At 42.6% G+C, this 288,358-nt stretch overlaps 2 protein-coding genes across 5 annotated transcripts; both read left to right on the plus strand.

Moving 5' to 3' along the window:
- The first annotated feature begins 3,034 nt into the window (after nucleotides 1-3,034).
- LOC126343240 (insulin-like growth factor-binding protein-related protein 1) lies at nucleotides 3,035-147,238 on the plus strand. Its single transcript, XM_050001922.1, has 5 exons — nucleotides 3,035-3,642; nucleotides 99,758-99,914; nucleotides 106,777-106,920; nucleotides 126,711-126,883; nucleotides 146,929-147,238. The coding sequence occupies exons 1-4, from the start codon at nucleotides 3,334-3,336 to the stop codon at nucleotides 126,881-126,883; spliced, it is 783 nt and encodes a 260-aa protein (XP_049857879.1). The 5' UTR covers nucleotides 3,035-3,333; the 3' UTR covers nucleotides 146,929-147,238.
- A 25,818-nt stretch (nucleotides 147,239-173,056) lies between these two features.
- LOC126343256 (uncharacterized) lies at nucleotides 173,057-251,957 on the plus strand. Of its 4 annotated transcripts, XM_050001927.1 has the most exons (8): nucleotides 178,397-178,484; nucleotides 180,598-180,766; nucleotides 194,931-195,016; nucleotides 212,345-212,381; nucleotides 213,705-213,749; nucleotides 225,812-225,897; nucleotides 236,715-236,868; nucleotides 251,248-251,957. In XM_050001927.1, exons 3-8 carry the CDS (start codon nucleotides 194,936-194,938, stop codon nucleotides 251,331-251,333), a joined length of 489 nt encoding a protein of 162 aa, XP_049857884.1. In that variant the 5' UTR covers nucleotides 178,397-178,484; nucleotides 180,598-180,766; nucleotides 194,931-194,935; the 3' UTR covers nucleotides 251,334-251,957. The 4 variants fall into 4 exon arrangements, with proteins under 4 accessions (XP_049857880.1, XP_049857883.1, XP_049857884.1 ...); XM_050001923.1 differs by lacking the exons at nucleotides 178,397-178,484; nucleotides 180,598-180,766 and adding an exon at nucleotides 173,057-173,352 and having other exon boundaries at nucleotides 236,715-236,864; XM_050001926.1 differs by lacking the exons at nucleotides 178,397-178,484; nucleotides 180,598-180,766 and adding an exon at nucleotides 173,059-173,352.
- The last annotated feature ends 36,401 nt before the right edge of the window (nucleotides 251,958-288,358 follow it).

Genomic DNA, 288,358 nt, shown 5'->3' on the forward strand with positions numbered 1-288,358 from the left:
CGTAGCAAATAACGTAGCTGAAGTATATGCTAACTATCGTCTCGGCAAATGAGAGCGTATTTTGTCAGTGAACCATCGCTAGCAAAGTCGCTTGTACAACTGGGGCGAGTGCTAGGAAGTCTCTCTAGACCTGCCGTGTGGCGGCGCTCGGTCTGCAATCACTGATAGTGGCGACACGCGGGTCCGACGGCCGATTTAAAGGCTACCACCTAGCAAGTGTGGTGTCTGGCGGTGACACCACAGATATTATATTTTAAACATGGGAATTAGATTCTTTAAAGAATCGGGATCGGAGGGTTTAATAGTACTAAACTAATAAATCCACTGCAATTTGCTTGTAAACGTGCCTTTTTGTTTTATTTATACCATGTTACGTGTTCTACATTTTATCTGATGATTAAGCTTCACATCATACTGAGGTACTCTTGTTTCAATGATTCATGCAAGATTTATGAAGCGAGTATCTTCTTCGAGTCTGTAAGCAGATTAGGTGCGACGGAACTTGGTAAGAGGATCTGTAACGTTCTTTATGCCAGCCGTGATATATGCACCGTATATACATTGTCCCCAAGTGACTTCTATTTTTGTTTTTCTATGTAAAAATACTTCTTGTAATTAAAATCACAATAAAATCGTTTGGTCAGGGACTTTCGACAAAGAGGCAAAACTGAAACGAAGTTTCTATATCTCATGCTGCAAAACAAATTCTATGGCATTTTATTTCTTCTCAGCATTCTGTGGCGTCTTTTTTGCCTGGCTGCTGCAGAGCAAACATCGTTTCCGTGTGCTTTGTCATTGGATAAAACAAATATTTTATTGAAATGTGTAACTAGAAATATAGTATCAAATTTAATTATAGTATAGTTATACAGTATCCAATCATAATAACCATAAATTTGTGTGAATATTTACATCTTTCTTTTCAGAGGCCGTAAAGTAAGGATTGACGACGAATTGTTCGAGGGTTGAACGATCGAGCACTTTGTGTTGTCTTTCGTTACCGATTCAATCTTCCCTCTCTTAGTGCGCATATTTTTTTTTTTTTATTTTTTGTATATAACGATTAAGAATGGATGATCGTATTGATCTTACTTGGTCGGCTGTTACGCAATGGGAATTGCCTTTATGATTTACATACACGAGCGCCGCAGCCGTTGGTAATTACGTGATCAAAATTTTCTGAGATGGTGTGAAAATTGATCTTTCGAGCCAATATGTCTGATAAAGCTTCATTTATATGACGCCAATAATATGAAACTGTTTAGGTTTACCCGACATGCAAGGTACACTATCGACAGGGATTTCCAATACATCAAGTAACGAAAAATTATTATAATGAAGTAATCTTTATTATTTGATCATCCAGAATGAAAAAAAAAAACTCAACTTCGACTATCTGTTCAGTATTTGTCTTGGAGTTATTTCCTTAATAAAACATATACTCTTATCTTATTTCGTGAAGGAAATCGATGAAGTCAGAGGATTGTATCACGTAAGCAAAAAAGAAAAAAAAGAATTATTCCTGAGCTCTCACATTTTTTGGTATAAGTGCCTCACTATATTAATAGACGGTATACTCATAATATAAGAGTCTAGGGGCGTGAAAGGGAAGCGGTGGTTGGGAAGGGAGTGAGACAGGGTTGTAGCCTCTCCCCGATGTTATTCAATCTGTATATTGAGCAAGCAAAAAAGAAAACAAAAGAAAAATTCGGAGTAGGTATTAAAATCCATGGAGAAGAAATAAAAACTTTGAGGTTCGCCAATGACATTGTAATTCTGTCAGAGACAGCAAAGGACTTGGAAGAGCAGCTGAACGGAATGAAAGGAGGATATAAGATGAACATCAACAAAAGCAAAACGAGGATAATGGAATGTAGTCGAATTAAACCGGCTGATGCTGAGGGAAATAGATTAGGAAATGAGACACTTAAAGTAGTAAAGAAGTTTTCCTATTTGGGGAGCAAAGTAACTGATGATGGTCGAAGTAGAGAGGATATAAAATGTAGACTGGCAATGGCAAGAAAAGCGTTTCTGAAGAAGAGAAATTTGTTAACATCGAGTATAGATTTAAGGGCCAGGAAGTCGTTTCTGAAAGTATTTGTATGGAGTGTAGCCACGTATGGAAGTGAAACATGGACGATAAATAGTTTGGACAAGAAGAGAATAGAAGCTTTCGAAATGTGGTGCTACAGAAGAATCCTGAAGATTAGATGAGTAGATCAGATAACTAATGAGGAGGTATTGAATAGAATTGGGGAGAAGAGGGGTTTGTGGTACAACTTGACACGAAGAAGGGACCGATTGGTAGGACATGTTCTGAGGCATCAAGGGATCACAAATTTAGCATTAGAGGGCAGCGTGGATGGCAAAAATCGTAGAGGGAGACCAGGAGATGAAAGCACAAGGCAGATTCAGAAGGATATAGGTTGCAGTAAGTACTGGGAGATGAAGGAGCTTGCACAGGATAGAGTAGCATGGAGAGCTGCATCAAATCAGTCTCAGGAGTGAAGACCACAACAACAACTACAACAACAACAAACTCATAATTACGGAAATAAGTGGTTTATTTTATATATCTTTTCGGTTGAAGTTTGCCGTTTTGAACGTTTCTCTCACCCGTCACGCAAGTTCATAATAATCAATATTTTTATTTACCTTTATGTATTGGAAAACGTTTTCACAGTACTAATATCCCACATTTTGCTCTTCTACTGTAAATTCCAGAAGGAAACGGTTTAGATCAGGAGAGGACATCTGTGGAAAACACATTGACTTTTGTGCACTACTTGGCGGAAAGGTGGTAGCTATCTGGATTTGAACCGGAGGAGACGCTACTCTGCAACAAGAGAAGCTTTAGGGGTTGCCTGTATGTGGTAATCCACTGTGGCTGTATCGTTGGAGAACTCGACTACAGCGCCGGCATAGGAAATCGTTCTCTCTCTCTCTCTCTCTCTCTCTCTCTCTCTCTCTCTCTGCCTCTTGGAAACTGTCCGAACAGATCCCGCGTTCGTCGCTATAAACAAGCGGCGCAGTTGCCGCGTCGCAACAGAAAAGACGGATCTCCCCGGAGTGAAGCCTCAGCGACGTAAATACGGAATCCGTGGCGGAGCGGCGAGGGAAAAACGCTACCGCTCGGCTGTCAGCGCGCCGGCGAGACGCGGCCCCCACGCGCCCTCCCTCGCACACACACACACGCGCACACACACAGAGCCCGAGCCGCGCCGCTATATATACGAGGCGGGCGCGCCCACGCGACAGACCGGCGCCGGCAGCAGCAGCGGCAACAGCAGCAGCAGCAGCAGCAGCAGCAGCAGCACGCGCGACGCACCGACGATGCAGCTCCTGGTGAAGGCGACGGCGCTGGTGGTCCTCGTGGTGGCCACCGCGGGTGCGGGGGCGGCGCCGGTGCACGACGGCGACCGCTGCCCCGACAAATGCGACACGGCGCTGTGCCCCCGGTCGGAGGCGGCCTGCCCCCGGGGGCTGGTGCCCGATCCGTGCGCCTGCTGCCCCTCCGGTCTCTGCGGCCTCGAGGAGGGCGAGCGCTGCTTCGACCCCCGGCTCACGCCAAAGAAGTTCGACAGGTTCGGACAGTGCGGCGACGGGCTCGTCTGCAAGTCCCGTCACGACCTCACCTTCCGGGTGAGTACCTCGGCGTGTGCTGCAGCTGTCGGACGCGTGCTAAACTTTGCTGGGGGCATTGGTTAACATGTAGTCTGGCTCGTGGCTAACAGCTTCGGCAGGGTTGGGAGTTGTTGGTAGTATAGTGACAAGATCTCTCAGTGCGAATCTCATAGAGTAGATTTGCCATGTTCTCGGACTAGAACTTCCGCCCCGATAGTGCATGTATGGATTTGTTTTGCTTTATTTGAATTTTTGCTTATCTGTTTATTTCTTTTTTGGTAACATAGCAAGAAACTGTTGACTTTGAATTTCTACATTTGTCAAATTGTTGGTTGTACTACAAAACCTGTCACTACGATCATTTCCAGACTTGCTAGCTGTAACTTACAAATTACACGAGATAGGTTCTTCTCTTTATCTTGATCCTTCCTCGCAGATTCAATTCGATCATTGCTTGCTCAGTTGCCCTTTGACACACCTGTAGACGACCTGCGCTGTTTGTTGTGTCATTTTTTCGAGCCATTATGTTGTTATTGGCAGGATGCATGTGTCACAAGTCTTCCTCTTTGAATTTATGGCGGAGAATGAACCAAGTTTGCCAAATTCCACCGAGGTGAGGGCGATTCTCTGGGGGTTATCTCTGCTGTCAGGTCATATTTCAGATAAATATATTCATTTCCTAATTCCAAAGCACGATTTTTGCAGGAGAAACTAATGCTCTTGAAGTAGCAAATGTATACACTGGTATAGTGGACGAATATATTCACCAAATTTTTCTCGGTGAGAATCTCTCAGAGTATGTTAGCGATTTTCTGGGAAGGTACATCGCTTCTGCAGAAGTCGAGGCGCGCGTTAAGAGTTTCTTCAAGACATAGTCTCAATCATGGGGAATAGTGCCAGAAACATTGGGAGTGGACGAATATATTCGCAAGTAAGCAACTTACCGAATGGAGCTCCAAGTACGACCTCTCGAACTGAATCAAATGGAACATGTTTACAGCGTTCCTGAAATGTTTATTCATAAGTAAAGATTTATTTTCAAATGTGTTTATGAAGATACGCCAGTAATTACAAAACTGTCAGCGTTTAAATTACAATAAAGACATCAGCAAAATGTAGGAGTTCATGCATTGGAAACATAACATTTGAAATTATCCTCGTACCAGGAAAAACGTACTTTAGAACGAGAATCATTTCCCGAAACGTATTGTGATTAGTAGCAGTAAATGTTATTTTGTAACAAACAAAACTTTTTTTTACAGCGGCAAGCATTTCTAATGGATATGAGTAAAATGCGTTGCTTCAGCACAAGACAGTATAGGTATTTCTCACTTGCGCTAATCACGAAAGAGAAATGTATTGGTGAACGTTCGCCCTTGCAAAACACAATGATTTATTATTTTTAAGCCTAAAACATATTTCTGTGTAATTATTCTTTAAAATTTATTTACTGGCCTTTAGATTTCTACCTATCTACATAGAATCTCCAGTCCTTAGTATTTCATTCCAAAATATTCTTTGCGGATTTATCAACTGGGTTAAGTAAATCGTATATACATTTTGGTTAGCTACATGGTTAGATACAACGAGCAAGAACTAAGGTTCTGAACCGGACATTTATAGCCCGCAGTTAGTTATAAAGAACGAGGGACATACGAGACCAAAAACCAAATGTAAGTTACGCTTTACATGTAGTAAACAATAATTAATATATTTACTAGTGATAAAACTACTAACAGGACAATTCTTCAAGGAGCCCAAATGAGTCAGTTGTAGTTACCAAATAAAGACGAATAAATTAACAGGCAAATTATGATTCTCAAGTTAATTCTATCGTACTTTAACAATCAATCATCCGTAAGTTCTGTCCTACCTTTTATCCACATTCAATGCTATTCGTCACCCGCATAGTGTGGTCTTTATTTAATGATCAAAAAATTTGTTCGAAAATGGTTTGTAAGATAAAGATAAATATTTCCAGCTTATAATAATAACAAGTCGGTTACGAGATTCGACTTTCACTAGTCTTTGTAACTATCTTTGTAATGAGCCCCAAAAGAATTTTCCGCGTTAATAAAATGTTCGTTGCATATAGAACACCCAATGAAGATGCTACAGCTGCACTGAAAGATGTTTGAGGCATACAATAAAAGTGGCAGAAATTGTATTAGGCACTAGCTTCTGGATCGTAGCAAATAGGTAATCGCATCCATAATGATTTAGAACCTACTTAATATAAAATAGCATTTCAAAATTTCATTAAAAATGTCTTTGTTTCTGACCGTTTCATACCGCATGAAGTTAAATAATAGTGACCAGAAACACAGTTTATGTTTTCCGCACACTGTTTCAAACAATGTGATACCTGAGCTTCTCCTGGCGTAAACTATGTTCAAAGTACTTACGGGCATTCAGCCAGGTTGAATTTTCGACAACTGCCGATATTTCGGCGGATGCACACTCCGCCATTTTCAAGGCTTAACTGCAACGACCAGACGAAGTGCAGAAAACACGAGAGCTCGGTTCTGCGAGTCTAACAGAAAAGTTAACACACACCTAAACAAAAGCCACCAAAGATGAACGAAGTCAGAGCTATCGATAGTAAGAAACTATGGACTGGTAGTTGAGGAAACGTTAACTCTGTCCCTATGTTTTTTAACAAGTGAAAGAGCAGGATTCCAGGCCGAGTTTAAACAAAAGCCTCCATCCCTATTCACAAGGTTGCTAGCCAATTTAATTTCAACAGACTCCTTAATCACACTATCCCAATAGCCGGACGTGCATGCTAATATCTCGGTATTATTATACCACATGGGGTGACCAGTGTCCAAACAATGTTCGGCAATAGCAGATTTGCTAGGCTGCTGTAGTCGCGTGTGCCGTTTATGTTCAATACACCGGTCCTCCACGGTCCTGATGGTCTGACCAATGTATGCCATGCCACAGCTACAAGGAATGCGATAAACACTTGCCTTACGTAAACCAAGATCATCCTTAACAGACCCCAAAAGCGCTTTAATCTTAGATGGAGGTCGGAAAACACATTTCACATTGTATTTCCGTAAAATACGACCTATCTTCTTTGAAGTGCTTCCTATGTAGGGCAAAAAGGCAATAGATTTAGGAGTCAACTGAGAATTATCATCAGTCACCTGGCGCCCAGTTGGTTGATATCGCAACGCCCGTTCAATCTGTCTTTCACTATACCCATTGTGGCGGAAGGTAGCCTCAAGATGGGCCAGCTCAGCAGGCAAAGTCTCAACGTCGGAGATGACATGTGCCCTGTGTACCAAGGTACGAAGTACCCCTTCACGTTGGGCCGGATGATGACAACTGTCCGCCTGCAGATACAAGTCAGTGTGAGTACGCTTCCTATAAACTGCGTGTCCCAACGATCCATCCACCTTCCTCCTAACCAAAACGTCAAGAAAGGGAAGGCAACCATCCTCTTCCACCTCCATGGTAAAAGGAATGTTGGGGTGGATCGAGTTTAGATGTTCTAAAAAGGCATTCAATTGTCTGAAAATGTTCTTCTTCTGCTATTGACAATAATATGAAGAGTACTGCAGCATTCGTGTTTCACGCCGTTCTACTGCTGGACAGCGTTATTACGTCTGTTTGCAGACATCTAGCAAATGGACCTGTTTACAGAAACTTATGGTCAATGAGCGTAAAAACACCTCTAAATAACTCATTTTGATGATACTTCAGGTGATGATAATAATTTATGATGTTCAGTTAAAAACTTATAAAATGCGTAATTATCTCAAAATAATTTTATGGCAGTTGTCATTTCCCGCAGCATTTATGCAAATACTCGTTTGCAACAAAAACCCTTTGGCATGCTCCAATGTTGATACTTATTACCCCAGATGCGTTTTGTCTACTACGTGAGAGACATCTTCAATGGATATTCTGAACTGTGATGAAGTTTTGGCGTTAAAAATATTCGTTACAGTTCTAAGAAAGAGCATTTCCTTCGTTTTTTTTACGTAACGTGGTGATGTACTTGCAGTAATTTTTGGGTGTTTTGACGCAGGTCGCAATTTGGTAAGATTTTCGGCATATTTCCGTTTATATTATTATCTGTCGTTATGAAGCTTTGTTATCTGCACATTGTTTGGTATGAACACTTTAGTGATGACTTGACAACCCATTCATACGTTTACCACCAGAGATGCTACATATTTGTTTGTTTGGAGACAGGTGCCTTATTTGTATGCCAACAACATTTGTGTACTTTGGGCAAATATGTGTAAGTTCGAGTTTTGGTCCGGCACTTAACATTCACGCAACCATCGATCCCATCGGATTAGGGGAGGATGGAGGAGGAAGTCAAAGGAACCATCCCGACATTAACCTGAAACGATTTAGCGAAATCACGGAAAACCGAAGTTAGGATGGCCGGTCGTAGGTTTGAACCGTCACCCTCCCGTATGCGAGTCCAGTGTGCTAACCACTGCACCACCTCACTCGGCCGTAATGCTAACAGTTACGCACATTGTCTGTAGCGTATCCTGGAGGACACGTCAGGCAGACCATGTTCACTTAGTGTAGAGGCAGCCACAGAAACTTTCTTTTTAAAGGGCGTTCCCTTCGTGAAGACAGAAACTGTCAGCGATGGTAGAGAACGGCAAATGTATCACTTTGAAATAAGGGACACTGATCCACAAACGAGAAAGTCAGAGGTTACAAATCCAAACGTGTTGTTCGTTAATTACGTATATCCCTGGAATGCCAAAGCCTGCGAGTCGTTGATTATGCGTTGTAATAAAATGATTTATCATGTCGTTACAAACATTTCGGAATGAATCGTGATTCGACCCCAGAAAAGGAATGCTCAGCAATGCTAATAGTGGTGTGTGGGGTGCTGAGGATTGCCATTGTATAGGTTGGTGGAGTTGTTAACACAGAGTTAGAATGAATATATGAGTGGATTTAGACAACGAATGATTAACAAAATAACGACTACTTGCTCTCATGTATATGCAGTGGTGCACTCTGTGTTCCTGAGAGTCATACACTGTTATTGGACGATATTACACTTTTTCTTCGTGGTTTCATTGTGATGGGGCTCCAGCTTAATTTGTACATCTCGCTCGCGATCACCTACGTCACAATTTCCTTGAAATTTGTGTAGGAAGTAGAGGGTTTGTTTCGAGACCAGCTCATTGTTCGAACGGATACTGAGGAAGCCTGTGCGAGAATGTCAAGCTTGCATAGAAGCTAGGGAGCATTACTCTGAACTGTTGCGAATACAGCACTTACGTAAGTGTAGGGATAAATAAAGTTATTACAAAAAAGGATTTTTGGATTTTTATCTCCGTCAGCAGACCAACAATAAATATAACTTTTTTATTTCACGTATTAAATCCTACTCAGTCACTTACTGGTCAGGAATCTCTTTCTCAAGTTGACACATTTGATGATCTCGATGATCCTTGAAAGTCTGTATAAATTTTAGTAGAAACACCCTGTAGTTTTTCATCATTTCAATGAAGTAGACGTATTCAATCAATGTAGCTCTTTTAATTCAAGATTCTGGTTCGCTCACACTTTATCTACAGCCTTTTATATGCTGTTCAGGCGAAATCAACATTAGAAATCACGAAGAAGAAATGTACTTAGTAAGAGGTCAGTTTGGCAGTAGTATGTGCACCCTATACAAGAGCTTGCTTTATATGATATAGGTGGGTACTGTGACCTCTCTCTCATAGATGTACTGGAGACATCTATGTAGCACGATCGTGCGACCTCAAAGCATCACCCATAGAACGCCCCAGACATAGAAAACAACTGTTAACTACAAACCGCGAGACTATTCACAGTTATTGCCACATAGCCTCTTACAGCGATTGAAATGGGGCAGCGGTTAAGGTAAAGGACTTCTATCGGAAGGAACGGGCATCGAATCCTCATTATATCATCCAGAATTAGCTTTACTGCGATTCTGCCGTATTGATCTTATCGTGGTACGGTCAATGGCCCCCGAGTTTTCCCTCACAGCCCCTGCCTTCTAGTGGTCAAATGATCTGTAATCATGTAATGCCATCGATATCAACGACACGCTCAACTGTACCATTCCTTAATTTCCTTCCTCCAAGCCTCTTAACGGCTACTCCGAGATAAAGAATTTTTCTTCCATTTAATTCTTATACATTCCTCCCCACCACGAAGGGAGAGGTGTGGGCTGGCAGTAACCACGCTGTCGTTCATCAGTCTTTGATTGAAATGGCTGACGAAAACATAAAAATACAATGGCATGGATAGAAAGTGATAATGTCGATTTGATGAGACGGTGCTGCGCATGACATAAGACTGAAACGGTGATGATATTGTGGACTGCTGCTAAAAGTTACGATATGGGTAAAGTGGGATGGGAACAGTATAATATGGAGAAGGATGTGGGATAAGTACTTTGCGGGGGTTGGGAGTCGGGGGAGGGGGGAATGAGGATCTAGAGACTGGATGTTGTTGATGGGAGATGCCTAGGACTGCGGTTGCCCCGGTTTTGGCTGGGATGGAATTTTCATCGGAAAAGGAAAAGTTGAGATAGGCTATGTTTAATAGAATGATCTCAGAAATGGTGTAACGCTCCGGAAGGGAAGACGGCTGAAAGGACAAGGTTCTTAAGGAGATATAAGAAACGTTGGATGGGGTGATTGTGGCGCGGTGGTCTCAAGGTTGAGGTATCGAGTGTAGTATAAGAATTCGATTTTGAAGGAACTTTTGAATCTGTTACAGGATACAGGCAGGGAATGGTAAACGGATGCGGAATGCGAGATGGAACTCAAGGCGCTCGAGGATTTAGAGGGAGAAGTAAAACTAGAGAGAGATGTTGAGCCATACAAAATTTGTGTATGTGAGGATGGGATGGATGAGGATCTCGTGAGCACGCATGATAGTCAAGGGTTTTAGTCCCCACTTTCGGACAGTAAGTTTGGATGGTTGGTATGTGAGGACCCAGTTTCACTTATGATGGAGCGTCACCCCAGTGTATTTTAGTGTTTTACTTAGTTGCCTAGTATTGTTAGGGACTGTGAGGGAGATACCTCGAGAACGGAAAGCGCAAGTGGTTCGTCCTATAATTATTGTCTGGCTTTCTTCAGGAGTGCTCAAAATGTATCATTGGTTATTCCAGTAGATGGACTAATCTAGGTGGATTTGGATACGCTGCTGCGAGGTATGGAGGATGAGATGAACGACGAGGAAAGCGTTGTCGTCGTCATATTGAAGTAGTAACGTATGAGAACGTGGTTTAGAAACACGGGCTGTGTTTAGGGCATAGATTAGATTAGATTAGATGTACTTTCATTCCAATTGATCCGTTGTGAGGTGATCCTCCAGGATGTAGAACATGTCAAAAAACAATAATATATGAAAAATATTTGCAGCTGAAACAAATAAGCTAATGTACCTTCCATAGGTCTCAAGTGGAATGATGGTCACTTTTTTTAATGAACTCTATATGAAAGAATCATTTTACAAACACTAATGCAATGAATTTAAAATAAAAAAGTATTTTTTTTATTTATAAGGTAATAAACAAGTAATGAAACTACTATAATACTTATTTACAATGAACACATTAATGCACTGAAATGGTGCAGAAGTTAGATTGTACTTACACACCCACCCACACCCACACACACACACACACACACACACACACACACACACACACACAGACACAAACACATTTATTTGCAATGAACACATTACTGCACAGAAATTGTGCAGAAGTTATATTGCATTTATACAATTCAGTTGGGTCTGCTGAGAAATTCATCAATGGAGTAGAAGCAGCTGGCCACCAATAAATCCTTTAGGCTTCTCTAAGAGCTGTGACGGAGCGGATCCTGGGGGCGTGCATACAGTTGTATAGAAAATGAGGGAAGAGACGATGAACATTAACGGAAAGCTACCTCACGTGTCCAGCACGCTTCTTAGCACTGCGTTATTCATCGCCTGTACGTGATGCACATAGAGTTACCTGAATGAACGATGCTAATGCATGATCAGATTGGTAAAGCAAGGTTGTTATGAGTGCAGACTGACGCCTCTTACGACTGCATCAGACTGTTGTGTACCACGCGATACGGCGCCCACCCCACGAGGAAGCTTGCCAGCGTGACCTCGGGAGCGCCAGGCGTGAGAAGCGAAGTGCGCGTTGTGTCATCGCGGACACTCGATCTGTTGACGGCTGGCTGCTGCGAGGTACGGGAGCGGGCACCGCTGCGTGTCAGCAGCGCAGACATGCACTCCTTGTCTCAGCGATGTACATAGTTACTGAGCAAGTCGGTTTACTGGCTTTTCAACAGCATTGTTACTTCGACAGTGCACATTCTCAAGTGCTGTTTCGTCATTACGACTTCTGTTGCTTATCGAAGATGGCTTGGTTCAAATGGCTCTGAGCAGTATGAGACTTAACATCTGAGGTCATCAGTCCCCTAGAACTGAGAACTGCTTAAGCCTAACTAACCTGAGGACATCACACACATCCATGTTCGAGGCAGGATTCGAACCTGCGACCGTAGCGGTTGCGCTGTTCCAGACTGAAGCGCCTAGAACCGCTCGGCCACAACGGCCGGCGCTTATCGAAGAACTTACAGTTCGAACTTAACTGAAATTTTCCAAGTTCTCATGGAACGTATACAGAATTGTATTGAAATACATGTAGATTATTTAACACTTATCGTAAAATAGGGCAAAGTAAATCAAAATTTCAAGTTTTCTTAATAAATAAGGACTTCAACGATTAATGAGAATCAGTAAAAATATTTGCTGGTACTTTACATTTAAGACCTTGCAGATGCCACTAACATTTTTTTCTATTTTTTTCTTTTCTTTTCTTTTTTTTTTTTGTTTTGTTTTGCAGTACATGGTTACCAGCATAAAGAAAATTCTGATCCACTGTAACCTACTACTTTGGGTAAAGGGGAACATCTATATATTTCTGTATTTAAACCAAGTCATCCCATTCGATCGAATTAAACTGGGCGATGCTGTGGGAATTAGATTAGAAAATGAGACGCCTAAAGCAGTAAATGAGTTTTGCTATTTGGGGAGCAAAATAACTGATGATGGTCGAAGTAGAGAGGATATAAAATAAAGACTGGCAATAGCAAGGAAAGCGTTTCTGAAGAAGAGAAATTTGTTAACATCGAGTATAGATTTAAGTGTCAGGAAGCCGTTTCTGAAAGTATTTGTATGGAGTATAGCCTTGTATGTAAGTGAAACCTGGACGATAAACAATTTAGACAAGAAGAGAATAGAAGCTTTCGAAATATGGTGCTACAGAAGAATGCTGAAGATTAAATGGGTAGATCATATAACTAATGATGAGGTATTGAATAGAATTGGGGAGAAGAGGAGTTTGTGGCACAACTTGACTGGAAGAAGGGATCGGTTGGTAGGGTATATTCTGAGGCATCAAGGGACCACCAATTTAGTATTGGAGGGCGGCGTCGAGGGTAAAAATCGTAGAGGGAGACCAAGAGATGAATACACCAAGCAGATTGAGAAGGATGTAGGTTGCAGTAGGTACTGGGAGATGAAGAAGCTTTCACTGGATAGAGTAGCATGGAGAGCTGCATCAAACCAGTCTCTGGACTAAAGACCACAACAACAACAACAACAACAACCCCATTCGAGGAGGAAAGTGAATCACTGAGTCGCGCTGCTGCTGCTGCACAAGCAACTGCATTGAACGCTGCCAAGATGCCTTACAGAAGATATCGCCGCCGCTCTAAACAAACAGTCTACAAGACCATCGAGAACATCGAATTTGCTACAACAGCTGGAGACAAGAAGAATCGTATTCCAGTTAAGTCTGTCGCTGCACAAGCTCTGCTGGATGGGCTTGCTGTTTTCGTCGGTTGTAGACTTAATTTTAGTTTAGATATAAACGATACGTTTGGTCATGGTAACGGATGGTTTACCGTTGCCATTGTTCGAGGAGGTACTGGAGTACCAAGTGTTCCTGGACTTGAAAGTTTTGTTGATAGAGACATTATTGCTTTTCGCACTTACCATATTTCTGAATTGGCTAATAAGGATTTTGGTAAATCCGCGTATGTTTTACAGTGATTTTTTAGAAGAAATACTCGTGTATCTTTAAGCAAAATACAATCGGAAATACAGTTAAATGACCAATATTTTTGAGACTTTAAACACAAAACCATATAGTAGTGTAATACAATCAGATATCGCAATCCTATCTACTCCACTTTGTTCACATTAATGTCTGAGACATTATATCGGTCCCTCCTGAAATGTTTCACCTTTACCTTACAAATAATGTTTGATATCGAAAATGTTCGAATGTCAACAACATCATGATGCACAAAATATCTGTTTCTTGCCATATTTTTTTCTTTAAAACTGATCAGCTCAGTGTCTTTATACGCCTCCATAACTTTTCCTACATGACACTTATCTTTTTTTGTCAGTATTTAAGCAAACAGGGACATGACATCATTTGTCATAATGAAATTCATAAGCAATTGGTAAAGTCATTTCATTGTTCTTTCCTTCTCTCATGCTTCGCGAAAATAAAGTTCACTATAATATTTTTTCCTGTGCGCCAAAAGTCCGTATTTGTTTCTGGGGCTTGATCCGCTTTATACCTGAAATTATAAATGAAGTCATTTTTGGCACAATACCGAAAAGAAAAAGTACGTTAAAAAGTGAATGAGTTTCACATATATTGCAGATACGGTAGTGCTTTGATACAATTCAGCTAAAAAATAGATGTAGCTTCTCACCTATGGGCGCTGTGTCAGTCTGTTTTCGTCGATGTTACAAAGCTTTACAGGCATTCTTGATAATAACAGCTGATGGTTGCCACAATTTTCGTTTCCAGCGTTACTTATGATGCAGATAACGAACGTACAGGACACAGCTTTCTAAATAAGTCTCAGTTTTCGTGTTCCTCTCTTCAGTCAACCTGGTGGCATCCACTTTACCTCCTGTGATCCGCTTTGCCCCATTTTACTCTGTACAGTGTATCCGTGAATTCTGCTGATTCATTTTGTATATAACATCACCCACTGAAGTAACTTTCACATTTTGTTTACACTATTCGTGAAATTTTCAAAGACACCTTCAGCTTAAAGTTTTGAACATAGCTACGTGGTCAGCGACCGTGTACAAAGTAAAATTAACAGTGACAGCAGCCCTCGGTCGCAAAAAATGAGTTTTTGACTTAGGTTTCGACACTGCTATGAGTGCCTTCCTCGGAAATAAAACTCTCAGATTGGCATGTCACGTATTAAACTAAAAATCAAGCGATAAAGCTTTAGTCACAAAATTTGTAAAACAGAATACACAAAAGGCTGCTCACTTGCGTCGAGCCACGGTAGCATCAGACTATCTGGAAATTTCAAAATGGTTCAAATGGCTCTGAGCACTATGGGACTTAACTTCTGAGTCATCAGTCCCCTAGAACTTAGAACTACTTAAACCTAACCAACCTAAGGACATCACACACATCCATGCTCGAAGCAGGATTCGAACCTGTGACCGTAGCGGTCGCGCGGTTCCAGACTGAAGGGCCTAGAACCTCTCGGCCACCCTGACCGGCATCTGGAAATTTCAGCGACGCAAAGATCATAAATAAGTCGCGTCTTATACAACAAACATTAATGTTTTAAACAATTTTTTTTAAAAAAATGTTTTACAGAAAAGTCATAATATCATCTATTAAATGTTTGAAATTAGTTCTGGAAATTAGTGTTACAGATTGCATAACATACGTAAATTATTTAAAGGCCGTATGGTTTCGTACAGGGATACTTACTAGCATGTTGTGCAGGAACATAAAATGCAAAAAAACTGTTTATTTGTACAACAAAGCTACAATTTATTAATAATAAACCAACAAGTGCAACCAGATTCGATAGTACGAGTACAAAAGAGTGACTCGTAGGGAAGAGCAAAACGTTAAAAGAAAAGGAGAGATGGAATTGTAAAACTACCTTTGGCATCGTGTGTGTGAGAGGAGTTGTTGGATATCCTCCTGAGGGTTACCGTCCCATATTCTGTCCAAATGGCGCGTTACATCGACAAAATACCGTGCTGATTTCAGGGCTCTGCCCATGAAGTTCTAAACGTTCTCAGTTAGGGTGAGATCCGGCGACCTTGCTGTCCAAAGTACGGTTGGGCAAGCACGTTGACAAGCTATAGAAACTCTCGGCGTGTGAGGGCGGACATTATGTGCTGAAATTTAAGTCCTGGAGCAGGCCGCTGTGGCAGAGCGGTTCTAGGCGCTTCAGTCCGGAACCACGCGACTGCTACGGTTGCAAGTTCGAATCCTGCCTCGGGCATGGAAGTGTGTGATGTCCTTAGGCTACTTAGGTTTAAGTAGTTCTGAGTTCTGGGGGACTGATGACCTCATATGTTAAGTCCTATAAGTGCTCAGAGCCATTTGAAGAAGCCCTGGATGTCTTGCCATGAAGACAACAAAGCGAGACGTAGAATATCTTCAGCTACCGTTGTGCTGTAAGGGTACCGCGGACGACAACCAAAGACGTCCTTGTTTGAAAGAGAATGGCACCCACAGACACCATCACAACTGGTTGTCGGTGGCTATAGCGGGCGGCAGTCAGGTCGGTATCCGACCTCTGTGCAGGTTGTCTCCTGACACGTCTTCGGACTGGAATCTCATTGACTGGAGTAGAATTGTCTTCGGTTATGAGTCCCTCTTCGAAGTGGGCACCGTTGACCAACGGAAACATCTCAGGAGATGCACCAGACAGCAGTGGAATACCATCCTAACTGTCACCCGCCATATGATCCGACAACCATGAGTGATGGTTTGGAGTGTCACCTCACATCATAGCAGCACCCTTTTGGTTGCCATCAATGACACCCTCACAGCGCAGCGGTACGTCCACGACATTCTACACCCCGATATGTTGCCCTTCATGGCAAGCCATCCTGGGGATACATTTCAGCAAGATATTATCCGGTCGCACATGGATAGAGTTTCTGCTGCTTGTCTTCGTTTTTGGGAGACCCTACCTTGGCCAGCGAGATCGCCGGATCTCCCTCTGATTGGGAACGTTTGGAACTTTATGGACAGAGCCCCGAAACTAGCCCGGTATTTGGTCGATCTAACGCGTCAATTGGACAGAATTTTGCACGGTATCTCTCAGGAGAATATCCAGAAACTCTATTAGTCAATACCAAGGAGAATAACTGCTTGCATAAGAGCAGGAGGTGAACGAACACGTTATTCACTTGCTCAATTTATGAAGTTCTTTCTCTTGAGTAAATTATCCCATTTTTCTGAAATTGTGATCATTTGTTTTTGTCTGTACATGTGCATCACATTATCAAATTTATCAATTTCATTTCATTTCAGATAATTACTTCGTGGTGCCTCGTTTGTTTTATTTATTTATTTATTTATTTTTGTCTTAGAGTGCACTGCTTTATGCAATGCAATAATCAAATTTGGCAGCGTCTCTCTCATACATCCCTAACTCTGCTGAAGCACATCACATTTATTGCTGAACATTCAAAATCTTAGAAAACAATATGGCAGCGAATGGGTTAACTAGAGAAGAGTGGCTTGCGCTGGGGAGATTTAAGTCCGTAGGTGACACACAGTTTTCATGTAGGAAGTTTCACAACAGCACACAGAGAGAAACATTCATTCTGGAAAGTTTGGCACAATGCGTGAACTCTGTTGTTACTGAAATGAAAAGCGGAAATCAGTTTTGGTGCCTAAATACTAGTCCAACCACAAAAATATTACCTCTGATGAGCATCTAAACAAACACTATGTGATCAAAAGTATGCGGACATTCCCAAAAACATCCGTTTTGCATATTAGGTGCATTGTGCTACTGCCAGGTATTCCATATCAGCGACCTCAGTAATCGTTAGACACTGTGATAGAGCGGAATGGAGCGCTCCGAGGAACTCACTGACTTAGAACATGGTCAGGTGATTGTGTGTCACTTGTGTCATACGTCTGTACGCGAGATTTCCACACTCCTAAACATCTCTAGGTCCACTGTTTCCGATGTGATAGTGAAGTGGAGACGTGAAGGGGGACGTACAGCACAAAAGCGTACAGGCTGACCTCGTCTGTTGACTGACAGAGACCGCCGACAGTTGAAGACGGTCGTAATGTATAATAGGCAGACATCTATCCAGACATGTACACAGGAATTCCAAACTGCGTCAGAATCCACAACAAGTACTATCACAGTTAGGTGGGAGGTAAGAAAACTTGGATTTCATGGTCGTGCGCCTGCTCATATGCCACGCATCTCGCCGATAAATGCCAAACGGCGCCTCGCTTGGTGTAAGGAGCGTAAACACGGTACGATTGAACGGTGGAAAAACGTTGTGTGGAGTGACGAATCACGCTACACAATGTGGCGATCCGATGGCAGGGTATGGGTATAGCGAATTTCTTGTGAACGTCATCTGCCAGAATGTTTAGTGCCAACTGTAATATGCAGAGGCGGTGGTGCTACGGTGTTGTCGCGTTTTTCATGGACGGGGCTTGCACCCTTGTTGTTTTCCGTGGCACTGTCAGAACACGGTCTACTTTAATGTTTTAAGCACCTTCTTGCTTCCCAATGTTGAAAAGCAATTCGGGTATGGCGATTGCATCTTTCAATATGATCGAGCACCTGTTCATAATGCACGGCCTGTGGCGGAGTGGTTACACGACAGGTACATCACTGTAATGGACTGTCCTGCACAGATTCCTGACCTGAATCCTATAGAACACCATTGGGGTGTTTCGTGCGAGGCCTCACCGATCGACGTCGATGCCTCTACTAAGAGCAGCACTCAGTGAGGAATGGGCTGCCATTCCCCAAGACAACTTCCAACATCTAATTGAACGTATGCTGAGAGAGTGAAAGTTGTCATCAAGGCTAAGGGTGGGCCATCACCATATTGAATTCCAGCATTACCGATGGAAGGCGCCACGAACTTGTAAGTCATTTTCAGCCAAGTGTTAGGACACTTTTTATCACATACTGCACTTCACCTACGATCCGTCTGTAACACCGACATCGGATCAGACAATAACACAACAATTTCCACTAGATTGACATAAGCAATCATAGAAGACCTCAGCGAAATGCAGAAGGAAGAGCTACAGACGAGCGACTATTGGGGCAGTGATGACACACGGGGCATAAATAGGGCAAGAGATCCAGTACTAAAAGTACCCTCCGCCACACACCGTAAGGAGGCTTGCAGAGCATATATGTAGACGTAGAAATACCAACTTCGAAACTTCAAACATCCCACTTTCAGATGATGCTAAATATCATGTCTATCTGTCCAGTGCTGGAGAAATCACTGAACACACGGTCGTCCACAGTTCTTCAGACCAATATTACTGAACAGGCAGTCACCTGGCGATATGGAGGAAACCAAGGATACAGCGTTGCAGCTGTGCTGGTGGGCGAACTGGTCCCCGTTCTGTCGGCGGTGGCTGCTGCTCCCACGACTCCCGCCCACCTCCCTCGCGTTACCCAACTCATCGGCGCACCTCAGCAGCCGGCCCACTATTTTCACAGACTGCCTGTCTCAAGCACTGGTCCTAGAAGACCAGCCTCTGTTGGTGGCTATTACGTCCTCATCATCATTTCATCCTCATCACCAGCTCTCGAATTGCCCAATGTCGGGTCGAATGAAATAAGACTCGCACTCGGCTGCCGAACTTCTCCAGATGGGGCGTCCCGGCCATCAGTGCCACACGCTCATTTCATTTCGTCTACCCGAGGGACAGAGGAACAGTTACTTGTATTTTGGTGCAGTTTGCTGGTTTTAATAGCTGTCTGTCCAATAGAAGCTTACCCTAAGGAAAACCACTCATCCTTTACAGCAGGGGTCTCCAAATCACGGTCCAAAGCAAGTATCAATGCAACCCAAGAAGTGAGCACCTATCACACCATCAGTAACGGTCCACAGTGCTGTCCTCCCATTTGTCCATCCCCAGCACTTCTTCTTGGCCCGCATCTCGTGGTCGTGCGGTAGCGTTCTCGCTTCTCGCGCCCGGGTTCCCTCGTTCGATTCCCGGCGGGATCAGGGATTATCTCTGCCTCGTGATGGCTGGGTGTCGTGTGTTGTCCTTAGGTTAGTTAGGTTTAAGTAGTTCTAAGTTCTAGGGGACTGATGACCATAGATGTTAAGTCCCATAGTGCTCAGAGCCATTTGAAGCTGGAGTCACGGACAATGGCGGTCGAGCTTAGGCTAATTCTGCGCACCTACTTTACGCATTCTCCGACAGCCAATGAGCATTCAGTAGTGTTCTGGGCGCCCTGCTGCGAACGTTATAGCAAATGCGAGCATTAAACGTGACCGTATCGAGATATTCTGTGAACTTTTATTCCATTTGTCGCGAATTGTTAGATTATATTAGATTAGTACTTGTTCCATAGATCATGAATACGACACTTTGTAATGATGTGGAAGGTGTCAGGTTAATAAAAGGTGTCTATACAAGATATTACATTAGACAAAATATTACATGACACATTTCTTTGTGGAGATTGGGGAATTGCCCACTTACTATATCCAAAAATTCATCTAATGAGTAGAAGGAGTTGCCATTAACAAATTCTTTTAATTTCCTTTTAAATGCTATATGGCTGTCTGTCAGATTTTTGATGCTATTAGGTAAGTGACTAAAGACTTTTGTGGCAGCATAATTTACCTCCTTCTGAACCCAAGTTAGATTTAACCTTGAGTATTGAAGATCATCCTTTCTCCTAGTGTTGTAGCCATGTACATTGCTATTACTTTTGAATTCGTTTGGATTGTTAATAACAAATTTCATAAGTGAATATATATATTGTGAGGCTACAGTGAAGATTTCTAGCTCTTTAAATAAGTGTCTGCAGGATGATCTTGGATGAGCTCCAGCAATTATTCTGATTACACGCTTTTGTGCAATGAACATTCTTTTACTCAATGATGAGTTACCCCAGAATATGATGCCATACGAAAGCAGAGAATGAAAATAGGCGTGGTAAGCTAATTTACTCAGATGCATATCGCCAAAATTTGCAATGACCCTAATAGCATAAGTATCTGAACTCAAACGTTTCAGCAGATCCTCAGTGTGTTTTTTCCAGTTCAACCCCTCATCAATGCATACACCCAGAAATTTTGAATATTCTACCTTAGCTACAGATTTCTGATCGAAGTCTTTATTTATTAATGGGGTCATTCCATTTACTGTGTGGAACTGTATATACTGTGTTTTGTCAAAGTTTAATGAGAGCCCATTTGCAGAGAACCACTTAACGATTTCCTGAAAATCATCGTTTAAAATTTCACCAGTTACTTCTTTTCTGTCGGGTTTGATAGCTATACTTGTATCATCGGCAAAAAGTACCAGCTTTGCATCTTAGTGAATATAGAATGGCAAGTCATTAATATATATTAAGAACAGCAGAGGACCCAAGACCGAACTTTGCGGCACCCCATTCTTGATTGTTCCCCAGTATGAGAAATCACCAGTTTTTTTTGCATATTATGTGAACTGCTTATTTCAACTTTCTGCACTCTTCCCATTAGGTATGATTTAAACCATATCTGGCTGACGGCGGTTGTAAGCGTCAAATTCTATAGAAGGACGTGGGAGGCATAATTTTCAGGATACATGCTTTCTTTAAAAGCAATGTACATGCACGCGCCTACCGCAACTGTCGGTTGGAGCCGACAACAGTGGCCTAGCGGTTCTAAGCGCTACAGTCGAGAACCGCGCGACCGTTACGGTCGCAGGTTCGAATCCTGCCTCTGGCATGGATGTGTCTGATGTCCTTAGGTTAGTTAGGTTTAAGTAGTTCTAAGTTCTAGGGGACTGATGACCTCAGAAGTTAAGTCCCATAGTGCTCAGAGCCATTTGAACCATTTCGACCGACAACAATGTAATCCCCGCCCGTTTCTCCAGCTGCACAAACCGCCATAGTTCGTGAATCGGACTACAGTGTTAAGTATATCCTGCGCGGTCCAGAAATACTCGTCTTCTTCCAGTGTAGGTCAGATAAGCCAAAAGGTTGGACACCCTTTTTTACAGAGAACAGAATCAAATGGCTCTAAGCACTATGGGACTTAACTTCTGGGGTCGTCAGTCCCCGAGACTTAGAGCTAATTAAACCTAACTAACCTAAGGACATCACACACATCCATACCCGAGGCAGGATTCAAACCTGCGACCGTAGCAGCCGCGTGGTTCCAGACTGAAGCGCCTAGGACTGTTCGGCCACCGTGGCCGGCTACAGAGAACAGGTAGACCCAGATTGTGTTGACTTATACGCACTACAGTTTATCTGGGTGGACGAAATCAAATGAAAATCCCTTCATGAAATTATCGTAGCATGCCGATATAGAAGTCGAAACAAAACGCCTGTTGCTGAAGTTTGAGATGGGCTGCCGCCAGTTTGTTTGACAATCCGACCTTTATCAAAGTCTGAAACGTGATGGTACGCATTTCTACTCCTCAAATGAGGCATCACAACAACGTTTCACCAGGCAACGCCGGTCAACTGCTGTTTGTGTATGAGAAATTGGTTGGAAACTTCACTCATGTCAGCACGTTGTAGGTGTCGCCACCGGCGCCAGCCTTGTGTGAATGCTCTGAAAAGCTAATCATTTGCAGATCACAGCATCTTCTTCCTGTCGGTTAAATTTCGCATCTGCAGCACATCTTCGTGGTGTAGCAATTTTAGTGGCCAGTAGTGTAGTTTTAGAAGGAGATAATTAAGACTTTGAGAATGCCCTCCGCAGATGTGTGTCGGCAACTGGCACTTCATTGGCCGTAGCGCGTACAGCGTGAAATAGCTAACACGATAGTAGCATACAGCTGGGCCGTACGGTGGCCAATTCAACATTCGAGGTTGGGCAGTCAACACAAATAGCAAGGCTGTCCGAAGAGTGAACCAGAAGAAAAGTCCGAGTGGTAGGCAGGCGTCGTTGATTGCATTGCGTAACAGGAAGCTTAGAGATTGCAGCGTAACGAAAGCAGGAACTGAACTCTCTGTTGATGGCTGCTGTGGGGCAGAGAAGTGCTGCCAACGGTTTGCTGATGCTCCGCGATTTGCTAGCGGTCCGGGACCGTGACGTCGTTTCTGTCTTTTCCCCCTGGACTGACAGTGGACGCGAACCTTCACCACCCCATGGCTTTGATCATCGATATGTTGGTCGGCGTCTCTTCACTGGGTCCGGAAGGTACAGTGTCTTTTTATGTGCCATTCAGACATCGACTCTCGAGAAAACCGTGATCACTCAGGAACTAAGAAGTGCTCACTTTCGGTTTTTCGGAATGCCCGTCACTCTTCCGAGGCGTTAAGAAAACACAGTGTAAATGTATTGCGAAATGGTGGGACGAGGATTTGGGTTCCATTGTTTCTAAGACTATGAAAAGGCAAGCTGATGACATTCTCAATAGGTATGGAACACAAAATCGTATTTCGATAATGATGGGCAGGAAAACTTGTGGCCTCGTTTTTGTTGCCCTTCGGTGCTCGCCTCATGATCTAGGCAAACCGTGAGATACATAAAACTACGGAATTGAATGAGGATTGGCCCCACTCCTTTCGAATATGTGTCCAGAGTCCAGTGTCTCATTTACTTCACCAATCAGTTCGGTACCTTAGAACATATCTGCCGCTGTACAATTTGCCAGATTAGTGCAGCAAGAAGTTTTCATTTTTAATTCAAGCAAATACACACCCCAAATGAGCATGCTATCACTACGCATTTTTGCGAATAAAGCCGTTCAGATTGTGTAATATATTGTCACTTTTTATGACGATGAGCCAACATTTAGGTAAAGGTTTTATTGCAACTGACACTCAACTTTCCTTTAAGAGTCCTAAGTTTTGACCTGATATGCCTATAGGCGAAACGAGTCAGCCGGCCGGAGTGGTCGAGCGGCTCTAGGCGCTACAGTCTGGAACCCGCGCGACCGCTCCGGTCGCAGGTTCGAATCCTGCCTCGGGCATGGATGTGTGTGATGTCCTTAGGTTAGTTAGGTTTAAGTAGTTCTAAGTTCTAGTGGACTGATGATCTCAAAAGTTAAGTCCCATAGTGCTCAGAGCCATTTGAACCATTTTTTTTCAAACGTGTCAAAAAAAATTGAAAATATATTACCCAATCTAGACGGCAGTATTCGCGAGAAAGAAAAGATTTCAGTTTCGTCGTTGATAATTTTCTTTGAGGCCAACGTTTCGGTGACAGAAAACTGAAAGTAAATTTCTTTCTGAAATGAGATGTACATACCTTTGGACCAGTGAGCGATGGAGTGCATTGTGGAACGTGGCAGATAGGAACTGGTGTTATTGCTGTTTTTAATCTGTTTCAGTTAGTTATAGTGCATACTAGTCATGGATAGGAGCGACACGAGTTGTAAGTCAATAATAGTGATAGACATAGATTTGGAAGCAGGCATAGCTCTTATTAATAATAGGAATATTTATGGTGATGAGACGAAATACTGTGTTGTATGTAATGTTGAATCTTTAGCTGTCGATGTGTAGGAAAAAGTATTGTTGACAGTAATGAAATGAAATGATTGTATGGCATTGTTGGCCGGGAAGTCCCATTCGGGTTCGGCTGCCTAATGCAAGTCTTATTTCAGTCGGCGCCACATTATGCGACTTGCGGCCGATGATGAAATAATGGCGACAACACAACACCCAGTCAATAAGCGGAGAAAATCTCCTAAGCGGCCGGGAAGCGAACCCGGGCCCATTGCATGGGAGTCAAGCTGCTATGCAGTTACATGTTACAATGTGATAAATAAATAAATGAGGTATATAACTAGCAAAATTAATTGCCATGATGCTTGTGGTAGAAGGAACCAAACAATTCTAAGGGCGATGTGCAATATTCCAGCCACATAAATCTGTTGAAGAGTTAAGTCAAACTGGCTGAATATAGTTTCAATTTATTGATCATTTCCAATTCTCCAACATTATACGCTATAAATAATGAAAGCTGGGCTTTTAGCTATTGATCAGACTTCTGTGTCTGCCGGGAAATTATGCAGGACCGAAAGTGGCTTCAGCGGACATTACGCGCGTGCTCTTAAGTCGTTTGCGGAGAGAGAGGGCAAGCTCATTTTGTGACATCGTTTTCGGTAAGAATGGACTTCAACTACAGATCTGATCATACTGAGAAGATTTTTGCTGTTCCCTTTGAAAGAATGCAGGCCAGTGTTCGCTGCTGATGGGTCTTTACTTTCAAATTTTTCCTCTTTCCTGAAAATTTGACCCATTCAGGTATCTTCTACAACATCATAAACGTTAAATTAATCATATCTGACTGTGCTATTCCAGATGCATAACAGTGTAGCTAGTGACCAAATTAGCACTGAAATGATTGTCATTTGGTTACACTGTGGATGTTCGTTGTTTGTGTAAGTCATTCGCAGGTTTCAGTGTTGTTTTGGCATTAAACTAGAACCTCTTTGATTTCATCACACACTTCTGTCTAAAAGTAATTTCGTTAGAGACTATTTGTATCTCAAAACGTAGGTCGTACGGAATTAGTATTCCGCATCTTCATGGTATTATGTACATTTGCAGCAGGAAGGGGTTTAGTTTTTACAATAGTTTCGCTTCAGGTGCAGTATACATGTACTGCACGTTCTTCTTAAAATTAAGACAAACTGCACACTGCTGAGTCATTTGTGCACTACAAACTGTGAATTTCTACGCCTCATCTCTCAAACACTACTTTTTAGGATGAAATCATTTTCTTTGCCGTACCAGTTCGTTGCCTACAACTGTGCCTCCAATCTTTACCATTTTACACACAGTACAGGTATCTTTAGGTATACTTCCAAAGTTTATGCATCAAATTTTAGAAACAATATTTTTAGATCGACCGGTTCCTTTTTTTGGATTGGTACATTTTACTTTGTCTTCGTTCAAATATTCGTGGACATAAAACACTCGACCGGATCTACTCAGAACTCTTACCGTTTACATAACCCCGCCTCCTAACTATCTGCCTCCATCCCCTCTCCCCCCCCCCCCCCCATTCACTCTATCTGTATCTTTCTGTCTCTGTCTCTCTCTCTCTTTCTCTCTCGCACACGAATAGTACACACTCACACACACTCGCATACACACACTGCGCATGCATGGCGTCTTCAGTAACAATTTTCTTTATTTTAACGTATTTTTGTTGCTTTACGGCCTATCCTCGTTAACATACGAAATAACACCTCTCTTTAATTTATAACTTCACTACATTAACGAAGCGGGAAAATTTGATGCTTCGTTGATGCTTGAGGTGATACATGTTAAGGTTATTAAGTTAAATCTCATAGCCTGATACGCGAAAGACAGACTTTATGCCTGAGAGACGCTTCACTCCCTCATAATACCATTAAACGCTAAAATACTTGACACTCCCGCTTTCCGCGCTGCTCGGAGTAATGCAATACAGTTTTTTACGGCACATATGCGGGAGAGCAGTATCGCTTGTGTATCTGACAATGGTCAACGAAAAACAGTCTCGCATCAGGACAAAGCCGGTGCCATCCCACTAATGGACGTTTTGTGAGCACCAAATGTGAAAGGAACTCGTCAAGAACGCAAGATAATGACACGGGACGGCCACGCGAGAACTTAGCGAAAAGTTCTTGTTATGTCATTCTCCATTAGCACGAATATTTTTTTTTCACTTTCACTCCTTCATTTCAAGTCTGTTTTGCAGCCACGTGGTTGCAACTCGGACGTTTTTATATCGATTAGTCAGAGGAGCTTTAAAACTCGCCGACACATCTGTAAACATGGCGGAGAGGTCATCTTTTTATGGCACCAGATATCCGGGCCAGGACATTTTATCTCACCCGGAAAGCTGAATATAAATGTTCTGCTGTTCAGTTGTCCGTCAACGCTGCCATCTGTCTTCCAGTGCCTCGCGACACAAAAACTCACAGGGGCAAATTCCTTATTTGAAAGAAACGCAAGACTGGATTACCGATCAACAGCCGTCAGACATCGGTGAGGGTTACTCGCATAATGAGCTCTCTAGTAAAATGACAAATATCAACTGTGTATTTTGTTTCATTTAAAACGGATGATATCCTGTGAACTTCTAGAATGTTATATACGCAGATATTGTAAGCTACAAACTTGTTAAAGCATGCAGGATGAATTGTCTTATTCTATGAATCGCATTTGCTGCTTTCATTATATGTGACAAGCTGAAATTGTGTGCTGGTCCAAGATTCGAACATCTATATGCGTAAGGGGTAGTTAAATGATAACGAGACAGACGTGAAAATAAGTAAACTGTTTATTATTAAAAGTAATCACTATAACTGTTAAAACCTTTATCTCACTGTGAGACAAGATGGTGAATGAATTCATGCAAAAATGTTTGCGTATTCCTAAGGAACCATGATTGTATCCAGGCGTTGCATTTTCGTCCGACGCAAATCTACGGCCATGAATGACTTTCTTCAGGGCTCCGAAAATATGGAAAATGTGTAAGGGATTCCCACAGAAACCTCTGCATCGCAGTCGAAACAACAGGCAGTCCATCTCCGAAAAATTCTTGAGGACCTTTTTCTTTGACTACAAGGGCCTATTGTTCACTGAATTTCTGGTGCACGGTGTACATTTTGCAAAAATTGAAGAGCGCCATCAAGTCCAAACGCCCAGGAATGTTGATGGAAGGTATCGTTCTGTTGCAGGATAATGCCCGCTCACATGTTGCCAAGATTGTTTCGCTTATGCTGCAGACATTTCGTTGGGAAGCCCTTATACATCGTTCATACAGTCTCTATCTCTCCTCATGTGATTTCCATATTTTTAGAGCCGTAAAGAAAGAAATGACGCCAATTTACATCGGGTCAAGCGATTTACATCTCGCTACAATTATACAATTTATATTAGGCAACCATAAACGTTTTTCATGAACGTATTGATCATGTTTTCTCACAGTACAATAAAGGTATGAGTAGGTATGGCGATTATTTTTGAAATAATAAACGTTTTACTCACTTTTTCCCGTCAGTTTCGTTCTTACATGACTGTGATTTGCCTCCAGACTTACCGACCAAAATCTCGAAGGCTTTTTTCGGTATTTTTCTCAGTTATTTAGAACAGCGCATGGCGGAATGACAAATTCTCACATACGTTTGTTTAGAGATTACGCATTTTGATGCAAACTGCATTACGACAAATTTTTCGCTTTTGTAGATTACAGCACTATCCGGCGTTCAGAGAGGAACGTTTATTTTAGGCTTTGGTGGCACAATGTACTTGGACGGTAAGACTGGACATGAGAAACACAAGCCGTGCATTATGAATAGGTGCTAGATAGCGTTGAAAGATGCAGTCGCCATCCCCGAATTGCTCTTCAACAGTGGGAAGCAAGAACTGTTGACATTCCTTACACCAAGCGAGGCGTCGTTTGGTACTTACCGGCGTGATGTGTGGCTTATGAGTAGCCGAGTAGCCGCTCGACCATGAAATCCAAGTTTTGTTGCCTCCCGCCTAACTGCCATAGTGCTTGCAATGGATCCTGATGCGGCTTGGAATTCCTGTGTGGTGGTGCGGATAGATGACTGCCTATTACACATTACGGCCGTCTTCAACTGTCAGCGGTCTCGGTCTCTGTCAGTCAACAGATGAGGTCGGCCTGCACGCTTTTGTGCTCTAAGTGTCCCTTCACGTTTCCACTTCACTATCAGATCGGAAACAGTGGACCTAGGGATGTTTAGGGGTGTGGAAATCTCGCGTACAGACGTATGGCACAAGTGACACCCAATCACCTGACCACGTTCGAAGTCCGTGAGTTCCGCGGAGAGCCCCATTCTGCTCTCTCACGATGTCTAATGACTACTGAGGTCGCTGATATGGAGTACCTGGCAGTAGGTCACAGCACAATACACATAGTGTAAAAAAACGTATGTGTTTTGGGGGTGTGCGGATACTTTTGATCACATAGTATACCTAGAACGTACAGAGGACCGATCACATAAACCAGACTGCAGGAATTGCAGATGCAAGTCTGGAATTCATTAGAATAACCTTAAGAAAATGTACTTTACTCACGAAAGAAGTGGTTTACAATGCAGATTTTTGAGTACTGACGCTTGGAAGACAACCTTGAGTACTGGCTTTCATTTTGTTACAATGTACTGCGCGGATTAATAGAATAGATACGGAACATCCGAAGACGAGCGGCACGCATTGTCACGGGATCGTTCAGTCGGCGCGAGAGCTTTACGGATGTCCTCAATGAACGCCTAAGGTAGACGCTACAAGAGGCGTGTTTGGATCACGGAGAGGCTCACTGTTGGAATTCCGAGAGTGTAGCTTTCGAGATTAATGGAGCCACGTCATATCACTTCCTCCCGCATACGTCTCGCGAAATGGCCACAATGAAAAATATTTGAGAAACTAGAGCTGATACGGAGGTTCGGCGACAGTCGACATTCCGCCCTACGATTCGCTAATGGAATGAGGAAGCGAAAGAAATTTTAATGGCACCAAAAACCGTTCCGCCGCACACCGTGAGCTGGCTTTCAGAGTATGGCTGTATATGTCAGGGCAATGTCCCACATTATTCGACTCACAATTTCTTTTGGTTTAGTGACTCTTGAGATCTTTCCTTGACTTGTTGCGCGAACGTAATTCAGCCTATGATAAGGCATGGGACTGTGTACTCCGTTGTGTCCAGTTGTGAAGCGGGAAGTCTGCGTCTGCTCGGCGCCCGGCCTTTGCACTCTGCTTGCGCTCTGCAGTTCCGCGACGCCCGGGTCAGTGACTCTGTGGGCCGGCGCGCTAGTGGACGCAGCACGCGTGGAATGTCCTGCTGCACACGTGGGCGCCACGCTGACGCCGAGGACAATACCGAGCCGCGTGTTCCGGCTGCGCTGCCCGTGCTCTTCACACGACGCTTTCTGTGCAATTCTTTCCCATTTAGAGCCCCATAATCAGCGTCATCGCAAAAGCAGTTGCTTCAGGCATTGCAATTATTCTTACGGAAATGTAGCCGTGTGAGCATTTCCGTTGTAACTACCCTTTGCGCCGAATGAAGCAGCAAGGCGAGCCAGACTCATCGACGTGATGCATTCGTTAAAACAGTAGCCTCGAATTTTCCCCTCCGGCAGCCCAGATTTAGGTTTTCCCTGGTTTCTCTAAATGTGGTATGAAAAGTACACACGCGGCAAGACGCAGTCAATACCTTCGCTGCGCAATGCCGATGGTACTGTTACCGACGACTGTGCCGCTAAAGCGGAGTTATTAAACGCAGTTTTCCGAAATTCTTTCACCATGGAAGACGAATGGAATATTCCAGAATTTGAAACACGAACAGCTGCTAGCATGAGTTTCTTAGAAGTAGATACCTTAGGGGTTGCGAAGCAACTTAAATCACTTGATACGGGCAAGTCTTCAGGTCCAGATTGCATACCGATAAGGTTACTTTCAGATTACGCTGATACAATAGCTCCCTACTTAGCAGTCATATACAACCGCTCGCTCACCGATAGATCTGTTCCTACAGATTGGAAAATTGCGCAGGTCGCACCAGTGCTTAAGAAGTGCATTCAAACATTATGAATCACCTCGAAGGGAACGATCTATTGACACGTAATCAGCATGGTTTCAGAAAACATCGTTCTTGTGTAACGCAGCTAGCTCTTTATTCTCACGAAGTAATGGCCGCTATCGACAGGGGATCTCAAGTTGATTCCGTATTTCTGGATTTCCGGAAAGCTTTTGACACCGTTCCTCACAAGCGACTTCTAATCAAGCTGCGGAGCTATGGGGTATCGTCTCAGTTGTGCGACTGGATTCGTGATTTCCTGTCAGGAAGGTCGCAGTTCGTAGTAATAGACGGCAAATCATCGAGTAAAACTGAAGTGATATCAGGTGTTCCCCAGGGAAGCGTCCTGGGACCTCTACTGTTCCTGATCTATATAAATGACCTGGGTGACAATCTCAGCAGTTCTCTTAGACTGTTCGCAGATGATGCTGTAATTTACCGTCTAGTAAGGTCATCCGAAGACCAGTATCAGCTGCAAAGCGATTTAGAAAAGATTGCTGTATGGTGTGTCAGGTGGCAGTTGACGCTAAATAACGAAAAGTGTGAGATGATCCACATGAGTTCCAAAAGAAATCCGTTGGAATTCGATTACTCGATTAATAGTACAATTCTCATAGCTGTCAATTCAACTAAGTACCTGGGTGTTAAAATCACGAACAATTTCAGTCGGAAAGACCACATAGATAATATTGTGGGGAAGGCGAGCCAAAGGTTGCGTTTCATTGGCAGGACACTTAGAAGATGCAACGAGTCCACTAAATAGACAGCTTACACTACACTTGTTCGTCCTCTGTTAGAATATTGCTGCGCGGTGTGGGATCCTTACCAGGTGGGATTGACGGAGGACATCGAAAGGGTGCAAAAAAGGGCAGCTCGTTTTATATTATCACGTAATAGGGGAGAGACTGTGGCAGATATGATACGCGAGTTGGGATGGAAGTCATTAAAGCAAAGACGTTTTCGTCGCAGCGAGATCTATTTACGAAATTTCAGTTACCAACTTTCTCTTCCGAATGCGAAAATATTTTGTTGAGCCCAACCTACATAGGTCGGAATTATCATCAAAATAAAATAAGAGAAATCAGAGCTCGAACAGAAAGGTTTAGGTGTTCGTTTTTCCCGCGCGCTGTTCGGGAGTGGAATGGTAGAGAGATAGTATGATTTTGGTTCGATGAACCCTCTGCCAAGCACTTAAATGTGAATTGCAGAGTAGTCATGTAGATGTAAATGAAGATGAATTACTTACGGCGTATGTCGGAATAGTTCTTCCGAAAAAGGGAACGGTCCATTTGCTTCCACAGTCAGAGCTTGTGTTACCCCTTTAATTATATCGTTGTGGGGTAGATGTTGAACCTAGCTTTCCCTTTCTTCTTCCTGCCTAAACGAGCTCCCATAAGTTTCTCAATCTGAGAAGGTTATCTGGCGCAATGCTACAGATGTTGTGGGGAGCCAGACAGATTCACACTGTCCACTAGGCGATCGTAACAGTCCCATAAATTTCTAAATTGTAGAATTTTCGACATTTCACTGTGATTATGTTGTTTACGAGGGCCGCCTCCATAGCTGAGTGGTCTGGGCGGCCGACTGTCATGCGCAGGACCCGGGTTGGATTCCCAGTACTGCCAGGGATCTGGCGAGAGGACTGGAAAGGAGTATAATTAGCCTCGTGATGTAAGTTGAGGAGCTACTTGACCGGGTAGTAGCGGTTCAGGTCACGAAACCTGACAACGACCGAGAGCGGCGTGTTGACCCAGCGTCCTTCCATACCGTATCCAGTGAAGCCATTGGCGAAGGATGACACGGCGTTCGGTCGGTACCGATGGGCCCGCCAGGGCTTGAGGTCGAGGTTTACATTAAGTCTATTACGAAAGCAATGTAGTTTTGGCTTTGGAGCCATTTTCAAGTGGAGTTCACAAACCCTCAATATGTTTCAAATATGTCACACAGAAATCTGCATATACTGTCGTCGTCAAACACACCCCATTTCACATTTACCGTCATGTTCTGTTCTGATGCCAATAACTATCATACACGAATAAAAGTTGCCTCATCGCAGAGCAACTTAAATACTGTCGAGTAAATACGAGGAGACTTCAAAAAGTAAGTTGCTGCGTGAGCTGTTAATCTGATTGTGCGATAATTCTCGCACTAGTCGGCTCTTACAGTCTTCGGAATTATGTGGATGATATTTTTCCGAAAGCCAGATGATATGTCGCTGGACTCATACATACTGCACACCAACCTGAATGGTCGTCTTGCTGCCACTTCCCGCAACGATTTTAGAAATTCTGACAGAATGTTATCTATCCCTTCTGCCTTATTTGATCGTAAGTCCTCCAAAGCTGTCATAAATTCTCATTCTAACACTGGATCCCTTATCTCTTCTAAATCGACCCCTGTTTCTTCTTCTATCACATCAGACAAATCTTTCCTGTCATATAGAGGCCTTCAATGTACTCTTTACACCTATCCTCTCTCTCTTCTGCACTTAATAGTGGAGTGCCCATTGCATTCTTAATGTTACCAATAAGTAGACGTAAAAATGGCGACTACCGTTAGAGTGCTGAGTTGTCATAAAAAAAAAGGTTCAAATAGCTCTGAGCACTATGGGACTTAACATCTGTGGTCATCAGTCCCCTAGAACTTAGAACTACTTAAACCTAACTAACCTAAGGACACCACACACATCCAAGCCCGAGGCAGGATTCGAACCTGCGACCGTAGCGGTCACGCGGTTTCAAACTGAAGTGCCTAGAACCGCTCGGCCACACCGCCAACAGTTGTCAACATTCGGATACATAACTTGTACCTACATGCATTGTTCCCGACGAGGGCAGCTCAGCTTCCAATCAAAAATTTATATGTTAGTGAAGTGGGTCCCTCATTATTGCCGTTGTAAACGAGTGTCTTCACAAGAAACTGCATTACGTTTTTCGTTAAAACTCTTGGGATGCTAACTAGAACTGTGATCTGAACTGTCGCCAGAACACTATTGGGATTTCGTACATTTTCTGTAGTGGAAATGGGTCCCTAATTATTGCATTTATGTCATACAGTATTTATTATCTGCACAAAAAATATCATTAGTGTTTTCTGCAGAACTCTTGGAGCGTCGTTCAGAATTTGGATTATTATTTTGGTTTTGTAAATGCGGCAATCGTTTTTTTTTCTTCAAGATTAAAATTTTTCTAGCTATTACTGTTTCCTTCACTAAATTCTGCAGATCTATTGAAATTTTATACAGATAACTCTACATCTATGGTATGCCTATGAAGAACTCTGAAAAAGTTTTTATTTCTCGAAAGTCAGGTGCCAACTTCACCAGACTGCATTTGAGTACGGCTGAACGCGAAATTACTTATGTCTTATAAGCCACCTGAATTGCCTGTATGCAATTTAAACGCCTTGCCTACAAGAATCACACTGTCCTGCCTCTTTCAACTTTGAAGTACGTTTCCAGTTGCCGGATCGTTTCATTCGCCCTCTCTGATGCAACTTCCGTCCGTATCTCATCAGAAATGTGTTTGCAGGAATCCTGGGACGTGTGCTCTCTTATGACAATGGGACACTATTGCCGCGGAATGGTTCAAATGGTTCTGAGCACTATGGGACTTAACATCTCTGGTCATCAGTCCCCTAGAACTTAGAACTACTTAAACCTAACTAACCTAAGGACACCACACACATACATGCCCGAGGCAGGATTCGAACCTGCGACCGTAGCGGTCACGTGGTTCCAGACTGAAGCGCCTAGAGCCGCACGGCCACACCGGCCGGCAATGGTCTTAGAGTGGAACGACGTCTGTAGCTTAGTTTTTCAAGTCTCCTCGCACAAAGCTTCTCTGTCCACACACCTTCGGTCTATTTTTTTTTTTCAAAAAGAGATCCACCATAAATTTTGTTTCCACTAACTCCATGTTTCCTTCATTTCTACTGTTTCTTTCGAGCAAGTACGTGAATTAATATCGCGTCGTCATTTGTTTTAAATACTTCAAAACCTATGTTGGTTAAAGGACTTTCAATTCAAGTTTGCTAACAGTACTAAAATGCAGCTTATGAAACTAAATGTTAGAAGGTATCTAATTCTGTTCAAATTACAGGTGAGATAATTTCGTTCCATGTATTGAGCCTGCTCTGGCTAGCGAGAACGTGTAGAACGAGTAACAGTTTGAAGCGATGGCCTTTGGAGGAATAATCTGAACGAAGTGTTTATAATCCCACAAAACAACACGGCCAGTGGCACAGTGACCTGTGACACGCAGTCAGACGGGCAGATACTTCTCGGCTGCTCACACAACATGGAGATTAGCTGATCCACTGTAGTAACACAAGGAATATGTACCTCGAATTTTGTCTGGAAAATCGTGGTGTTTCATGTTATTAAATGATATCATTGCTATTGTTCTGAACGAGATAACACGCTGCAGATTTCTAAATCACGAAAAATGTAGAAAGTATATCTCTCTACTGTCCTTTTGCTAGACAAAAGTATTTAAAAAGCGTAGAAAGTTAGTTTCGAAATCTACCAATTTCCTTTGGTGTCATAACTGCCGTATTAACTTAGCTCTTATTGTGATCTGCCACAATACGAGCTAAATGATTCTTATAATGCACGTTCTATGAACTACGTAGAATCGCAGAAAGCAGACCTAAATTTCCACTGATGCTCCTAAACTTGCCAGTCTATCTCTCAATGAAATTCCATTACCAAAACTGTTTCATCTTATCTTTTAAATCACCGTGTTTCTACCAGCTGTCTAACGTTTATTGTTGAATTGTATAGTATTTTTTATCATCGATCCGTTGGAGGTACGCCAGCATTTGGAATAAGGAAGCGATTTATCGCTCGGTCGACTACAGACGACCCTAATGACCAAGTTAATGACAAGCCCAGAAACCTGAATCACAGAAGCCAGGGAAACGTGCCAACTATCGTGATGGCCTACGCTACGAAAACTCAAGGGTCCTTCAGAGCGGAGGTGCGCATTTGGTCTCCCGCCAAGAGTCGCATTCCTGTGAGAAACTTCTATTCTGTATCAAAGAAATTAACATATACTAGAGCAATGTAAAAATTTTGGTTTTCTAAAGACTTAACGGAATAAACGTATTAATGTCGCAGTAGAGGAATATTAGAAGCAGTCACTGTTTGTTAGTTAGGCAATAGAAACAAATACACAATGATTTTAATCAGAGTCTACTCAAAGTGAAGAGCGTTGAGTATTGTAACACACATCTACTGCTACTTTAGTGTTGACATAAAGACGAAATGCTTCTTACAGGAAATGTTTCCGGTAGTATGACAGCCAGTAGGGCTGCAACATTAAGTTCACAAGTCAGTTGCGTGGGGGTGTTGCTGCTTACTGAAAACAAATACAGTCACAAGCACCTAATACTCTAAATCAGGGTCATGTCCGTCGCATAGCTATAACACTTTGCCCGTCGCATCCTGCAGTCATACGTTCTACACAGCTTCCTTCTTAAAAGAGTGGAATGTGGAAGCTGCTAAGCATTGAATTCGAAACGGAATGAAACTGGGTTGGAACCCTTCCCGCCCACATTAATTTTGATATTCACCAACACTACTTCCATCTGCTCTTAAGATGGTGCTGTCATTGTCGAATTCTACTACCATCGTTGCCAGCCACGGCTTCAGTGTAGACTGGACAGTCCCATGATGCAAATGTGTGCTTCACCTCATAAAAACAGTAACAGATATTTGGGAGCCATTATTAACAAAGATGTATCGAGTAAAAGTGAAATTAAACTGCATTGGTCAAATATTTAAATTGAGTTTTGTGCAGCAAACAGAACAGAAGCGAAGATTAGGTCATTTACAAATACTGTTGAACGTGTAGCAAAGTTTGGAGCAGTACCATGGGAAATAACTGAAATAGTGAAGAGGAACTTTTTCTCAGTGGAGATGGGATTTTGGAAGTGTTGCTGTAGACTAAAATTAAAAAAGAAGACACACATAAGAGAGTGAATCTGGGTATTACGTAGTGGATACAGTCGAAGCATAAGAATTGTGACGGTATGGGCATGTATGCCATTTGGTTGAGGATAGATAACGTAGGGATATAATGGAATGGATTCCAACTAACAGAAGAAAAAGAAGATGAAGAAGAAGTAGAGAAGAGAGGACGCCCAAAAACAACATGGGAAGAGGGAGTCGGAAGAACTACGTCAGAGAAGAATTTGCAGACAGAAGATCGGAAAGAAAGGAGATTTCGGAGGCTAGGACGCTAGAAACAACTGTAATGTTATGTTAAATACCAGTTAAAGAACGGAAGGGACACAGTCCGACCTCTAATTCTCCTGGCATTCATCAAAGAAACGATGCTAACAACAGTGCATCAGGCATACCGATTTGGTAGCTATCTAGGTATAAAGACATTTGTGAAAAGCGCAGTACCAATAACATGCATAACTCTAAACAAATGATTAAGATTACAGAACTTACCATAATAAATTAGAAGTACCTGCGATGAGAAGCTCCCCTTTGCAGAACGTGGCGTGGACTCTATAGAGTGTGCGGATATACTTATGAGAAATCATCTTCCACGTGATATGTTTACGACGCCAGAAAGGGTCAACGCTGTCAGCTGCTGGAGCACAGTGATGAACAGATTGCAGATTAACCATATCCCAGCAATGTTTCATGGATCACACGGAAATGATGGAGTTTCAAGGAAAAAGTGGTACATATCGTTGTGTTCATGTGGCTGATCACTAGCCAACCACAATATTAGACACAGGTTTGTCTAAAAACGAACAGTACTGTGTGCTCCAAAACATCACCGATGGAAGAGTTGCAATTTAGGTGCCGCCAGTACGTAGAAATCGGAATCTGATTCTCTATCCAGTAACCCTCAAACATTTACATTTGACGTCGCTAGCTTCGCCACTCAATAGTGCAGGCTACCGTGTATATGTCACTACGGCAGTATCTAACACGTTGCCGGCCGGAGTGGCCGAGCGGTTCTAGGCGCTACAGTCTGGAATCGCGCGACTGCTGCGGTCGCAGGTTCGAGTCCTACCTCGGGCATGGGTGTTTGTGATGCCCTTGAGTTAGTTAGGTTTCAGTAGTTCTAAGTGATAGGGGAGTGATGGCCACAGCAGTTAAGTCCCATAGTGCTCAGAGCAATTTGAACCATTCTTTTTCTAAAACGTTCGTAACCGCCACTTTGAGGGTCCGTTCAGACCGCAGCCTCGCTCCTGGTCCATCGCTGCTCGCTTGTCTCTCAGTCATCTCGTTTCTCTACGATAACCTTTACCCTAGAACTGTTTACATCGCAAGTTGACTGGATTACTTGCAGTGTGAGGAGCAAAAACTATGTTCTATGGATTATCTGATGACAATAATGGTGGATGATTCACGCAACGAGAGAAAAAGAGAGGTATGGTTCAAATGGCTCTGAGAACTGTGGGACTTAACATCTAATGCCACAAGTCCCCAAGAACTTAGGACTACTTAAACCTAACTAAAGTAAGGACATCACACACATCCATGCCCGAGGCAGGATTCGAACCTGTGACCGTAGCGGTTGCGCGGTTCCAGACTAAAGCGCCTAGAACCACTCGGCCAGACCGGCAGAGAGACGTATGGACGCACCCATAAAATGTAGGTTGTCCTCACTGCAGATACTAATTCCGTTTGTAACAACCGTGGAAAATTATCCAAGCATTCCTTCAGACCATCACAAATGCCATAACAAATATTTAGGTTTATTTTAAATATTATTGATCCCTAGTAATTTAAGGTATGAAGATACCACCAAAAGTTATTTACTTAATTTTTCTTGAAGAGCAATTCTTATACTTACTTAGTCTGAGATAATATTTCGTCAAAAATGGTACAAATGGCTCTGAGCATTATGGGACTTAACATCTATGGTCATCAGCCCCGTAGAACTTAGAACTACTTAAACGTAACTAACCAAAGGACATCACACAACACCCAATCGTCACGAAGCAGAGAAAATCCCTGACCCCGCCAGGAATCAAACCCGGGAACCCGAGCGCGAGAACCGAAACGCTATCGCACGACCACGAGCTGCGGACAAATTTTTTCAGTTTTTATCCACATTTACTTCATATACTACATCTTCCACTTGTAGATTTTCGTGTTGATATTCTAACTAATTAATTTCGGAAAATTATTACACCTAATGCTATCCATCACGAAGGGGTATGATGATCTTCATGCCTCCTGTCTCAAGTAGCTTTGCGTCCTAAAACTGCTGAAATACGTGCTGTTTAAAATCATCGGTTTTAATTCTCACAACATTATTGCCTCGGTATAGTGGACTCATTCGGAGGATACAGTAAAACCTAAATTGGAAAATGCTTTATGTTGGACGAAAACTATCTCACGAAAGGGTGCTCACAATGTATCGGTCACCAGTATTAAGTTAGGAATGTAGGAGTACACTACAGCTCCCTTCGTGCTGATATTGTAGTGATCGCGAACGGGGCGTAACATAGATCTTCCTTATTACACAATAAAGGACGCAGCTGACATGTTGTGTACGCCAGGTCTTTGTAACCTTGATGCTTTGATGATATAAGAAAGTCCAATGTCATACTTAAAGAGCTACATCCAATATTATGGAATGATAGTTGTACCAAGCTTACAAAAAAGAGACTGCATAAGGGTATTTTGGAAAGCACTGTGTCATTTAGTTCAGAAGTGCGGACACTCAGGAAGAAACTGAAAGAAATACTGCAAGCAATGAAAATATTTTGGATAAGATATTGCAGACCACAATAATGGATAGGACAAGGAATGGATCAAAGTCTGTGCATTAAGCGAATGGTGGATATGACTGCAACTTTGATACAGTGGACAGGTGGAAAACAACTAGAACTGCGTAACAGAATGCCTGGGTAAGAGTGGAGACGGAGACCTAGAAAGCACCGCAACGCAGGAGCTGCAGATGCTACGCAGGAAAGACAGTTGACGGATTCTTCAACAAGTAAAGAGGCATAGATATGGGTTGGGGTGGATGGCTCACGATGCTGCAAAATAAACAATGCATTAGCACCTATAGGGTGAAAGCAGACATGGGTGAAAACATACGATAAGGGAAGCAGAAAAGTGTACTTAATATGAGCCCACAAACGACTGCGAGTACTAGCGAGCGGCCACTGACTTCAGCATGCAATTACATCAGAGTGGATGTGCTTTACATTCCATAGATCCTTAGTGAGGAGATCCTCCAAGTTGTAGAACGTGTCATAAATCAAGATTACACGGTATATCTGCTAATAAACCTTCCACAGATCCCAAGTGAAATGGTCCTTGTAAATGTGAAATAAGTGAAAAGTATTTAAACATATTTTTATTTAAAAGGCAATAACAAATCTGTCGCAAAACAGTTTCATGTAGAATACATTGAGGTGAATATGATATTTCTTAGGCTTCTGCATCCACGAGTCGCCAAAGAGAAAAATCACTTCACAAGACTCATTTACAATGATCACACTACTCTACTGAAGCTATATAGAAGTCATGCTTTATGTAATACGCACACTGCTTGATATTATTAGTAACATGTACACATCAGTCGGCTCTACTAACTAATAAATCCTTTAGGCTCCTCTTACACTGAATTTTATTAGCATTTAAAAATATTATGGCTGCTGGAAACTTAATGAAAATGTGTGTTCCTGAATAACGGACATCTTTTTGGTGTACAATAAATGACTTTCAGTCTTTATGAGAATTATTCTCGTTTCAAGCATTGATTGAAATATCGTTCTACTTAAAACAAAACTTAAGCTTGTCTATTGACTAATCACCTAATAGGGCTCAAATTTCACAAGTGCTCTACCTTAACATGAAATGAAAGAGTGCTTCAGCACGTTACATCTTAAAATTTACTCTACACTCATACCTGTTACGAGAACAGTTCAGTGTGTCGTTGTGGCATTTTGACGTACTACTGCGCTTGTTTCTGCGGTGAGTTCGAATTGTTTCAAAGACGCATGGATCATCTATTAATCTTGACAGTACTATGCAAGGCTCCAGTTCTTCAACCATAGCAAACGAAATTCTGTACACTTCACTTGTAAGATCATTCTGGGCAGAAAAATCAACAGGTCATGTCATTTTGAAGGACTATGTATGTTGCACCATACTGGCGCGTTAGATGTCGCCCAAATCAGTAGCAAAATGTGCCGGTGTCCTGTGACGAATGTACCACATTTCCCAACCAAGGGCCATAGATGATACTGGAGCCCAATTAGTTTGGCGTTTAATCGAAAAATTTACATTTAAATTACATTGTACTTGATAGGACAATATGTTATGCTGAAGTCAGTGGCGGCTCGTTGCCATTCATCCATCACCGTCTCGCAAACTACTCGTTTGCGGCTACATGTTTACCAGAGCATTCATTCTTCTGTTATCATATACAGAATAATATGCATTATCTGAATACCGATCAGCCTGAAACGTGAGTTGACCAAAAGCGTTCCTGTTTTCAAATTCAAATTTGCGCGTGCACCATGCCAAAGTTCCATTGGCCTGGACTGACCGTTACGGCGGTTTTCCCTTACCTATCAAACGCCATTATTTGTGTTGTGTGTTGACATCTGAGCCTTTGCTTACGACGACGAGGAAGACCGTCATGAAAACGATTGTGCTGAAAAAGAACTATACGGAATGAAATTTTCACTCTGCAGCCGAGTGTGTGCTGATATGAAACTTCCTGGAAGATTAAAACTGTGTACAGGAGCGAGACTGAATCTCCGGACCTTTACTTTCCGCGAGCAACTTCACAAAATTTTGGAAAGTAGGCGATTAGATACTGGCGGAAATAACGATGTGAGGGCTATTCATGAGTCGTGCAAGGATAGCTCAGTGGTGGAGCACTTGCCTGAGGAAAGCAAAGGTTCAGAGTTACAGTCTCAATCCGACACACAGTTTCAATCTGCCAGGACGTTTCTTTAGAACTATCCAGGTTTTAAGAGCCTTGGGGTGGGCTATGAAGTGCTTAGAACAAGAAGAAGAACGTGGTGCTGTCCAATCGCTGCCTCGAAAACGATTGCGAAATTTAGTGGCAAAAAGAACATAGTCTCAACGCTGAGGCTAATACAAAGTTTGGGATACTTCTCCTAAATTGTAGGCCTACATTAATGACCGTTTTTAACATTTCAAACAAGAGTATGTACTCTATGTGACCAAAAGTATCTGGAAACCTCCAAAAACATTCGTTTTTTACATTATGTGCATTGTGCTGCCACCTGCTGCCCGGTACTCCATATCAGCGACCTCAATAGTCAATAGACACCGTGAGAGAGCAGGATGGGGTGCTCCGCGGAACTCACGTACTTCGAACGTGGTCAGGTAATTGGGTTTCACTTGTGTCATACATCTGTACGTGAGTTTTCCACACTCCTAAACATCCCTAGGTCCATAGTGATGTGGAAACGTGAAGGGGGACGTACAGCACAAAGGCGTACAGGCCGACCTCTGTTGACTCACAGACGTCGCCGGCAGTTGAAGAGGGTCTTAATGTTTAATAGGCAGACATCTATCCAGACCATCACACAGGAATTAAAAACAGCATCAGGATCCACTGCAAGTACACTCCTGGAAATGGAAAAAAGAACACATTGACACCGGTGTGTCAGACCCACCATACTTGCTCCGGACATTGCGAGAGGGCTGTACAAGCAATGATCACACGCACGGCACAGCGGACACACCAGGAACCGCGGTGTTGCGCAGCATTTGAGCACCGCCGCCGTCAGTGTCAGCCAGTTTGCCGTGGCATACGGAGCTCCATCGCAGTCTTTAACACTGGTAGCATGCCGCGACAGCGTGGACGTGAACCGTATGTGCAGTTGACGGACTTTGAGCGTGGGCGTATAGTGGGCATGCGGGAGGCCGGGTGGACGTACCGCCGAATTGCTCAACACGTGGGGCGTGAGGTCTCCACAGTACATCGATGTTGTCGCCAGTGGTCGGCGGAAGGTGCACGTGCCCGTCGACCTGGGACCGGACCGCAGCGACGCACGGATGCACGCCAAGACCGTAGGATCCTACCAGTGCCGTAGGGGACCGCACCGCCACTTCCCAGTAAATTAGGGACACTGTTGCTGCTGGGGTATCGGTGAGGACCATTCCCAACCGTCTCCATGAAGCTGGGCTACGGTCCCGCACACCGTTAGGCCGTCTTCCGCTCACGCCCCAACATCGTGCAGCCCGCCTCCAGTGGTGTCGCGACAGGCGTGAATGGAGGGACGAATGGAGACTTGTCGTCTTCAGCGATGAGAGTCGCTTCTGCCTTGGTGCCAATGATGGTCGTATGCGTGTTTGGCGCCGTGCAGGTGAGCGCCACACAGGGCCAACACCCGGCATCATGGTGTGGGGAGCGATCTACTACACTGGCCGTATACCTCTGGTGATCGTCGAGGGGACACTGAATAGTGCACGGTACATCCAAACCGTCATCGAACCCATCGTTCTACCATTCCTAGACCGGCAAGGGAACTTGCTGTTCCAACAGGACAATGCACGTCCGCATGTATCCCGTGCCACCCAACGTGCTCTAGAAGGTGTAAGTCAACTACCCTGGCCAGCAAGATCTCCGGATCTGTCCCCCATTGAGCATGTTTGGGACTGGATGAAGCGTCGTCTCACGCGGTCTGCACGACCAGTACAAACGCTGGTCCAACTGACGCGCCAGGTGGAAATGGGATGGCAAGCCGTTCCACAGGACTACATCCAACAGCTCTACGATCGTCTCCATGGGAGAATAGCAGCCTGCATTGCTGCGAAAGGTGGATATACACTGTACTAGTGCCGACATTGTGCATGCTCTGTTGCCTGTGTCTATGTGCCTGTGGTTCTGTCAGTGTGATTATGTGATGTATCTGACCCCAGGAATGTGTCAATTAAGTTTCCCCTTCCTGGGACAATGAATTCACGGTGTTCTTATCTCAATTTCCAGGAGTGTAGTATGACTGTATGGCGAGAGGTGAGAAAACAGGCGGTGGTGTTATAGTGTAGTGCTGAGGGGGCATGCACCACTTGTTGTTTTGCGTGAGACTATCACAGCACAGGCCTACATTGATATTTTAAGCATTTCTACTTCCTACTGTTGAAGCATAAGTCGCGGATCGCTATTGCATTTTTAAACATGATCGTGCACTTGTTCATAACGAACGGCGTGTGGCGGAATGGTTACACGACAATATCATCCCTGTAATGGACTGGCCTGCACAGACTCCCGACATGAGTGCTATAGAACACCTTTGGGACGTTTTAGCACGTCGACTTTGTGCCAGACTTCACCGACCGACATCGATACCTCTGCTCATTGCAGCACTGCGTGAAGAATGGGCTGCCATTCCCCAAGAAACCTTCCAGCACCTCATTGAACGTATACCTGCGAGAGTGGAAGCTGTAATCAAGGCTTAGGTAGGGCCAATACCTTATTGAATTCCAGCATTACCGATGGAGGGCGCCACGAAGTTGTAAGTAATTTTCAGTCAGGTGTCCGGATACTTTTTAGTAAGGCGAGTGGTACAAAATGTGCAGGGTGTTCCAAAGTCTAGTGGTTATAGATCACACCGTTTTTGTTAGACAGAGAATGTTCCCGGTTGCTTCCTGGTGATGTTAGGCGTCTTTTAAGACTTATGGCCCTGAGTGACGGCTGGGCGATGTCACTCTACGGAATTCGTACGTAATGTGTGTTGCCTATCATCCAGTTATCTGTTCCACGTGAAAGGCGGAAGCTTGGCAGTAATTAAAGTACCTGATTCGCTTCTAAAATATCTTTCTCTGCTTAGAGACACGGGTTATTAACTTTTTCTGGTTGAAAACGAGTATATCAATTTACTTGGGTATGCAGTATTTACATACAGCGTACCCTGCTAGTTCCCTGATATCTTGTCGACCCAGCACCGGCGAAATTACTAAAAGGCGCCCAGTGTGGCCAAGAAGCGTCAGCAAACATTTTGCCTCTAACAATAGTTGTTCCCCGTGACGTGATCTATGATCTCTCGTCGATTGATGCAAGGATTCTGAAACACCTTGTGTATGTTCAGTTTCCTGTTTAATTCATATCTTTCTTTCATGTTCCTACGTACACTAGTAAATTCACAGAGGTGATAAAATCATGGGGTACCTCCTAACATCGTGCCCGGCCTCCTTTTGACCGTACATAGTGCAGCAACTCGTCGTGCCATGGTCTCAACAAGTCGTTGGAAGTCTCCTTTAGAAATATTAAGCCATGCTGCCTCTATAGTCGTCCACAGTTGCGAAAATTTTGCCTGTGCAAGGTTGTGTGCGCGAACTGATCTCTCGATTATGTCCCATAAATGTGCGATGGGCTTTATGTCGGGCGATCTCGGTGTCCCAAATGATTAGCTCGAACTGTCCAGAATATTCAAAAAACCACTCCGTCTACAGGCCACAAGTAACCCATCGGGACCATCCGACCGCCGTGTCATCCTCCAAGGAGGATGCGGATAGGAGGGGCATGGGGTCAGCACACAGCTCTCCCGGTCGTTATGATGGTATTCTTAACCGAAGCCGCTACTATTCGGTCGAGTAGCTCCTCAATTGGCATCACGAGGCTGAGTGCACCCCGGAAAATGGCAACAGCACATGGAGGTCTGGATGGTCACCCATCCAAATGCCGACCACACCCGACAGCTCTGAACTTCGGTGATCTCACGGGAACCGGTGTATCCACTGCGGCAAGAATATTCAAACCAGTCGCGAATTACTGTGGCCCGGTGACACGACGCACTGTCACCAATAAAAATGCCATAGCTTTTTGGGGAACGTGGACTACATAAATGGGTGCAAATGGTCTCCAAGTAGTCGAACATAAGCGGGGACCCAGTTATTTCGACGAAAGGACATCCCACATTATTATGGACCCACCACCAACCAGCCTGCAGAGTGCCTTGTTGACAACCCAGGTCCATGGCTTCGTGGGGCCTGCGTCACATTCGAACCCTATCATCAGCTCTTACCAACTGGAATCGGGAATCATCTGGGCCGGCCACAGTTTTCCAGTCGCCTAGGGTCCAACCGATATGGTCAGGAGCTCAGGAGAGGAGCTGCAGGCGTTGTCGTGCTGTTAGCAAAGGCACTCTCATCGGTCGTTTGCTGCCAGAGCCCATTAACGCCAATTTTCCGCACTGTTCTAACGGATGCGTTCGTCTTACGTTCCACATTGTATCTGCGGTTATCTGAAGCAGTGTCTCTTGGCACTGACAGCTCTACGCAAACGCCGCTGCTCTCGGTCGTTAAGAGAAGGTCGTCGGCCGCTGCGTTGTCCTTTGTGAGAGGTAATGCCTGAAATTTGGTATTCTCGGCACTCTCTTGACACTGGATCTTGAGTATTGAATTCTCTAACGATTTCCGAAGTGCAATTTCCTATGCGGCTACCATTCCGCATCCGAAGTCTGCTAATTCCCGTCTTCCGTCATGCGGCCATAATCACGTCGGAAACCTTTTAACATGAGTCAACTGAGTACAAATGGCAGCTCCGCCAATGCACTGCCCTTCTATACATTGTGTGCGAGACAATACCGACGTACCTATATGTGCTTATCGCTATCCTAAGACTTCTGTCATCTCGGTGTGTGTTGTTGTGGTCTTCAGTCCAGAGACTGGTTCGATGCAGCTCTCCATGCTTCTCTATCCTGTGCAAGTTTCTTCATCTACCAGTACCTACTGCAACCTACATCTTTCTGAATGTGTTTAGTGTATTCATCGCCTGGTCTCCCTCTACGATTTTTACCCTCCGTGCTGCCCTCCAATACTAAATTGATGATCCCAGGATGCCTCAGAATATGCCCTACCAACCGATCCCTCCTTCTAGTCAAGTTGTGCCACAAACTCCTCTTCTCCCCAATTCTGTTCAATACCTTCTCATTAGTTTTGTGATCCATCCATCTATCCTTCAGCATTCTTCTGTGGCACCACATTTCGAAAGCTTCTATTCTCTTTTTGTCTAAACTAATTATCGTCCACTTTTCACTTCCATACATGGCTACACTCCATACAAATACTTTCAGAAACGACTTCCTGGCCCTTAAATCTATACTAGATGTTAACAAATTTATCTTCTTCAGAAACGCTTTCCTTGCCATTGCCAGTCTTTATATACTCTCTACTTCGACCATCATCAGTTATTTTGCTCCCGAAATAGCTAAACTCATTTACTACTTTAAGCCTCTCATTTCCTAATCTAATAGCCTCAGCATCACCCGATTTAATTCTACATTCCATTATCCTCGTTTTGCTTTTGTTGATGTTCATCTTATATCCTCCTTTCAAGACACTGTCCATTCCGTTCAACTGCTCTTCCAAGTCCTTTGCTGTCTCTGACAGAATTACAATGTCATCGGCGAACCTCAAAGTTTTTATTTCTTATCCATGGATTTTAATTCCTTCTCCGAATTTTTCTTTTGTTTCCTTTACTGCTTGCTCAGTATACAGCTTGAATAACATCGGGGAGAGGCTACAACCCTGTCTCACTCCCTTCACAACCACTGCTTCCCTTTCATGTCCCTCGACTCTTATAACTGCCATCTGGTCTCTGTACAAATTCTAAATAGCCTTTCGCTCCCTGTATTTTACCCATGCCACCTTCAGAATTTGAAAGAGAGTATTCCAGTCAACATTGTCAAAAGCTTTCTCTAAGTCTACAAATGCTAGAAACGTAGGTTTGCCTTTCCTTCATCTATTTTCTAAGATAAGTCGTAGGATCAGTAATTGCCTCACGTGTTTGAACATTTCTATGGAATCCGAGCAGATCTTCCCCAAGCTCAGCAATATAGCAGGTCAGAAACTGGAAGCAGTTAATTCCATAAATTATCTGGGAGTACGCATTAGGAGTGATTTAAAATGGAATTATCATATAAAGTTGATCGTCGGTAAAGTAAATGCCAGACTGAGATTCATTGGAAGAATCCTAAGGAAATGCAATCCGAAAACAAAGGAAGTAGGTTACAGTACGCTTGTTCGCCCGCTGTTTGAATACTGCTCAGCAGTGTGGGATCCGTACCAGGTAGGGTTGATAGAAGAGATAGAGAAGATCCAACGGAGAGCAGCGCGCATCGTTACAGGATCATTTAGTAATCACGAAAGCATTACGGAGATGATAGATAAACTCCAGTGGAAGACTCCGCAGGAAGGACGCTCAGTAGCTCGGTACGGGCTTTTGTTGAAGTTTCGAGAACATACCTTCACCGAGGAGTCAAGCAGTATATTGCTCCCTCCTACGTACATCTCGCGAAGAGACCATGTGGATAAAATCAGAGACATAGAGCCCACACAGAGGCTTACCGACAATGCGTCTTTCCACGAACAATACGAGACTGGAATAGAAGGGAGAACCGATAGAGGTACTCAGGGTACCCTCCGCCACACACCGTCAGGTGGCTTGCGGAGTATGGATGTAGATGTAGATATAGAAGGTCGGCTTCTAGCAGTTTTTCCATTTGTCTGTAAGGAATTAGTGTTAGTATTCTGCCACCGTGGCTTATTAAACTGACAGTTCGGTAATTTTCACATCTGTCAACGCCTGCTTTCTTTGGGATTGGAATCATTATATTCTTCTTGAAGTCTGAGAGTATATTTATGCTTAATCATGAAGCGTAGCCATGATGCTGTTCCTGACTAATACGGGTAACTGTTGCTCTATTTCACATTCAGCTATGTCAGTTTCCGCCATTAATTACGCTTCATCCAGTACGCATCTCTCTCGCTTTGATTCTTGTGAGTCGTTCTTCCTCTGAGCTGCTATTCTGGCAGACATTGCTGAAAAGTCTGTAGCTAATGGAGGTCGGGAGGCGCAGCAAATACGGCGCGCACCCGCAGTGGCGCCACGGCTGCAGCCGGCCGCGTGCCGCGCGCGGCTGTCTGCGAGCGCCGGCTATCTGGAGTGGCGGCCATTAGCGCCCCCCTGACTTACGGCTGGCTGGCGCGTCGGCCGCAGGCACCGCTTCTTTGTCTGTTCTAGCATCTCGTCCGCCGTCACCTTCTTTTTTGCAACAGCCGTCGGACAGATTTAAATTTGTCTTGGCGTCCAGAGCGACGCGCTGTTGCCGATAGGAGTCGCTGACATTTCGTGACACCCACACACAGGAAGAACTAACGACATCGCAGCTCGTCAGCAACAACTTGTCGATACCATTGCTCTTCTCGTTACTTGTGACGCCTCCGCAAGTTAATAATTCTCTACGCGGCAGCGATACACAGTTTTTATTTGTCAGAATTGAACTCCAGCGTTCCTTCTTTTAGGTCAGTGCAATTCATCCAAATATTTTCTAGCCGGTTGATTCCATCCTTGTACTTTAATTCTGAAAAGCCTTAAAATGCAAACCTGCAGCTGCCAAAATCACACGATTGGACCCAAAACTTTTTCGACTCATCAATTTTTTTAGATGCCCGAGTAGGTTGAAATTAAAAGCACTTTGTCTTCAGGCCACGAGTGACATACCGGGACCATCCGACCGCCGTGTCATCCTCAGTGGAGGATGCGGATAGGAGGGGCGTGGGGTCAGCACACCGCTCTCCCGGTCGTTATGATGGTATTCTTGACCGAAGCCGCTACTATTCGGTCCTGTAGCTCCTCAAGTGGCATCATGAGGCTGCGTGCACCGCGGAAAATGGCAACAGTGCATAGCGGCCTGGATGGTCACCCATCCAAGTGAGGTTGAAATTTGTGGGTCTCTTTGCTATTGAACAGAATTCAAATCATTCACTTATTCCAATAGTTTCCACCTTTAATTATCCTGTTGAAGGATGTTTTTAGAAAGAGCAAAAGTTTGCGTTATCAAAGGGGCTAGGGGAGAGTGTTGTCTTCTTCCCAATACTTGGTGTCAAACATGAACTGATGACAGGAAAAGAATCATGTAACATATGTATATATTAAGATGGTATCTGTTCTTTCGGACATGTCCGAAAGAACAGATACCATCGGTGACCACGCAGCTCGCTAGAATGAAATTACAATGAAATGAACAACCTTACCTGCTTACAGGCATTGACATACGTCAACGGGGACAGATGAAAATGTGTGCCCCGACCGGAACTCGAACCCAGGATCTCCTGCTTACATGTCCGGAAGAACAGATACCATGTTAGTATATATATATATATATATATATATATATATATATATATATATATATATATATATATATATTAAGGCTCACCGGCCACTTGACCATCTTCCTCTTCTGTGTGAATGCACAAACAGTGCCCCAACTCTTACGGGAATTGGCAACGCGCCAGGAGTAATGTGTATAATGGGCGGGGCCACTACGAATGTAGTGCGGGACAATACGTTGAGAATGTGGCTTTCGCGGGAGGCGTGCCGGAGATAAATCCCTGCAGTCGCGCTATCCTCTGTGTCCTCGGTGGCTCAAATGGATAGAGCATCTGCCATGTAAGCAGGAGATCCCGGGTTCGAGTACTGGTCGGAGCACATTTTCATCTGTCCCTGTTGATATATGTCAACGCCTGTGAGCAGCTAAGGTTGTTCATTTCATTGTAAAATCATTTAACAACCGCAATTATGTGCTTTTATGAATTGGTTTGCTTGCACGCAGCAACTCTACACCATCGTTACAGGGTGCAATATGATCAGACAACAGCTAAATCAAAATATAAGGTTTATAATTTAAGCAGCAACGACTCACAAGTTCAAAACGGTTCAACTGGTTCTGATCACTATGGGACTTAACTTCTGAGGTCATCAGTCCCCTAGAACTTAGAACTACTTAAACCTAACTAACCTAAGGACATCACACACATCCATGCCCGAGGCAGGATTCGAACAGGCGACCGTAGCGGTCGCGCGGTTCCAGACTGTAGTTCCTAGAACCGCTCGGCCACTCCGTCCAGCTAACTCACAAGTATGGTTTTAAAAAATTATTTAAATCTAACCATTACCGGCTTCGGTTTTATTACAAATCCATTTTCAGATGGCTCTTGGTGATTTCCCTGCTGTTCTTATGGAACCTAGCTTTGTACTAACTACTGATTTTGTGCTCTAAGATTAACTGCAAGTTTCTCCTTCAAGATTCAGTAAACATACTTTTTTCTACTTTCAGAGAAACATTCTTGAAACGATTTTAAATGTAGTAAAATATGAGATGTGACGTTTAAAATCATTTCAAGAATGTTCTTGTGAAGATAAAATAACTCGTGTGAGTTTATCTAACCTTGAACGAAGAACTTTTTCGAAATTTATTCACTGAGTGCGTATTCGTAGACATAAGCTGTATTAGGTATGGGTCCACTACCCAGCAGCGTGCCGCAGGGGAAGCTGAACGCGGATTTCCCTCTTATCGCCAGCAATTGTCTTAACTATTTCGGTTATCCGTGCAGGCTCCTGGAACTCAGCCAGACTTCTATAAATCACACTTTCTACGTCCTTCCAGTGTCTGTCCTTTCACACATGCATGTAAGTATTGCAACCTTGGGCGGTCATACGATAACAACACTGGTCTCTATTATTCTAGTTGCTGGAGTCCAAGTAATGTTCCAAGCATTACGTGGTGAATTTAGGGGATTACGATATAAGGATGTGGTCAGTACGACATGTGGAAGAGTTGGTTGGTCCGAAGAGCGTTCATGGGCAGCCGAAGTGGTTAAGCAGGAAACCTGGATTCGAATCCCGATCATCACAAATTTTCGTATGTCACTGTTGGGGAGTAGATCTAGACCTAACAGAGCTAATGTCAGGGAATTCTCACTCAGCGGATTAATTTAGCAGTGTTTCATACAGCTGTGTTTCGCTAACGATGTCTGTTTTTTCAGACATGCATGTAGGAAAAACGTTTAGTTTATCTTGTTGTTAGAGCGCCAAACCAGTAAAGAGTGCAAAACGAGATCCCAGCAGGACAGCACGGAAATCTGCAGAAGCCGCCTGAAGATGGATTTGTAATAAATCCGACACCGGCAATTGTTTTCTGTAAATAATCCTTTTCAAATCATACTTGTGGCTGTTTGCTGCTTAAATTATAAATCATATAACTTTGGTTCTCATTATGACTATATTCGCCAGGACAAACAAAATTATTTGACAACAAATATTAGCAGCAATTTACAGTAACTCATCAAAATAAATTACACATCACTTAAACTGAGCGTGAAGATAATGTGTGGCAATGATTAAATGTTCATTTGAACTATGGTATAGTCCTGAATCCAGTGAACGACGCCTAACATAACTAGCACCATCTTCAGGCCTTAGTTGATGCTGAAGAAGTTATCACGATTCATGAATACGCTAGATCTGTGGCCAAAATAAATGGTGTACGCAGACTGTGTTTAACTGTGACGTCAGCACTCCAACCATCAACTGATTTCAGCATCGAAGAGCCAAAAGTGGTAGCTACATAATAAATAAGGACGTCTGTAGGTGCTTCATTTTCTTACAATATTCGATGGCATTGGTCCCCAAGACCTCCAATCAAAAGGATAGACATACAGAAACATAATATAACGTATTGTGTGTGCCCCCTATGACGTCTCGCCATAACTAAGCTGCCCCTCTTGAGGTTGACCCCCTCATGTGGCGCCCTCTCTGTGTATGGCTGCGAACAGCACAGAGTTAGCTATTTGGGAGGATCAGGGTTGCAATCGCCGTCTAGCTGCTTAGATTTAAGTTCTCAATGATTTCCCTAAACTGGTTAAAGCAAATGCTGGGATGTTTCCGTTGGAAGGGATACGTGCGATTTGCTTGCCGATCCTACCGCAATCCAGAATTGTGCTTCGTCTGCAGGGTACACTAATTCTGGCAAGCCCCAAATGATTTGAAAGCCCAGTTTTAAAAGGACAGACGTAACACTTTAAAAATGCTGTAAACTTTCACGGGCTGAAGTTCTCTTTTGGTTTACTGTATCCCGCAACATGCATTAATACAACAAAAAATAAAATTTAATGCTGACCGATGGCATAGCTATGCCAAGCCGGAAACCTTTCGCCTTTTGTAAGTACACTCCTGGAAATTGAAATAAGAACACCGTGAATTCATTGTCCCAGGAAGGGGAAACTTTATTGACACATTCCTGGGGTCAGATACATCACATGATCACACTGACAGAACCACAGGCACATAGACACAGGCAACAGAGCATGCACAATGTCGGCACTAGTACAGTGTATATCCACCTTTCGCAGCAATGCAGGCTGCTATTCTCCCATGGAGACGATCGTAGAGATGCTGGATGTAGTCCTGTGGAACGGCTTGCCATGCCATTTCCACCTGGCGCCTCAGTTGGACCAGCGTTCGTGATGGACGTGCAGACCGCGTGAGACGACGCTTCATCCAGTCCCAAACATACTCAATGGGGGACACATCCGGAGATCTTGCTGGCCAGAGTAGTTGACTTACACCTTGTAGAGCACGTTGGGTGGCACGGGATACATGCAGACGTGCATTGTCCTGTTGGAACAGCAAGTTCCCTTGCCGGTCTAGGAATGGTAGAACGATGGGTTCGATGACGGTTTGGATGTACCGTGCACTATTCAGTGTCCCCTCGACGATCACCAGAGGTGTACGGCCAGTGTAGGAGATCGCTCCCCACACCATGATGCCGGGTGTTGGCTCTGTGTGCCTCGGTCGTATGCAGTCCTGATTGTGGCGCTCACCTGCACGGCGCCAAACACGCATACGACCATCATTGGCACCAAGGCAGAAGCGACTCTCATCGTTGAAGACGACACGTCTCCATTCGTCCCTCCATTCACGCCTGTCGCGACACCACTGGAGGCGGGCTGCACGATGTTGGGGCGTGAGCGGAAGACGGGCTAACGGTGTACGGGACCGTAGCCCAGCTTCATGGCGACGGTTGCGAATGGTCCTCGCCGATACCCCAGGAGCAACAGTGTCCCTAATTTGCTGGGAAGTGGCGGTGCGGTCCCCTACGGCACTGCGTAGGATCCTACGGTCTTGGCGTGCATCCGTGCGTCGCTGCGGTCCGGTCCCAGGTCGACGGGCACGTGCACCTTCCGCCGACCACTGGCGACAACATCGATGTACTGTGGAGACCTCACGCCCCACGTGTTGAGCAATTCGGCGGTACGTCCACCCGGCCTCCCGCATGCCCACAATACGCCCTCGCTCAAAGTCCGTCAACTGCACATACGGTTCACGTCCACGCTGTCGCGGCATGCTACCAGTGTTAAAGACTGCGATGGAGCTCCGTATGCCACGGCAAACTGGCTGACACTGACGGCGGCGGTGCACAAATGCTGCGCAGCTAGCGCCATTCGACGGCCAACACCGCGGTTCCTGGTGTGTCCGCTGTGCCGTGCGTGTGATCATTGCTTGTACAGCCCTCTCGCAGTGTCCGGAGCAAGTATGGTGGGTCTGACACACCGGTGTCAATGTTTTCTTTTTTCCAGTTCCATGAGTGTATATTACCTGAATATGCACCATCTCAAATTACAGAAATTCGAAGAACGGCATCATGGAAGCTGTTGAATACCGCTGCCATCTTCAAGCCGCGCTTTAACGCTATATTACGCCTAACTTTTTGTTGTGGCATGAAATACTTAAGAAGGGGGAGGGGCGGTGTTCCAAATGTAAGTTACACATGTCGTCCCACATAAAAACCAAAACGCAAAGAGAGTGGCGCATTGTCGGAAGAGAGTACACGTTCTGGATTTCCTACAGACGCAGTTCTTCTGCGGTACGGATGACACATCACATTGTGGGAGTGAAATGTCGCAGCGACTGGTAACTTAGTCCAAACTTGAAATCGCAGGAAAGTACGATTCTTGTTGGCAAAACGTCGAAGTTGCACACAGATTCCCCGTGAAATTCTGGCAGTGTGTGATCCCTATACAGTGTCACGTCCAGCCGTAGTGAAATGGTGCCAACAGTTTCACTAAGGCCGCACAAACATGGGTGATGCTATTCGAGAAGGAAGGCTGTCGATATCGACCACAGACGACGATATCCAGGCCTCGAGGAATTGAATCGCAACAATCGCAGATTGACACGCGGTTCTCGAATGGCCCTCTGAGCAAGGAGCGGTCACTGAGGGACTCAGAGTTTTGTAGAACCCCCGATCGTTGTATTCAGAAACTTGGCGACTATGTTGAAAAATAGTGCCATTTATCTGCGTCGGTTTGAAGTTAGTGCAGTATTCAATAAAAGTTACTTCGCCTACTATAATAATGTGTAACTTACTTTTGAAGTCCCCACCTAATTGTTTTTCGTTATCTTATACATTTTATCAGTCATCATGAGCAAGAATCGACATTCCATTACAGCGTTATGCGTAATGTCTGGCCAACGTAAAATGTCTGGCCAACGTAATGCCATTCTTTGCAGAAATGATTGACTGCATTCTTCAACTCATTAATCGACGTGACAGTAATACTGAGCTTCAATATTGTGTTCTTTACGAGGTCCTAGTGGTGGATATACGACAAATGCCACTTGTTAATTTTTAAGTATTTTCGTATTTTATGAACTAGTGTAGGTGAATGCTTGGCTGTGATGAAAACATTGATCTCGCGGCCGTTAAAGTCGACTTTTGAAGCGGGGTATGTTACTTGTTCTACAACTGCCTCTTTATTTATTTTTACGGAACAGAGTGAGCTCGTTTCCAGTCTTCCAGCCGATGAAAAATACCCGAAAGTACTGACGAAAGAGCATAAGTCCATCGTTTAGCAGCCATCATAGCGCTACCTGCAGCAAACTACTGGTGAAGTTTCACATATAAGAAAAAAAGTGACAGGTTCACTGGCTCAAATTTATGTTGCCTAAGAAATGATCAAATGTTCGGCATCAGTTATCGAGTTGCTTCACGCTGTTTTGTGACCATGCAGCTAGCCTGGCAAAAAGCAAATCATAGTTAAAATAAATACTTTATTTCTATCATGATAACGCTTCTGGACTGCTCCCAGAGGAAAGACCACGAGCAGCATGTGTATACTTTTCATCCAAACCCACGCTACTTGCGCAGTTGAAGTTACAGAAATTGTTTTCCTACGAAATACAATAAACGTACAATTTTCACACATTCTGGCTTTCTAAGATTTATCATAAACACTAAATCTAAAACTTTGAAACTTCCCATTTGAATGTAATGAATGACTGTGCTGGTAAACTACGTTATTTGATACAGAAATAGCTTAGTAAAACTGAACATACTCAGACAGTTTTCTCATTACTTATTCTGATCATTTCTAAACTGACACACATAATTTTAGCGCAACGCAATCTGACTATTAATAGTCCCTAGAAAAAGAATAGCCCTGACTAACAATAACCTATACCCTTCATGAATCACTTACCTCACAGAAATCTTCGTTACTCGAACTACTGCAATACAGCGAGCGTCAATACTGCCAGCTAAATAAAAGATTCTCATTCTTGAAGGCACTAACTACTGACAGGCATTTAGTTAGCAAATGAAAGATTTTGATAGAGAACAAACAATATATTTACCTTAATAGTGTTCAAAAGTCATAATATATATATAAATTCTTGTTATATATCTTGACAAATTTCCTTTTTCTTACGGTCACACGTCCGGATGGTCCGCTCATATTAACATCTCAGAACTGTGGCATCTCTCTCCCCACATCCACCACTGCTGCCGGCTCACCTCGAACAGCTCAACGCTACGCGCTTTTCACATCCAACTGCCCAACACTACACTAACGAATAACCGAACAATGAGTCCCACAAGCCACAGACTACACACAGCACAGTCAGCGATTTTAATACAGAGCGGTACGTGGCGTCACCAACATAAAAATCTAAACAAACTACTTACAACAAATTTTAGAAATACAGTTATTTTGGTCTATCCAGTTTCTATAATGGTTTGCGTGTGGGAATCATGGCGTTCACAATGCCTAAGAAATCAGAACTTCCGATGGAGACAACTGGCGTGCACTGCCAACATCCTTGATACCGCCAGAATCTCTAGGGGTACTGTAAGACAGAAGTTAATTACCAAGTTAAAGATATTATTGTGATGTTGTAACACGATGGTTACTCAGAGACGAAGGCGGTCAATGACCCGAACGCTCAGCCAATGTTATTGTGGTGTCACGGCCTGACACCACAATTGCTAGGTGGTAGCCTTTAAATCGGCCGCGGTCCGGTAGTATACGTCGGACCCGCGAGTCGCCACCATCACTGATTGCAGACCGAGCGCCGCCACACGGCAGGTCTAGTCTACAGAGACTCTCTAGCAGTCGCCCCAGTTGTACAGCCGACTTTGCTAGCGATGGTTCACTGACGGCATAAGCTCTCATTTGCAGAGACGACAGTTTAGCATAGCCTTCAGCTACGCCATTTGCTACGACCTAGCAAGGCGCCATATTCAGTTACTATAATCTGAACTGATAATATTGTGAATCATGTACCGTCAAGAGTGACGTTCATCATTAATGGATTAAAGTTAAGTATGAAACTAATTACGTCCGCTTTCTGAATTCTCATCCCTTGTCATGTTCCAGACCTCACGTCAGTATAGTTCTTCCCTCCTCACGCTAGCCTGCGTGAGCTAAAACGCGAGCATTTCGGCCTCCTCTCGTAACACCGTGTTGGCTCTTCTGCCAACACAACAGTTATCATTCGAGAGAGGTATTATGGTTATTGCAGCTTACTAGAATGGTACTGACAGGTGGCTGAATTGTTGTGACTAAAATACGACAACGAAGCCAGTAAGAATGACAGTACCGCTACGTTCTCCAGCGCAATAACATCCATTTTTGCAATGTGATGCTCACACACCGTACAAACAGAGCTATTCAGACGTCAGAAGACAATAAGAGAGAACGTCAGATATCATTTTTTCGGGAGGAAAGAGACACGGGCAGGACTGCGAGTAATTTCGTAGTAGATCGAGAGCGATCGGCATTACATCAGGCCTATTATCTAGCGGGCGGGATGTGCAATTGTGATGCAAATGCGGCCGCTCGGCGTGGCGGGGCTCGCCTCCGCCACGGTCCCCTTCGCGGGAGATTAATCCGGCCTTTGTGGCTGGCGGGCGCTCAGTGCACGCCGCGCCTGCGCTGCACTGCACGCACACCGCGGTACACGGGCCGGCCGGGTTCTGCGTCAGGCGCGTAAATCACGGATCGCCAGACACACGCAGTCGCTGGCCGCTGCAGTGTCTGTCTCTGGCCCGCACAACTCGCAGGCGCTTGTAAGTCAACCCGGGATGTGTGTACTCCGATACCCTGTTATCACTTCCGAGCTGCATTTCCTGTTCGTCATGACAACGTCATTTTCAACTAGTGTCGCCAAATGGTCCGATTTTTGCGGGTATCCCGATTTTTAGGATTGTCATGACTCTTCCCGCGTGTACCTTACGTGTGACGCCATATACAGGGTGGTCTACTGATCGTGACCGGGCCAAATATCTCACGAAATAAGCATCCAACGAAAAAACTACAAAGAACGAAACTTGTCGAACTTGAAGGGGGAAAGCAGATGGCGCTATGGTTGGCCTGCTACATGGCGCTGCCATAGGTAAAACGGATATCAACTACGTTTTTCTTAAATAGGAGTCCCCATTGTTTAATACACATTCTTGTAGTAGGTAAAGCAATATGAATGTTTTAGTTGGACCACTTTTTTCGCTTTGTGATAGTCACAAACGTGTGGCTCACAATTTTAGACGAACAGTTGGTAACAGGTAGGTTTTTTAAATTAAAATACAGAACGTAGGTACGTCTGAGCATTTTATTTCGGTTGTTACAATGTGGTACATGTACCTTTGTGAACTTATCAATTCTGAGAACGCATGTTGTTGCAGCGTAATTACCTGTAAATACCACATTAATGCAATAAATGCTCAAAATGATGTCCGTCAACCTCAATGCATTTGGCAATACGTGTAACGACATTCAACAGCGAGTAGTTCGCCTTGCGTAATGTTCACACATGCACTAGGGAGCTGAACATGTAGACGTACCACCCACTCTGTACTGTCACATCGTCGTGTCTGCAGATAAGAAATCCAATCAAGAGATTTCCAAAGTGAGCTGCTGTCGCATCTTCCCAGGCAATTCGTGTTTGCGGCATTGCCGTTTCCCACTCCACAAATGGTGCTCACGCTGAGCACCCGTAATTTGAGTTGGAAATGTGGAGAGATGCTCTATCCACTGACGTCTGTTTGTTTTCTGTGTGTCTTGTAGTTTTTACGTAGTAGTCTTGTGAAACCCAGGAGGTACTTATGTAATGATGAAAATGGTACCAAATATCCCATTTAATACCATTAAACGATTCTGCATATGAGGACACTGCCACCGAGTGAAATGATACGTATCGCGTGTGTATCCAAACGTTCGTACACTGTTATGAACGAGTAATGACATGCACTCATTATTCCAGGTAACAATTTTCTATATCTTGAACGATCAGTGGTAATATTCGTGCGACAACGATCTATTTCTCTTCTCCATGAAGTACGATTACAGTACGAAACAGTGATCACAGAGACGAAAGGATTCTGGATAACACTACTCGCATGTTGATATTGAACGTTGGAATAACGAGTGATTTGCTGAATGGGCGTCAGCGGAAATTTATCCATTTTCGTTATCTAAATCCACGTTTACGTGATTACAATTCACAGTTAAGTGCCTGGCAGAGGGTTAACTGAACCACTTTCAAGGTGTTTCTTTACCGTTTCTCCGTTTAACAGCGCTCGAAAAAAACGAACGCTTAAATCTTTTGGTATGAGGTCTGAGTTAGTTTATTATTACGATCATTTCTCCGTATGTAGTGGGCGTCAACAAAATATTTTCGCTCTATGAAGCGAATCTTGGTGATTGAAATTTCAACAGAAGATCCTGTGGCAACAAAAGTTTTTGCTTTGGTGATTGCAACCCAAATTCTCGTATTATATCTGTGGCACTCTTTTCCCTATTTCGTGTTAATAATAAAATGAGTTCTTCACTTGCGAGAGATGTCAATCTACAAGAACGATATTTTATTGGGGACTCAGAACGTATTATATCCTTGAAAGGCGATGCTTGTCCACTCTCTTCTGGAAGGGTATGGGAATTTTGTAATGAATAAAAACTCTGTAGTGCAGATTTCAGGAGGAGGTAGGTGCCTGTCTTGCCCCCCCCCCCCTTCCTCACCCCCGCCTGTGATCTGCTGCGGTGTATTCCATTCTTGCTATCCGAGCTAGCCGACGTCGAACCTTGGATCTATTTGTTCTTGAACATTGTGGCAGCAATTTCATCTATGAAAAGATGATTTCACATGGTGACTGGTGAAGGTTTCAGAGTTGTAACGACGAGTACCTTACCTATCCGTCCGTCTAGCACGGCTGATATGCTCGCGATAAAATGCCACGACTCGTATTGCCCATTGGTGTACGATTAAAATTTTACATTGTCTTGAGTAACCTTTGATGTTATATAAAGTCGATATTGTGGGTTCGAATCCGGCCTCGGAATGGATTTCATTCTTGAAAATTACCCGTGACATCTTTTTGGCGTTGAGGCTTTGTGCACAAATTTGTGAGTTCGTCGATGAAGCAACGGGTCGATCGTCGCAAATTTGTCGATGGTTTGAATCTGAAAAATGGAAAGTGTTTGATTACGTAAGAAATCTCGAGTCACACAGTGTTTTTCAGAGGATGCAACAGCAACGTTACCAATGTCATTACCATTAATGGGGAAAGACGGCGCAACTAGGCTGCAGAACGCTACGTGCAGCGTTTGAGGTCGATTGGCGTTGCGTCACCCCAACGCAGCCGCGCCTCTGCTGACGCGACCTCCTAAATAAACCAGATGAGTGGCTGCGGTTGCTCTCTGCAGTGTTCAACTAGAAGCACTTATCACATCTTGCACACTTTTGGCTGAAAGGGGTCAAACGGCTGCAAATCTCAGATGTAAAGCAAGCAAATACGTTGTGGTCTGGACTTGCGAAACTGTCTTTCCCTCTCAAGATTGGGTATTCTTTGAGAAGATCAAAGGAGAAATGATACCGTAGGCAAGCAATTCGTCGTACAAAGTCACACCCAGTAGTACTAAATTCGTGAGTTTACTAAATGTATACAAATGAAGACGCCTTGCAAGACGCCTTAAAGCGTTTTATTGAGTAGAATGATACCTGAAGTGTAACATTAGACCGTTGTTAAACTTCTACTGTCGGTGTTTCCACAGTGCTGGGAACTGTGAGGGCAGGTGTTCAATGTTTTATTATGGACAATAAAGACCATTCTCTTCTAAGTTGATCTCCGCTCAGTCATTTTTCTTGTGTATGTGGTATAGATTTCTAAGCGTCACAAATTCATGTTCAGGTACTTTAGCTGGACGTCATATGCCACCGCTAGTACATCTGATTAATGGAATCCAGCATCCTTTGGGTGTAGTTAGGATAACACACCTGATGGCGCTGGATTACACTCATCAGAGCCGGCCAGTGTGGTCGATCGGTTCTAGGCGCTTCATTCTGGAACCGCGCGACCGCTACGGTCGTAGCTTCGAATCCTGCCTCGGGCATGGATGTGTGTGATGTCCTTAGGTTAGTTAGGTTTAAGTAGTTCTAAGTTCTAGGGGACTTATGACCTCAGATGTTAAGTCCCATAGTGCTCAGAGCCATTTTTTGAACACTCATCAGATATACATGTCACGTAATATAACATCGATCAAAGAGATAAATTACTTGAAGCCGTAAAGCTTAGAAACCTATAATAAATAAACAAAAACCAATGCAGATAGCTAAGTGGAGACAAAGTAATAAGAGAATAATCTTTATGGTCTATAACAGGTCTTGTAGTTCACTGCAGATGGGTTCTACAGGATGCTTCACGTACGACGCAAGCGCTGTAGGCAGGATGCCATCACCGCACGACGCTTTGGCCCTCCCCTCTGACTGTAGCACGAGGTGTGTAAGTTATAAGCGAGAATACACAAGACCAGTTGGATGTGGACTTGAGAATTCGGAGAAAATGGCTGCGGCTTTCTGCACTTCGGATTGGTATTTCGGTGGCATCTGCTGACAGAGTTGTGCACAAACTCAAACTGAAATCACAACTCCACTCTAAAAGGTCAAACAATTTGTCAAACTTAACTAGTTTCTCAAATTATTTGGGAGTGTGCCGCATTATTTCACGTGTTTGTCAAAATAGTCTTTGTTTAAAAGTTTGAGAGAAGTTTTGATTGATTGGCGTTGTGACAAGACGGGGTTGGCGGAGGGGGTAGGGGGTGGGGGTTGATTTAGTGAAAGAGATCAAACAGCAAGGTCATCAGTCTCAATGGATTAGGGAAGGAAATCGGCAGTGCCCTTTCAAAGGAACCGTCCTGGCAATTGCTTGAAGCGATTTAGGGAAATCACGGAAAATCTGAATCAGGATGGCCGGATAAGGTATTGAACCGTCAACCACCCGTATGCGAGTCCAGTGTGTTAACACATGCCCCAGCTCGCTAGGTGTGATAAGACGGCGGACATTGTTTTTATTGATATTCGCCACGCATGTTCAGCAAAAGAGAGTTTGCTTACAATATATCTGTATCGTGAATTGATTGAGGATAAAAGCGAAATAGCACTGGCAGTTACCAAAGTAATAGAAGTGTCTTTACCAGTCATAAATTACACAGAAAGAAGATAAGAAAATAATCCGTATTCTGTCTAAACATATGTCCTATCATCCTCTCTCTTCTTCTTGTCAGCGTTTTCCCTGTGTTCCTTTCTTCGCCGATTATGTGAAGAACCTCCTCATTCCTTATGTAACAGGTCACCTGTTTTCAACATCCTCTATAGCACCTCATCTCAAACGCTTCGACCTTATTCTCTTCCGGTTTTCCGACTGTCCTTGATTAACTACAATAAAATGCTATGCTCTTTACGTACATTCTCAGAAATTTCTTACTGAAATCGATGTCCTATGTTTGACACTAGTGTTTTGCTTCCAAGATAGCAACGTACAGAATTCCTTAACTTAGTGATCAACAATTTTGATGTTAAGTTTCACTTTATTATTATGACTTCCATCTTTGTTCCGTTTGCTGTCAATCCAATTCTGTACTTACTAGACTCTTCATTCCATTCAACAGATCTTGTAATTCTTCTTTACCTTCACTGAGGATTGCAATGTCGCCAGGGAATCTTATCACTGATATACTTTCACACTGAATTTTAATCCCACTCTTGAACCTTTCTTTTATTTCTATAATTGCTTCTGCGAAATACACACTGAACAGTAGGACGAAAGACCGCATCCCTGTCTTACCCCCTTTTTAATTCGATTACTTCGATGTTGGTTTTCCAATCTTATTGTTCCCTCAAGTTTCCTCTAGATATCGTATAATAATGCTCTTTTGCTATACCTGACTCCTTAGTTCCACAGAATTTCCAACATCTCGCACTATTTTAGACTACGCACGCTTCTTCCAGGTTGACAAACCCCACTGATGTGTCTTGAGTTTTCTTCTATCTTGCTTCCATTATCATGCTGTAACTCCAGGACTGCCTCTTTGGTGCCTTTACTTTTCCTAAAGTCAAACTAATCGCCATCTAACAGTGCCCCAATTGTCTTTTCCATTCTTCTCTACATCCTTATTGTCAGCAACTTAGATACATGAGCTCTTAAGCTGATTGTTCGTAATTCTCGCACTTTTTGGCTCTCGTTATCTTCGAAACTGAACAGATAATATTTTTCCGAGAAAATAGGTACGTCGCCAGTCTCATAGCTTCTGTTCACCAACGTGAATAATCGTTTGTTTGCCACTTCCCCCAATGATTTCATGAATTTCGATGGAATGTTGTGTATCCCTTTTCCCTTATTTTATCTCATCTGGTCCAGAGCTCTCTTAAATTATGACTCTAATACTGGATCTCGTGTGTCTTCCATATCGACTCCAGTTTCTCCTTCTATCACATTGTCAGGAAAATTATCCTCGTCATAGGAATCTTCAACGTACTCTATCCACCTATCCGCTCTCGCCTCTGCGTTTAAAAGTGTTATTCCCATTGCACACTTCAAGTGTTGCCGCCCTTGCTTTTGATTTCGATTAAGTTTGTTTCGACTTATCTGGACGAGTCCTTTCGAGGGTCATTTCTTTTTCGATTTCTTCACATTTTTGTCTAGCCATTTCGCCTTGGCTTCCCTGCACTTTCCATTTATTTCATTCTTGGGTAATGTATATTGCTGTATCCCTGTCTCTCCCTTAACATCTCGGCCGAAACAGACACACCACCTCGCACAGTGCTTGAGCAACAAGGTGGCGTGTTATGTGGTGATCGCAGCCTAAGAGAGTACTGGTTCCCACGCAATGCCAACACCCCACTTGCATTATAGGGACCACCTCGCGTTTCATATTTACAGTGAACTGCGAGATTGTATACTAATTTTGTAACTTGCTGCCTTAGGCTTCGTTTTTGATTGGGAGATTGTAAAACCGGAAATTTTGTGACATTCACGTTCGTATCCTGGCCTACTCGCCAACGTGGTTCATGTACGTCGAGACATACGGTACTTGGTTTGCGATCAGGGAATGCGTTCTTGCCACTCACCTGTATTGATTGCTTCAAGCATCTCTCTTGTGATTCTGCTTTCTTCATGATGTCCAAGTTTTACTTGTTGTACAGGCCGCAATTGAAATGCGTCTCTTCAATTGGGTAGTCACAAAAAAGCCCAGGACGCCACTTAACAATTACAGTAATTACCGAGACGATGTCCAATAAGGACTTCGGTAGCAAATAGTTCCGATGACTCGGACACTCGTGCGCCTACAGCCAGTCTTAGCTCCAACTGTTCGCCAGTTGCAAAAGAAAGGAAATCGCCCACACTGACACGCATTCTCACACACAACAAACACGTACCATCAATTTTAATTTTTGTTTGGAAAATTGATAACATTTTCCCAGAAATAAATTAAAATAACCACAATCCCCCCATTTCCGACAAAGGCTTTAGGAACTGGAATTCCCCTTTTCTCAGACAGCCCGCTCTGCTCCGTGGAGCAGAAGAAGGAAGAGAAGGTAGGAAGGAAGGATGGAAGGAAGGAACGGAGTTTCAGAATTTAAATGTCTCGTTGATATCGAAGCCATAAGAGTTCGACTATTTGGTGGGCTGAACAATGAAGGCTGAAGGAATCGGCCATGACTTTGTTCCATAATTCTTTCTGGCGATCGACAGAAGTAATTTGAAATACAAACACAATTGACTTAGTTGCACGCTCCTTCTGTCGTGGAAGATAACAGTAAATATTTTTTTTGCTAAGTGTATTCCTAGGACGCTAACAACCTTACTCCTGAGCGCGCTAAATACACAAACTCACCCAACGATAACCTTACGCAGTGACTGGGTTCAAATGGCTCTGAGCACTATGGGACTTAACATCTGAGCTCATCAGTCCCCTAGAACTTAGAACCACTTAAGCCTAACTAACCTAAGGACAACAAACACATCCATGCCAGAGGCAGGATTCGAACCTGCGACCGTAGCAGTCGTGCGGTTCCGGACTGAAGCGCCTAGAACCGCTCGGCCACAGCGGTCGGCAATGACTGGGTCGGTAGCGTATTTCTTCGGATAGACACTATGACGTTAGGGAAAATTCAAGTTAACTGATATATTTTACTTGCCAGAGCCGCACCACAATACTCGATTGAAGCTGGTATTGTGAAATCTAATGGGAAAATATGGTTACTGTGATGCCTGACCGACTTCGTAGGTTCATGACCAGTATACTATCCTAAAATTTAAACCTCTATCCAGAAAGTGTTAGCTACGGGGAGTAATCCAAGAGATAACTGCATGTCTCCTTGCATTTTCGGTAGTGAAATTCGCCATAAATAACCCATCAGAGCTTGAAAAGAACAGTGATGTACATACGAACAATACTAGAGGGAAAATGACCTTTACTTCCTAGTATTAAAGCTGTCAGTGATTCAGAGAGCAGTTCAAAATGGAGCAATAAATATCGTCTATCATGTGCCCAACAATATAATATATGTGATAGCTAGCGTGACAGGAAAGAAAGCTTTTTAAAAGTGTAGTTGGATGAATAGGAATGAAATGATAATGTGTTCATTGATGTTAACACCAATCACGTATACACATCCTGTAAATCGACTCGTTCCACATCATTTCGACAAACGAATCGTTCAAAGGATAATGGAGCATGTAACTAACTAGCTAGCTCTGTCGCTAGCTGTTTGATAGATACGTCATATTATTCATAAAACTGATTCAGAGTAACCACTTAATCCGAAGATTTAAATTTGAAACACAAATCGCAAAGATCAGAGAGACACAAAACATTCACTACAGGACCCAGCTCAGAGCAGTAGTAAGAGGTTCCTTAGATGTCTATAAGTCTATGATGTCCAGAATTTTATTTTTTTCATATCTACATCATTCCACCCTTTTTTTCTTGGAAATCTTTCTTTTGAAAAGTATTTTATTACTTTTAGTCTTCCGGAAACGTTTTCGAGCCTTCTGTAGTGATGAACTGCTGCAAAAATACAGAGCGTTTAATCTCATTTCGCTCATTAATATCTACTGTATACGAATTATTAGATTACGACCCTATTTCTCTGTTGTTTACACTAATTCGCCGCATTTACGTTTTGACGTACAGGATGATATTCTGTGGTGGAATGTAAGTACCCACATCTTGTCACTGGTAAAATAGGTATGGAATAATGTTTTTTTCCTCAGAAAAGAAGATTACTGAAAGTTTTATGGCTGAATTATTAATACTTTTTACCATTTTATTACTGTTGCGTCTGACTCAATAGCCGGGTGCAAGTCTTACAATTGGACGTCACTTCGGCGAATCGTGTGTCACTAATCTACCGGTTATGCAACCAGGGAACAGGGATCTGCCGTTTGACTTGGAATCGGAACCACATGTTGATCGTGGCGACTCCTCAAGTCGTTCAGACTTCAAGTCTTTAATAAAGGCAGACTGAAAATTTTCGTTACGTGGCCAGGATTCGATCCTGCTACCTCTCAGTTTGCAGGCACGCTCACTGGCGCTATACAACGAGGCCCGACTGTCGTTTTTGCCACAAGACAATCACTTGCTTTGTCGTCTGCGCGTTTCTTTATTTTCTTGTTATGAAAAATATTTTCCTGTTCCGCGTTTCACTTACCTGTGGCACAGACGACAACAACAGACACCAAGAAATGATGAAAATACTACGGTCCTAGGCAAACACAACTGTTTCCATGTTACTGCTATTCAGTCGTTCCACCAAGACAGTCCTATACTACGCAGTTTTTTGAATTTTGAACTTGTTTGTCTCTGCCGAAGAAAATAATTTTGGACGCGAAAACAGAGTATTTCACGGTGTCATTCGGCACAAACTGTTTAGAAAATTACAGCATACATATTTATTTGCTGTTGAAATGAATGAACGACAACAACAGTAACGTATTTTGGAAGATACTATGTATTTCAGGACTAAAAACATTAATATTCAACGTCGCACTCGACGTGCACAGTCCATGAACGGGGTGGGACACGTCGACTTTACTGCGTCAGCCACGTAAACTACTACTAAAATGGGCAGCAGGTCTCATTTTTTACTGGACGTATTGTCCTAAAATAAATTAAAGACAGCAAGCGTCGTAAATGGAAATCTACTATCAAATATTCCAAATTAGGACTCCTGTGCCTCTCTAAGAGATGGTCTAGTATTCGCTAAAAAGGGCAGGACTCTACGACAGGTCGGATATCGAACATACCATTGCTTCCTTCATGGTAGGGACGGACAAAACCAAAAAAGAAATGGAAACAAGCATCAAGTAAACGGCAGAACACGTGGAGCAAATCATGGATTTCAGAGCTTAACGTACACAATCAGCTACTTGCACAGTTTTGATAAGGATGATAGTGTTCCACCAAAATACACTCCTGGAAATGGAAAAAAGAACACATTGACACCGGTGTGTCAGACCCACCATACTTGCTCCGGACACTGCGAGAGGGCTGTACAAGCAATGATCACACGCACGGCACAGCGGACACACCAGGAACCGCGGTGTTGGCCGTCGAATGGCGCTAGCTGCGCAGCATTTGTGCACCGCCGCTGTCAGTGTCAGCCAGTTTGCCGTGGCATACGGAGCTCCATCGCAGTCTTTAACACTGGTAGCATGCCGCGACAGCGTGGATGTGAACCGTATGTGCAGTTGACGGACTTTGAGCGAGGGCGTATAGTGGGCATGCGGGAGGCCGGGTGGATGTACCGACGAATTTCTCAACACGTGGGGCGTGAGGTCTCCACAGTACATCAATGTTGTCGCCAGTGGTCGACGGAAGGTGCACGTGCCCGCAGCGACGCACGGATGCACGCCAAGACCGTAGGATCCTACGCAGTGCTGTAGGGGACCGCACCGCCACTTCCCAGCAAATTAGGGACACTATTGCTCCTGGGGTATCGGCGAGGACCATTCGCAACCGTCTCCATGAAGCTGGGCTACGGTCCCGCACACCGTTAGCCCGTCTTCCGCTCACGCCCCAACATCGTGCAGCCCGCCTCCATTGGTGTCGCGACAGGCGTGAATGGAGGGACGAATGGAGACTTGTCGTCTTCAGCGATGAGACTCGCTTCTGCCTTGGTGCCAATGATGGTCGTATGCGTGTTTGGCGCCGTGCAGGTGAGCGCCACAATCAGGACTGCATACGACCGAGGCACACAGGGCCAACACCCGGCATCATGGTGTAGGGAGCGATCTCCTACACTGGCCGTACACCTCTGGTGATCGTCGAGGGGACTCTGAATAGTGCACGGTACATCCAAACCGTCATCGAACCCATCGTTCTACGATTCCTAGACCGGCAAGGGAACTTGCTGTTCGAACAGGACAATGCACGCCCGCATGTATCCCGTGCCACCCAACGCGCTCTAGAAGGTGTAAGTCAACTACCCTGACCAGCAAGATCTCCGGATCTGTCCCCCATTGAGCATGTTTGGGACTGAATGAAGCGTCGTCTCACGCGGTCTGCACGTCCAGCACGACGCTGGTCCAACTGAGGCGCCAGGTGGAAATGGCATGGCAAGCCGTTCCACAGGACTACATCCAGCATCTCTACGATCGTCTCCATGGGAGAATAGCAGCCTGCATTGGTGCGAAAGGTCGATATACACTGTACTAGTGCCAACGTTGTGCATACTCTGTTGCCTGTGTCTATGTGCCTGTGGTTCTGTCAGTGTGATCATGTGATGTATCTGACCCCAGGAATGTGTCAATAAAGTTTCCCCTTCCTGGGACAATGAATTCACGGTGTTCTTATTTCAATTTCCAGGAGTGTATTTTCAGTCTGTCGTTTCCTTCTGAGGTTTGGAAGGTTTTCTTTGGTTGTGACACAAATGTCAGAACTGGAAATATAAATATTTGCAATTGGAAATCCCCTACGGCTAGTTTCGGGGCCTAAAGCGCTGCTCCGCGAGCAGGAAGGCGTGCCGGTCCCCGGCACGAATCCGCCCGGCGGATTAGTGTCGAGGTCCGGGTTCCCAGCCAGTCTGTTGATAGTTTTTAAGGCGGTTTTCCATCTCCCTCGGCGAATGCTAGCGGGTTCCTCTTATTCCGCCTCAGTTACACTATGTCGGTGATTGCTGTGCAGACACTGTCTCCACGTATGCGTACACCATAACTACTCTGCCGGCCGGTGTGGCCGAGTGGTTCTAGGCGCTTCAGTCTGGAACCGCACGACCACTACGGTCGCAGGTTCGATTCTCGCCTCAGGAATGGATGTGTGTGATGGCCTTAGGTTAGTTATGTTTGAGTAGTTCTAAGTTCTAGGGGACTGATAACCTCAGCAGTTAAGTCCCATAGTGCTCAGGGCCATTTGAACCAATTTTTTGAACCATAATTACTCTACCATTCAAACATTTGTGGATACACTCGTCTGGTGTGAGACGTTCCCGGGAGGGGGGTCCAGGGCCGAACCGCACAATAACCCTGGGTTCTGTGTGGGGCGGCGACGGGGTGGGTGGACTGCTGTGGCCTGTTTCGGGGTTGTAAATCACTGAGGGCGCCGGTGGGACGAAGCTTCTCCGTCGTTCCTAGGTCCCCGGTTTAATACTCAATACAACAAACAAACAGTGGGCCGAATCCTGAAACACCCCTTACTGACCATCAGGGCACGGAATGAACAGTGTTAAAAATACTGAAGTACTATTATATTCGGAATAATACGAGTACACAAACAGAAAATGTCTAAAAAAATGAAAAACAGTCCAAAAGACAAAATATGTATAACTTAACTTACTTCGCACAACAGGTGCAAATAAAACAGGACATAGTTATAATAATTACTGTATCTCAGCTTGTTTTAAGAAAGTGAGCTGAATAGCGTAGGATGTAACAATGGCTCGTGTAGATTGTCTCAACCGTAAATTTTGTCATATATATTTCCGCACAAATACTCTCAGTTCCGCACCGCCCCAAGCTGGCTTGGAATCTTCCACTCGATGGATTACGTACGAGTTGTGGATCTAGCAACTGAACGTGTTACTGATTTGGACTTGCCACGCAGGATAAACACGCTGCCGCTGCTTCTCTGTCGCACCTTGGCTGGTCTCTGACAGCGGCGGTCACTTAAACAAATTGACAGCCAGCGGCGCAATCGAGACTTGGAAGAAACAGCGTAGGGGCCAAGGGACGCCGATTCGTTCCCAGTAGACTGTCGCCAGTACCGTGAAAGCGCACCGCTTCGCCCGACAATAAATTACTCTCCGTGATGTCTCACGAGGCGCTTCAGAATCTTTCTACGTAGAAGGAACATGTCACTGAAACTCCATCTTTATGTAAAACGAAGGTCAACAAAATTCAGTTCCATGCAACCTTCTGTGCCTTATGCAATCCTTGCCATTTCATTAAGGCGATGAAACGATTGCATGACATTAACTACCCAAATGAATAAGTCAGTTGTGACAGTTCTCCTACTCTGGAATAGTCTACAGAGCGTTCTAAAACCATTTCAGGGTTATACTCGTTTTGGTGACATAAACATCGGATGTAGTTGAACTGTGTAGTAGATATGAAGCATAATATCTGCCTGTTTGTTTTAGAACTGTCTCTCAGTTTTTTTCGTGCCACATCTCAACAGGGATTGTTTTGAAACCGAAGCACTGCTATCTGCCGTCACCGCGTCCTTGTCCTCCCTGACCACTGGCTCATCGTGTCAGAGGCCACTCCGCAATCTGTTTCTGGTCAACGAATCTGTCCAAAACAACAGAAGTATCGATGTTACGATATTTCCCCAAAGTTTGCGGGCATTGTAATGTCGTCATCTATTTTTAATAAAATGTATTTAAAATATCAACACATCACGAGGGTAATCACTGCCTATGCCTTCCAAGTGCAATATCAATGTACAGTTTTGCATGGGTCATTGCCCGCATCTCGTGGTCGTGCGGTACTGTTCTCGCTTCCCGTGCCCGGGTTCCCGCGTTCGATTCCCGGAGGGGTCAGGGATTTTCTCTGCCTCGTGATGGCTGGGTGTTGTGTGCTGTCCTTAGGTTAGTTAGGTTTAAGTAGTTCTAAGTTCTAGCGGACTGGTGACCTCAAATGCTAAGTCCCATAGTGCTCAGAGCCATTTGAGCCATTTTCTTTTTTTTTGCATGGGTCATTCGTAAAATGGCAGTCATGCCTCAGTTTGTCAGGATCCATCTGAACTGGCTTTCCAGACCTCGTGTGGTACATCAGCAAGGACCACACAATTTTGCATAATTTTCGCCGAGAAAGCGTCTAGGAAATACGAGAAACAGATACGCTGTCTGTCAGCCAAATTCTATTGACTGCTTGGTAGTTGCCATCACTATGCTGACAGGAATTATTTCATAGCATTGTGGACTCCGACACAGAGAAATGCTCTATTTGCAAAACACGTGCCACAGCGTGACATACGAACCATTAACAAGTAAAGTGTATTACATATGTACACTAAACGATATATCTCTTGAAGTAAGGAAATATAAACAATTTAGAGATAAAATGATGTTGGCGAAGTAAGTAAAGAGTAAACATTCAACAACAGTAAAAACAGAAAGAAGAAAAGGCTTCTTAAGTATAACCGCTCGCGACGAGTTTATTACAGACGGCTTACAAACTGGGTTTCTCGGTTATTTGTTCGTATATATTTAAGAGGAAATGTATGTTGCATCTCGTCGACCGGATTTGCACATAGGATTTCATAACGCTTAAGTTTTTATGAAGCGAAACACGCCAGGAAGTATCACGCTTATAGTGAACACATGAGTTGTTAGCAGCTGCATATTGTGTACACAGCTATGAAATAATTGACGGCCGGGGCTAATTTCCTGCGAAAATAATTAATATCTGTCTCGATGTATTTGACTGTTTGATGGACTCGGAGAGCTTAAATCGGTTTTGGAAACGTTATAATGTATTTGCGTTCAATTTGTTACAAATATCTTGATGATCAAACGGACCGCTACTATCTACATTTGCAGTCATTCGTCGAATCAATGTGTTGAAAAACCTAGAAATGTAAAGGTACGCGTCTGCAGCTATTTAAAGCGAAAACGACAATGTAAAAGTACTTCCTAGAAACGCATATGCCACACAGATTCATTGAAAAAGTCGTGACAAAATGTAATCTCCTTACGAAAGGAGTGGCTCCGAAAATCCTTTTTACACCAATTTTTCACTATTTATCGTTGGTATGTGATGTTTACAAGCTTGTATTAACAGGCGATACAGAGAAAATTAAGCGAAGAGCGCCGCATTTCTTCATAGGTTCGCATGATGAACTCAGAGTGTTACGGAGGTGATCAACAGACCCCACTGGCAGACGCTACAGAGAAGCGTCGTGCATCACGGAGAGGTTTAGAGCATGACAACGTATTGCCTGGCGACATATTACTTCCTCCCTTATACAACTCGCGAAACGACCACGACGGGAAAATCAGGGATATTTGAGATCATTCGGAATCTCACCGACAGTTGCTCTTGTAGCGTATCGTTGACGAACGGAACAGGGAAGTGTCCTCGGAATCTTTCGCGACGGCATATATGAATAAAACGTTCTCGGTTTTCCAGCCGCGTAAATTCGAATAAAATGCTCGAGCTTTCGATGGCCATCTCCGCCATCGCAGTCAGGAGTTCATTGACTGCCGGGGCTGTTAAGGTCTCTCGCTTATATAGGCATGATGACATCATCAGCAGCCAATCAATTTTCCTTACGTTTCGCCAGCACGAATGGCTGAAATTGTCAAAGATTCTGCCTCCACAGCTGAATGCTAACTCGAGTTGTGGCGGTGGATAGATAATAAGTACGTGCAACATGCCCGCCCGGCTAGCCTCATGGTCTAACGCGCAGCTTCCCGAGAGGGAAGGCGTGTAGGTCTCCACCACGAATCCATCCGGCGGATTTGTGTCTAGGTCCAGTGTGCCGGTCAGCCTGTGGATGGTTTTTAAGGCGGTTTTACATCTCCCTCTGCGAATGAGGGCTCGGTACCCTTATTACGCCTCAGTTACACTAAGTTTGCGATTGCTGCGAGGACACTGTCTCTATGTACGTGTACACCATCATTACTCTACCACTCAAACAGGTGTTACACTCATCTGGTACGAGATGTTCATCGGGAGGGGGGGGGGGGGGGGGGGGGTCCACCGGGGGCCGAACCACACAATACACAATAACCACGGGTTCTGTGTGTGTGGGACGGCGGCATGGTGGGTGGACTGCTCTGGCCTATTGTGGGATTGTGGATCACTAAGGGCGATGGCAGGACGAAGCCTCCACGTCGTTTCTAGGTCTCCGGTGCAATACACAATACACACGGGCAACATTGTTTATGTTAGATGATTCTGAGAGTGATGGACTTTAGAGTCAGTCCAGAAAAAGACTTTTCGACGTGTACACGGTATACGGTGTACTCTCAACGATTGTTCTTTACCAGTCTGAGACTCTATTTGATCTTCTTGAAGGAAGTTGACTGGTCATGTTGTTTTCAAAGTCCGCTATCCTCAATTGGCCTTAAGCCATTTATAATGTCAACAAAAAGCGCAAACCTTGGAGCCAACCCTAGGGACACTGGTTATCCGCCTACTGCAGCGCCATTCATGTCAGTTCACTGTCTGATCGAAAGAACGATTGAGTAAAGAAAGTGAAGTGGACGGCAAGGACGGGAACTCATGGATGAAATCAAGGTTGGCAGCAAATTTCAGATGTCAACAGACTGAATTCAGTAATGCTGTTCTGAAAAAGGAAACATCTACGGTGTGTAATATCTGTCTGTCAACCCTCATTTAGGTTTCTTTAAATCGGTCGAGACAAATTATCAGACAGTTACTTCGAAAAATTCACAGCTATTTTCCTTCCCAGTTTTTGTCCAATCCTAGATTACTCCTCGTCTCGAATGATCTTGATCCTAATGGTATGCCAGGGTTTAACAAATTTTCTTACTTTTCGTCATAGTCTAAACCCAAAATCGTGTGGGCTGCAAATGTGTAAATGCGGGTTGATTTTTGGATTGTGATGTTGGCATTTTTATGGGGGGGGGAGGAGGAGGGGGGTTGTCATCAGACTTCTGACTAGTCTGATGCGGCCCGCCACGAATTCCTCTCCTGTGCCAATCTCTTCATCTCAGAGTGGCACGTGCAACCTACGTCCTCAATTATTTGCTATATGTATTCCTATCACTCTCTTCCTCTACAGCTTTTGCCCTGTACAGCTCCCTCCAGTACTATGGAAAGCATTCCCTCATGTCTTAACAGATAACTATAATCCTGTCCCTTTCCACGTATTCCTTTCCTCTCCGATTCTGCGTAGAACCTTTTCATTCCTTACCTTATCAGTCCACCTAACCCTCAACATTCGTCTGTAGCAACACATCTCAAATGCTTCGATTCTTTTCTGTTCCGGTTTTCCCACAGTCAATGTTTCACTACCATAAAATGCTGTACGCCAGACGTACGTTCTCAGGAATTTCTTCCTCAAATTAAGGCCTATGTTTGATACTAGTAGACTCCTCTTGGTCAGGAATGCCCTTTTTTCCATTGATAGTCTGGTTTTGATGTCCTCCTTGCTCTGTCCGTCATTGGTTATTTTGCTACCTAGGTAGCAGAATTCCTTAACTTCGCCTACTTCGTGACTATCAATCCCGATGTTAAGTTCCTCCCTGTTCTCATTTCTGCTACTTCTCATACTTTCGTCTTTCTTCGATCTACTCTCAATCCATATTCTGTAATCATTACACTGTTCATTCCATTCAGCATGTCATGCAATTCTTCTTCACTTTCAATCAGGATACCAGTGTCATCAGCGAATCGTGTCATTGACATCCTTTCACCTTGTATTTGAATTCCATTCCTAAACCTTCCTTTTATTTCCATCATAGCTTCTTCGATGTATAGATTGGGCAGTAGGGGCGAAAGATTACATCTACGTGATTACTATGCTATTCGCAATTAAGTGCCTGGCAGGGGCACCTTCATGCTGTCTCTCTACACCATTTTTAATCTCTCTACACCCTTTTTAATCCTAGCACTTCGTTCTTGGTTGTTCACTCTTATTATTCCCTCTTGGGTCTTGTATATATTGTATATTATCCGTCTGTCCCTATGGCTTACACCTATTTTTTCAGAATTTCGAACATCTTGCACCATTTTACATTGTCGAACGCTTTTTCCAGGTCGACAAATCCTATGAACGTGTCTTGATTTTTCTTTAATCTTGGTTCCATTATCAATTGCAACGTCGCAACTGCCTCTCTCCTGCCATTACTTTTTCTAAAGCCAAACAGATCGTCATCTAGCACATCCTCAATTTTCTTTTCCATTCTTCTGTATATTATACTTGTCAGCAACTTGGATGCTTCACCTGTTACGGTGATGGTGTGGTGTGATAATCCTCGCACTTGTCTACTCTTGCAATCTTCGGAATTGTGTGGATGATATTTTTCTGAAAGTCAGATGCTACCTTGCCAGGCTCATTCATTCTACACACCAACGTGAATAGTCGGTTTGTTGCCATTTCCCCTAATGATTCTAGAAATTCTGTGATTCTAATACTGGACCCCCTATGGACCCCCTATCTCTTCTCTTCTGTTTCTTCTTGTATCACAACAGGCAAATCTTCCGCCTCATAGAGACTTTCAATGTATTCTTTCCACCTATCCCTTCTCTCCTCTGCATTCAACAGTGGAATTCCGTTCGCACTGTGAATGTTACCACCCTTGCTTTTAATGTCAGCGAAGGTTTTTGTGACTTTCCTGTATGCTGAGTCTGTCTTTCCGTCAATCATTTCTTTTTTTGATTTCTTCACGTTTTTCATGCAGTCATTTCGTTTTAGTTTCCCTGCATATCCTATTTGATTCCTGAGCGACTTGTATTTCTGTGTTCCTGAGTTTCCAGAACATCTTTGTACTGCCTCCTTTCATCGATCAACTGAAGTATTTCTTCTGTTAACCATGGTTTCTTCGCAGTTACCTTCTTTGTATCTATGTTTTTCTTTCTAACTCCTGTGATGGCCCTTTTTAGAGACGTCCATTCCTCTTCAACTGTACTGCCTACTGAGCTGTTCCTTATTGCTGTATCTATAGCCTTAGAAAACTTCAAGCGTATGTCGTCATTCCTTAGTACTTCCGTATCCAACTTCTTTTCGTACTGATTCTTCCTGAAAATGGCTTAAACTTCAGCGTACTCTTCACATCAATACTATATTGTGATCTGCGTCTATATCTGCTCCTGGGTACGCCTTACAATCCAGTATCTGATTTCGGAATCTCTGTTTGACCATGATGTAATCTAACTGTAATCTTCCCGTATCACCCTCCCTTTTCCGAGTATATCTTCTCCTCTTGTGATTCTTGAACAGAGAGTTCACTATTACTAGCTCAAATTTCTTACAGAACTCAATTAGTCTTTCTCCTCTCTCATTCCTTGTTCCAAGCTCACATTCTTCTGCAATCTTTTCTTCTACTCCTTCCCCTACAACTGCATTCCAGTCCCCCACGACTATTAGATTTTCATCTCCCTTTACGTACTGTGTTACCCTTTCAGTATTCTGATATACTTTCTCTATCTCTTCAGCTTGAAACGTCGACATGTATACCTGAACTATCATTGTCAGTGTTGGTTTGCTGTCGATTCTGGTAAGAACAAACGTATCAGTGAACTGTTCGCAGTAACACACTCTCTGCCCTACTTTCCTGTCCATTACGAATCCTACTCCCGTTACACTATTTTCTGTTGCTGTTGATATTACTCTATACTCATCTGACCAGAAGTACTTGTCTTCCTTCCATTTCACTTCACTGACCCTTACTATATCCAGATTAAGCCTCTGCATTTCCCTGTTTGCATAGTGGACCTTAAACGCTAAGAAACCATCTGTGCTGGGAACTACGCATCTGCGTGTGAGACAGAAACAGCTGCCAGCGAATTTCAGTGAGTCGCCGAGAACTGCGCAGAAGCCAGCGGTGTGGTGTACACACAGAGACGCGCATCTGTCAGGAAGGGGCAGGCGTCTGTCAGCAGACGAAGGCTGAGTCAGCGCCCCTAGGGCATTCGCATCCTGCCTTATGCTGCAGCAACAAAACATTCGCACGCGTATGACATAACGCTTGCAGAATGAAGGAAGAGGTACACAACAGAGATAATTATGCACAAGATTAACCGCTACCGTCACAGCGGAATGGTTACTTTCAATGTTTATTTTATTTGCTACCAGTCAGAAATGACCGGCCACCTAGTGACTAACAATATTAAATTTTAGATATGCATAACGTGAAGCTTATTTGAGTTCTCATTATTTGAACAAAGTTCTAACAGTGTTGCAGCTATAAGTATTTCTGCACTAAAACCTAATGAGGAAACAGAATTACTTAAAATTAACGATTTCCTTATTAAGTAAACATGAAAGAGTGCCACAAACGATGCCGTCCACGTAAAAAGTACGTTTGAAGGACGATGAGTCTCTCCCTCCAGGCACTGCCCGTTCCAACACTGCTCGTCATCTGAGGGCGAGGATCTCAGCAATACTTTCCGCCTCTCACCCTTAGATGGCGAGATCCTGCGTCTAGATTAGGTTACTCTACACTGCAGCGTGTGCAGTCCTCTGTTTCTACAGTTCTCTTACAATCTCATATTACTGTCTAACGGACACTTGTTTTCGTGACACTCCGCTGATTGTCTCGGTAGTATTTTAGGAAAGTCATTGTCCGTCTGTGCTTATTGCCTTCCCGCCCTTACCCTCATCGCTGAAAGTACTCGTTACGCAGCGCTCTTTATATGTATTTTGTCCGCGCAGTCGTTGACATTAGTCCACAAGATCTGATCGCTAAATGGTTGTATTATATCGTCGTGTGAGGGTGTTAGTCGCCTTACCTGCGACAAACGATAGTAGTAAAAAAGTATGTGTTCCAAGGAGGAGAGGGGGGGGGGGGGGGCTCCTCTCTCTCCGTAGGCACAATCAGTCCACTGACCGAGATTTACACGGAGAAAACAAGTAGCCCATAGCCGATTAATAAATGGATCAAGTGCCGGCTGTCGTTGATATGTTTCATTCTTCATCACTCCCCGATGCTGAGGAAGAATGCATATCTCACGAAACTTTTCGCAGCTGCACCACTCCCTTTGTCATAAATTCACTGTCCAGGTTTCGAGTTTTCTCAAGGCATGTATTTCCTCTCTTAAGAGGTTTCTCACCGTTATTTGAATGCATGGTGCCCGTCCCTTCGAAAGAACAGACACCACGTAGATCCCGCTGCTGTGAAACACTGTATGTTAACAGAAGGGGGATCAAGCTACAGCGGGACATTAAGCAGAATCAGCGGCGACGAGCAAAAATGTGTACCGGGCTGGGATTCGAACCCGGGATCTCCCGCTTACTAGGCAGGTGCGGTAACCACTGCGTCATCCGGGACCCTGTTATTGCAACTGCGTGGACTATCTCGGTACGCCTCATGGGCAATCCACATTCCCACCGAACGCCAGGTACTAGCAGGCAAGAGATCGCGGGTTCGAATCCCGGTCCGATACACATTTTCGCCGCTGATTCCGCTTTATGTCCCGCTGCAGCTGACAGCAGTGATCCTCTTCTGTTTACATATAGTTTTTCATTGTGACTGCTTTGCCAGTTTTCGGCCAAAACGTTGCCGTGCGGTACTTAATAGATATGCGTATTGGGTAAAGCGCCAAGCACAAGGATAAGGAATAACATCAAAAATGAATCTTTCGTTCTCTAGTCGAGTGTGCTGTCACGAAACTTCCCGACAGATTAAAACTGTGTGGCGGACCGAAATTCGTAACTGAAACCTTGCCTATCGCAGCCGATATTCTTACCAACTGATCTATCCAAGGACGATCTCCCTCCTCCCAGAACTTCACCTCTGCCACTACCTCTCTCCCACTTTCCAATTTCACTGAAGGACTTATGCGTATCTCGCAGGAATAGAACTCCTGGAAGATACGATGCTGTAGGAAAAATGCACAAAAAACATTTGCTGTCACGTTCGATGTCAATGACAGCGTGCGGTTTTACCCAACACTGTATCGGAGCATTGTGGCTACTGACATTTACAGATAAATGAAATGTTACAACTCATAGTGGTTCACTCTGGACGCCCTAATCTTCTTCGAAACTAAGAATAAATTTTTCAATGTACACATGTCTCTGTAGGGAAACATTAAGCAGCAGTTTGTGTATCTGCTGCACGTTATCCGGGATGCACTGCAATCCTTCCCGTAGAATGTTCCTTCCAGTTTATGTTGGTATTTACATCTGTCCGACGGTTCGTTGCAATGCTCTGTGCGGGTCCCGCAGAAAATTTTAAAGCTGGCTAACTTTCTGAGAAATTGTGGACCGAACAGGGACTCGAGCTCATGCCTTTGCCCTTTTCCGCCACTGTTTTTACTTACTGAGTAATAGAACTGCGACTCATAAGCCACAGCTTCAACACTCCCTACCGCTATTGGTTTCCTGAAGGAAAGGGTACCACGGAGAATGGCGCAACAACAGCTCAAAGTTTGAGGATTGTTTCCGGAACGAATCTTTCACTCTGCAGCGGCGTGAGGGTTGTTATGGAATTTTCATGTTCACGGCCGATGCGTTATTGTTGTGGTCTTGAGTCCTGAGACTGGTTTGATGCAGCTCTCCATGCTACTCTATCCTGTGCAAGCTACTTCATCTCCCAGTAACTACTGCAACCTACATCCTTCTGAATCTGTTTAGTGTATTCGTCTCTTGGTCTCCCTCTACGATTTTTACCCTCCACGCTGCCCTCCAATACTAAATTGGTGATCCCTTGATGCCTCAGAACATGTCCTACCAAACGATCCCTTCTTCTAGTTAAGTTGTGCCACAAACTTCTCCTTCGAGAAAATTTCGTAACAGAGCGCTCTCCCCTGCAGATTGAAACGTTCATTCTGGATACAATCCTCTACGCTGTAATTATGACTTTTCTCCGCAATATCCTTTTTCCAGGAGTGGTGATAAGGTATGAAACAGAACTGTGAAGTTTGGAAATGAGCGTAGAGGTCCTAGCAGATCGTGGGTCGCATCTGGGCAGCTCAGTACGTTCGAGCATTGCTCGTCAACGGCAAGTTGCCGGGTCCGAGTCACATTACGCAGTTTTAACCTGTCTGTAACTTTCAATAACAATCACATTTAAACCACCACACCATCAATCAGACGGCTCTTGTGGAGATACAGAAGTTCCCTCCTGTCCTCCCTAATCAGCTTTCGATCGCTGCACTATAATTATGTCAATCGAAATAAAAAGCAACCTCTTTACTTCTCCAGTTCACTGGCATAAAAGCGAAAACCACAGAACCACAAACATTCTCTGGAGGTTCATTGCACGTTGTGATGCGTTATTGACTCCATTGTGCAAATTTCTGTGAAACATTGACGCAATAAAAGCTTCATAGAGCCATAATCGCGTCATTCCATGACGTTCCAGGAAACACATTAGACGGGCAGAGTAGTTTAAAGCTTCATAGAGCCATAATCGCGTCATTCCATGACGTTCCAGGAAACACATTAGACGGGCAGAGTAGTTTGCTGGAATGTTATTCTACTAATTAATGCCCTTAAAATCCCGAGCAGTTGTTATTATATTGACACCACATGGCGGTTCTGGGCTCTGAGCACTATGCGACTTAACATCTACGGTCATCAGTCCCCTAGAACTTAGAACTAACCTAAGGACAACACACAACACCCAGCCATCACGAGGCAGAGAAAATCCCTGACCCCGCCGGGAATCGAACCCGGGAACCCGGGCGCGGGAAGCGAGAACGCTACCGCGCGACCACGAGATGCGGGCGCAGTTCTGGGGTAAATACAGAAGTAGACCGTAGTTTTCACTTTTAAAATAGTATGTCAGAAGTGGGTTGTTGACGGCTATATACACCGTTGGTCCACAAAGTTTAGCCTGGATTACTAAAAAGTAGAGAAGAGTTACGATGGTGGCTTTACTGCTTTAGGTTTTGTACGAAGCGTGCCCTTTCTTGAGTACAACCCACTGAAGGTTCATACAACAATGTGGAAACTGTCAGAAAAGTCCTTCTTTAGGATGCTGTCGAACTTGCGCGTTACGTTGGCTTCAATCATGGTTATGTCGCCAAAGACTTTTTGCACTTTGTCGTTTCGTGGTTGGTTCGTATTGATAACTCGTGATGATTTTTTCGAGAAAAGAATTGTCTACACTCTGTATTTCAATTAAGGAACAGCAGGCGTCCAAGTGTCGTCATTTTTGTTCGGAAGTCAAGTGGTTCACGAAAAACTTTGCACGCACTTATCTCTTCTTCAGAACATTCTGGAGAATGTCTTGAACACTTCGTTTAGAGAAGTTGCTCCGTTGTGATTTGTGAGACAAGAACGCCGTTGCACATTGGCAGCACGTTCCCTACTAACACTGCCTGCCCACAACTGACTAGTCGACTTTACATCTGCTGTTTACGCTTGTTAAATGGTTCAAATGGCTCTGAGCACTATGCGACTTAACTTCTGAGGTCATCAGTCCCCTAGAACTTAGAACTACGTAAACCTAACTAACCTAAGGACATCATACACATCCATGCCCGAGTCAGGATTCGAACCTGCGACCGCAACGGTTGCGCAGTTCCAGACTGTAGCGCCTAGAACCGCTCGGTCACCCCGGCCGGCTACACTTGTTAGTTCAAGCTGCCACCAAAGTTACTGCGCTATCGTCACTTATACCTCAGGAGTAAAATCAGGCCCAGAAATTTTTGGATGGACGGTGCGGAACTCATCGGCTCGATTCATGAGTGTTACTTATCAAGCTGCCACCCTGACAAAGTTGGACTGAAGGATGATATAGAGAAGACTTAATGAAGAGTTGCGAATATTCGTCAGATATTTAAGTCACGGCAAGAGCATCATAGAACTACCAAGAAGCTCAAGTGGGAGACGCTACAAGATGGATGAAATGCGTTACGGAAACGTTTACTGTTAGAAATGCAGATAGCGTCTGTCCCAGGATGAATCAAGAAACGTATTACTTCCACCAACTAATATATGGCATGGTGAACAGGTGGTAAACCAGAGAAACTCGGGCTCATATCGACACATACGGACAGTCGATTTACCGTAAATAAAACAGGCTACCGGGTAATCTCGTTGGAACCCCAACAGCCTCTCGTCAGACCTTCTCGCGTAGCAAATTAGCTTGTGGAACCAGAGATGTCAGTCTTGTCGAGGTTGAATAAACGTCTGCATTAGCCATCGTTGGTCTGGTATGGATGAAAGATTTTTGGGCGACTTTTCTGTGCAAATCTTGAGATACTTACCTGCCTTCGCTTCATAAACACGACGAAGTATACCACATTCACAGAGAGAAGGCACTCATGACACCCTATATTAGGTAAGTGACTTAGGCGACCACAAAAAAGACATCATATCACTCCCAAAATTAATGTAAAATAATTTTTAAATTAAGGATGGACGTTTGCTACGCATTAATAGGGGACAAATGTTGAAGGAAAAGAAGATGAACCCTCTGCTCCTCCATACCCCTCCCCTAAACGCTGACATTCAGTGCAGTGGCTTAAGAAGTAAATAAATTTTATTTTTGTGTGTCCACAAGGTATACATAGATGGAATTTAGCTCATTCCTTGATACTACATAAATTAACTATTTAAAATTCAGAAACTATATATAAACTTAGAGAAGTTGTTGCGAGAAATTCTAAAACCAAATTTCACGCATGACTTGACAATATTTTCTGTTTCGTGGTGGGACGGGCGTAGTTTTTGACTGATTACTACAAGTGGTCTCCAGACGACAGATCGAAGAGAAGTTTCCAAATACATTGTCTTTGCAGTTACAAAGTATTTAGCTGTAGGATGGTCAGATAATCGAGGTGTTTTAATCAGTAAATCTAAAAATTGGAAATTTAATTGTGGTGTTCCCAAATGTCCCTAATAGCGAAACAAATTTGTGCTGGGAAAATGTTCTGAGACCACTGAAAAAGTAATGGCATCTCTATATTTTGAAGACATGTCACGATCATAGGCAGATATGGAATTTACTACTGGTGAAAAAAGCGTTGGTCATACCGCAACGACTCAGCGGTAGAATATGCTAAAAATAGGTACGTTCTTGAATTAAAATCCCGTCTTTCACTTCCACAAAAGAACGCTTCACCTTACCCTTGCATGTCATGGAATGTCATAATCGTCAGCATCATCATCAATATCACCAAACAGTAAACAATTCGTTGTTAGTTTCGACCTCAAAAGTCTGGGTTAGTCATCTTTCCTCGGTCGTCTTATGTTCCTTATTCAGTGTTTCGGTATTTAGTTTACCAACATCTTTGTAGCATCAAAACGTATAAGGATTAGTGACATCGTGTTGTCGTAGCGAGACTTAATGTTGTAACTCCCAAATCCTCCAAGAATAAAAGAAAAATATACGTATTCAAAAAATAAGACAAAAATTCACTTTACGTTTTCTTGAGTGACAATGTCGATTCGTTCCAAATTAACAATGTACCGGTAAGTATAGACCAGATGTAGTTTGGAATCAAAGAAATAATATCGATAGCAATTCAGACTTTTATACCAAATAAATTAACAAACGACCGAGCTAATCCCCCTTGGTACACAAAATGGGTCAGAACACTATTGCAGAAATAACGAAAATGCATGCCAAATTTAAACGAACGCAAAATCCTCAAGAATGGCGATCTTTTATGGAAACTCGAAATTTAGCGCTGACTTCAATGTGCGATGATTATAGGCTAATAGTTTCCTCAGAGAAACTTTGTCTCGAAACCTGGCAGAAAAACCATGGAGAGTCTGGTCGTATGTGAAGTATGGTAGCGGCAACAAACTATCAGTGCCTTCTCTGCGCGGTATTAATGGCGCTGCCGTCGATGACAGTGCTACTAAAGCAAAGTTACTAAACAAAGTATTCCGAAATTACTTCAACAAAGAAGACGAAGTAAATATTCCGGAATTCGAACCCAGAACTGCTGTTACCATGAGTAACTTAGAAGTGGATACACTCAGATTAGTGAAGTGACTTAAATCACTTAATAAAAGCAAGTCTTCCAGTCCAACTGAATATGAATTAATATTTGTGGTGTGCGTACTGTAAGACCTTCGGTACACATACCACCAGATTATTTGACTTTTCGCTCTAACGAAGTAGGCGAGTGTCAGCAATATGTCTCGTGGTCTTATCGTGGCGTGTTTATCTTCTGCCGTTAGGTCAGACGATAGAAATGCCACCTGCACGCTTAGAGTAGCAGATTGACGGTGACCAACTTTAAACAGAACTTGATTAATTTTCACACAAATTTATTAAAATAATAAAAAGCATAAACCTTACTTAACTTGATTCTGGGTGCTATTTACAATTGACAATCTGAAGTTCCTTTGGTCTTGGTACGTTAATCTTATTCTCACATATCTCTGATACTTGACAAAGTGTCTATACATTTCTCTTCATGGCTATGTACAGAAATATGATAATCTTATTAGGCGCAGACTGAAACTTGACTATAGACTAGTACAGACTAATGCAGGCTGGTACAGACAGGTACAGATAAATGCAGACAAACGCAGACAAATGTAGACAAACGCAGACTAATGAAGACTTACTAATCGGAGCTCTGTACACTTGTTATAATACCTCGAGCGTTCAGGTATCACTGTGCGAGTGTGATCCAAGAGGAGAATAGGTTCTACGTTAGCAGCAATCTCATTGGCTGCGTTACATTAATACGCGGATCGGCGGAAGCAGAATTTGGTCCGTCTCTAAGACAGCGCCATCTCGTAGTGCGGAGACGGACGAGCGCTGCGCCTGCGCTGTTGTGCTTAGCGTGGCGCGGTCTATTGGAAAAGTTGTGTACGCGCTGACTGCGTGGAACTATGTACACAACAATATTATAAAGGATGTAGCAACCAGTCGCGGAAACATAATTTATTTATATTGTTGCAAATCGATTTCGACTGATATCAGTCATCATCGGTGCATTTTTCTAACAGATACATAACATAAGTAGAAGTACTGTTCTTGCCAGATTTCTACCATGATTTAGCAAAAACGAACAGTAATATTGGACACTGACGGTTTGTCGTGGAGAAACGTAATACGTTACGATAATACCATCACAGTCGTACACGAGAATCACCTAAACTTTAGACCGCTCAATTCGCATCATCAACAGAACAGGCTCTGCTAACGGTATGCTACGCCTTCCACGTCGCTGGCAACGGGTCATACACAATGCTGGTGACTACTTTTAAGGACAGTAACAGGTGCAAACATGTAACTCTTTTGTATCGGTTGTGAATAAATAGTTGGCACTATTTAAGTTCCAACCCTCGTACTTGCCTCTAGTCAGGATAAATTACGTGTCCTTGTTTTCTTCTGATACAGTAATTGATTGGTGTGTGTGTGTGTGTGTGCGTGCATGTGTGTAGTGGGGGTCAGGATGCGAACTCAGTATGCGAAGATCATTCATATACACTGAAGTGCCAAAGAAACTGGTACACCTGCCTAAAATCGTGTAGGGCCCCCGCAGAAGCGCCGCAACACGACATGGCATGGACTCGGCTAGTGTCTTAAGTAGTGCTGGAGGGAACTGACACCATGAATCCTGCAGGGCTGCCCATAAATCAGTAAGAGTACGAGGGAGTGCAGATCTCTTCTGAACAGCACGTTGCAAGGTATCCCAGATATGCTCAATGATGTTCATGTCTGAGGAGTTTGGTGGCCAGCGGGAGTATTTAAACTCAGAAGCCACTCTGTAGCAATTCTGGGCGTGTTGGGTGTCGCATTGTCCTGCTGGAATTGCTCAGGTCCGCTGGAACGAACAATGGACATGAATGGATGCAGTTGATCAGACAGGATGCTTACGTACGAATCACCTCTCAAAGTCGTATCTAGACATATCAGGGATCTCATATCACTCCAACTGCACACGCCGCACACCATTACACCAGCTTGAACAGCCCCCTGCTGACATGGAGGTGGTAAGTTCCTATGAGTCCAAAAGCTGAGGTTTTCGATCTCTAGGCTTACAGACTGCTTAATCTAATTTAAACTAACTTACTCTAAGAACAACACACACACCCATGCAGGAGAGAGGACTCGAACCTCTGACGGGGAGAGCCGCGAGAACCGTGGCAAGGCGCCTAAGACCAGGCGGCAACCCCACGCGGTCCTGCTGACATGCAGGGTCTATGAATTTATGAGGTTGTCTCCATACCCGTACACGTCCGTCCGCTCTATACAATTTGAAACAAGACTCATTCGACTAGGCAATATGTTTCCAGTCATCAGCAGTCCAACGTTGATGTTTACGGACCCAGGCGAGGCGCAAAGCTTTGTGTAGTGCAGTCATTAAGGGTAGGCGAGTGGGTCTTCCGATCCGAAAGCTCATATCGATAATGTTTCGTTGAATGGTTCATACTCTGATACTTGTTGATGGCCCAGCACTGAAATCTGTAGCAATTTTCGGAAGGATTGCATTTCTGTCACGTTGAACGGTTCTCTTCGGTCGTCGTTGGTTCCGTTCTTGCAGGATCTTTTTTCTGGCCGCAGCGATGTCGGAGATTTGATGTTTTACCGGATTCCTGATATTCACGGTACACTCGTGTAATGGTCGTGCGGGAAAATCCCAACTTCATCGCTACCTTGGAGATGCTGTGTTCCCCCGCTCGTGCGCGGGCTATAATATCACGTTCAAGCTCACTTAAATCTTGATACCCTGCAATTGGTTGGTTGGTTGTTTTGGGGGAAGAGACCGAACTGCGAGGTCATCGGTCTCGTCGGTTTAGGGATGGATGGAGAAGGAGGTCGGCCGTGCCCTTTCAAAGGAACCATCCCGGCATTTACCTGGAGCGATTTAGGGAAATCACGGGAAACCTAAATCAGGATGGCCGGACGCGGGATTGAACCGTCGTCCTCCTGAATGCGAGTCCAGTGTATACCCTGCAATTGTAGCAGCAGTAAACAGTGTAACAACTGCGCAAGACACTCGTTGTCTTACAAAGTCGTCGCCGACCATAGCGCCGTATGCTGCCTGTTTACATAGATCTGTATCTGAATACGCATGCCTATACAAGTTTCTTTGGCGCTTCATTGTATATAAACCGGGGGTTTGCTCCTTACTCCTTACTGGACACGCTCTTGGGCCATGTTTCTAAAGAACTCTGTTTTCTGCACTTTCTATTCTGGTCTGTTATTTCCTTTATTCACTTCCATAAAGAAATAATCGCGCTGCCATTGCTTTACAGAATTTTAGAAATGTCCCCCGTCTGCTACTCTGAAAATTCCTTTTGAACGCTCTACACATAAGTTTTCGAAATGAAATCGTAATTTGATGGACTATAGGTGACAAACGGAATCGAGAGCAATTAGAAAGTTAAAATGACCTTTAGTGGTTTCTTCTTCTGCCAGGAATGATTAAAAAATTGGTTTCAAATAAAGTAAAGTTTAAATAGAGTCTTGAAGGCTTTTTGATAGGCACCTCTATAGGTGAATATATTAACTAGGACTGCTAGACCAACTTAAGTAAAAATGTCTGCTAGATTTCAGTTTTGAAAGCACTAGGTCACAACAGTCAAGATACGGAATTTTGTGTATGATAAATTTATTAAAACAGCAAAGCGATGTTTCATTCTGACAGTGTATTAATTCTGTAAATATTACGAGTTCCAGTTTACTGTAATGACCATCTCCTGACAAATGATCGGTAAGTGAGTGTTATAGTCAAATGTTCAAATGTGTGTGAATTCCTAAGGGACCAAACTGCTGAGGTCATCGGTCACTAGACTTAGACAGTACTTACACTAACTTACGCTAAGAACAACACAGACACCCATACCCCAGTGAGGTATATTCAAATGTTTTATGTTTTTATGTTGTACTTTCTGGCTCGTTCCACACTCACGAGAATCATCTCATTTTTGGATCCATAGAAAACTGAATCTAATCTAACCTCTGCATTACTCTTACAGTCTACGTGTATGTCATTTCAAGTCTCCACGTTAACGGAGCTGCATGTGTTTCCTCGTAAACGCCTCATACAGCAACCTCGGTTGGAGCCTAGAGCGCGTAATGAAGTATGATTCAATGATTGAGGAAAGGCAGTAAACCTGCTGGATGTGGCCTTTTTTTGCTTCAAAATAACATATAACCGAGTATAGTCATTTGCTCTGCTTTTTCTGATGCGCGAGCTGATAAAAAATGAACACGAAGAACGCGATAGCTCCAGGCAGTCTGCTTTTACAAACAATGTAATTCAGTATATCAGTATTTTTTCATAAAAGGAGAAATGCCAAAAGGAAAGGAAACTTAACAATGAGAAAGACTGCGATAAAAAGAATATCTTTATATATACTGCGCAAACCACTGTGAAATGCTTGGCAGAAGAGATTTCTGTGACTCAGGCTTTCTTCCTTATGGAAAGCGGGAAGAATGATTCCTTAAACGCCTCTATGCGAGCTGTAATTAGTTAAGTTTCGCCCTCTCTCCCTACGGGAGCGATGCGTAGGGAACTGTAATATATTCGTAGATTCCTCATTTAATACTGTTTCTTTAAACTTCATAACTAGACATTCGTGGGATAGCTGACATCCCTCTTCAAGCGTATAATAGTTTAGATTTTCTGGCAAATGTGACAGTTATTGAATTTTTGACCATGGCTTGATTACACACAAACATAAGACTTCATGTCTGCTGCTTCAGCAGACAATGGCTGTAAATTTATGAGACACTCCTCAATAAACGGTAGTTACATTCGAAGAAAATACCTGGCGTGAAAGTACACATATTATAGTCGAGGAAGAAAATGATCCGTAAAGAAATGTGTTGGAGGATCAGGAGCAATGAGCTAACCAAGGCTGAAGTGCAACTGGTAAACAATTGTGACAGAGGACGCACTTATTTTTAAAGTGTGTAAAATGCAACACTGGTGCAGGGCTGCTTCCAGTCCACGCCTGGTGACTTGGCTCGCACGCTCCGCCCACTTCCGACAAACCCATTCGCTCGACTCCAGTTAAAGGCGGAGAGTGCGTCTCAAAACGGCGCGCCACTGTCATGAGCGGAAATAGCAGGTGGGAGCTTACGTCAGCGACAATTTAGCTGCCGGCAATCGGTTCACGCATTCTGTGGTGCCGACGTCCTTCGTGGAAGACTTAAGTTTGTGGGAAGGGTTGGGAAAGCGTAACCCACCTGTAAACGAAATCGCATACAAAGCCCATCTACAACTGCAACCATACGGTGCTTGGCGGAAGGTACCCTTTGTCACTACTAGTCCTTACCTTTCCTGTTCCACTGGCAAAGAGAACGAGGAAAAAACCACTATCTACAGAGGGGTCAAAAAAATGTTTAAAAGTCCATAACTTGTAACCTAATTGACGGAGTTGTCTCATTTTTGGTGAAAGTTTAGCTTAAAGGTGAACTTAAAGATATCACTGTAGGTGTTCGAAATGGTCACCATTAACACCCACACACAAACGATGCCGCCGAACTGCAGCACGAACTACTGACTGCAACATGTTCAGTTGGATATTTGCACATGAACGTACGATGGATTCTCGAAGTTCATCCAATGTGCGTGTCTTATGTCGATAAACGACGTCGTTTAGTGTTCCCCACAGGTAAAAGTCCAGAGGAGTTAGGTCTGGAGAACGTGATGGATACTCTACAGCACCCCTACGGCCTATCCATCTTCCTGGTACATTTTCGTCTAGATACGCCGTAACACGATTTTGGTAGTGGGCTGGGGCACCATCTTGTTCAAAGTAAACTCTTCCGTCTCCATGCAAGTCTCGGATGGCAGATAAAACGGATGTCTGAAACTGCTGAAGGTACACCTCACCGGTAGCTGTGCCGTCAAAGAAGAATGGCCCCATCGAGCCCTGGTAAGACAACCCACACCACACATTTACTCCTGGCAAATTCACGGCTTTGTCTACATGGACGTTCGGATTTTCGGCGGCCCAGTAGATGCAATTGTGGCGATTTACTGTACCATTGAGTTTGAACTGTGCCTCATCAGACCACACAATCATCTCTGCAAATCTCTTCTCCGCTGTACACCATGTTAGTAAACCATTCGCAGTACTCCATTCTACGATCTCGGTCGTCCTCGTTCATTGCGTGTAGCACTCGTGGGATGTAGCACTTGCACTTTTCTGTCTTCAAAATTCGCCGAACACTTGAGCGACTCACTCCAGTTTCACGGGCACACTGTCTCACAGACTTCTGTGGTGAGCGAGTGAATTGTTATAACACACGACGGGAGTTAGCTGGACTTGTTACTGTTACAGGTCGTCCAGATCGTTGTTTGTGTACATCTTAGCCTCAAATTTGTCTCGAATGCGACGAATCGTTAAACGTATCGGTGGCTCTGTTTGATACTCATTTCTCCATTGCCGTTGAATCTCATTAATGTTTTCGTACTTAAAATACCACTTCAAAACAGACTTCCTTTCATCCAATGTAAGCCTTGTGCCAGCCATGTTTACTCGAGTTACTAGGTGTGACTAAGAACAAAACACTGACTATCTGACGACTGTCAATACAGCGCTTACGTGGCGATTGCCGGAACTACGAACTATTACACTAACAAAGATGATACAACTCCGTCAATTAGTTTGCCAGTTATGGACTTTTAAATAGTGGACACACTTTTTTCGACCCCTCTGTATATGCCCCCGTATGACCCATAATTCCTCGTATCTTATCTTCGTGATCCTCACAAGAAATGTATGTTGCTGGCAGTAGAATCGTTCTCCAGTCACCTTCATATGCTGGTACTCTAAATTTTCTCAATAGTATTCCTCGAAAAGAACGTCGCGTTCCCTCGAGGGATTCCCGAAGCATCTATGTATAGTTGCGTGTTGTTCGAACCTACCGAACAAATTTCGCAGCTAGCCTCTGAATATCCTCGATGTCTTTCTCTAATCCGACCTGGAGCAGATCCCAAACACTCGAATAGTTCTACAGAATAGTTCGCGATGGGGTCCAGTGTGCGTTTAGCTTTACAAATGAACCACGTTTTCCTAAAATTCTTCCAATAAACGAAAGTCGACCATTCACCCTCCCTACCACAGTCCTCACATGCTCATTCCATCTCATGCCGCTTTGCAGCTCTACGCCCAGATATTTAACCGACGTGACTGTGTCGAGCAGGATACTACTATTGTTGTATCCTAATATTACGGGTTGTTTTTCCTACTCATCCGCATTAATTTACATTTTTTTTTTGTTTTAGAGCTAGCTGCAATTTATCACAACAAACAGAAATTTTGTCTAAGTCACCTTGTATCCTCCTACAGTCACTCAACGAAGACATCTTCCCGTATACCACAGAATCATTAGCAAACAACAGCAGATTGCTCCCCACCCTTCCCGGCGTATCGTTTATGGATATAGAAAATGAGAGCGGTCCTGTCACACTTCTCTGGGGTACTCCTGACGATATCCTTGTCACTGACAACATACTCAGTACTATGACTGAAGAAGCATTCGAGCCACTCACATATCTACGAACCTATTCCATATGCTCGTAACTTCGTTAATCGTAGATTACTGCTCCAGTGCTTGAAAACCTTATTAAGTAGGCTTGACAATAAAAATCGAACACATTCAGAGAAGCGCTCTTACGGTCCTAACACGTAGGTATAGAGCATATGAAAATGTAGAAATGCTCGAGGAGCTTGGACAGAAATCCCAGAGCCGTATTTGCAGATGGCAGAGATTTTTCGGCCTCTCTCCTTCCTCCAATCTCATTTTTCTACCTGCATGTAACTCTTCCTAACTTTTCTTGTCAGGAGCTGTGTCCTCCTCTATTACTTCGTTTCCTGTTGCTGGAAACCCTATACTGTCATCACAAGTCCCTATTTTTAACCCTTTTAGAAATGATTTTTTCCGGAGGAAGAAAATTTTTTATTTACGTTGCAATGGTCCTAGATGATTTTTAAAAATTTTAGATGCAAGATTTATACAAAACTGTGTGCCTGTTTTCAATACATGCTTCGTACACTAGGCTTCATTCTTCATTTTATGCACTAAAATGACTAATTACGAAATATTCTTTATTGTAATAAATAGTAAAATGATAATTTAACAATTACCATGTAAAATAAAATGGTTCAAATGGCTCTGAGCTCTATGGGACTTAAAATCTCAGGTCGTCAATCCCCTAGAACTTAGAACTACTTAAACCTAACTAACCTAAGGACAGCACACACATCCATGCCAGAGGCAGGATTCGGACTTGGGACCATAGCGCTCGCGCCGTTCCAGACTATAGCGGTCGCGCGGTTCCAGACTGAAGCGCCTAGAACAGCTCGGCCACACCGGCCGGCTATGCAAAATAACAATATTCAGTTACAGAGTGGAATACAGGATACCAACCACATTCCTATACTATGGTGGTCATGAGCTGCTGCGCACTGCTGCATTGACTTGCTGATTTTTTCATAGTGCGTCCCAACCATAGTAGCACTTGCGCATGATGAAAAGGTTGATCATTCACAAATGTGTACCTCAGGAAGCAGCTAAGACACAGGAAAAGTAATTTACGTAATTGTAGCCTGAGGGTCTGAAAGCGTTAGTGCGACTACAGCATCAACACCATCGACAATGCCACTTTCACTTCTAATACTAGCACCACTGTCGCCACACGATCCACCCTTGTTAACGCTTTCAATAAATTGTGTTAAAATTTCATCCTGACTGTTAATTTTACTGCTGGCGATTGATTGGTTCAGATCTGCATTTCCAGACTTAAAAAAATGTTCCTTACCTGATGTAGCTTGAACGACATCTTCCTATTCTCGTTCAGTAGCTTGTTTCTTATTTTGTGTACCACTCAGCTTCCTCAGCTAATATATATTTTTGTTTATGACAACTGGCTTTTTGGGATTTCGTCCAGATTCGACTGACCTAACACATATTTGATCTTCAGTTAGTAAATCGTTAAAAATATTGACTGCAATTTGGATGCTGCAGCTGCCTTTTTATTCTGCTCCTTATTCCAATTTTCTCATTTATAATCATGGCACAAACACTTCTTCATTTGTATGTTACACGACACACAGAATTGCTGCTAATGGCTGATAGATACAATACCTTCACTTGTATGTTGAAAAATATTCTTATTTTTATTGCTATTCAGCAAAAACAGTTAACTTCGTTTTGATCTTAAGAGTTCATGGATAGGAATCCAATTTTTTTAAGATGTACTGTATTGCACAAACTCTTCAAGACACAAATTTGAATCCGGAAGAGTCCAGAAGATACTACTTCAAGAAGTTTAATGGTAGTATGCAATAATATTATTTAAGTCCCTAATTTTGTAACATTTTATGAACAAATAAAATAAGAAGAAACTTGTGATCAATGCAAAATTAAGACATGAGCAGACAATGAACCACCTTGAGGCCTTATACACAGAGGGAAGTCTGAAGCTTATAATAACAGCATTACTTAAAGTCACTACAACATGTGGAATGAAAGATTTTCACAAGGATATTGGGACCTCAAAGAACAGAAGACCTTCAGTATAGAAAAAGGGTGAACCAGGAACTACGCAGCCAGACAGGGAGGATCTCACACACAGTCAGGAAAAGAAAGACCGCATTCTTCCACTACCTCATTAGAATGGACCATTGGAAGTTGTCTATCAGATACTGGTACTTAAATTTCTAGTGAACAAGAGAACCTAAGTACACTGGACCCAGGAGCTGTAATGGGATATACACTAGATGAGAATAAAGAACAGAGATTTACGACAGGACAACGTTTAAATAAAAAATTGAGCCTGCCACAAAAAAAAAAAAAAAAAAAATTAAAAAAAATAAAATAAAATAATAATGGTGAAGAAGGCTGCAATGAATGAAAATGAAATAATATTGGAAAAGGTTAAATATCAGAAAAAAAAGAGATCCATATTAACGCTCCATTACATGCAGATCCAAATTAACGCTCCATTACATGCTATGGATCTCACTACACGGCTGAGCGTGTCTGATTACAGGTTTAGCCGCGCGAGGGCGACGTTGTGTTCCTCTTTCCTATTCCTCAAGCATGTGTTCCTCGACGAATTGGTCAACTGCTGTCTTGCGTTTCACCCACGAAAGGCGATTAATTTACTTCTATATGTGACAGATACGTCGTGTGTTTTTAAGTAAGTGCTTTTAAATATTACCCTTCTATTTTCTTCAAGCTACTCGCACATAATTCGTTTTTCTGAAACCCAGTATTTTTCATTCTTAGGTTCAAAATGGCGATAGATCAGTACAGTATGCTTTCAGTAACCCCGCAGACATCTGGCAGATTCACCAACATCTATTTGATGACGTTGACCAGAGTGATGACGAAGTAAGTCTACCTTCTTTAGCTTCATTTCCAGAAGGAAAATGAAACCTCATTCCAGATGTCCCACAACAGTAAGCCGACACTGGTGCCGAAGAAGTTCAACAACGCGAAGAGAACTCTGACACTGAACAAAAACATTCAGACACGTCACCTGATCTTATGCTTACCTCAAAAACCAAGAAAGATAAATACTGGATTCAGTTTCATGGAGAAATACATCTTACCTACATAAGAGGAGAGGTAAACACAATCTGATAAGACAGCTCCCAGGCCCAGTAGCAAAGGCAAAAAGAGTCACAGACCATACTGGAAAACAGACTCTGTTGATTCGATGGCGGCATGTTAGAAATAGTTGTGATACTCACTAACCAATATACTAATAGCATCTGACACAATTATTGACGTATCAGAGACGCAACAAACACCGACCAACACGAGATAAAAGCATTTATAAGACTTCTCTACGTTGCTGGAACTTAAGGGCTGGCCAGACAGAATCCGGCCTGCCGCTGCGACGGACGGCAGCCGGCACGGTAGCTCAGCGTGTTCGGTCAGGGGGTTTAGCTACCCTCTGTAATTAAAAAAAAAAACTGAGTAAACGGATCAGCATACAACATGAACGAGTGTCATCGGACGTCCGCCACGAACAAACTAAGCGAACAATATGGGGGGAAAAAAAAAGACGGCGCAGCGGTGGGCCGGACCCGTCAGCGGCCAGGGACGCCACACAGGCAACGACTCTTGATGCGTCAGCTGTTACTCTGTGGAAGGGGCCGAAATCCATTATTAAGCTTGCTTGCGTAGCGCGATTGTCTTGCGATAGACGATTTGGAATCTTCACGCGGGACACGTTATCTTTGTGCGAGTTCTCTCTCTCTTTCTCTCTTTTTTTATTTTATTTTTTTATACACATTGCAGAAATGAGAAGCTTGCACTAACGATACGAAATGGCACCAAGAAAAGGACATGTTGGGTGCACGACATTGATAGCATGAAAGAAAGCTTAGGAGAATACCATCGTCTGTGTATTGATCTAGAGTCTGACGAAGATAGGTTCTTCAAATCTTTTCGTATGTCGCGAGAATGTTTCGAGGAAATGCATCGGCTGATAAAAAGGTAGCACCGAGAAGTGCGCAACGAACTGGAGAAAGCCAATTGATACAAGGCACAGACAAGCCGTTTGTCTGAGGTAAGTTTTACCGTTTGTGGCCTCTTTGTGCTTGAAATAGAAGTCATATAAATTATTCCATTTCAGTTTTGCTGTATCATATGAATGGTTCGGCGGAAGAAAGTGGTGTCCCACAACGTAGTTACGAGTGGAGTGATGAATTTATCTGCAGTGTTTACGAATACAGTAAACGATAGTAACGTCTAGTTCCGTATGTCCCGCTAGAGAGAACTTTCTACTTAATAGATTGTTTTGTTTCATTGTATTCATAACATTGTCATTGAATTTAAACAAACATATCTTTTGTCGTTAACTTATCTATTCGTTCCATCTGCATAACTGATTTTACTCTTTTCGAGATACTTGACTACAGGCGACAGTCGCCAGACCATAGCCTTTTCTTTTCGGTTATGAGGTTCAACAGTCTCAGATATTGTGAAACAAGTGTGCCAGGTAATATGGACTGTTCTACAGCCCAAGTATTTACCTACTCCTACAACAGAGATGTGGAAGAAACCTGAAGAAGGATGTATAGAACTGGGGGTTTCCGAACGGCCTTGGAAGCATACACGGAAAGGCTATCAGGTTAAAATGCGTGAAGGATAGTGGATCCCAGTTCTTTTCGCTAGTTCTCCCGGCGATCGTTGATCCATACTACCGAGTTTACAGGAGTTGATATTGGAAGTTATGACGTCACAGTGACAACACTATTCAGCTTTCTATCAAGAGTATATCAAGGACAAAAGTATTCTACCTCCAAATCAGGATCGCGTGTATCACACAAAAAGTTGTATTCTCTCACCTCCTCTGTAAGTCTTTCTGTGTCCATGATGCATTCACTACGAGCTGCAAGACAAAAACCGCCTCACGCCGCTGCTTCTAGTGTGACAGCAGAGCAGTTGAATGCGCCGACAGAGGCAGGCAGCCGCTCCGGCTTGCGGCGAATTTGCAATCTGTGACAACCTGGCGGCTGCCGGTGCGGCAGGCCGGCTGTGGGTGCGTCAAAGCCGCACTCTGTGTGACCGCCGCCATACAATAACGAGCGATTCAAAAGTGCGAACTGCCGGCTGCGGTTCAAGGCCACAGGCCGGACGGCCAGGCCGCATTCTGTCTGGCCAGGCCTTTAAAAGCAGGGAAAGTGTAACTTTCATATTTATTGGTCTGTTAATGGATTCGAGATTTAGATATTCCGTTTCTCCATGGGCATCAAAAGGTTTCGTTTCTTAATTCAAACTCTAAGATTCGATGACAGGCAAACTGGAGAAGAGCGAAAGGCGCTCCATCGCGTTGCCCCTATCAGCGACATTTTTGAAAAATTCGTCAAGGACGGAAAGTGAGTTATGAAATGGTAGAACATGTCGCCATAGATGAGAAATTGTAGGCTTTCAGAGGTAGGTGCAACTTTATTCAATATAACCGTTTGAAGCCAGCTAAATATGGAAATAAAATATTTGTTGCCGTCGATTCAAGCGTGTATTATACATGCAACATGGAAATCTACGCAAGCAAGCAACCTGACGACCCTTCCCAGGTTTGTAATAAATCTGTGGATGTCGTTCAATGCCTGGTTGCCCCACCTAATAAATCCGGACGCAATGCACTGAAGAGCCAAAGAAACTGGTGCGCTTGCTTAATATCGTGTAGGGCGTCCGTGAGACCGCAGAAGTGCGGCAACACGACATGGCATGGACTCTACTAATGTCTGAAATAGTACTGGAGGGAACGGAGACCGTAAATTCTGCAGGGCTGTCCATAAATCCGTAAGAATACCAGTGAGTGGAAATCAGTCCTGAACAGAACGTTGCAAGGCATCCCAGATAGGCTCTGTCATGTTCATGTCCGGGGAGTTTGGTTTGCCAGCAGAAGCGTTTAAACTCAGGCAGATTAAAACTGTGTGCCGGACCGAGACTCGAATTCGGGACCTCTGCCTTTTGCGGGCAAGTGCTCTACCAACTGAGCTACCCAAGCACGACTCACGCCCCGTCCTCATAGCTTTAATCACGCCAGTATCTCGTCTCCTACCTTCCAAACTTCACAGAAGCTCTCCTGCGAATCTTGAAGAACTGGCACTCCTGGAAGAAAGGATATTGCGGAGACATCGCTTAGCCACAGCCTCAGGGTTGTTTCTAGAATGAAATTTTCACTCTACAGCAGAGTGTGCGCTGTTATGAAACTTCCTGGCAGATTAAAACTATGTGTAAGATCGAGACTCGAACTCGGGACCTTTCCTTATGCGGGCAAGTGCTTCACCAGCTGAGCTACGCAAGCACAACTCACGCCCCACCCTCACAGGTACTCTGACTATTTTTGTGTCAGTTACTGTAAAATTCATCATGTCAATGATGAAAAAAACACAGATTGACATTTTTTAAAAGTAGGTGTTGTTAGGGACATTTTTCTGTTTGTTTGTTTTTTACTAGCCCTAGTAGTACTAGTTAGGTTTAATTCTTTGGACTGAATTTCTATGAAGTAGATTATAGTAAAAGTTTATACCTAATTTACTTAATTAATAACATTCTTAATTTGATGTATGTGTACTTTTTCACTTGGGAAATAAGAAAGATAACTTTCTTCAGTTAATTAAATGTGTATCTCACAGACACAAGGCATGTACCAGTGTTGGGTGATGCGTGTAAAGGAGTGTTAATGTGGATCTCAGATGACCAAAACTAAAAGAAGAAAGACGAAGAAACATGAAGACGTTTAAGAACGGAAAAAAAAGCATAGAACTGGATTATAATATTAATGTGAATAAAGATTGGCTTATGCTGGCAATACTGTTTACAGACATTTAGATATTTGATTCAAGATTAACTACACCAAGAGCTGTTTGAGTTACAGAATGTAACAGAAGACTATAATTTCTACATTCGTCTCAAAAACTGTAATATTTCTTTTTTGTGATGCATTGTAAGGCTGCTGCATATTGGCTTTCAAGAGCAGCTGCAATAAACAAACTGACAAGTCTACCATCCTTGTTTGTAAACTTTCGCCTTTTTGAGAAAGTTGATAATTCAAATATATGAGCCCACAGATTTCATTCTTACATGAAACATAATCAGTATACAAATGGTTTCCTCACATAAATTTTGTAAGACAGTGTTATACAATTACTTTGAACACACCAGTTCCATATTTAAAAAGTCACAGAAAAGCCGAAATGATGTGCAGTGCAAAGTAGAACTGTGGTCAACACATAAAAGATAGCAAAGTTTGCAATAGTATGGCAATATCAAGAGGCTAGGATGAATCATTGCTGAAAAGGAACAAGTAGAGCCTAGAATTTATTCAATTTATTTTTGCAACAAGAAGTGCTGGAATATGCTAATGACTCCACATCAAAAGCCTAAGTTATGGTAATACCACTACAAGTGGAGAAATGCAGAAAAGATGAGCCTAGCACATTTGGAATGTGCTATCAGACCAGTAGCTTCCATAGACTAGACTGACTGAAAGCCAGATCAAAAGAAAAACAATAAATGAATTCTCAAGTTTTCAATAAGCTCATGATTTATTTTATAGTTACTGTGCTCATATTTAATCCTGAATCACTCTCCTAAAATGTTTCTTGAATCTTGTCCACAATGTTCATCTAGTGAGAGGGGAGAAAGACTTGAATATCTCAGCTGCCTTTTTTCGAAAGTTATGCAAAACTGTAGTTTTTTTAAAAAAATAATAGTCATATGTGTGTCTGAGCCATTATAATCTTCAGAAGACCTTTCACAATAAATCTTATGAGACACATTTTGTATCTGCTACACAATAATTTTACACTGAAAAATTTCACAATATTTTATTTTAACCATCATCAACCTGACCAATTAATAAATGGTGTCACTAGGTCTAGTCAAACATCTCCATTTGTCTCTGATTTTCATTCATTTTTTCCCTTAATATCTTAAATGTTTAGTTATTTTCAGTAGTGATACACAACCTTTTGTTGTACCTTTCTCTTCATCTCTTACTGTCACTTTTCCTCATCAATTTATTTCCTGTATGTTCATAGTTTCAACTTTCTATCATGAACTGCAGTTTCAGTGTTTTTACATTATTGTCCTGATGAACTTTCTATGACAACTTCTGAATTGTATTATGATTTATCGTTGTGGCTAATCTTAACTAAAAAGGTAAGAAACAATAACAGTTTTCCAAAAGTCTGGAAGGAAATGGGGCCGAGACAGTTTGAACAGCCATGACATTTGGTCTCAATGTTACGCTTAAGACATTCTGTACAGTCACATGTTTGTAAATTTGAAGTAACTGTCAATTATTATTTTGATCATGTGGAAACACAATTTAAAGAATATTTCACATAGAAAATCTGTCAGCATGATGACATCAATCTGCAGGATTGCCATTCATTAATTAAATTCTTTTGTATCTCTCCTAAGAAGAAAGTGAAACTCAGAGATTTGTGCATTCATGTTATTAAGTGCTACAACATTGATATAGATACTAATTCTTTCTGTCTTTGCTCAAGCACTTCTATTGTACCTTGACAATGAACTAAAAAATGCCTTTTTTTAAAAATGTACACTTAGCGATGCATATGACTTTCCAATTAAATTTTCTAAATCATCTATTAGCTTTTGCTGGATAAAAGATCTGATTTATAATTACAAAATTCTTTTCACAGGATGAGCCTGAGTCTCTGTGCATGTGTAAAGATTCACGTGAAGCATGTGGGACAAATAACAGGACATATGACTCCATTTGTCAGTTGAAAGCAGATGCTAGTAAATTTGAAGAGCAACCCTCAATTCGACTAAAACACTGGGGACCTTGTGAAAGTGGTAAGAGCTCAAGAACACTTTTATGCCGTAAAATAATTTCTGAAAGCATAATAATATAACAAAATTTATTTGTGAGATTGGATGTAGCTAAGTGTAAATCATTGTATGTAAAACATTAAGTATATGAATTTAAGACAATCATACAGATGGTTCACTGAGAAAGTGTGTTGCATACAGACTCATGCATCATTAGAAAGACCTCTATTAGATCCATGTCATATATATGTAATTATCTACCTGTAACAACAGAAATTTGAAAAAACCTGCCTGCAAGTCAATTACACACTGAAAATTTGTGAAACTTATCTGTTTATGTTGAGAGGCATCTCTTTTTGTTTTAGACACAGTCACAAATACACAGACTATGTTGCCAAAAGTTATGAATTTGCTCAGTGTGACAGTATTACATGTAAGTTGTGTGCCAAGTAGGTAGGCACTAAAAGGCAAATTAATCAGTTATCAATATGAACTCATTCTGATGTTGTTGTTGTTACTGTTAATAAGAAATGCCAGGAACTCAGTAAAATCAGCCATCACTTAAGTATACCAGTGTCTGTAAGTAGGCAAAGTCAGTCTAAATCATGTTGCGTTAGTTAACTGGTTAGAAAGCATCTTCAACAGCAACATGGGACTGTATTACAACTAATGTTGCTCCTAAGGACAATTTCAGAAGTAAATGCTTGGCCTTCCAGCTCTGAAGAAGCCACTGATCTTGCTTATGTATGACATCTTTTCAGTTTTACAAATATTGGTCTCTAGGACTGTGGAAGAATATATTGATAAGTGAGATCTGACACAGACTGACAGAATCAGGTATCATTCTAGTGAATGACATTCAGAGGGGGAATAACATGTGCAGTGAACTGCATTGGTGGGCAATTGATTCAATGAAATCTGATGTTCCAGGCTGTTTTCTAATTGTTTCAGAATTTTCCAATAGCAGTGTGATGTACACTGAATCTCAGACCTTGCCATTGGTGGTATTGCTTATGTACCTCAGTGATACAGATAGCTGTACCATAGGTGCTACCACAACAAAGGGGTATCTGTTGAGGGGTCAAACGAAAGTGTGGTTCCTGAAGAGAGGAAGCAGCCTTTTCAGTAGTTGCAGGAGCAAGTGTCTGGATAATTGACTGATTTGGCCTTGTAACACCAACCAAAACAGCCTTTCTGTGTTGGTACTGTGATTGGCAGAAAGTGAGGGGAAACTACAGCCATAATTTTTCCCAAGGGCAAGCAGCTCTACTTTAGGCTAAATAATGGCATCCCGTTGGGTAAAATATACTGAAGGTATAATAGTCCCCCATTTGGATCCCGTGGCGGGGAGTGTCCAGGAGGATGTTGTCATCAGGTGAAACAATACTGGCATTCTACTGATCAGCTGGATCACTTAATTGAGCAGGTGGGTTAAAAAAATTGAAAAGCAAAATTGATAGGTTCAAGTTAGATGTAGTGGGAATTAGTGAAGTTCAGTGGCAGGAGGAACAGGACGTCGGCCAAGTGGATTCAGGGCTATAAATACAAAGTCACATACAGATAATGCATGAATGAGTTTAACAATGATAATAAAATAGGAATGTGGGTTAAGCTACTGTAAACAGCATAGTGAACACATTATTGTAGCAAAGATAGGCATGAAACCCACACCTACCACAGTAGCACAAGTTTATGTGCCAACTAGTTCCATAGACTATGAAGAAATTAAAGAAATGTATGAGTAGATAAAAGGAATTATTCAGATTGTTAAGGGACACAAAAATTTTATTGCAGTGGGGGACTGGAATATGATAGTAGGAAAAGGAAGAGAAGGAAAAATAGTAGTTCAATATGGACTGGAGAAAATTGAAAGAACCAGAGGTTGTTGGGAGTTTGCATTAGGCAGTGGTTGACTACAAGTGGGAAAAGGAATGTAGTAGAAGATGAATGGATAGCTTTAAGAGATGAAATAGTGAATGCAGCAAAAAATCAAAAAGGTAAAAAGATGAGGCCTACTAGAAATCTTTTGATAACATAGCAGATACTGAATTTAACTGATGAAAGGAGAGAATATAAAAATGCAGCAAGTGAAACAGATGAAAGGGAATAAAAATGTCTAAAAATGAGACGGATAGGAAGGGAAAAATGGCTTAGCAGGAGTGGCTAGAGGACAAATGTGTGGATTTGGAAGCATATTTCACTAGGTGAAAAATAGATAACATATACAGAAAAATTAAACAGACTTTTGGAGAATAGAGAAGTAGTACATCAATATCAAGAGCTCAGATGGAAAACCAATAATAAGCAAAGAATGGAAAGCTGAAAGGTGGAAGGAGTATGTGGAGGATCTATACAGGGAAGATGAACATGAATGCATTGTAGAAATGGAAGAGGACATAGATGAAGATGTGATGGCAGATATGATACTGCAAAACGAATTTGAGAGAGCACTGAAAGTGCTAAGATCACACAAGGCCCATGGATTAGACAAGATTCCACCAGAACTACTGATAGTCCTGTGAGAGCTAGCCATTAGAAAACTCTTCCATCTGGTCTAAAAGATAAATGAGATGTGCGAAATACTCTCAGACTTAAAAAAGAATGCAGTAATTCCAATTCCAAAGAAAGCAGTTGCTGAAAAGTGTGGCAATTACCAAACTGTCAGTTTAATAAGTCATGGTTGCAAAATACTAACACAAATTCTTTACAGAAGAATGGAAAAACTGCTAGAAGTGAACATCAAGGAAAATCAGTAAGAGTTTCAGAGAAATGTAGGAACACATGAGCAATATCTATCCTATAAGATAGGTTAAGGAAAGGCAAATCTACATTCATGGCATTGGTAGACTAAGAGGAAGCTTTTGACATTGTTAACTGGAACACTCTTTGAAGTTCTGAAGATAGTAGGAGTCAACACTTATAATATTCTAGAGGTGTGAAAGGGATTCAGTTGTTGAGGAGGGAGTCAGACAGAGTTGCAGAATATCCCCTATATTATTCAATCTGTATCCTGAGCAAGCACAAAAACAGGAGTAGGTCTTGAAGTTCAGGGAAAAGAAATATAAACCTTGAGGTCTGCTGATGACATTGTATTTCTGTCAGAGACAGCAAAAGACTTGGAAGAGATAATGAACAGAATGGACAGTGTCTCGAAAGAAGGATAAAGATGAAAATCAACAAAACATGACAAGAATCAGGTGACGCTGAGGAAATTAGACTAGAGAATGAGACAGCTAAAGTAGTAGATAGGTTTTGCTTATTTGGGCAGCGAAATAACAGATTATATTCAAAGTAGAGAGGATATAAAATCCAATGGAAAAAGGGCATTTCTGGAGAAGAGAATTTCTTAAGATTTAATGTATGCTTAAGTGTTAGGATGACTTTTCTGAAGGTATTTGTGTAGACATGCATGGAGGTGAAATATAGATGATAAACATTTCACCCAAGAAGGAAACAGAAGCTTTTGAAATGTGGTGCTACAGAAGAATGCAGAAGATTAGACAGGTAGATCATGTAACTAATGAGCAGGTACTGTGTGGAATTGAGGAGACAAGAAATCTGTAGCACAACTTTACTAACAGAAGGGATAAGTTGGTAGGATATATTCTGCAACATCAAGCAGGCTTGCACGGGCTAGAGTAGCATGGAGAGCTGCTTCACCCCAGTCTTTGGATTGAAGACTGCTACAACAATAACATACACTTAACGTGTCTATATGGCTGTGTAGAACACTGGTGACACAGGTAACAACACTAACAAATTTGGCAAACAGTCTACAACAAATTAGTGGGAAATGTTTGCAAAGGACAAATATAAGGATGAAATTAAAAACAATATTGTATCATACACTTTGTATTTGATACCAAATGTTCCAGTCTTTATAGAGAGGGCATGGAACTTGGTTTTCTATCTCAGGCATGCACAAACACATCACCGAAAGATTTCAGAAACAAAAACTTCTTCCTCTAGTAAGAAAATGATTAAGAAATGGAGACAAATCAGAGAATAATTATAAAAAATTCTCTGCGATTTGAGACTGAGATAGATACTGGGAATATCTAAATTCTGATAACCTGAGTATAAAGAAAGTATAAGCACTTGGAAAGTGCAAATTGAAAAAGATGGAGAGGGAGGAGGGGGAAGGCAGAAAACGGAACCATGGGTGATACTAAAATGAACAGTAACAAAAGAGAAAAAGGAAAGAAAGACCAAAGTGGGGAGCAAAAGATGTTGACACAGAAATGTAGTGGACCTGTGGGCAAAAATTGCTACAGTGCATTGGTGATCTGTTCCTCTGGTCTGTCAAGATGACATTCAGCTCTCCCACCTGTGGACTGGAGGCCTTGATAGATTCATGAGGGCTACGCGGTACTGTCAGAGCAGTGACTTAGCTGCAGTAAGATGGATGCTACTGATGAAAACTCTTCACTGTTCCAACAAGCTGAGAGCAGCTACATGTATGCACACTCCTCAGGCGACACATTTTTCTGACGCTGAACCACAGAATTTGTGTTCAATAGGTATAGTCAGGTGACTCTGACTCATGTGAAGTGATGTTGGACTGCTTCGGGGTGACAGTGCAGTGACTCTTTAGGACTGACCCACTGGGAGTTGAGGCAGTAACTAGTGGTTAGCTGAGGCTAGTGCAGCTTTCCCTCTGGCCACAGTGACTGGGCTTAGCACATCGGTGCTTGGATCTTATGAGGTCTGCATACTTCAGGTGGTTTGCAATGCTAGGTCAGATGCAGCACAAAGTGGTAAGGCAGTGATCAACTGCACGTGAGGCTAGCTGGCAGTCAGCCTTGTTGGGAGGAGACAGAGGCATCTGCATGTGAATGTCAGACCTGCATTTGGCTGGCAATGACCGGCACTGGTGAGTGACCAATTAGTTCGGAGACTAGGAGGGCCTCAGTTCAACTCTGGAGTCACCAGATGGCAGCTGGAATCAGTTTGGCCTAAGGCTTTAAATAGGGATTGGAGTTTGTGTTGGACTTCCGGGATGGGATCACTTGGCAGAGTTTATAGGTGGAGGAGTCAGATAGTGGGTGGAGGCCTTCTGCTAGGTAGTCACTACAATTCATAATAACATCGGTGAGACCTTTGTCTGCAGGTAGGATGATTAGGTCAGGATTTGTTTTGAGGTTGCTTATGGCTTTTCTTTCTTCTACTGAAAGGTTGGTGTTCTGATGAAAGGACTTGGTGAAGGATGGTGAGGCTAAGTTGGAGGTAAGAAATTTCTGAAAGGTGACCAGCAGGTGGTTAGGTGGGAGGGGGGAGGATAACAGTTGGATGGTGCTATGAACTGGAAGAGGCAGGGTTCAATTTTGGAGTTACGGTGGTTTTTGTTGGAGGGATTGGTGGCAAAGAAGTGCTTCCATTGTAGGGATTGGGAGAAGGCATAACACATACAAGTATTTAATCCTCAGTTAGCTCATTGTCAGAAACATTGACTGAAATTTGGGTGCTATAGCTGTCCTTCTATAATGATTGTTGTTGTACCTATTTTAACATTTATATTCACACCACAAGCACATTTTCATTCATATGGTGCACAAAACCCATGCATTGTGCAAAAACTGGAACAACAAACAAGCAGAACAGAAAGGCAGCTGCACATCCAAATTACACTCGGTGTGTTTAATGATGTTCTAACTGAAGAATAAATATGAGTTAGGCCAGTCAAAGATGAACAAAAGCCTGAAACACCCATTGGCATAAATAAAAATATACAAAAAATGGCTGATTGCTGTATTTCTTAAAATAAAGCATAAAGCAATAAAACAAGGGTGGAAACCATGCGTGAAGGCATTGGGATGAAGAGGATTGCTGGGTCTGGTCACGGTGCTATAGAGGTTTGGGAAAGATCACATGATATTAGGAAGCTGTCAGATCCAGTGGAAAATTTAATTACTGGCTACGAACTTTTCAGCAGAATTTCTTCACAAGTTAACAAAATCATTTAAGTTTGTTAGTTACCAGTTAATCACCCATACTAAGCATTTGGTGTCTTCCAAGTAAGACTGCTGTGTCTTTTCTGGCAAGTGAAAAACTGACAGTGCAAATATCATTCTTTAGCTATCATCAAGTGCATTACTGTGTGCCGTATCACAACAAGAAATTTTATACAATTTTTTCTGTAGGAATTTGGGCTTGATATGAAAGTACTACAAAATTAAATAATGTTAATACTATCTTTAGCTCATACATTTCAGGCACCAATGTACATGTCCTTGCAGTAGTGTCATATACAATAAATTTTAACTATAAAGTTTTCAGAGATATTACTGCATTGTAATATATGAAAACTGATACAGCTCTCTTAAAGTAAGCTTTTATTAGTAGCTTATGTACTACACTCTTGAAGGAATAGAGTATGCCAGTTCATTGTATTGTATAATTTATCTCATGATGTAATTTTACTGTTAAATATATTTTCAAGGTTCAATTAAATCCACTTATAAGCATTAATGCTAATAAAACATGAGCTAATTCTCTACAGCAAGATATTAAAACTGCAATTACCTTATTTCATCACCAATAGAATACAAATTTTATTTGATGTTTTAGTATATCCATTTTATTGTGCATGAATGAAATGGAAGTCACCTGAAGTACAGAAGAAATAAGAAATGAAAGTCAGAATGAATTAAAATATTGTTAAATATAATGAAACATCTCAGGCAAAAGAGCAATTTCTGAGCTTAGGCATCTGTCACTATACTTCAGGTTTTCCTGTTTCAGGACTTGAAAGTGGACAACCCTGTCACAAATACTGCTAAAAGTGCTTGGAGTTTAGTTAATTTATACAATTAAAAGTGATTTGCTGATTTTTATGTTCTCAAAGTAGATAAAAATTACAGCATTTTTTCTTTTGTCTCAATTTCAGCTCCATGGATCACTTCAGGACCTGAAGATGTAGTAGTGCCATTAAACTCTGGCTTATCACTTGACTGTGAAGCTAAAGGTTATCCGGTACCATCTATTCACTGGGAATTCAAGGCTGAAAATGGTTCTGTCAGGCTACTGCCAAGTGAGTAGTTTCTTCATTTTAATGTACATGAAATTATGACTGCTAAGGCTTGTAGTTAACAGTTACTCATTATCAGATGATGATGTTATGGAATCAGTTCCAGTGTGTCATTTAAATGTGTATTAAGATATTCCTATGGCACATAAACTTAATTTAATTAAAAATTACTTTATATAAAAAACAAGGAAAGGGAAAGATTGAAAATGATTACTCAGTGCCCTCACTCTGTACTCAGGTATATTCCTTTGGTGCTCTTCCGCCGATTTTTAAAAAGATGTTATAACTGTCGCTGATGCAATTTATTCTCAAAGATAAAATGTAAGAACAACTAAATACAACACTTTAAGGAAGAACAGTAGTTTTTTTCCAAAGTATTTGCTTTCCTCTTAACATATTTGTATACACACACACACACAGGAGTTGGACAGAAATACAGAGCCACTGCAAGGGATGCCTGCTTAATCATAAATAAAAATGCAAGACAACCCTGCAGGCTATTGTATTTGACTGCTAATGGCACCTATGCAACATCCTCAATATGTTGGAAGTGTCAGTAATGGTCAGAACAGTGTTCTGCACAGTTACGAGTGCATTATATTGGAGCTAAGTAAAGTCCAATGTGGGCAAATTGTTGGTGCTTGTATGGTGGTTGCTTCTATAACCTCAGTAGCGAAAGTGTTTGATGTTGGAAGAGGCATCATATCTAAGGTTTATACTGTACATACAGGAAAAGCGGAAAAATGTCATTCACTAAGTCAGAACGTGGATGAAAGTGTGTGTTGAATGATCATGATCTATGTTTGCTGAAGAGGACTGTGACAAAAAATAAGGTTCCAACAGCTGCAAAAGTCATTGCAGAACTGATTGCCACACTCATGAACTCTTTTAGCACTGAAACAACATGATGTGAGTTCCATAGGCAGGAAATTGCAGGGTGAGCATGAATTACAAAACCAATTTTCAGTCATATAAATTATGACAACAGGAAAAAAAGCTGCTGATGCCATAAAACCTGGACTATGTAGCAATGGAAGGAAGTCATTTGGTTGGATGAGTCTTGATCCACACTGTTTCCAACTTATGTCTCAGTTTACATCCCAAGGGTGAAATATGGCAGGGATTTGGTGATAATTTGAACAGCCCTATCATTTTATTCTAAGGTCCACATGGCTACTCTGCAAGGTTGCAGGGAGAGTTCCTACCTGTGCAATTCAGAAAAGCTGGTGTTGGTAGGAAGAATCCATATGGTGCAGACTGTGAAGCAGCCATTGAAGTGAAGAATATTGTGTTGGGCAGTGAGCTCAGCAACTGGTTGGTCCAGCTTTTTCTTGGACACAGTTAGTCAATGGACATTGACGCAGACAGACAGTTTGTTGGTTGTCACACACATATAACACAACACAGTGGTTGCAACATAGTTTGTAGAACACATGACTACTTTCACAGGTGGCCCTGCCTTTAATGGTATAGGTGATGGTTGTGATCAGAATGGAGTAAGTGGTGGTGGGAGGATGTATGTGACACGTATTGCATCTAAGTCTATTGCAGTAATTTGAGCCATGAGGCAATGGGTTGGGAGCAGAGGTGGAGTAGGGATGGATGAGGATATAGTGTAGGTTCAGTGGGTGGCAGAATACTACCATGGGACAGGAGTAGAGTGGGGAGGATAGTATGTAACATTCCTCATTTCAGGGTATGATGAGAGATAGTTGAAACCCTGGCAGAGAATGTGATTCAGGTACTTAGGTCCTGGGTGGTACTTATTCATGAAAGGAATTTTCCTTTGTGGCTGCATGGCGACACTTCGGTAGGTGATGGATGACTGAAGAGATAAGGCATGGAAAATCTGTTTTTGTACAAGGTTGGAACGATAATTTCCATCTGTGAAGGCCTCAGTGAGACTCTTGGTGTATTTTGAGCGAGGATGCTCATCACTACAGGCGCAATGACCACAGGTAGCTAGGCTGTGTGGAAGGGATTTTTTGGTGTGGAGTGGCTGGCAGCTGTCAAAGTGAAGGTATTGGGGGTGGTCGGTAAGTTCAGTATGGACAGAGGTACTGATGTAGCCATCTTTGAGGTGGAGGTCAACATCAAGGAAGGTGACATAACGGTTTGAGGACCATCAGGTAAGTGAATGGGGGAGAAGGTGTTAGGGCTCTGTAGGAATGTGGGTAAGATGTCCTTGCCCTTGATCCAGATGACAAAGATGTCATCAGTGCATCTCATCCAGCTGAGAGGTTTGGCATTCTGGCATTCCTCTAGATGGCCCATGAGTAGGTTGCCACTGGATGTAGTTATGCAGGTGCGTGTTGTCATAGCATGGATTTGTTTGTAGGTGATGTCTTCAAAGGTGAAGTAATTGTGGGTGAGGATATAGATGGTCATAGTGACCAGGAAGGAAGTTGTTGGTTTAAAATCAGTTGGGTGCTTGGGAAGAGAGTGTTCAATAGCAGCATTATGGATGAGCAGGGCACTGTGTGGTAAAGGAACAGGAACTGTGGAGAGTCAGTGGAGGAAATGGTTGGTATCTTTTGTATAGGAGGGTAGGTTGTGGATTACAGTCTGATGGTGTTGGTCTGTGACAGCAGAGATCCTCTCAGTAGGGCACAGTATACTGTATAGTTGGTTTTATAGATACAATGAAGGCTTTCATGACTGGATGCTTCAGCTGTTGAGAATTCTTCTGGGTTGTATGGCCATGGTCCATGGAACTCTTCAATCCCTAACGTTTCATCCAAGGCTGTGTTGGACATCTTTGAAGGTGCTCCTGGTTGTGCAAGACTGAGCACAACCAGGAGCACCTCCGAAGATGTCCAGCATAGCCTGGCACGAAATGTTAGGGATTGAAGAGTTCCATAGACCACGGCCATATAACCCAGAAGAATTCTCATCAGCTGGGTTTATAAACTTTAGGATGCATTTAGAAAGTAGAAGTGCATGGAGAGGTAGGGAGTGAGAAGAGAGAGAGACACTCCAGGGATAGGTTCTGGGATGGCCCTAAGGATATGAGGAGAGACTGGAGATTCTGTTTGAGTTCTGGAATGGAATCTTTCTTTGTGCCTGTCTATGACTCAACATCTTCACTATATGGTGAGTAGCAATCTATTCTTATATAATAATATTGGCAGTATTCCATTCTGGATTTTCTATTGTTTGATTTTATTTTGAGCAGATGGTTAGGGAACCAACTTGTGAAGGTAACATATTATTCTTCCTAACAACTAACAGATCTGAGCTTATCAGATCATTTAACATAGAGGAAAGTATCAATGATCATAAGGCTGTGATAGCACCTATGACCATAGGTTTTACAAGGGGTGTTAAGAAAATTAGGAAGTCATTTTTGCTTAGCAATAGTGACAGAATACTAATTGCAGAGTACCTGAATAGTCAATATCAAATATTCAATGCTGAGGACAAAGATGTGGAGCACAAATGGAAACATTTTGTAAACACTGTTCAATACACATTAGAAAAGTAAGTTCCGAGGAAGGTATTAAGGGATGAGAAAGACCCACATGAGAAAGACCCACTGTGATTTAATAGCCATGTCAGAAAACTGTTACATAAATAAAGAGAACTTCATCACATATTCCAGAGAAGTCAAAACGTAGCTGACAAACAAAAGCTGAATGACTTGAAAACGAGTGTAAGGAGAGCAATGGGAGAAATGTTCAATGACTTTAAAAGTAAAAATTTTTTCAACCAATCTGTATAAAGGCATTAAGAGGTTGTGGTCTTATGTAAAATCAGTAAGTGGTTCAAAATCCTCTATTCGTTTACTCAGGAACCAAGCTGGCACCAAAATGGAAGATAATAGAGAGAAGGCCAAAGTACTGAAATCAGCATTCTGAAATTGTTTCGCCACAGAAGATTGTAGCACAGTCCCTCCTTCTAATCACTGTACCAATGTCAAAATTGAAGATACTGATAAATGGCACTGAAAAGCAACTAAAATTACTTACTAATGGAAAGGTATCAGGAGCAGGTGACATACCCATAAGATTCCACAAAGATTATGCAAAAGAACTTGACCCCTGTCTAACTGCAGATTATCAGAGATCACTCAAGCAATGAAGGGTACCTAGTGACTGGAAAAAAGTGCAGGTCATTCCATTTTCAAGAAGGGTCATAGGATAGATGCAGATAATTGGAGGCCTATATCACTGACATCTATTGTAGAGTTATGGAACATGTTTTATGATCAAGAATTATGATGTTTTCAGAAAACAAAAATCTCTAATAAAATCAACATAGGTTCTGCAAACAGAAATCTTGCCAAACACAGTTTTCTCTGTTCCTGAGATCCAAAGTGCTTAGACAATGGTGCTCAGGTTGATGCTGTGTTTCTTGCCTTCAGGAAGGCGTTTGACACCATACTGCACTAGTAATTACTGAAAAAAATAGAAGCTTATCAAATGTCAGATGAGATTTGTGACTGAATTCAAGACTTACTTTCAGATAAAACTCAATATGCTGGTCTTAACAGAACAAAATTGGCAGACATAAAGGTAATTTACAGATTATCCCAAAGAAGTGTGATAGGTCCATTACTGTTTAGAATGTATGTAAATGATCTAGTAGAAAGTATTAAAAGCTCTTTAAGAATATTCACTGTTGATGTGGTCGCTGTAGAAAATTAACAACCCCAGAACACAGCACTGAGTCATAGAATAACCTGCAGATGAATGGTGCAGGCTCTGACACATGCAAATGCAACATATTATGCATACATAGGAAAAGATATCCAGTGCTGTGTAACTAGACTATTTGTGAGAAAATGCTGGAAACAGTATCACTGTACAATACCTAGGAATAACTATCCATAATGAACTTAATTGGAACAACCACATAAAACAAATAGCAGGAAAATCAGACACAAGACTGAGATTCATAGAAAGAATCTTAAGGAAACTCATCCATGAATGGAGTGGCTTATAAGGCATTTGTTCAACTGATTCTTGAATACTGTTAATCAATATGGGAACCTCACCAGGTAGGATTGATGGAAGAGCTTGGGAAGACCCAATGAAAAGAGGCGCAGTTTTATCATGGGGCTGTCTGGTCAGCACGAGAGCATTACTGAGATGCTCAACAAACTCCAGAGACAGATTTTGTGAGAGACATGTTGTGCTCCATAAAGGTTTACTATAGAAATTTCAAGAGAACACTTTCCAGGAACAATGAGACAACATATTACTTCCTCCCACATACATCCCGTGGAATGACCGTGAATAGAAATTGGAGCTAATGTGGAGGCTTACGGACAATCATTCTTCCCATGTACCATTCACGAGTGGAACAGGGAAGGGGGGATCAATTGTGGTACAGAAGTACCTTCTGTCACACACTGTTAGGTGGCTTGCAAAATATGGTGTAGACATAGATGAGCTACCAAGACCAGAGCATGTGGTATTTCCAGTGTTAGTTATTCATGACATTTATTCATGACACTGCCAACAGAGTGTCCCACCTGGAGTTACCTGCAAGCTGAGGTCACTACATCACACACACACACACACACACACACACACACACACACACACACACACACACACACACACACACAAATGATAATAATATTAATAAATTTAACTGACCTGAGCTAGGAAATATCTAGTGGATCGAAATGCAGCTCCACTTTTTATTCATAATGAGTTTCCACTGGGGCTGGATGCTGGTGAGTCAGCACATCTGGGTGGGCAACAGTAAGTCAATTTCCAGGTGAGTGGCATTGCTCTGGATGATACTGCAATGCAGGTGGCTGTGGTGTGGTGGGTGTTCTGTTTCCAGTTGATGGCCTTTCCATGGCAACTTCTGCACTTTGGTAGGTTGGCTTGCTGTGGTTGATACACTACTGTATCTGCAGAGAGTGAGTGTCCTGCGATTTTGTCCCATAATTGTGTATGAGTTTTTGAAGGGAACTTCCAGTGATCTGCACAGTGGGTTGCATTGGAAGAATATGTCCTTCATCATTGCCAAGACCCTGGAAACCAAATTAGTCTATTTTATGTGCCATGTAGTTCCACTAGTTGAATAGCTTCAGTTTGCCTCTGGCGTTCTGCTGTGTAATTTTGAGTAGAAAACAGGGGGTGGGATTTCGTTTGAAAAACTTTTCTGGTAGACAGAAAGGTTTGTCATACACCAGCTCTACTGGGGAGGCCTTCAGACCTACTTTTAATGCACTGTGCAATCCCAGCAGCACTACTAGGAAGGCATATACACAAATCTGCCATGTGGCCTATTACAGAGGAATTCAAGAAATATTTTAAGCACTCCCCAGTGCCATTTGCAACTGCATGAAATCGTGAAGTTTTTTTATGTGTATCCCATATCGTCAGGCTATCGTGCAAAATATTTCTGCCTCCACTGCTGACCCTTGTTGAAAGTCACTTGATCAGGGTGCTAAAATGTGAAATCCAACTTCAAAGTGAACACACACACCACTTTCTCAGTAGTTTGTTTTTTTGGTGGGAATATCTCATCATCTGATATAAACGTCAATCATCGTGGGGTGATGCCGGTAGATCTGTGAGATCTGGAGTGAGAATTGTGTTCTCGGATGTCAAAATTTCTAAGTGGAACTTGTATGTGCTGTGCTGCTTTGCACATCTGGCAAGGCATGCAGATCTGAGACCATGTATGGCAGTCCTGTATATTGGATCATACAAATGCAGCATTAGTGCCTTCACAGTGAGATGGTAGTGGTTATGGTATGGGATGTGGCTAGTGTTGGAGTTATTCTGGACAAATTACATGGAACCTTATCAGAATTCACCATTGTTGCCTGCAGTAGCATGCCGTGCTTGGTACACAGCCCAGAGAAAGAAAGAGAGAGAGAGAGAGAGACCAATGACCGGCAAACAATAACTGTCCCTGTTCCCACTCCACTGTCTTGCTTTCTTGTTGGCTCATTCCTCACTCTCCACCAGCTTGGAGCACATGCCTTACTTAGCCATTGCTCAAAGAAATTGCTCGCTGATCCCAGTGCTAGCCACAAGATTTCTCAGAGATTGATAGTTGGAGGGGTCACAGTAATGGCTCACATAGCACTGGTTCCCAGATGGCTGAGTCCAGACAGTACATAATGGGGTGTTGGCGAATAGGTATACAAGGAGGATGGCTAGCACGAGCATTGTCTGGTATGCTTCAGATGCTGCCTGTAGTTTGTCAGTTCTATGATAGATGTGCAACTATGCACTTTGGAACTTGTGAGGACAGAATGGAGCGGTGCATCGGATTCAGCAGCTTGAGTTAACAAACTGTGGTAAGAGTTTAACCACCCCAGGTACTGATGCCTTATTGCATACTATTTTCAGGATTGGTATGTTGTAGGAGCGGCAATGTGTTCAGCTGCTGGATGTGTACCAGTCACAGAAACATGAAACCCAGAAATTTCATTTAGTTAACACTGATGACAAATTTAGCTAGGTGTAGGTGGATGCTGTAGTCATCAAACCTCTAGAAAAGTATGCACAGATGTTGTTTGTGTTCTTCTGATGATAATGATGCCAGCAACATCTCACCAATTTACACAAAGAAGGAGTCCAGTTCTCACAAAACCTCATTGATAAAGTATCAAAAAGTTTTTGCCACATTCTGTACATTATACAATGAGTATGGGAATTCAAACAGTCCAAAGGGCATAGTTATTTCAGATTTCTGGAGGTACTCTACTGTCACACTTTGAGAGAACAGTGCATCACACCAAGTGACAAGCAAAATATCTAATGTGACATACCGGTTGGCAATTGTCCAAGCTAAGAATCTTCTACAATCACCAAAGGGGTGCCAACTGTCTAGTTTCTTTGATACCAGATGAAGAGGGGTGTGTGTGTGGGGGATCTCAGTTTCTTTATGAGGGTTATACTGTGTCTGATTGGATCACTACATGGAATTATGTTTTATGAGGCAAAGTTACGGGGCAGTAAATGGCTGGGCTGCAAGAAAATGTGAGGATCCTGGAATGATCCTGATGTGATGCACTGTTAACTGGTGAGGTGATGACAGCATTGTGGCAGGTTGCATGATCAATGAGAACTGGTTTAGTAGGGACACCAGTGGTGGCAGCTGCACAGTGAGGAAGCATACCAATGGTTCAATGTACTGTGTAGGCTTGCATGCAGCCATCAGTGATATGTGATCTGGTTCAAAATGGAAGCATTCCTCTCATGTAGGATGAGGTTGTAGAAGGACAGCAAGTTCTGGTCAATGACAGTGTGGGTCCATCTGCAGTGATAAATCACCAATTGAATGGCCTTCAGAAACCAATGCTTCAGAAACCGAAGCTGTGAACCCATTTGTAGCTATGTCTTTACAGCTCCTATGTCATAATTTATGTGTAGTAACTGTTGCATGGGAAACACATACATACCTGAGCTGGTATCCGACACAAAGTGTCTCTTAGTGTGCCTGTCTGTTACCAGCAAATGTCACAATAACTGGCCAGGCTGGTGTTGTTGGCAGCCTTGCCTGCCAGATGTTGGAAGCTTCAATTTGTGTTTCCGGTCCAGGAACACAGTGATCTACACCTACTTGCTCTGTTGTAAAAATGATGGTGGTAAAAACACACATCCCAATCTGGTAATGGGAAGATGCACCTGCTGTGGTTGACAGTCTAGTGCCTGGTCATTCACTTTCAGGTTTTTGTGAATGTGGCAACATCTGTTGTTCCACTGCAGATAGCCCTCTGCTTCCAGCCATGTTTGTAGCTGCTCCTAGTGTTGCTGTTGCAGCACAGCCATCTTTTTCCATGTGCTGCTGGTACTGTAATTGTTGCTGTAGATGTTACATTTGTTCTTATTGTTGTAAATGTGGGTACTTAATAAATGATATGTTTCAAAGATAAATAACTACTACCACATGCACTATTAATGACATACTGGCTATTTCATGTAACATGCATCCAACAACTGCACACATTCTGATGCTTGTGGTACAGTAGGTAGTGGTCTACAGCCACTTGAGAGCACAGTATTGTAGGTGTTGGTCGTTCAGGACTTTGTAGCAGATATGTTCAGAGCAACCTAAAAGTTGAGGGCACTGGAAATATAAATGGGAGTTAAATCATTGTAAGACAAACACTTTATAGAGTTACAATATCACCAACAGAAATAGACAGTGCTTAGTATAAACTTATTGTAATCAGAACACATGCTTCAGAATGGGGAGGAAAAGAAAATATATCACCAAGTACAGCAGAGACAATCATGGATTAATTCAAGGTTGGGGCAAAAGAAATGAAGCTGTTAATAGAACAGAATGCAGTCAAAATGGCAACTCAAGTCAGCCATAAAAGAGAATGCCATTGCATTTGCATAGGTGGATAAATAATGTATCTATAGGTAACTGTCAGCAATTTTACTTTATAAGTATAAAAAATGAGAGAAATTATCTGAATAGAAGGCAAGTCAAGTAGAGAAATGTGTTTGTGAGTGTAAAAGAGACTGAGAAATTGGAATATATATTCATGAGAGACACAAAGTTGTTGTAAAATTCAGATTTGACAACTGGTAATACCATGCCTGGCAGAATGCAGATTAGATCAAAATAAAATTATTTAGCTTATAAATGTTGAACATGTCAAATTTAATGAAAAATGCACCAATTAATGCACTAAAGAAGAAAATATGAAAAGGTACAAGTAATGATGTCTGAACACATATTCATCCTGAATGAGATTTTCACTCTGCAGCGGAGTGTGCGCTGATATGAAACTTCCTGGCAGATTAAAACTGTGTGCCCGACCGAGACTCGAACTCGGGACCTTTGCCTTTCACGGGCAAGTGCTCTACTGACTGAGCTACCGAAGCACGACTCACGACCGGTACTCACAGCTTTACTTCTGCCAGTATCCGTCTCCTACCTTCCAAACTTTACAGAAGCTCTTCTGCGAAACATGCAGAACTAGCACTCCTGAAAGAAAGGATACTGTGGAGACATGGCTTAGCCACAGCCTGGGGGATGTTTCCAGAATGAGATTTTCACTCTGCAGCGGAGTGTGCGCTGATATGAAACTTCCTGGCAGATTAAAACTGTGTGCCCGACCGAGACTCGAACTCGGGACCTTTGCCTTTCACGGGCAAGTGCTCTACTGACTGAGCTCCCGAAGCACGACTCACGACCGGTACTCACAGCTTTACTTCTGCCAGTATCCGTCTCCTACCTTCCAAACTTTACAGAAGCTCTTCTGCGAAACATGCAGAACTAGCACTCCTGAAAGAAAGGATACTGTGGAGACATGGCTTAGCCACAGCCTGGGGGATGTTTCCAGAATGAGATTTTCACTCTGCAGCGGAGTGTGCGCTGATATGAAACTTCCTGGCAGATTAAAACTGTGTGCCCGACCGAGACTCGAACTTGGGACCTTTGCCTTTCACGGGCAAGTGCTCTACTGACTGAGCTACCGAAGCATGACTCACGACCGGTACTCACAGCTTTACTTCTGCCAGTATCCGTCTCCTACCTTCCAAACTTTACAGAAGCTCTTCTGCGAAACATGCAGAACTAGCTTCGGTAGCTCAGTCAGTAGAGCACTTGCCCATGAAAGGCAAAGGTCCCGAGTTCGAGTCTCGGTCGGGAACACAGTTTTAATCTGCCAGGAAGTTTCATATCAGCGCACACTCCGCTGCAGAGTGAAAATCTCATTCTGGAAACATCCCCCAGGCTGTGGCTAAGCCATGTCTCCACAGTATCCTTTCTTTCAGGAGTGCTAGTTCTGCATGTTTCGCAGAAGAGCTTCTGTAAAGTTTGGAAGGTAGGAGACGGATACTGGCAGAAGTAAAGCTGTGAGTACCGGTCGTGAGTCGTGCTTCGGTAGCTCAGTCAGTAGCGCACTTGCCCGTGAAAGGCAAAGGTCCCGAGTTCGAGTCTCGGTCGGGCACACAGTTTTAATCTGCCAGGAAGTTTCATATCAGCGCACACTCCGCTGCAGAGTGAAAATCTCATTCTGGAAACATCCCCCAGGCTGTGGCTAAGCCATGTCTCCACAGTATCCTTTCTTTCAGGAGTGCTAGTTCTGCATGTTTCGCAGAAGAGCTTCTGTAAAGTTTGGAAGGTAGGAGACGGATACTGGCAGAAGTAAAGCTGTGAGTACCGGTCGTGAGTCGTGCTTCGGTAGCTCAGTCAGTAGAGCACTTGCCCATGAAAGGCAAAGGTCCCGAGTTCGAGTCTCGGTCGGGCACACAGTTTTAATCTGCCAGGAAGTTTCATATCAGCGCACACTCCGCTGCAGAGTGAAAATCTCATTCTGGAAACATCCCCCAGGCTGTGGCTAAGCCATGTCTCCACAGTATCCTTTCTTTCAGGAGTGCTAGTTCTGCATGTTTCGCAGAAGAGCTTCTGTAAAGTTTGGAAGGTAGGAGACGGATACTGGCAGAAGTAAAGCTGTGAGTACCGGTCGTGAGTCGTGCTTCAGTAGCTCAGTCAGTAGAGCACTTGCCCGTGAAAGGCAAAGGTCCCGAGTTCGAGTCTCGGTCGGGCACACAGTTTTAATCTGCCAGGAAGTTTCACATATTCATCCTGTTGCTTCACCTTGTTAGTGTTTTCCGTATGCTCCTTTCTTAGCTCAGTCTGTGGTGAACTTTGTTATCCCTTATTTTATCAGTCCACCAAATTTTCAACATTTCTCCATAGCACCATGTCTCATATGCTTCAGTTATCTTATATTCCAGCCTTGCCAGTATCTGTGATTCACTTCCATACAATGCTGTGCTTCAAACATACATTCTCAGGATTTTTTCCTCAAAAAAGGCCTTTGTATGGTACCAGTAGACTTCTCTTAGCCCATAATGCCCACTTTGCCTGTGTTAACCTGCTTTCTATGTCCTGTTTGCTTTGAATGTCAAAGGTTACTTTGCTTCTAAGGTAGCTGAATACCTTAACTTAGTTCACTTCATGATCAATTTTAATGTTAAGTTTTTCACTATTCCCATTTCTGCTACTTCTCATTACTTTTATCCTTTTCTGGTTTAGTCCCAGTCTATATTCTGAACACTGTTCATTCCATCCAACAGATCCTGTAATCCTTTATGGCAATGTCATCATCCGCAAATCTTGTCATTGATATCCTTCACCCTGAATTTTAATCCCACTCTTGAATCTTTCTTTTATTCCTATCATTGCTTCTTCACTGTATAGATTGAACAGTAGGGATGAAAGGCTGCAGCTGTGTCCTGTTTAATGCTTGGTTTTCCTGTCTTATAGTTGCATCCTGATTGTGTTACATAATGTATATCAACCATCTTCCTCTATGGTTTACTCCTATTTTCTCAGAATTTGACCTGAGTTGACAGGTCCTATTTATGTGTCTTGATTTTCTTTTAGTCTTCCTCTTGTTAATCAAGTGCAATGTGAGAACTGTCTCCCTGGCACCTTTACCTTTCCTAAAGCCAAACTGATCATCATCTAATAGTTCCATTCTTCTGTATATTATTCTTGTCAGCAACTTGAATGCATGAGCTGTTAAACTGATTGTGCGATACTACCACACTTATCTGTCCTTGTTATCTTCAGAATTGTGTAGATGGCATTTTTCCAAAAGTCTAATCATATATTGCCAGTCTTGTGTATTCTACATAGCAGCTTGAATAGTTGTTCAGTTCTCACTTCCCCCGTTCAGTTTAGAAATTCTGATAGATGTTATCTATCATTTCTGGCTTATTTGATCTCAAGTCTTCCAGAGCTCTTTTAAATTCTGACTCTAATACTGGAAACCTTATGTCTTCCATATATACTCCAATTTCTTCTTCTATAACATCATCAGACAAGCTCTTCTCCTCATAGAAGCCTTCAATTTACTCTTTCCACCCATTCTCCTATGTGACTAACAATGTAATTTTCACTGCATTCTTAATATTATCGGTTTTGTTCTTAATTTTTCCAAAGGGTGTTCTGAGTTTTCTATGTGTTGAGCCAGTCCTTGCTTTTTCAATTTCTCCATGTCTTTCCTGCAACCATTTCGCCTTGGCTGCCCTGCTCTTACTATTTATTTCATTCCTAAGGAGCTTATATTGCTGTATTCCTGTCTTTCCCTGAACATTTTTGTACTTCCTTCCTTTGCAGGTCAGAAAAAGTTTTCCTTCTGTTTCCCAGGATTTCTTCTCAGTTATCTGCCTTGTACCTGTTTTTGTCAGTCCAACATGTGTGACTGTCTTTTTTTAGAGATGTATCTTGGCAGGCCCTTCCCAGAGATCCAGATTGGGGACTTATCTGGAATCTTTTGCCAATGGAGAGATCATCATGACACGTTTTCAGTTACACGCAACATATCCTGTGGATACACATTATGTGCCTTTAATGCAGTGATTTACAGTGCCTTCTGAGTATTCATTTTATTGATAATTGGTGATTCTTTCACCTTTTAGGGGCAGTGTCCCATCCCAAGGGCAAGAAATTGCCCTGCTCCTCTGCCCTATTTGAGAAGGCTGTAGACAGAACAGGGGTGACTTCACATGCCAGAAGTCCTTGGCTCTAATTGCTGATGAGAACTGTTCTATCATGCCATTACTCATAATTTAAGCAGTGCTTGGGTTAGGACCCAGGACATTTTTTTTCTAGTCAAGAGTGTCACCACTAGATCATGGGTTATTGAAAATATGTTTGATAGAATTACAAACACCCTGCAGGCCAACCTCGTATTTAATATCAAACAAAGAAGCGGATGTTTATGTGGTACCAGAGTTACCACAAACTGTACCACTCAAAGACATGTTATCCTGTAGTTGAAGTAAAAACTGTGAAGTCCTATGAAAAAAAAAAAAAAAAATTGTATACGTAAAGCATGCTCTGAGAAATACAGAGTGGAATCGTATGCAAATCTGATGAGGATTAAAAGAAATAATATTGGTTTGTGTGACCCAAGCCTGGAAAGGTACAATAAAAGGTAGTCCTGTTCAGTCTTATGACTGATCTAATGTGGCTCACCATGATTTCCTCCACTGTGCTAATATCTACATCTGAGAGCAGCACTTACATTCAACAGTAATTTGTTGAATGTATTTGAATTTCTGTCTCCCATGTTTTATATCTCCATCAAGTACAGGGGTAGCTAAGAATTCAGCTCAAAAGCCAAGCAATAGGCTGTATGGCATAGCACTCAGTGAAGCGAATATGCTACCGCACGACCAAGAGATGCAGGCAGAACTGGGTTTCATCTGAGCTCTTGATGTTCATACAAGTGGTTCTCTTATCTCCAAAGGTCTCTTTAATTTTTCTGTAGGCAGTATCTATCTTACCCCTAGTGAGATAAGCCTCTACATCCTTACATTTGTCCTTTAGCCATCCCTGCTTAGCCATTTTGCACTTCCTGTCGATCTCATTTTTTAGACAATTGTATTCCTTTTTGCCTGCTTCATTTACTGCATTTTTATATTTTCTCCTTTCATCAATTAAATTCAATATTTCTTCTGTTACCCAAGGATTTCTACTAGCCCTCATCCTTCTACCTACTTGATTCTCTGCTGCTTTCACTACTTCATCCCTCAAAGCTACCCATACTTCTTCTACTGTATTTCTTTCCCCTATTCCTGTCAATTGTTCCCTTATGCTCTCCCTGAAACTCTGTACAACCTCTGGTTCTTTCAGTTTATCCAGGTCCCATCTACTTAATTTCCCACCTTTTTGCAGTTTCTTCAGTTTTAATCGACAGGTCATAACCAATATATTGTGGTCAGAGTCCACATCTACCCCTGGAAATTTCTTACAATTTAAAACCTGGTTCCTAAATCTCTGTCTTACCATTATATAATCTATCTGATACCTTCTAGTATCTCCAGGATTCTTCCATGTATACAACCTTCTTTCATGATTCTTGAACCAAGTGTTAGCTATGATTAAGTTGTGATCTATGCAAGATTCTACTAGGCGGCTTCCTCTTTCATTTCTTAGCCCCAATCCATATTCATCTACTATGTTTCCTTCTCTCCCTTTTCCTACACTCGAATTCCAGTCACCCATGACTATTAAATTTTCGTCTCCCTTCACTATCTGAATAATTTCTTTTATTTCATCATACATTTCTTCAATTTCTTCGTCATCTGCAGAGCTATATATAAACTTGTACTACTGTAGTAGGCGTGGGCTTCGTATCTATCTTGGCCACAATAATGCGTTCACTATGCTGTTTGTAGTAGCTTACCTGCATTCCTATTTTCCTATTCATTATTAAACCTACTCCTGCATTACCCCTATTTGATTTTGTGTTTATAACCCTGTAGTCACCTGACCAGAAGTCTTGTTCCTCCTGCCACCGAACCTCACTAATTCCCACTATATCTAACTTTAACCTATCCATTTCCCTTTTTAAATTTTCTAACCTACTGGCCCGATTAAGGGATCTGACATTCCACGCTCCGATCCGTAGAACGCCAGTTTTCTTTCTCCTGATAACGACATCCTCTTGAGTAGTCCCTGCCCGGAGATCCGAATGGGGGACTATTTTACCTCCAGAATATTTTACCCAAGAGGATGCCATCATCAATTAATCATACATAATGTTTGTCATATGATGAACAAACAGTACTGTGACCTGAAGAGAGTCATGTTGGCTGAAAAATGTCACACCAAAATACCAAATGAAATGTCGTGCTCTAATGACTACTTCCAGGAAGAAACGAGAGAAGCCAAGGCAGGGCAACAAATGGCCTGCCTGTGGTCTGTATATTGTGCATGTGTGAAATTTTCCATGCTGTGGCCAGTCCTGGTCTAGTACCATGGAAATTGCTCCCCACTGTTTTAATACATATCCTATCACCTAGTCACTTCTTGTAGCTTCCCATCTATTCCTTTCTACTGATTATGTGGAGAATCTCCTCATTTTGTATTACAGCAGACTATTTTCAATGGAGTTATGCAGTCTAGTGGTAAGACATTCGATAAGATCCTATCTAACATAAAGCAAGAAATTAGTAATTCTTAGCAACACAAAAGAATATTAAAAACATAACTTACTACTCATTATTTTTACAAATTATCTGAATATGCGGGTTCAAGGACTGAAAGGTTCTGTAGGCTATATGACAATCAGCCATGTTTGTTTTATAAAGATGAATGACAAGCAGTAGCATACTATAAATAAGCCTCAGTATATATGCATGCAAAAAATATTTTGTTTGTAAGATACCGTTGTAATTAAGTGAATATTAACATACCAATGGCAGGTAAACAGAAACTATGTTATAAAACTCAGAAGCCAGCAGCTGTTTCCACAGTAGGAGCTTCCTTTCTAATTTACCTGGTTTCTTTAGGTGGCATTAGTGTGAACAGCATTACGAAGTGTAGTGATAATATGTTGTTAATACAGTATATAGATTAAATATTAATGATGTCTTTGTCTTTTGTTAATGTATATCTTGACTCCACATACATGAAGATTCTCCTCCTTGATAGGGTCTATTGAACATGATTTTAAACTGCAAGTGCTGCTAACAGTAAATGTCCGTTTAGGTCATTAGGTCGTAGTTATACCCCACCACCCATATGATATTCCATTCCAGCAGTACAATACTTGTTTTGTGTATATGAAAAGTATTTTTATAAATTCTAGAAGGAGCTAATACTGAATTATATTCTGTATAAGTTACATGGAAAAAAGGAACTTGCACTCCAGCACATACTTTCATCCCGCCATCCCCCTGGACTGAACCTACGTTAAACAACCTCACTCCCATTTACTTTTCAGACTTCTCCTCTTTCCCTTTCCTCTTTAGCCATTCATGCACCTTTTCATCCCACATCTTTATACTATACACCTCTTTACTTCTGTATGCATCCTCTTTGGTTTGAAGCTGACACAGTACCTACAGTAGAATATCTTTGGCTTCCCTCTGACAACCATGCCTCCATCCTTGCTACCCTCCCTGTTTTCCTTTCCCTGTTGCTTCATAACCTGGGTTGTGAGTAACTAAATCCACTTTCTCTTCTTCCCTTTCTTTCCCCTCTCTTCTCCCTGATAAAGGAACAGTTATTCCAAAATCTAGGAACTTAAATTTTTGGTTGTTTTTGTGTTCCTATCGGCTGTACTGAGCTGAGGTAAGTACTGGCCAGCCCCTCTATCTCTTTGTTAGTAATTGTTTCACATCTTTATATGAGATTTTCCGTTATTAGTTGGATGTCATTTTCTGTGTGAGAGAAATATGTATTAAAATTTAGTGGATAAAAGGAGTAAACTCACACAGGTGTGATGTTCAAATTAATTACTTCATGATTTTTGCCAATGTTTTCACTGCTACCATACTGGAAGCTGATGTATTAGACTATAATAAAGTAAACTTGGAAGCAAGGAAGAAAGGATAATTTGATACTAAAACATCTGAAAGAATATATTTGTACTGTTACAATCTATAAAAAACCATGGATTTACATGTGTGAGAAGTGTTGAGTATTTGTACATAAGATTAATGCTTCTGTTCCATTAGCATGGATTTGAAAGAGGTACTGTACCACTTCACAGTGAATGAGTGGTGCAGTGGTAAGACACTGGATTCATAGTGGGGAGGAATGTGATCACATCTTCATTTGGCCATCCAGATCTAGGTTTTCTGTGATTTTCTAATGTCAGACTGGGCACTTTGAAGGGGATGAGCAATTTCTTTCACCATCCTTCTGCAACACAATCCTCATTTTAATGGTAGATGCCAGTTCTTAAAGTGTATGCTTTTAACTTCTTTCTTTAAATGGGGTTATTTGATAAAAGAATTTATTATTTGGTATTTTTTTCAACTAAATGAAATAAAACTGTTTTTGCTATTAGAAAACTTACTTAAAAGAAAGTTAACTTTAAAAATATAACTAAACAATCTTACTAATAATTTACATTTAAAAAGTGCTGATAGTTCTGTTCTAACCCAACAACACTGTAATTTATTGTTTGAACAGTACACATATGGAGGGCAAGGTACACTATAATTAACAATATACAAGTGGCCAGCAGAGCCTGGAACTCTGCCCTGTATAGTGATTAGTTCCAACAGGAAGCAAAGCTGGCAGGCTGTGCACACTATTGCTGCTGAACTAGGAAGTGACAGACAAACAAAATTGGTAGTTACAACATTCTCATAATAAATTTTATTTCAAAAATAATTTTGTCAACGTTATGGCTAATGCACAAAATAGCAATCAAGTTAACTGGAATTCATAAATAATTACCACATGATAATGGATTAAGAGGCACTGTTGAAGCAAGGAGAAGTTGCAATGTCATTGCAAAGTACTTGCAAATCATTGCAGAGGCTGCAGGGATAATAGAGATAACAATTGGGGCATGAGGTGCATCATGACTAATACAGCTGAACTGTCAGAACTTCAACCTTATAAAGCCTTACTCATAGAAGAGCGTGTGACTTATTGTCCATACCTAGTAGCCAAACAGGCTAATCTGGTTTATGAAATAGTTACTGAAAATTGAAAAAAAGAAAAAAAAAGCCACAGAACAAGCTCACTGTCCAAAACATAATTTGTTAAGAAACCCAGTTTTTTTTACAGTTTCTTCTAATCATTGTAGGGGAGTGATTGTCTCCCCCACCCCCACCCCACCCCCCACACCCAGCAGTGCCCTTCCTGTAGAAATCACTATGCTTCTTCCTCTCTCCCCACAAACCCTACTGAGAGGAGCTCAGCATAACTTTTACAGACTGTCCCCTGGAAGGAAGATTAGGGTTTAATGTCCTGTCAATATCAAGGTCATTAGAGAATGAGCACAAGTTAAGAATGTTTCTAGAATGGGGTAGGAAATCATCCATGTGCTTTCAAAGGGACCATTCCAGCACCTGCCCTGAGAGATTTGGGAAAATGAGAGAAAACCTAAACCTGAATGGCTGGACATGGACTTGAACCATCATCCTCCCAAATTCTGGACCAGAATGCTAACTGCTATGCCACCTCACTCTATGCGTCTCCTCTGGAAATCTCCCTGCCCCCCTCCCTCCCTCCCCCTTCAGTTTGCTGATCAAGAGAACAGCATGCCCCCAGATTTGTTAACGAAATGCCACTGTGTTGAACCTTAATTTTCATTCTGCTTCTGAACTATATTTTAGTGTTTCTTTACTTCACTTCCTCTACTTCAGTTTTCTGATAAATGAATTAATTAACCAGCTTATAAGATTTAAGAAAAATATCTCTTTCAATCAGTACTAGTACAACTTAAGCTTTCTTTTTCCTGTTTAAATTTAGGTTGAGTAAGAATAAATAGTTCATAACAATTTAAAAATAGTTAATTAGTAATGCTGATTTTATAAATCAGCTTCGCTTTGTTTATGAATTCTCTGACTTTTTCTACATCCTAGAAAGGTTTCCTTCACAGTCAGATCAGTGTAACACAATGAATGACTTATAATATTTATTGCTGTATTTTCTTTCCTGTTGTTTCCTTTTGTTATTTTATTATATGACTGTTGTTCTTTTCTTCATCTGTGTCCATTTTTGAATGAACTGTTATTTGAATCCCGAAGTCTCTTCTGCTATCTCTGATTTAGTTATCATCACTTTTAACTTTTCGTTATTTTGTAACTTGATTGTTTTCTGAAATCACCTGATTAATTAATGTCTCATACTATTTCTTTATTTATTCTTTGACCTGTAGTTCTCAGTGACTTCTGTGGATAGTACTAAAATTTCATTATCTCCAATCCTTTTTTATCAAAGGAACTCTGTATTACAAAAACTGAGGATAGACCACCTTTTGTACATGACTATCAGGTTGTTGTCACCTTAGTCTGATATTTATTTTCTAGTTTCCTTTTGTTATAATTTAATTTTTGGATCTTCCTTTTTTTACAAAAATCCTTAAATTATAGGTGATGACCTGTATGTAGCAGTACAAGTACGTGGTGGTCCAGAATCTTACATGGAAACATCATGGGTGCAAATTGTTGATCTACGTAAATCAGATGCTGGGACATACACCTGCATTGCAGTCAATTCTGAAGGAATGGCCAGTGCTTCAGCAAAAGTTACAATTCATGGATAGGTGAGTAAATATATATCAGCTGTGGAAGTAGTTTTGAGCTCATTAGAAGTCTGAAATGCAAAGTAACACAGATGTCTTAGTTGCATTGGTCACTTCATAGAATAAAATTGTGTATTAAACTCAGTACTATACACACTGTGAAGATGTTAAGGTATAATAATGCCACATGTAATACACCTGTGAAATGACAGGATGGTTTGAGCTTATAGTTGTAGACAGCTAATGTTTTGGTACTACCATGAATTCAAGTACCAGATGTGATATTTGAGGGACTGATCATGTTGACTGCATTTGGGTAACATTATTTCATTCTGAAAACTATCAATCATCATTTCCAAGCCACTATAATACAGGGAAATGGTTCTTGTTTTTGAATATCTAGAGGTATGGCTCTGAGCACTATGGGACATAACATCTTATCTAGAGGTAATTTATATGTGTAGTGCTCTACTATAGTAGGTCTGTAGAGTACGTAATAACATGGTCCATATCTGTATAAGTGCACATGTTATTCTCACAAAGATGGTACAACATGGATACATCTGCACTGCTTGAAGCTACTATATGAACTGTCTGACACAAATAACTTGTGCATGGTCTCAGTTGACCACCAGTGCTATTATTTATCATCACAGAGTTCCTACAAAATCTCCCTCTCCCCATAGTGCAGAGGACTGTGAGCATAGATATGTAGAGTTTAGAGGCGAAGAGACAGAATGGCAGTAGACAGGTCATCAGGGCACTGTGTGGCAGGACAGGTGTATTGTCATCTCTGCGAGTTGGTTTGGGGAGGGGAGGCAGTGTATTCCAAACAGCATACAGGTGGTAGTCATGAAGCTGTGCTGGTACATGGTGAGGCTAGTTGAAGCATGACTGTGTTGTGATATCAAAGTTTGGAGGGGTAGTGGAGAGGTCAGTGGGGAGAGATGGCACTGGTGCGGGTGCATGATCAGAAGAGGGCAGGTGGGGAAGCATAATGGTGAGAAGACCATAGCAAAGAAGCAGAAGGTGAGTGTGGCGGTAGTAATCTCATGTGGTATCTTAAAGGTTTCCGTCAAGCAACATGTAATAGAGCCATCTGCAATCTACATGCTGCTTCTCCATTAGGATGTCATTATAGATCAATCTGATGTCAAGGCCTTCAGGAAGAAAGTCATGGACATTGAGGCACAACTGAAAAGTCAGTGGTACATCCATCACCAGACCACCTAACAGAGCAGCAGAGTGAGATTATCAGGGATCATTTCCAGGTAAAGCTTCTTGTACAATCCCACTGGCTTAAGGTGACCGACAATAGCTGTTGTAGGTTTCCTATGTAACAGTATGTCAAAGGCACAGTCTTCCCATCAAAGTATCTTGTGTGGACCTGAGAATGGGGGCTGCAATGCTGGTCAGATTGTATCATTACACAACATCACAAACTCATAATCTTTTAGAGTCATGTGGGGGAATACTTCAGGTGTTGTGTAAGGAAAAGGGTAGAAATGCGGAGCTGGGCGATGCAGCATTTTACTCATGAAGCCAGGCAAAGCAGATCAGGAGTCAAAGGTTTTGGAACACAAAGTCACCATTCAGGGAGAGCACTACACCATACAAAATTTCTGTGAACAAAGGTCACATTTATGGTCTGCACACACTCCCAGAAGTACCCATGGTGAGCCTCTGTCCAGAGTGTGATATGGCATATTAGAGCCACCTTTAATGTGTAATGCCACTGCTTGATGAGCCTGTTACTCTGTGGATGACACACTGTCATTCTAAATTGACTGCTGCTGAGCAGGTTGCACAAATCAAGGAATGGAGCCGATTCAGAGTGCTGACCCTGGTCGGTCATAATGTATATGAGGCAACTGAAGCATGAAATCCACGTGTTTAAAAAAGTTATGGCTGTGGATTTAGCCATAATATAAGTGGTACAACTTCTACTCATTGAGTGATGTGCTTGATCTCCAACAGGATGTACCAATAGCTGTCAGAGGTGGGCAGTGGCCCTACAAGATAGACATGTAATGCCATAAACATTCTTTTGGGACTTCAAAGCAAACCAGTGGTGGCTGAGCATGGTGTGGTACCTTGCTCCTTTGGCACAGAATGCACGTATGAGTCCAGAGCTTACAGTCCTTCACATTAGGCCATACAAAATAGTCTGGCACCAGGAATGAAGTCAGGTGCATGCTGGGTCATGCCAAGTGATGTAATTGGTTGAAGGTGGCATGGTGAAATGGTCAAGGAACAAGCGGGAATGGCTGTTACTGTGCAATGTCACAAGTGATGGGACGGGTTGCACCAGGAATAAGCTGAAGTTTGATGCGCAGATTCATGGGCAAGTTGTGAAGAAGAGCCTGTAACTGTTGGTCTTGCTGTTGCATTTCCTCAAACTGTTCATAGTCAAAGTGGGATGAAGTGGCATTTTGCAAGAGCTAATCTGCCATGATGTTTTCCACACCGTTCAATGACAGACATTGGTAGTGAACTATGCAACTTAATCTAAGTGCCAAAACAGTCAGGAGCAAGAGTTCTTTGGTGAATTTCAGATAGAGTCTGTGAGCAGTTGGTGGTCTGTATAAATAATCAAAGGGCATTAATGTCTTACCAGAATTAACATGCTGCTTCTTAAACTGACAGTAGCTTTTAATCATATGCTGGCCACTTGCACTATGGAACTGAAAGTTTGCATGAGGAAAACAGAGTGATCATTTGAAACCCCCACTTCTTGCTGCAGAACTGTGCCAACAGAGAAGTCACTCATGTCCATGGTTATGGAGAGGGTGCACCAAATGAATGGCTTGGAGGAGACAGTCTTTAATATATCCGAAAGCAGATTGCATCTCTGATGTCTATGTGAGTTTAAGTTTGCTCATAGTGCTCTTGCCGACAAGGGCTTGAGTGAGAGGCTCCTGAAGAAGTTACATGCATAAGGTGCTGTCAATAAAAAATTATCATGTATAAAAACTGACATAGTTCCTGGTAGTCCTGCGGGAGTGGCAGTTGTTGATTGGTCTCTGTGTGCTGTGGCATAGGGAAAATGCCAGAGGCGTTTACTGTGTGGCTGAGGTTGACACTTCCTTTTATCGGAGTTGGTATTTCTTTTTTCACTGATCACAACATGGCAGTCAGACAGCACACCACAAATTTGTTATAGATGCATGTTATGGGAATCCTCATCTGGTGAAAAATAGGGGTATCATCAGGTTATACATAATGGAATGGGAACTTGAATAGTACACTATCGATAAAGCACTGCTATGTTTGAGTGGCATTCTTAAGTACATACAGCATAAATATAAACTTTACTGATTGTATTAACAAATGACAAAGCACTGTGAAGAATTTCATGTTGTCACTGATGACATAACTTGCAGGAAAAATGCTTTACACAGTGGCAAACCACAGGCTTCACTGATCCAGCCAAAAAGGTGGCAGCTGAAGATGTGTACCCTGTCCTGTAGGTTGTCACTGTAATGTTCATAGACCAAGAACAGGTGTGCAATTAGACATCATAAGTGGCACAACTTGATGCATAGTAGGTGAGTGGAAGACAATGCTGCCGGCTGCCTCAAGCCTGGAGCAGATGATCTTGTTTGCATTGCAGGTGACCTCTCAGCCAAAGTGAACGAATGCAAATCTGACCATTGGATTGATGTGGCTTTGAAGTAGCCCAGTTTGTAAGTTTAGCAGAATCTATTGTGATATCACAGAGTAGGTTGTATGATGCACTTCGTTGTTCACTGCCTGAGCACCATTGTGAAATATGTTACTACCTCTGTGGATAATCTGAGATGCCTGGGGGGGGTCTGTCCATGACCACAGATACCTTAACTTGGGAACTGCTGTCTGGATGTGTGAAATGTGTAGCACAATCATGGGATGATGACAGCATTGAAGTGTGCAATAATCGTAGATGTCGCAAACTGAAAGCAAACATGGTCATTGTAGGTCATCACACTTTCACAAAGTTGGTACAACAGAGGTACATCTGCACTGCTTGAAGCCACTGCATGAACTGTCTGTCAGAGATTATGCATGGTCTCAGTTGACTGCTATTGATATTGTTTATTGTCGCAGAGTTCCCACATATATTTAACTTTGCTTTAGTCTGCTGCAGCAGTATGTAAGGATATAGTTGATATACAAGAATGATAAAGGATGATTGACTTCTGCACTTAACGATGTAGGAAAAGATAGATCGCTAATTGCAGTATAGAAGACATGTCAGGTTGCAGACTGGCACAATTAAAAGACACTCATATAAAGCTTTTGGTCCCAGACTTCATCAGTAAAAGAGAGAGACACACACACACATAATTCAAGTGCATGTGCACACACACACACACACACACACACACACACACACACACACACACACACACACACACACACACACAGGCAGACATGAGTGCCAACTCCAGCCTCTCAGGCCAGCCCGAGATGCTGGGGTTGGCGGTCATGTGTGGGTGTGGGGTGTGCTTTCTTTTGTGTGTGTGTGTGTGTGTGTGTGTGTGTATGTGTGTGTGTGTGTGTGAGAGAGAGAGAGAGAGAGAGAGAGAGAGAGAGAGAGAGAGAGTGGCGTGTGTGTGTCTCTCTTTTACTGACAAAGGCTGTGGCTGAAAGCTTTATGTGAGTGTCTTAATTGTGCCTGTCTGCAACTTGACATGTCTTCTTTATGGTAAGTAGCAAACTGTCTTTTCCTACAGTGTTGATATTCCTACCTGGAGTTGCTATTGTTTAACGCCTGGAACTGAAGTATCTTATGATTGTAAGAGAGAACTCTACCTAATTCAGAGAACAAGCTATAATCAAGCTTCATTACAACAAGTATTGTGTAACCCAGTAATTAAGCAAATACAACACATGCCCTGTGCAAACCTTTCCTCAAAGAATAAGGTAGAAACTGCCTGGAGCATTATTAAATAATCTACAAACAAAAAAAGTGTCCCATATGAAACTGAGTCACAGAGAATAGACCTGGCAAAAATTATGACATTTTCAAATCATTGGCCACAAAGTTCAGTGATTACTTCCTGAAAGTTGCAGCAAACATTGCACACATTAATAAATAACCAAATACATAGACACCACATTTATTTGTGGAGATACTGCAGGGATCACCAACAGATGTTAGTTTCAGTAATGAAAACCTTGAGAGGATTACAAAAGTTATCGGGACATTATACTGTAACACTCTACCAACTACAGTGGTGTTTCTAACAGAATATTAAAATCTTGTGCTGACTTAACAGAATCACCCTTCATCTATTTTTGTAACCAATCAATAATTTGGGGCATATTTCCTGGCTGACTTAGTAATAAAAAACAATATTTATATAATTTATTTTCCAGCCTCAGTTGTATATTTTAACAATATAACTAATTTTGATTTCTTTGAATCATCATCCGATGTATGCAGCTGCTTCAGCAACCCATCATGCAGTTCTAAGAACTACACTCCTGGAAATGGTAAAAAGAACATATTGACACCGGTGTGTCAGACCCACCATACTTGCTCCGGACACTGCGAGAGGGCTGTACAAGCAATGATCACACGCACGGCACAGCGGACACACCAGGAACCGCGGTGTTGGCTGTCAAATGGCGCTAGCTGCGCAGCATTTGTGCACCACCGCCGTCAGTGTCAGCCAGTTTGCCGTGGCATACGGAGCTCCATCGCAGTCTTTAACACTGGTAGCATGCCGCGACAGCGTGGACGTGAACCGTATGTGCAGTTGACGGACTTTGAGCGAGGCATGTGGGAGGCCGGGTGGACGTACCGCCGAATTGCTCAACACGTGGGGCGTGAGGTCTCCACAGTACATCGATGTTGTCGCCAGTGGTCGGCGGAAGGTGCACGTGCCCGTCGACCTGGGACCGGACCGCAGCGACGCACGGATGCACGCCAAGACCGTAGGATCCTACGCAGTGCCGTAGGGGACCGCACCGCCACTTCCCAGCAAATTAGGGACACTGTTGCTCCTGGGGTATCGGCGAGGACCATTCGCAACCGTCTCCATGAAGCTGGGCTACGGTCCCACACACCGTTAGGCCGTCTTCCGCTCACGCCCCAACATCGTGCAGCCCGCCTCCAGTGGTGTCGTGATAAGCGTGAATGGAGGGACGAATGGAGACGTGTCGTCTTCAGCGATGAGAGTCGCTTCTGCCTTGGTGCCAATGATGGTCGTATGCGTGTTTGGCGCCGTGCAGGTGAGCGCCACAATCAGGACTGCATACGACCGAGGCACACAGGGCCAACACCCGGCATCATGGTGTGGGGAGCGATCTCATACACTGGCCGTACACCTCTGGTGATCGTCGACGGGACACTGAATAGTGCACGGTACATCCAAACCATCATCGAACCCATCGTTCTACCATTCCTAGACCGGCAAGGGAACTTGCTGTTCCAACAGGACAATGCACATCCGCATGTATCTCGTGCCACCCAACGTGCTCTAGAAGGTGTAAGTCAACTACCCTGGCCAGCAAGATCTCCGGATCTGTCCTCCATTGAGCATGTTTGGGACTGGATGAAGCGTCATCTCACGCGGTCTGCACGTCCAGCACGAACGCTGGTCCAACTGAGACACCAGGTGGAAATGGCATGGCAAGCCGTTCCACAGGACTACATCCAGCATCTCTATGATCGTCTCCATGGGAGAATAGCAGCCTGCATTGCTGCGAAAGGTGAATATACACTGTACTAGTGCCGACATTGTGCATGCTCTGTTGCCTGTGTCTATGTGCCTGTGGTTCTGTCAGTGTGATCATGTGATGTATCTGACCCCAGGAATGTGTCAATAAAGTTTCCCCTTCCTGGGACAATGAATTCACGGTGTTCTTATTTCAATTTCCAGGAGTGTATACATTATAACACACTCTCATGATGAATGTCACCAGGGTTGCCAGAAGTTTTCCCAAGTGAAATTCCCTGATATTTCACTAATTTCCAGACAAGTTTTTGCATTTTACCTGACAAATTTTTAGATCTTAAGCATAAGGAAAGATGTAAGTTGCCAAAAAATGTAAGGGCTTTTGTATTTCTAAACACATTTTTAATCCTCTTGTTCTGAATGAACAGTAAATTGTCCCCTTTACAGGATTTGTGGTCTCAAGGGCAAGAAAGTAACATAAATGAAAGCCAGTTTTGGATGTAGAATTTCTGTTTCTATGAAAAAGTTAACTGTAACTTTGAATTAACAGCAACTGTAATTACTGTCTCTAAATCAGAAAAAAACGAGACTATAATATTTTATTCAAGAACTTTTCTTCTGTTACTGTTAGCTTACTGTTTTAGTTGCTTTATTAAATTTTTAAATACACAGATGGTGAACATTACATTGTAAAGGTAAAAATAGTGCTCTTCAATTGCAGAACAGATATTGACACACATCTGTATGTCTATGATGTATCCTTGAAAATACAAATTTATCAGGGCAAAGAATTAAAGTGTGTAGAGAAAATTTTACTTGGCTAAAATTGTTTTTCAATTAAAAGGTATGACAGTGACATATTTGGAAATCATCATTTAAAATAAACTCTTTTGGCAGAACCCAATATTGAATTACAGTTTATCACTCCAAAATGTCATACATTATGTTGAATCCTTGAATTTTGTGTTTTTATTAAGACCACCTGATTGCTTCCATGAAAGCTTTTAAAGATAAAACATGTTTTCCATGGAACCAAACCTTTTAAATATATGTGATGGCATAAAGTCATGATACAAATTGTATGAATCAAAGCGCAAGAATTTAATATGAACAGAAAACTGTTGATCAGATTAAAATCAATAACAAATTTGAAGATTGTGAAAACTGCTTTTATATCTACATCACTGACAATCTTATGATTAAATGAAAACTAAACAGATGTTTTGCCTTGTTATTAGGTGTTGCAATATGTGAAAATTCAGTAATTTTCAGCAAATTAGGGATACTTTCAGCCCTTTCATTCGAATTAAATTGTAAGCTGTGAGAAAGCACACTATATGCATAAAATGAGCAGTTAAATGATTCAGGCATTATATTCAGTCTTAAATGATAGTGTGTGTTTATCACAGCTGCAGTCCTGATAATTACCAGCAGTCCCAGTAATTTCCATCTGAGAATGGAGGGCTAAGCAAATGGAACAACTATGTACAGGTGCTAAAGTAATATAACAATATAGACATATAAAAATAATTACAGCACATTTCTTCATCCTTTGTATACAAGGGATATCACAGGTTTTATTAGGTGCAGGTGTAGGAAATTTAAAAATTGTACTTGAAGTTAACTTTCAGCAAATACTGGAAGTTTATCTGCCTAAATTCATACACAACATACACAATACACAATACATCCACTGTTTTAGGAGTCTGTCACAACTGCAAGTGCATTGGGATGTTAGTGAGGTGACATTGTGCAAATTCCACTTTATTTTGCCAAAGAAAGTAAATTTTAACAAGGAAACGAGAGAAATGTAGCGGTTACATGAAATGTGCCACTTTTGTGTGAGTGGTTTTCAAGAGACAGCAAGTTTTATTTGCTACAAATATAATAAAGGGTTTGGACCAATGTCTGTTATTTCACAGGTATTGTGTGATTTTTCTTTTGAGAAATGTATGAGTATATAGCATACAAGCTGCGAGCAACTGACACAATTTTTTCCCTTATTTTCCATTCTTTCTAATATATGATTTACTTTTGAAGTGCCAAAATATACAGAATAAATAAAATGTTTGTAAAATGCTGCACTGTTCAATGTACTTGTGGTGAGACAGTCGCAGTTCCTGAAATCCATTGTCCATGGCCTCTGGACTGCCAAAAAGCACCACAGTCCTGAGTCCATGGATAATCCATGAAAATCTGCTGCATTACCCTACACACAAACAGACCCGGTCTGTGGGAAGATCGGTGAGACTAGATCTGGTGGACAGTGCCTGAAAATTTGTGGGGAAAGACAGGATTCAAATTGGCAGGCCTGATACATTAGAGCCACAAAAATGGCCTGTCATTTTTGCCTGCTGAGTAAGTCCATTCATGTAGCCTCTATTCACGAGTTATGAACAGCATGTTGATGAAATGAGACCACGATGATCCTTCCACATAACAGATAACTTGTGTATGTAGTCTGAGACTAATGAGGATAGACAGTAACTTACCATAAAGATGATCACTGAGCCATATATAGACATGTAGAAAAGTGATTCGCACTCTCACAACTAAAATTTTGGCCACAGCCTTTGTCAGAAAAAGAGAGCACACACACTTTCACACAATTACTCAGACATAAGTCATGCACACATGACTGCTGCCTCTTGCCACTGCGTCTACAGTCTTTGAGAATCAGATCCAAATGAACCGCTTCTTGTGCCTCCCTACCTCTTGTCGGTAGGTGCTAGGCTAGTGGCGGGAAGTGGTGGCAGCACTGACTGCAAGCTGAGGGGAGTGGTAGGAGGGGGAGAATCAGTAGGAATGAGGGAGTAGGAAAGTGGTGCACATACTCAGCTGTGCCCAGGTAGCAATGATGTATGATATCTCAGTAAACAAACCTCTTCATCTACTGAGACAAAAACGAGGTTTTTCCAGTGTTTTTTTATTTTTTTCGATTATCCCTGATACTTTCCTGATTCCTCTGGCGCATTTTATATTCCCTGATATTCCCTGATTTCCAGAACTTGTGACAACCCTGGTTACCTATAATGAGACTTAAATATGCTATAGAAAGAATCGTCTGTAAAACAAGTGATAAGCAGACTTCCTCCAACTATAGACTTAATCCACTCCTTTCAGACCTCTTAAAAGTGCTTGAGAAAGGGGTCTTTTATAGAAAATTGACTTATTTAAATGAGCAAAAGTTGTGAACTGCCTCTGAGTTTCGTTTTCCAGAAGGATTATCCACAAAGAAAGTGATACAATATCTCAGAAATGAAATGCTGGCTGAGATAAACAAGAAAAATTAACTTGTTGGTATGTTCTGTGACTTTGCCAAAACCTTTAAGGGTTTGAATCACAAAATTCTCCTAAACAGACTGAAATGTTGTGGCATGAATGACATCCCTCTTACATGGAAGGAGCCGTACCTTCATAACAGAAAACAGTGTGTCTTATTAATAGACGTATCACAGACATAAAATTAAACACAGAAAGAGAGAACAGAACATTTAGGATCCTACAAGGATTGGTCATCAGTGACCAAAGAAAGACAGTGCCACAAGTTACCTAAAAGCTGTACATCTAATATGTCCACTCATTATTAACTGACATAAATCTACCTAGTGATGGATGTATAATCTTCCAAAACACATAGTAGAAATTATTATGTATGAGGGTCACTCCAAAAGAAATGCACACTATTTTTTTTAAAAATCCATCTTTCATTCTACATGTTTGAAAGTTTCACAGTGCGTAGATACATCTTTTAGGAACAATATTTTCACTTCTCCACAAAATTTCCATCCCTCTCAACCATCTTACGTCATTTTGGAACCAGTGCCTGTATACCCGCACGGTAAAATTCTGGACCAACCTGTTGGAGCTACTGTTTGGCACCGTGCACAAGAGAGTCAACATCTTTGTTCCATGAAGAGAGTCTTTCAGTTTCCCAAAGAGATGATAGTCACATGGAGCCAGGTCAGGACAGTAACACAGATGTTTCAGTGTTGTCCATCTGAGTTTTGTGATTGCTTCCATGGTTTTTTGACTGACATGAGGCCATGCATTGTTGTGCAACAGCAAAACATCCTGCTTTTGCCGATGTGGTCAAACATGACTCAGTCGAGCTTGAAGTTTCTTCAGTGTCATCACATATGCATCAGAATTTATGGCGGTTCCACTTGGCATGATGTCCACAAGCAAGAGTCCTTCAGAATCGAAAAACACCATAGCCATAACTTTTCCAGCAAAAGGTGTGGTTTTGAATTTTTTTTTCTTGGATGAATTTGCATGATGCCACTCCACTGATTGCCTCTTTGTCTCTGGTGAAAAATGATGGAGCTATGTTTCATCACCTGTCACAATTCTTCCAAGAAATTCATCTCCACCATTCTCGTATTGTTCCAAAAGTTCACTGCATACTGTTTTTCTTGTTTCTTTGTGAGCCACTGTCAACGTCCTGGGAACCCACCTGGCACAAACCTTTTTTTTAATGCCAACACTTTCAGTATTCTGCAAACACTTCCTTCTCCTATCCACTATCCCAACAATTCGTTCACTGTGATGCATCTGTCAGCAGTCACCAATTCGTTAACTCTCTGCACATTGTCTGGAGTGTGTGCAGTACGATGCCTGCCACTGTGAGGACAATCCTCCATATTGCTGTGCCCACTTTCATCATGTAACCTACTTGCCCACCGACTAACTTTACTGCAATCGACAGCAGCATCTCTATACACCATTTTCAATCTCTTGTGGATGTTTCCCACTGTTTCGTTTTCACAGTACAGGAATTATATGACAGCACGTTGCATCTCACGAACGTCAAGTGTAGCAGCCATCTTGAAGAGGTGCTGTGATGGCACCACGCACGGGAACAGGTTGAACTAAGTTTGAAAATAAGCAGAAAGGATGTATCTACACACTGTCAAACTTTCACAGATGCAGAATGAAAACTGTACTTTTACAAAAATAGTGTGCATTTCTTTTGGGGTGACCCTTGTATACTGGTTACAGCAATTTTTTGCCTTCAGTTGTTTTTTAATTAATCTCCACAACAAAGTAATATAACAGAGAGATTAAAATAAGCTTGCGTGGAAGCACTTCTAAGAAAAGGTGATAAAACTGACATTAAACTAATGCTCATTCTCTCCACTAACAAATTCTGCCAAAGTCCCAGAAGAACTGATGTTCAGAAGAACAGTTTGGTTTCCTAAAAAGAAGGTTAGGATTTAATGTCAAATTGAAATCAAGGTCGACAGAAACAGAGCGCCAACATACATTGATTCAAGGATGGGGAATGAAATTGGCCATCTAATCTCAGAATTCGTCTGGAGTGATTTAGATAGATAATGGAATCCTAAATGTAGATGTCTAGATGGAAATTTGACTGTTTTTCCCCAAACCTGAGTCCAGTGGGCTAACCACTGCACCACCTTATGCAGTATAGGTATTCAGCAAGTGCTGTTAACACAGAACACTATGTATCCTTTAGTGATCGTATTCTGAAATCTGTAAACAGCATAATGGTACCAGTCAGAATCCTGTATGAGCTGTCCGAAACCTTTTACTGGGTGAACCATGAAATTCTTCTAAAGAGAGCATAATTCCATAGTTTGAGCAGAATAGTGCGGGCATGGGCTAAGTTTCACTTAACAGGCAGGAAATACATACTGATGATAACTGGACAGATAAACATTTTTGGAGCCAGTGGCACCTTTTTCTGATAGATGGGTTGAAGGGGAAGGAAGAAGGATGAAGGGAAATGAACTGAAGACGGTTAGGAAAAGTGGTAGAGTTCAGAAAAGTCACCAAGAGACCAGGCCAATGGAGACTTACCAGCCTTAAGCCCGGTAAGTCTCCACTGACCCAGACTCCTGGGTGACTTACTCGAACTCTACCCCAATTCCTGCTCCTCTCCAGTTCCTTTCCCTTCACCCCTCTTCCTTCCCCTTCAACTCTTCTGCAGAAGAAGGAGCCACTGGCTCCAAAAGCTTATATAAGTGAAATCTTTTTATATGTGTGTTCTCCTGCCATCACTTGATGAGTAGATTTTTTTATCTATCCTGTTACATTACGTGGTCAAAATTGATTATTTTAATTGTTACTGATAATGGAATTCAAGCTGCATCAGAGCTGGGTGCAGTGGATACAGGAGTTCCACAAGAGACCCTTGCTGTTTTGTACATCAGTAAATGACTTTCCAATCTTTTATATTACCATGAGCAAGTTTATCATCTCAGAAACAAATTACAGCAGCAGTTGCAATTTTATTTTTTAATACCAGGAGCAGTTTCAGCAAGCTAGGCTATTTTCAGTTGGTTATGACTCTAAGATTGTGGAAGCACACAGACAGATAGACAGACAGTCTTACTGACCGACTCTGAGTCTGTCTGTGTACCTCCATGACAGTAGGCTCATAACCACTTCAAAATTGCCTTGGTGGCTGAAATCAATCATGGTGTTAGAAAATAAAATTGCACTGGAAGTACATCTGCTAACCATGTCTTCCTTTGTATACTCAACTGATTATTATAAAAAATATGAAAAAAAACACAAATTGCTTCAACTTTTGGCTTCCAAGCTCATGTCAAAACAAATCTTAAATTGCTCATACACACACAAACACAAAAATGACCGGTATATTTGAAACGGCAATACAAACTAAACGAGCAGCGATAGAAATACATCGTTTGTTGCAATATGCTTGGGACAACTGTACATTTTCAGGCAGACAAACTTTCGAAATTACAGTAGTTACAATCGTCATCAACAGATGGCGCTGCGCTCTGGGAAACTCTATAGTACAATATTTTCCTCATATCCACCATGCGTAGCAATAATATGGCGTAGTCTCTGAATGAAATTACTCGAAACCTTTGACAACGTGTTTAGCGGAATGGCTTCACATGCAGATGAGATGTACTGCTTCATCTGTTCAATTGTTTCTGGATTCTGGTGGTACACCTGGTCTTTCAAGTGTCCCCACAGAAAGGAGTCACAGGGGTTCATGTCTGGCGAATAGGGAGGCCAATCCACGCCGCCTCCTGTATGTTTCGGATAGCCCAAGGCAATCACACGATCATCGACATAATCATTCAGGAAATTAAAGACATCAGCCGTGCGATGTGGACGGGCACCATCTTGCATAAACTACGAGGTGTTCGCAGTGTCGTCTAAGGCAGTTTGTACCGCCACAAATTCACGAAGAATGTCCAGATAGCGTGATGCAGTAATCGTTTCGGATCTGAAAAATGGGCCAATGATTCCTTTGGAAGAAATGGCAGCCCAGACCAGTACTTTTTGAGGATGCAGGGACAATGGGACTGCAACATGGGGCTTTTCAGTTCCCCATATGCGCCTGTTCTGTTTATTGACGAAGCCATCCAGGTAAAAATAAGCTTCATCAGTAAACCAAATGCTGCCCACATGCATATCGCCATCATCAATCCTGTGCACTATATCGTTAGCAAATGTCTCTCGTGCAGCAATGGTAGCGGCGCTGAGGGTTTGCCGCATTTGAATTTTGTATGGATATAGGTGTAAACTCTGGCGCATGAGATGATACGTGGACGTTGGTGTCATTTGGACCGTAGCTGCAACACGGCGAACGGAAACCCGAGGCCGCTGTTGGATCACCTGCTGCACTAGCTGCGCGTTGCCCTCTGTGGTTGCCGAACGCGGTCGCCCTACCTTTCCAGCATGTTCATCCGTCACGTTCCCAGTCCGTTGAAATTTTTCAAACAGATCCTTTATTGTATCGCTTTTCGGTCCTTTGGTTACATTAAACCTCTGTTGAAAACTTCGTCTTGTTGCAACAACACTGTGTTCTAGGCGGTGGAATTCCAACACCAGAAAAATCCTCTGTTCTAAGGAATAAACCATGTTGTCCACAGCACACTTGCACGTTGTGAACAGCACACGCTTACAGCAGAAAGACGACGTACAGAATGGTGCACCCACAGACAGCGTTGTCTTCTATATCTTTCACATCTGTTGTTGAAAATTGTAACTACTGTAATTTCGAAAGTTTGTCCACCTGAAAATGTACTGTTGTCCCAAGCATATTGCAACAAACGGTGTATTTCTATCGCTGCTCGTTTAGTTTTTATTGCCGTTTCAAATATACTGGTCATTTTTGAAAGAAACTTCCACATGGGAAAAATATATTAAAAACAAAGATTCCAAGACTTACCAAGCGGGAAAGCGCCGGTAGACAGGCACAATAAATAAAACACACAAACACACACACAAAATTTCTAGCTTTCGCAACCAACGGTTGCTTCTTCAGGAAAGAGGGAAGGAGAGGGAAAGACGAAAGGATGTGGGTTTTAAGGGAGAGAGTAAGGAGTCATTCCAATTGCGGGAGCGGAAAGACTTACCTTAGGGGGAAAAAAGGACAGGTGTACACTCGCGCGCACACACACACACACACACACACACACACACACACACACACACACACACACACACACACACACACATATCCATCCGCACATACACAGACACAAGCAGACATGTTTGTATATGTATGGATAGATATGTGTCTGTGTGTGCGAGTATATACCTATCCTTTTTCCCCCTAAGGTAAGTCTTTCCGCTCCTGGGATTGGAATGGCTCCTTACCCTCTCCCTTAAAATCCACATCCTTTCATCTTTCCTTCTCCTTCCCCCTTTCCTGACGAAGCAACCGCCGGTTGCAAAAACTCGTAATTTTGTGTGTGTGTTGATGTGTTATTTTATTGTGCCTGTCTACCGGTGCTTTCCCGCTTGGTAAGTCTTGGAATCTTTGTATATATATATATATATATATATATATATATATATATATAGGCTGAATAGTTTAGCATGGGCAGTAGCTGTCAAAGGTAGTATATCACCCATATTTTGAATTAGTTTGAAATATTCAGCCATCATATGAGAACATGCGAGTAGTGTGTCAAAAATATTATTGTTGCAGAAGAAAATAATTTAAACACATGTAACACAAGATCTTGAGGCACATACCATCCTTTATTAACAGATCAAAAGCTATTAAACATTCTTTCTCTGTGAATGTTTTAGCTAATTTGCTTCTTGCACTCCTAGATTAGACATATATTCTATGACTCCTCAGTACAAGTATATGAACATTTAAAACAAATAAAAGGAAGAAATATCTGCATTACAGAGCTAGGGATATTGAAGAAGACACTATACAAGTTCCCCAGAACCATGATGTGTGAAGAAAGTGGGTAAGGGAAATTGACTCTGGTGTTTGGATCTCTTCACCAGCAATTGCAAGGTTTTTCTGGCATCTGATTGTTGTCATAAAGAGTGTGCTGTCAGAATTGTACTAATATATATCTCAGGAATGTTGTTCCACAGTTTGGTATGGATGTGGTCCAGTCATGTTTTGACCTGGTATCATGTACAAATGTCAGATGTCTCTCTTTGGTATCAAGCATAATTTTAGAACTGTACTGTGTTGGGAATGTATCCTCCAAAGTTCTGTTCAGAGATGCAGTCAAAATTTTAGTGGTGAGTTCACCTTTTAAGTTGAAAATTCTTGATTACACTGTGTCCACCTCATTAATATCGCCCTCCAGTGATCAACTAAATAGAATGACCTATCGTATCTTCTGTCATAAAAGAAATTGAGAATGCTTGAAACCAGTTGAAGCTAGCAGTTGATTTTTGCAGGAATCTTCCTCAGACACTGGGTCACCTAAGAAGGGCTGCTGTCAAAGGATGCAACATGCATCAGCAGCAACATCTCAATCACCTTGACGATTACTTGCCAAGTAAGACCCAAGCATTTTTCAATGCGCAGGGTTAAGCAATGTAGCAACAGATTTCGTTTCATACTTATGTAGAAGTGTGTACTTTGGAACTAGTTGCCTTTATTTAGATTATTGTTTAATTTTTTAGTTCACAGTAAAGTTCTATTTCCAGTTTCATAAGGCTTATTGTTTCATTTTCTGCTTTCCTAGAATCTAAACCCACAAAGTTTTACAGATGTGCAACTGACACAAAACTTTTTGTGAGTCATTCAGTTTGACTTTCAGAAATAGTATTGGAGATTTGTGTAGTATATACACAGAAAAGTTATAGCGTCTTAAATTTTAAACCAAGCTTCAATGGCTGTAGCTAATGAGAAAGTAAATCAAACTAAATACACTTCGGAGTGAAAATATTACAATTACTATGTGCAATGAGACTGACTGCCACCTGATGGCACTATGACACATAGCACAGACAGGAAAGTATGTAAGTGGGACAAAGATAACTATGGAATCATTCTAGAAATGATACAATCTTCAGATGAGGAACTCAATTGACATAAGTGATTTTGACAAAGAACAGATTAGTCTGGATTGGCAGCTCGAAACAAGCATCTCATAAATGTTGAACCTGGTTGGCTGTTTGTGTCTAGTGTTGTGAGCATGTACAAAAAGTGGCTGAAGAATGAAGAACCAAGAGTAGGCAACAAAGTGTTAGACATTCATGCCTCATCACAATACAACAGAGGTGTGTGCACTCTGTAAACAAGGACAGGCGATGATCTATAGCAGATCTGATGACAAAGTACAGTGTTGGTGCTGGCATGGGTGTTTTGGAGTGCATTCTTCAGTGCACAATGTTGAACTTGGGGCTCCACAGCAGATAACCCCTCCATGTCTTCATGCTGACCCCATATTATCATCAGTTATGACTGCATTGAGCATGAGAACATGGAGATTGGACTGTGGATTTAATAAAAAGTCTTCTGTCACCTGAATCACATTTCCTTTTACAGCACGTCAACAAATAGATTCTCAAAACAGTCTGCAGTCTGCAGTCTGCAGTCTGATGGAGGCAGTATTAAGCTACAGTGGACATTTACTTGAGGTTCCATGGGGTCTGTAGTAGTAATCAAAGACACCATGACTACTGTGGACTACACGAACATTATTATGGACAACCTGCATCCCTTCGTGTTTGATGTGTTCCCCCTAGTAATGCCATCTCCACCTACATGTGAAAAGGGAAGAATCATGAAATAGGGGTTTAGAAAGTGTGACACTAAACTTACATGATGCCTTAGCTACCAAATTTGCATGATCTGAAGCCAACGGAACACTTCTGGGATGCTACTGGGTGCCAAATCCATGCCCACAACACAATAGTCTTTAATTTAATGTCACATCATGTGGCATTGCCACAATGTTATATCCCAAAAATGGACAAAAATACTATTAAGAAGATAGTCACAATGTTTTGATTTTTCAGTATATGTGGCACATAGTAGAAGTGAAGTATGGATTGGATAATGTATCCAAGAGGCCCGTACCACAATTGAAACATCTAGAATAGACTTTACTGTATCACTGTGGTACATTTCACTACTTAAGTGGAATTATTTTATTTGTTGCACCATAATTTGAAATTTGGCACTTGTACCCTATGACAAAAAGTACACTGATGTTCTCAGATGTGGATGAGAAGGCTAAATTTATGTACAAAATGTGTGTATTTTAGAGTCAACTGTTTTGAAATGCTGATTCTCAGAATATAAAAATGTGTCAGAGCTCACAGTGCTTGTAGATGGGGACACCAGTTACAAGGATACACTGGGTATGTGTATAAGTTGACACTTTGTTGCTTTATGTCAGCTTCTTTATATAAAAATGAGTCAGAGAAGAGTAATGAATTGTAGTTAGTTCAGTCTATCTCCATTACTGAATGCCTAACTCTGTGGTAAAAGCTAGTAATAAGGCTACTGACCTAACTGCAGGTAGAGTGCAGCCTTTTTTCGCTGTGGCACTAAAGAAGGGGTGGGTGGTGGGCCCATCACCCTGGCCACCCTTTTATCCTGGGAAAAATCCCCAGTACTCATTTGACAGCAGGATGAGTGGAATGGGAGCCACTCTGGAGGGACTGAAATGAGGAAAAATCTCTTCTCCTGTCTGAGATTGAACTTGGGTCTTCCAGGGCCTGAATCTAGTTCCCTACCTGCTAGAACACCACAAACACTCCATTACTGTGTGGCCATCATCTGTGACAGTCGTCTGAATGATCTGGGTTCAGATCCTAACATTCCGAAGTTTTTTGTTTTCTTTAGGTGTGTGTGTGTGTGTGTGTGTGTGTGTGTGTTTGCTTTTTCTGATGAAGGCTCGAAGGCTCTGGCCAAAAGCTATAGGTAAGTGTCTTTTTATCGTGCCTGTCTGAAACTTGACATGCCTTCTTTATGGTAATTAGCAGTCTGTCTTTTCCCACACTGTTGATATTCGTACCTGAAGTTTCCACCGTTCGCCATAATAAATTATAGTATTTAAGGGTTTGGTGCAAGTCAAACAGACACTTTATATTTATAACAATACTAGAAAATTAAATTATCTGTTCAACTAAATGCTAAAATAAAGAGATGCATAAGTGACAACATGATTCAAGTGCTATAACGTACAGAAAACTAGATACACATTCTTTTGCCTTTACTGGTATCTCTTCAGACTCAAGTAATGAACATATTAGTAATAGACACACTGTCCTCCATAGTGACCATCAGGAGAGAAGCCTAAGTAATGAGTGATGAGTGAGATTAAACATTGTATCAAAAGGAAAATTTGCTCGAGAAAACTTTACAATTATGAGACGCCAGATTGGTTGGCCCTCACTAGCCTTCAATTCAAAGTACTGCCAACGTACACATTTTTCTAGTTTCAAATGTGTCTATCTGCAGCTTCAAGTTAAATGTTATCATGCAGAAGAATCCATTAAAGGCTACTTCTGAGCACCTTAGGAACCAGTTACAACTACTGTTAATCTACGCACATCATTAACTACAGAAACTAACAATAGATTACTCTCTTTAATAAATTGGTTTTAAGCAGTGATAGAACTTCAGAAATTTGGTTATTACTTTATAAAAAATGAGGGAACACAATACACATGCTTAGACTTAAGGTCTATGAATATAATGCTACCAGATATACTAAGCTCATGACTGTGTGAAAGTGAACATATGCAGTCACCTGTACAAGAATTAATGTTAAAAACAGCAAAAAAAGAGAACTGAATACAAGTAAAAATGCAAAATAAGTTTCTTTACAGAAATTTTTGTAGCTTTAATGTTTGACTGCGAAATGGGGAAAATTAATATTTGCAGAAAACAACTACTTCACTCAGTTTTTAAAAATTACCATTCATAATGGCATGTGTATCTTGATTGATGATAACACATTTTATTGTTCATTCATTTATATGAATAGCCACATCTTTAGTGACACACAGTGTGGTATGAATTTATTTGTAATTTGAAATGAAATTACATCCAGCTAATTAGTACCAGATGTCATTATATGTTACAAAAGCACGAGACTACATCTCATTTTATTGTTTATTCAACACTAATAAAGTAAATGTTGTAGTGTTTCATTTACAATTTTTCTTTTACAGGAGGAGCTGAAGAATAAACCATCTAACAAAATTAAAAAAAAGGATTGTAATAGACACTGTTGTGGTGACAATAACTGCATTTTAGTGTGTATAGCAGAAATTGTAACACATTTAGAACAACAGTTGTATTATGTCACAACAATGTATTGCTATTAATTTAGAATGTACCTGACAATAATATATGTAGTCTTTAGTATTAATAAGAGCAATACAATATGTTAACTTTCTGATAATGTGTTAATTTTTAGTAATTTTAATGAATATGTGAAGGAAAGAAATGATTGTAATAAAATTTTTCATTATAAAATTACTAACTTCAAATTTATTTTATTACTATGCTTAAGTAGAGTGATGTTCAAAATGTGAACAGAACATAAGTGTCAAGGGTAAGCGATCTTTTGGAATAATCATCGAAATGTGCTTGTGTAAGCAATGTATTTTCAAGGTAAGCCAGATAATTTGCCTTCATGGATTCCTGGGATATGATGAAGGCATTCAGTTATGTTGAAAATAAAATAGTATTTGGGGGACCAACCATTATGAGACCAATTGCTCTCCAGGCTTGGTTGGATCGCGTCTGTCTAATAAAAAACACAAGGGCTTAGTTAATAGCAATAGCAAACTCTGAGATGGGAAATACACTAAGCTAACATTAGACAATTGTAGCTTACATCATTCTTCATGGCTCAATATTTGTCACTAAATTTATACACAATATACAGGATACTTTAAATGATTGTAATGCTTGGTTATGATATGAGCTTTTTATCAAGAGCAAGAACAAAATAGTTTCATATGTAAACAATGGAAAATCCAGGATGGAATGTATTAATATTATGAAAAAGATAGTGGAGATGATGAGACACAGATAGGCAAAACAAAAAGACTGTCACAATATAAGCTTTTGGCCACTAGGTCTTTGTCAAAATTAGATCACACACAGAGAGAGAGAGAGACAGACAGACAAACAGACATACAAATGCAACTCACACACACATGTCTGCAGTCTCTAGCAGCTGAAGCAACACTGAGCAGCAGCAGCAGTGCATGACGAGGGAGGCAACGGGATGGCAGTCAGGAGGAGGCTGGAGTGGGGAGAGTGAGGAATAGCAGGAGAGGGGTGGGGGACAGATGAGGTGAAGAGAGGGTAGGGCAGCTAGGTGCGATCAGGAGGTTAGACAGAGGGCTGGGGAGAGGTGGGGGGGGGGGGGGGGGGGGGTTGTGGAAAATGAGAGAAGTAAAAAGACTGGGTGCATTGGTGGAATAGAGGGCTGTGTAATGCCAAAATGGGAACTGGGCAGGGGCTGAGTGGATGAGGACAATGACTAAGGAAGGTTGACGCCAGGAGGACTATGGGAATGTAGGACTTATTGCAGAGAGACTTCCCACCTGTGCAATTTGGAAAAGCTGGTGTTGGTGGGAAGGATCCATATCCCACAGGCTGTGAAGCAGTCATTGAAATGAAGAATATCATGTTGGGTAGTGAGCTCAGCAATGGGATGGTCCAGTTATTTCTTGACCACAGTTTGGCAGTGGCCATTCTTGCAGACAGACAACTTTTTGGTTGTCATGCTCAGACAGAATACAGCACAGTGGTTGCAGCTTAGCTCATAGATCACATGACTGGTGTCACAGGTAGCCCTGCCTTCTCATTATTTTTCCCATTTTTTTTATTGTTGGGTGTATTTTTGCAAAATTTTCGGACGCAATTCAACATTATGTAATTTCTTGCGTTTTTCCACCACCATGGATCCTTGTTCCTTCCATCTGCATTATTATCGAAAAGTTTCCTTATCCATAGCTAGAACTCAGTCACACACACTGTTCCTGTGTTATTGCTTGGCTCATGGAATCCCCCCAATTGGCCTTAGCATCAAATTAGCCATTTCCAGCTGCCACCGCTCAGTCCACAATGACCTCTATCTGTTCATATTCTGCCAATCCTTAGTCCTCACCAACATAGTCTTGAAAAAGCTTATAAACCAAGCCCAAATCACCTTGCAATACCTTCTCTCCACCTGTAAAATTCTCCTGCTATGCAATCCCAAATACCTGGAAACCATAGCACACATTGAAATTCTTGCTCTCCAGGAACTAGAGCAACATGCACAATGCCCCCTTGAAAAATTCTCCACTCTGCTCGCTTCCTGCTCCTGCATTGCAGTGCAATTGTGCACCAGCTCTACAACAACTTCCAAACCTCCCCCACATCCCCTCATAGCTGACAAACCCTGTCTTGCAGCCCTACTGCATTTACCTAACCCTCCAAAACTCTCTCCCACAGCCACACAGAATCCAGAACCTCAAAAGACTCGAAACACAGTCATAGCCTTAGCCCCACAAAAATATCAATCTTTTCCAAAGGCCTCACTTTTTGCCTGACTCCCAAATTCAGTCATTCAGGGCTTATTAAAGACCTCCCCTCCTTCCTCCTGTCCTTACAGTGGAAACACTTTGTCGCCACCAAACCTACCAATTAGACTCAACCAAAGACCATTGAACCCTGCCTAACTCAGTTCACTGCTCCATCCAACTGTGATCCACCCCACTGCCCACAAACCAACCCCTGTTAACTTTCCAAAATTTCTTAACCTCAAATCTTACCTCACCATCATTCCCCAAATCCCTCAGCACACAAACTAACCTTACATCTGCAAAAAGAACTACAGTACACTTTCTAAAAACTTGTCTTGACCTTATAATCTTTCCTGTGGACAAAGGCTCCACCACTGTTGTTTTGAACCACAAGGATTACTTGGCAGAAGGACTGCACCAGCCGTTAGATACACTCACCTACAAACCTTGCCACAGTGACCCCATTCCAGAAATGTAGCAGGATCTCCAGTCTCTCCTCAAATCCTTAGCCCCATCCCAGAATGTCTTCCCAGAGTCCATCCCTCTGCTCACCTCTACCACTCCCCACTCTCCGACATGATTCTTAAGGTCCATAAACCAAACCACCCTGGATGGCCCACTGTGGACGGTTAATCTGTCCCACTGAAAGGATCTCTGCTCTTGTAGATCATCACCTTCAGACTATTACCCAGAATCTATTCTCCTATGTAAATGATATCAATTGTTTACTCCACAGACTCTCCACAGTTCCTGTTGGCTGCATGGGGTATCCGTGTGGTTGAGGCATCTTGTCATGGTTCACGCGGCTCCCCTGTTGGGGGTTCGAGTGCTCCCATGGGCGTGGGGTGTGTGTTGTCCTTAGCATGAGTTAGTTAAAGTTAGATTAAGTAGCGCATAAGCCTAGGGACCAAAGACCTCAGCATTTTGGTCCCATAGTCCTTACCACAGATTTCCAATTTCCACTTCCTGTCCCTCTACCACATGGTGCCTGCTCATCACTGTTGGTGTCATCTCCCTTTACACTAACATTCCAGCCTTATCACTATGAACACTACCTTTTCTAGTGCTCAATGGATTCCAAACCAACAATCTCCTTCCTAATCATCATGACAAACTATATCCTCACCCACAATTACTTCTCCTTTGAAGAAATTACCTACAAACAAAAGCTTCTACTAATCCTGTAAGCAAGTAAGACACAGGCATTCATAAATGCTTAATATGCAACTATGCATGCACGCTCGATGGCCCTTAGGTAATTTTGGACCAAAGGACACACCAAATACTTAAAAAATATCATTAGAAATGCTAACTATAAATATATATCAATGAAAATAATCAATTATTGATAATATAAAGTCACACACACACACATACACACACACACACACACACACACACACACACACACACACACATACACATACAAAAGTGTTTAACTTCTAAAAGATGTAGGAACCAATGCCTCCTTCTTCTAGCAGAAGAGTTGAAAAGGAAGGAAGTGGTGTGAAGGGAAAGGGCTGGAGAGGTTTAGGGAAAGGAGTACAGTTCAGATCAGTCACCCTGAACCCCAGTCAGGGGAGACTTACCAGAGGGGATGAGAAGAAAAGATGGGTTGTTGGGAACTGAACCAGATGTGATTTGAAAATATGAGAGCTTAAAGGTAGAAGACAGTGTAATATGCTAGATAGTGATTACTAGAGGATTACTAATAAAACAATGTGCATGAGTTAACAAAAGTGAAAAGCTAAATGCACTGTATGCAACAGAGGTGGGACGGTGAGAAATACATGAGTCAGAAAATGAAAGATGTAGAAAACTAAAATGGAGCGAAGAATGGAGTAGTTACTGTGAAGAAAGGTTGAAATGGAAGGAATTAATGTAAATCAAAGACAGTTCAGAAGCTGATGAAAATATCTTGCTAATATTTCACAATTTTCATTATTGCCATTCTCATGTTTGAAAGAGATGATTGGAGGGTGGTACTCCTTTAATTTGTTCTTAAAAGTTTGGTAAAGGTCAGAAGTATTATTTTTATTTTTAAATTTTTTTTTCTATATTTCCAAAAATTTCTCCTTTTCAAAGACTAGTTTGATATATCTAATTAACCTGGCTGTTTCCTGCCTTTGTTGTTTAAATTAATGATAATCTTGAATTTTCTTTGAGCATTTCCATTTCTTCCTCTTTTTGGTTCATTGTGCTATGGCTTCTTCACGTATTTCATTCCACCATATTCTACTTTTATTTATTTATTTTTGGCCCAAATATTTTCTGTGCAGCATTATTAATTGCTTTGGATATTTTTTGCCAGTTGCTATGTTTAGCCACTTTAATTTAGTTTTGATAGTTTTTAACTGACTCTTTTCTTATAGTAATCCCGTCTGTATTATATTTTATTAACCTTTGTGTCTTTCTTTGTTCTTTATTAGGTAGGAGTTTGACTTTAATTTTAGATAATCAAATTCAGCACTCCTTACTACTTTCACATTCATAATTTCCAATTTACTTTTTCCGAAATTGCCATGTGATCTAAGTGAAATTCTCCTAACATTGGGTGGGAGATTCCCTGTTACAGCTTATCTTGGGAGATTCTTAAATAATTTTGACATTAATTTTGGGTGAGAGATTAGATACAAGCTGATTAGCTTCACATCATTTGTGTTGGTTCTACTATGAGCTGGATAGTGCCCTACTGCATTTCTAAATTTCTTTTCTCTGACTATTTGTGCATTGAAGACGCCTAATAGTAATATGGTGTTCATCTTTGGAGTTTTAGGTATTTCAGTTTCTAAAAGATCCCAGAATTCCTCAGTTTTTTTAGGGATTTCCTGTTGTCTTCATTTACTGGTGCATGGCAATTAACAAGTGTGTATATGTTGTTTTTGCATTTAACTGATAGGAGAGTTATCTTACTGAGGTGGATTTACATTCTTTAACGTTTCCTGTTATGCTTTTGTGGACATATAAAGCTGCATCCAATAATGTCATCTGATTCAGACATAGCAACTAACAGCAGAAAGTATAAAGTCAACTAACATTAAGAGCTTCTTCAGATTGTAGTATTCCTGCTCAGTAATACTTATAGAAACAATAATATTAGTGAAGTGCTTAATTTTATCTGATGTTGGTGAACTCATCTGCAGCACCTGCAGAATAAGGTGCTTCGGTGGAGCCTCCATGCCCCTCCCCTGACAACGGTAGTTACCCTCCACGAGGAAACAAACAAGGTAACTCTGAAGACGTCCATTCGAGAAAAGGCAAGGCGTCTCTATGACAAAGTGGATGCCCTGCACCACACGGTCGCTGGCTTAAGAAAACATTGGCACCACAACACCACGGCATTAGCACAGCCACCCATTTCCTGTCACCATCTTCGGGTAATCAGATTCAAACCATGGATAACGATAGCTCTGTTACGGCCAGTAATAAAGTGTCATTCTTGAAACGACCTCTCGATATGTGTCGACCATCAAACGACCACCAATATCAGTACCTATGTAGTTGTGTTACCTATTTCCTTCTACCTTAAATTTCCGCCGTCAGAGGGTGGTATAGGACTGCAAGTCCCACCGCCACACCCTCAACGTGCGCTCGAATGATGTCATTGGAATGAAATCATTGGAGGACAGAACAATTTTATCCTTATTCCAAGACAGTCCACCGGTGACGCAGTATCTCAAAAAAAAAAAAATGACGAAAGTAGGAGTTCCAGACGGCCTGGCATTTAGAAAAAAATAGCATTTTCGCCACGGGTTGGGCGAGGCGTAAGCCATGTAGGTTGGCATAGTTTCCATGCAACGGAAGGAATTAGAAACTGTAATCCGAGGATCCTGGGTTCGAGTTCATCTGATGAAACTTCTTTAAATTTTTAGTTTCTTTGCGTTATTTGTACTGCAAATAAACCAAAATAATATTCAATAAATTGTACTAGTTAATATTTTTATAAAACACAAGAAAAGAAAAGGCAAAGGAAATTTGGGATTTGATATAAATTTCCAGGAGAGGATTATAAAGTGCAGACGAGAACTTTGTATACAGGGTATTCATTTTAACTGAAGACGTTGAAACATCAAGAAAACTACGCATCAGACAAAAAAAGATTTAATTCCAATTTGCTTGTCTCGGAAGAGGACATCCAACGATACCGCTCTCGACCCGTCATTGCACCCAGAGAGTGGACACGGGGGACAACTTTGTAATCTTCAATGGGAGCCCCAATTTTTTCATTGAAGGTTACGATTCCACAAAAAAATGTACATCCGTTTTCTCTGAAGCATTTTCTTTGTTTCGGCACAGATGTCGCTGAAATCGGAGGAATAGAAATGGGTACCTCTCGTAATTTACGACATTGAACTCTCCTACCCACTTCTTCTTAACTTTTCTTCAGTTGATGGCAATGTAGGGTTTACTGGTGGGCATTTCCTACTTCATCTGTGTTTTACGGGAGAGAAAACATCAGATGTTGGAAGTGTGTCATCTTTATTGGTGGAGTGTATCTGTCATATATTGTGGAATTGGTATGGCACCATGTAGTTCTGCTGGGGCATTCATCGTTGAATCCGGTGCAAGTTCACGAAGAAATCTCGTCGGGAACTGTGAATGGACATGTATAATTTTTCGTAGAGCCTTGTTTTGCAGCACTTGTAGTCTTGAGAGATGCTTGATAGCGGCATTTCCTCATACTGTTCAAGCGTATTCCATGATGGGGCGGATGAGCAGGTTGTAGATTCGTCAAGACCGTCGAGTGCGTTGAGTAGGGGGTAGAGAGCCGCTAGACGCTGGTCAACTTTCATGCGGATGGTAGTGATCTGCTGCTGCCATGTGAGTTTCGCATCTAAAACGACTCCCAGGTAGGTGGCCGTAGGTTCCCATTCCACCTCTTCTCCAAACAGCTGGAGCGCTGGCACCAGGGTGGGTCGCTTCCATGTGAAGATAATGGTCTGGCTCTCCTGCGTGTTGGATTTAAGTCTCCACTTGCGAGACCAGTTCTCAATGTTACAGCAAGCGTCTCGTAGTCGGTGGTGCATGATTATGGCCCATCTGCTCCGAGTATAGACAGCTGTGTCATCCATGTATAGGGCCAGTTCCACACGCAATGCCCGAGGTACGTCTGCTATGTACAAGGAATACAGGGTCCAAGAACTAACCCCTGCGGGACGCCAGCGGTGACAGGTGGTAGCGTCGAGGTGGAATCGTAATTCCGCAATCTGAAAGTGCGTCCTTGAAGATATTATGCAAGCATGACGACATAAGGCCTTGGAAATCGCAGACGTTGGATCTTCCAAATCAGTCCTGTGTGCCAGTTGCTGTCAAAAGCGCGAGAGACATCCAAAAAGATGGCCCCACAGTATTCCCACTTGTTGAACGCTTGTGATCTCTTCCACAACCCGCAGAAGTTGTTGCGTGGTTGAATGTTGACTGCGAAAACCAAATTGCTCATCTAAGACAGAGATCCATGAGAGCCTTGATGAACTGCAACAGGAGCCTCTCAAACACCTAACTGAGATGAGAGAGGAGGCTGATCGGTCGATAGTTCCGAGGGTCCTTCCTGGATTTTCCTGGCTTGGGGACTGGCACAACTATAGCTTGTTTCCAGACAACTGGAAAAATCTTCGGTCGCAGGATGATGTTGAAGAGAGCAGCGTTCGAGTCCCGGTGCTTTTTGATTGCTTAAGGCACGAATGCAGCCAGAGACATCAGCTGGAGTAATGGGTGGTATGTTCTCTTCTTCTTCTTCTCTAGCTGGTGCACGGAGGTAATCTTGTACTACTTCTTCAATCTGGTGCACATGGTTGTCATCAATTGGGTCAACCACTGGTACAAAGTTGTTTTTAAAAACATGCACTATGGCATACACATTGTCCACAGCCGTGTCGACGATACCAGTTGGCGTTTCGTGGGGTGGAATCGTTACCTTCCACTTCGTAAAGAATCTAACTGCATCCCATGCTTCTGGGTCTGGCGTAAGCGCCTGGGTTTGTCCGCCCACTGACTATTGTTGAAGGCAATAATGGCAGCCTTGTTGGTTCGTAGCAGTAGGTTGATACGCCGCTTCTGGGCCTGTTCCCTTGTCAGTCGCCAATTTTTGCAGGGCCTGTTCCTCTCTCTGATCATGTCCAGTAGTTTTTGTGGTAGGCCTGGTTATGCTGGCTGTTGTCTTCGCGACATCGGCGTCGATGTTGAAATTGCTGTGTTAAGGGCTTCATCAAGAGTTGCCGATGCAGCACCTATGTCCTCAGCATCCGGTTGATGAGGTAGGTCCTGATTGATGGATTCCCTATATTGGTTCAAGTTTGTCTTTCGGAAATTTAACTTCAGTTGTTGATGTGTTGCTTCTGCAGCAAGGCGAAAGATGACCAGCAGTTGATTGTAATTGAGGGCGTGCCGCACCTTAGCTCTTAAGAACTGGTTGAGCCTCTTCGTGATAGCAATGTCAATAACGTCCGGGTTTCCATGTGATGGATAGCAGGTTAGCTCATCTGGGACGCACGCAAACTCTTCAGCCTGCTCCAGTACTTGTAGGAGGCGCCGTCCGCTGTATGTAGTAGTCCGCAAATGCATGCGGCTTATTTCGCGTTCATGACTCCAGTTATGAAGAGTTTTCCTCTCATTTGAAGTAATGCTGTCGCATCCTCTAAGTTTAACACTGGCTACGGAGGTAAATACACTCCAACAAAGGTCACTAGTCGTGCTGATGTTTCCGCTGCAACTGGCGTGGCTTCAGTTGTTCCCATGGTTGGTACCGGCACAGGGTAATGCTTGATTGAGTGCTTGATGTAAACTGCTATTCCACCGCCCGCTGTTAGCCGATCAGTTCTATATCAACAGTAGTTGGCAATGTTTGCTTGAAGTCGTGGCTTCAGGTGCGTCTCAGAAATGAGGCAGATGTCGACGTTTTCATCAGTCAGGAATTGATGTACTTAAAGGGAGATCGTGAAAGATGCTGTTGTTGTTTTAGGTAGCCACGCAAAGCTCTTCAATTCTACGGGCTCTGGTCATTATGTGTCGAGTGATGGATTGCCAGTACGTCGTAGCACATTCCGGATCGTGGCTTCGACTGTCGCTGCCAGCGCCGACAGCAGGGCTTGCATGGCCCGACTATCTCAGTGACAGCTGTCATCATTCCTGTCAGGAGTTGCGTGATCTCGGCGAATGATGGTGTCATCTGCTGCTGTGATGGTTGTGGTGTTGTTGATGCTTCAGGCCTTCTGCCACGCAGTGGTGGGAAGGTAGACGGGTCCGGAGTGTACTCCTCCTCTCGTGACATCCTTCTGGTAGTCCCTTGTTGTGCCCATGGTGCAGGCCGTTGCTGTTGTTGCTGCATATAGGCGATGCGTCGTTGCGTCAGAGGTGGCTTTCCATTGTGCTGTTCTTCTGCGTAGCGCTGACTGGCTGGGGTGCCTCTGACGACAGTTGTTCTTCTGATTCTTTCCCTGGAGGTGAGTGGAGGCAGGACTCTCATCTGTCGACTAGCACTTTATGCTTCGGACACGACTTGTAGCTTGCAGGGTGGTTACCCCCGCAAAGTCCACATTTCGCAGGTTGCTGTCATGGGGTCCGCCATTTTTAACGCACACCCAGTCCATTGTGCAGAGTCTGGCGACATGGTTGAAGCCTTGACAGCGGAAACACTAATACTTCCTCAGAGACTTCCAGAGCGAAGAGTCTGTTGATCTGAAAGATTTTTCTGCTGTCTGGGGATTCGGGAAGGGCGACCACCCATAGGCCAGACTTCTGATTGATGCCAGACATCCTGTGAAAGTCTACTACGTGAACGGTGTAGCCCAGACGTTGCAATTCTTCTTTGACTTCCTCATTTTTGAGTGAAGCGACGACTCCTCATAGTACCACCTTCAGTGTGGGTGACCGAACAGCTGGGAAGGCATACATGGGTATACCTCTGGCGCCGACAAGCTCCATCACGCGGACGTAATCTTCAGTAGAGGAGACAGTTAGTTTCAATTTGCCCTCTCTAGCCTGTTTGGCAGAAAACAACTGCTTCATGTTTTCCTTTAGCCAGTCGTACAGTTCCTTATAGATGTCAGAGAACTGCATCACGATGGATGGAATTTTCTGTACCGGTCGTGGAGGTTGCTGCGGCTGTGACGTCATGCTGTCGTCCGCTGCTGTAGTCGCGTCCGCGATGACGTCGCATCTGTTGCTGGTTTCGAGCCCTTGCGGCGTAGGCAATTCCTGCTGCTTAGCTTGCCGCTTCCTCGGCGGGTTGCGTAGACCATCGTCCATCAAAGGTTGCTGCTGTGTGGGGCGGCTATAGTCGCCTCTTTTGCGGCTCCTGCAACTGCCGCAATTTGCATTGTCGTGTTCCATGACTTTCGTGAGTCGGCCACTGTGTCATGCTGCCGTCCCTGTTCAACGTGTTGTGAGTGATGGAAACATCTTCCTGATCCTGTAAAGGATAAAATAAGAATCAAGAAAGTTAAACCCAGTAAGAACTCTGTAATAGTAGAAGTAGCCTCAGAGGAAGATAAAGGAAAACTACTAAAAAACCAAAAACTGAATTCTGCAATGAAATGTGAACCTCCAAGGAAAAGGAATCCTTTGGTGATATTGTACGATGTGCCAACTATCATGACTAACGACGAGTTAAGCGAGACAATAAGGGGACAGAATTTTGAAAGTAAGAATGCTGACGAATTCAATAATAAATTTAAACTCAAATTCAAAACAGGACCCCGTGATCGGGACGTTGTCCATCACGTGGCCGAGGTAAATCCACAAATGTGGAAGCAAATCACTGGAATGGGCAGACTATATGTCGGGTTCCATGCAATCAATGTAAGAGATTACATCGTGGTACCTCGTTGCCACAATTGTGGGGACTTGGACCACATTCTCAGGCACTGCACCAGGGGGTCGGCGTGCTCCAAGTGCGGTGACAACGGACACGTACGAAAGGACTGCAAGGCTGCTAGTGTTTGTATTCCCTGTAAGAGTAGAGGGAAAAAACCATGTGGAGCTACAGGACGGAGTTGCCCTACATACAGGATGTTAGAACAACGCCTAATATCTAGAATTGATTATGGCTGAGTCTGGCACAACCTACAGGATGCCAAAGCGAAAATCCCCGAGCAAGAGAAGGACGGATGCTATGAGGGCTCACAAGTTCAGGGAATTTTTGAGATCGCTTTCGAGCTCAGAAGTCGAAACAGCAGACACTGCTGTCCAGACAGAGGCATACATGGTAGACAAAGGGCAGCAAACTGAATTTCCCATGCCACTCATGGCTCCCTCCCCTCGAAGCCGGGGATCTGAGCCGAAAACAGACCATCCACGGCAAGGGCATCCTGTGGTAGTGGCAACCCCCAAGGAGAAAACTGAAGAATCACCTATACAAGAAAATGTAGTCACAAGTTCGAATGTAAGTTGCACCATTGATACATCAATTGTCAGGCTTCCGCCTGTTGATCCGGTGAGGGTGTACCCAAACCTCGAATTTACGATGCAACTGGCAAGACTGGAGCAGCCGGCAACCCTGACCACTCCCTTGAGACATGTGGTCCGAATTGGACATGAGAACGGTAGAAAGGTAACCTTCTCGGTGATGGAGGCTGTAGATAGAATACAGCTAAAGTCGGTGAATCTCCCCACGGACTTCGGAGCCCTGCGTGACCTGCTAAAGAAACTGTTTGAAAGACGAGGAGAGAAATTTGACTTAGAGGATATTTACGTTCAATCAGTGTTGGCAAATGGAAGAATAACTTTCGATCGGAACAAGACCTGGCCATATGACCGAGTACATACATATTACCCATGACGACTAGGACATCTGTTGGCCAACTAAATACGCACAACAGTCGACTTGTGATGCAGGAACTCCGTAGGGAAGTGGAGGAGAGGAGACTGGATGTACTATGTTTGCAGGAGCCTTACTCTCTGGCTGGCAAAATTGCTTTTGTGGCCACCACATGGCAAGTTATCAGCTGTGGGATGTCCCCAAAGCAGCTGTGGTAATCACCAATAAAAAACTACAGGCAACCTTACTTTCGCAGTACTCAAACAGTCACTGCAACGTCATAGAACTGCAATCTCCAGCAGGCACTATAATACTCATCAACATGTATTTCCAATATGGAGATGATATTGATATACATTTAGACCATCTAACGAGAGTAGCTATGGCGTTGCAGGGACGGAGAGTTGTCATAACTGCGGACATAAATGCGAAGTCCCCCCTATGGTACAGTGGCACAAGGGACGAAAATGGTGGAAAGGTGGAAGAAGTGATTATGTCGTTGCAGCTTGTGGTGGCAAACAAACCGGGAAACTCTCCCACCTATGCGGCGGGAGGGGGGCAAGGCACGAACATCGATGTGACCTTGGTCACGCCAAATGCGGCAAACCTAATACAGAACTGGAAGGTGATAGACAGTGCCACCACAAGCGATCATAACCTTATCACTTTTACCTTAGGGAGCAGGGAGTGCCACTGGGCCATGGGGTGGGAAGTGCAGCTAAACTTCAGAAAAGCCAACTGGGAACGCTTAGCCAGAGAGTGTGACATTCCTCCGTTACCGGAAGGTGACAGACAAATTGACATTGACAACAGAGCTGAGGAACTGGTGTGTGCAGTGACTAGAGCGATGAAGACGGCCGTGCCAACTAGGAGGAGGGCCATGGTGGCCTCGCCGACACCATGGTCTGCTGAGTTGCAGGAGCTGCGTCAGTCTGTCAGGAGGCTGCGAAGGTACTACCAGCGCAGTGTCGTCTGGTGGGAGAAGCAGAGATGGTTACTGCTATACCGGGAGGCAAAGGAAAGATTTCAGAAAGAACTAAAAGCGGTCCGAGTCAGAAGTTGGGAGACTTTCGTGACCAATCAGCTGGCCTTAGATCCGTGGGGGATTCCGTACAAACTGGTAAGAGAAAAGATCCGCTCCCCGATGATGCTGTCCACAGTCAGGCATGGGGATGGGATGACGGACTCGTGGCAGGAGACTGCTAAGGTCCTACTCCGATCCCTGTTGCCTGACGACGACAGAACAGAGGATACTGAGGAACAGCGACGGTTGCGGGACTTAGATCTTGACGACTATACAAATGATGAGGCAGTCCTCCCTTTCTCGGAGGAGGAGGTCGCTGCCCTCATAAAGACAATAAAGAGAGGGAAAGCCCCCGGGCCAGACGGCATTGTGGCGGAGGTGGTGCAGTTCTTAGCCCCACAACTGGTCGCTCCATTAACCCAGCTGTACAACGAGTGCCTTCGGCAAGGCAAATTCCCAAAGACCTGGAAAGCAGCAAACGTTGTAATCATTAAGAAAGGCCCTGATAAAGATCCAGCTGAGGCAAAGTCTTATAGACCCATCTGCCTTCTGGATGTGCTCGGGAAAATCCTTGAAAAGCTGCTTGCTGATAGGCTGACTGCGCACCGAGTGCTGCACGGGCTAAGCGACAGACAGTTTGGCTTCAGGCCTGGGCGTTCCGCATCTGATGCGATCGCCCTGGCGGCCGAGGTCTGTGGTTCGGCCCCGTGCAAGTACATCGTCGGCATCATGGTGGACATTAGTGGCGCCTTTGACAACCTGTGGTGGCCTTCGCTCTTCTCCTGCTTGCGGGAGAAAGAGTGCCCAGGGCCGCTATACGGTTGCCTTAGGAGCTATTGTGTAGATCGGGAGGTCTGGCTATCATCCCCTAGCGGGAGGATTGGAAAACCTATAACAAAGGGATGTCCCCAGGGTTCCGTCTTAGGTCCCCTATTTTGGGATATCCACATGGAGCCACTTTTAAATACATTACAACAGAATGAAGATGTGCTAGAGGTGATAGCCTACGCTGATGACCTCCTTCTACTGGTTGGCGGCCTAAAATAGACAGAGCCATGACACAACTACTATCATGGTGCCGTAACACCAAGATGACCATCTCACCGACCAAATCAACCTATCTATTACTGAAGGGACAGCTAATAAGAAACCCGACTGTAAGAATTGAGGGCACAGCAGTACTCCGACGACGAGAGGGACGGTACTTAGGGATCATCATCGATGAAAGGTGGAACTTCGGAAAGCACATTGAAACCGTGACCCAAAGAGCTCTGCAAATCCTCAATAACCTCATCACCATAGGTCATAAAAGATTTCATCTCCCCCCTCACCTCATCAAATTGTATCACAATAGCATATTAACATCAATAGTGGGTTACGGCGCGGGAGTCTGGGCACACAGGCTCACGAGGGTTGTGCCCGCCATGTCAGTGAGAAGGGTTCAAAGGAACATGATATTAAGATCTGTGGGGGCATATAGAACATCTCCGGGGAGGGGGGGGGGCTATTAGTAATAATGGGGCTTTGTCCTCTGGACATCAAAATCAGGGAACAGGGCGCTTGGTATTGGGCAAAGAGAAAGTAGAAGAAATCATGGGAGCAAGGGTTAGGGATAAGGGGGAGATACGGAAGAGGGGTGAAGAGCTATGGCAAGAAGTTTGGGAGGCAGAGGAATCCGGCAGAAGAACTTTCAGCTTCCTGCCGAATGTGAGGGAAAGAATGAGCATGGGTTATTTTGAACCAACTAGGGGTTTGTTCCACTTTCTCACTGGACATGGGCCTTACCCGACGTATCTATGTCGGTTTGGGAAGAGGGCAACGCCTACGTGTGACTGTGGTGCATCGGAGGGAACTCCCGACCATGTGGTCTACGAGTGCCCCCTTTTCGATGATGTCGCAGCTACACTTAGACAACAACTACCCAACCATGACACTTATATGTTATTAAGACAAGACGAGACCTTTCGACTGCTAAATCAGTTGGCAAATGAGGTATCACGGAAGGTCTTAATACAATACCTGAGAGAGCTATGAGACTTAAAGAAATCACATACTAAGTCAATACCCCAATCCCGTACCGCCTGTGCGTGGACTGGTCGACTGGTAAAGTTGGAATCCGCCACGTGCAGGATAGGGGGTGAGGGGTGATTATACCGGACTTGACAACGCACCGATTTTGACTTAGAATAGTTCATTAGGTTAGGAAATTAGAATAGGAATTAAGATAGAAACCTGCAGCGGACAAAAGTACTGGCCTGCCCTGTGCCAGGGGCGCGTTCACCGGGGTTTGCTCGGTGAGCAAGGCACACAAGTAGGATTGTATATTTACTGGCATGTTTGTAACGCTGCAGGCAGTAGAGACTAATGTAAGCAGTAATATCAGGTAGTAGTAGATTTGTTAATTAGTAGGTCTGCCCATTCAGCTAACAATACTGTCTGTAGATTAGAACTAAAAATGTATATGCTGTACCAAACTAATGTATTATATTATGACCCACTAATTCATAAGGTGGTGGGTTTTATTGTATAAAAAACATATTGTTGGAAATAAAGATTTTTAAAAAAAAAAAAAATAACATCTTCAATCTCCATACTCTCTTCAGCTAGTTGAGACGCTGCCAGTTCTTCTTGTGTTGAGATGCAGCCTGCGCGGGTACAAACAATTCCGGAAACGGTTGCCTTGCTCTTGACCTTGTCGATTGCTGTGTCGTCATATGCTCGTTATCCTGCTTCCTTCGCCTGTTCGTCATCATTGGGGCCGCCGACAAAGCGACCTCTGCCGGACGGCGATCCGCCACACCCTTAGCCGAGTTACAGCCCGTAATCATCGCAGCGCAAGCGTCACGCGTCTGCTCGCAACGGAATACTAACTCGAGCTGACATTGTACTCAATGGCCCTTGAATATCCAATGGTACGTGGGACCTCACCTCAATCCTGCGAGGGTAGAACAGGCCAGTATTTCATAACTTCTAATTGGAAACCCCATTCGCAATGTTGTATTGCTCCAACATATCGGATGGGAAACTACTCAAGGCGCCACCGTGGCCATATAGCGAACTACGAGGTATCATCACTGGCTGTACATTGCGACTGGAGTGCATTTATCATTCAGACATGCAACAGATAGCGGCTCCAGTGCAGTGTTTATTGCCTCCACACATGTCATAACATTCTTGCACACGCTATAAACATCGCATTTTTAAAATTACTTGACTGTCGTAAAGTTTCTACGGAAAAAGAAAACTTGTTTCACAATCATAACAGGTTTGTTCTCATAGTGCAATTTGCCAGTAAACCGTGGGTAGCGCATGATTTAGCCGAATATTACTCTTCAACAATCCTGCCGAACATCTCACCCTCAGTCTCTTCTTCCCCACCCTTACCGTCACCTGTGCCACCATTTATGTCCGCCGGCCAGGGTGGCCGAGCGGTTCTAGGTGCTACAGTCTGGAACCGCGAGACCACTACGGTCGCAGGTTCGAATCCTGCCTCGGGGATAAATGTGTGTCATGTCCTTATGTTAGTTAGGTTTAAGTAGTTCTAAGTTCTAGAGGACTGATGACCTGAGAAGTTAAGTCCCATAGTGCTCAGAGCCATTTGAACCATTTATGTCCGCCCTCGTACCCCCATCCCATAAGATTTCCTGGCCCACGTTGACCGCACCTTCTCCACCTACGTCATTGCCGCTGACCTCAAAATCCACAGCCGTGCTCTTGCCGAACTCCAGTTGTGGCTTCAGTTTATCACCACCCTCCAGGGAGGTCTGGTTTCCTCCCCCTCCCCTCCCCCCCTACCCTCCAGCACTCGACCCGTATCCAACACCACTCTCGACGTGATCCTCGCCTCTGCCAACCTCCTTGGGCGCATCGCCGTGGATGTCCTAGACCTCATTGGCAGTGACCATGCTCCCGTCCTCCTCACTATCTCTATCAGTCGCCATCCATGACCTACTCCCTCCTAAACTAGTTCACGGTTACTCCTGCACCAACTGGGATGCTACTGGGACTCCATACACACCCAGGTCGAACTCCACGACCTTACCCTCCAATTTCCTGATGACATCTCTCGCACTGCTGCCTTCCTGGACCAGACCTTGTCTGACATCGTCGCCCCCATACCCCCACCAAAGCCATCCATCCTCACCGCCCTGCTCTGCCCCCACAGGCATTTGATGATGCATTTATTAGATCGTCTCTTCAGTGCATACAACAGTGCATACAACAGCAAAAATAATTTACATATGAATCATGGAGCGGATGGAGTCTGTAACCGGAAGTTACCTACATAGGTTAATTCTAGTTATCGATTCCAATATACTTTATTTTTTTGTAGATATTCGTTATCCACGTACTGGTTTTTCTTTTAAAATATAGTGTGTCGGTTTCTCCACATTTCATGCTACTGTTTTGTATTTGATGTCATTCCCTTCATTTTCAGGTTTTTTGTTACACTTTAGTTTCTCCCCGCTCTGAACCCCAACTTTCGTGCGCTTCTCCCGTTAGGTTCAATAATTAATAGTAAAATTAATGCTCTTTTATAGCTATGATTTCACCATGGGCTTTACTATAATGCAATTTAAAGGTTCTCTGTGCTTTTCCACTCGAACAACTTATGCGAATACTTCTTATCAGACATGAAAATTTGTTTTTAATTCTCGTTCTTAATTATTTTCATTATCTTCAGTCCGTTTGGATATAATTCATGAGCAAGCAAATAGCTGCGTGAATATGATTGTAATTTTATCGTGTGCTACATTGGTTTGTTTACGAGTATGATCCGTTGCTTTCTTAGATTGCCTATACGTAACGTCTTTGCCTTAGGTATGACGTCATTGCTCATAGCCGAAGAGTGGTATCGGACATTAGAATTTATCCGACGAGTCACTACGGAACATATGTGTGTATGTAAAAAATAGTAGGAATTTCGTTTTTGTGGCGATCCACGGCCTTCAAATGCTTAATGAAATAAAATATAGTCCGTAGTAGGCTGTAGTGTAGACAATCTTTATTTAAATCCCGCGATTAGCTAATTTTCACGACCTATCGTTTTCAAGAACATACGTAATATTATGTGTTACAAGTCGCAATTGCCAAATCATGTTTCACATCATGTAAAAAGCAGACATTATACACGCAACGTAAGGATGAAATGTAACGTCTGTTTATTATTTGTAGTGAAAAAAATCGGCAATTAAGACATGTAATACGTAATATTACGTATGTTCTTGAAAATTGGCTAATCACACGATTTAAATAAAGATCGTATATATCAGAACCTGCTACGAACCATATTTCTTTTAATAATTGTAAGGAAGTTAGTTTCGTTTGTCTTTTAGTTTTCTAGTATCTCACTATCCGCATTTTGCTTCCTTTTTAAACACAGCATGTGTTGACTGAGCTTCCATAAGGCACTGTACATAGGCTGTGCAATAAATGCTAATCATTTTCATATCCAAGGATGCCAGTTTTGCAGTTTTTGCATACTGCCTTCATAATGTTGCAGTTTTAGTAGCCGTAAGTCTATGTATTTACAACGATAATAACGCGACTCTAGATAGACTGTTTCACATCGAAGGAAACGAGGGTGAATGAGACAGCGTACCACAGTGTCTTTTTCAGTGAGCCACCCCGCTCGATAAAGACAAAAATTATATCAAGTCAGGTAGGCCTACTAAGAAGCATTCGTGCTGCTGTAAAGTGGGATCGTTTATTTGATCATTCTAAGTTGATCGTATATGAAAACTGTGCTTGAAATGATCTCTGTGTCACGCTACATTTATTTGTGTGTGTTGCTTTATTTTGGAAAAATGTTTTGTGATTGACATTTGTAGAAGAAATACGTAACTACTGTAAATTTTCATTTCTTGATTTCTTCAAGACTATGCGAGAAGCACAATATGTTTCAAAAATATATATACGATTTCATAAGACTGTATCTTTTCTTGAATGATGATAAAACCGTGGTGAGAATTTAAGTTACATATAGGCTTACAACCGTTTTTATTTCCAAAATAAACTTCTGATTTATTCCCTCCACCGGACGCGTCATAAACATCCAAATGACAGTCACGCTCACCCCACACTTTTGCGAGCTTCTCTGGCATCGCTTCATTTACTGCTATTGTTCTGGGTGTCGCAATTCACTCAGAGGCGTTGGAAAGGGAAGCAAATTGACGAAGTCTTTCACAAACCCACACAAAGAACACAAGAAAAACACATATAGTGATAGCAGGTGACCTCGGAAGCCAATAACGCAATGCTGATCCATCACCGAGGAAGCTCATTATTAGGAAGTGTTCTTACATGTAGGTGGCACTGAATTGGCGGTCCGTCCTGTTGAAAAATGCAAATTTCTCCTTGCTCCTACAATTGTCGAATAAACTAGTGACCGAGCGAGTGATCTGCAACAGGAAGGATCCCCTACTGGCACAAGATGAGCTTGCATTTTACAGTTGGCGGGCGGCAAGGTAAACTTTTAGTTTCGCTGCTTAAAATTTAATTTAAATTTCTATCTTCATTCACATGCAAGATGTAATCATGTTATACTGGATGAATCTTGTCACAAAAGATAGTTTTTGACAGATATTACTGAATTTTCTTGGTTCTGATTATTCGAGAAATTCGCTTTGAAATGAGCGCTCGGCTTTAGTAATAAGGATGTTGAGCTTGTTTCTTTACCATAAACGGCCAAATATACTGAGCGGTGAACTTGAGTTTTGAAGAAAATGTCAGCACCAGTAGCACTTTTTTCCTTTACGCTTGAAACCATGAACGGTTTCAATCCTCGTAGCCATTATCTAGTGGTATCTGCAAACAATAAAGCACAACAGAATTAGTCAAATGGTGAAGAATTTAGTTTTATGTTACTTAAAGGAAATAATATTGAAAACCAACTTGTTAACAAACATCACAAAACACCGTAATAACACAGATATTGCTACAAATAGAGAATCGACATATGTCTCTTACACGCACATGCCAGGCGCTCTGAGAGGATACAGGAGGAGTACCAGAAGTGGTAGTTGATCAGGGGAGAGGCGTGTCACGATTAGGGCCATTAGGGGGCAGTTAGGTAGGCAGATGGAGGAAATTGATGCGATAAAAGCTGATAAAATGCTGTGAAAGTTAAATAAAAACAATACAGGTTGAAATTTAAGAGACTATAAAGGATTCATAAAAAATACGTGTAAATCGTATTATTACGTAAGGTGGAAGCACAACAGACGTCGCTCAGAAGCCGTATGATGAACGAAATGTCGATCTGGAAATCAACGGTAGTAGCAAAGAATATCTCTGCATGCAAACACTACATTAATACGGCACATAGGTGTAAGGAACTGACCATAAACTGCTGTTTAAAATAAAGAGGCCCGCTGTTCTAAGTAATGAGACGTAATAGCGGCAAAATTAATGACTTTATAATACATCAAACACAATATGGAAGACATCGACAAAAACAATATTTCCAGTCTCTTCTGTACGTCATGAATCTCGCTCTTGTTGTGCTGCACGTAGTTGTAGATTTCAATTTACTCAAAAATGTCCATGCCGGTAAATTTTGTGCAAAATTCTGAGCTTGTTGGCGATATGAGTGGCACTGTGTAACTCTGAAACTAAGTGAGAAGCAAACGTAGATTTGTCTTCGGCATTCTTCCTCCCTACTTCTGCATTATTTTTGAATTTATTTTTAAAGTTTCTGACTATCAGGACAACGTAAAAGGTGTTACAATCAACGTAGCAGATTTTATAAATGCCTGCATCTGTAAATTTGTTGTTGTTAGTTTTAATAAGCAGTTATAACACTCGAGGGGCATGAAAGGGAAGCAGTGGTTGGGGAGGGAGTGAGACAGGGTTGTAGCCTATCCCCGATGTTACTCAATCTTCTATTGAGCAGGCAGTAAAGGAAACAAAAGAAAATTCGGAGTAGGAATTAAAATCCATGGAGAAGAAATAGAACTTTGAGGTTCGCCGATGACATTGTAATTCTGTCAGAGACACCAAAGGACCTGGAAGAGCAGCTGAACGGAATGGACAGTGTCTTGAAAGGAGGATATAAGCTGAACATCAACAAAAGCAAAACGAGGATAATGGAATGTAGTCGAATTAAATCGGGTGATGCTTGAGGTAATAAATGAATTTTGCTATTTGGGGAACAAAATAACTGATGATGGTCGAAGTATAGAGGATATAAAATGAAGACTGGCAATGGCAAGAAAAGCGTTTCTGAAGAAGAGAAATTTGTTAACATCGAGTGTAGATTTAAGTGTCAGGAAGTCATTTCTGAATGTATTGGTATGAAGTGTAGCCATGTATGGACGATAAATAGTTTAGACAAGAAGAGAATAGAAGCTTTCGAAATGTGGTGCTACAGGAGAATGCTGAGGATTAGATGGGTAGATTACATAACTAATGAGGATGTATTGAATAGAAATGGGGAGAAGAGAAGTTTGTGGCACAACTTGACTAGAAGAAGGGATCGGTTGGTAGGACATGTTTTGAGGAATCAAGGGATCACCAATTTAGTATTGGAGGGCAGCGTGGAGGGTAAAAATCGCAGAGGGAAACCAAGAGATGAATACACTAAGCAGATTGAGAAGAATGTAGGTTGCAGTAGGTACTGGGAGATTAAGAAGCTTGCACGGGATAGAGTAGCAGGGAGAGCTGCATCAAACCAGTCTCAGGACTGAAGACCACAACAACAACAGTTTTAATATTAAGCACATGTAGTTGGCATAATATGTTATCGTTTTGAACGTAATTCTAACATGAAATCTGCGAAAGAAATTACAGTGTTTATAAGAAACGACCCCCCCCCCCCCTCCCAAAAAAAGGAAACGAGACGAATTTTATTTATTCTGACACATCCTCAGTAAGTACGTTGCCTTTGTTTTGAAGAACCTTATCAACTATGGAAGAATGGTAGCCATTTTGTGAGGCAATCTGGTACAGTTTATGAGTAGCAAAACCATGGGCCCAACAATGTGTTCATGCTGTCACAATGCAGCAACTAGATTTAGCTGCTTCAGGGAGACCTCTACCGACCTTTGCTTGTCACCGGTTGCTATTGACGAAAAGGGAAACTTTTAGTTTGCGTGGGTACATTAAAGTTTCTACAGCAACTTTCTATCTCCATTCACGTATGACATGGGCGGGCAACTGGCGGGCCTGCGATTGATTTCAGCCCGGCATGGGAAACGAATTCGGGGGAGAGAGCGCGAGGACCTCGCCTTGTACAGCGTCGTGGACACATTTTCTTTTATTTCCTTCGATTTGCGGCTCGTCTCGGGTTTGCAGCTCATGACGCAGACTAGTGAAAGTTTTGTCGACTCCTCCAAAAAGTAAAGTTACGTAATAAATTATTAGTCTGTTTGCAATTACGTATCTGCAGTGCTGGTGCACATTGAAATCCCCGCTCCAGTATCGTAGCACACCGACAGAGGAGCCAAAACAAATGGCGGGACACATGGATAAAGTTTCTTTAGTCTCCTCTGTCGACGTGCAACGGTACAATGGGGCGAAGATTTCAGCGTATACCTGCAAATAAACAAAGAATTTATTCTGAGGAATACCACTTCATCTACATCTACATGGATACTCTGGAAATCACATTTAAGTGCCTGGCAGAGGGTTCATCGAACCACTTTCACAATTCTCTATTATTCCAATCTCGTAAAGCGTGTGGTAATATTTCCGTACGAGCTCTGATTTCCCTCATTTGATCGTGGTGATCGTTCCTCCCTATGTAGGTCGGTGTCAACAAAATATTTTCGCATTCGGAGAAGAAAGTTGGTGATTGGAATTTCGTGAGAAGACTCCGTTGCAACAAAAAAGGCCTTTCTTTTAATGATGTCCAGCCCAAATGCTGTAGCATTTCTGTGACACTCTCGCCCATATTTCGCGATAATCCAAAACGTGCAACCTTTTTTGAACTTTTTCGATGTACTCCGTCAGTCCTATCTGGTAAGGATCCCACACGGTGCAGTAGTATTCTAAAAGAGGACGGTCAAGCGTAGTGTAGGCAGTCTCGTTAGTAGGTCTGTTACATTTTATAAGTGTCTTGCCAATAATACGCAGTCTTTGGTTAGCCATCCTCACAACATTTCCTTTGTGTTCCAGTTTAAGTTGTTATTACCGGGTCTGACATTTTGTCCAGTGTAGTGCAGCAACTCGACGTGACATGGACTCAACAAGTCGTTGGAAGTACCCTCCTGAAATATTCAGCCATGATGTCTCTATAGCCGTTCGTAACTGCGGAAGTGTTACCGGTGCAGGATTTTGTGCACAAAGTGACCTTCCGATTAATTCCCGTGTATGGCGATCTGGGTGTTCGAGTCATTCGCTAGCAATGTCCAGATGTCCTTCAAACAAATGTGAACAATTGTGGCCCGGTGCCACATTGCATTGTCATCCATAAAAATTCCATGAATGGCTGCAAATGGTCTCCAAGTAGCTGAACATAACCATTTCCCGTCAATGTCTGGTTCAGTTGGACTAGAGTACCCAGTTCATTCCTGGTAATTACAGCCCACTCTATTGTGGAGATGCCATCAGCTTGCACAGTGTCTTGTTGACACCTTGAGTCCATGGCTTCGTGGGGTCTGCGCCTACTCGAACCCCACTACTAGCCCTTATCGACTGCAATCGAGACTCATCTGACCAGACCACGGTTTTCCAGTAGTCTAGGGTCCAGCAGATATGGTCACGATTCCGGGAGAGGCGCTACAGGCGATGTCGTGCTGTTAGCAAAGGCACTCGCGTCGTAATTTGCTGTCATAGACCATTAACGCCAGATTTCGCCTCATTGGTGTAACGGATACGTTCGTTGTACCTCCCACAATGATTTCCGTGGTTATTTCACGCACAGTCGCTAGTCTGTTGGCACTGACAGGTCTACGCAAACGCCGCACTCTCGATCGTTAAGTGAAGGCCAGCGGCCACTTCGTTGTCTGTGGTGAGAGGCAACGCCTAAAATTTGGTATTCTCGGCAACTCTTGGCACTGTGGATGTCTCGACATTGAATTCCGTGACGATTTCCGAGACGGAACGTCCCACGCGTCTAGATCTAACTACCATCCCTTCTGTTAAACGCCATCGGTAATAATCACGTCGGACACCTATTCACCTGAATCACCTGAGTACAAACGACAGCTCCGCCAATACACTGCCTTTTTACACCTTGAGTACGCGATGCTACCGCCATCTGTATATGTGCATATTGCGAGCACATGGCTTTTGTCAAGTCAGTGTATCTAACTAAGGTACGAGCATATGGGATTGGTTCACAAATATGCGAGTGGCTCGAAGACTTCTTAAGTAATAGAACCCAGCACGTTGTCCTCGATGATGAGTGTTCATCGGAGGTGAGGGTATCATCTGGAGTGCCACAGATTTAAAAAAAAATCGCACCAAATGGTCAAAATTTGTGACGTATGTTTTTCCGTGAGTAGATGAAACAAATAAAACTGGGCAATTTCTAAAAAAATGGTTCAAATGGCTCTCAGCACTATGCGACTTAACTTCTGAGGTCATAAGTCGCCTAGAACTTAGAACTAATTAAACCTAAATAACCTAAGGACATAACACACATCCATGCCCGAGGAAGGATTCGAACCTGCGACCGTAGCGGTCGCTCGGTTCCAGAGTGCAGCGCCTAGAACCGCACGGCCTCTCCGGCCGGCGGCAATTTCTAACGAACTCATAAATGCGTGTCGTAAAAAAACGCTGGATCAGCTCATCCTTGTGGCAGATTAATTTAAATCTATTTCCCTGTTTTAGACTTCATGTCACAATCTTGTCCTTAGCTGTGAGGCTAGGGGAAGGGACAGGGGGGACTTTGTGACAGCCGGCCGGTGTGGCCGAGCGGTTCTAGGCGCTTCAGTCCGGAACCGCGCTGCTGCTACGGTCGCAGGTTCGAATCTTGCCTCGGGCGTGGATGTGTGTGATGCCCTTGGGTTAGTTAGGTTTAAGTAGTTATAAGTCTAGGGGACTGATGACCTCAAATGTCCCATAGTGCTCAGAGCCATTTGATCCATTTTTTGAAGTTTGGTAGGTCCGCTGTTGTTTTATACCTACATAAATGATCTTTTGGATAGGGTGGATAGCAATGTGCGGCTGTTTGCTGATGATGATGTGGTGTACGGGAAGGTGTCGTCGTTGAGTGACTGTAGGAGGATACAAGATGACTGGACGGGATTCGTGATTGGTGTAAGGAATGGCAGCTAACTCTAAATATAGATAAATGTAAATCAATGCAGATGAATAGGAAAAAGAATCCCGTAATGTTTGAATACTCCATTAGTAGTGTAGCGCTTGACACATCACGTCGATTAAATATTTGGGCGTAACATTGCAGAGCGATATGAAGTGGGACAAGCATGTAATGGCAGTTGTGGGGAAGGCGGATAGTCGTCTTCGGTTAATTGGTAGAATTTTGTGAAGATGTGGTTGATCTATAAAGGAGACCGCTTATAAAACACTAATACGACCTATTCTTGAGTACTGCTCGAGCGTCTGGGATCCCTATCAGATCGGATTGAGGGAGGACATAGAAGCAATTCAGAGGCGGGCTGCTAGATTTGTTACTGGTAGGTTTGATCATCGCGTGAGTGTTACGAAAATGCTTCAGGAACTCGGGTGGGAGTCTCTGGAGGAAAGGAGACGTTCTGTTCGTGAATCGCTGCTGAGGAAATTTAGAGAACCAGCATTTGAGGCTGACTGCAGTGCAATTTTACTGCCGCCAACTTATATTTCGCGGAAAGACCACAAAGATAAAATAAGAGAGATTAGGGCTTGTACGGAGGCATATAGGCAGTCATTTTTCCCTCGTTCTGTTTGGGAGTGGAACAGGGAGAGAAGATGCTAGTTGTGGTCCCCTCCGCCACGCACCGTATGGTGGATTGCGGAATATGTATGTAGATGTAGACTCGCGCTCTGCAGCGTCGTCTGGGTGCCCTGACAGTAGTGACAGAGGCGGACGCACACGGAAGTTTCGACGAGTCTGAGCGCCGAAGCGGAAAGTCGGAACGCAGGCACCGCGGACGCTAAAAAGGACGGCCCAGTGCATGACGTTATCGGGAAGTAGCCTGGAGAAGCGTTTAACAGTGTGATTGGTGAGCGACGTTGCTGCCCCCTTTACAGTTAGTGCTCGTACTCGCTCAAGCGGGAGGGCTCAGCTCTCGCTGCGCCACACTTTGCCATCGACGGCCTCCGCGATTGTCTCCAGGAAGCTCCTGGCTACCTCGCCTGCTCCCGTCTGAGCCTCCGTCTCCGCTACCGCCACCGCCACTGCAAAGTAAGTCGCGCAGAAGGCAGCGAAGCGCGTGCTTCTTGTGATGGTCTGAGGTCATCGCGACCCAGCAGCTGCTGATAGCACAGACGGCCGGCTGAGTTTTTCCTCTGCTATGCGTCCTTGGCTACTGTTTTTCTGCTGCTAGTGTTACCAATACCAGCTATTATAAAGCGGCGGGACAACGACTTGTTTCTTTGTTTCTGCTTAGCAATGTGAGACGTGACTGTCGTACCCTAAAACTGGGAAACTGTATTACACATTTAACAATTTTTGTAACGTAATCTTTTAAAATAAGCATGTATTGCGAAATTTAATTTCCATGCAAAGGGCATTTTCTAAATTTTATTGTTTAATTTCGATGGAAATACAGTTTTTAATGTGCAGTGAGATATTTAGATTTGGAACATTAATTGTCACAACGTCCCCCGTCCCCCTTCCCATAGCCCCACAACTCAGGACAAGATCGTGACATGAAGTCTAAAACAGGGAAAGTAGATTTAAATTAATCTACCACAAGGATAAGCTGATCTAGCGTTCCTTTACAACACACAGTTATGAGTTCGTTAGAAATTTATCCAGTGTTTCATCTACTTGCAGAAAAACATACGTCACAAATTTTGAAAATATGGTGAGGTTTATTTTTAAAATTTTCTTAAAATCCAAATGATTATAGGCTTGTCACCATTAAAATCCTCAACTGCATTAAACAAGATAATAAAAAAAATTACACACTGATTTACGTATCACTTCAGTGGAACTACATGAAAAAACGACACACATCACAACACTTACATTTAACAGAATATCCCCCAAGTAACGTAATTAGTTCATATTATTAGGCACTTTCTTCCAAGTTCAGAAGTATGAGAAAATACAAGCTACTGACATTTAGCCTGCCGTTGTGGCCGAGCGGTTCTAGGCGCTTCAGTCTGGAACCGCGCGACCGCTACGGCCGCAGGTTCGAATCCTGCCTCGGGCATGGATGTGTGTGATGTCCTTAGGTTAGTTAGGTTTAAGTAGTTCTAAGTGCTAGGGGACTGATGACCCCAGATGTTAAATCCCATAGTGCTCAGAGCCATTTTGACTGACATTTAATACAATATTTTGATCAAATGTATCTTGAACATACATTGAAAAATAAACCTTTAAGTTTTCTACGAAACCATTCAAAACTTTCCCTAATTTCACTAACGAGGCTTGATGTGCTGTCACGAAGTTACCCCTATAACTTAAGGCATTTGCTTGCTTCGCTCTCCAGTGGCTGAACAAATGGTTCAACTGGTTCTGATCACTATGGGACATAACATCTGAGGTGATGAGTTCCTTAGAACTTAGAACTACTTAAACCTAACTAACCTAAGGACATCACACACATCCATGCCCGAGGCAGAATTCGAACCTGCGACCGTAGCGGTCACGCGGTTGCAGACTGAAGCGCCTAGAACCGCTCGGCCACAATGGCTGAACGAAATTATAATAAAATTTAACTCTAATAGAGACTCAGGGAGCGCTTCAAAGTTTTCGGCAGCAGAAGAAAGTGTCCGAGAAATCCACAAACATGTTTTTCACCTATAAACGTAATGGCCTTGTGACCAGCTCAAATGTGTTCATTTGCTTTTAGTTACCATCTCTACTGGCAGCACTATGGAAGAACAGACCGTAGCAGAGCTATCTGTTGAATGTTACCGCGACCTACAGTGAATAAGAAGATAAAGCTTGTCACAAAGTAGTACCTCAGTCATGAAATTGCCCAGTTTTATTTTATGTTTGTCGTGCTAGGTCTGGTTTCTCTGTTTAACTATAATATTTTTTTTCCTTATTGAAGTTCTTACCTATTTAATATACAATGAACATTTCAGTTTTCGATAGTTTTGTTGCTGTCGTGGTAATCACTGATAGATTCAAACTGTGTCGAACTGGGAATCAAAACTCGACCAGAGTTTTTCATGTGTTCTCCGCAGCACAGTGAGTCCAGCTGCAGGACACGGCTTTAATCAGTCAGAGAGATAGCATTAATAACTTGAAGGTATGCTTCAACGTGGATAAAGTTTCATTTGCGCATTATAGTATGTTGTGCACATACTGCAAGCGAGAATGCAGACCATCCTGATGGTGACGAATGTCATCTTCGGTAGCGACATGATGGTGGTGATGATTGTTGTTGTGTGGTCATCGATCCCTTCGAAGACAGAATGATCAAAAACAGTCTATGATGCATAGGAAACAGATTGCTGGTAATGAAAAGGAGAATAACTAGCTACAGTTACGTTTTACCCGATAAGGAATGGGTCTGACGATGTCGAAATTAGTCGAGGGATATCGCTAGTTCCGCTATTCAACTACATGGCCGAGGTCGCTCACACATATCCATGCGGTGGTGCTCGACACAGAGGCAGCCGGTTCTAAATATGGCGGGGGAAAAGCTTTCACCACCAGTATTTGGCCAGGAAGAGTAGCAGAAGGGATGGTGGTTATGCAGACTCCGTAATCACCAGCCTGTGCGCCAATGTCCTGCATAAATTCCAAACCTATCCACAACATATCACGAAACGACGGCGTGGGCGCTGTAGGTGGTGATCCCTCTGCCGAATGGGGCTTTAAGTGCAATGGATCCCTTGAGCTGCACAAGAAGCTATGTTGAAAGTGGCTAATTAATTTTTGTTGTTGTATGGTTGTTGTTGTTGTTGTGGTGGTTTTCAGTCCTGAGACTGGTTTGATGCAGCTCTCCATGCTTCTCTATCCTGTGCAAGCTTCTTCATCTCCCAGTACTTACTGCAACATACATCCTTCTGAATCTGCTTAGTGTATTCACCTCTTGATCTCCCTCTACGATTTTTACCCTCCACGCTGCCCTCCAGTGCTAAATTTGTGATCCCTTGATGCCTCAGGACATGTCCTGCCAACTGATTCCTTCTTCTCGTCAAGTTCTGCCGCAAACTGTTGTATGGTAATGCATAGTTATATTTACTGGTATTTTGTCTGTGTAGTAATGTGAAGTTAAACTCGTGATAAAGAAACAGTTAAATTGTTATTTAAGCTAGTAATTAATCTCGTAATTCGTGAAAAGTGATCAGCAATGCAAAAGCTAATCAGAAGTGCGACAACAAGCTATATACTGCAATGCTCGTGACGAGAGTACAGTCTGTTTTGTTAAATTAAACTGTCCTGATAGCAATAACGCAAGCAATCTGACTGCGAGAAAAATATGAAATATAAATAAATACCAAAAATGCCCTACGTGTAAAATGTGTCACTTTTGAAATGTTAATTGTATCACACGTAAACAATAAATGGTCTACCTGTTTGCGCAATGAATAAATGTTGTAGTGCTGCTATCTCCAAACTACTGCAGCAGCTGCTGCTATGCTAGTTAAAAAATAAAAATTCAAACGACCAGCAACGCAATATGCAATGCGTGCGTGAAACTGTACACATCCAAAAAATTTCTTTGCTAATAAATCTCATTACTGCAATGATTATTGTCAATTGAAATTCTGTTACTGAGAACCTTGGGAAAGCAAATTATATACGTGAAACTTGAAATAAAGAGACGAATGCTGATTGATGGAAAAACAATAAAGTAACTGTATTAACAAAACTTTACATCACTAAGATAAGATACTTTAACACTTGAAATATTAAAAATATAATTTACATGAATAAGGAAAAACCTGAACAAATTCCCTTTACTTTATTACAAACACATATGCTATCCATCTTTGAAGAACAGTCAGTAAATCACACATTGTTATATTATCATAAAACTCTGCAGTTCTAAATACCTGACCAAATTAGGTATTATGCTTTGATGTCTCGAAAAATGCGCTAATATAGTACCTTTTGAAGTCTACTGAATGAAATTTCCCGATATCTCTCCATAAATGAAAAATAATATAAGAAAATTATTGCTGGCACATAGCACGGCCTAAACACATCATCACAAAATGCAACTCGAATCCTCTTCTCTCTCTCTCCAATACTGCACTCCACTCACAAGCAAAGGCTCTACTAACAGTCTCTTGCAGTGCGACCTATTTGGCAGAGATATTGCCCGCTATTACTCAGGTACTATTGAAGCTTCACTTTTCCGGGTGACATCCAAAATATTACCAAAACCAAATTTCCTGTATAAAACAATACCCTTAAAATGTGCCAGCGCTGTGTTTTTCTCCCACGTATATTAGAAACATGATAGCACACCACATGCACTCTCAGGGTCACCCACAGCCGACACTACTACATAAGTCTATCTCTCTCTTTCTCTCTTTAACTGCCAGGACTAGATGAGCCCCGATAATGATTTACTCGATAGGTCGCTATTATTCGGTCAGTACTAGTCACTAACAGAACATCCTTATTAGACGCCCTTCCGTAATGATGCTATCAATGAGTAATGTCACAGGATACTGCTGGTTATACATATCATACTGGATGAGCTCCCTTAACGATTCTCTCTGCGGTGGACAAGTCTGGAGATAAGTACTTATTCGAGTGATATTGCTGGTAAAGTATGCCATATGAGATGGGTTTCCATCATGATCACTCGTCAGTAGCTCTGTGACTGTGCCCGCTTTGCGAGTAGACCAATAGTGTGCGCTTAGACATAATATCTCTGTGATGTCAAAGAGAAGACAACAGAGTGGGCCGAACGATGTACTTTGTGTATCCCGCACTGTTCATCAGGACTGTAGCGTCTTCGTAAGCTATGTCTCGCAACACTGTGATGTCTAGGAATTGTCCTGTATGTCGTTTCCTAACATACTACAATAATTTGATCTCAGCTGGTCGAATTTGGGCGAGGAAAGACCATAAGTGAAGTCGTGGCAGAATGTTCTCCATTAGCAAAGACGAGTCTGAGCTATTAGTGAATCTGTATACCGTTATAGTCCGAAATCAGGACGACGAGCATGTAGGGGAGATGGGGAAAGCCCAGTCATACAGACAATGCTATCCACTTGATATCGTAATAAAAAATTCGCTCTTAATCGCTCTGGTTGCTGCTGCCAGCTACAGAACAACAGTAGGAACTAACTCAACTCTGTCAGCCATTGTCTGCTGGTGCCACTTAGAAGCAAGACAATTCTTAAAGGTTTCAGCAATTTTCTCATAATTGTACCTGTTGTGATTTAACTGAGGTAAGTGTGAGTGTTCTTACTAGTTTTGTAGAACACTTGTCATACATAACTCTACTACATGTAGGAGATCAATGTGACAGAGTAATTTGTAATCTGAACTGCAATGTTTCGACTAATTTGAAATATATATAATGACTTGTAGGCGGTGATTACGGCGGCCAACATGACCAGCATTGACCCACATAATAAAAATTTTGATCTTACTCTCAATTAGGTGGCGAAAAATTGTAAAAGAATTTCCAGTAAGGCCACGTGAACACAAGAGCAGCTGCAAGATGCACTCTCCAGGAGAGGATAAAGAAGGGAATGGAGTAGGCCCCTAGAATGGGTCACAAATTCTCTAAATCTTAGAACAGCTGCATATGAATTTTCAGAAAGGAACAGAATAGTTAATAATTTCAACTCGGTTGTGCGTCTGGCTGTTTGAAGTTAGTGAGAGAGTTTTCCGAAGAGGAATACCACCATTTCTGTTAGGAAATTATCGTGAGCCGAATTTGAGGAAGATTTAAGGAAGAAATGATCCTCTGGGTGAAACATCCAGCAACTCAAATAACACTCAGGATGCAACAGCTTACAGCAAAAGAAACCCATCTGCAGATATATCTCTAATTCGAGGTGCTAGCAACACCCAGAGGAATAGAAAATGACAGAAACGGCAGCACTCTCTAATACTGAGACCTCAATGAAGAAAATATTGAAGAAAAAAGGGCCAAGTAGACGCGAAAGGTAGACAAAGAGAAAGAGAAAAAGAGTGCTTTACAGAAGAGGAAACCAGTTGTTCACAAGAAAATAGTAGGTCTTAGGAACTGCATCGGAGGCTGACACTGACAGTCTGCGCAATGATAATTCGGACGACAACATTAAAATTGGCAGGGAAAACTGTCTAGTTTGTGTAGATTATAGAAAGGAGGACGAAATATGGTACTAGTTTACAATCTGTTGTTTATGGGAATATTGAGATGAACTAGACTACTATAAGTGTGATTTTTTTGCATAGACAATTGCAGTGTAAGTAGGAAACAGTCACTGATTCAGATTTCGCCATGCTACTATTTTTGTTAGTTTCATATTCCTTAGATTCCATAGTATTTAGTACAAATATGATTCTGCACGCATTCTTCTCGATTTGAGAGTTGGTTTCTTACATTTGTATTTTTAGATGTTTACGACCATGTAACATTTATTCCTTAAACTTAATTCTATAAAGATTTCTCTGACCGTTACTAACCCCATCTGTGCGTATTGCCGGTCAAAGCAGTATTTTCATTTGATTCACTTTGTGCACGAGAGATGATACATAATAGTGCAAAGCAGTATTTTTACTAAATGTATATATTTAAACGAATATAAACAGGCTATTTAATAAATAAGCATTTAAGATTTTGATATTCTAATTTTGACTTGTCCTCAAGTGACTGCCCCCCTCCCCCCCCCCTCCATCTCACCTCGGATCACCGGCAGCAGCAGCAAAATTTGTACTCAGCAGACTCATTATGTCCATCCTGTTGGGCAGTTTTTATTTGAACGGCTTACTAACCTCCCACAGACTTGCAGTACCATCATAATGAAATGTAGCTGTCTGTCAGGATTGTGTTCGCTTTCCTCTTTGGAACGTTCACTAAGAGGGTTACAGTTTTTGGGTTCAGAGTTTGCGTGCTCAGTACTTGGCTTCTACTCTGCCAACAGCACGGCAACTGGCTTAATAGCCTCTACCGCTGTCCCACGCGGATATGGCTTTTGCACACGACCGTTTTAAAGCTACGTGTTTGTTATTTCCACTGTTGTACTTGCACCCTGAATTTGTATTTAACAATATAAATTTAAAAGCTCAGTAATTTCCACTAAAGCTTAAGTAAGTTCAGTCTGAAGAAATGAGAAAACTGAAAGATAAGAGGCGGTGAATTGTAGCTGTGTTACAAGAAGCAGCTAGAAGCCTGTGAGCCGTCGGCTCTCCTTAACTCTGCCAGTGTGATATTATTTAGGTTTACACACATTTTTATGCGATAAGATGGAACAGTAAACATAAACTCAAATTTAGTAGTGTTTCCTTATGGCTTCTTATCGTTCTGACTCATGTCTTGGGTTGCGTCATCAGACTTTGGTTATTTTGGAGTTCTGGGATGGAATCTACACAGTGGAAAAAAACTGAGTGAAGTGTATTTCCCTAAAAGGAGATGCATCGAACACCATTTTTTTTTTTTTTACCTAAAAGGATACTGTATGCCGCTGCCAGCCCGGGTCGTGTTCTCCGTCCCTCGCAGTTAACGTTATATTTGTAACGTGTAAGTGTTTTTAATGCTTCTTATGAACATTTCAAACGTTTCTTTGCTCTTCTTCTAAGAGAAGATATTTTGCTATTTTGCTGATACATTCGGAATGTTATGAAACACCTTTATACCTAGCTTAGTATTTGACCCCAACAGATTTTGTTAACTTAAGTGTGGTTACATCAACAGCTCTACTATGCTCTTTCTGGTGTTTTTACTCTGATAGCCGCCTGTTATGTCTTTCATTAATACGAGTAGCAAAATGCGATTACATCTACTGCCTCTCTCCTTGTTTTTGTGTTGCGCGCTACTATCCCATCTTTAAAAGTCATCCATAATTTCTGTTTTTCCTTTTTTATCCTTCAGCCGAAGTCTTTCTTAATAGCAAAATGCTTTTACATCTACTACCTCTCTCCCTGTTTTGGTGTTTTACGTTATTATCCCATCCCGTACCGTCATTCGTAATTTCTGTCTTTCCTTCTTTATCCTTCAGTTAATGTCTTTATTAACCAGATTAACCATTCTTCTGAATTCCTTCTCTAAAGCCGGCCGAAGTGGCCGAGCGGTTCTAGGCGTTATAGTTGGGAACCGTGCGACCGCTACGGTCGCAGGTTCGAATCCTGCCTCGGGCACGGATGTGTGTGATGTCCTTAGGTAAGTTAGGTTTAAGTAGTTCTAAGTTCTAGGGGACTGATGACCTCAGCTGTTAAGTCCCATAGTGTTCAGAGTCATTTTTGAACCTTCTCTAGATTTTCCTTTCTTTCAATTATAATTGCTTTAAGTTCATCAAAATTCCATAGATTTGTAGTTCTGCTTTCCATTTTTATTTTTGTTCTGAAATTTTCCCTTACTCCACCATTTTGTATAAAACTGAACAATGTGGTAAGTTTTCAATATCTCTACCTTACTTTTCCCGTGTTATCTATTTTTCTTTCTTAATGTTTTGTTTTATCGTAATAAACTTTTGTGGTATGCACCGTAAATTACTCATTCCTCACTAAAGTTGATTACTACACTCCTGGAAATTGAAATAAGAACACCGTGAATTCATTGTCCCAGGAAGGGGAAACTTTATTGACATATTCATGGGGTCAGATACATCACATGATCACACTGACAGAACCACAGGCACATAGACACAGGCAACAGAGCATGCACAATGTCGGCACTAGTACAGTGTATATCCACCTTTCGCAGCAATGCAGGCTGCTGTTCTCCCATGGAGACGATAGTAGAGATGCTGGATGTAGTCCTGTGGAACGGCTTGCCATGCCATTTCCACCTGGCGCCTCAGTTGGACCAGCGTTCGTGCTGGATGTGCAGACCGCGTGAGACGACGCTTCATCCAGTCCCAAACATGCTCAATGGGGGACAGATCCGGAGATCTTGCTGGCCAGGGTAGTTGACTTACACCTTCTAGAGCACGTTGGGTGGCACGGGATACATGCGGACGTGCATTATCCTGTTGGAACAGCAAGTTCCCTTGCCGGTCTAGGAATCGTAGAACGATGGGAGGTCGATGGGAGGTCGTTCCAAGGCGTGGCAGGCAGCGAAAGGCGTCCCCGGAGGCTGATCAGAAAGCCTCCCCGGCGCGTCTGACAAGCAGGTTTCAGGCACTGTCTCTGGATGAGCCAGATGCAGCTGCCTGCCCTGTTTCAGAGGATCATTCTCAGCCTTCAAGGTCGGGGCAATCGCAGAGGGTGGGCTTACTGGTAGTTGAGAGCTCCAATGTTAGGCGCGTAATGGGGCCCCTTAGGGATACGGCGGCTAAGGAGGGGAAGAAATCCAGTGTGCACTCCGTGTGCATTCCGGGAGGAGTCATTCCTGATGTGGAAAGGGTCCTTCCGGATGCTATAAAGAGCACAGGGTGCAGCCAGCTGCAGGTGGTGGCACATGTCGGCACTAATGACGTGTGTCGCTTTGGATCTGAGGAAATTCTCTCTGGATTCCAGCGGCTATCTGATTTGGTGAAGGCTGCCGGTCTTGCTTACGAGATGAAGGCAGAGCTCACCATCTGCAGCATCGTTGACAGAACCGACTGCGGACCTTTGGTGCAGAGCCGGGTGGAGGGTCTGAATCAGAGGCTCAGACGGTTTTGCGACCGTATTGACTGCAGATTCCTTGACTTGCGCCATAGGGTTCCGCTGAATAGGTCAGGAGTTCACTACACTCAGCTGGCGGCTACACGGGTAGCGGAGGCTGTGTGTCGTGGACTGGGCGGTTTTTTAGGTTAGAAGGCCTCGGGAAAGTGCGGGATGGGCTGCAATGTCAAAGGGTGCTTGGCAATTACAGGACGTGTTTGGATCAAGGAACAGTCGGAATTATAGTTGTAAATTGTTGTAGTTGCGCTGGAAAAGTCCCTGAGCTTCAATCGCTAATAGAAAGCACAGAAGCTGATATCGTTATAGGTACAGAAAGCTGGCTAAAGCCTGAAATAAGTTCTGCAGAAATTTTTACGAAGTCTCAGACGGTGTTCAGGAAAGATAGATTAGGCATTATTGGTGGTGGAGTGTTTGTGTCTGTCAGTAGTGGTTTATCTTGTAGTGAAGTCGAAGTAGATACTCCGTGCGAATTGGTGTGGGTGGAGGTTATACTTAACAGCCGAATTAAGTTAATAATTGGCTCCTTCTACCGACCCCCAGACTCCGATGATACAGTTGCGGAACAGTTCAGAGAAAGTTTGAGTCTCGTAACAAATAAATACCCCACTCATACGGTTATAGTTGGTGGGGACTTCAACCTACCCTCGGTATGTTGGCAAAAATACTTGTTCAAAACCGGTGGTAGGCAGAAAACGTCTTCCGAGATTGTCCTAAATGCATTCTCCGAAAATTATTTCGAGCAGTTAGTCCACGAACCCACGCGAATTGTAAATGGTTGCGAAAACACACTTGACCTCTTGGCCACAAACAATCCAGAGCTGATAGAGAGCATCATGACTGATACAGGGATTAGTGATCACAAGGTCATTGTAGCTAGGCTCAATACCATTTCTTCCAAACCCATCAGAAACAAACGCAAAATAATTTTATTTAAAAAAGCGGATAAAGTGCCACTAGAAGCCTTCCTAAAAGACAATTTCCATTCCTTCCGAACTGACTATGCAAATGTAGACGAGATGTGGCTCAAATTCAAAGATATAGTAGCAGCAGCAATTGAGAGATTCATACCTCATAAATTGGTAAGAGATGGAACGGATCCCCCGTGGTACACAAAAAAGGTCCGAACGCTGTTGCAGAGGCAACGGAAAAAGCATGCGAAGTTCAGAAGAACGCGAAATCCCGAAGATGGGCTAAAATTTACAGACGCGCGAAATTTGGCACGTACTTCGATGCGAGATGCCTTTAATAGGTTCCACAACGAAACATTGTCTCGAAATTTGGTAGAAAATCCGAAGAAATTCTGGTCGTATGTAAAATACACAAGCGGCAAGACGCAGTCAATACCTTCGCTGCGCAGTGCCGATGGTACTTTTATCGACGACTGTGCCGCTAAAGCGGAGTTATTGAACGCAGTTTTCCGAAATTCCTTCACCAGGGAAGACGAATGGAATATTCCAGAATTTGAAACACGAACATCTGCTAGCATGAGTTTCTTAGAAGTAGATACCTTAGGGGTTGCGAAGCAACTCAAATCGCTTAATACGGGCAAGTCTTCAGGTCCAGATTGTATACCGATTAGGTTCCTTTCAGATTACGCTGATACTATAGCTCCCTACTTAGCACTCATATACAACCGCTCGCTCATCGATAGATCTGTACCTACAGATTGGAAAATTGCGCAGGTCGCACCAGTGTTTAAGAAGGGTAGTAGGAGTAATCCATTTAACTACAGACCTATATCATTGACGTCGGTTTGCAGTAGGGTTTTGGAGCATATACTGTATTCAAACATTATGAACCACCTCGAAGGGAACGATCTATTGACACGTAATCAGCATGGCTTCAGAAAACATCGCTCTTGTGCAACGCAGCTAGCTCTTTATTCGCACGAAGTAATGGCCGCTATCGACAGGGGATCTCAAGTTGATTCCGTATTTCTAGATTTCCGGAAAGCTTTTGACACCGTTCCTCACAAGCGACTTCTAATCAAGCTGCGGAGCTATGGGGTATCGTCTCAGTTGTGCGATTGGATTCGTGATTTCCTGTCAGGAAGGTCGCAGTTCGTAGTAATAGACGGCAAATCATCGAGTAAAACTGAAGTGATATCAGGTGTTCCCCAGGGAAGCGTCCTGGGACCTCTACTGTTCCTGATCTATATAAATGACCTGGGTGACAATCTGAGCAGTTCTCTTAGACTGTTCGCAGATGATGCTGTAATTTACCGTCTAGTAAGGTCATCCGAAGACCAGTATCAGCCGCAAAGCGATTTAGAAAAGATTGCTGTATGGTGTGTCAGGTGGCAGTTGACGCTAAATAACGAAAAGTGTGAGATGATCCACATGAGTTCCAAAAGAAATCCGTTGGAATTCGATTACTCGATAAATAGTACAATTCTCAAGGCTGTCAATTCAACTAAGTACCTGGGTGTTAAAATTACGAACAACTTCAGTTGGAAGGACCACATAGATAATATTGTCGGGAAGGCGAGCCAAAGGTTGCGTTTCATTGGCAGGACACTTAGAAGATGCAACATGTCCACTAAAGAGACAGCTTACACTACACTCGTTCGTCCTCTGTTAGAATATTGCTGCGCGGTGTGGGATCCTTACCAGGTGGGATTGACGGAGGACATCGAAAGGGTGCAAAAAAGGGCAGCTCGTTTTGCATTATCGCGTTATAGGGGAGAGAGTGTGGCAGATATGGTAAGCGAGTTGGGATGGAAGTCATTACAGCATAGACGTTTTTCGTCGCGGCGAGACCTTCTTACGAAATTTCAGTCACCAACTTTCTCTTCCGAATGCGAAAATATTTTGTTGAGCCCAACCTACATAGGTAGGAATGATCATCAAAATAAAATAAGAGAAATCAGAGCTCGAACAGAAAGGTTTAGGTGTTCGTTTTTCCCGCTCGCTGTTCGGGAGTGGAATAGTAGAGTGATAGTATGATTGTGGTTCGATGAACCCTCTGCCAAGCACTTAAATGTGAATTGCAGAGTAGTCATGTAGATGTAGATGTAGATGACGGTTTGGATGTACCGTGCACTATTCAGTGACCCCTTCGACGATCACAAGAGGTGTACGGCCAGTGTAGGAGATCGCTCCCCACACCATGGTGCCGGGTGTTGGCCCTGTGTGCCTCGGTCGTATGCAGTCCTGATTGTGGCGCTCACCTGCACGGTGCCAAACACGCATACGACCATCATTGGCACCAAGGCAGAAGCGACTCTCATCGCTGAAGACGACACGTCTCCATTCGTCCCTCCATTCACGCCTGTCGCGACACCACTGGAGGCGGGCTGCACGATGTTGGGGCGTGAGCGGAAGACGGCCTAACGGTGAGCGGGACCGTATCCCAGCTTCATGGAGACGGTTGCGAATGGTCCTTGCCGATACCCCAGGCGCATCAGTGTCCCTAATTTGCTGGGAAGTGGCGATGCGGTCCCCTACGGCACTGCGTAGGATCCTACGGTCTTGGCGTGCATCCGTGCGTCGCTGCGCTCCGGTCCCAGGTCGACGGGCACGTGCATCTTCCGCCGACCACTGGCGACAACATCGATGTACTGTGGAGACCTCACGCCCCACGTGTTGAGCAATTCGGCGGTACGTCCACCCGGCCTCCCGCATGCCCACTATACGCCCTCGTTCAAAGTCCGTCAGCTGCACATACGGTTCACGTCCACGCTGTCGCGCCATGCTACCAGTGTTAAAGATTGCGATGGAGCTCCGTATGCCACGGCAAACTGGCTGACACTGACGGCGGCGGTGCACAAATGCTGCGCAGCTAGCGCCATTCGACGACCAACACCGCGGTTCCTGGTGTGTCCGCTGTGCCGTGCGTGTGATCATTGCTTGTACAGCCCTCTCGCAGTGTCCGGAGCAAGTATGGTGGGTCTGACACCGGTGTCAATGTGTTCTTTTTTCCATTTCCAGGAGTGTATTTTATCTTATTCAATTTTGCGTTCCTCACCTTTCCTGTAGATCTACAGACAACAACGGACGCATCCAATATTTTCAAGTCACCTTTGTAACTGCATGCAAAAATCTTCTTTTTCCGCTGTGAAACTAACAGTTAACCATTAGCTTTTAAGTTATACTTTTTATTTTGGGATGTATGATTACAGCTAACAAATAAGGAATATGATTTAAGATTGGTGATACGATGACTTTAATGTTTATCTTCTTGTTTTTCTCCTCCCATTATTTACTAGTAAAGAATTATTGATGGGAGCAGTTTTCCGCATTCCACATTTAATAAACTTTTGCTTGCCACATTTTCCATGGTCTAATGTAATTCTGAAACCAAGTTTGGTTTCTCATGCCTCATTTGGATTTTTATTTGCTATTCCTACCGCACGTTTATAGAAGATGACAAGAAGAGGAAGAAAGGAAAAATGTCAAGAATTGTCGATAAATGTCATTGTATATCAGCAAATCATTGTGAAGCAGTATTCTCATTTGTCTTTTCTATCTTTTACTTTGACTGAAATCAAAAAACCGCATGGCCAAGATTAATGTGGAGAGCTGCATCAAACAACTTATTGGAGACATCACAATGACAAGTTGTACAGATCGACACACTTATATATCACACGTTATTAGATATAAATATGGAATATATTCTGAGAAACATTGTTCGGCATACCTTTAAATACCATGCACCTGAATCTGCAGGTGTTATTTCTTCTTTTTTAAAATTATTGTGAATCTGACATAAGGGATGATATTACAATTTTTGCATGTATGGAACACTTTCAAAACAGAAGAAGGAGACATAATAATCTCCACTAATATGATGTAGAATCTGTGAGACTGGAGACATACCATCAGATTTTCGAAAGAAAATCATCACCCTAATCCTGAATATGGCAAGGGAGCTGGTAATAAAAATAATAATCAGAATAATAAAAAAGAAAACTGAAGATCTGTTATATAACTGTTAAGCTTTAGCAAAGGCAAAGGCATTAGAGAGGCAGTTACGGCGTTGCAATTGAGAATGGAAGCAACACTTAACGAAAGTCAAGACGCGTTCATAGGATTGTCGACCTAGAAAAAGAGTTAGACAATGTAAAATCGTGCAAGATGTTTCAAATCTTAAAAAAACAGGTGTAAGGAAAAACGGGTAGTGATCAAAAGTATCCGGACACCAGGCTGAAAAAGACTTATTCGTTAGTGGCGCCCTCCATCGGTAATGCTGGAATTCAATATGGTGTTGGCCCACCCTTAGCTTTGATGACAGCTACCAGGCATATGTTCAATCAGGTGCTGGAAGGTTTTTGGGGAATGTGAGCCCATTCTTCACGGAGTGCTGCACTGAGGAGAGGTATCGATGTCGGTCAGTGAGGCCTGGCACGAAGTCGGCGCTCCAAAACATCCCAATGGTGCTCTCTACCATTCAGGTCAGGACTCTGTGCAGGCCAGTCCATTACAGGGATATTACTGTCGTGCAACCACTCCACCAAAGGCCGTGCATTATGAACAGGTGCTCGATCGTATTGAAAGATGCAGTCACCATCCACGAATTGCTTTTCAACAGTGGGAAGCAAGAAGGTGCTTAAAACATCAGTGTAGGCCTGTGATGTGATAGTGCCATGCAAAACAACAAGGGGTGCAAGCCCCCTCCATGAAATACTCGACCACCGCCTCCGAATTTTACTGTTGCCACTACACACTCTGGCAGATAACTTTTTCCGCGCATTCGCCGTACCCACACCCCGACATCGGATCGCCACATTGTGTACCGTGATTCATCACTCCACACAACGTTTTTCACTATTCAATCGTCCAATGTTTACTCTTCTTACGTCGTTTGGCATTTACCCTCTTAATGTGTGGCTTATGAGCAGCCGCTCGACTTTGAGATCCAACTTTTCTTACCTCCCACCTAAGTGTTGTAGTACTTGCAGTGGATCCTGATGCAGTTTGGAATTCCAGTGTGATGGTCTGGGTAGATGTCTGTCTATTGCACATTACGACTCTCTTCAGCTGTTGGCGGTCTCTGTCAGTCAACCGCCGAGGTCGGCCTGTACACTTTTGTGCTGTACGTGTCCCTACAAACTTCCACTTAAATATCACATCGGAAACAATGGACCTAGGGGTGTTTAGGAGTGTATAAATCTTGCGTACAAACGTATGACACAAGTGACACCCAATCACCTGAACACGTTGGAAGTCCGTGAGTTCCGCGGAGCGCCCCATTCTGCTCTCTCACGATGTCTAATGACTACTGAAGTCGCTGATATGGAGTACCTGGCAGTATGTGGCAACACAGTGCACCTAATATGAAAAACGTATGTTTTTGAGGATGTCAGCATACTTTTGAACGCATTATGTACCTGTCTGGCAGCTGAGCTAGCTTCCCTGTGAATGTGCCGCTTTCTGACGATACTTTTCGTACCATCGGAAATATTATTTGGAGAAGGAAAAACAGTCGCTTTTAAATTATTGCTTAAATTCATTGTCATACTCAAGAATAACCCTTTCTGTTGTTTCTTTTTTGTGTGTTGTCATGCACGTACTTCCACATTTCAGATTTATTTGATATACACAAATTGTCAACGTTTCACTTTAATGTTTGTGTACTTGCATTATTCCAATGGTGAGGGTTGTGTGTACCCTTACACTCACTTACACACACACACACACACACACACACACACACACACACTCGCGCGCCGGCAAATGTGCGTGTGTGTGTGTTTGTACGTGTGTCTGGGCCAATGGTTGTTTCTCGAGAACCACACTCAAAGCACACTACATTACAAGAGCAGCTCTGATAGAAACTAAGTTGGAAATAAAGGGCTAGAGACTCAGGATGCTGCAGAAAGCTAAACAGTCTTTTATGACTTCAAACTTCACTTACCAAAAAGTCTTACGTAAGTAGATAAAATGTAGCAGTACTCTAAAATAAAACAAAAATAATGAGTGATCATGAAAAGATATCATCTGTCAAAACGTAATTTTTGGGTGTGGTATAACACGTGATAGAAAGTAGAAGAAAAAAGTAGGAGAGACTAATTACCATACCAATTGCGTTTTAAGTCTATGATAGCGCTGAAGATCACATACAACTTTAAACAAGCGAAGAGAGGGCGATACGCATTTGTTAGTCGAAATGGTGGTCTCCTCATTGCTTATTCGGAGAGCGCAAGTGATATATTGCCTGACGGCAACGGAGAGGAAGCGAGCAGTATAGCGTCATGCCGGCGTTTCAGATGTTGTTTACATCCGGCAAGGCCGCGAACTGTGTCGAGATACACGGCATATACTGAGTTCTCTCCTTCAGTTACTAGTGTCTGTAGCAACGGCCCCTCAAACGGGAGACATCCAACCGTTTATTTTCTATCGTTGATTAAAACGTGAACACGCGTGTAGACATGGGTAGAGAAGTAGTGTCGATTACACCAAGTTGAACAAATGACTGAATACGAAGACTCATGTCACAGTGTCAAGGAACAACAAATAAACTCTAGGGGTTATAGAATAACTTAATAATAAAATCCGTCTACTGCCTTCTCAATAGCATTTATACTTATTCAGTGTACATTTCGAACCACAGCTTCATCATGCGAGCTCCAGTTGGTACCAAAGAATGCAATGCCCGCGCAACAGAAGGTTTGTGAGGAACAAATGAAATACAGCCAACCAGTCGATTCTTATCAGTTGTTTAAACTAAACATGAAAATTACCATTACCGGTCGCAAAACATATAACGTGAATTATCCATCACAAAATGCTCGAACAAGTGTACTAACGGAGACTGAACGTGAATTGAGTTTACAAAGGTCTGAAACGCTTTCGGAATCGTGAAGAAATAGTGAAGATGTGCCATGTTCGTATCGAGAGTCAACAGATATAAGAAAGTACAACATAGAGCAAGTGAGAGAGATGATATCATAAAATCATCGACTATCTCAGAGACTGATAAAGGATGGGTTGAGAAGCAGCAAAGAATGTTTACGACATCATTCACACAGATTTTGGAAAATGTGGTAACAATGTCCGATTTGTAATTCACAAATTAGTAAACGATCGGGACGCAATACGACTGAAAATTGATAAAGATGTAATTGATACTGAGATCCATATTTTCTGCAAATCATCATTTCAGCCAAGAAATGGTAGGCAATATCAAAAGGGTCCGAAGAGTGGTCGGTATATCTTTACAATGTAATCTAAACTGCAGAGAGATTATTCGATATTGTAACAGAGACCATTGGGTGTGAGAGCCGTAATAGCGACGAGTTGTTAGTCTAGAGCTGTAATGTTGGTCTGTGGCAGCAGAGGGTGGTTCCGAGCCCGCTTCACGTTGACCACCAGGTAGGAGATGCAGTGACTCAGAGCTGATGCCGCCAGATTGATTCAGCGCCTGACAATTAGTGGAATAGTGTCCACCGGCTTCCTCGAATCCGTAAAAGAGTAACCTCCAAATCTCGACGATCCAAAGAAAGCGATAACGTGATACAATGGGAATTCATGCTAGAAAGTACTTCAGCTACCCATTCCGGACACCTCTACAACGCCGCTTTAAAACTGTTCATGCTAGAAATCCGTTATAATCGACCGTCGTTGTAAACGACAGCTAAGTGGGTCTCCTGCACGACAAAACCCCAGCGCATCCTGGTACCTTTGGGCTCGACTTTTTGGCTAAGTGCCATTTCTGGAACATTGGCCAAGACTCCCATGTGTGGTAACGGCAGACTTCTTTTGGTTCTCCTAAAGAAAAGGAACCCCGAAAAGAATACATGTTTGAAACACACTGCACCTCCAAAGAATCGAGCGAAGTGGCACAGTGGCTGACACGTTTTTGGGAGGACGGCATTTCAAACCCCATGTGTTTGTGGTTGTCCGTACTTTTTTTTTAAATCGATAAAGACAAATATCGAATACGACACGGATGATCTCCTTCCCTGTCCATCATAAGTCCGAGTTTGTGCTCTAACGATCTCATCGTCGACTGATGCTACTCCATAATCCACATTCTTTCACGTTCAGACATGTGTTACGTCGATGCCTCGATCGACTACACAAGAAGGCCTTCGCTGACACATTTATAAACGTTAAGGAAGCGTGTTGTGGCCAGCGGAATTAATTATTTTAAGATATTACGGACAGAATTATTCAAATTTACATTGTGTGTAAAATACTTTGCTCATGAAGCAAACTACTAATTTAATGTAATAAATTATAAAAAATTTGTAACTTCTTGGCAGATCAAAACTATGAATCGGACCGGGGCTCGAAATTTGGACGTTACCTTCCGCAGCCAAGCGCTCTACCTACTCAACTATCCAAGTACGACTCATGACCCGCACTCACACCTATAAGGGCAAAGTATTAAATCCCTTACAGCTGTGAGGCAAAGTATTACACGAAGGTGAGTAGTGATTCAATAGCCCTGTCGGTGGAGCACTTCCTCGCAAAGGCACAGGCCCAGTTTCGAGGCCCGGTCGGCCACATAGTTTTCATCTTACAAGAAGTTTCAAATCAGCGCACACTCTGCTGCAGAGCGTAAATCCATTCTGGAAATAAATTTGTTTTGGCAGGACGCTTTAGGTCTGGGCAAAAAGCTTGAAATGAATTTTTGGAATCTGTAAAACATCATTCAACACTTAACTACATGCTTCTTCCATACGTATCTTTCCTACGTTTATTTGCACGGAACATAAAAGAGTTCTTGTTTTGTAGCTAAAACTGCCTTTTCCTGCTGCTAGTTAATTTATTTATCCCATACGCGTTTCGCCTTTTCCTGTTCTAAGTCATCATCAGTGGGGCCTACAATGATACAGTTTTGTTAGTTTTATATTATTAACCAGTTCACGTCGCGATTTTTTTTTGTAAAAAACTAATTACTTACGATTTGCTGATCTGCACTTCCTCACGTCTGGTCTGGAGGTCTCACTACCACTTTTATTACTGCCATACAATCACAACTTTGTGTTCTAGTCTTCATGACACTGTTCACCATGTTTCTCAATCTTTTTTGTGTTGTACTATTGTCCTTTTGTGACTCGATACAATTATTTCGCCGGACACTTCTTTTCACAAAGTAAATGTTGTGACTCCATTACGTGTTTCCTCTTCTTTGGCATGTTTTCTTATTTGTTGCCTACCTAACGAAGTATGTGTTCGAGACTAAATTGTGTTCGTAGCGTTTATATCGTGTGTGTGGATATGAGAGAGAGATGTGATACAAAATTCATTTCGAGTCTGGGACAGAGCTACTCATGTCAAAAAAACGTACGATTGATGGCACAAAAACAGGCAAGCGGAAATCGCAGTCAGAGCCAAAGTCCGGTACAACAGAGATATGAATTAAATTCAGTATGCCATAATTTTTTATTTTCCGCGGGGGTATCGATATGAGGAAATATTACTTCAAAAATTACAGGAAACCGAGCTTGTCAGTATTCCAGGTCTGTTCCGAGAAGGCCTAAAATCTTTTGTACTGATAAAATATGATGGTATGGAAGATTGGCTACAAACCTCTCTCTGTTTGATTTCATTGATATTGCACGTAACAGACTGATAGTCTGTTGCGGATAGCTCTGCAAGCGCAAAAATCCTTTCTATAATTACCAGTGACAGTACAAAAGGGACAACAAATGTCTCTACCACATCGCTTTCAGACAAGTCATAATATTTACGCACTATGCCTCATCGTCAACAGGCTATTCGTGGCTGCGTCATTGCTCCTACAGAAGAAGGGCCTCAGACGCCGGGTCATGGTATGGCATCCTGAGCGCACCGCGTGAGGATGGGCAAAACGTTATCGAGATACTAGAGTATCCAGTAGGCGTGTGAGAATTTGACTTTGGCTCATAATAACATCTGTCCACCATAACGACTTTGTCAACGCATCACGGCAAAATCCGTTTTAGACGTGGTGCAACTGAAACATACTGGCGGAACGTGACATTTTCCGACGACTCAGTATTGTCATCAGCAAATGATGGTTCCGTACGGGTATACAGACCGAGAGGTGGCTGTTTCGACCCCGAATACATCCAAGAGGCATCTCGCAGAGACCGTGTGTCTGTGGCAGAGGCTGGATCTGTTTCTGTGGAGTTGGAGCGGTTCTTGACTCCACATCACGAATTGAACTGCCATTACTCGGTTTGCAATGATACAAATGACTCGGCGCAGTTTTCTTCCCTACCTTTAGAGGCATGTCCTTAGATTAAGTGTGAAACAGTTGTTAATCCTTCCCCCCCCCCTCCCCCCACACACACAGTTACAAATGATATTTACTTTTATGAGCGTATCTGTACACCCGGAATGTGACTGGTAGCCTCATAACATGGCGGGTAATTTAAATTTCAGCCTTTTTTTTGTGCTGTTTGTCGTATATCCTGCAATGACCTCTTCAGCCTGTGTGTTTCTTGATTAAGAGCTTGTCTAATCTGTTACACAAATTTGCCAAGAGGCTGACATTTCGGTTCTGCAAACTTGTTTATAAAGTATGATACAGCAACCATAACTGGACAATTGCTCCCATTAGAATATGAATAAATCTTATACAGTTGTCGACTATACTATACTTTTTGTAACTTCTCTTGCGGCATCGTAACGTACTGAAAACAAGTCACAGTCTTATACACCGGAGGCTGTCATGACTCCCCTTATCGCCTCGGCACCATCTCCCGGCTTCACTCTTCCTTCTATTTACATATGTTCGGACACAACGTAAAGAAAGAAAACTCAGAGTTTAACGTCTCGTCGATGGCATGATCATTAGAGATAGATAGCCGAGTCCATTGTCTAAGTTTCATGTGCCTCTTTGCTCAGTATAGCTATTTATGTTTGCACCCGAGTCACAAAGTTGTGTCTCTTCTTATATCCGCAAAACTTAGAAAACTTTTCCATAAAAATTTCTGGGCTATAGAGATCCTCATTCTGTAAAATAAAGTAATATTTCGCTTCAGTTTCATTACTTTCGTCTTGAACTTCATGTCTGCAATCTACACACGAGGTGCTGTGAGTACCAGGGCCTTTTGTACATGGTTCCTGCCTTAATCGTATTATGGTGTATGTAGAAAAATATTTAATGACATGTTGCAAGCGAATTTTATCTTGTTGCAGGAACTATGGTGGTGATGTTGAAGAGATGCTGTTGCCTGGGGTGTTCTCTCAAGACAGGTGCCATCATCATCGGCGTGTCTGGCATTGTACGTACGTTGCGTTATTACATTTCTTGCACCGTTAACTAACAGATATTGGCTGCTAGGCTATTGGCCTTCACATCTTTTCTTTACCATGTTGAATTTCATAGGGAGGTCCTCACACTGAGTGTGATCAGGGAGCTGAAGCATTTTCGGTATTGCCCTAAGTGACAGCCAAAGATAGCTAGAGTATGTTTATAGTACGATATTGCATTCACGTCCTGAGGAAGGCCGCTGCAACACGACCGAAACGTCGGTTGTATTTGATCATTTTAAGATTTTTATAAGATGGAGGCCAACATATACTGAAGGATTTTAGTTAAACTGTTATTGGTCTCAGAGATATACGTGTTTGTAACAGTGTATGTACTAGTTAACACGCTCCACGTTTAACGACAGGTGGCACCGTTATTGCTACACTACTGGCCATTTAAATTTCTACACCATGGAGATGAAGTGCTACAGACGCGAAATTTAACCGACAGGAATAAGATGCTGTGATATGCAAATGATTAGCTTTTCGGAGCATTCACACAAGGTTGGAGCCGGTGGCGTCACCTACAACTTGCTGATATGAGGAAAGTTTCCAACCGATTTCTCATACACAAAGAGTTGACTGGTGTTGCCTGGTGAATCGTTGTTGTGATGCCTCGTGTTAGGAGGGGAAATGTGCACCATCACGTTCCCGGATTGTAGCTTATCACGATTGCGGTTTATCGTATCGCGACGTTGCTGCTCGCCTTCGCCGCGATCCAATGACTGTTACCAGAATATGGAATTGGATGGCTCAGGAGGGTAATTCGGAACGCCGTGCTGGATCCCAACGGCCTCGTATCACTAGCAGTCGAGATGACAGGCATCTTATCCGCATGACTGTAACGGATCGTGCAGCCACGTCTCGATCCCTGAGTCAATAGATGGGGACGTTTGCAAGACAACAACCATCTGCACGATCAGTTTGACGACGTTTGCAGCAGCATGGACTGTCAGCTCGGAGACCATGGTTGCGGTTACCCTTGACGCTGCATCACAGACAGGAGCACCAACGACGGTGCACTCAACGATGAAACTGGGTGCGCGAATGGCAAAACGTCATTTTTTCGGAAGAATTCAGGTTCTGTTTACAGCATCATGATGGTCGCATCCGTGTTTGGCGACATTGCGGTGAACGCACATTGGAAGCGTATATTCGTCATCGCCATACTGGCGTATCTCCCGGCGTGATGGTATGGTGTGCCACTGGTTACATGTCTTGGTCACCTCTTGTTCGTATTGGCGGCACTTTGAACAGTGGACATTACATTTCAGACGTGTTACGACCCGTGGCTCTCCCTTGATTCGATCCCTGCGAAACCCTACATTTCAGCTGGATAATGCACGTCCGCATGTTGCGGGTCCTGTACAGGCCTTTCTGAATACAGAAAATGTTCGACTGCTGCCCTGGCTAGCACATTCTCCAGATCTCTCACCAATTGAAAACATCTGGTCAATGTTGGCCGAGCAACTGGCTCGTCACAATACGCCAGTCACTACTCTTGATGAACAGTGGTATTGTGCTGAAGGTGCATGGGCAGCTGTACCTGTACACGCCATCCAATCTCTGTTTGACTCAATGCCCAGGCGTATCAAGGCCGTTATTACGGCCAGAGGTGGTTATTCTGGGTACTGATTTCTCAGGATCTATGTACCCAAACTGCGTGAAAACGTAATCGCATGTCAGTTCTAGTATAATAGATTTGTCCAATGAATACCCGTTTATCATTTGGATTTCTTCTCGGTGTAGCAATTTTAATGGCCAGTAGTGTATTATAGTTACTTCTATCCTACTTTCTTACAACAGACATAATCATTTGATATTTATAGTCCAAGTTACAGCAGGGGCGATTTCCATATGATGTTATTGAAAAGAATCAGCTAGTACCAAATTTTGTATTCCATGCAGTATTTGTTGCTTTTAAAACAGAATACATTAGTACACACAACTGCAGCTTGCAAGGGTATTTAGGACTGTTGATTCGACGTAGCCCTAAGGACTGTGATATCCCTCTGAGGCACGGAACGTGTGCCACGTTAGGGTGAGCATTTGTCTATAATGAGTCCAGAAACAAAAATGAAGTTTGTTACTAAGGGGAGAGGGGGAGAGGAAAAGGGGAAGGGGAGAAAAGAAGGAGGAGGAGGAACCTGGCAATGCTATACGCTACCGTACAGAAGCTGAAAATCTGCTGTAGGAAGATATGCGCGCAGTTTCTGCACATCGTCACATAACTGGAATACTACACCGTAGTCGTGATATGGCATGAAGCTGGTAATCCTTTTTGATGCTCTGTAGCTGAGCGGCCAGCGTAGGTGGCTGCCATGCAGAGGACTCGGGTTCGATTCCTGGCATTGCCAAGGGTTTTTTCCTTGGCGAGAGGACTGGTACGTTGTGCATTCAGACATGTGATGCCAAGTGAGGAGGAGCCACTTAACCGAGTCGCAGCGGCTCCACGGCCTGGAAAGTCTGTAAAACGGCCGGGAGAGCGGTGTGCTGACCCCTCCATGCCGCATCCCCAAGACGCTGCAAGCCTGAGGACGACATGGCGGCTGGTCGACGTCCCATGGGCCTTCACGGCCTGACGAGTAGCTCATTTACACAATACTTAGTCGTGAAATGGTTGAAACGCTGCGTGAGAAGACTTTCGAAATATGATCGCGGTGATGTAGAAAACACCGGTAGATCACCTTCTGAACGGACCTGACAATTGTCTGATGAACTCTGAGCAGGTCCAGCCGTTCATACTCTGTCTGAATGGGTAAATGTCTCAAAAACGGTCCTCCGACCGCCCCCCACCCCCCTTCACCCTCCCTCCCAGAATCATAAAGAGGATACTTTTCACTGACAAAAACCACAATAAAATTCAAAATCATTCTTAGGATATTATTTATTTAATTATATGCTGTTGTTGTTGTTGTTGTCTTCAGTCCTGAGACTGGTTTGATGCAGCTCTCCATGCTACTCTATCCTGTGCAAGCTGCTTCATCTCCCAGTACCTACTGCAACCTACATCCTTCTGAATCTGCTTAGTGTACTCATCTCTCGGTCTCCCTCTACGATTTTTACCCTCCACGCTGCCCTCCAATGTTAAATTTGTGATCCCTTGATGCCTCAAAACATGTCCTACAAACCGATCCCTTCTTCTAGTCAAGTTGTACCACAAACTTCTCTTCTCCCCAATCCTATTCAATACCTCCTCATTAGTTACGTGATCTATCCACCTTATCTTCAGTATTCTTCTGTAGCACCACATTTCGAAAGCTTCTATTCTCTTCTTGTCCAAACTAGTAATCGTCCATGTTTCACTTCCATACATGGCTACACTCCAAACAAATACTTTCAGAAACGACTTCCTGATACATAAATCTATATTCGATGTTAACAAATTTCTCTTCTTCAGAAACGCTTTCTTTGCCATTGCCAGTCTACATTTTATATCCTCTCTACTTCGACCATCATCAGTTATTTTACTTCCTAAATAACAAAACTCCTTTACTACTTTAAGTGTCTCATTTCCTAATCTAATTCCCTCAGCATCACCCGATTTAATTTGACTACATTCCATTATCCTCGTTTTGCTTTTGTTAATGTTCATCTTATATCCTCCTTTCAAGACACTGTCCATTCCGTTCAACTGCTCTTCCAAGTCCTTTGCCGTCTCTGACAGAATTACAATGTCATCCCCCCATGAACCATGGACCTTGCCGTTGGTGGGGAGGCTTGCGTGCCTCAGCGATACAGATGGCCGTACCGTAGGTGCAACCACAACGGAGGGGTATCTGTTGAGAGGCCAGACAAACGTGTGGTTCCTGAAGAGGGGCAGCAGCCTTTTCAGTAGTTGCAGGGGCAACAGTCCGGATGATTGACTGATCTGGCCTTGCAACATTAACCAAAACAGCCTTGCTGTGCTGGTACTGCGTACGGCTGAAAGCAAGGGGAAACTACAGCCGTAATTTTTCCCGAGGACATGCAGCTTTACTGTATGATTAAATGATGATGGCATCCTCTTGGGTAAAATATTCCGGAGGTTAAATAGTCCCCCATTCGGATCTCCGGGCGGGGACTACTCAGGAGGATGTCGTTATCAGGAGAAAGAAAACTGGCGTTCTACGGATCGGAGCGTGGAATGTCAGATCCCTTAATCGGGCAGGTAGGTTAGAAAATTTAAAAAGGGAAATGGATAGGTTAAAGTTAGATATAGTGGGAATTAGTGAAGTTTGGTGGCAGGAGGAACAAGACTTCTGGTCAGGTGACTACAGGGTTATAAACACAAAATCAAATAGGGGTAATGCAGGAGTTACAAAAAATCACTGGCACAACGCAAAAAGTGGTGCGAAATGAATGTATTCAACAAATCATCTACATCTATTTTATTGGAAATATCGCAGCAAACATGCCAAATATCGATATGACTGAGTCGATCTCACAACATTACCCAACTTAAATAAGTTCTAAAAGGACACAAAAAAGAAAAACTTCGATCGTTGGAAAACGATGATCAAGGAATCGTAATAAACAAATGAACAAAGCTCTGAACTCAGGAAGTGGTCTACTTGTCCATTCACATTTTTTAAAAACTCCACAATTTTCGTAAAGTATCGTGCCTACACATTTTGTCTCTTCAGAAGTTGTAAAACATGTCTCTGTTGCTTATCAGTCTCTCTCCCCATCAAATACCTTTTCTGTAACATTTTACAATTTCATCGAGCTCAGTAGGTTGTTGAAGAGTAGATCTTTCCAGAGAGTTAAGGTTCTTTGATGAATCGACTCCTGGGTGACGCAGTCAACTACACGTAAACTCCAAAATACGATTTTCTGAAAAATTATTGAAGTTTCAATTCTTTCTATTTATTACGTTTGTTTTTCAGAGCCAGTAGCATATTTCTTACTGTATAACTAGTTTCAATACTCCGGGGCCATCGTCAGATCTATGTAGGTGGGTCGGGTACCCGTCGTATCTTTATCGGAACTACACAGCCGAATTTTAATGCACCAAAAGTCGAGTAGCCCGAGATTAAACACTGCCTGACGAAAAATAATTTCACTCATTCTTTTTACATAGCAAAACTGGTAAGTAATGTGTCAGCTTCTAAGCGATTAATAGTCTGAAAAACGGCTGGTACTGTTCGTCCACGGGAAGCGGTCACAATAAGCACTCTATTTCCGTGAAATTAAAAAAAAAATGCAAAAAGAAATTATAGCGCTTCTCTACCACACACCCCTTTTTTTCCTTGTTTAGGTTAGTTATTTCGAATATATATTTTCATAAATACGATCGTGCTGCCGTCCTATTGAGAACGGCTGCTGTATGTACTTCACGATGATTACCAGCGGTCTTGGAGCTTGAGTAAGCTGCTGTCCCCTTTGGGACCGCAGCCTTCCCAAAGGCGCACCAACAGCTACACCAGTACGTTGTGTTAGGAACGCCATCACACGCTCGTGATGCACCTACCACAATTTGGAGTGGCTTCATAAGCGCTTAGGAGAATATCTCTCGCGAAAGTAGGAGAGAACTCGCGCTGAGCCGTAAATACGTCACTGCAACTGCAGTTAGCGCAGCTGCTGCGCGGTGGTTCTCTTAGTGTACATGTTTTCCCTGAAATCTAGAGCGCGTATTTTACCCTTTCTGAATTGTTTGAGTGGATACACCTCCCCTCTAGATCCTTACTAACCGTCGGCCCTGTCTATAAGTAGGGCATCTCATCCACAAGACTGGCTGAAACCTCCCCGTGGCTATCTGCACAACTGCCAAATTTCTCTTTAGCGAGGGGTTGCACCCATTTATGTCTCTGTGAAGTCTCCGTCGTGACTGACGATGACTCATCATTGAGCGTTTGCAGGCCATGTAATTTGTGTGAGGAGGCAAGCGACATGTGATGTGATGTCTAAAGTACGAAGTTAATTATGGTACTCTTTGCAGGTGACGTGCAGCATGGCATTTCACTGCAGACATTTTTTTAAGCAACTGCAGCAACTTTTCACTGGCTCGCTCGATTATCAGGAAGATAACTCTTGGTCTCTCACAGCAACCAGATCAAAGGCATGCCTGCAAGCAAAATATCCAATTCCTGATCCTTATGTCACAGGAAGTTCTATACGTTGTTGTTGTTGTGGTCTTCAGTCCAGAGACTGGTTTGATGCAGCTCTCCATGCTACTCTATCTTGTGCAAGCTCCTTCAACTCTCCCAGTACCTACTGCAACCTACATCCTTCTGAATCTGCTTAGAGTAGTCATCTCTTGGTCTCCCTCTACGATTTTTACCCTCCACGCTATCCTCTAATACTAAATTGGTGATCCCTTGATGCCTCAGAACATGTCCTACCAACCGATCCCTTCTTCTGGCCAAGTTGTGCCAAAAACTTCTCTTCTCCCCAATTCTATTCAATACCTCCTCATTAGTTATGTGATATACCCATCTAATCTTCAGCATTCTTCTGTAGCACCACATTTCGAAAGCTTCTATTCTCTTCTTGTCCAAACTAGTTATCGTCCATGTTTCACTTCCATACATGGCTACACTCCATACAAATACTTTCAGAAATGATTTCCTGACACTTAAATCTATACTCGATGTTAACAAATTTCTCTTCTTCAGAAACGCTCTCTTGGCCATTGCCAGTCTACATTTTATATCCTCTCTACTTCGACCATCATCAGTTATTTTGCTCCCCAAATAGCAAAACTCCTTTACTACTTTAATTGTCTCAGTTCCTAATCTAATTCCCTCAGCATCCCCCGACTTTATTCGACTACATTTCATTATCCTCGTTTTGCTTTTGTTGATGCTCATCCTATATCCTCCTTTCAAGGCACTCTCCATTCCGTTCAACTGCTCTTCCAAGTCCTTTGCTGTCTCTGACAGAATTACGATGTCATCGGCGAACCTCAACATTTTTATTTCTTCTCCATGGATTTTAATACCTACTCCGAATTTTTCTTTTGTTTCCTTCACTGCTTGCTCAATATACAGATTGAATAACATCGAGGAGAGGCTATTACCCTGTCTCACTCCTTTCCCAACCATTGCTTTCCTTTCATGCCCCTCGACTCTTATGACTGCCATCTGGTTTCTGTACAAATTGTGAATAGCATTTCGCTCCCTGTATTTTACCCCTGCTACCTTCAGAATTTGAAAGAGAGTATTCCAATCAACATTGCCAAAATCTTTCTCTGAGTCTACAAATGCTAGAAACGCAGGTTTTCCCTTCCTTAATCTAGCTTCTAAGATAAGTCGTAGGGACAGTATTGCCTCACGTGTTCCAACATTTCTACGGAATCCAAGCTGATCTTCCCCGAGGTCGGCTTCTACTAGTTTTTCCATTCGTCTGTAAAGAATTCGCGTTAGTGTTTTGCAGCTGTGACTTATTAAACTGATAGTTCGGTAATTTTCACATCTGTCAACACCTGCTTTCTTTGGGATTGGAATTATTATATTCTTCTTGAAGTCTCATACATCTTGCTCACCAGATGGTAGAGTTTTGTCAGGACTGGCTCTCCCAAGGCCGTCAGTAGTTCCAATGGAATGTTGTCTACTCCGGGGGCCTTGTTTCGACTCAGGTCTTTCAGTGCTCTGTCGAACTCTTCACGCAGTATCGTATCTCCCATTTCATCTTCATCTACATCTTCTTCCATTTCCATAATATTATCCTCAAGTCCATCGCCCTTGTATAGACCCTCTATATACTCCTTCCACCTTTCTGCTTTTCCTTCTTTGCTTAGAACTGGGTTTCCATCTGAGCTCTTGATGTTCATACAAGTTGTTCTCTTATCTCCAAAGGTCTCTCTAATTTTCCTGTAGGCTGTATCTATCTTACCCCTAGTGAGATAAGCCTCTGCATCCTTACATTTGTCCTCTAGCCATCCTTGCTTAGCCGTTTTGCACTTTCTGTCAATCTCATTTTTGAGACGTCTGTATTCCTTTTTGCCTGCTTCATTTACAGCATTTTTATATTTTCTTCTTTCATCAATTAAATTCAATATTTATTCTGTTACCTAAGGATTTCTACTAGCCTTCATCTTTTTACCTACTTGATCCTCTGCTGCCTTCACTACGTCATTCGTCAAAGCTACCCATTTTTCTCCTACCGTATTTCTTTCTACCATTCCTGTCATTTGCTCCCTTATGCTCTCCCTGAAACTCTGTACAACCTCTGGTTCTTTTAGTTTATCCAGGTCCCATCTCCTTAAATTCCCACATTTTTGCAGTTTCTTTAGTTTTAATCTACAGGTCATAACCAATAGATTGTGGTCAGAGTCCACATCTGCCCCTGGAAATGTCTTACAATTTAAAACCTGGTTCCTAAATCTCTGTCTTACCATTATATAATCTATCTGAAACCTGTCAGTATCTCCAGCATTCTTCCATGTATACAGCCTTCTTTTATGGTTCTTGAACCAAATGTTAGCTATGATTAAGTTGTGCTCTGTGCAAAATTCTACCATTCGGCTTCCTCTTTCATTTCTTTGCCCCAGTCCATATTCACCTACTACGTTTCCTTCTCTCCCTTTTCCTACAACCGAATTCCAGTCACCCATCACTATTAAATTTTCGTCACCCTTCACTATCTGAATAATTTCTTTTATTTGATCATACATTTCTTCAATTTCTTCGTCATCTGCAGAGCTAGTTGGCATATAAACTTGTAGTACTGTAGTAGGTGTGGGCTTCGTATCTATCTTGGCCAGAATAATGCGTCCACTATGCTGTTTGTAGTAGCTTACCCGCATTCCTATTTTCCTATTCATTATTAAACCTACTCCTGCATTACCCCTATTTGATTTTGTGTTTATAACCCTGTAGTCACATGACCAAAAGTCTTGTTCCTCCTGCCACCGCACTTCACTAATTCCCACTATATCTAACTTTAACCTATCCATTTCCCTTTTAAATTTTCTAACCTGCCTGCCCGATTAAGGGATCTGACATTCCACGCTCCGATCCGTAGAACGCCAGTTTTCTTTTCCTGATAACGACATCCTCTTGAGTAGTCCCCGCCCGGAGATCCGAATGGGGGACTATTTAACCTCCGGAATATTTTACCCAAGAGGACGCCATCATCATTTAATCATACAGTAAAGCTGCATGCCCTCGGGAAAGATTACGGCCGTAGTTTCCCCTTGCTTTCAGCCGTTCGCAGTACCAGCACAGCAAGGCCGTTTTGGTTATTGTTGCAAGGCCAGATCAGTCAATCATCCAGACTGTTGCCCTTGCAACTACTGAAAAGGCTGCTGCCCCTCTTCAGGAACCACACGTTTGTCTGGCCTCTCAACAGATACCCCTGCGTTGTGGTTGCACCTACGGTACGGCTATCTGTATCGCCGAGGCACGCAAGCCTCCCCACCAACGGCAAGGTCCATGGTTCATGGGGGGAGGAAGTTATAAATATCACAGCCAAAAATTAAAGTTCCGTAATGTCTATGAACCCATTGGTAAAGTGGATTATCGTGCTGTAAATAATTTCCTGCATTTCAAGAGAAACAACGCTGCAACAATTGAAGCTGAGCTGTTGGAGACATACGGCAGCAGTGTACCATTATACGACAAAATGAAGACGCGGATTTCTACAAGCAGCGTTTTCGGCAAGTCATCTACCATTATGAAAAATGTGTCGTATCTGCACGGCTGTCAGGTGGCTAAAGAAGCCACCTGGATTGGTGTGAAACAGCTGAAACATTTACGTTGCTGCCTCTCTTCGGTGAGATCTTTGAAAGAGTGTGAGAAGTCTTGGAAATCAAATGGTGACGACTTTTGTCACATGTAAAATGTCGTACAAGATGCTCAAATCTGATCCATGAATGGTTTCCAATTTTGTTTCGGTTGTGAGACTTCGGCGTTCGAGCACCAATGTTTCCACGTCTCTTGCGACTTCCGAATTTCCTCAGAGAGATGATGTATTTCGCTTCGCGCCATCCAGGTTTGTCTGACTACCAAGCAAGCGTCTGTGCCACGTAACCACTGAGTCAATGATGGTGCATTGTTGCCATTCACTTTCTCCAACTCAGCATAGATTGTATCAGCGCTCTTCCTCACCAAATGAGGAAAATTAAAATCACCGCACGGCACACCCTCTGTCAACGACTTGCGACGTTTTCTTTTGGCTCTACTGTTTGTATGAAACGGTTCTATGCATAATGATTTCTGTGTGTACTTGCAAATAGACAAAAAATAATTACTTAACTTTATGTTTTGGAGGTGATAATTAAAACTTAAGCCTGCTCCCCGTATGCTCAGCTAGTCACAGAACAATAATGTTATTACATAGGTCATTTTCTCTTTACTCCTATCCAAAGACACTTCTTATGTGATGACATATACTATCTCTAATCTCTAATCACTAAATTTTTAGCTTGCGAAATGCTCGTACCTATCAATCAGCATTAAAATAAGGTAAAAAGCTTTAAAAACCTTATTCCGTTTTTCTTTGTTTGTACGTTAAGAAAACTGATGTATTTCTTTTCGTGGCCGGCTGGTGTGGCCGAGCGGTTCTTGGCGCTTCAGTCTGGAAGTGCGCTGCTGCTACGGTCGCAGGTTCGAGTCCTGTCTCCAGCATGGATGTGTGTACTGTCCGTAGGTTAGTTAGGTTTAAGTAGTTCTAAGTTCTAGGTGATTTATCACCTCAGATGTTAAGTCCCTTAGTGCTCAGAGCCATTTGAACCATTTTCTTTTCGTGAAAGGCTGTTTCTAATTCTTCCAACAATTGGAGCTTTCTTCCTATCTTTCCCATGTACAAGATTTCTATCTATCATCTACTACTTCTGCACCTTGGCCTTGGCCTGTTTTGTGCACGCGGTAGCTACTTCTGATTTGTATTTCCTAACTCTAAATGCGTCTTTACGTTACTTGTATGTGATCGAAAATAGGCTCCCCGTGGGTCCAATATACCTTGTGTCACAGGATGGGACGTATTTTAGATACTCTCGACTTTTGAAATTTCCTTAATCGCTACCGATAACAAGCCTCAGGCAGTACCTTAAATAAAGTATTTGTCTGAAACGACTCTATGACGACATGAGGCTTAAAAATGTTTACTGACTTTTGCTAGACGACAAGGTGACCACCGTCATTTTTTCTCCAGCAAAGTATCAAACCCCTAACGATGCTAGGATTGCCTCTCAAAATGCTTTGTTATTTTGTGCGAAGTACATTTTTTAAGTGGACTGAATATTCTACTTATTATGTTTAGTTTATAGCAATCCTGCCTCACATCCGCACAATTGGAAAATATTAATGTCTTACTCAGTTCGACCAGATGACAGTGAATATAATATCCTGCACTCTTAGTCCAGAGACTTCTTAGACATAGATGGAATAAAACTGGAAGCGATGGACAACAATTTGTTTTCAGGAAATTATTTTTCCTCTCCTTTAGTAGCTGTCATTCTGGTAATGCAAATCCATGAGCTTCATTTTGAGCTTCTTACACTTTCATTATCACTTAAGTGAGACTTGGACTTTTTGGCTGATCTGTCTCTTCATAATTCCTCTCTCCACCTCTTCCTAGATCTTCCCGAAGTGTCGTCATTCTTTTGGCACTTACTGGATTCTTGTTCTCGTACTTTCCAGACCCCTATTTTGAGCAAAACCAATCTGATTCAGTCTCCATCACTTACGTTATATTCCTAGTATTGTTACGAAGCCTTGCTCCTAGAAAGTATCCCGCATTTTGCTCCATGTGCTTTTTCCGACGACTTCTGCATATATGAGATATTCTTATTCTATGCAGTTTTTCAAAAATGAAACTGAGGGCGGCCGCCGTGACCGAGCAGTTCTAGGCGCTTCAATCAGGAACCGCGCGACCGCTACGGTCGCAGGTTCGAATCCTGCCTCGGGCATGGATGTGTGTGACGTTCTTACGTTAGTTAGGTCTAAATAGCTCTAAGTTCTAGGGGACTGATGACCTCAGATGTTAAGTCGTAGAATGCTCAGAGCCATTTGAACCATTTGAAACTGGGTGAACGAAAAGGATATTGTGAGATCTTAGCTTCTCCCGGCCTATACAATGTTCAAATAACTTACGGGACTGTAGCCGGCTGGCGTCGTCGACAACCACCGATACTTCGACAGAAACACGCCCTGCCATTTTCAAGACAAAACTGCAGCAAGTAAAAGCCGTGCAAGCTCAATTAAAATCTCGGTTTTCAGAGAAACTCCATAAAGATAACCATCCCCCTATATATAAAACACTAGCGCTGTCACAAATCAACGATGATAACTTCAGAAGTTATCGATAGTGAAATTACGAACCCAGAAAGTTATGCACCGCATTTTTTTTCTTCGACCTTTATTGAACGTTATGAGGATTACACACACGAAAGAATGGTGTTTTATCTACACACCCTATTTTTCCAAGAAATCTCCATCCCGTTCTATGGCCTTCCTCCAGCGCGAAACAAGGGCGTATATGCCTTCTCGGTACCAATCCTTTTGAATATCCAAGAGTACGGATAAGTGTATCCACACTTCCTCTGCTGACAGATGCAGCGCCAAATGCCGAGTCGTAATGCGTCTGTCCTCGCGAATTACGTCATATCGCTGCAACATGTCAGGTGTGACATCCGTGGACGATCTCCCCGACCGATGCAAATCGGAGCTCCGCCGAACCGGCTTCTGATGACATCATCCTCTGTGCCCAGGGACTGACTGTACTTTTGTCGACAGCAGATGCTCCATAGACTTTGTTTGTGAATATTCCCCACAGTTTCTTTCTCTATAGTAAGAAATTCAATGACGGTGCGTTGCTTGTAATGCATGTCACCTATGGACACCATTTTGAAACTCTCGTGCAGATACTCTCCCTGTCGGAAGTGAGGGAAACTTGGAACGCTCACTCAGAAGACTTCAAATATTACATACGTAACGTTTCGCATTCGTAGTATTGTTTTCGGATGAGAAAATAAAAATGCGGTGCATTACTTTCTGGGCAACCCTCATAATAACCGACGGGTGAGGTAACATAAACTCCGTCGCTCCGTTTTTTTTTTTTTTTTTTTTTTTTTTGTCAAGTGAGAGAGCCATCCCAATAGCTGGAAGTGTATGCCAAAATTTCTGTGTTGTTGTGTTTTCTGGTGCCAAGATAGTGTTCTGGAATGGCGGATTTGCCCAGCTGTTGTAAGCGAGTGTGCCGCTTACAAGCTCAGTCATATATTGTACAGACTACCAGGACTGTGGAGGATCGGTATACAAGATGGAAGCTACGTAAAAATATACTACGGTGTTCTTCAAATTGAAACACACACACAGTAGGCGAGGAGAGCAGAAATATCGACTAAATGCCTGTCTTCATACATACAAATGTTGGTTTATCAGTACAAACAATATCTACCGAATAACAGAAAATGAACCATGGACGTTGCCGTTGGTGGGGAGTCTTGTGTGCCTCAGCGATAGAGAAAGCCGTACCGTAGGTGCAACCACAACGGAGGGGTATCTGTTGAGATGCCAGACAAACGTGTGGTTCCTGAAGAGGGGCAGCAGCCTTTTCAATATTTGCAGGGGCTACAGTCTGGATGATTGACTGATCTGGCCTTGTAACACTAACCAAGCCTTGCTGCACAGACTTGCTGCGCTGGTATTGCGAACGGCTAAAAGCGAGGGGAAACTACAACCGTAATTTTTACCGGGGGCATGCACCTTTACTTGATGGTTGAACGATGGTAGCGTCCTCTTGGGTAAAATATTACTGAGTTAAAATAGCTCTCCATTCGGGTCTCTGGGCGGGGACTACTCAGAGGATGTTGTTATCAGGAGAAAGACAACTGGCTTTCTAGGAGTCGGAGCGTGGAATGTCAGATCCCTTAATCGTGCAGGTAGGTTAGAAAATTTAAAAGGGAAGTGGATAGGTTAAAGTTAGATATAGTGGGAATTAGTGAAGTTCGGTGGCAAGAGGAACAAGACTTCTGGTCAGGTGAATACAGGATTATAAATCGAAATCAAATAGGGGTAATGCAGGAGTAGGTTTAATAACGAATAGGAAAATAGGAATGCGGGTAAGCTACTACAAACAGCCCAGTGAACGCATTATTGTGGCCAAGATAGATACGAAGCCCACACCTACCACAACAGTACAAGTTTATATGCCAATTATCTCCGCAGATGACGAAGAGATTGATGAAATGTATGATGAGATAAAAGAATATATTCAGATAGTGAAAGGAGACGAAAATTTAATAGTCATGGGTGACTAAAATTCGACAGTAGGAAAAGGAAGAGAAGGAAATGTAGTAGGTGAATATGGAATGGGGGTAAGAAATGAAAGAGGAAGCTGCCTGGTAAAATTTTGCACAGAGCGTAACTTAATCATAGCTAACACTTGGTCCAAGATACATAAAATTAAGGTGTATACATGATAGAGGCATGGAGATGAAGGTTTCAGAAAGATTATATAATGGTAAGACAGAGATTTAGGAACCAGGTTTTAAATTGTGAGACATTTCCAGGGGCAGATGTGGACTCTGACCGTAACTATTGGTTATGAACTGTAGATTAAAACTGAAGAAACTTCAAAAAGGTGAGAATTTAAAGAGGTGGGATCTGGATAAACTGACAAAACCAGAGGTTGTAAAGAGTTTCAGGGAGAGCATTAGGGAACGATTGACAGGAATGGGGAAAATAGAAACAGTAGAAGAAGAATGGGTAGCTTTGAGGGATGAAGTAGTGAAGGTAGCAGAGAATCAAGTAGGTAAAAAGACGAGGGCTAGTAGAAATGCTTGGGTAACAGAAGAGATATTGAATTTAATTGATGAAAGGAGAAAATATAAAAATGCTGTAAATGAAGCAGACAAAAAGGAATACAAGCGTCTCAAAAATGAGATCGACCGGACGTGCAAAATGGTTAAGCGGGGATGGCTAGAGAGCAAATGTAAGAATGTAGAGGCATATCTCACTAGGTGTAAGACAGGTGCTGCCTACTGGAAAATTAACGAGACCTTTGGAGAAAAGAGAACCACTTGTATGAATATCAAGAGCTCAGATGGGAACCAAGATCTAAGCAAAGAAGGGAAAGCAGAAAGGTGGAAGGAGGGTAGACAGGTTCTATACAAGGGCAATGTACTTGAGGACAATATTATGGAAATGGAAGAGGGTGTAGATGAAAATGAAATAGGAGATCTGATACTGCATGAAGAGTTTGACAGAGCACTGAAGGGCCTAAGTCGAGAGAAGGTCCCGTGAATAGACAGCATACTATTAGAACTACTGACAGCCTTGGGAGAGCCAGCCCTGACAAAACTCTACCATCTGGTAAGCTAGATGTATGAGACAGGAGAAATACCCTCAGACTTTAAGAAGAATATGATAATTCCATTCCCAAAGAAAGCAGGTGTTGACTGATTTGAAAATTACCGAACTATCAGTTTAATAAGTCTCAGCTGCAAAATTATAACGCGAATTCTTTACATACGAGTGGAGAAACTGGTAGAAGCCGACCTCGGGGGAGATCAATTTGGATTCTGTAGAAATGTTGGAACACGTGAGGCAATACTGCCTCTACGACTTAGATTAAGGAAAGGCAAACCTACGTTTCTGTCATTTGTAGACTTTGAGAAAGCTTTTGACGATGTTGACTGGAATACTCTCTTTCAAATTCTGAAGGTGGTATTGGTAAAATACAGGGAGCGAAAGGCTATTTACAATTTGTACAGAAACCAGACGTCAGTTATAAGTGTCGAAGGGCATAAAATGGAAGCAGTGGTTTGGAAGGGAGTGAGATAGGGTTGTAGCCTATCCCCGATGTTATTCAATCTGTATATTGAGAAAGCAGTAACGGAAACAAAAAAGAAAAATTTGGAGAAGGAATTAAAATCAATGGAGAAGAAATAAAAACTTTGAGGTTCGCCGATGACATTATAATTCTGTCAGAGACTGAAAATGGCCTGGCAGAGCACTTGAACGTGTTGGAATGTGTCTTGAAAGGAGGATATAGGATGAACATAAACAAAAGCAAAACGAGGATAATGGAATGTAGTCGATTAAGTCTGGTGATAAGAGGGAATTAGGAAATGAGACACTCAAAGTAGTAACGGTGTTTTGCCATTTGGGGAGCATAATAACTGATGATGGTGGAAGCAGAGAGGATATAAAATGTAGACTGGCAATGGCAAGGAAAGCGTTTCTGAAGAAGAGAAATTTGTTAACAAGGAGTATAGATTTAAGTGTCAGGAAGTCGTTTCTGAAAGAATTTGGATGGAGTGTAGCCATGCATGGAAGTGAAACATGGACGATAAATAGTTTGGACAAGAAGAGAATAGAAGCTTTCGAAATGTGGTGCTACAGAAGAATGCTGAAGATTAGATGGGTAGATCGCATAACTAATGAGAAGGTATTGAATAGAATTGGGGTGAAGAGAAATGTGTGGCACAACCTGACTAGAAGAAGGGATCGGTTAATAGGATATGTTCTGAAGCATCAAGTGATCACCAATTTAGTACTGGAGGGCAGCGTGGAGGGTAAACATCGCAGAGGGAGACCAAGAGATGAATACACTAAGTAGATTCAGAAGGATGTAGGTTGCAGTAGGTACTGGGAGATGAAGAGGCTTGCAGAGGATAGAGTAGCATGGAGAGCTGCATCAAACCAGTCTCTGGACTGAAGACCACAACAACAACAACAACAACAACAGAAAATTTTGTTAATTGATATGGCCATAGAGAGGGCTAATTATGATAACGAGTCTTCCGAAAATTTCGATCTGATGCAACATGCAGTTATAGGTGATGGTCATCACTCATATTATGTAAATAGATACAACCAAGTGTAGTGTGACGATAAAACATTTTTATTTGCGTAACTGTACCACACCCAAGTTGTAAACTAAGTACGTGAGGACTTTGTATCAACATACATGGCTGTGTATGAGAGAACTGACCCGTGGCTGCTGACACAGTGACTAGTTGCGAAGACAACAGTACACGAGCTAAGCTTTGAAATTATTCCTACCATTTCATAGCAGGTTTTCCTGTTCCTAACCTCAAAACATGGCTTGTTGATGGAGGGAGGGGGATTATTCCCAGTTTTGTTAATATAATGGAAATAATTTCTTTTTCGAGAGAATAAATAAATGGTAATCTCAATGGATCAAGTGCATTAAAGTCAATGGAAAATATCATGAGAAATATGATTTTACCTTTAATTTTGTACCAACCTCGTTCTCTTATCCTCGCAATTCTCCAATTATGAAATGAAATTATGTGTGATGGACATTTGTGATGTTAATTATGTTATTCTTTTGTCTTTATCCGACATCCGGCATTGTGAAGTAATCGTTGACGACATTGAACTGATAATACTTCCGTTTCTTTTCAGGTGTACGGCATTGCTATGATAATCGAATACCTCTATGGTAAGTCTAATTTGTATTCCAAAGCGCATCAGTTTACAGCAAAGAATATTTAAGACGATGGTACTTTTTGTATACTTTCATTAATTACAAAATTAATTTGTGGGAAGAAAATGTCTTTTAATTTAAAAGTTCTCGTGACGTGCTCATACAGCCAACTGGACGCTGTAAATGTTAAATTACAGATTACAGTTTTCTTTGACAATTCAAAGTAGACATTAGTGTAAGTCGTACGCTGGTACGAAGTTAGATTGCTTTACAAAGGACTAAAAGCGACATAAAACAAGTTTTACAATCACAGTATACTGAAGCGAGTAGACAAGACGAAAATGTAACAAAGGATACACAGAGGTAGTATGTTAAAAAAATCCTTCTGGTAACAAAATTAGAAATGATAAAATTCCGTTGGTACGCATTTGGGATATTCTCAATTTAATCCATGTTGGTGACTATATGTCTAAACTAACAGTAAAATGTTCTTTTGTATGCCCTGCAATAATCGTACCAAAAACTGCGAATAGAGAACTGAATATTTGTGTAGGTGTGTAAGTACCATCTAGACAGAGCAGGAGTATAGTTTACAAGAACCAGGTTTGGGCACTACAGCCATACGATTAGTTACACCAGTATTCAGACAAATGCATATAGCAGGTACATAATAACGTACATTTAGAGCTTGAGTGTTCCATATTATGTTGAGTACCACGCGGGAAGATGGTCAGTTAGCTGAGCTTTGGATATCCCCTGGCAGTCTGATTGCTAAGAGCATTAGATTAGCAGACCAGGGAGCTATATCGGGGTGTTGGCACTGTTGATGAACACATACTACAGTTTATACTTTGCTATATCTTTGGATGCTAACACTATGTGAAGGCTGCTTGGGAGATGATGTCCAGGGAGCCGGAGATTGCTTGCAAATACGTTAATATGAGTGTGTATGTGTGTGTGCGTGCGTGCGTGTGTGTGTGTGTTTGTGATTGGATCTCCTTCCTCTCTGCAAACATGTAGAGGGATGGCGTTTAGGTTAAGCCGATAATGGTATTTGTTTAACTTCCAATGATTCAGCCGTGCTATAAGTGTCGTGAAGCTAACTGATGTGTGCTCTTGTATTCACCTAAAGTAGTAATTTTACAATATACTGTAGCCTCTTTGTCATAATTATTGATTTACTAATATTCAAATGATTACGTCGTTCTTCAGAACAAGGCATGTTCGCCTCTAAACAAACAATTACGTAATAGTTCGCACGTTCTATTATTAAAACTTTATTATTATTATTATTATTATTATTATTATTACTGTATAAAAATACTTTTGTTTTTTCAGTTATGCCATCGACATACTCGGAGCTGAAGTACAAGTGGAGCTTTGGTAAGTAAGAGACGATATGCCCTACACATTCCGTGGAAAAACTGATGAACTTTCTTTTGTGGAAAACATACATGGTTACATGTAATGTTTCTGCATCCTGATAAAATCTGAATCTATATCTTAAACTATCAGGAGTAAAAAGATCATCATTAGATATATTAATATTGTACAGCAAAGAGGTTTTAGATGGTTCAGAGCGAATACACTTTTGCTGTTTTTAATCAATTGTAAATAATATCATGTTACCTTGCTTGCTACGTAGTTTGAAGACTGCTTTGATGCAGCTCTCTACGCTACTCTATCTTGTGCAAGCTTCTTCATCTCTGTGTAACTCCTGAAGCCTATATTCATTTGAACCTACTTACTTTATTCAAGCGCCTTGCTCTCCCTCTACAGCCCCCCCCCCCCTCCACCATCTCTCTCTCTCTCTCTCTCTCTCTCTCTCTCTCTCTCTCTCTCTCACACACACACACACACACACAAAACCCACAAAACACCCCTCCTCCACCATCCCTCTCTCTCTCTCTCTCTCTCTCTCTCTCTCTCACTCTCTCCCTCATACACACACACACACACACACACACGCACTGTTACAACACTGGCGATTTCTTGAAGCCTCAGGACGTGTCCTACCAACTATTAATGGATCCCTTCTTGAGTTCCAACCCCCAGTTAGATTCAATACCTGCTCACTATTTACGTGGTCTATCCACCTAATCTTCAACATTCTTCTACAGCACCACATTTCTAAAGCTAATTTCTTCTTGCCTGAGCCGTTTATTGTCAACGTTTCTCATCCGTACAAGACTATGCTACAGACAAATTAGTTCAGAAATACTTCCTAATGGTTAAATTTCTACTTATTTTGCAATGTCTGTTTGTCAGTCATGCATGCGTGTCGCAAGGAACAGACACTGTAAAATAAGTATTGTAAGCCTAGACGACGAGAATAACGTTGGACGTAATCTCACTCTCTATTGCGGGAAACCAAGTAATATTGTGAGCATTAGAGGATGTAGAAGGTGTGGCGTATGGAGGTTTGAATCAATCTGGAAAGCGTGCATGGGTGGCCGAAATGGTTAAGGCGGCCGCTCGTGATAAGCTAGATATCCGGTTTCGAGTACCGGTCCGACACAGATTTTCATGTAACTGGTAGGTAGTATATCTACACAGCTGATATCAAATAATTCGCAATCAGTGAAGAAATTTCGTGAAAATTCTGTTCGGTGATAACAAATTTCACTTTTTCAGAAACGCTTGCTATTGCCAGTCTGCATTTTATACTCTCTGTGCTTCGCCCATGGGTAGTTATTTTGCTGTTCGAATTATATAATTCATATACTACTTTTAGTGTTCCCGCAGAGTCAATTGATTTAATTCTACTATATTCCATTACCGCTATTTTTCATCTGTTGATGTTCATCTTACGACCTCATTTCAAACCGTTATTCATTCCGTTCAACTGATCTTTCCAGTTCCTTGACGTCTCTGTCATAAATACTACGTCATAGCAAACCTCTCTGAGCTTTAATACCATTGTACTTTAATTTCTCTACTGCATACACTATGTACAATTTTAATCACATCGGGAATATGCTATAAACTTCCGAAACGTGCAACTACAATCTGACTTTTGTACATTATTTAGCGTATGGCTAATACAGCCATATCATGAAATTAAATTACATATACTGATGTACATATTGACACACAAGAAACTTAAGTTTGTCTTTACAACTGAATATTCAGTCCTTCAATCCAGCGCACTGCATACGGAGTTGCTAGCAGGAACTCCTCTTTGCCGCCGTGATAGGTTCGAATCCTGCATTCACTGACAATGTGGTGAACAGTCTGGTATGGAGCCCCGCAGTCAAAGGCTGGATCAGGCAGCTTCTTCCACTTAAAAAGAGCATCCCTGCATCGGCCATGGTCGGTACGGATTCTGTTGAGAGTAGTCCAGGTCTTGCGTGGTAGGCCGAACCCACTTGGAAGTTTAGCACCTGAGAGGATGTTATGCAGGTGCACATCTGTCACTGCTTCCCACCGACCTTTCCATTCTTGAAGAGGCTTGAAATCCTTAGCAACCATGTCAGCAGCATCGCACAGAGTTGCATGGCGTGATTTCAGTCTCTTGCGATTTAAAAGTGGCAGGTAGCTCTCCACGGATAGGTTAGAATTCCTGGAGATCTCGTGGACTTCTCTCATAAGGGCAGTGCATCTGCGTAGATCACGTCCGTAGGTTTAACCTTAAAATACCCTACAAGTGCCTCCTGGGTGGTGCTAATTGAGAAACAGTGATTACAGGGAGCCAGACTATCCATAGGATCTTTTGGCAATGACATATCAACCAAATAGCAAACTTCTGTACGACTTGTAGATAACATCTCACTTCCTATATTTTATCTCTGGTACCTTCAGAATTTGAAAGTGTATATTTCAATCAATGTTGACAAAAGGTTTCTCTAAATCTACTAACGCTCTAAATGTGGAGTTTACCTTCTTTCAAACTGACTTCTAAGATAAACACATAAGACAGTATTGCCTCGCGTGTTCTTACAATTTTTCGGAGCCAGAACTGTTCTTCCCTGATGTCGGCTCCCCCCCCCCCCCCCCCCCCCTCGTTTTTCAAACCTTCTGTAAATAAACGTCGTCGGTACTTTGTATCCCCGACTTCTTAAACTGATTGTCCTGTAACCTACTGAGAAGACAGAAGTCATAGGATAGCGACATGCACACACACACAAATGGCAGTAATATCATGTACACATAACAGGGCAGAGCATTGGCGGAACTGTCATTTTTACTTAGGTGATTCGTGCGAATGGATTTCCGACGTAATTATGGTCGAACGACTGAATTAAATGCCTCTGAAGGCGTAATGATCGTTGGAGACGACGCATAGGACATGCCATTTCGAAAATCGCTAAGAAATTCAATATTCCGAGATTCACAGTGTCAAGAGTGTGCCGAGAATACCAAATTTCGGGCAATCGCAAGAGACGTTTTACGCGTCTGTTTTGTAACTATGTATTTGTGCAAAGGTGATTGTGATCCAGTGATTAGCGTTCGCGCGTAACAAAAAGGTCGTGGACCAGGCGCGGGCTCGAACTCTCTAACACGTGTTTTTCAATTTATATTTCCTTCACCACTAGTCACATTATTTAATTTATATGACATTTGAGAGGTAAAATAATGAAAAAACACGTCAATTTTCGTGAAGTTTTATTCAACTTCATATATTCTTTGTTATCTACTATTTTTAATTAAATTTTCAACGACAGTGACAGGCTTGGAAAACCTAAGTCAGACCTCGGAATACAATGATGCGAATGATGTTATTAACAGTCATTAGTACAGACTTTGTAAGTAAAATCTAAGAAGCCGGCCTTGCGTAGGGTACTGGACGGGTCACAGGTGGCGGCTAGTGAAAGTTCCACCAGATGAGGTGAACAGTTGCGAAAACAGAATAAGCAGTCCCGGACCAAGGCAAAATAAAACCAAATCCACTTTGGGTGTCTCTTATAGCAAGCGGCAAAGAGGTCAGCTTCTGTTCACCACTGGTGCGGTTGTAATTTATAATCTGGAACTAACCCTTCAAGTCTGAACACTCTGAGTTCACTCAGTGAGTCTGCTGAACCCCACCTGATTTCAGGTACAATCATCACCCCAGGTGGTCAATCCACCGCCAGTATTATTGGCGCAACTGGTCTTTCGGATTCTGGAGCGGCCAGGCTAAAATACAATGTGATTCAGTAGAGAAAGTCGGAATCCTCTGGCCAACTTAAAATCGAAACAAATACTTTTTTGTGCAGCACTTAACATACACTTCTGCAACCAAATAAACTTCATAGCTTGGGAGATACAATAAGAACAGACGATTCAAGTTTTGGCAGTTCAAGAAACACGAGTGACGTACAATAACATCATGGATTCCAGCAATTATCGTCTTTCTAAAAGTAAAACTGAAGTAATACACCACATCTGCGAGTTGCTATTGCAGTCTCCAAAAAATACTTTAAATTCAATAACGGAGGTAAAACCCGTTAATAATAGACTAATGACAATATCTCTTAAATGCGCAAATAGAGCATTAACTTTAATTAATGCCCAAATGCCAGTCAATAAGATTAACGGTAAAAAACCTGAAGAAGTTAATGAAGCTTGGGATATGGTAGACAGCATCATATCGAAAATTCCCTCTAGCCATGTTAAAAATTTAATGTGTGACTTTAATGCTAAGTTAGGTAAAGAGAAAAAAAGAATAAGAAAACGGTGGGTCGAATTCCTGTGCGAAAATGGACAAACCAAAATGGCCAAAGACTTGTTGAAACGTGCAAAAATTTTAGCCTTAAAATCTCGTCAATGTATTTTAAAAAAGAACCCCTCTCAAGAAAAAACTTGGCAGCACCCAATACATTTATCAGGGAATTTCAAATCGATCATGTAACGATTTCACACCCTATCTACAAAGAAATTTTAAATGTCCAAGTTAGGAAAGGGGCTAATACTGATTCTGGCCATTATTTAACACGAATAAAAGTAAAAATTCAACCTTAAACACTCTTTAAAACAAAAAATGTTATCTCAAAATTTAACACTGCTAAAATAACCCCACCTCTAACAAGCGAACTTGACAATAAACAATCCAACAATTGGCAAACACTAAAAGGAAAGTTAATCAAAACAGCACAAAATTTAATTCCGCTTCGAAAGAAACAAAAGCACCCTTGGTGGAACACGCATTGTGAAACAGCATGAGGCATTTAAAAGTCCGAATAGTAACAAAACTGAAAATACGTACACCACCTTTCTAACTGTAAGAAAAGGAATATCTAAATTAATTAGACAGAGTAAATGAAACTACGAAAATGCCCAAATTTTAGAAATCGAAAAAGACTTGCAAAAGAACAATTCAAGAAACTTTTATAAAACATTCGAAACAAAAGTAAGCGTTTACCAACCTCAGAGTCTTTGCTTCAAAAGTGCAAATGGCAATTTGGCTCAACAACAAGGAAAATTGTAAGGTACTTGCTAATTATTTTAAAAAACTGTTAAAATGTCAAGAGCCAGCGAATAAATTCCAACCAAAGCAAACTAATAACACCAGCCCCTAACTCTAAAGAACCCGATTGAATCGAAATAACTAAAGAAATTAAGGGACTTAAAAAACAATAAAGTATCCGGAGGGGACGGCATAATTGCAGAACTACTAAAATCTGCTGGCTCTAACGCTATGAAAGAGATAACTCAACTAATATGACATATTTGGGAAACTGATAATATACCCGAGGACTGGAAAACTGCCATAATTAATCTATTGCATTAAAAAGAGGATAGAAGTTAATAATTACCGGGGAATCTCTCTTCTTCCGGTCACATAAAAAATTCTCTCGCAATGTTTACTTTATCGGGCCCAGGAACAGTTAGATTCTAAAGTTGGCGAATACGAAGCACGCTTTAGACCAAACAGATCCTGTCCGGAACAAATTCTTTATTTAAAACTAATCGTTAGGCACCAAAGAATTTCTAGTAACAATATTTTTCGTACATTTGTGGATTTTAGAAGTCCTACTAATTAGTTGATCATGAATCTCTTTTCCAAATTTTAGAGGAAGAAGGGCTAGATAATAAAACTCTTAACAGTGATTAAGGAAACGTTATCAGACACTGTCTCTAAAGTTAAATTCACGGGAAAAATTTCTGAACCATAAAGACTTGTTTTAGACAGGGAGATGCACTATCCCGATTACTGTTTAACTGTGTTTCGGAAAAGGTAATTGCAGAATGTCGAAAACAAAATTCGATTCATAACATAGATCAATCAATCAAGTCAGGTGGAACTAATATTAAAGTAGATTGTCTCGTCTTTGCAGACTATCTGACAGTTTTAACTAGGGATATTATCACAGCTCAAAACAAATAGAAATTCTTAAAGAAGTAATGGAAAAAACAGGACTACAAATATCATTGGAATAATGAAGTATATGACACACAAAAAAGAAGCACCAAAGTTTTTGAACAGGAAATATGGAAAAATAAAAAGGGTTTCTCAGTTTAAATACTTGGGGGGGGGGGGGGGGATCATACAGAAAACGGCCTGGAAAAAGCTGCAAAAGGAGTTCGTTGTCAATAGTTGGCAACTCCATATTTATAATAAGAAAACACTTTCTAAATTCACTAAACATAGTCATCGCAGCACTGTAATCAAACCTGAATATCTTTATGTAGCAGAAAATTCAATTGTAAATAGAAAGAGGGATATTCAAGAAATTAAAAATTAAAGAAAGAAAGATTATTAGGATAATATTACGACCCAAAATTACTGATGGAGGAACTTATAGGCTTAGATGTAAGAAGGAAATAGAAGAATACACAGACATACATGGTAACATAAGAAAACAAAGACTTAAATTTTATGGGCACATTAAAGGAATGACGCCCACTAGGTTGACGGAACAAATAGTAGAATTCTACAAAAACAGAAGCAAGGCCAAAACTGAGCCAATTAAATGGATCGCTGCGAGTAAGGAGGATCTTAAAGTAGCCGCCATAATTCAGGCAGACATTATATATAGAATACCATTCACGCCAGAGATGTTTGACTGGAAAGCTAGTGAGAGGGAAATTAGAAAACGGACTGGAACACCGCGGTCGGATGACAGAAAGAGATATTATTCTGAAAGTATGACATAAATTTGGACACAAAGGAAGGCCAACCATCACAAGTGTTATTGATTGATTGTACATCGTGTGAGTCCATACGTGAATGACAATGAAAATAATACAGTAACTCATAATGAGCCAGACGACAAGGATAATAATGTACAATTTACTCGTCGCATGTGCTCTCGACATCACACGTTGCGGGATGGTATTTATCATGCAGACAAGGAAAACATAAATTGAAACGGCTATCAACACATGAACCATGGACCTTGCCGTTGGTGGGGAGGCTTGCGTGCCTCAGCGATACAGATGGCCGTACCGTAGGTGCAACCACAACGGAGGGGTATCTGTTGAGAGGCCAGACAAACGTGTGGTTCCTGAAGAGGGGCAGCAGCCTTTTCAGTAGTTGCAGGGGCAACAGTCCGGATAATTGACTGATCTGGCCTTGCAACATTAACCAAAACGGCCTTGCTGTGCTGGTACTGCGAACGGCTGAAAGCAAGGGGAAACTACAGCCGTAATTTTTCCCGAGGACATGCAGCTTTACTGTATGATTAAATGATGATGGCATCCTCTTGGGTAAAATATTCCGGAGGTAAAATAGTCCCCCATTCGGATCTCCGGGCGGGGACTACTCAGGAGGATGTCGTTATCAGGAGAAAGAAAACTGGCGTTCTACGGATCGGAGCGTGGAATGTCAGATCCCTTAATCGGGCAGGTAAGTTAGAAAATTTAAAAAGGGAAATAGATAGGTTAAAGTTAGATATAGTGGGAATTAGTGAAGTTCGGTGGCAGGAGGAACAAGACTTCTGGTCAGGTGACTACAGGGTTATAAACACAAAATCAAATAGGGGTAATGCAGGAGTAGGTTTAATAATGAATAGGAAAATAGGAATGCGGGTAAGCTACTACAAACAGCATAGTGAACGCATTATTGTGGCCAAGATAGATACGAAGCCCACACCTACTACAGTAGTACAAGTTTATATGCCAACTAGCTCTGCAGATGATGAAGAAATTGAAGAAATGTACGATGAAATAAAAGAAATTATTCAGATAGTGAAGGGAGACGAAAATTTAATAGTAATGGGTGACTGGAATTCGAGTGTAGGAAAAGGGAGAGAAGGAAACATAGTAGGTGAATATGGATTGGGGCTAAGAAATGAAAGAGGAAGCCGCCTAGTAGAATTTTGCACAGAGCACAACTTAATCATAGCTAACACTTGGTTTAAGAATCATGAAAGAAGGTTGTATACGTGGAAGAACCCTGGAGATACTAAAAGGTATCAGATAGATTATATAATGGTAAGACAGAGATTTAGGAACCAGGTTTTAAGTTGTAAGACATTTCCAGGGGCAGATGTGGACTCTGACCACAATCTATTGGTTATGACCTGTAGATTAAAACTGAAAAAACTGCAAAAATGTGGGAAATTAAGGAGATGGGACCTGGATAAACTGAAAGAACCAGAGGTTGTACAGAGTTTCAGGGAGAGCATAAGGGAACAATTGACAGGAATAGGGGAAAAAATACAGTAGAAGAAGAATGGGTAGCTCTGAGGGATGTAGTAGTGAAGGCAGCAGAGGATAAAGTAGGTACAAAGACGAGGGCTGCTAGAAATCCTTGGGTAACAGAAGAAATATTGAATTTAATTGATGAAAGGAGAAAATATAAAAATGCAGTAAATGAAGCAGGCAAAAAGGAATACAAACGTCTCAAAAATGAGATCGACAGGAAGTGCAAAATGGCTAAACAGGGATGGCTAGAGGACAAATGTAAGGATGTAGAAGCTTATCTCACTAGGGGTAAGATAGATACTGCCTACAGGAAAATTAAAGAGACCTTTGGAGAGAAGAGAACCACGTGTATGAATATCAAGTGTTCAGATGGCAGCCCAGTTCTAAGCAAAGAAGGGAAGGCAGAAAGGTGGAAGGAGTATATAGAAGGTTTATACAAGGGCGATGTACTTGAGGACAATATTATGGAAATGGAAGAGGATGTAGATGAAGACGAAATGGGAGATACGATACTGCGTGAAGAGTTTGACAGAGCACTGAAAGACCTGAGTCGAAACAAGGCCCCCGGAGTAGACAACATTCCATTGGAACTACTGATGGCTTTGGGAGAGCCAGTCCTGACAAAACTCCACCATCTGGTGAGCAAGATGTATGAGACAGGCGAAATACCCTCAGACTTCAAGAAGAATATAATAATTCCAATCCCAAAGAAAGCAGGTGCTGACAGATGTGAAAATTACCGAACTATCAGTTTAATAAGCCACGGCTGCAAAATACTAACGCGAATTCTTTACAGACGAATGGAAAAACTGGTAGATGCAGACCTCGGGGAGGATCAGTTTGGATTCCGTAGAAATGTTGGAACACGTGAGGCAATACTGACCTTACGACTTATCTTAGAAGAAAGATTAAGAAAAGGTAAACCTACGTTTCTAGCATTTGTAGACTTAGAGAAAGCTTTTGACAATGTTGACTGGAATACTCTCTTTCAAATTCTAAAGGTGGCAGGGGTAAAATACAGGGAGCGAAAGGCTATTTATAATTTGTACAGAAACCAGATGGCAGTCATAAGAGTCGAGGGGCATGAAAGGGAAGCAGTGGTTGGGAAAGGAGTGAGACAGGGTTGTAGCCTCTCCCCGATGTTATTCAATCTGTATATTGAGCAAGCAGTAAAGGAAACAAAAGAAAAATTTGGAGTAGGTATTAAAATTCATGGAGACAAAGTAAAAACTTTGAGGTTCGCCGATGACATTGTAATTCTGTCCGAGACGGCAAAGGACTTGGAAGAGCAGTTGAATGGAATGGACAGTGTCTTGAAAGGAGGATATAAGATGAACATTAACAAAAGCAAAACGAGGATAATGGAATGTAGTCAAATTAAATCGGGTGATGCTGAGGGAATTAGATTAGGAAATGAGACACTTAAAGTAGTAAAGGAGTTTTGCTATTTAGGAAGTAAAATAACTGATGATGGTCGAAGTAGAGAGGATATAAAATGTAGACTGGCAATGGCAAGGAAAGCGTTTCTGAAGAAGAGAAATTTGTTAACATCGAATATAGATTTATGTATCAGGAAGTCGTTTCTGAAAGTATTTGTTTGGAGTGTAGCCATGTATGGAAGTGAAACATGGACGATAACTAGTTTGGACAAGAAGAGAATAGAAGCTTTCGAAATGTGGTGCTACAGAAGAATACTGAAGATAAGGTGGATAGAGCACGTAACTAATGAGGACGTATTGAATAGGATTGGGGAGAAGAGAAGTTTGTGGCACAACTTGACTAGAAGAAGGGATCGGTTGGTAGGACATGTTTTGAGGCATCAAGGGATCACAAATTTAGCATTGGAGGGCAGCGTGGAGGGTAAAAATCGTAGAGGGAGACCGAGAGATGAGTACACTAAGCAGATTCAGAAGGATGTAGGTTGCAGTAGGTACTGGGAGATGAAGCAGCTTGCACAGGATAGAGTAGCATGGAGAGCTGCATCAAACCAGTCTCAGGACTGAAGACAACAACACATCAACACATCGAATGAATGCAGTTTTCCCGCATTTACAGCTACTGTTCAGAGTTTATAAAGGAAAACACACCTCGTAGACATTTGGAAAAAAATTTTTGTTTCTTCCGATAGCTTGGATGCAAATCATGAGTAATCCAAGATTTTGTCAAATGTAAGTGCAGACAGTTGGTAATTTACGATAGAATGGATCTTCACGAGAAGCCATATATCATTCGTTGTCAATCAGAAATGAACAGTTCTGAAGGTTCTCGATAAAGTTTTTTACTTGTCGATAGAAATAAACGCTGCATGGTTGGCAAATCAGAGTACATTTTTGGTTTATGACTAACTGTGCAAGTTGGGAGACCTTCGTCATCGATAAAAATGTCATCGTATAAATCTGGAAGCGTTTCTTTGTTTACTAGTCGACAGCCAGATACGTGTTTAATCTAATAATCAAATTTAATTAAAAAAACTTAAACTTCATGCAAATACACTTGTTTTTATTTACATTAATAATTAAGTTTTAGCGGGAGTCGAACTGTCGCCTCACACGCATTCGTCTTACGTAGCTCGAACTCTAAAGCACTTTTTTTTCATTTTGTTCCTTATTGTTGGCTGCATTTGGTCGTGGCGGACGTCACATGACACCTGTTGAAGTTTATCCCCTCACTCTTATTTTATTTGCAGAGAGCAGTCAGCTCTGTGAACGAGCACACTGAGCTACCGTGCCGGCCGACGTGATCACCATGGACTCTAAATCTGTGATCCCAACGCCGTGGTCCCCCCTTGTGAGATATTGAAGTAAATACGTTTTTTTTTAAACGGTATGGTATACTTTTTATAACTGCATTCGATAGCTCATTTGTTAATGCTGACGTTGAAACCTATCGTTCAAAAATTGGAGAAACATCGTAGAATGTTAGAGCTCGGTGGTCGAAAACTGTATTTGCTGTGCAAATTTTGCCCAGTAGGTGTCTCGGACCACGCTGCGTAGTAGTATGTCGTAAGGTAGGCCTGAGCTACGAGAATAAAGGTTTATTTCTAACTGAACCAGCTTACTACCTAGATGCAGATTCACTTACGAATGTTGTGTATGGAAATACGGCATACGCTAGAACCTAGGGTATCACAAAGGGCTTCGGAAAACTATTTACATTTGTGTATTCTCCGAGGTTTACGTATGCTGAAACAGATAAATTAACCGGCCATTCATCAAAAAGCAACTACTGTGTTAAATTTCTAAATTTCAGGAGGAAGATCTGTATATTTTCCTGTACGTCACTGTATGCTTCTTTGTTGACATTGCAGTGCAATGTTGTACACATGCAAATGAAATAAAAAATTGACTAACAATGATTTCGTAACCAGGCAGATCACATAAGTTTTGTCGTAAAAAAAGAACTTTATCCTTAATTTAACCATGTGTTCAAACTGTTGACCATGGACCGAAAGACACATTTGCAATCGTCGTTAGAAATAATGATGAACAGATGCAACTGCAGTGGTTGATATGGAAGAGCATGCACAGGCGATTCGACAAGAAGACATATCGTCCAGTGTAGTTGGGTCTTCGTCATAGACAGCGTCTTTGAATGGTCCCCAAAAAAAGAAATCAAGAGGAATCAAATGCGGGGGGGGGGGGGGGGGGGGAAGGTCAGGGAAGGCGGGGGGAGTGGCAGGAAGAAGAGGTCTTAATGAACACGCAGCCAAAGTGGAAAAAATGCCGCCTTCATTCGAGAAAAGTTTGACTGTGGGACCCATTATAAAGAAGATGTACATTTCAAGCACGAGATTCACTGGGTGAATATCGGATGTGACACGTGAGCAGCACTTGGAATTACTTGGTGAGTCGCCAGTGTGTGCGTTTGTTCTGTTGCAGACGTGCAGTTGATGTCGTACATCACCCTTTGCCTGGGCCTGCTCACACTGCTGATCAACTGTATCCTGATAGTGGGCGTCTGTACGGTAAGCAGTTGCGCGTTACCGAAACGGTGATCATCCAATTTCAGTATTTCTTTCATGACACACTTTTCCTCAACTACATTTCCATATCAGCATCTTAACTGCTGAGACTTTAGCCAGTGATAAGAAACTGCTCTTTTAAGAATATTAAAGAAAACAACAATCTGAAAATTAACATTGCGAGCCCTAATTATCAAACCTATTAAAAATATCACCGCACTGCGCAATTACTGAAAAATATTAATTGTGTCGAGAGTAGGCGTAGATGGCACAGAGGCCGTCCGAGAGTTCGCCTGCGCTCACAGTGGCATGTGTTGTCAAGTGTAAAACAGAACACCAGTTCTAGATCGACTTCTGATTATGTCATCGCCTGCTGGTTCAGGCTTAGTGGTGTTCATGAAAGTGCACGATTTGTGAATTGACTGCGTGCTGATGGAATGAAAAAGCAAATTAGCCGTGCTAGTGCGGAAAGACTTGCTGGAAAGGCTGCTGAATCGGATACAGTGGATGTCGGAGGCAGATTCTGGCTATGGGGGAGCACCAAATTGTACAGCAGACTATCGATTATCCAAAACAGTGGTAGACGTCGGTTATTTGGATATCCTACTCTTCGGATAACAGCTAATGAACTGTACATAAATATTTTGCATCACGTGTCTTAAAAATACGTCGTAATACAGAGAACTGATTACCTAACCTATTCTGGAAAGTTCACACTGGCTATTAAAGTCGGTCTTCAGTTTAGGAAAGTAAGTCCAAAATACTTGCTTTAAAGTGCAGACTCGCTACTTTTTACGGTAAAAATCCGAAACATTTTATACAAAATTGTAAAGCATCACATTCTTCTTCTTCTAACAATTTCATATTCGTTTCAAGGTAGTGAAGTATTCCTGACTGGATGGTCCTTCTTCAGCGCAGTCATTGTCATCGCAACGAAAATTGTGTCATTGTCGGTCAATACTAAAATAATTAGGCCATCAGCATCTCATCCGAGGCAGTCCTAAATATTATTCTGATCGCGTTCCTCAAATCCTGACGTTTCTTTAATCAGTTCAGCCAGTTCGGTTACGAATTGTCTGTTTGGTGGGTTTTCAAGGTGCACTGATATACTCATACGCTATGTGTTGCGTCTAAATCCTGGTTTTCTGTCGTTTTCATTTTTTTATGGCAGGTTTCCATCATCATTGAAAAGTGCAAACACAAATTTTGCAATACCATTCTTATCCTTCCTAATTTCCATTATTGTTGTACTGCCAATTCCATACTGAAGAGCTAAGCTTCTCCACTATTGCCTTTCTTCAACTGGCCCATTATTTCTAGTGCACCGGAAACACTAAGAACAACACGTCTACAGTGAGTCGTCATTGCGGCCGGTAAAACAACAACATGATGCTCTGACGTGAAAACAGAACTGGGACAATGACAGTTGCCAAGGAGGAGAAACCACTGAGATGGCCCACCCAGCGATAGCGGAGCTTTTACGTGGCACACACGCAAATTTCAGCTTTCGGACTAGAAGTCTTTCGGTTAATTATTGTTTCATTTGGTCAGTATTCGGATGAACGACACTCTGTTGTACTCAGTAAGTGCTTACCAAATGAAATCTTTTTGGCTTTATCATTGGCTTTCGATGTTACATTGCTGTTCAGTTTTACAGAATAAACCGGGCTAATGCTTTTTTTCCCCTTCAGTCTGATACTGGCCAGGGAAATCTTCACTCCTACAGTTCATGTCTTTCACCTGGTTTTCAACCTTATTGTCTAAGAGTTCTTTGTTTCTAGCTCAACTGGTTCTGTACTTGTTTGTGGCGTTTTTGTGTGGTTTCTGATACACCTCCATTACGTACGATGACTACGCAGGAACTGCCTACAACTCGTAGAAGGCATTTTTGTGAGATACGACATATATCTCTCAGTTTTCCTATCACAGGTGCATGGTATGAAGTCTGTGTGTCTCGGGTGGACTCTGTGACCTCCTTTCACTGGTCGCATCCTCCGCCACATTGTGTCAGGTGATATGCTAGTATTTGAAAAAATGCAATTATTCGTACTTGTGTAATCAGTGTTACAGTACTAACAAATAGTGATAACAGCAAAAAACTTTTCGAAATATCTACGAATTTCCAGTATGCCGGAATAGCTTGGGTCAGTAACTTCTGTTAATCAGTAGAACGAACAACCAGTACAAGTTGCAAATTCCTACTTTTTATGCATTCGGTGACTAGTTTCGGAGCCCGCATTCGTGGTCGTGCGGTAGCGTTCTCGCTTCCCACACCCGGGTTCCCGGGTCCGATTCCCGGCGGCGTCAGGGATTTTATCTGCCTCGTGATGGCTGGGTGTTGTGTGATGTCCTTAGGTTTCAGTAGTTCTAAGTTATAGGGGACTGATGACCATAGATGTTAAGTCCCATAGTGCTCAGAGCCATTTACACTAGTTTCGGGCCGAGACTCATTTTCAAATCATCATAACAAAGTCGAAAATGGCATTTCAGAAGGTGTCAAAAGCGTGCAACGAATATTTACGAGTGGTTTTTGAAAAGTCCGTGCAAAAATAAAAGCTATTTACGTGTTTGGGGTAAACCTTTTTATTTTTCGACATAGTCTCCTTTCAGACTCATACACTTCTTCCAACGCTGTTCTAATAAGAATTGTCCAAGTCTGCAAAATAGCTATCAGTTGCTGCAATCAGCTTCTCGTTTGAATAAAATCTTTGTCCCACCAGCCATTTCTTCAAATTGGGGAACAAATAGTAGTCCGAGGGAGCCAACTCTGGAGAATAGGGGGGGGGGGGGGGGGACGTGAAACGAGTTGGAATCCTGTTTCCATTAATTTTGCTCCCACAACTACTGAGGTATGTGCTGGTGGATTGTCGTGATGGAAAAGAATTTTTTTGCGGTCCAACAGCCGGCGTTTTTCTTGTAGCTCGGTTTTCAAATGGTCCAATAACGATGAATAATATGTACCTGTAATAGTGTTACCCTTTTCCAGACAGTCGATGAGGATTATCCCTTTCGAATCTCAAGAGACAGTCGCCATAACCTTTCCGACCGAAGGAATGGTCTTCGCCTGTTTTGGTGCAGATTCTCCCTTGGTAACCCATTGTTTAGATTGTTCTTTGGTCTCAGGAGTATAGTAATGTATCCATGTTTCATCCACAGTGACAAAACGACACTTAAAGTCGTGAGGATTCTTCCTGAACAGCTGCAAACCATCCTTGCAACACTTAACACGATTCAGGTTTTGGTCAAGCGTAAGCAATCGCGGAACCCATCTTGCGGGTAGCTTTCTCATGTCCAAATGTTTGTGCAAAATATTATGCACCCATTCATTCGAGATGCCCACAGCAATAGCAATCTCACGCACCTTAACTCTTGTGTCATTCATCACCGTATCATGGATTTTATCAATGATTTCTGGAGTCATAACCTCCACAGAGCGTCCAGAAGGTTCAGCATCACTTGTTCCCATATGGTCACTCCGAAAATTTTGAAATACTTATAAACTGTTCTAATCGAAGGTGCAGAGTCACCGTAATGTTTATCAAGGTTCTCTTTAGTCTCCTGAGGCGTTTTTCCTTTTCTTAAGTAACGTTTAATCACGACACAAAATTCTTTTTAATCCAGTTTTTGGCAACCACTCGATGTCCTTGACCCACACGAATGCCAAGCACAAAGAAATAGACCAATATGGCTGAAACTTAGTGCGCGTTCTTTCCAAAGATGCTACCAACTAAACACGACCTCGATATGCGCCGATGGTGCCGTCTTTCGGACTTTGCACGGACTTTTCAAATGCCCCTCGTATAGTGCATACAGATAGCTAGTCATCGAGTGAATAAAAGGTGAAAATTTGCATCTTGGAGCAGATTTTTTTCAAAATGTTCAAAAATTCCATCCAGCTTGGGAACCACTTCTCTAGTACAATGCAAGTCACTTCCTGATGTGTAACACGTATCTCATCACCCAGACCCTCTTTCTTTCCAGTATTCTCCATTTGTGATTCGCCGATTTTGCAGACATCCCCTGTTCATTCATGATGTTATCAGTCCACCTAATATGAACGTTGTTCTGTGTCATCACATCTCAAAAGCTTCGGCTGCCTTATTTTCCGGTTTTTCTACAATCAGTATTTAATACCATGCAAAAATCTGCTCCAAACGTACTTTCTCACAAATTTCTACTTCAAATTAATGCCTCTGTTTAATGCTAGTAAACTTCTTTTGACTAGGAATGCCCTCTGTGATTGTACTAATCTGTTTTCATGTCGTCCAAGCTCAGTCCGTCATGTGTCACTTTTCTTCCAGGGTAGCAGAATTAGTGGTCAATAAGTTTGGTATTAAGTTTATCGTTAACGTCATCTCTCCTATTCCTGATTAATTTTGTCTTTTTTCGGTTTACTCTCAGTCCAAATTCTGTACTTGTTACACTGTTCATTTTATTAAGCAGTTCCTGTAATTCTCCTCCGCTTTTCCTGAGGGCAGTAAGGTCCTGAGATAATCTTATAACTAATGTTCTTTCACTCTGAATTATAATCCCACTCCAGAATCTTACTTTCCGTCACTGCTTCTTCGGTGCATAGCTTTAACAGTAAGAACGAGAAACTGCATTCCCGTCTTACAAGCTTTTTAATCAGATTGATTTGTTTTTGGTCTTCCTTTCATATTGTACTCCAGACTCTTCTTGGTTCTTGTACATATACATACTACCCGTCTTTCCCTACAGCTTGTTCCTGTTTTTTGTCAGAATTTCGAAGATCTCACAGGATTTAACATAGTCGAACGCTTTGTCTGTGCCGACAAATCCTATGATAAGTCTTGATTTTTGAGTGTTATAAGGAGCAATATTTCTTTGGCAGTATAGATCTGCATTTAAGGGATTTGGTATCATAATTTCAGCGTGGAGTGGCCGTGCGGTTTAAAGCACTATGTCATGGATTGTGCGACTCCTCCCGCCGGAGGTCTGAGTACTTCCTCGGGCATTGGTGTGTGTGTGTGTGTGTGTGTGTGTGTGTGTGTGTGTGTGTGTGTGTGTGTGGTTTTGTGTTGTTGTTGTTAGCTTAAGTTACTTCAAATAGTGTCTAATTCTAGGGACCGATGACCTCAGCAGTTTTCTCTCTTAGGAATTCAACATGTTTGAACATTTTACACTACTGGCCATTAAAATTGCTACACCAAGAAGAAATGCAGATGATAAACGGGTATTCATTGGACAAATATATTATACTAGAATTGACATCTGATTACATTTTTACGTAATATGGGTGCATACATCCAGTGAAATCAGTACCCAGAACAACCACCTCTAGCGGTAATAACGCCATTTATACGCCTGGGCATTGTGTCAAACAGAGCTTGGATGACGTGTACAGGTACAGCTGCCCATGCAGCTTCAACACGATACCACAGTTCATCAAGAGTAGTGACTGGCGTATTGTGACGAGCCAGTTGCTCGGCCACCATTGACCAGACGTTTTCAGTTGGTCAGAGATCTGGAGAATGTGCAGACCAGGGCAGCAGTCGAACATTTTCTGTATCCAGAAAGGCCCTACAGGATCTGCAACATGCGGTCGTGCATTATCTTGCTGAAATGTAGAGTTTCGCAGGGATCGAATGAAGGGTGTAGCCACGGGTCGTAACACATCTAAAATGTAACGTCCACTGTTCAAAGTGCCGTCAGTGCGAACAAGAGGTGACCAATACGTGTAACCAATGGCACCCCATACCATCACGCCGGGTGATACGCCAGTATGGCGATGACGAATACACGCTTCCAATGTGTGTTCATCGTGATGTCGCCAAACACAGATGCGACCATCATGATGCTGTAAACAGAACCTGGATTCATCCGAAAAAATGACTTTTGCCATTCGTGGACCCAGGTTTGTCGCTGAGTACCAGGTTTGTCTGTGATGCAGCGTCAAGAGTAACCGCACCCATGGTCTCCGAGCTGATAGTCCATGCCACTGCAAACGTCGTCGAACTGTTCGTGCAGATGTTTTTTATCTTGCAAACGTCCCCATCTGTTGGCTCAGGGATCAAGACGTGGCAGCACGAACCGTTACAGCCATACGGATACGTTGTCTGTCATCTAGACTGCTAGTGATACGAGGCCGTTGGGATCCAGCACGGCGTTCCTTTCTACCCTACTGAACCCACCTATTCCATATTCTGCTTACAGTCTATGGATCGCCACCAACGCGAGTAGCAATGTCGCGATACGATAAACCGACATCGCGATAGGCTGCAATCCGACCTTTATCAAACTCGGAAACGTGATGGTACGCATTTATCCTCCTTACACGAGGCATCACAACAACGTTTCACCAGGAAACGCCGGTCAACTGCTGTTTGTGTATGAGAAATCGGTTGGAAACTTTCCTCATGTCAGCACGTTGTAGGTGTTGCCACCGGCGCCAACCTTGCGTGAATGCTCTGCAAAGATAATCATTTGCCTGTCACAGCATCTTCTTCCTGTCGGTTAAATTTCGCGTCTGTAGCACGTCATCTTCGTGGTGTAGCAATTTTAATTTTATTATCATGATTGTCATATGTATTTGCATTGACTGACAAGCGAAGTGGATGTTACGAATTCTTTTAATCCTTTGCCGGACGTGGTGGCCGAGCGGTTCTAGGCGCTACAGCCTGGTACCGAGCTACCGAGCTACCGCTACGGTCGCAAGTTCGAATCCTGCCTCGGGCATGGAAGTGTTCAGTATCCTTAGGTTAATTACGTTTAAATAGGTCTAAGTTCTAGGGATCAGTCCCGTGTTCTAGGGGTAGCGTCTTTGATTCATAATCAAAACGTCTTGATAAACAATCAGCATTGGCAGCCGAATACTTCCGGCATAAGAAGTCAGCCTCATTCTGCCAGCGGCCTTATCAAAGAGGGCGGAGGAGCGGATAGAGGTTCAGGGCACTCTCTTGTCCTAGGGGTGGGAAATCGCCCCTAAAGGCGGAGGAATCAGCAATGATCAACGATGCAGAAGGCAATGGAAACCACTGCATTAAAGACACGTAACGTGTATCTACAGGACATGTGGCCTGTAGTTGAAGAAGTGTCATGATGATCTCTCCATTGGTAAAAGATTCCGGAATAGTTCCCCATTCAGATCTCCGGGAGGGGACTGCCAAGGGGGAGGTTACCATGAGAAAAAGATTGAATAATCAACGAAAGGATAACGTTCTACGAGTCGGGGCGTGGAATATCAGAAGCTTGAACGTGATAAGGAAACTAGAAAATCTGAAAAGGGAAATGCAAAGACTCAATCTAGATATAGTTGGGGTCAGTGAAGTGAAGTGGAAGGAAGACAAGGATTTCTGGTCAGATGAGTATCGGGTAATATCAACAGCAGCAGAAAAATGGTTCAAATGGCTCTGAGCACTATGGGACTCAACTGCTGAGGTCATAAGTCCCCTAGAACTTAGAACTACTTAAACCTAACTAACCTAAGGACGTCACACACATCCATGCCCGAGGCAGGATTCGCCTGCGACCGTAGCAGTCGCGCGGTTCCGGACTGAGCGCCTAGAATCGCTAACAGCAGCAGAAAATTGTATAACAGGTGAAGGATTCGTTATGAATAGGAAGGTAGGGCAGAGGGTGTGTTATTGTGAACAGTTCAGTGACCGGGTTGTTCTAATCAGAATCGACACCAGACCAACACCGACAACGATAGTTCTGGTATACATGCCGACGTCGCAAGCTGAACATGAACAGATAGAGAAAGTGTATGAGGACATTGAAAGGGTAATGCAGTATGTAAAGGGGGACGAAAATCTAATAGTCATGGGCGACTGGAATGCAGTTGTAGGGGAAGGAGTAGAAGAAAAGGTTACAGGAGAATATGGGCTTGGGACAAGAAATGAAAGAAGAGAAAGACTAATTGAGTTCTGTAACAAGTTTCAGCTAGTAATAGCGAATACCCTGTTCAAGAATCACAAGAGGAGGAGGTATACTTTGAAAAACGCCGGGAGATACGGGAGGATTTCAATTAGATTACATCATGGTCAGACAGAGATTCCAAATCAGATATTGGATTGTAAGGCGTACCCAGGAGCAGATATAGACTCAGATCACAATATAGTAGTGATGAAGAGTAGGCTGAAGTTCAAGACATTAGTAAGGAAGAATCAATACGCAAAGAAGTGGGATACGGAAGTTCTAAGGAATGACGAGATACGTTTGAAGTTCTCTAACCCTTTAGACACAGCAATAAGGAATAGTGCAGTAGGCAGTACATTTGAAGAGGAATGGACATCTATAAAAAGGGCCATCACAGAAGTTGGGAAGGAAAACATAGGTATAAAGAAGGTAGCAGCGAAGAAACCATGGGTAACAGAAGAAATACTTCAGTTGGTTGATGAAAGGAGGAAGTGCAAACATGTTCCGGGAAAATCAGGAATACAGAAATACAAGTCACTGAGGAATTAAGTAAATAGGAAGTGCAGGGAAGCTAAGACGAAATGGCTGCAGGAAAAATGTGAAGACATCGAAAAAGATATGATTGTCGGAAGGACAGAGTCAGCATACAGGAAAGTCAAAACAACCTTTGGTGCCATTAAAAGCAACGGTGGTAACATTAAGAGTGCAACGGGAATTCTACTGTTAAATGCAGAGGACAGAGCAGATAGGTGGAAAGAATACATTGAAAGCCTCTATGAGGGTGAAGATTTGTCTGATGTGATAGAAGAAGAAACAGGAGTCTATTTAGAAAAGATGGGGGATCCAGTATTAGAATCGGAATTTAAAAGAGCTTTGGAGGACTTACGGTCAAATAAGGCAGAAGGGATAGATAACATTCCATCAGAATTTCTAAAATCATTAGGAGAAGTGGCAACAAAACGACTATTCACGTTGGTGTGTAGAATATATGAGTCTGGCGACATAGCATCTGACTTTCGGAAAAGCATCATCCACACTATTCCGAAGACGGCAAGAGCTGACAAGTGCGAGAATTATCGCACAATCAGCTTAACAGCTCAGGCGTCGAAACTGCTTACAAGAATAATATACAGAAGAATGGAAAAGAAAATTAAGAATGCGCTAGGTGACGTTCAGTTTGGCTTTAGGAAAAGTAAAGGCACGAGAGAGGCAATTCTGACGTTACGGCTAATAATGGAAGCAAGGCTAAAGAAAAATCAAGACACGTTCATAGGATTTGTCGACCTGGAAAAAGCGTTCGACAATATAAAATGGTGAAATCTGTTCGAGATACTGAAAAAAGTAGGGGTAAGCTATAGGGAGAGACGGGTCATATACAATATGCACAACAACCAAGAGGGAACAATAAGAGTGGACGATCAAGAACGAAGTGCTCGTATTAAGAATCGTGTAAGACAAGGTTGTAGCCTTTTCAATCTGTACATCGAGGAAGCAATGATGGAAATAAAAGAAAGGTTCAGGAGTGGAATTAAAATACAAGGTGAAAGGATATCAATGATACGATTCGCTGATGACATTGCTATCCTGAGTGAAAGTGAAGAAGAATTAAATGATCTGATGAACGGAATGAACAGTCTAATGAGTACACAGTATGGTTTGAGAGTAAATCGGAGAAAGACGAAGGTAACGAGAAGTAGTAGAAATGAGAACAGCGAGAAACTTAACATCAGGATTGATGGTCACGAAGTCAATAAAGTTAAGGAATTCTGCTACCTAGGCAGTAAAATAACCAATGGTGGACGGAGCAAGGAAGACATCAAAAGCAGACTCGCTGTGGCAAAAAAGGCATTTCTGGCCAAGAGAAGTCTACTAATATCAAATACCGGCCTTAATTTGAGGAAGAAATTTCTGAGGATGTACGTCTGGAGTACAGCAATGTATGGTAGTGAAACATGGACTGTTGGAAAACCGGAACAGAAGAGAATCGAAGCATTTGAGATGTGGTGCTATAGACGAATGTTGAAAATTAGATGGACTGATAAGGCATTTCTGGCCAAAAGAAGTCTACTAATATCATATACCGGCGTTAATTTGAGGAAGAAATTTCTGAGGATGTGCTTCTGGAGTGCAGCATTGTATGGTAGTGAAACATGGACTGTGGGAAAACCGGAACAGAAGAGACTCGAAGCATTTGAGATGTGGTGCTATAGACGAATGTTGAGAATTAGGTGGACTGATAAGATAAGGAATGAGGAGGTTCTACGCAGAATCGGAGAGGAAAGGAATATGTGGAAAACACTGATAAGGAGAAGGGAGAGGATGATAGGACATCTGCTAAGACATGAGGGAATGATTTCCATGGTACTAGAGGGAACTGTTGAGGGCAAAAACTGTAGAAGAAAACAGAGATTGGAATACGTCAAGCAAATAATTGAGGACGTAGGTTGCAAGTGCTACTCTGAGATGAAGAGGTTAGCACAGGAAAGGAATTCGTGGCGGGCCGCATCAAACCAGTCAGTAGACTGATGCCAAAAAAAAAAGTTCTAGGGGACTGATGACCTCAGAAGTTAAGTCGCATAGTGCTCAGAGCTATTTGAACCTTTTAATCCTTAGGTATTCGATGGGACGTTATCAGAGGTTTAATTTGAAAAATTTAATCCGAACCAGCAGAAAAAGACACTTCTGAGTCGTGTTTGTCTGGTGTATCTCTAGAACGGCCTTAATCAGGTTTCAACAAAGGTACCCAGCTTTTTAAAAGATAGTATGAACCTAACCTTTGTTTCAAGACAGTTTCCGTTGCGCTCTTACAAATTTAGTGGTAAATGTGTGGTTAGTAGAAATGCTTCTGTAAGGTATGGATATTTGAAAATTAATGCTTTCAGCATCTTTAAAAATTTAAGGAGAGCTCGAAGCGCACGCTGTATGCTTAAATTCTGTTTCAGGAATCCAAGGGTCCTTTGCTGGCATGGACGATTTTCACAGCCGTAGTGACAGTACTGGGAATGGCCCTTTGTCCCTTGACTGTGGAAATATACTTCTGGGACAATAATGTCAACCTAGCCATCATCATACTGTGCAGCGGTTTCACAAATGTAGGTGGGTGCGATGTCATATACATTTTAATCCTTTCCAATTCTCTATTCAGTCACATAATTCTTAATTTGGCTTTACAAAACCACGGTAATCGAGTGGTGTGCGGATATGTAAACTCGTCTCAGTACATCGAAGGTAATATGAATTTAAAATTTCTGATCACACATCGACCGACATGATTTCGTAATAATGCATTTTTATTGTTAATGCAGCCACCTCTGCGTATTTCTCAAAAAGATAGTTGTCTTAGTTTTAGAATTTTCGTAATGATTCAGATTAAGAAAGCATGTGTTGAACTGTTTGGGGGCATAGCCGCGTTGACGATTTTGTTTTGCATGCTGTTTCAAAACGGCAGAGCCAGTCTTCTTCAAATGGTCCGAGCAGTTATCTTGATCTCAAACTGTGACGCACTGTTGATGTTGCTCTCTTTCACCTGTAACTGAGCCCGATTCCTGCTACCCGCTAATCCAACACCCCCCCCCCCCCCCACCACACCCTCTTTTTCAGATACCAAACAAGATGGTTCAAACGGCTCTATGGGACTTAACATCTGAGGTCACCAAGATTCGAACCTCCGACCGTAGCGGTCACGCAGTTGCAGACTGTAGCGCCTAGAACCGCACGGCCACACTGGCCCGCTTTTTCAGGTATCAGTGCATTTACTATTCTACAGAAGCGAAGCGCAGTACTAAAAAAAAAAAAAAAAAAAACCACATAACACACACAACATATCACACGGCCGTCTCAACTTTCCACAGTCCAAGTTTCAGTTTTTTAAAAACACAACGTACGAGCCACGTGACAATGTGACAGATCACCAGTACCTCCCCCTTTTGGGTTACATCAACTGCAACAACCAGATACAGATGATCCAGAATCGCTAACCCTTGCGACTAATGAAATTTTTGCCGCCGGAGGCAATTCTTATATTTCACTACGGCCTCCCCAACCACAATAAGACAAGGAGAATCAAACGTACCATCTCTAGAATGGTAGCAGCTACCCTGTAATCGTCGTTTCCATCACTTTACTAATGTGGACATGCTTTTGCACTTCTCCTTAGCAACAAGCAGGTTATAAAGTACAGCTGTTGTCGGAGCCAGTCCTTGCAATAACTTACAACGGCCGCACCACAAAACAGGGCAAAGAAATCAACACATCGCACACAGATCAAGCACAACGCTAACAATTCGCAGTCGTTACCGGCACTTTAATACCATAGAAAACACCACCAAGAAGCTAAGGAACCAAGATTCTCGTATTCAGCCGCCATTGCAACACCACACAGCTTCTTATGATCGGCGTGGTCTATCGGCACTAACTTTTTCAAGTAGAAATAAACGTTACAATAACACTATTTACTACTTAACCAAACCCGACTAGTAACGTTGAAGAAAGACAACGGGAACGATCAGCCGAGCCTAACCACAGATCTTTGCTATTCTCTCGAGTATCCTGATTGAATCCAACTAATAATCAAAAAGATGAACAGCAACTAAGAACTAAACTATCATGGACACATTTTAACACTTTCGCACAGCTTAACGCCAACGGATACACTCGCTATCGGCAGCATAACTCTGCCTCGTCTCTGCGACCGTAAACACCGGCAGTCAAGAAAGGAGCGCCAGGCCTACCTTGCACTTCTACTTGCTGTCACCTTTGACGCCGCTAGTTCCACCGCACCGTCACTCGCGCACCTAAGTATAATCAACCGTCTGTGGAATACAGAGGAACTGTGGTACAAACACAATGACGCCAAATATAAACTGCCATAGGAGGAAGATAAGTGGCACAGCACAAAATCAGTAAATATCCTCCTCCTCTTCTTTTTCCTCCTCCTGCTTCCTGTCCAAGGAGTGGTGAGTGTATGCCAGTTTTGAAATCAAAGGAATGTAACCGAAATATTGTCGCCATATCTCCATTGGCCACCTACCAGCCCTAACCCCCCTCCCTCTTCCACCACCGCCCTAATATCCACCTGGCCTCCCTCTGTCCTCCCCACCTTCCTTTCTCCCCCCTCCTCTCCTTTGTCTCCCTCTTCCTCCCCTTCTCCTCCCCAGGCTTCCAACGCCTACCCTCTCCCCTCCCCACTCCCTTCTTTCTCCCACTTTGCATCTTCCCATCCACCTCCTTTCCACTGCCTTTCCCCACCACTCAGTAGCAGCCCCCCTCCCCCTTCATTGGTATGTCGGTGTCCTCCTTCGCCAATGATCGTCGCCACAGTGGTTCAGTGCGCCAAGAATAAACAGTTTTTTTTGGTGTCCTACGTTTGTGTCTCTAACTGATTGTCTACTTTTGTTTTAACTGTTGAACTCATTTGTGTGTACCATGCTCACAGTTGAACGACTTCATTTCTATCATGTTACGTTTTGTCATCATGTTTTTCCCTACATACTTTTCCATCGTCTTCTATTGTATCTAATGTTGTACCATTTGGCTGAAGAGCGGCGTATGTAGGCTACTGCCTAGGCTCATATGAGGAATAAAAGTACAATAAAGGGAAAAAAAACTTCATTGGCTAGGCTGCATACCGGCATATTAAGCTGCTGCCAGCCCGATTTGGGGGGGGGGGGGAATCGAAATTCAATAAAGAAAAAGAAAAATTTCATTGGCCTTCATATACAGGGTGATTATACGAGGGTTGACTGAAAAGTAATGCCTCCACCTTTGTAACTGCTCAGCAGTTGGCAGCATTGGTATGTGGCAGGAACTGGCTTGTTCCGTAGTCTCTTCCCTACAGTTCCAGTTGGCGGAAAGCCTTAGCACTGAAGAGTTGTTGTAGTCTCTTCCCTACAGCTCCAGTTGGCGGAAAGCCTTAGCACTGAACAGTTGTGTTGTTACATTGTAAAGTATGGAACCTGGATCAGACCGTCAGTCAATGCGATTTAAGAAACTTGGAGTTGTTGGGCGAGTCGTTGGGCGAGTAAGTTTAAATATTGTGAGGTGGGAACATCTGACCTCACAAAGAGCTGGACTTCCTGTGACAGCAACCACCGAGTTTCAAAAGCAAAACGTTGACAGATTGATTAAGGACGATCGTCGTATCACTCAGAGAGAAATTGCAAGCACAATCAGCATTTCACAAAAACGTGTGGGTCACATTATTGTTTTGCTTGGCTATCAGAAGATCTGTGCACGATGGTTACCCCGGATGCTGACTCCTGAAATGAAAGCACACAGACTTGAAATTTGCCAGGAGCTCCTGTCTCATTACGAGAATGAAGGTGACGTCTCTCTCCATTAAATTGTGACAGGAGACGAAACGTGGGTACGCCATTACGACCCAGAGACGTTGAGAGAACTGTGACACTGTGGTTGCGGAAATAGAGCGTTAACTTCTTCCATGACGGCTACAGGAAACTTGTTCATCGTTGGCAGAAATGTATCCAGTTGGCTGGTGATTAAGAACAACAGTGAATATTGGTAATTAAAGATCAAATTCTAAGGATTATTTCTGCATTTGATTTATTAAAATATTCGCATCCAAACCCAACTAACGAAGGTGGAGGCATTACTTTACATTCAATCCTCATAATTAAAGTTAAAATTTCAAACCGTTTTAGAAATAACACCACTGGTCAGAATGACGTCAAATTGCAACGGAATATTGTCGGAGAAAGGCCAAAATGTATGGCAGAAGAAAAATAAATAGCTACAAAGTATGGCAATAGATGGCGCTGTAAGCATCATAATTTAGTAGTGGTCGACTACAAATGAGAAATGTATCATACAAAAATGCCTAAGGTGTACGTTTGACGTTAAGCAAATTTTACTGCTCAGTGTGCATGGGTGTATAGATGAGATACTGTTAGTTGCGTAAGCCTATCCACCACGACAAGCTCATATCACATCGTATGGGAAAAATCGGTTTTTAATTGTCCTGAGGCCAAAAACCGCATAAAAAGCATGTATCAAAATGAAATCGGATTATTAATTTCCGTGTGACTGGTCCAAAACAATATACTGTCCATAACTTTCTGCAATAAGTTGAAATCGAGGAACAGCATGTTCCATAGCAGATCGAAGTGTTTCCGGGGTCACGTTCTGAATGTGTTGCGCAATGCATGCCTTCAATACAGCTAAGTTTGCAATCAGAACACTGAACATCTTTCAGGTAGCCCCACAGCCAAAAGTCACATAGAGTAAGATCAGGTGATCGGGACAGCCAGGCTGCAGGGAAATAGTGGCTGATAATTCTAGCATTTCCGAAGTGGCGCTTCAGCAGCTGCTTAACTGGTTTCGTAATGTGCAGAGGTGCCCCATCTTGCATAAAAATGATCCCATACACACAGCCACGATGTTGGAGAGCTGGAATGACGTGGTTACACAAAAGACACTCATTGTGCTTACCAGTGACGTTACATGAAACAGGACCGGAGACTCCTGCCTGTTCGAAAAATATGGCCCTATGATAAATGATGCCATAGACCTGCACCACACAGTGACCTTTTCAGGATTTGCGTGTGGATTTTCCATTGCCCATATTCGACAATTCTGTGTACTGACATACCCTGTCAGACGGAAGTGGGCTTTATCTGTTCATAAAATCTCCCACAGCCAATTATTGTCCACTTCCATGCGAAGTTCTAAAGCAAAGGTCTCTCTTGCTGGCAGGTCAAAACAAAGAAACTTATGCACATGGCTTATTTTGAATGGATAGCATAGAAGCATGTTTCGTAGGATTTTACGCACCATGCTCATGGGTATGTCCAATCTTCGGGTAATTCTCCGTGCACTACACGTTTGCACACCACCAGTCGTCTCCTGCATTACTGTGGCCACTGCTTCAACTGACGTCGGATCAATTCGTCTCCTCCCTCCATCAGGTTGCACACCAAAAGAACCCATCTTTTCGAATTTCCGAATCACTTTCTCCAGACCCACGGCAGTCATCAGACCAATACCTTTTTTTCAAACCCTTCAGTGCCTGGAACTTCTGCAGAGTGAAGTGTGCACAGTCATTATTTTCATAATAGAGCTTTACAAGCAGAGCACATCCTGCATTGAGACAGTCATGATGAATATACTTATATGGATATGATAACCTACAGCCGTCTAGAACGAAATTAGAATTATATATTAATACCTTCAACTGCTGACAGGTGTTCATATATATCGACGGGGACAGGTGAAAATGTGTGCCCTGACCGGGTTCAAATGGTTCAAATGGCTCTGAGCACTATGGGAATTAACTGCTGAGGTCATCAGTCCCCTAGAACTTAGAACAATTTAAACCTAACTAACCTAAGGACATCACACACATCCATGCCCAAGGCAGGATTCGAACCTGCGACCGCAGCGGTCGCCCGGTTCCAGATTGTAGCGCCTAGAACCGCTCAGCCACCCTGGCCGGCGCCCTGACCAGGACTCGAACCCGGGATCACCTGCTTACTTGGCAGACGCTCTGTCCATCTGAGCCACAGAGCGCACAGAGGATAGTGCAACTGCAGAGATTATCTTGCGCATGTCTCCTGTGAGACCCACAATCTCACCTTATATATCTCTTCAGCCAAGAGACATAAGCCGACAGGAAGATATTTAAAACAACATAACGAAGAAAACATGGCAGAATATAAAACAAAAAGTGTGAAACATAAAAAAAGAAAGCATGCAAAGTGGTGACTGTACAACAGAGGTAAAAATCTAAAAAAGTATTTTAAACAAAAAATACACACTTGATTAAAATGCACCAGGCAAAGTAAGGCCAGAGCATAAAAAGTCGCAGGACGATTGAAACAGCCACGTGACAGAAGGTGTAACATGGAACAATCATGGAAGATAAACAGGTCGAGCACACAGTTAAAACCACATAGTTAGACGACACTGTATAACGGCACCGTAACACAACACAACACTAACGCAGCACACTGATAATGAATATGAACCTGGGAGGATCTGCTGGGAGAGGGGACAATGGAGAAGGGAAAAGGAGGCGAGGAGGAGGGGAGAGAAACGGGATGAGGTGGGGGGCGCGCAGAAGGAGGGCCGGGGAGGGAAGGGACGGGAAAGGAAAACAGTTGAGGAGGAGCTGCAGGGACTCAGGGCGGGAAGGAGGAAAATCCGCTCTGGGGAAAGGAGGAGGGAGGAAAAAGGAGCCCTGGGGACGGGTGGACCAAGGCCAGGTTATAATTGGAAGGAAGGGTAGATGTCACAGCGAAGTTCAACATCCAGGAGGGGGAGGTGCTGGGAATAGCCCTGATGAAGGAGCTGGAGTGGAGTGTAGAGAGAGGGAGGGATACAGCTGTAGAGGCAGCAAATGCCGTGTACCAGGCGTGTTTTACCAATTTCAATGGTTCAAGCGCATGACAGGTGTTTTCATTTACTATTCTGACACATATAGCGCCATCTCTTGATCAATTTTCACACTTCTTTCCTTCTACCATACGCTTTTCCCCTTCTCCGACAACGTTCCGTTGCAATTTGACGTCATTCTGTCAAGTGGTACTATTTCTGAGCGTCTTGAAAGTTTAATTTTAATTATAGTCACACTGTATATCCTGTCTTCCAATTTCCTTAAAATATAATGCTTGCCATGGCAGATGCTCAGGTGGTATCCGTTAGATGTGGCCATGGCGTTTTTGGGTAGCGCCCAGTATCCTCTACCAGGGTTGTTTTTATGTCTCATTGCCGTCTTATGTGTTTACTTAGCGCTCTGTTTTATAATGTCCGCGAAGTGACCCCAGCTCATCCAATTCTTTGTTATCTCCTTTTCTTAGAAACAATTTCTCACAGAGAAACACAAGAGCAGACTTTGCCACCCTTTGTTCCATGTTACTGTTATGTCTTTCTTTATAGTTCTGCCAAGGTAGCTCATTAAACAACGATTTCTAGCGTTATATTTCAGTATATTTTATACCATTTATAGGTTATTTTTGTATCGATTCCGATATATTTAAACGAATTTACCTTTTCAGTCATCTTATTGTTTAGTACTGGTATTGTGCTTCTTACATTTTTCCTTTCCTTTTTCATTACTTTTGTTTTATTTGCAGCCACAGACAGTTGATAAATATCTAATACATTATTCACTTGAAGCACATTTTACTGTAAAGCACTTTCAATGTCTGCTGGAAGAATTGGTCGTCCACAGTGTTAAGGAATTAGTACTGTAAACATAACTGATGAATGCTGTTTAAGACACTGTCTCTCTGTAGAGAATAGTAATCCATATGGAAAATGCACGACCATGAATATACATGCAATCCCTCGACAGAAGGGAAAAAAGACTGACAGTTCATACACTGACATAAAAATATGCAATGAAATTCGGAAACAGCAGCAATATCATGAAATCGGAACAATTTACCTACTACCATTTACGCAATAACTTGACGGACAGAATGTCAGCCTACGTAGGATCAGAAATAAACTCAACACGGCATGTAATCTTACGCAGCAGCTTGTCTGTAAAGTCTGCTAATTTCACTCCAAATCATCTTCACTTCGAAATGGCAAAAGCTGATGTCCCGTCCGAAGGAACAAATGTTCAAACGACCGAAACACAAAGGGACCTACACATATTAAACAGTGCGTGAGCATGAGAACTCCTCGGAGACATGTCTCTGAGAAGCAGAACTAGCAAATGTAGCTCATTAGATCGTAAGATGTGTTCTTATTGAATTATGACCATCGCCATGTCACCATCCATTGATATAGATAATAAAATTCTTCCACATATTCTTCTAAACTATTCATTAATGGCTCCAGTGAAACTATGGAAACCTGGATGGCCAGACGCAGATTTGACTCACTATCCATCCGAATGATATCCAGTGTCTTTACCGCTAGGGCCACCCTAATCAGTACGGGCATCTTTAGTGCTCAGCTGAGCGGGTGATTTACATTGATGTGCGATGGATTTCCACACCGACAAACCAACAATGGGGCAAATAATTTGTTCGCTTTGCTGATTTGCAGATTTACTGATCACGAGCCACGTCTGCAACTAACACTCGCATTATAATGATTTCTGTGTTCTGGATATTTGTTTTTGCAATTTATTAATTTATAGCTTCGTCTTTCTTCGCGTCACCTATTCTACTTCTACTTTGCACAACAAAATTAAAGGACCACTATTTAGAAACCACATAATTGTCTTCCATTACGGAATGTACGCTTGTAATTTAATCCAATGGTGCCTACAAGATTCCTTTGAAATAGTGAAAAAACTATAGCGCCTTGCAGCGTCACCCTCGAGCTTGGCAACGCTTCGAACGGAAGATGTCGACAAAGGCGAAAAATAGGCCACTGCTCAAAAGTGCATGTGCCCTGTACGGTCGTTTAATGATGCCATATTGGCACCAGATTTCAACATAATTCTACCCAAAACCACGACGATAAGGTCATCACAGCCGCTCTTCCCCATGTTCCACCCCCTCTTTTGACGTCTCTGCGATGTAGCTCAGAACAACGACACCAAACGTTGAAATCATGGTCCCGGCGGAGGTTCGAGTCCTCCCTCTGGCATGGGTGTGTGTGTTTGTCCTTACGATAATTTAGGCTAAGTAGTGTGTACGCTTAGGGACTGATGAACTTAGCAGTTAAGTCCCATAAGACTTCACACACATTTGAACTTTTTTTTTTTTTTAATGACGCGGTTTTCTTATGAGTGACCGAGGAAAACATTTGAGACAATCGCCGCTCCGAGTCGACACGAAAAGGCCTCAGGGGATGGCATAAAGTGCCACAATGAAACTACCCCTTCCTTGGGGCGTTGATTCCCACACATTTAGCGGTCGAAAACGCGATGCGATGAGCAGCGGGAAGATGTTTTTGGCGTCCTTCGCCACTGCTGACACCCTCGGGCATTTCAACCCGTCTCTTAGGACATTGTGGGGCTGCATCCCCATTGAATGTGATCACACCCTCTTGGAGTGCAGCGCGACCGCAGTTTTTACTATCCAGCACACCTTGGATTGCAGGGACCGTTCAAAACATGTGGAAGTTATTCAAAGCATCAAAGAGTAGTTATACTTTATCAGCCCTCCCATTTTCCGGCCTCCTATGGCGCTATCACGTGGGAGTGCAACGTTAACATCTACATCTGCATCTACATCTACATCTACATTTAAACTCCGCAAGCCACCTAACGGTGTGTGGCGGAGGGCACTTTACGTGCCACTGTCATTACCTCTCTTTCCTGTTCCAGTCTCGTATGGTTCGCGGGAAGAACGACTGTCTGAAAGCCTCCGTGCGCGCTCTAATCTCTCTAATTTTACATTCGTGATCTCCTCGGGAGGTATAAGTAGGGGGAAGCAATATATTCGATATCTCATCCAGAAACGCATCCTCTCGAAACCTGGCAAGCAAGCTACACCGCGATGCAGAGCGCCTCTCTTGCAGAGTTTGCCACTTGAGTTTGTTAAACATCTCCGTAACGCTATCACGGTTACCAAATAACCCTGTGACGAAACGCGCCGCTCTTCTTTGGATCTTCTCTATCTCTTCCGTCAACCCGATCTGGTACGGATCCCACACTGATGAGCAATACTCAAGTATAGGTCGAACGAGTGCTTTGTAAGCCACCTCCTTTGTTGATGGACTACATTTTCTAAGGACTCTCCCAATGAATCTCAACCTGGTACCCGCCTTAGCAAAAATTAATTTTATATGATCATTCCACTTCAAGTCGTTCCGCACGCATGCTCCCAGATATTTTGCAGAAGTAACTGCTACCAGTGTTTGTTCCGCTATCATATAATCATACAATAAAGGATCCTTCTTTCTATGTATTCGCAATACATTACATTTGTCTATGTTAAGGGTCAGTTGCCACTCCCTGCACCAAGTGCCTATCCGCTGCAGATCTTCCTGGATTTCGCTACAATTTTCTAATGCTGCAACTTCTCTGTATACTACAGCATCATCCGCGAAAAGCCGCATGGAACTTCCGACACTATCTACTAGGTCATTTATATATATTGTGAAAAGCAATGCTCCCATAACACTCCCCTGTGGCACACCAAAGGTTACTTTAACGTCTGTAGACGTCTCTCCATTGAGAACAACATGCTGTGTTCTGTTTTCTAAAAACTCTTCAATCCAGCCACACAGCTGGTCTGATATTCCGTAGGCTCTTACTTTGTTTATCAGGCGACAGTGCGGAACTGTATCGAACGCCTTCCGGAAGTCAAGAAAAATAGCATCTACCTGGGAGCCTGTATCTAATATTTTCTGGGTCTCATGAACAAATAAAGCGAGTTGGGTCTCACACGATCGCTGTTTCCGGAATCCAGCTGAGCAACACCCTCGTTGGCATCTATTCACCTTTATTGAGAATGTTGGGAATGTACGTTTAGAAATTCCGACATTAAATCAGCCTGTCAGCTACTCTAGTGCCTGAGGGTTAGGCAAACCCTTCGACAACCCCTTGGTGCGCTTCGCCTGCCCTCAGGGTCAAGAACAGTCACCAGGCTGATTCGGTGTCGATATTTCTAAATGTACATTTCTGACGTGCTCAACAAAGTTGCGTTGGTGGCACAGAGGATGTCGCCGAACCGGGATGGTCTTAGAGGGACCCTTCGCCGTTTTATTTACACACATGATAATGTTGCACTCTCACTTTATCACGCCCTAACAGTGCGGAAAACAGAAGCACCATTTCCTACTTGGGATCAGGTTAAAATTCATCGGACGGTTTTTAACGATCCGTAGTGGTGCCAACCTGTACACGATAGCAAAAACTGCAGTCGCGCTACACACCAAGTGGGTGCGATCACGCCCACTGGGGATGCAGCCCCACAATATCCTTTCAGAAGGGTTAAGACGTCCGAGGATGTCAGCAGCGTCAAAGGTTCTCAAGAATATCTCTCAGTTACTCATCGAACTGCGAAATGTCGTTTCCGACGGGAAAATGCGTGTAAATCAACGCCCCAAGGAAAGGGGTAGCTCTATTGACGCCCTTTATGCCACTACCTGAGAGTTTTTCCTATTGATTCTGAGCGGCGATGTGCCTTAAATGTTTTTCTCTGATACCCATATGAAAATTGCGTTATTTCAGCGCTAGGTGTCGTGGTTCTGACCTTCGTCGCAGACTTCAACGAAAATATGGGTAAGAGGGGCTGTGAGGACCTTATCGTTGCATCACACCTCCACGCTCGCGTTGGGTGGAATTGTGGTGAAATTTGTTGCGAGTGTGACATCATTAACCCACCTTACGGCTCATATGAGCTTTTGAACTGCGCTCTTTTTTTCGCATGTGAACACATTGTTGTTTGAAGCGTCGCCGAATCCGGGAGTGACGTCGCAGGCGGCCATACTTCCGCACCGCTAGAGAGGAAGACTGCGGGCACCTTTGAGCCAAATTTCAAACGTATGTGTCGGAATGGGAGCCAATTACGAGGTTTCGAAAAAGTTATCCTTTAATTGTGTTGTGCAGCGCACTTCAGTACTAGAGCTGATCTGGTAATGATCAACAGCGGTATTATTATTCGAAATGAAGAAAGTAAAATTGATTGTAAATTTTTTCACTTTTCATCTGTATTTTGGTCTTAGATTCTTCCTCCAAGATTAGACTCTTATCTGAAACAAAATAAAAATCCAGTTCTCATGAAGTAAAAGCAATTTATAATCCATCAACAGCACAGCATTTTCTTTGTGATAAGCAGATTCGGCATTGCATGGATATTTTCAGATCAGTTCATAGTTACAACGTAACTAGTCACAGATGTAAAGCGCCAAAGGTAAATGCTCCGTCTCTGCAACGTATTCGGTGGGCATGGCGTGTGTGAAAGATATTACGAAGTGAAAGTCACGTAGTTGTGCAGAAGGGGCATGACGACTCCTTATCACGATGGGAGAGAACTTTCCTCTTTGCATGATGCTATGATGCCACCGCTTAATCGGCATTCCGTCGTTCTATTCTTCACCATACCGTGGGACGAATTCGACTGACCGATAAAGAATGTGTGTTGCGAAGTAACTCCCGTCGGTGTACCTGGACCTTAGTTTTCGACACTTCCGCAATAATCTAGTCATGACTCTGCGGATACTGCAGCAATTTACGATTAATCCTGTTCCGTTCGAGATCAGATTTCCAACAAAAAATACCGTTACTTCAATATGCCCACACAGTCCTTGCCAAGTTTAACCGCACACTATCATGGCATCATTTATTATAAGACCAACCTCTTGCTGCTTCCCATAATATTCACGTTTAACGTCTCAAGATTTTATCGTAATGACTATTGTGACGGAGATCCTCTACAGATTCACGGTTTATGATCTCGGGCTTTGACTATTAGAGATGCATGTTGATTTTCGTACGTGGTACATAATGAATTGGCTGGAATCGACAATAAAAGTAACTGGAGCAAATAATGTATGCTGTGTCATTGAGTTAGTTATGTGTTTCTCTCATTAAAATCCTAACATAATGTTGGATACCTGATACAGTCTTCCGCTCTAGACATACCGTGCCAGAAATGAATATTTAGTAGTAATCTTTCGGAGAGAAAAACTTTGTTTGCTCCCTAGACTAGTGTGCAGAATGTTGTTTCACACTAGTGCTTCCCAAACTGGTAGTATTTTGACCCCTGAGGGGTAGTTAAATTATCTGAGAGGTGAAAACAAAGTGTTTTAATTGTATTTCAGTCACTAAACTAATTTTTTACAGATCATTACTATTAACACTATTTTGTCAGAACTTTAAGCAATATTGATTACGTAAATTACCAATAATTAGTTTTGGTTTCAAATGCTAATATTAACACGGCAGTAATTTCGTGGAATTTAAGCTTGTTAGCGATTATATGAACATTAGATTCCTCACATTGTTCACCTGTTACAAACATACTTTGTACTTCGGACTACGCATGTATTACAGCAAACCTGAGACATATACATCATATATGCTTAAATATCTCACGAAAATTCTCGCAATAGTCCAGAAATCACTTTGCTATTCACTTCACGACAATAACTGAAATAGCTGGCATTTCAACTTGACAGTAACTACGCATTGGGTACTATACTGCTGTATAGAATACACAGTATTGTTATGTATTATTATTATTATTATTATTATTATTATTATTAGTAACAGTCATCGGACACAAAGCATTGGCAACGTGACGTATTTCAATTTCTGCCAGTTTAGTAATAAGGAGTCCGATAATCAAGTGATTTATAGACAGTAAGTGTAGCATCTATTTTAATTTGGTTGATTTTAAATGGGAGTGCACAGTGTGGATGGAGCAAGTATCACCAGAGAGAGAAATGATGTAGCAGAAGTATTTTTTGTCCCTCGAATGAAATTTCCACCCTGCAACGAAGTGTGCGCTGATATGAAACTTCCTGGCAGATTAAAACTGTGTGCCGGACCGAGACTTGACTCGGGTTTGGAAGGTAGGAGACGAGGTACTGGCGGAATTAAAGCAGTGAGCCGGCATGGGAGCTCAGCGTGTTCGGTCAGAAGGTTAGCTGCCCTCTGTAATTAAAAAAAAAACTGGGTGAATGGATTAACAACGAACTTCAACGGACGTTAGGGGACGTCCGCCACGAACAAAATGAGATTAAAAAAAAATATTGTGGAGCACTTGCCCGCGAAAGGCAAACGTCCCGAGTTCGAGTCTCGGTCCGGCCCACAGTTTTAATCTGCCAGGAAGTTTCAAGTATGTTTTGTCTTCCCTCAATATGGACAGTATTTTCTGAGAAGGAGTTATGGATATCACCGGCAAAGCATTGAGAATTTCTGGAAATAAGCTGTTAGAAATCACCCGCAGTACATTGAGAATTGCTAGAAATAATCATTACCAATTGTGTCATTGACCCATTAACTCATGGTTTAATAAAACGCCTACCAAAACAAAACATAATTTATCTTTCGTCATTTTGAAAATAAAAGTATTCAAAGAAAATTCGTTTTCTTTCTAAAGGGTAATTAATCGCTGATGTTGATGACTGAGAGAGACGGGTGGGGTACTTGCTGATATCAGATTGCACTGACGGGTATTGGTCACACAAAGACCGGGAATCACTGTCTTACATCCTCAGCACTAAAGGTTCGTCCACCTCCTTTCTCAATTTGAATGTTAGCTGATTCAGATAAATTTCAGATCCACCTAGAAACTTTTATTGTGGAGAGTTATGTTGTGTATAAATCCAAAATCTCAGTTGTCTGAATTTAAATGTTTCTGGGATGAGGTAATATTTCCTATAATATTGCTTCTGTATTTACTTACCATACTTTTTATTCTTGGTACTTTTTGAAAGAGACAACAGTATCAAACAACATCTTTATTGGTCATGATACAAAAAGGTGTTTTAGTAAATAGTGAAGGGAAGAAATTAATTGCTTTTACAGGTGATAGGACTTGAAGACTATCACCAGACTCATTTTAACGATAATATTTTATAATGTACTTCATATTTCTTTTTCAGCTCTCAATATATACTACCTATTGGTGGTGTACAGCTTCTACCGCACGATTGGAAATTCATCAGTGGATGATGTCGAAATTGTATGACCGTGGAATTTTTTATCCATTATTGCAACAAACCATAGGTTGATATCACTGCGTAACATAGTATATTTTTAACAAGCACGATCTACTAGAAACATCGAATATTCTTAACGCTAGTAAAATAATTTCATTCAGACGTATGGAAACTACGAGTAACAGACAAAACATATTCGGTCACAGACTGCTTCGATGTCCTTCAACCACGCCCTATCGAAAGACGCTTGCGGTGTTCCATTTAGCCTCTGTTATCATGTGATCCCAAAAGTGAAGTATAATTAAGCCTTCTTCTAAACCTCACTTTTAGTTTTCTTGCTTTCTAATCAGTTAACTTTTATATCTAGCATATTAGGTTAAGTGTACATATTTACTTTATTATAAGAATATCACGTAAATAATAAGAGAACGTTAATAGCAAACTCGATTTGTAAGCTACAGCAAATAAAGTGACACGTAGAGGTAATTCCTTATGACATGTTGCGCTCCCCTTTTTATGCGTATGTTGTAGTGACTTGTAGTGACCTCGTTACGTCAATACAGTGTATGATTATTGAAGAAATCATATTCTTTTATATTTTTGTTGTTGTGAGGCAAATGAAATATCTGCAGCAATAAAAAGAGCTGTAAATATCTGTTTTGTTGCGACAGTGTTGCTATATTTATTGCACGTAACCATCTTTTAAATTTCAGTTCCATCTGCAGAGAAAGTAACATCAGTTTCGTGTCATCGATTGTCGTCACTTGGGTAAAAATGTTTTTGTCCTGGTGTTGAACAGAAATTATTATGTCCATTTGACTGAAGAAATGTAGGTGTTATTTAAACAGAAAGTTTCTATATATATCAGTTGGGTTTAGGAAACTGGAATATTTTCAAAAGGAATAACAATTCTTTTAAGTCCTACCTACCCAGTATTCACATTTCATTGATTTTGTAGCAGAAGTTGAAAATTGCTCTTCACATACAAATGAAGTATTCATATCTACATAGGTAGAACAGTTGAGCTGGAAATGAGAAAACAGAAACAAAACGAAGGTGTAATACTAAATTAAAACGATATTTAACTTACCAGATAATTCTCTATGAAATTCCAGGCACAAACAGGAGACACATTTTTAAATTTGGTACGCATATCATCAGCAAAGAGTGATAAGATAAATACCAAAAGTATCTGCTAATTTTATTCAGAGCTCTTTTGGACAGCACTGCGTCCTTCATGTTGAAAATTTTAAATGGTTTTAATAACATTAGATCTTTATCAGACGCTTTGACATCTGCACTACACACAACTTCCATAGTTTAACATTGATCGTAACTATGAACATTGAAGCAGCTTTTAAACTATTCTCATTTCGACGCATGGTTTTAGTTTCGGTTTCAGTAAGGACATATTGGACAGTAAATTTCTCTTGCTAAACAGCTTGCATGATGCAGTGCACCGGGAGAAGTTATTTTTAATTTCTTTTCAGCATCTCCTTCAAGAAATGTAAAAATAGTTCTGTGGATTCATGGCAAACACTTGTCAGTAAAACTTCATGTACTTCATTTCTATAAAATTCGACTATGTATTCAGTTTCCGAAGCATTAATTTTTTTCCGTATACTTATTACCACAATGAATGTTATTAGCAACGATATTTTACTACGTTTCTCTCAACTATTTGTATGCAACGACTTAACAAACTAAGATATCTTGCTTTTAAGGACACTTCGCAAAGTTAATTCATCAATGTAATAATGGCAAGTAAAACAGATTTCTATGAATTTTTTTCTAAATGGGGAAACATCTACCATTAAGGCGACCAGTGTTCGCATCCGTTGCGAAGTTGAAAATAATTTTGACATTGTATTTTAGTCATCCCTTTGGAAATATATTTCAAACAGCTTGTGCTTGCTCTTTACCGGAAGAATTTTCTAATTTTTGACGGTCATAGAGCTTCTCTTTGTACCCAAGCAAAGCCACAACTGGAAGCCTCTCTTCGTTTGATTCCTTAAAATGTAATGCGGACAGCAATTTGCCACCCAGTGAACAGCCATAATGGTAGGAACATAATTACCAAATGCCTATTTAAACAGCTTTAACACGTTTCTTTTTTATTTTCATCTGGATTTGATGAATAAATAATTTACTGATACGTTGATCATCAGTAGTTTTACTGCATCCTGCAGGATATAAAGAGGCCATAACACTCAGTCAACATCGGTCTAAAGTTTTGGGGCCATAAAATTCGTTGAACCTTGTTTCGTAGCACCCTGACGTCACGTAGTAAGTTACGACAGGAACTAATAAGTCATCAAACGATAAATTGTATGTTGCAGCTGAAGAGGCTTACGGTAGCATGTGGCTGTTCTTTTAATGTTTCTGTCCTTCTGTACTTCTCTTCCTCCTCCTCTTAGAATAATCTATTTTTCCTTATTATGTACCTGTTTGACAGTTCGTAAACCATTAACGTTGTGAATTTAGCGTCGGTTCACTGATACAGTTCTCATAACTTTCGCTTTGACTGAAAGTGTCCAGTACATGGGAAAGTACATTACATTTGGAGTAAGAATGCCATTTGCCTGAATGAAGTTTAACAGACGACATAAAATCTGGAGAACCTCGTTTCGTAGCACCCTGACACCGGCAGAATATGTCAGGACTCTGCAATCTGAAGTATCATGCTTTCTAAGGCGCACTGACTTTCGTTGATTAGTGTTTTCAGCCTCATAAAGACTGCCGCCAGAAATCAGTTATACCCTATGAAGCATGTTCTGGAAGAAGGTGTAGCCGAAACCCATCCATATGAGCACACTGTTTTCTTGATATCGATAGTGTGGAATTAGTTAAGAGACACATGGGAATTGTCTGTTGTGAGGAACCAGTTGCAACAAGGGTGTGCTTAAGGATACTAGTACGTGTATAGCACCTGTTGTAAAAATACTGCCGCATTTACTTAATTAGGTCTTAGTCACTACTCTTTATTCATATTGTCACTAGAGTAAGCTAATATTCTCATTTAAACTATTGTCATGATGTAACTCTGATGTGTGAAATGCTGCATGTGTGGAACACTGGTCCGATGTAAGAGAGGGCCTGATGGCCCTAATCTGATCAGGTTAAATAAATAAATAAATAAAATAAAATAAATATATGTACCCATGATTTACAATCTACTGCCCGGTGAATAAGGTATTGGCCTTTATTCCGTTTCACAGAATGCGCAAGAATATCACGTTCACCTTCGTGGATGTATTACGTTAAATTCTGTTACTGGACCGCAAAAATTTTTTTCGATTGGCCACAGAAATGGAATACATCATCTTCAGAGATCAGTCGATTGGTATTAAACATGATGATCTTGGTGACCAACTGACAAGGCTTTCTCTTCCGATACATCTTTCACAAAGATAGTCTTGAAAAGTATTATTAAAGTGGGCTGGTGCACTGTCGTGATAACAGCCCTTCAGTGACGTCTGTGTAAGTTTCTGTAAGCTACTTAGGCAAGGTCTACAGTCCTAGAGAAATAAAAGACGCACAGGTTCAATAACAAGTACACTGTTTTGTTCTATTAACTTTTTTATTTAAAACTACTTTTTGGCTTATTAGGCCATCTTCAGGAAACAACTGACTAGCGACTGAAAGGGACTCTAGCTGTTAGGTAACCATATATCCTGTAATACTATAAGTGTATTTTAATTATTGTGTGTGGAGCTGTCCATTGCCTAAAGTTTAGTTTACAATGTCAAAAAAAGAACATTTTGTTGAATATATTTATACAGAGTGCTCAGTTTAACGGTTTCTCAGCCAATGTCAATACCTCACAAAACCTGCAATATTGTGTCGCTTAATTATTTATTATACTTAATATTGTCCGTGGTGTAAGTTGCAATTTCAAAGTTAAGAAACAAGTTTGCTGCTCAACACTCTACACAAGTAGAATGTATCTTTGCTTCTAACGTTTGATTACATAATAACTAGTGTACTTTTCAGACGTTAGTCTGTAGTTTCCTGAAGATGGCCTAATAAGACGAAAACGAGTCTGAAAGAAACAAAAATCAGTAGAACAAAAACGGCGTACTTGTAATTCAGTCTGAAATATGGAGGAACTGTTTTCCCAAGAAGTAACGGAAGAATTCAGATATAAAATCATAATTTCTTGTATGAAGTTGTTTGCTATCAAGTACTTTCCCTAACTACAGCGAATGACAGGATATATCGATAAATACGTATATGTTTGGTTTGCGAAACGCCTGACAGCGTACATTCAGTTGATTACTTTGTAAACGAACATTCTGTGCGCAGAGGCAGTAACTTCAAGAGTACGTCTACAGCGCGTGTTATGACGCAATAAATGTCGCAGAAAGCAGGGCCTCTAGTACTCTCGTAATTGCAACCAGGCGTTCTCATATTAGCCTTACCATGAAATACGATGCGACGGTAATGAAAATGCCCGTCGCTGTAATTAACGGGGCAACCTTTCACTGTAGTTGCAGCTGTTTGATTGATTTAGCGTGTGGGTGGGAATACTCAAATGCCAGATGTGTTGTAGAGTAGAAAGTCGATAGAATTTAATCAGAGAAAAATACTAGTGATGTTTTTTCGTATGTTGTAGCGAGAGTAGGTTCGTACTGTAGCTTATTACAAAGCAGTTGCTCGTTATGTAACGATTCCTAACTGCTCTATCCTGTAACAGTAACGCTTAGCGTTCTATTTTCTAAATTTGCGCCCACATCTTTACGCAACAAGCCGCCATACGCTGTGTGACGGAGGGTACTTCGTGTAGCGCTGCCACTGGAAAAGGAAAAGGGAGAACCTTTTCCTTTTCCAGTCACAAAGTGTTCGTGGGAAGAATGATTGCTGCAGAACCTCGATGTTGTCTCAGATTTCTCTGATTGTATCTTCATGGTCAACATTCTTAAAAGCTTTCTCTATGTATACAAATGCTAGAAACGTAGGTTTGCCTTTTCTTAATCTAGCTTCTAAAATAAGTCGTGGGGTCAGTATTGCCTCACGTGTTCCCATATTTCTACGGAATCCGAACTGATCTTCCCCAAGGTCGGCTTCTACCACTTTTTCCATTCGTCTGTAAAGAATTCACGTTAGTATTTTGCAGCCGGCAGCGGTGATCTCGCGGATCTAGGCGCGCAGTCCGGAACCGTGCGACTGCTACGGTCGCAGGTTCGAATCCTGTCTCGGGCATGGATGTGTGTGGTGTCCTTAGGTTAGTTAGGTTTAAGTAGTTCTAAGTTCTAGGGGACTAATGACCACAGCAGGTGAGTCCTATAGTGCTCAGAGCCATTTTTTTTTTAGTATTTTGCATCCGTGACTTGTTAAACTGATAGTTCGGTAATTTTCACATCGGTCAACTTCTGCTTTCTTTGGGACTGGAATTATTATGTTCGTTTTGAAGTCTGAGAGTATTTCGCCTGGCCCATACATCTTGCTCACCATATGGCAGAGTCCCGTCAGGACTGGCTCTCCTTCAAATTATGAAGGATGAAGGAGTAAAATACAGGGAGCGAAAGGCTATTTACAATTTGTACAGAAACCAGATGGCTGTTATAAGAGTCGAGGGACATGAAAGGGAAGCAGTGGTTGGGAAGGGAGTGAGAGAGAGTTGTAGCCTCTCCCCGATGTTGTTCAATATGTATATTGAGCAAGCAGTAAATGAAACAAAAGAAAAATTCAGAGTAGATATTAAAATCCATGGAGAAGAAATAAAAACTTTAAGGCTCGCCGATGACATTGTAATTCTGTCAGAGACAGCAAAGGACTTGGAAGAGCAGTTGAACGGAATGGACAGTGTCTTGAAAGGAAGACATAAGATGAACATCAAAAAAAGCAAAAAGAGAATAATGGAATGTAGTCGTATTAAGTCGGGTATGCTGAGGGAATTAGATTAGGAAATGAAACACTTAAAGTAGCAAAATAACTGATGATGGTCGAAGTAGAGAGGATATAAAATGTAGATTGGCAATGGCAAGGAAAGCGTTTCTGAAGAAGAGAAATTTGTTAACATCGAGTATAGATTTAAGTGTCAGGAAGTCGTTTCTGAAAGTATATGTATGGAGTGTAGCCATGTATGGAAGTGAAACATGGACGATAACTAGTTTGGACAAGAAGAGAATAGAAGCTTTCGAAATGTGGTGCTAAAGAAGAATGCTGAAGATTAGATGGATAGATCACATAATTAATGAAGAGGTACTGAATAGGATTGGGAAGGAGTTTGTGGCACAATTTGACTAGAAGAAGGGATCGGTTTGTAGGACACGTTCTGAGGCATCATGGGATCACAAATTTAGTATTGGACGGCAGCGTGGAGGGTAAAAATCGTAGAGGGAGATCAAGAGATCAATACACTAAGCAGATTCAGAAGGATATAGGCTGCAGTACGTACTGGGAGATGAAGAAACTTGCACAGGATAGAGTAGCGTGGAGAGCTGCATCAAACCAGTCTCACGACTGAAGACCACAACAACAACATCTTCATCGTCTTTCCTCGGATATCCGTAGGAGGAAGCACTACATTGGATGACTCTTCCAGGAAGGTACTCTATCCAAATTTTAACATTAGTCCATTCCTTGACGCAGAACACCTCTGTTGCAGCGTCTGCCGCTGAGTTTGGCTGAGCGTCTCGAAGACGCCTTTGCATTTACTAAATGAAAACCTGTAACGGAATGTACTGCTTTTTATTATCTTCTCTATTTCCACTATAAACTGTAATTGGTGTGGGTCTCAACTGGTCAGCAGTATTCAAGTATTAGCCGAACAATTGTTTTGTAAGGTACTGTCTTTGTTAATGGACTACGTTTTCTGAGGATTGTTACAATGATTCTCAGTCTGACACCTCTCTAAGCCACGATTAATTTTTTATGGTCGTTCTACTTGAAAAGACTCCGAACCCATGCTCCTAGATTTGCTTTGGAAGTCGCTGTAGCGAGGCTTAACGCCTCCACTGTCAGTAACCAACATCACATTAGTGCTTCAGATACACCTAACACACACAGGACAATTTTCTAGAAGACGGACGACCATGCTCCTACTAGCCACCAGGAGATAGCCTAAGGGCTGCTAGGGACTGCACGTCACGTAGACCTATTCCAGTCGGCAAGGCATTCTATTGAAAATCGGCCCGACTCTGTCCTATCACCGAGTGGTTTTTAGGGCGGCAACCAGGTCAAACCAGACCCGTTCGCTCCGATAACACAAGGATTGAATCATCAGTCAGGGTGCTCCAGTGAGATGGCCTCCGTGACGTCGCTGCCATTCACGTCTGACTCCACAACCACGGGAGCCACCACTGCAGACTTAGGGTGTTCTTGGCCTCCTCGCTGAAGAAGACGTCGTTGTATGCAAATGAATGTGAAAAATGAGCTGCTAAATAGAAAACCTTCAGTTGTATTTTATTTTGCACAGTGCTACTAGATTCGGTCACAGAGCATTTACAAGATTAACATACATAAATGGCAGGTAAGGTTGCACTATGATGTGAACGATTAAAAGATGCTGTTGCAGGCCAACCATAGCCAATAAAATTGTCAGCAATATAAAAATTGTGCAGAGTAGCTATCACGTCGACAGTCAAAAATGTGTGTGTCTAGTGCACATAGGTTCAGTGACAATCTAACTGGCCATCAGCCGCCTGAAGTACATTGTTCTATTCCAAGCGTGGACACATGTTATGTTTTGTTTCAGTCCACGTTGAAGTAGACGCACTATTAATCTTTAATAAATAAACATGTTATGTTTTGTTTGAGTCCACTTTGAAGTAGACGCACTATTAATCTTTAATAAATAAACTTGTTCAATCAGTGCTACGTTGGTATTTTTTGAGTGCTTCCAGCGATCGTTATGCAAACATGTAAGCTTACAATAAAAGGGCCTACATTTGTTTATGTTGACGGTCGATTCGTACTCCCTACAACATCGATCCTCTGCATTTACCTAAAATTTACTAGTGCTGCTACTTCTCTGAACATAACAGTATGACACACGAAACGTCTCATGGAAGCTACGACTTTACCTACGAATACTATGTTCTTTACTTAGTGAAAATTAATGGTCCTACAACACTCCCGTGGGGCACGCCCGAAGTCATTTTTACGCCCTAAGACTTCCCTGTGTTCAGAATGATATGCTGTCTTCTGTTTGCTAGAAACTCTTCGGTCCAGTCACACAGTTGGTCTGATACACGTGTTTTGTTAATTAAGTTTCAGTGCGGAACTGTACTGGGCGTTTTCATCCACTGCTTTCTTGGTCTCCTGGACGAACAGTGCAAGCGGGGCTTCACACGATCATTGTATTCGCATCCCATGTTGATTCCCACAGAGAAGATTTTCGGCCTCCATAAATTTCAAGTACGCTATCACAAGAAAGTATACTCCAAACTTCAACACTACTGGCCATTAAAACTGCTACACCAAGAAGAAATGCAGATGATAAACGGGTATTCATTGAACAAATATATTATACTAGAACTGACATGTGATTACATTTTCATGCAATTTGGGTGCATAGATCCTGAGAAATCAGTACCCAGAACAACCACCTCTGGCCGTAATAATGGCCTTGATACGCCTGGGCATTGAGTCAAACAGAGCTTGGATTGCGTGTACAGGTACAGCTGCCCATGCAGCTTCAACACGATACCGCAGTTAATCAAGAGTAGTGGCTGGCGAATTGTGACGAACCAGTTGCTCGGCCGCCATTGACCAGACGTTTTCAATTGGTGAGAGATCTGGAGAATGTGCTGGCCAGGGCAGTAGTCGAACATTTTATGTATCCAGAAAGGCCCATACAGGACCTGCAACATGCGGTCATGCATTATCCTGCTGAAATGTAGGGTTTCGCAGGGATGGAATAAACGGCAGAGCCACGGGTCGTAACACATCTGAAATGTAACGTCCACTGTTCAAAGTACCGTCAATGCGAACAAGAGGTTACCGAGACGTGTAACCAATGACACCCCATGGCATCACACCGCGTGATAAGCCAGTATGGCGATGACGAATACACGCTTCCAATGTACGTTCACCGCGATGCGATCATAATGATGCTGTAAACAGACCCTTGATTCATCTGAAAAAATGACGTTTCGTGCACCCAGGTTCGTCGTTGAGTACACCATCACGGGCGCTCCTGTATATGATGCAGCGTCAAGGGTAACCGCAGCCATGGACTCCGAGATGATAGTCCATGCTGCTGCAAGCGTCGTCGAATTGTTCGTGCACGTGGTTGTTGTCTGTTGACTCAGGGATCGAGACGTGCTGCATAATCCGTTACAGCCATGCCGATAAGGTGCCTGTCATCTCGACTACTAGTGATACGAGGCCGTTGGGATCCAGCACGGTGTTCCGTATTACCCTCCTGAACCCATCGATTCCATATTCTGCTAACAGTCATTGGATCTCGACCAACGGGAGCAGAAATGTCGCGATAAACTGCAATCGCGATAGGCTACAGTCCGACCTTTATCAAGGTCGGATACGTGATGGTACCCATTTCTCCTCCTTTCACGAGGCATCACAACAACGTTTCACCAGGCAACGCTGGTCAACTGTTGTTTGTGTATGAGAAATCGGTTGGAAACTGTCCTCTTGTCAGCACGTTGTAGGTGTCGCCACCGGTGCCAACCTTGTGTGACTGCTCTGAAAAGCTAATCATTTGCATATTACAGCATCTTCTTCCTGTCGGTTAAATTTCGCATCTGTAGCACGTCATCTTCGAGGTGTAGCAATTTTAATGGCCAGTAGCGTACAATAGATCGACGTCAGAGATATAGGTGCTTAGTTTTGCGCCACTGTTCGACGGCGGCTCTTGAGAACGGGAATGGCGTGTGCTCTTTTACAGTCATTAGCTACGCTTCTCTACCCTAGAGACCTACAGCACATTACTTTATGTAGAATCGAACTGTTAGCCCGGCGGGTCCAGTAGCCTTTCCTCTGTTGCGCAGTTTCAGTTGATTTTCTATCCCTTGGTCATTTATTTCGATAGCTGTCATTTTGTCGTTCGTGCGAAAATTTAGAGAAGGAACTAGAGTGAGATATTCCTCTGTAAACAGTTTTAGAAAAAGATATTTAGTGTTCATGCCTTTCTGTGTCATCTTCTCGGTGTCATTATGATCACTCGCTGTCTGGATAGAAGGCTCCGATTCGTTTACTAATATAATGTATTACCAATACTTAGAATATTTTGTCAAGACGGTAGACAGAATTTCACTTTCGAATTCGCTGAACGCTTCACGCATAACTCTGATTACGCTAATTTTGGCTTCGTTTCGTTTTTGTTTGTCTGCGAGACTTTGGCCATGCGTAAATTTGGAGTGAAGACCTCTTTGCTTTCATAGCAGATTTCTGACGCGGTTGTAGAATCTCGGTGGGTCTTTTCCGTCACTCACAATTTTGCTCGGCAGACACTTGTGTAAAGCGTGTTGGACAATGCTCTTGAACTTTATACATTGATGCTCAATAGTGTCAGCCTTGGAGATGAAAGTTTCGTGCTGACTTCTCAGGTGATCTGAGATCTGTCTCTTGTCACTCTTGCTAAACAAAGATCTTTCTACTTTTATTTGTATTCCTATTTACAGCCGTATCCAGTGATGCTGTAACGGTTTTATAGTCACTGATTCCTGATCTACAGGTATGTTGACTCTAAGATTCATCGCAGCAGGTCTAACATGTTATCTTCACGATTCTATTCTATGATTACTGCTCAAAATCACTTTGAGGAAAAACACATCGAACAATTTCAGTCGATTATTTGTACCTAGTACCCGTCCTAATCACTTGAGTATCCCAGTCTATAGCTAGTATGTTAAAATATCCACCCAATATTAAAATATCACCAGGAAACCTACACGAAATTCTCTTAAAGTTAACCATCAGATATTCCACCATTACTGCTGCTTAGCTTATAAAGCATTGGATGACAATGTTCGTTTCTCTGATAACACACTTGTCTCTCACGATATCGCATATTAAAATAAATGATATAAAAGTTATTATCGACTATAAATGGGGGCGTGCATGGTTTAGTCATTAGCGAATGTTATCATTGATGTTCATTCAACCTGAATTTTAGTTCCACTCTTGAACCTTTCTTTTATTTCCGTAGTTGCTTCTTGATGTATAGACTGAACAATAGCGGCGAATGACTACATCCCTGACTTACTCCCTTTTTAATTCGAGCTCTTCGATCTTCGTCTCTCACTCGTATTGTTTCATCTTAGCTCTTTTCTCAGAATTTCGGACCTGTTGCACCATTTTAGGCTGTCGTACGCTTTACTGACAGCGACAAATGCTACGGAAGCGTCTTGATTTTTTTCAGTCTTGCTTCCATTATCAACCGCTAAGTCAGATTGCCTCTCTGCTGCTGTACCTTCCCTAAATCCAAACTGATCGTCATCCAAGACATACCCAATTTTCTTTTCCATTCTTCTCTATATTATTCTTGTCAGGAGCTTGGATGCATGAGCTGTTAAGCTGATTGTGCGATAATTCTCGCACTTGTCGAGTCTTGCAGCCTTCAGAATTGTGTGAATGATGTTTTTCCTAGTGTCACATGATATATCGGCAGACTCATATTTTTTACACACCAACGTTAATAGAAGTTTAGCTAGCACTTCCCCCAGTGATTTTAAAAATTGTGATAGATTTTTATTTATGCCTCCTGCCTTATTCAGTCTTAAGTCTTCAAAAGCGCTTTTAAATCCTGATTCTAAAACTGGATCGTCTACCTCTTCCCTGTCGACTGCTGTTCCTTCTTCTATCATAACATCAGATAGGTCCTCACGCTCACAGAAACTTTCAGTGTACTGTTTCCACCTAACTGCACTCTTCTCTGCATTTGTCAGTGGAATTCCCATTGCTCTCCTAATGTTACCACCCTTGCTTTTAATTTCATCGAAGGTTGTTTTGACTTTTCTATATGTTGAGTCAATCCTTCCAACAATCATATCTTTTTCGATTTCTTCACATTTTTCCTGTAGCCATAACGCTTTAACTTCGCAACATCCCCTGTTTATTTCACTCCTAAGTGACTTGTATTTTTGTATTCTGGAATTTCCCTGAACATTTTTTTACTTCTTACTTTCATCGATCAGCTGAAGTATTTCTTCCGTTACCCTTGATTTCTTCGCAGTTTGCTTCGTTGTACCTATGTTTTTCTTTCCAACTTCCGTGATTTCCCCTTTTAGAGACGTCCATTCGTCTGCCTACAGAGATATTTCTTATCAGAGTATCTACAGCCTCAGAGAACTCCAAGCATATCTCTTCATTCCCTAGTGCTTCCGTATCCTACCTTTTTGGCACTGATTTTTCCCTACTAGTTTCTTAAACTACAGCGTATTCTTCATCACTGCTAAGTTATGATCTGAGTCTATCTGCTCCTGGGTACGCTTTACAACACAGTATCTGATTTCGCACATGATGTAATCTGACTGAAACCTTCCTGTATTTCCAGCTCTTTTCCAAGGATACCGCCTCCTCCTGCGATTATCGAACAGAATATTCGCTATTACCATCTGAAATTTATTGCAGAACTCAATTAATCATTCTCTTCTCTCATTCCTACCATCAAGTCCATACTCTCCCGTAACTCTCCCTTATACTCTTTTCCTTTCAACTGCATTCCAATTTCCCATGACTATTGGATTTTACATGCTGTGTTATTCGTTTAGTATCCTCATATACTTTCTCTATCTCTTGATCTTCGACTTGCAATGTCGGCATGTATATCTGAACTCCTATTGTCGGAGTTGGTTTTCTGTCGATTCTGATGCGAATAAACCTACCACGGAACTATTCACAGTAACTCACTCTCTCCCCTTCTTATCTATCCATAACGAATCCTACTCCTATTATACCATTTTCTGCTACCCCATATTCATCTGACCAGAAATTTCTGTGTGCTTTCAGTTTCACTTCACTGACCACTATATGTAAATTGAGATGTAACATATCAATTTTCAAATTTTCTAACTCCCCTGCGACGTTCAAGCTTCTGACATTCCACGCCCCGACTCGTAGAACGTTACGCTTTCGTTGGTTATCCCGTTTGTTCTCGTGAACACAGCCCCGTTGGTAGTTCACTCACGGAGATCCGAATGGGTGAAAGTCCGGAAGTTGCAGCGTATGGAGAGATCATCATGACAGTTTTTCAGTTATAGGCCATATGTAGTGTGGATACAAGTTAACTGTCTTTAATTCAGTTGTTTACTTTGCCTTCTGCATTCTCATTTCGTTGATCATTGCTGGCTCTTCTGCCTTTAGGGGCAGTTTCCAAACCCAAGGGCAAGAGAGTGCCCTCAACCGCTCCTTCGTCCTCTTTGACAAGACTGTTGGCAGAATGAGGGTGACTTCTTATCCAAAAAGCCTTCGTCCACCAATTCTGGTGATTTTATTCAAAATTGAGCCAATGGATTTTTTTTCCGTGGAGCTCCCCACGTGTAGAATTTCGGTGTAGTTTTCTGGGATAAGGCTCTGCTCACACCAGCTGCTTGCAACACTGCATCACTGAATGAACAAAAAGTTCTTGAGTAATCAGTAGGTTAAAGATGTACTATTGCGAGTAGTTACAAACCTATGGAACTTGTAGAGGGGAGTGAGTACATAATATTTTGAGTAGGTACCGCTTTTGTGCTACAGCCGATAGTGATGGGGAGTGTCGTTTGATATCTATCCGACCTCTCCGACCTTGTTCGAGTCTAATTCACGTATCTGTAAGTGTTAGGGCAACATAGTTGAGTACATATTTGCAGAACACACCAACATGAACCTTCCGAATGGGGAAGCTCACGGTAACGGAAGAGCTGCTTGTCGGCTTTATCAAGATCGTTCTCCACAACGTCAGACTTCATCGCATACACTTTTCGCCAGTATTCCATAACGGCTTCGAGAAAGGGCACGTTCATGGTCAGCAGGAGTGACTTTGGTGTTCGAAGGAGACGCCGCACACCCGAATTTGGAGAGACCGTACGGCATCACAGTGCAGAGAACCCGTCAATGAGTGCACGAGCAATTTATTTAGCTATTAATGAGTGGAATTGTCACCCAAGTAATGTTCTAGGCCACGCCTAATCAGTTATTTGGAAAAGCCGTTACCAATATATTTTCAAATGTAAAGTGGTGTGTGAATATTTTAACTGAATTAATTTTGAAGTATCCACAAGAAACACAGTGAATCAATATGGAAAATGCAATATTCATTTAGTCTTACCATCACTTAATGGATATATTACAGTATTCTCAGTTGCAGTTCCTAATCCAACTGCGTGTATTGATGGATACAAAAAATCTTGGAAGGGGGAAAGATGGAATTCTAGAAACATGCACTTGAACATCCCATCAAATTCATTTTTCATCCGGCCCCTAGATTGAGGCAGCTATTTTGAACATATGAAATTACAATGATATCCACACCATTAGCTGCTTACAGGTGTTGATAAATATCAATGGGGATTGTTGATAATGTTTGCCCCGACCGGAACTCGGACCCGGGATCTCCTACTTACATGGCAGACGCTCTATCCGACAGAGCCACCGAGGACACAGAGGATAGTGCGGCTGCAGGGACTTATCTCTGGCACGCTCCCCGTGAGACCCACATTTTCACCTTACTGTCCTCACACTACATTTGTAGTGCCCCTGCCAACTGTACTCTTTACTCGCATCAGTCAATCTACCGATTTCCGCATGAGCTCGATCAATGTGAGTGCATCCTCACTGTAGAAGATCATTGGCCTGTAAGCCTTACCTATATGAAGATGGTATTTGTTCTTTCGGACATGTCCGAAAGAGCAGATACCATCTTCGTATATTCTGAACATAGGTACACCATGGAGGAGATGTTAAAGTGAAAGGAAACAAAGTATTGCAACTTCAGTGGTGTCAAGTGAGAGTTCAGTGGAGGGCAGGGAGGAGCCTTGTTGCGATTTCTGATGAAAGCTGGATGGTCATGTGTCTGTTACAAGGAAGCCAGCTGAGGATCTTCACAAAACCTATATGTGTCCTAGACCTACACCTGGAGCTATGGTCTGGCGTGCTATTTCGTATGACAGCTGGAGTACACTCGTGGGTATCCTATGCAAAACTGTATGTCAGTCGGATGATTGAGTTGTTGTGCTGCCTTTCATTACCAGAATTACGGATATGGAAAGCGAAGTGGAGCACATAGCGTTCAAGGATTTGGAGTGCTTTATAGGATTTAGGAGGGTACAAATCCAGGCGACACTGGAGTAACAAAGGACATCCAGCAGGATTATGCTCACCCATCTACCCCTGGTGCAACCCGGCATTCTCTACAAACTGTCGACACGTTGCCTTGGCCTGATTGATCACCAGCACTGACTCCTCAATAGCACATATTGGACTTCATGGCATGATAACTCCAGTATCATTCACGATCAGCATTAATCGTCCATGTATTGAGAGAACAAGTGCACGTGGCTTGGAACTCTATCCCACAAACTGAAATACGGCACCTGTACAACACAATGGGTGCATGTTTGCGTGCTTGCAGTCAAAATTCTAGTGGTTACACCAGTTATTAATGTACCAGAATTTCACATTTGGAATGGCATACATCGCTCTTATATTACACTTTGATCTTATAGAGTTGAATCTGTAACCTAGAAAAATGTATCCCTGACATTTCATTACTATACATTAATTTTTTTGTGTTGCTTTTTTTCTGCCAATATATAGCAGCCCCAGGTCACACAAAATGTATAACTGCTTTCGATCCCTTAGGAAGTCATAATCAGGTATGTTACATGATAGAAAGTAACAGTGAGGAGATGTATTCTCCTGCCTTGTCCAGATGTGGTATGAAGAATTACTGTGCATCATATACAAATCACTTGATTTTTGTAGAGAATCATTAATATGTTTCCCTAAGGATGTGTGGATAGTCGGTGAGGATAAAATCTGTCGCTATGCAGCTGGAGTTGATCCAAAAGAAACAGTCCAAGATAATGAACGATCATGTCGCTAAGAATGGTGTAAAGAAGTTTTTATTGACGTGAAGAAAGAAATTTTAGAAGAGTGACGCGTCATTTCACATGTTGTCAGCGAGATGAATTTTTATTCTCTAAAATGTGGGCTGGCAGCGGCACAATTTGCTGCTCTTCAGCGAAGGGGCTACATAAAACAACACTGGAGAACGGCACATACATAAAATACGGGGATGAAATATGTGCTCATGAAGAGGGGAAACAATGGGAGTTAAAATATACAAGAAATGGGCTAGTTTCATGAGACACGTTTATATAGAATCCACATACAAATGAAATGACACTTGACGAAGGCATAGTACATAAACACTGACAGCAAAAAGAGCACAATTGTAAATGCCGTTCACAGTAATGATAGCCACTCAGGACAATGACACTGAACACCGCTGCATTGATGTTACATACATGGCGTGCACCAAAACAGGACAAAGTAACTGGATAAAAATTGGAAGGAAGTTCCAAGGGAAAGCAGGTCAGAGGAGGGAGAGAGGAAAGGTAGAAGAGAGATCGCCAGATAAGGAGGGTAGGAATGGGCAGAAGGGGGGGGGAGGCTGTAGCACATCAAGTGGTAGGAGACAGGGGTGGTGTGGAGGGAGCACCCCAGGAGGAAGTGCAAGGACTGGGAAGGAGGAGGACAGGGGGGTAAGAGGAAGGAGACAGCAGAGGAAGATGGAAAGGAGATTGAGCCTAAGGAAGGAGTGGAGGGGAAGAGGAAGTTAGAATTGGAAGGAAGGATAAATATCGAGATGAGCTACATATATCTGGGATGAGGAGGCGTTGGAAGTTCCATTGGGGTCATAGGCTATGGGAACAGCGGGATGGATATACATGGTGGCACAAGTGACAGTGAGGGTGGGCAAAAAGACACTAATGATGAGGTGTTTGGTAGGATCATTGAGCAGGGGTTGTGGTCAGACTGGGATATGATTAAGGTGGCAAATGGGGACCCCGCCTTTCACTAAGGGACAGGGATTATCAGTACGCTGAAGGACGTAGGGACAGGCGCAGACAATTTGGTAAGGTTGGAGAAAAGTTTAAGTGAGGAAGAAGGTGTCAACCTGGTGCGGGGACAGTGCATCCACAAACAGGAGCTTGTTGGCAGGGAAGAAGCGGATGTTTTGATAAAGAAGGTGATACTGTCGTCATGCCAGGACAGAGACAGAGGAAGGGGAAGGCAGGAGAGGGGTGAGAAAGTCTTAGATAAGGGGTTGAGGAGGGTAAAGATGAAGTGAGGTTGGTTGTGGGAGTAGGTGGTGTAGTTCTTCACGTGAAAAATGGAACAGGCATTGAGGGAGATCCGCTGGAGGGTGTGGGTCATTGGAAGGGGTGGATGGTTTGAAGGATGATGGTAATGAATCAGATGATGTCTTTGACTGTGGAGGATGACAGAGGAATTGTTAGGACGGGGGGATTGATCAATGAGACGAATGGGGACAGTGAGCTCTGATTTGGTTGAGGAGGGGTTTTGCCTTACATTTAGAGGAATATGTGGGGCTGGATTAATTACATGTAGTGCAGGAAGGAGGGAAGATGAGGTTAGGACACTGTGTGAGGAAGTGAGAGGCTTTGCAGTGAGGGCAGGTGGGAGGATTTTTACAGGCAGAGTTACAGTAATCGTTATAGACCAGGCACTTTTGGTACCAATAGGACTGCGGAGGAGGGTGGGAAGGGTCAATAGGGCTACCTTGGTCGATGGAAAAGGGGATTCAGTGAAGAGATACATAAGGAAGGTGGGCCCAGAGCCATTGTAGATGAGGTTTGTGGAATGTATTTCGATGGCAAGATAAGCAATCAGTTCCACCAACACCTCCACTTCTGTGACCATGGGGCTGAGGTTTGTTATCATGACAGTGAGATTTGGAGGACGTGAGGGGAATGCGGTTAGGTGGAGAGACGATGGGGTAAGGGTATAAGCGTGGTATGGGGGCCAAAGGTGACATGGGAGATGCATTTGACAAGGTCAATGTGGAGGGATCGATTGGAGGATTTCATAAGGTCAGAGTTGGTAATGAATTAGGAAATGGGGACATTGGGAACCATTTTCCAATTTTCAAAGTGATCATACAGGCATTAAGGAATTTCAGGTCAGGGCAGAAGAGGACAAAGGTGTGCATGGCAGCAGGTTGGGAGGTGGGAATAGGGGTGGTGTCTATGGGGGGTTTAGAAGAGGTGGGAGTGGGCACAAGTGGGATCAACCCTAGGTGTTTCAGGTCTTTTTGGGATAGGCTAGAGTGGGAGGTGATGGGATGCAGATCCTGTTTGGGTTGTGCAGGTGGTCTCAGTGAATCGTCTGGGATGGTGACCGTGGCCCATCAGGCTATGATCCTGGGTGGGTGAAGGAGGTGCCAGAGTTGTAGGGTGACTGAGGAGGGGGACTCATGAGGATGGGTGGCAATGGCGGGAGTGGGAGCAGGAGCAGACTGATAAATGTAGGTATACAAGATGGGGTAGGAGAGGGCAGGGGTGAGGAGACAGTGAGGGTTAAAGTACACACCTACACAGAGATGTTCATTGTGGGACAGTTAAAAAAGTCCACATCAAGGTGAAAAATACAACTGGTGATTTGCAGAGCATATGAAAATTCACTGATGTCACATGCACAAGTTAAATGTTGGCCACAGTATTAAAACACACCAGAATGACGACATTTAAAACTACTGCACAAGATGGGGCACTCTAGATGAAGAGCAAAAACTGCCAGGAGGGACCAGTAGAGGCAGAAGAGGCCTGAGAGGGGGGAAAAGAGGGGATTGGAGGGGCAATGAGGGAGGGGCTGGAGGGGGTATGGAGAAGGCGATGTATCGAGGAGGCAGACTGTGTGAACACAAGCTACAGGAAGGTGGGGCTGGAGTTGTTATAGATATATTGGGCTAAGCAGATTTTTTTGGGCAGGGTGGGCATTCAATTCCGCCAACACCTCCACTTCCAAGACGACAGGTCTGAGTTTTGTGATCAAAGGGATGAGGTTTGATGATGGGGTTTGGGCTACTGGGGAGTGGATGAGATAAGGAAAAATGTGAGAGACACATGTGATGTGGGGAAGTTTCTGGAGGAGATCAGTGTGGAAAGAGGGAAAGAGGAATTTGATAAGAACAGAATCTCATCACATGGGTAAGCTAAGCAGTGGGGGCATTAGGGATGTACATGCAGATTTTGAGGGTGAAGAATTTAACATTGGGGTTGGATAGGACGAATGTATGCAGGGCAGAGGCTGGGAATGCACAAGGTATGCATAGGGGGATCAGGTGGAAGAGGGCTGGGTGGTGGTTTTAGGAAGGAGGGGGTGGAGGTGAGGTCAGCACTCGAGCATTTGTGGGGCTGTTTGGTGGCAGTGGCCAGGGAGTAGTGGTGAGAAACTAAGTGGAGTGCGAGGAGGTGGGAGGCAGGGATGGGGAGATGGTGGGAATTCCTTTGAGAGAGAAGGTAGGGGTGTGAAGATAGAGACAGGGTGGGACACATAAGTAAAGGTGCAGTAGCAGGCAGCAAGTGGACAGGAAAGGAGACAACAGGGGGTGAGGGGAATCGAAACAGTGGTTGGTGTAGAGGATACAGAAGTATTCAGGAAAAAGTAGGAGTTGTGGGGAGGGGATGAGATCATAGAGGATATTTGTGGGGGGGACAGATACAGAAAGTGAAGCAGTGCACATGGAGTTCAAGGATTTGGAGGGCTTTATGGAATTTAGGAGGGGTGGAGCTCCAGTAACACTGGTATAACAAACGATGTGGCGAATCAGGGACATTGTACAGAAGTTTCAGGAGGCAGGGTCTTTGCATGGGATGGAAAGGAGGTGGGGAGTCCAGATGAGGTGACAGTCAAGAGTAAGGTGTTTCAAGGTGAGAGTGAGTTGTATAGGGCACTCATAGATGGTGAAGTAGAAATCTTGGAGCTAGAAGGAAGGGGTGGTACATCCTATAGTTATTGCCTGGGTTTTGGAAGGATTAATTTAAAGGAGCCACTGGTTCAGCAAGCAGAAAACTAGTTGAAGTGAGTTTGGAGAGAGTGCTGGGACCATTGAAGAATAGGATAGAGGGCAAGGAAAGCAATGTTGTCAGCATATTGAAAGAGATGGATGGGTGGGGGTGGTTTGGGCATATCAGTGGTGTACAGGAGATTAGAAAGGACAGAATCCTGGGGCACACCTGCAGTAGGCTAGAAGGTGTAAAAATTGATATTATGAATGGTGACATAGGAAGGACGATGGAAGAGGAAGGAGGCAATGAGATAGATAAAGTTGATAGGATGGGCATAGGTCTGGAGCTTGAAAAGAAATCTGGAAATTCAAACACACAGTCATAGGTTTCTAGAGGTCAGTGCTGCTATTTTTTTCTTTATTGTAATTTAATTCCTCAGTCAAAATCGGCAGGGGAGGGCTGACAGTGGCACAGCCACTCTTCAGCCGGGTGACTGTACAAATAAGAAAATGAAATGATACACATAAAAGGCAATAAAAATGGGGGCATAAGAACAGAAGTAAGGAGAGGCAGTGGGGGTTAAAGCATACACTTACTAGGAGATGTTCATTGTAGGACAGTTTAAAAAGAAGATCATGCTAAAGGCATGGCAATAGGCTGGGGGAAGTTGAAGTGCATGGCATTCAAGGATTTTAAGGGCTTTATAGAATCTGTGTGGGGTGGAAATCCAGGCGATTCTGGCAAGACAAAGGATGGGGCGGATCGAGGATTTGTAGATATCAAGGATGGTGGAAGGATGCAGTCCCCAAATCTGCCCAGACATGAGTTTCAGGAAGTGGAGTCTATTGTGGGCTCTCTGTTGTATCATAAGGAGATGGGGAGTCCAGGTGAGGTGACGGTCGAGGGTGAGGCCAAGGTATTTGAAGGTAGGAGTGAGGTGCATAGGAGGACCATAAATGGTGAGTTAAGAATCGTGGAACCGGAAGGAGCACCTGGTATGACCTATGATGATTCCCTGGGTCTTGGAAGTGTTGATGCGAAGGAGCAGTGCAGCTATTTTTTTTTCCTTATCGGCGATTTAATCCCCCTGCGCCATACGAGTAGGGGAGGACTGGCAGCGGCACAATTCGCCGCTCTTCACCTGAGTGGTACAGTTAATAACAAGAAGCTATAAAAGTTGGTAAAGGGGGACTTGAGGGTACTGCGATAAATCCATTTTCCCTCAGTACAGGAGTCACGTTCTGACAGCATTGGGCAATGAAACATACTTACACCTTTTTACGACTCGCAATTCACAACCGAGCCAACACAAACGTGGGAAATACATCGTACGATTTTTTTGTGACTGTAGTTCTCACTTTCTTACTTGATCACGAAGTCTCAAGCGCCGGCCGTGGTGGTCTATCGGTTCTAGGAGCTCAGTCCGGAACCGCGCGACTACTATGGTCGCAGGTTTGAATCCTGCCTCGGGCATGGATGTGTGTGATGTCCTTAGGTTAGTTAGGTTTAAGTAGTTCTAAGTTCTAGGGGACTGATGACCACAGATGTAAAGTCCCGTAGTGCTCAGAGCTATTTGAACCATTTGAAGTCTGAAGAAAAGAAAAGGAAAGGGAATAAAAGAACCTGGATAGTCACCTCCAGCCTGTTCCATCGCCATCTATTGATCATACTGTGTCCCTGAAGAGCTGACTGGAACCTACCTTTTTACCTGCTGGTCGCAACAGGTTAAGTCGCAGCCTCTACTCGATCGAGCCCTCATGACCACATCTCCTGGACACCGAGCGGGGTGGCGCAGTGGTTAGACACTGAACTCGCATTTGGGAGGACGACGGTTCAATCCCGCGTCCGGCCATCCTCATTTAGGTTTTCCGTGATTTCCCTAAATCGCTCCAGGCAAATGCTGGGATGGTTCCTTTCAAAGGGCACGGCCGACTTCCTTCCCCATCCTTCCCTAATCCGATGAGACCGATGATCTCGCTGTCTGGTCTCTTCCCCAAACAACCCAACCCCGCACCTACTGGTGGCCAATGTCGCTGACGCCTAGCATGCTATGAGACAAGCAGGCAGTCCTTGGGTGTTGAGTTATAACTGCAGTTCCACCCCCACATTGCAGCCTAGTTTAAAAATCCATTTTACCGAACCCGAGACGGGGATGTTAGTAGCCACAAAGCTCGAATTTCTCATGTTAAAATAGATTCCTCGCTTTTATGCACGTTCTGTTCGAAGACAGAATAAATCAGGATCTACGTGCGTTTGCACATCGCTGAAGTATCGTCCTTAGTGTGACAATCTTGTACAACATACGCTGCATTTCCTATGAGTATCCTCTCATCTGTTAAGAGATCTGTTCTTGTCAGCTTAATATCCTGTTGAGGCCTATCGGTCTATGGTTGTAGTAGGATGTTTTCCATTCTTCTCCGCCCCTAGAATTCCTCCGCCGCTGTCCCTGCCATCGCCACCGGCCGCATGCAGACCGGATCGTTAATCACCATTGCTTGTCAGGTCTGTACCGCCCCCGACTGACAAGCCGCCACCTAGTGTGCCGGACAGCTGTTAATGATTCTAGACTCGCAAAAGATGCTGACAGCTGCCACAGCCGCCATTGGGTCGCGAAAATCTGTCCACGTATCAGCGCCGTACCTCTCCCGACTGACAGGCCAGTGCTCGCCGTGCCGGAGAGCAGTTAACGCTTCCATGCTCGCTAAAGATGTCGTATCCTTCTCAGAAGGACTGGGCGCTTAAATACTGAACAGTATTCTTCCCCTCCGCCCACCTGCAAACTGAAACGTTTTGGATGTGTACTGAAGACATGCTAGGAAGTCTGACCCAGTGAACAATAGTAAGATACCTGTTTACTGGTCACCTCATCCCAAAAGTGGATCGGTCTGCAGATCTGGATTTCGCTCAGAATACCGTCCTGTAGAATAGTTCCTATTGGCTCCCTCCAAATTAGTGAGCGAATGGTTTGTGAACTCAAATGGGAACTCTTGGAGTGATGGCGATGCTCTTTTCGAGGAGCACTACTGAGAAATTTAGAAATCGATATTTGAAGCTGGCTGCAATAGGATTCTGCTGCCACCAACTCATACAGTTCACGTAAGAACCATGAAGATACGAGAAATTTGTGAAACATATAGACAGCTTTTCCCCCTCGCTTTATATGCGAGTGGAATAGGCAAGAAAATGACGAGCAGTTGTACGTAGGTGTAAATTTAGTCTTGTAAGTTGGCTGTTAGCGGCGCGTAGCGTTGCGCAGTTGGAGGCGAGCCGCCAGCAGTGGTGGATGTGAGGAGAGAAATGGCGGAGTTTTGTAATTTGTAAGACTGGATGTCATGAACTACCATATATATTTTGACTATTAAGGTAAATACACTGTTTGTTCTCTATTAAAATCTTTCATTTGCTAACTGTGCCTCAGTAGTTAGTGACTTCCGTAGTTTGAATCTTTTATTTAGCTGGCAGTAGTGGCGCTCGCTGTATTGCAGTAGTTCGAGTAACCAAGATTTTTGTGAGGTAAGTTATACGTGAAACGTATAGGTTAATGCTAGTCAGGGCCATTCTTTCGTAGGGATTTTTGGAAGTCAGATTGCGTTGCGCCAAAAATATTGTGTTTCAGTTTAAGCACAGTCCTGTATAATTTTTTCTAAGGGGACGTTTCAGTCTACCTATTAAGATGTCACTCCATACATCTAGAGGCACACAAAACTCATGGAAGAATGTTGTCTCTTATTTATAGAGAAAACAAAAGACAGGACTTAAGCTTCTGTCTCAATAAAAACCTTCGAATTAGCCTGTAGTTTTCTCATTGCAGTTACTTTGCGAGACATCTGTGAGACGCTATAGTATGTTTACCCAAAATACTTAGAAGAAGCGGTGTAGTGCTTACCTCTCAACTCCGCTTTTGTTGGAGTATCGCGTAACGACCTTATTCTCACGAATTTACCAGTCTTTGATAAATAGCGTTTGAATCCTCCTGATTTTGATGAGTAAGAGATCCCCCGCCAAGTGACAGACCCCTGATAATTCTCTCAGAATCCTATCGTGTTATGACAGCACTATTCCATCAATAAGAAGGCTGCCTAGTCCCCGCCCATCATTCACTAGGTAGAGAGCTATCACAACGAGGAAGAAGTGCACAACCATTCAGAGTGTACGCTGACTGCACAAACAAATTCAGAAGCGTAACATCTACAATTCCTTGGTATCGAAAATTTTCTATACATATCCCCGTGTACGTGTCCTAATCTCCTTTATCGTGCGTTGGAATGAAAGGGTAATGCGTCATGTCCTATGATTATTGCGCTAGATCTAAGGTAGTATAAAGGTATCGGAGTCTTCGTTGACAGCATAGTGTTTCTTGGAAATACATTTTTTTTTTCAAATGGAGAATTTGTCCATAACATGAAGCTAACACTATCCATTGAATCATTTACATTGGTGCAACAGCTTCGCATCTTCACACATAATTCACAGCTACTGCAACTGTAGGTGGAAATTCGGGACTTATTCACAGCATTGCTCATTTTTACCCCCGCGCACTACTCGATAATGGACTGACCATGATATTGTATTCCATCTAGAGCAGAGTATATCCACTTGGGTACTACACATATGCGTAGTGGCAGTTATTTTTTAGAAGAAAATCCAGTACCTCCATGTTATCCCAAATATCGTACAGCAAGAGCCAATTAGTCCATGTACACTCCTGGAAATGGAAAAAAGAACACATTGACACCGGTGTGTCAGACCCACCATACTTGCTCCGGACACTGCGAGAGGACTGTACAAGCAATGATCACACGCACGGCACAGCAGACACACCAGGAACCGCGGTGTTGGCCGTCGAATGGCGCTAGCTGCGCAGCATTTGTGCACCGCCGCCGTCAGTGTCAGCCAGTTTGCCGTGGCATACGGAGCTCCATCGCAGTCTTTAACACTGGTAGCATGCCGCGACAGCGTGGACGTGAACCGTATGTGCAGTTGACGGACTTTGAGCGAGGGCGTATAGTGGGCATGCGGGAGGCCGGGTGGACGTACCGCCGAATTGCTCAACACGTGGGGCGTGAGGTCTCCACAGTACATCGATGTTGTCGCCAGTGGTCGGCGGAAGGTGCACGTGCCCGTCGACCTGGGACCGGACCGCAGCGACGCACGGATGCACGCCAAGACAGTAGGATGCTACGCAGTGCCGTAGGGGACCGCACCGCCACTTCCCAGCAAATTAGGGACACTGTTGCTCCTGGGGTATCGGCGAGGACCATTCGCAACCGTCTCCATGAAGCTGGGCTACGGTCCCGCACACCGTTAGGCCGTCTTCCGCTCACGCCCCAACATCGTGTAGCCCGCCTCCAGTGGTGTCGCGACAGGCGTGAATGGAGGGACGAATGGAGACGTGTCGTCTTCAGCGATGAGAGTCGCTTCTGCCTTGGTGCCAATGATGGTCGTATGCGTGTTTGGCGCCGTGCAGGTGAGCGCCACAATCAGAACTGCATACGACCGAGGCACACAGGGCCAACACCCGGCATCGTGGTGTGGGGAGCGATCTCCTACACTGGCCGTACACCTCTGGTGATCGTCGAGGGGACACTGAATAGTGTACGGTACATCCAAACCGTCATCGAACCCATCGTTCTACCATTCCTAGACCGGCAAGGGAACTTGCTGTTCCAACAGTACAATGCACGTCCGCATGTATCCCGTGCCACCCAACGTGCTCTAGAAGGTGTAAGTCAACTACCCTGGCCAGCAAGATCTCCGGATCTGTCCCCCATTGAGCATGTTTGGGACTGGATGAAGCGTCGTCTCACGCGGTCTGCACGTCCAGCACGAACGCTGGTCCAACTGAGGCGCCAGGTGGAAATGGCATGGCAAGCCGTTCCACAGGACTACATCCAGCATCTCTTTGATCGTCTCCATGGGAGAATAGCAGCCTGCATTGCTGCGAAAGGTGGATATACACTGTACTAGTGCCGACATTGTGCATGCTCTGTTGCCTGTGTCTATGTGCCTGTGGTTCTGTCAGTGTGATCATGTGATGTATCTGACCCCAGGAATGTGTCAATAAAGTTTCCCCTTCCTGGGACAATGAATTCATAGTGTTCTTATTTCAGTTTCCAGGAGTGTATACAAGCTAGTGCAAATCAGTGTCGGTGCGTACTCCAGCAGCAGTCATTTTAGTATCTCTTACACCTCAATCTGAATTTTAGTGCCACAGCTTGTAGGTGTCATACAGACGTAATTTATGGGCACTCGTCTCCTACACTGTCGTTTTTTAGTGAGTGAACTGCACCCCCCCTTCCCCCATCCCACTCACATTAAAAATTCATGCAAATGAATTTGATCCTGACATCATCTTCTGCTTTAGCTCACCGACTTATCAATTCACAGAGTTTGGGTTGCTTTCCTTAAGATTCCAACAAATGAATCAGAAACCGACATATGCAATATCCCTCAGCTCTCTCCAGATGCTTATTGCTAGGTATTTTACTGTAGTTAACGCTCCCGATAACAGTGTATTGGATTTATAGTCTTATTAATGTGAAATACATTTCGTTCCGTTCAGGTTACATACAAAACCCACCATAGATCTTCACGCCTGCTTGGAGAGAACTCTGTCACCAAGGAACATTCTACATAATACAAAACAAATACGCCGCAAGCCATTTTACAGTGCTTGATGGAGGTTATATGGCTCTAGTATTATCGATTACCCACTCATCCCATTCTCACGTTGTGACTGAGTAAAAAAATGGTTGTCTCTATACTTCATAAATACCATTAACCGGCCTTGTGTTTCTGGGAGAAATAAGTCGTTATTCCCCGAGATGTTTTTTCCGCTACATATTGAAATGGAGTGCGCCACCCTATACGGTCCTAGCACATCCACACGATACTTTTGTTTCGTGGATCAGCACCATAACACAAACAGATGTGGGCTCACACGATTGGTGAGCACCGACTATGTAGTTTTGAGCTGTCGTATAGATATTAATTTTCACCGATACTTAACTACAAATGTCGGTTCTAAATTTCTCAATAGTGTTGCTCAAAAAGAGCATCGCCTTCGCTCCAGGAGTTCTCATTTGAGTTTTTGAAGCATCCTCCCACTAATTTGATGGGACCCAATAGGTACACTTCTACAAGACTTTATTCTGTTGGAAACTCAGATCTGAGGGCTCATACTCGTTTGGGATGGTATGATTAGCAGACTGGTATTTTGCCATTGTTCGTTGGGGCAGTCTTTCTGGCATATCTTGAAATATATCCCAGAACGTTTCTGTTTGATTGTGGGCGGAGGTGATGTTTAACATTCTGGTATTTTCCCCAGGGACGTTTAAGTGAATAGTCCTTGGACACCTGTAAACATGTTTTCCCCCACAAAATCCAGCTTTTGTCCCTCTTCCGGCCAGCAGGTAAACGGAGCGCGCTCGGTCCTACAGGCGGCCACAATGGGACGGACCAGTTCCGGCGGCGGGCTCTTTGTTGCCCACGCGAACGCGCAGTCGCTAACGGCTCACTTCGACGAGTTCTGTGACCTGTTCTGCCAATCGCTGTTCCACATTATCCTCGTCTCTGAAACTTGGTTGAAACCAAACATTTCTTCCGACGCTATCCGAATCGCTGGTTACTCTCTCCTAAGGGCAGATCGTGAAACACGACGCGGGGGTGGTGTGGGTGCCTATGTTCGCTCTGATCTGACACCTACTGTACTATGCACATCGGATGCAAAGGGCGAAGGAGAAGCAGAGTTCTTATTTTTCGAAATAAATACATCAAATCAGAAACTGCTAATTGGAGTAATCTATAAACCTCCAAACGTCGGTGCCATGTCCTCCTTTCAGTCTGCCCTGTCCTCACTCGTGACACAGTATGAACACATAATCATTATGGGCGACACAAACATCGACTTACAGTTAAAATCTCCCTCTGCCGAAAAACTAAGGCGACTGTTCCACTCCAATGATATGAGTTTAACACCGCTGGACCCAACTCATCACACGTCACACAGCCACACACTCATAGATATAATAGCAACAAAGCGACCAGATAAAATAATCCGCGCCAATCAGACATCCGCTCCGGGACTCTCTGCTCATGACGTGATATTCTTAAATTACTCAGTGCATACTACCAAAGAAAAATCTCACTTGGTAACCTACAGAAACTTAAAAAATGTTAACCATGACGCTCTTCAAAAGGATTGCTCAGACATCCCTTGGCATGATATAAGCAATGAACCGACTTTAGACGGAAAAATTCGGCAATTATGTAGCAAAATTATTGCACTGTATGATAAACATGCTCCTCAACGCACTGTCAAGGTAAAGAGAGCTCCTGCTCCATGGCTCACCACTGCATTACGCCAGTTAATGAATAAACGTGATGCTGCACACAGGGCCTTCAAGCGTAACCCAACTCCCGAGGCGTACGAAGCTTATAGGAAACTCCGAAACAGAACGAAGCAAAGCGTGAGAAATGCCAAAATCAGACATGCCCGCTCTGTCGTATGCGGCATATCAAAACCTGCTGCACTGTGGAAAAAGCTGCGCAGTTTCGGTATAGGGAAGCGAAGATATGACGCTGTTTATCAAGCGTCTGCAGAAGAATTAAACGATTTCTTCTCAACAGCTGTAATCTGCCACGCAGCGACAAATTACCAGCCCCAAGATATCAATCTCTTGAGAGACAAGTTTTTCCTAAAACATGTCACTACCGGCACAGTACACAAGGCAATTATGAGAATCTCTTCCGAGGCAGTAGGAAATGATGGAGTGAGCATTGGCATGATTAAAAACGTCGTAGCCACTATTATTCCAGTTATCACAGACATCTTCAACCTGTCTCTTGTCAGTAGTATATATCCTACTGAGTGGAAGCAAAGTTTAATCCAGCCTATACCCAAGACTGACAACCCTAAGTCGCCAGGTGACTACAGGCCGATCAGCATACTACCTGCAATATCTAAAGCCCTAGAATACATCGTCCATGAACAGCTGACGGATTACCTCAAAACTCATAACATCCATGACGAATATCAGTCAGGCTTTCGAAAGCACCATAGTACAGCAACTGCATTAATCAAAGTAACTGATGACATTAAACATGCTATGGACAGACGTGAAGCTACTATCCTAACACTGCTTGACTTTAGCAAGGCTTTTGACACAGTTGACTTCGATATATTACTAATTAAAATGAAACAGCTGAATTTCTCAATCAGCGCAATACACTGGTTCGACAGCTACCTCAAAAACAGAAGTCAACAAGTCGTTTGTGGGTCGGAAAAGTCATCATGGAAAAGCGTGCACTCTGGAGTTCCCCAAGGCTCCGTCCTTGGTCCACTACTCTTCTCACTGTATATTAATGATATTTCTTCAGTGATTCACTCCTGCAGATACCATCTATATGCTGACGACATCCAACTGTACATAAGTGCAAGCCCCAAAAACATTGCTGGCGCAGTAGCGAGTATGAACGCAGATCTTTGCTCTGTTTCTCGATGGGCACAGAACCTAGGTCTGAAACTAAACCCCAAGAAATCCCAGGTCACACTTATATCTCATCCAAAGTTAATCAGCCGGTACTTTCGCGAAACGGTCCCTAAAATACTCCTCAATGGTACCCAACTACCATACCAAAAAACAGTAAAAGACCTCGGAATAATCTTGGATGAACACCTAAACTGGGAAGAACAAACAGTCACAGCTTGCCGGAAATCGCTCTCCTCCCTACATGCAATTAAAAAATTTAGAAAAATATTTCCAACCCATGTTAAACAAAAATTAGTCCAAACACTAGTCTTGCCTAATCTTTACTACTGCGATGTAGTTCAACACGGCACAAATAGTGAAAATTCTAGATGCCTCGAGCTAGTGATGAATGCTTGCGTCAGATACGTGTGCAATATTCGGTTGTATGATCATATCAGTCCTTCATACTCCCAGCTAGGTTGGATACGCCCACATAAGGCACGCGATCTCCACACGATGTGCTTACTTCATCGATTTCTTAGCCACTGGTGCCCCCAATACTTATCTTCTCACATTAAACATCTATCATCATTCCACAATCGCAATACCAGATCGGATACGTCTATCATCTTGGCTGTACCTTTACATAACACAAAATCTTTCTCCGTGTCATTCTCCATCTCAGCCATACGACTATGGAACGCACTCCCCTGTGATCTGCGTCTTATCCAGAACTACTCAACATTCAAGAGGGAACTCAAAACTTACATATTAGGGACGGTATAGCCACCATTGTTGTGCCCCTAACATCTCCTTCTTTCTTCTCTCCATCACAGCTTCGAATTTTACCATTCTTTTTCTCTTCCTCTAACCTATCTACCTCTTATATATCTCTTTCACCCCATTCTATCGTCTTATGTCTCTGCTCGATGAGAATAACTCACAAGCTGCAAGAATATAACGAGAAAATTCCCAACTAACTGACATTCACAAAAGAAATGTATGTTTACTTTCATATACTTAGTCACTATTATTATTATTATTATTATTACTATTATCATTATTATTATCATTATTATTGTTGATTGTTATAATTATTTTTATTGTTATAACTATCATTGTACTACTGTTATAATCTCAAATTTTTTTCGTTTGACATCAATACTGCATAATACGTTAAATGTTCTTAATGTTATTTAGAAACTGTAACTCGTTCAATCTGAGTAAGCCTGGTTAGGTGTAAGAGAGGGCCTGAAGGCTCTAATCTTGCCAGGTAAAATAAATGCATAAATAAATAAATAAATAAATAAATAGTCCCTCTGAGAAGGATAGGTCATTTACCGCGAGCCTGGAATCATTAGCAGCTGTCTGGCATGGTGAGTGGTGGGTTGTCGATCGGGGGCAGTGAAGTCCTGACGTGCAGTTTAGATCTGCGATCTGGTTTGCATATTACCGGTGGCGATGGCAGGGACAGGGGTGGAAGAATTCCAGGGCTGGCGGCAGTGGAAGAAGTTTGCACGCAACACAATGGTGGTGGTGGTGATGGGGATGGAGGAATTCCGGGTGTGGAGAGAAGAGTGAGGCATCCTACTGCCCCCCCACAGGCAAACGGGTCTCAGCAGGATTGGTAGCAGGTGCAGCAACATCCTACTGCTCTCACAGTCAGGCCTCAGCAGCATTAGTGGCAGAAGCAGTATACTAGAAATGTAACTGCCTTACTTCCACAAGCATGACAGGGAGGTATATGACGATGGTTTCCAGCCATTTTCGTATCGGAGGTGGTGACTACCTAGCCTATGGGAAACTCCTAGAGAGGTCACAGAAGCGTCTGTAATGGTTTCCAGGCGACTGTGTTGTATCTTCGGACCCAACCAACCAACCAACTCTCGCAACGCGCGCCCTGACCGTGATATCGCTGGCCACAGTTCCTGTCGCGCCCGTCGGCGTCTCAGGGCGTTACCGCCGACGGAAGAGGACGCGCCATGGCTGAGCTCGGGTCCGCAGCGCCCTCTGCCTTTTGCATGTAAGGAGGAGCGCTGACCCCGAGAGGGACAGTCTATTGTCGGTTGTCTATTGCTAGCCTTTCGTGGAGTTTATAGCGGAGCCATTGCAGTGTGATATTTGCTATTGTATTCGACTAGGCTCAGTACACGAATTACTCTTGGATATTACTTGGACTTGTATTGCTGGTGCACGTTTCGTCAGAAATAAAGATAAGTTATCTCTTCATTCTAGCTGGCGCAATTCTTGCCATTAATTATTTTTCTGCCAACAGACATAGTTACATCCTGGTCACTACCCACACTTTATACAATTTGTGGTGGCTGCCCCGAAAGTACTGGCGAGGACCTTGGGTTTGGGAGCTGTCACAAAAGACTGTAATCCGAATGCAGGAGAAATGTTATCACCATACAAAGAGATTCTCGCGATGAGTTTAGTTAATTAGAAAATCAATTTGATGTAAATGACATGTTTGTGGACTGGTGGAAGTGAGGGCGAAAGTCCCACAGATTTGATTCGTGACTTGGAGCGGCGTTTCTTTGTTGCTTCAATATCTTTTAACGAAATTTCAAGCACTCACCTACACAAGGAAAGATGCCCATCGCAAAAAAATCTATACAGCCGAATTCATAATATGATATGTAGTACTAATTCCTATGAGCTGCTATTTGGCAACCATAACATACTTGGTAGATGATAAGGCTTTTGACCACCTCAAGAGGATTTAAAAGTATTCTATGACATAGAGCGTGCTCTTAGCACTTCGCCCTTAGCCAAAAATGAGTCTAATATTCTAGTTCTGTGATGCAAGACACAACAGATATTAAGTTGATTAGAATAGATTTTTTTTACTGGATGAGAGAATACTTAGAGGAAATTCAGAATATGTTGTACAGAATTTTCACACTAATAAAAATTGTTTAACGATGCGAAAATTCATGTATACCCCTATTTCTTCTGTCTTCGAAAATAATGTGCATAAAAGGGATGAATCTACATTTTGCCGGCCAAAATTGAGGTGTATGGACACAAACATGCCCATTCATAATGGGTAATGTGGATTTTTTAAACTCAGGAGTCTATGTTGGGGTGTAATTGCAGTTAGAACTCTACATCGAAGCCACGCCGGCTTGTCTTGCAGTGAGGTAGTAGTCAGTGACGCTGGCCAGTGGTAGGCGTGGTTGTGCTGGCATACGCTGGCGCCAGCCCACCATGCAGCATAGTTACGAGATTATCGATAGGGGCCAACGACAAGACTCGCTGGAAACGCGCCGACAACGCCCTTTCAGTCGCCAATATTTAGGATCGCTGCCACGGATGGAAGAGTCACTTAGCTAGTGAGTTTTAGCCAGTTCGAGTCTGTACGCCATGGAGCACCATTATGTCACCGAGTTGGCGCTGCAGACTTAACCTCTGGAACAGAGACAGGTAGAACATAGTAACCTTATAGTGAACGTAGCGGACTTTTACTTCAATAGCATAAAGGCTACGTGGACTATACAGAAGAAACTTAAATAAGATAGCTCTTTCTTTATGAATAATGAACCCAATTATTAATTGCACGCAGTTTGCGTTATAGAACGAGGATACCGGCAACCAACCAACATCCTATCCTTGTTTCCCGTGGTATAGCACTACAGAGACAACGAGACGACATAAAAGTGGCTCAATCGACCAGACACTGCGGCTTAATCTGTTGCGAGCAGCAGCTACAAAAAATGGTTCTGGATAGTTGGCTCTTCTTGTACACAATACAACTGGTAGATGGCGCTGGAATACACTGGAGGTTAGAGGCCAGTTTTTTAGTCTTGAGATGCCGTGTTCAAGCGAGCTAATGAAGATAACACTCACAAATAAATAAATCGTACGATGTATTTCCCTTGTTTCTGCTGGCTAGGTTGCGACTTGTAACACGTAAATAGGTGTAATTGTGTTTCGTTCCCGAATGCTGTTCATATATGACTCTTTTATACAGACATCATGTATTTATAACATAACTTTCCTTTGGTCTTCTCCGTCCCTGATGATCCCCACTTTGATTATTATCTTTTCCTCACCGTCATGGAACGCGCTGATACCTTGATCGCTCCACTTGCTCCTAGTCTCCAGTACTTGGGGCAGTTGCCCCCCTCTGACATCAACACTCCAATCACAGCACAAGACATTACACTTATCCTCTGGTCCAAATGCAACATGGCCCCTGGTCACGACTGTGTCACCTACTGCCACAGTAGAAAAAGCTCCTTCTCCTTCCTGTTTCTCATTTCCACTCTGTATAACGTCATCCTTTCTACCGGCTTCTACCGCGACCTGTGGAAGACTTGCTGCGTCCTCTTATTCCTAAAACACCCTTCCGCTACCTCTTCCTATTGTCCCATGTGCCTCACCTCCATCTTCAGCAAGGTCATCGAATCCATCCTCTCCTGTCTTATCCATCAGCACCTTAATCAACACCACCTCCTCCCCCTTATCCAGTGTGGCTTCCGACCCTCCTCCTCCACCAAAGACCAACTACTTAACCATATCCACCTTCTCTCCCTCCAGCTTAACTCCCGTCGCTCCACCATTTTTGTTTCCCTCGACCCCCAAAATGCCTATGACCGGTTATGGCATCCTGGTCTCCTCTTTAAACTCCAATCATACGCACTGCCTGTCAATTTTGTCTGTCTGGTCGCTTACTTCCTCTCACGCCATCATTCCTATGTCACACTAGTCAACACAACTCCTGTATCTTTTATCCCACTGCTGGCATCCTCTCCACCCTCCTCTATCTTCTGTACACCACCAATATGCCCAAGCCACACCTACCTGTCCACCTTCATCAATATGCTGATCACATTGCCTTCCTGCCTCTCTATCGTACCCTTTAGTGGTCCCAATCCACCCTCCAAACTCACCTTGACCAATTCACCACTTGGTGTAACCAGTGATTCCTTTGTCTCAACACCCAGGCAATCATCATAGGCCAAACCATCCGCTCCTTCCATCTCTATGATTTCTACCTCACCATTCATGCTCGACCCATTCAGCTCACCCCCACCCTGATATACCTTGACCTCACCCTCGACCATCACATCACCTGAACCCTTCACCACCTGACCATCTGGCAGAAAGCCCATTCCCGCCTTCTGAAACTCCTGTCTGGCCAGACGTTGGGATTGCATCCTTCCACTATCCACCACACCTAGAAATCCCTCATCCATCCTGTCCTCTGTTATGTCAGCGTTGACTGGATCTCTACACCCACCCACTTTTACAAGGCCCTCCAAATCCTCAAACGGCATGTGCTGCACCTTGCCTTCCATATCCTCCTTCCTTCCCAAATGGTTGAAATGGCTCTGAGCACTATGAGACTTAACATCTGAGGTCATCAGTCCCCTAGAACTTGGAACTACTTAAACTAAATAACCTAAGGTCATCACACTCATCCATGCCCAAGGCAGGATTCGAACCTGCGACCGTAGCAGTCGCGCGGTTCAGACTGAAGTGCCTACAAACTGCTTGGCCACACCGTCCTGACCTTCCTTCTCTCACACGGTTCCTGTATGACCTCATCCTATTCCGCCACCTCCTGCTTTACCTCCAATGTCTCTGCATCCTTTACACTGTCTGCAGACTTCATCCCCCCACCCCCTGGTTTCCTCCTTCCTCGCCACTCTCTCAGTGTATCCATCCCTCACTCCACCTCTGCACCATTCATCTCCTTCATGAGAGCAATTTCCAGCATCTTCCCCTCTCGTATGTTGAACTTCGTCATGACATCTACCACTCTTTCCAACTGTAACCTGGCCTTGTTCCCTCCCCTCCCCGGGGCCCCGCTTTTTCTTTCCCCTCCTCCCAGAGCCAATTTTCCTCCTTCCCTCCTGAGTCCCTATACCCCCTCCTCAACTGTCTCTCTCCCATGTCCTTCCCTCCCCAGCCCTCTTCGATGCATCCCGCCATTCTCCTCCTCTCCACCCCTCCCTTCCTTTCTTCCCTTCTCCCTCATCTCCTTGCCTGTGGCAGATCCTGTGTTTGCTCATCATCATCAGTATGCTACGTCAGTGTTGTGTTTGATGCTGTTCTCCTGTGTGTCCAGAGCTGTGATTTTAATTGTGTACTGGACTTGTACATAGTGTTACTATCAGTGATCGTTATGTGTTACGCTTTCCATCATTACTTTTATGAAGTCATACTTCGCCTTGTGTTCTTTTAATCATCCCAGTGGAAGGTTTTTAGTGTGTAATACTTTTTTAAGGTTTTTATCTCCATTTTACAGTCGCCCCCTTTTTGTCTGTCCTCTTCCATTATGTCCCCCCTTTTTATATTCATGAGATTAGATGAGATTAGACTTACTTTCATTCCAATTGATCCATAGTGAGGAGGGTCCTCCAGGCTGTAGAACATGTCAGAAGAACAACAATACATGACAAATATTTACAACTCAAACAAATAAGCTAAGGTACCATTCCACAGGTCCTAAGTGGCATGGCCATAATTTTTAATGAATGTTATATGAAAGAATCATGTTGCAAATACTAATGCACTGAATTTAAAATAAAAAAGTTTGTTATTTATTTATAAGGTAATAAATGTGTAATACAACTACTAAATACTTAATAACAATAAACACATTACTGCACTGCACTGGTGCAGAAGTTACATTGTACTTACACACACACACACACACACACACACACACTTATTTACAATGAACACATTACTGCACTGAAATTGTGCATAAGTTAAATTATATATCAGTTGGTTCTACTGAGAAATTCATCAATGGAGTAGGAGTTGGCCACCAATAAATCCTTTAGGCTTCTCTTAAACTGAATTTCATTGGCTGTTAAGCTTTTTATGGATGCTGGAAAGTTATTGAAAATTTATGTTCCTGAATAATGCACACCTTTTTGTACAAGACTAAGTGACTTTAAATCCATATGAAGATTAATCTTATTTCTAGTACTGATTCCATGAATTGAGCTGTTGGTTTGAAATAGTGATATATTTTTAATGACAAATTTCATTAAGGAATAAATATATTGAGAAGCAATAGTTAGTATCTCTAGTTCCCTAAACACACTTCTGTGGGATGTTCTTGAGTTCACACCACATATAACTCTTATTGGACGTTTTTGTGCCCAGAAAACTTTGGCTTGCCTTGATGAATTGCCCCAGAAAATTACCCCATCTGACATTATGGAATGAAAGTAAGCATAGTATGTTAGCTTTTTAATTTTTATATCCCCTATGTCTGGCACCATTCGCATTGCAAGTAGAGATTTGTTAAGATGCTTCAGTAGTTCTGTGGTGTGCTCCCCCCAGTTGAATTTATTATCTACACCTTATTTTCTTCTTTGTTATTTTAAATGTCTTGTATTCTATAATTAATGTCTTTCCACTTAAGAGCAGTGTATATGCTATCACCAGCCCGCCTGCTGACAAACGTCAGCAATAACTACCCCGTCTCAAGTTCCTGGGCCCGTTGATCCACCAATAGTACAAGAGGGATGCTGAGACCCAGAAATTAATCCCTATGGCCACCCATGTTGTCTCATTAGGAGAGATGACATCAAACCCATCTACCAACACAAGTATCTCCTGATTATATGAAGACGCAATGGCCCCTCCATCTGTCGTGGGTGTCAATGTTTGTGACACTCTGGCAATTACTGC

The sequence above is a fragment of the Schistocerca gregaria genome, chromosome 1, assembly GCF_023897955.1.
Source record: "Schistocerca gregaria isolate iqSchGreg1 chromosome 1, iqSchGreg1.2, whole genome shotgun sequence".
NCBI classification, from domain to species: Eukaryota; Metazoa; Arthropoda; class Insecta; order Orthoptera; family Acrididae; genus Schistocerca; species Schistocerca gregaria.

Bases quoted from the DNA above. Each gene is read 5' to 3' on its own strand.
- LOC126343240 (XM_050001922.1), top strand. From the start codon at position 3,334: ATGCAGCTCCTGGTGAAGGCGACGGCGCTGGTGGTCCTCGTGGTGGCC. The intron at 3,643-99,757 runs GTGAGTACCTCG...TTCTTTTCACAG, and splicing joins GTCACGACCTCACCTTCCGG to GATGAGCCTGAGTCTCTGTG. The intron at 99,915-106,776 runs GTAAGAGCTCAA...TCTCAATTTCAG, and splicing joins CTGGGGACCTTGTGAAAGTG to CTCCATGGATCACTTCAGGA.
- LOC126343256 (XM_050001923.1), top strand. From the start codon at position 194,936: ATGGTGGTGATGTTGAAGAGATGCTGTTGCCTGGGGTGTTCTCTCAAG. The intron at 195,017-212,344 runs GTACGTACGTTG...GTTTCTTTTCAG, and splicing joins TCATCGGCGTGTCTGGCATT to GTGTACGGCATTGCTATGAT. The intron at 213,750-225,811 runs GTAAGTAAGAGA...GTTCTGTTGCAG, and splicing joins GAAGTACAAGTGGAGCTTTG to ACGTGCAGTTGATGTCGTAC.